Source organism: Meleagris gallopavo, chromosome 4, assembly GCF_905368555.1.
Source record: "Meleagris gallopavo chromosome 4, MGAL_WU_HG_1.1, whole genome shotgun sequence".
In the NCBI taxonomy this organism is placed as follows: Eukaryota; Metazoa; Chordata; class Aves; order Galliformes; family Phasianidae; genus Meleagris; species Meleagris gallopavo.
In genome coordinates, this window is record NC_139407.1 from 52,078,750 (window position 1) to 52,367,107 (window position 288,358).

At 35.2% G+C, this 288,358-nt stretch overlaps 2 long non-coding RNA genes across 6 annotated transcripts; one reads left to right on the forward strand and one right to left on the reverse strand.

Moving 5' to 3' along the window:
• Positions 1 to 32,278: 32,278 nt before the first annotated feature.
• Positions 32,279 to 48,885, reverse strand: LOC146544513 (uncharacterized). The gene is made up of 2 exons (XR_014883193.1): positions 48,374 to 48,885; positions 32,279 to 37,161 (listed from the first exon to the last, which is right to left on the reverse strand). It is a non-coding gene; the product is annotated as an uncharacterized LOC146544513 (long non-coding RNA).
• On the forward strand, positions 48,050 to 194,166 carry LOC109367390 (uncharacterized). 5 transcript variants are annotated; one of them, XR_014883188.1, is made up of 7 exons: positions 48,050 to 48,390; positions 51,931 to 52,017; positions 64,776 to 64,940; positions 68,925 to 68,998; positions 98,848 to 98,894; positions 183,332 to 183,456; positions 192,022 to 194,166. It is a non-coding gene; the product is annotated as an uncharacterized LOC109367390 (long non-coding RNA). The 5 variants fall into 5 exon arrangements; XR_014883189.1 differs by having other exon boundaries at positions 48,050 to 48,246; XR_014883191.1 differs by lacking the exon at positions 48,050 to 48,390 and adding an exon at positions 48,752 to 49,144.
• Positions 194,167 to 288,358: the final 94,192 nt, after the last annotated feature.

Sequence of the window (288,358 nt, forward strand, 5' to 3'; positions counted from 1 at the left end):
TAAGTGTATATTCCATGAGAAAACAGCAGAAAGTCTCTGATTTGACTGGCTAGATTAGCAGTCTCCTGAGGTGCAGCCATTGGAGATGGCTGGAATGGACTGTATCCAGAACAGGTCAGCTCAGCCTCTTTTCACAAAGGCCCTGAAGCCAACAGCAGAGTGCATACGACAGTGACAGCAGTGGCTTGTTTTCCAGGTCACCAGTGCACATATTTGACCACATTGCCCATATTATTGACCCATGAGGAACTCCATTCACAGCTTCAGACCACTCCTCACACCTTCCAAGCCTCACGGTGAGACAAATTTTCACCAATTTCATATCCTTTCACATTTTCCTGAAAAATATTTTTTGACTATAATGTGTTAGCTAAAAGTATATATATATATATATATATATATATTTTTAAATGCAAGCTTATTAGTAAAGATGAGAGCAAAATTTTTAAAACTACAATACAGCGGTAAAAGTTATGAATTATCAATAAAGGTAGAAAAAAAGAAATAAACTGATTACATCAAAAAAGATTTTTATTACAGTATGTTAGGTATGTAACATTTCTCTCCTCACATCCTTAAAAAATGTGGCGTATATTCAGCCCACCTGCACGTGCTGTTCTCCAGTCTAAAATAATACACCAAAAACCTTTTGGAATGGAAACCTAGGTTCTGGGTTCTAGCAGAAAACAAGAACAATGCTAATTTATCAAGGCTAATACCTTATGCAGGGTATGTTCTTTGGAACTGTGAATTTGCTGCTTATATATATGACCTAAGTATCTGGCTTATAGATTCCTATTCACAAGAAATGTTGACAGTGGATTTTCTTTCTTTCTCTGTTTTTAATTGTGCAAAGATATCAAAGAATCATAGAAAGTCCCCAGGGATGGGGCATCAAACACATTTATACTATGCTACCTACTGACAAATATTCACTAATTCTGAACTTCCCTTACCCTCAACTCATGCTAATTTGACCTCCCTCACTTTCTCCACAATCTTGTTCAAAATCTCTTTTCTGCTGATTTTGGCATCTGAAACAGCAAATCTCTAACTCAATTTAATTTCATTTTGGAGCTTAGCTGAAATCCTACATTTTTCACAGGTTTACGCCTCCAACTTTCTCTCCCCTGCTGCTAATGTTTGTAGTTTTACAGCACGCAAAGCATAATTGCATACTTTATACTGAAAATACTAGGAAAAAAAATAGTTTTTTATTTTTAGAGTTTTTATATTTTGTTTTTAAAGGGGTTTTCCTTATTTTGCTAGTACTTTATTTTAAAAGGCATCCAAATTGCCTTATACTTTTAGTTTCTTATATGTCATTAAAATCTTAACTATATTTCTTGCACAAAATTAGTAATAGTGCCTGAATTGAGGTAATGGAAGATTAAATATTCACATTAAAAAAAAATAAGTTTTGTTTTTAATCACAGTTTTCCTAATTTATGTTGATCCAAGTCTCAGCTACGGCTGTAAAAAGTATTGCAGCTAACATAGGGACATATTCTTCATCTGAATTCTTTGCCTTAAACTGGAGATTAAAAAGGATAATATAATCTTATCCTCATATTTTTCTCATGTCCTTGACATCTGTGGCCGCACTGCAGAGAATGGGAGATAACTGCTGCTATACAGTATATACAATACCAATCTGACATAAGGTAATTTTGCTGTTATATCTTTTGGAGTTCTCTGTGTCTACCTTCTTTAAGAATTATTTTTTTTCCTCAGGAAGTCCTTTTCAGACATGTTTTATTAGTGACAGCATGCATTTCTTTGCATTCTTTGATGAAAATATATGCCACATTTCTTAATAACTAAATATTTCCTGAAATGCACAGACATTTATGTGTAGATTCCCAACTTCCATATATGTGATTGAGGGCAAAATATAGTAATTTTTCATGGCAGCTTTTAATTGAATAATGGTGCATTAAGCTCGTGTGGCATAGTGGGAAGCATTAAAAAAAAAAAAAAAAGAATCCACAAGACTGTAGTGACTGCAGAACATCCATGCATTTAAAATTGGGAAGATGTAAGAAAAAATCTAAGTGTTGTCAATCACATAGCATGAGGTAATGAGATTATGCAAAAATGTGGTTATTAACACTTCAGTGGAAATGTGCCAAAACACTGTGTGAAATAAGCCCTAACTATGATATACTATTTAGAGAAGTTATTTTATTCTTAAAAAAGTGATTAAATAGTAAAATAGTAATCCACTTACAGAACAAAATCCAAATATGCATTTCCAGGATGCAATCTGCATTGCATATCTTAGTTAATATGTTTCACTGAAGATAGTTATTTTATTTTCTTATAATTAATAAACTGAAAATGTAGCTAAAATGTAGGGAGAAACTGGATGCTTGTTTTTGTTTTTGTTTTTGTTTTTGTTTTTGTTTTCCTTTTTTTTTTTCCCCAGAGACTGTTTCGCTGTAAGCTCTATCAAGCAAAGTATTTTCTGTTCTTTGCTACTTCTTTTGTTTTTTGTTCTACATTTTAACTTTGATTCAGCTTCAGAATCTCAGACTGCAAATTGTTCACAACTCTTAATTTATTCATAGGCTTAGTTCTGGGAAACCTGGAAGTAGAAATGGATATAGATATGGCAAGCACACGTAACCTACAACTCCTATGCCTTAGTCTATTTCCCCTTTTATTTTTCTTTTAATTTTCTACCTGAAACCTATGAATAATAGTCCATAAATCTAATGTTGGTTATTCAGATGCTACAGTTCTGAATACTGTACAAATAGCAACACATGAAGCAATGACTTCCTGTGCAGACTATGCAGTCAAGTTATTATTCTATTGTTTTGGCATCTGTAGCTTCACCAAAGAACTATCACTACAGTGTTGTGCCTTGCAGGGCTCTTTCTAAATAGAGATTATTCATGCATAAATTATTCCAGCAGTTTGTAGTACATGTATCCACAGTGAACTTACGTCTTATTAGTTTCTGGTTTCTTAGTATATTTGTTTTGCTTAAAGTTATTTAAACTGAAATTAGTTTAAAGGCTAGTCACCATCAACAAAATGGCCCATCAATAATAAGAGGAATAATAAGGCCATGAACCTTGAGTAATCTAATCACTGAGGAAGGCCATTGAATTGATTACTCCTAGGACTTCATTTTCCAAAATTTCGGAAAAGTGAAAAGGGATACTAAAAGACAGACTTCATTGTGGAAGTCTCTGATTTGTTAGTCAGTGACAAGATATAAAGAAAAAGATGAATTAGCAAACTAGTATATATTACAGAAAATTTTTAACTGGAACATATTGTCTTTGATGATCTGAGAAAGAACTTTTAGTTCTCAGCAAGCCCCTGTCTCTTTCAGATGATATAGGCGTTGCAACAGAAATGATTAAACAAGAATAGTTTGGAGACATTCTCAATGGAAGTACTGTGTAATTTTTAAACTGTTAAGCTGTCAGGAAAAAGCACGGAAAGGAAAAGGATCTGTCTCCAAATGTTCCCTTTTTTTTTTTTTTTAATAAATTTCAAATTGTTCATAATTATAGAAAGACAGCAATGTAAGACGGTCTGAAAATGATATGTAATTTAATCCATCATAAATTGTTCAACCTGAGGAAAAAAGAAGGGAAGAAAAAGGAGCCATCTAAGGTAGCATTTTACCAATATGAGCAAATAAATGGTGAGTTAAAGTAAGGAAGTAATGATCCAGGCTCTTCTCAGTGGTCCTCAGTGACAGGGCAAAAGGTAATGAGAAAACACTGAAACACAGGCAATTTGATTTATTGAGAAAGTGACTGAGAAGTGAGATTTTGTGGAGTTGAAAATATTCAAAACCTTAGTGGACACAATGATAGGCAATCTGCTCTAGGTGACTGGGCTTTGAGCAAGGTACCAGATGAAGATACTTATCAATGATTCTGGGATTCTGTGAGACTATGGGAACTGTGACACAGATTTGCAACTGTTTTTAAAATGAAGGCTGATTCTAATTCTCATCATGTATCCAAATGTATCCAATAATTATCAAACTCATGAGATTAATTCTTTATATCTGGTTGTTTCAAGAAAGTAATAAATGAAAAATTCTATGGGAAGTCCATATTCTATCAAAGTTTCACAAGTGAATATTGGGAGAACTGTGACTTTAGCTGGAGTATTCGTCTTACACAAGGACTATTCGATTTCATACTTGAAAAAGATAATGAGGATGAAAAATATATTTTCAAGTTTCCAGTTCCCCTCAGAGTATAACCTTAAGAGCTGATTATAATTCTACAATGAGTTATCAGTAACCGTTACATATGACTCAGAATATGTAGCAGTTTTCCTGAATTCTGTTTATTTTTTATATATTTATTTCTGATGTACTATTTATTATTTTAAATATTTTCTCAAGAATTAACGTCTAGATGGTAATTGATTTTAGAGAAATAGAAATGAGTGAATTCTGGACACTCTACAGAAATATACATAATTGTAGCACTGAACAAATAGTATGTAGCAGATCTCTATAAAATAAACTTTAAAAATGTGAAAGATTGAAGATATACAGTAAAAACATTTTTATCAATAGATGCAGAATTGAAGGTACATAACTAATTACAAAAATAGAAATAAATATTTGAAATCTTTATACATGCAATTTAATGAAGAAAAAAAATTAGCTTCTTTTCCCTCACAAGTCACTTCCAACATTTCTTGTTCGTGTAATATTTAATTCATTTGTGCTGGAAATTTCAGCAACTTCACCTTCAGTTCTCGGTCTTTGTTCTGCCCTTCAGCTGAATGCAGCATTTGCAATTATAAGCTTTCTCCTGAGGTTTATCATAAATATTTGCCCAAGATGAAAAAGTTATTTGGTAATTTTATCTGAAAAGTTGTGTAATTGTGAAAATAAAACTTTCAAAAATATTTCAGGTCCAGGCAAATAAGTTTTGCAATGAATTGACACCCACTGTACCTGGATTCTATTCTTATTTAAAAAGAGTTAGTTATATTCAAGTTCTCTGGAACCAGATTCGGGTCATAGCGTAGCTATTGCTTTTATATTTTTTGTTATAAAAATGAAAAATGCAACTGAAATGTAAGCTTCATTGTGATATTACTGTAAATGTAAATTACAATGCAAAAAAAATGCTGAATAGACAAAAGAGAGAAACATTGAAATGCTCATTTCATCAGTAGGAAATTGAGGTATAATTAATCTAACTGTATTATGTGATTATATATGAAATAGAGTCCTGAATATTAAAATAAGCCAGATAACCAACACAGGTCATTACAACCCACAAAAACAAACAAAATACTGTAAAATGAAAAAAAGTTTATTTTGTAATCATGAAAAATATAGGCAGTATAGGCAGCATCAGAAATAGAGATAAAAAATGTTTCTGTATGAAATACAGCCACCTCAGAAATAATAAGGATCTTACAAGTTATTTAGGATTTACAGGAAACTAGATCTGCCTCTAGATAGGTTACTTGTCTGACTACCTCTAAAATGGTCAATGATTGCTGAAAAAAACAGATAATTTAATCTGTACACCCACACAGATGACCAAGGTTTTCTACAGTTCTTTTTGTTTTCTGTTTGTTTATTTTGTGGTGCACTAAGATTACCTCTCTCAACAAAGCATCCTTTTTTACATGTATCATTGTCTAATATTTTCCAAGCATGGATTTTTCATTTCAAGATATCATGACAAATGAAGCATTTCAGTTTTCCTTATTTTATAAACACAACAGCAAAGTGCTCTGTGATAGTCATGAAAAAAACATGAACTTGAAACATTGCGATTTTCTAAATCTTTTGTCTCATTAAAGGACTCTCTGTCTGAGTTACCATTTTTCTGTCAATTTAGAATGTATTAAGGAAATAAAAGATGGACTCCCTACCTCACACTCCCCTTTTTGCATTAGCTTCCCATCTCCTAAATGAGGAAACCTTTCTGAGCCAACAGTATTCTCCTATCTTACTACTACCCTGCATAGGCTTAGGAGCATGGTTAATTTTTGAAGTTTTTTTGGGTCTTGACTTACATGGATGAGATGACAGAGAGAAAGATAAAGAGAGACTAGCACGTATAATCAGAATGAAGATTCTGAGATGCCAAAGGGCAGACTGAGAAGAGTGACAAGGTTGGTTATGGTTAAAATTGCTAAGTGGCAACAACAACTTGTAAAAGTAGACAAGTAGACATGTCAAACACAACCCCTAAGAAATACTCTCTATTTCTTCCCACAAGTTTTCTCTTTCATCATCATAATTATTTCATGTAATCTATATTATGTAATGTAGATGTCTGAGTGGATTAGGTTGCTCTAGAGAATTCTGAACACTGAAAAAATTATTCTGCTATGTAGGGGTCTGTCCCATTCTTTGCGATGTTTGTGATTTAATAGCTAGTAAAATGTAGTTTTGGGGTTTTCTCCCTAGTGTGTTTGTCTTGTTTTTATTATAGAATATCCATGCACTGACTTACAGAATCACAAAGGTTGGAAAAGACCTTCACAATCATCCAGTCCAACCTATCACCAATAGTTCTCACTATACCATGTCCCTCAGTACAATGTCTAAATGTTCTTTCAACATCTCCAGGATTGGTGACTCCACCACCTCCCTGGGCAGTCCGCTCCAGTATCTGACCATTCCTTCATGGCCATGGCCTGGAACAACTCTGTTTGCCCCTCAGCATTACACAGGGCTCTCCTCTTCATTCTGGTGGAGGATAATTTCAATTTGAGAAACATTAAAGTGCAAGAACTCAGTTGAGATAAGGATAGTTTAATAAGAAAGATAAAATACAGTTGCTCACCACCAGCTATCCAGTGCCCATCCATTCAGAATAATGTTGTACAGTATGAAATATTTCTCTGGTCAGTTTGAGTCAGCTGTCCTGGTTGTATCACTTCCCAGCTTTTTGTGCACTCCAGCTTACTCACACACTAGAGAGATTCTCCTGTCTCCATCATGTGTGATTCTCAGTCTCCATATATGTGGCTACTGTGATTGCCTGTCCTCAAAAGGGAAGTATTCTAATCCTTGGGTCATTTTTCTGGTTCTCCTCTGGGCACACTCCAACAGGTTCATGTCTCTCCTCTTCTGAGAACTCCACTTAACGACACAGTACTCCAAGTGAGGTCCCACCATTACAGAATAGAGGGGCAGGATCATCTCCCTCAACCTGCTGACCACACTCCTTCTGATGCAGCCCAAGGTATGATTGGATTTCTGGGCTTTGAGGGCACAATGCTTGCTCATGCCATCCACTAGTACTCCCAGGCCTTTTTCAGCAGGGCTTTACAAAATCCTTTCATCTCCCAGCTTTTATTGGTAGTGGGGTTGCCTCAGTCCAGGTGCAAGACCTTGCACTTGGCTCTATTGAACCTCATGAGGTTTCGGCCCACTGCTTAAGCGTGTCTTGATCTCTCTGGATGGTATTCTGTCCCTTGGGCATGTTGACCGCACCCCCACATTTTGGGTTTGAAGACTAAAAAAAAAAAATAAATAATAATATTATGTTTGCAAGATCATATATAAATACATTACTGCCAAATATTCAAATAGAATATATAGAGACAGAATCAGTTATTCAATTCAAAAATCTGATCATATATTTTTATTGGGCTTTCATAACCCCTGTCTTAGCAGAGAAAAAATATCTTCTGCTTCACAGTCACACCTTATTCATGTAATCACTTTTTGGTAGTACACACATTTTGAACAACTTTGTTGTCAAAGTTGAAATACTGGAAGAGTAAAATTTCATTAAAATCTCTAATGAACACCTTGAGGCCTCACTAAGCAACCACTGCTGTCAATCCAAACTGATGTGTTAGTTTCACAAAAACAATGTCAAATATCCCACTAGCTTGATGTTTTTATTCCTCTATTTTTTTTAATGTTTTAAACAAAATAATTAAAATGTTTTGTCACTTATATATTAACAATACTGTATATTTTTCGAAAGCTGCTCTGAAGGTAATGCCTCCAGTTCTATTTTGTTGGTGGCATGGCAGTAGAAGCTGAACATTCCCACCAATATTCTGTTATATTTTATTGCCATGTGACAGATGTTAGCAGAGGCCAGTCTGACAAAATGGCATCTGACATGGAAGTATGGAGCAAAGGTATGTCAATGAATTCCTCCATGTGGAAAAAATGCCATCCATTGACATTCACCAATGCTTGCTGAATACTTCTGAAGACCAAAAAATGAATGTCAGCACAGTGAGGCAGTGGGTGGTGTGTTTCAGTGGTAGTGATACTGAGTCACGTTCACTAGTGTAGATTTTGATGAGTGGCATGAACACTCTTGTTCATTGCTGGTGAAAATGCATTGCTAATAGTGGTGACTATGTTGAAAAACAATGTTTTGTAGCAGAGATTTGCTCTATGAAATAGTGTTATTTTGCTCTTTGTATCTGTTGTATTTTCCAAGGAAATAAATAGGAAGCATTACTTCTGGAATGACTTATGTATATGTGGCCCAAGACAATTTCTATTCACTAAATGAGTCCCTGGCAAGCCAAAAGGTTGGATACCCATGATCTTGATTGACATAGCCAGCCAGAGACATGTATCAACACAGGCAGAGAATAATGCCTCTATCATCATCTGTATAAAGAAAGACAATTCACATGAACCACAGAATTGACCCATCATTTTCCTCCTGTCAGGCTACTAAGGACTTGAGTTTGCTGGTACTCTAGACCTCTGTATGTACACAAATACATATTCCTCTAGTAACTGGCTCTGTACAGCATTCAGTCTTTGGTATGTTCATATCCTTCAGATCCCAGTTTATACAGTGCTAGTCTAGAGTTTAAGGTCCCTGGAATCATAGCCCTGCTTCAGTTGTAGGTTCATAAACTTCTCATCTATTTTCTGGCTTGTCCAGATGAAGTTCACTCTCTCTGTCTCTCTCTTTCTCTCTCTCGCACACGCACATGCACATATACACACATGCACACGCACAGAAAACCACTTAGGAACAGAGACTAACAAGAAGGGCAGTGATCCAGTGTTGGGCTCAGTCAGGCAATAGTACCAACCAACAGCCTGCTTTAACTCAAGCAGTCCATTTTATTTCCCCCTTCTCACAATTTTGCAATGCATACTTTTTCCTCATTCACTCATATACTTCCTTTAGTTGTCCCTAACTCCTCTTTGATGAACAACTTACCACTCCTAATTACATTCTACCTATGGATACTAGTTTTGCTCCCTCTGTACACAAATTTGGTATTTCTGATAGAGTTACCTAGGTTCTGTGGGACTCCAAAATGCTGTCCTTCAATGGCATATGATATTTGGCCGACTCTCTCTTAACTGTATCTGAAACCAGCCTTTTCTTGCTCTTATGGTACTAACCTTCCTAAAGTTCACTTACACAGTCTCTTTTCTCTCATATAACTCCAGACACAAACTGCCTTGTAATTTACACAGAATATAGAAGAATAATTGCTTTCTCTTTTAACTCAAATCTCTGAGGTGCTCTATTTCTAACATTCTAAAAGAAAGAAAAAAAAAAAACAAAACATAAAGCCTATTTCTTATAGTTACTGCCATTTAAAAAAAGATACTTTTCTGCTTTAAGAAAAGTTAAGAGGAAAAGATGTCAATCATCCATATCTACCACTAAATCACTATCATCATAAATAATTAACTAAATCTCTATCAGGCTTAAAGACTGATATCTGTCACAGCCAGGCTTCAAGTGGCAGCTAAATTTACACTTAATCCTCTAATTCTTTTCTAATTCTGTGCCTCACGATAGTGCCTACCTCTACATTACCTAGAACCACAGTACTGTAGAATTTTTCCCCTATGAAAAACAGTTTATGAAAATGTAGCCAAATATCTCAGTTGTTTTTTGAATATGTATGTCATACATTCACATTTCCATTTTGTGAGTTGTGTTGTAATTCCCTTACAGTGCTGAAAGAAATATTTTGCAATCAAAAGTGGAAGATTTAGCAGTCCAGACTCAGAGAGTATAGTGCATGTTGTCCAATTGTCACATTGCAAAGCTGAGAAGTAAGAAGCTATTAAAGTATTATGCTAATGAGGTTAAACTATGAAACACCTGTTATCAATGAAGACTGATGTTTTGACCATATTTTATTTATTTCTAAGGAAGATGTGTGAAATGAAGCTGTAGGCAAAAGAGGCTGAAGACAAATGGGACCTGTATTGAGCAGCTGTACTTGTGTTTCTGTTACTAAATGGAATTTGTTATGATTTGCAACTGCCAGTTTTAGGTTTATTAATAGTAAACCAGACAACATCTGATGTGGTGAAATAAAATTATTTCACATAGAACTTAGTTCCCACCCCCAACACACACACACACACACACACATACAAATCAGAATCTTTTTTTGAAGTACGTATTGAGCCATCATTTTTAATGAATAACATAAGAACGTGGGATGAAGATTTCTTCTGAAGTTTTTATTACATAGTTAATTCAATTTTCTTTGTTTAATTTGAAAGCTTATGATGAGAACAGTTATTATTCCTCACCAGATATTAGCATCCTTTAAGGATTTTTTTTTTAATGTTAAGATTATGGTTATTTCTGCTTTAGTTCCTTTTCTGATGCTTTCTTGAATAGACAATGTTAAGGCCATGTTCAACAATGACAAACCACAAAAAAATATTTTTTTCATGAAGTCATAAATTTCCCTTCATGAACTGCAAATGACTCTAACTGTATGTGAAAGTGAAGTGCTCAAATGCACTGATACTCACTGATAATGAGAATATATCTCACTGGGATTTTTATCATATAACTTAAAATGAATGCTTGCTTGAAAACATGCTTAAAACTTCAGCTCTTCTGTTCTAAGCATAGTCTATAAATAAAATTCCTTTCTTGATATAAAATTTATAATTGTAATGTGTCAGAATTCTATATGTGGCTATGGAATTCCAACAAATCTAAAAAAAAACAGAAGTGGAATAGATGTGCATATAAGTATAATATTCTTAGTCTGGTTACATGAAATACTTACAATGTAAGTCTTCAGGAAGCCTGTTTTTCTCTGTAAGTATAAATATATTTGGTAAAATACCATTTTAAAAGTTATTTTTTATGTTTTTTAAAGTAGGACATGGGGAAATCTCATGAAATAATTGAGTTTCTAAAATTTGTGTTACAATTTACAAACCAAAGTTTAGTATAGATGAGTAAAAAATAGGTTTAAAAAAAACAGGTTCATTTATTTAAATGAAACTTGAAATTTTAGAAAATTTATCTATTCAACTATATATAAGTTTCTCCATTTAATCTTAGTGAGGTGACATTTTTGTTTGGATGTGTGATTGGCTGAATGACTTTGTATTTTTGTGTGTCTGTGTGCACAAATACACATGGGTGCGTGCAGTTAGTTTAACTGGGAGTGTAAAGGCTCTAGAGGTGAGTCCGAAATAGCATAGAAGTCTATTGCTATTTTGATTAAGTGAAATAATATTCTCATAATATCTGTGAAAGATTTTAAAGGTTGCTTGAAGTTGTTGCGCATATTACTTATTACAAGTAACAAGCATAGCTAATTGGCATAACTGAGTACATGAATAACAATATGTGGCTTAAAACTACAAAAGAAAAGGAAATTATATTTATTTCCTATAAATAAAATATTATCCACTATGTATTATTTATATTACATAAATTTAAACAATGTATAATACATGAGGATAAATTTACTATATTTGGAGCAAAATTAACTGAGCTGTCTCTGAGGACCTTTATTAATATTGCAGAACCACTATAATACTACTGTATAATTGATTTTTGAAGACTATTTTGCATATGTTTTCCTAAGTCACATCACTTAAGCTGGAAAATTTTACATATCATAAGCCAGGCAGATAACACCATGACAAAGGTGTGTTGTGAAGCATGAAACAAAGTACCTTAAAATTCTGGGAAACAATGTTAACTTTTCACAAAACATGATTTTATTTTTCTATGAAAAAAATATCTCAAATTAAACAAATCTTCTTAAGACAAAGCATTTCCCCAGCCTTACATCTTAAAATAAAACTACTTTTGGAATCATAGAATCACAGAATAGCAGGAGTTGGAAGGGACTTCCAAACCAGGTACTCTACAATAGGTCACACAGATAATTGTCCAGATGGGTCTTGAATATCTCCATAGAAGCAGAACCCACAACTTCTCTGGGCAACCTATTCCAGCACTCCGTCACACTTAACATAAAGAAGTTATTCTGCGTGTTTGTATGGAACTTCCCAAGTTCAAGTTTTAGGCCATTGTTCCTTGTCCTGTCACTACATACCACTAAGAAGACTTCAGCCACATCCATTTGCTTTCTATCTCCCTTTAGATAGTTATAAACATTAATCAGATTAATCAGATCCCCTCTCAGTCTTCTTTTCCCCAGGCTGAACAGATCCGTATTACTCAGCCTTTTCTTGTATGGGAGGTGCTCCAGGCTTTAATCATCTTTGTGGCCCTCTCCTGAACTCCTTCTCAGAGATCCCTGCCTTTTTGAACTGGAGAGCCCAGAACTGAACACAATACTCTAAATGTGACTTCACATGGGCAGAGTAGAGGGGGGAGGATCACCTCCCTTGCCATGCTGGCCATGCTGTTTTTACTGCATCCCAAGATACCATTGGCCTTCTTGGCCACAAGGGCAAACTGTTGGCTCATGGCCAACTTGTTGTCCACCATTGGATCACCCACATCCTTCTCCACAGAGTTCCTCTCCAGCAAGTCATCTCCTAACCTGTACTGATGCATGTGGTTATTCCCCGCCACATGTAAGACTCTACATTTGCTCTTGTTAAATCTCATGAGGTTCTTCCCTGCCCAACTCTTCATTCTATCCAGGCCTTGTTGAATGGTAGCACAGCTATAGCTGAATGTCATTGCATTTGATGGACTTTACACCTTCAAAGTTATACTTTAATTAAAAAAAAAAAAAAAGGAAACCTTTTTTTTTGTTTTGAAATTTTATTTATTTTTTGTTTCTCTCTTCAGATATCCCTGATTTTTCTTTACTTTGCTGCTTTGTTCAGAATAGTTTGAAATTGAATTTGATAAACTGAAACATATCTACGGAGCACGAAGATGGCAAAAAAAAAAAAGGTTATTTATTCTAAACAGATAGTGACATTGGCAAAAAGTTTTGTAATCATATATAGCAAACAAGGATTCACTTTGGGGCATTTAGCCACACAGTGCTCTTTTAGATCATGATAAATCAGTAATTATGAACGGAAGGAAAATAAAAATTATAAGGAATGAGAACTTATCATGTTACCCATCTGTCAATTAAGAATGCACTCTTAACTGAAATTCTGAGTTTAGTATCTTGATCGGGAAGCAAGTCCTCTTATGTACTTTACACACCTGTGTATGATATTTAGGATACAAAAACTACATTTATACTTGTTCAACACTGTAGCAATATAGGTATTAAGAAAAAAAAAGCTTCAAAAATTAATCTAAAATATGGGAAAAACTACAAAAATAAAATTCAATATTTCTCTCTCTCACACACAGAAAGTATTTAGTAATAGTCTCTAACTTGAATCAGGGGAATAAGAACATTAGTAGTTTCTTCCCTCTTTTCTCCCAAAGACTTTGTGGCAGAAGCTGTCATAAGGTATGAATATTTTCTTAAGAAATAATGATAGATATTTGTATTATATTTGAGAGAGATTATGAGATTTAAGTGGTTGCATGGGTGCTTCTGTGAAACTAAGAAGTACGTGAATAATTTCCTCAGATATACTATTTCTAATTAATGGCAGGTGAATACACCTTTTTTGTGGTCATTTGGAGGTCTGAGAATAATGGACAATGAAGAAAAAGATTTCTAGATTATCATACTAACTTTTGCATTTTACCTCCCTCTATTCTTTTCAACAAATTTCAGCGCCACAATTTTAGTCCGTTATCTGCTGCAATATTTAGGCATCATAATATGTGCAAGTTAAGGAATGGAATTATGGCTGTTGCTGCCAAAGAGTACAGTGCATTATCTCATAATTTAAAATATTAGAGATTTTTGGTATGCAGTATTTTAAGCAGAAGCAGATCTTTAACGAGTGAACTTATGAAAACCTCTGTTGTCTACTGAGAAATGATTAAAGCCCTATTACTTCTACACTTCTTCTAGTTATCTCAAATGTCATAGTGATTGATGACAAAACATCTTTTCTTCTGTACTGCTTCGGACTTTGGTTTTTGCCTTGAAGCAGATAATGTAGTCATGGCAAAATGTGAACTGGCAGATAAATAATTTGTGTTGTTTCCTCAGCTGCAAGTAGAGTAGCCAGGATACACTTGTTCACCTACCTGAGATTTTTATTTGATAACATTCTAGTGGCTGACACCAGATTTGTGTTATATACAATAGGAAAATTGCAGGAAAAGGATGCCTTCCTCCTGAATGCTCAAGGTATTTTCTTGTTGCTAGGATAGTATAGCAGTGAGTTTCTAGCTCTATTCTGTACAGTTCATGAAATAAGTAAAACAAACACAATAACAAAACATTAATGTCATGGTTTTGTGATTTTTGGTTTTTGGTATTCCACATCATAACATCATGTGGGGCACTGTGAGTTTAACTGTTAATGCTCAAGTTCGGGGTACCTGCCCGGAAGAGAAGAAGAACTACATTCCCCAGGGGATTTGTGGTCACAGAGAGGAGATGTAACTCCTGGCAAGGTCACCTGATGCGCTCTTTTTCGTCTGCTCTTCTTCATTGGCTCTCCTCCTGTCTCCCTGCTGCTCAATCGGACTGCACATCTCACCTCAGCATTCACCTTTCAGACATTCTCTCTCTCATGATATTTGATTTATTAACTTCAATTCTGATTATATTGTATCATGTTGTGTTATCTTGCATTCCGATACTATATTTAGTAAATTACTTTGTTTCTCCTGAGATCATTGCCACTGTTTTTAATTATTTTGGGGTCCCTTGCTCCCTTTTTCCTGAGGCATGGATTTTGTGAAATCCCTCCACCCCGCTAGTCACGGAACTGGGCTGAACCAGCCCGTAAACCGTTTACAATTAAACATAACAACAACCATTTGGAGGGGCAGGAAAATGTTTGTTTGTTTGTTTTGTTTCATTTTGTTTTTAATTCCAAATCTACTCATTCAAGAATGTTGATGTATCTGAAACATTCTGGCCTAAGAAATATTTTTTAAATATTTTATAATTTGTTTTCTTTTTTCCTTATGTAAGGTAGCGTTGTGTTATTACCTTACTTTACAACCGAGTGCCCAGGTTCGAGCTGTTAAGCATCTGTTTGAAGCAGACAAAGGCTGCCAAATACAATTAGCATCTTTTTTTTTTTTTTTCCTCAGTGTCTCTTTCAGCTCATTCTGACCCCTTCATTTCAGAAATAGCAAAAACTAGAAATGATCATGAGGAGAGTAGCAGAGATCAGTGCTTTGGATGACTACTCTACTGGGAATAATTAAATAGACAAGAATCTTTAAGGCTGAAAAGGACATATTGTGAAGTGATACATTTAAGTCTATAAGATCATGTGTTACATGAATAAAGAAGAGGAACAGAAAAAGTACTCACTGTTTCTTCAAGTTAAAGAATGAAGTGACCAAAATATGCTAGCTGATGTAAAGTTCAAGCTATATAAAGAAAGACATGCACAGTTTAGCTGTTGATCTCTGTCACAGCAGAGCACAAACTCAAAAGTTCAAAGAAAGTTAGATAGAATGTTGCTAAAAGACCACTAGCTCTATCAAACATAACAGCACAAGCTGAACCTATTCTTGAATTCCTTTAAAATCAGAAAGAAGGAACAGATACAATCATAGCATAAATAATGTCATTCTGAAATAGTATCTGGACTCTCAGTGCAGCCACTAAGTGATACTTAATGGCTGCAGCATCCCCACATGCACCCTTCTCTAGTTGAGCTCTTCTATAGATCAGCTCTGTGCTCAGCCCTGCCTTCTACTTAGTCCTTTTCATTTGGATATTCCTAAATTAACCTCAGACCCAACTTTTTATCTTGGATTTGTGTACTAATTGCTGAACTGTCAGCATCCCAGGTATGCTCGTCCTGCTTAGAGGTTTATGGCACTGTGCCCAGATGGGGAGAGCACTGTCCTGCCTTGAATTCCAGCTTGGCTTTGTTTCTCAACAGCCAAGCTTGTTCTCCAAGAAGTGGTTGAAATATGTGGAAGAATAATTCTCTAGAATGCTCTCATTTTTTTGTTTTCTTTTTTTTTTTTTCTTCTTTTTTTTTTTTTTCCTAGATTTACATGATGATACTGTATATTGGGAAAATACAACATTTTGTTTAGCCAGGTCAACCAAATTTTTCTAGAAATCCAGTGATATACCTTACTGAACAGGGACAGGCTATCAATCTTGTCTCGCTTCAACTTATAGGAGGGAGATGAGGTTCTTTTAATATAACATACCCAGCATGAGATTAAGAAACAACAGTTCAAATGTTGGTACAACCAGTTTATTATAAATCCTAATCAGGGAAATGGGGAAGGGAAGGAGGGTGATAGACAAGATAGGAAAGAAGTAAGAATCACGTAAAGCGGGGATAGTCACCACCAGGATCCAGCAGTGGTCCTGTTATACGAGGTTTTGAAGGTCTGAGGCAAAAGCAGCAGGGGAGGAGAGCAGCAGCAGCGTGGCTGGCCTTGGGCAGCAAGCAGGTAGCAGGAAGAAGTCGCAGAGCCAATCCAGAAGAAAGCAGCAGGACTCAGGTAGCAGGTCCAGGAGAGTCTGTCAGCATGCAGAAATTCCGTAGTGAGGAATCTGATGGCAGACACCTTTGTTCTTCTTCAGCATGCTGGTAGAGCACAGAGCAAGTCCACAAGGGAGAGAGGCAAGCCATGAGGCTTCTCATGTCAGAAACCTCTTCTTCTTCATGAGGAATCTGTTGCCAGAAAACCTCAACCTCATGGTTGTAGGTCCCCTTTTTATCCTTCTTCTTCTGCTAGCATGGCATTCCTGGGTGCTTGGGTAAGAGTCATGTGCAGCACCTCCTGAGATGGCCATCTTCCTTGAGATCAGCCCACAGAAAGGACCACTTCACGGCCATTAATCTGCGGCTTATCTCTCTCTCGTTGCTCCTGGCCTTGTCTATCTGTGTTCCTCAGACAAAGGATTTCACAATCCTTGCCCAGGACTTTCTTGGACCTGTCCATCTGTGTCCCCAGCAAGCTTTGAGACAATGATGTAAAAGAACAATCTCTTACAAATCTAAAAAGGCTCTTGGGCTGTACCGGTACATTATTCTGTTCTTAACTCTCTGATAGAATTCTTTGGGTTGCCTTCTTCAATGTCTACTTAGAGCACCATTTTGGTTTCCATTACTTTTGCTGTTCTGTACTATGAGGAAACAGTAGGGCTTCTGTTTGTTTAAATACAACTGTAAGCTACCAAATTGTCTGGTCATTGAAATTTATCTTCTTTTTTCCTGAGCTATCCACTAATCAAACTGTCCTTGTAAAACAGACATAATTCAGGCAAAATATTAAGTGATAAGACACAGGCAACTTCCATCTGAGTGGAAGAATAAGTGTAGATAGAGTGTCAGTCTTTGTAGAGAAAAGAGTAAAATCTAATGTCTTAGATTGATGGTATAAAAGACATTGTATAACAGTGAATCAAAATTCTATGTGTAAAAATGAAAGATGCTAACTGATTTTGTGTCAATCAGAATGCTTTTCAGAGCTGACAGTTCCTAAAAAAATTAGATAAAAAATAAGATAAAATCAAAGAAATAAAATAAAATAAAATAAAATAAAATAAAATAAAATAAAATAAAATAGAGTGTCACAGACAGAGGTTCTAAGAGCAGAATATTTCCTTCATTTTCTTCTACCTCAGTAGATATCTGGTGGGCTTGACTGATCATTCTGAATATGTAAGTTTGAATTTGTCTCTTGGTAACATTGAAAAATCCTTAGATTCGTACCTCATATCTTTTCTAGCAAAATTAATGCTAATGAACAAACACAGATTCACTGCAATAGCCTCAAGCCTAATAATATGAGCAGAAAAAGTACATATTGGTTTGGAAAAAAAATAAAAAAATCATCATTGTATAGTTTAGACACAGAAATACTTTTATGAAAAGATTATTTTCTTAGATGAAATCAGAGTGGAAATCCATATTTCTATGGATAAAATTACGGTTAATATTGCCAAATTTAATGATTATTTTTGTATGATTTCATTTATATTTGTTTACAATTTGTTCAGCTTAGAAGTAATAATGTATCAGGTTATAAATGGGGTGATTAGACTGCTCGGCATTTTAGGAAATATTATTATTGCTGGGGTATTGTTACAACTGTGTTCCCTGGATTATCCAGAAAGGTGGAAGTTCTAATTTAATACTAACTAGTTATCACATCATTTCTAGCTAAGTAAGTTTTAAAAAGATATTCAGGTACTTTTCCTTTCCAATAATCACCAGACATGTTGATTTTAGTGTACATTTTCACTTGATTGCAATCATTTCTTTAATAATAAATAGAATAAGAAAGTGTATAGCTGATGTATTTCTCAATTCTGTGGATTTTCACTAGTATAAAATTCTGACTCTTGCTGATTCTGACTGCAAGTTATTGAATCTGGAATAAGTGACTTGCTGAAGTCAAGAGCAGATCCATCTTCTTCAATTCCAAGAATATTCCTTTTCTACAAAAAGTATTTTACATTTTATTTCTGTATGTAAAATTATCTCAGAGATAATCAGTTTTCTTTCCCATCTGTCCTGAGTTGCTATACTTTGAGAGCTTTCATAGTTTTTAGCAGAACCCATTGAAGTGCAATATGCAAGCCCACTGTCCTGAATTTGATAATGTAGTTCATAGACTTTCATATTTCTTTCTATTCTACAATGAATATTAATAGTAGACAGATATCAGGCTCATCACCACAAAATGAACAACTATTCAACTCAAAATAGTACGCCCTTTACACTTTCACACAGTTGTTTTTGTAGATTCTGGAAATTGTCCAGCAAGTTTTCAGCATATTTTTTTCTTTATATAACAGATAAGAATTTGGCCATTTATTTCAACATTTTATCCACATTTCCTTGCTAATGTCATGTTAAAGTAGACTTACCAATATGGTAAAAATAGATGCAGAACTTCTGAATTTTAAGGTGACAAGAACTACAGAACAAAAATCTTTAGTCTCCAAGACATAACTCCTAATATTTCCTACAGTATTGTTTTAAAAGAGATATGAATAATGATTGCTAAGGAAATTTCCATGCACAAGAAAGAAAGAATATTTAAAGTAGCAGGTAAGAACAGCAGTTTTAAGTCATATCTAAAACAGGATTCCATCTGAGAAAGGAATAGGGGTAAGCAGAAAAGATAATTTCTTTATGCTGTACTAGGCAAATAATTGGTATCAACTTAAACCACATTAAAATATTTGAATGTTGAATGCTTACAGTTTCATTTAGAAATAGTTATACTCTCATAATTCTCCCGTATTTCCTAATTTGGTTTTCAGTGCCAGTAAAAAAAAAAGAAAAAAAAAGAGAAAGTTATTTTTATGGGGAAAAAATCTTTTATTTCTAAAATTTAATTTTGAATGTTAGTAAAGAATCAGTAGGAAAAGAACCAAGGAATTAACATAACAGAAAGTCTTTAAAATAATAGATGCTGTAAAACAATATCAGAAAAATCAACCCCATCCCCCAATAAATAAATAAATAAAAATTAAGATATGCAAGCTAAGAACATTGCTTGTTTGTTTTTAATGTAATAGATTCTAACAAATGTATAGTTCAAATCAGCTCAAGAGACAGTAAGAACAGTAATTATTCTATAAAAATTATAAATAATGTTGATTCCAAATTGATACTTGTATGTGAATTACTTAGAGGTTCATGTTTGAAAAGATGAAAGGTAGTGCTGCTTTAAAAATAAGGACCTTGCCCCAGCTACCAATAAATTTCTAACTTCTTACTTTGAACCTTTATCTTTGTCTTAAGTGACTAAAAGTGAAGACGACAGCATCCTGTAATTGAGCTAAGGGGAAATGGAATTAATCCTGTCAAATTATTATGCAAAAGTGGGAATTTGAAAATTCATATTTAATATTTGCTAGGGACAAAACTATCAAATAATGCTTATTTTACATCAGATTCTAAATATTACTATTTTGATTTCAGAAGTTCTGTACAAAATCAAATTTATGGTAGGTTCTGGAAATAATATTGATAAAGTCAGACTAGACAGACAATATTATTTGTGAAGGAAAATTATGGTAGAAGAAAAGAGTGCTATAATATTGAAAATCTACATTATTATTCATCAACATTTACTTCATTCTGTTTGGTTTAATTGCATCTTATAAAAGTTAGCATCGTTTTAAATTTAATAAAAACTTCAGATGAAATAACCTGGAATTTCTGATTACTGACAAACAGTTTTCAAAAAATAGTTAATATATTTGAGATTAATAGTGACTCAGTGTATGTTTTAGATATAAATCCTGTAAAAGCAAGCTAAATCTTATACACTGATCTTGCCTCAAATCAGTGCACATATACACAGTACTTCCTCAATTCATGAACATAAAATTATATCAACTAGTGATCTAATATTGGTAAGAACTTTTTGTAAAGCAAAGCAGTGAAATTTTTCCTTTTCAAGTGAAATACAATAAATTATAAAAGATACCACATTTTATTAATAAAGCTCAATTGTCCCCAGCAGTGTTTCATAAACATTTTTCATACATGTAATAGAATACTGGCAGCTATCATAACAGATGTGTGGGATAGAAATAAATATGTCTCAAATGAGAACTCAATACCAAGACAAATCTGAAGAGAGAAACTCTCTAGATTAAAGAATAATACAACACCCTGGTTAAATTGACTACATAATGAATATTTCCTTCATCACTGAAGCTTAAGAGACTTCTTGTATTTGCACAGCATAAGTCTAATGAGCAGTGAAAATGATAACATATTGTGAATCTGCAGTACTGAAGCAATGATTTCTAAAGGCAGTAAAACACACTTACAAAAACTGTATTGTTAGTTAATTTCCTTTTTTATGGTTACCAGCAAATTTGGAACTCAGTGCTAGTGAACATGTTTTTTCTTCCATTAAAGAGTAAAGTTCAACTGACATCTCACAGGACTTCCTGACCTGAGGGAAGATGTTGTTATCTCAGTTAATTGATTTCTTTGGTGGGAATCCAACTAATTATTCTTCTATTTCCTCAGCAAAAGGAAAATAGCTTTCCTATCAGTGGATGAGAAATAGGGGGCAATGAATTTGAAAGGATGTGACAAATCAAAGCAATAGGATAATCTGGAATGCTTCATTTTTTCAAGGGAATTGAGAAGGGGAAGGGGAAGGAGAAAAGGAAGGGAAAAAGAAAGGGAAAGGGAAAAGGAAAGGAGAAAGCCATATGAATAATCTGTATATTCTGTATGATAATATATGCAAAATTGTAACTTCTGTTCAAATGTTCAATTGTACTGATACCCTAGCATGGATGTTGCACATGCTTATAAAATCAGATTTCTATCTGGATAACTAGGAGGCACTTTGTGTTATCATTTACTTAGACACGAAGAGTCTGCAGTACAACTGTTTCAAGTGAAGATTGATTGTCTTGGAATAGACTACACTGAAAGAGAAAAGATCCTGTGCAGAATGACCTATCAGTCCACTTAACAGAAGATTAACATGCTGGAGAACATCTTGTATTGTTTGGATTCAATCCATCATTAAACATAAATGAGAGGGAGACTGAGATACACAAATGTGCAAATGCCACATGGATAGATATATTAAAGAATCTGTAACCATCTGGACTCAATATGGAACGTAAAATATTCCGGTTTATCAAATTTTAATTCCCATACAACACATCACATTCATATTTCAGTGTTGATTAAAAGTAAATTGTGTGAAATTTATCAAACTGATTTCAGATGTAATCACATATATTCTTATTTATATACTCAGAGATTAAGTTTATCAGAGATTAAGTTGTCATTCTCCACTAGAAACATGCAATGACAATAGCCCTGATCCTGCTATGTGTGTTCATTGGCTCAAGGAAATAGTCTTACCATTTTAAAAGGACCATCCAGTCATGCATTCATATGCATGAATTTTAGCTACAAGAAATACTGAAAAAGTGGTATTTTAATACCGAACTCTGTAGTAAGGATATCTCTCAAGGATCATGGAGATACCAAAAGGCCTATGAATGAATGTTAATTGATGCCATTATTTCCACATGGAGGAATCCAATGACACACTTTTGTTTCCCATCAGATATGAATTTGTCTGAGCAGCAGCAGCATGGCTGGCCTTAGATAGCAAGCAGGTGCAGTGACAGGGTAAGTCCAGGAGGAAGTGGCAGGACTCAGGTAGCAGGCCCAGGAAAGTCCATCAGCATGAAGGCATCACCTTGTGAGGTTTCTGGTATCAGAGACCTCTTCTTCAGTATGCAGGAATCACGTCATGAGGAATATATTGTCAGAAACCCTATCAGGGGAGAGCAGCAGCAGAGAGGCCGGCCTTAGGTATCAAGCAGGTAGAGCATGGAGCAAGTCCAGGAGGGAGAAGCAGGTCGTGAGGCTTTTTCTCATGTCAGAGACCTATACTCATGGTTGTTGGTCCCCTATTCATCCTTTTTCTTCTCCCAGCGTGGCATTCCTGGGTGCTTGGGTAAGAGTCATGTGCACCATCTCCTGAGATGGCCACCTTCCTCAAGATAAGCCCACACAAAAGACTGCTTCCCAGCCACTAATCTGCAGCATTAATCTCTCTCTCATTGCCCCTGGCCTCACAAATCTTCATACAAAAGATTTTGCCTACTTTGATCAGGACTTTTCTGGACCTGTCCATCTGTGTCACTCAGATGAAAGATTTCTCAACCCTTCCCCAGCATTTGTCTATCAGTGTTCCTCAGCAAGCTTTGAGACAGTGGAGCAAAAGAATAATCTCTTTCATTTAGTTAAAGACTTTCCTTCATTACTATAGAAGAGAAAATCTTACTATCTTTTCAGTTTGTTTACTATCTTTCTTGGGAATCTGTCATATATTTACTACAATTCACACTTAGAGCAGAATTCACCATGTATTACTGAAGCATGCATTGTAATGGATACTATTAAAAAACAAAACAACAACAAAACATGAGCATCTGAGAAAATGATGGCTCTGGTAATTAAAAGTAGTTTATGTATCCTTGACATTTTATTAATTTTTTCATATCTTCTTACAGAAAAAAAAAAATGTTTTCACAGAATCAGTCATAAATATTTTGCTATAAATATTTATGCTATAAGAGGAAATTTATTTTCATGAGTACACTGACTTTTTATGTTAATTACTAAAATTGGAATTCTATGGTGCAAATAAACTGAAGATCATAAAAGCTGATGTAAAATATTCTTAGATGAACTGTAAGTTTGGATTTATCAGGCTATGTATAGTATTATTTTCATTTTATCGAGTCTATCACTAATAATTCATGCTTCCAGTAAAAGTCAAGTTTTTCATTCAAGTTCCCTGTTGAGACACAGAGAAGAATATCGAACTAGGAGTGGAACCCACATTATTGAGAAAAGAATTGAGAAAACATTGAAAAAGACAAGTAGGGTCAGGAAGTAATGTATTTCTGAATTTCTTTATCTCCTCAAGACTCACAGCTTCATGACAGATTTCAAGTAATATCCTTTCAGAATTCAAAGAAGTCTCCTGTACTTTCTGTCCAAAACAGATGTAACCAAATTTCCACAATTCTGTTTAATCTCTATGATTATGTTACTTGTCTAAAAAAAAAATATGTCCAATCACTTTCTTCATCCTCACTTTAGAGTAACTTCTGCCTCCTCCATTGTAGTGCCCTCTCCATTAAGTTAGAGGCATTTTTTAAACATTTTAATATCCTTCTATGAAAATAATTTTGCATGGAAAAGAAAATCTGACTGACCGCTGAAGAAAAAGAGGTAATAATACATCCTATAGCTCAGAGAGGTAGACCTGCTAGTGAATAAAAAGATTCCTTCATTCCCATTCATATAGCATTTCATATTTAGTATTCAATAAACATTATTGTCTTCAATAATTTGCAAAAAATGAGCTTAGGGATTTGTGAACTCAACCACAAGAAATTCAAAATGTGCAAATAATGTGCCACCCTATAGCAGCACCACTGAGAAAAGCTGCATCATTCATATCCAGGGCTTACATTCCAGCAAGTTCAAAAAGATGCAGTCCTGTGCACACATTTGCGATTAAAATGTGTTTTGTCTCATTTTTCTCCACACAGTAAATATTTAGTGATACAAGTCTAATGACCAAATTAGCATATCAAAGAAAATACTGCAGCGCACTGATAGGTATCTTTTTTCAATTGTAGAGGAAGAAGCCAGACATTAAAGAACAACCTCATGCTAGTTTTTTGTTTTTTGTTTTTTTTCCTTAGGGCTTAAAAAACTCACAGTAAATAACTATGTAGAAAACTTGTCACAACATTTTAAGAAAAAATATTTTAAATCTGATTACCACACTGATTTTAAATAACACTTTTTTTTTTTTTTTTTTAAGAAAAGTACAGCTGACACTAATTTGGCAAGACTATATATTGACTCAACGAAGATACTCACAGAATCATGGAATCACTTGAGTTGGAAAGAGCCTTTAAAGATCATCTAGTTAAAATTCCCTGCAATGAAAAGGAACATCTACAGCTAGATCAATTTGCTCAGAGTCCCATCTAGTCTGTCCTTGAATGTCTCTAGGAACAAGGCATCATCCTCATCTCTGGGTAATGTGTTCCATATCTTCACTACTCTAATATTTTTTTCCTTATATCCGTTTAAATCTTCCCATTCTAGTTTGAAACAATCTTTCCTTGTCCTATCACAACACGTGCTGCTAAAGAGTCTGTCCCCCTCTTTCTTACAGCCCCCTATAAATACTGAAAGGCTGCAATCCAGTCTCCTCTTGATATACAAGGGGTAATTATGAAAACTTTTGGATGTATTCAGTCTGCTTAATTGCAATTTAAAATTTATTTGATTTATTTTGCTTTTATAAATGATGATTTTTTTTTTTCCTTATCTCATTATGGCAATGAGTATGATACATTCATCAAATGTTATTTACCACCAGGTATCAAAGTCCCCAAAAGAAATTTGATAGCATTTTGTCTTGATCGATTTCTTTCTATGTTCCAGTATGGTGTCTTCAAATTTAATGCATTTTTATGTTCTTTTTGTTACTCTGTAGAACTGCTACGTAGTTGCTAGTAAGCTGGCCTCAGAATTAACACTTGTCAGACTTGTTTTCTTCCTAACTTTTTTGATCTATGTTGATCAGTTGCTTTAAATATAGCATCTAATTTTCTAATCCGATGGATGGATGTAGCTATTTTGTTTGTATTGTACAACCACAATTTTACAAGTCTACAGGGTAAAACAGTAGAGGCCTTGAGAAGTGAAGATGCATGACGCAGTCTAGAGGAGCACAGGCACAGGAAAACAGGGAGTGGGTCCACAGTAACCGGACTATAAAGTGAAGTGAAGTGAATTTATCCCATAGAATATATTTAAATTAATTCTGATGGAATTTGTTTAATGAACTATTCATAAAATGTTATGAGTAGATTTCACCATTGCCCAGAATTTCTGCTGAAAGAAAATCTACATCAGTAGATTCAAAGCTCTATCTGGACTTATTCAGTCTGTCAATATCTGTCAGAGTTATCACCTGGGGGATACCCAAAAGGAAGAGGAGTGAAATGGAGAATGTAAAAAACTGTTTGCCAGATGAAGAGGAATTTTTTTTATTGTTCTTTTTATTCTTTTTCTTTCTATGTATGTTTATCTCTCTATGTTTTTTCATGAATTATAATTAAAGTAACAAGATATTAATGTCAAAATAAATGCTACTCAATTTTATAGATTTAAAAGTCAAGGCATATTCTAAGATTTCAGCAGTTCAAAATATGGCCTGTTAGCACAATATATTAAGATAAAAATAATCAGAACAATTATCAAGATCTTCTTGGTATTCCCTGAGGCACTGGTATAAATTAAGATTCATGTTCCTACTCTTCCAACCATCTTACTTACCTACGAACTCTATGTCAATGACAGACAAATGAGAGCTAGATCAAGACTGCTCTGAATTAATTATTTTAAAGAAAACTTTAAATCTGTTCAGGGTAAAGTACAGTCTGTTCCTAATTGGGCCCTGCTTATATCTTTAAGACATAAATAATAAATATTTATCTCTCTCTCAAAATCCATAGAGAGTTAAATAGAATTTGATTACCAATGCCCAGATAGAGAAATTGACCACTGCTTTCTGCTCTGCAAACTGATTTACTGATCACTGTATTTTTTTAGTGCCTTCTAGATACTGACATACAACTGAAGGAAGGTTTATGCTGCTTACCAATCTAGTTGGTGGTCACTCAGAACATTGCAACTGGAAAAAAAAAAATCCAATCTTTCTTCTCTCTTTTAGATCAAAACCTTGCATCAGGATATTAAAATTCAGATGGATGTGTGTGAACATATATGTGTTTTTAGCAGGAAGCTAACAGATCCCTGAACACTATCCTGTTACAATGTCCACTGACAACTGAACAAACAACGCATTAAAATAAATATTCTGGCTGAATCAGTTTAGGCCAATTTTGTCATCAGATTAAGAAAACCAAATCAAAAAGTGTTTTAACAAATAGACACAGAAACTGTCTTTTTTCTTCCGTCTCATCGCAGTTCTCAAATCTAATATCAGTCCATAATCTATTGTTTATACAGCCATGAAAGGCACCATAGGATTGTATTTGTAGAGCTTTCTAGCTGTAAGTTAAAAACCTCTATTATATCAGTCTTTTAGTTGCTTAAATTTTTTAGATTTTTTCATCTATTTCTTAAGCAATCTTGAGCATCATGATAATGATATATATATATCATTATGCTTAATGTTGTTTTTTTTTTTTTAAAAATAATAATACTTTTGCCTGTGCATTTCAGAATGTGATTCCAAAAGTATATTCCCACATGATACATAAAAAGCAAGTATAGGAGATTCCAAAAAAGTTATTGGATGTTGGCTATGTCTTTTACTCTAAGAATGAAAATAAATCCAAAGTTTGCAAGTTTTTAGATGCTGTGATTTCAAGGGAAATCTTCAAAATTCAGGTGACAAAGAGTTACCTAAAGAGACGTTTGCCTAAGGAAGTAAAGGACCAGATGCCATGATTCTGTGTTATGAACAGTTCTTCTTATTTCACATGATGCAGAAACCAGGAGATTCTACAGTTCAGCATTAACTATTTAACTCATTCTCCAAGCATTTAATAAAAAGTATCATACTGAGAAGTTTAATTCCCAGTGTTTGGAGGGAAAAGTTGTGAGAGGGATAGGCATGAATAAGTAGAGGAAGGATGTGTAAAAATGGATAAATGAAGATGTATGAGCTTGCAACACTGCGTGATGGGATTGCAAGGGGGGCATTATTGGCTCTCGTTACTGTGAAGTAGAGATAATGATACTTTAAAAAATGCAGATAGATTTCAAAAGGATGAAGTATGAGAAACAAACAAACAAAAAACTGAATAGATTTTCTTTTACTCCAAGAACAATGGGCAGAACTTCTAAAATAATTTTTGAAACTGTATAAATTCAAACAAAAGCAATATAAGAAACAGAAAAAAAACTTTTCTTTCAATTAGAAATGTGAACAGTTATCTATGATAAAGTTAAATTAATCAACTATATTTCAATTGATTTTACTTACGAGATTTACATTGACTAGAAGAACAATTACTGAGGCTCATGATATTTGTCTAAAGTCAGATAAAATTAAACTCAACCACTATAAATAAAACTGACTCTATCTCAACCAAAATCGAGATAATATCCAGTTTATCCATTCCGTTTACATCATGCTTAGGTCCTATATTTTCTAATGTATTCCAATTAGTTACCATCACCTTTCCTATCTTTTGATAAATACACACAAATATAATTCCCTTAGTATATAGGTTGTACTTCAGAAGTGTTCATTGTATTCATTTGGTCGATGAATTGGGGTTTCATCTGTCGTTAATAGTTTTTCAGGGCAAGAGAAATGGTGTGGAGCACTGGATTGTTGGATGCTGACGCTAACTCTGGATCCAGCACTGTTGTGCTTGTATGTTCTGTCACTGCTGTGCTTTGGTCAATTCCAAAAAAATTCATTCATTCTTAGTTTTCTTGTCTCTTAAGCAGACACTCTTGTCTGCTTAACATACACACTGAACTTCCCCATCCTTTTGTATTGCCTGTTAAGTGCACCTAGGCTCATGAGTAAAAGCAATCCCACATACAAGTTTTCCTTTGCCTAGGCAAGAATAACCTAAGAGTTCAATTTTATAATGCCTCTTATATCTATAATAGCTGAAACAAGGACACTTGTTTAAATGCTTTTTGTTTGCATATTGTTTGTTTTCAATTATTATTATTACTTTTAGAAAATAATAGATGTTTTTTGTTTGCTTTCTAGGTATTCAGTATTAGTGGCCACATGATTCTCTGCTTAATCATAGGGTTAGAAGCTTATTTTTAAAAATAAATGCTGACCTTTCACACTGCAAAATTATTTCAGAACTGTATGCTCCAGGGGATGTTCTACCTTTTTTGAGATGAATTAAAAATTTGAGGTTGATAAAGCAGCAATGTATTTCAGATCTCTAGAATTTCAGTGGTTAACCCTGACTACTTTAAAATTCTGATGTAAGAACTGACACTGGCTCTTAGAGTCTTGGAGAAAACTGTGTTGCACCACACAAACACTAGTCATTGACTAGAGTTTGATGATCTCTTTCTGGGACTGAAGTTAACAGTGTCAAACTCCATAAACATCATATGAAGAAAATTTGGAAGAAAATTTCAAGCAGAGTAATTGCTCAGAGAATTGTCTAGTTGTTTTAGAACAAGAGGATGGAAGGTTTAATGTAGTGACTTTAAATTTTAGTAGCAAATTTAGTTTTCTGAATTCTACATTATATAAGATGTCCTTAAATCACAATACAAGCAAAAAGTGCACTCAGCAGAGACAATCAGTAGCCATATATAGGTGAATAACAGTACAAATGTGATTGTCATTGCTCATCTCACTGTAAAGATGCTGTGTTTCCTCCATCTCTGGAAGGAATACATGGCTTAAAATAGCTCAAAAACAGTTCTCTTCAAATTCATTTTCACAGAGTCAAGGAATGGCTTGAGTTGGAAGAACCCTCAAAGATAATTTAGTTCCAACTCCCCTGCTACAGTCAGGGCTGCCAACCAACCGCTTGATTAAGCACTAGATCAGGTTGCCTAAGGCCCCGTCCAAACTGGCCTTTCTCTGAACTCTTTGTTTTTGGCACAAAGCTTGCTTTCTGAGGCATTTCTTACTGTAAGATTCTGACTTATCCAGGAGATGAGAGGTGGGTGTCACTGTGTGGCAGTCAGCATGACTTGATGGACAGTTTTACATTTGAAAGCACTTCTTTGGAGCTGTTTGCCTTCGGAAGGGAATGTTTACTGATGGAAGATCTGGCCTGTGCAAATAACTCCAGCTTGGCACAGGAGATGGTATGATACCATTCATTGCATCCTGTGAAGGCAAGATACAAATGGGTGCCTCCCTGCTTCCTCTTATCTGCTGGCAAGGCCTGAAGGAGGGAACAAAGGAGTTCCTGCTGAAAAACAAAAATCAAGATATTACTCCAAAAAAGAGCTGACTCGACCATTGTGGGCAGTACAAATAAGTTTGTACTGTCGTTGTAAAACATAGTCATCATCACTGTCAACTGAACAACCACTCTTGATGACCCATCACTATTGAAGATCAACATCTGAACTACAAGCAACTGCTGGAATCCATGGTGGTGACTCTCTCTCTTGCTTCCTACAAATACTTCTTGCTTTTATTTCCAATCTTTTCTATCACTGCATTCTGTTCCCCATCTCCCTAAATGACCAGGATTTGTAATCATAGAATGGCTTGGGTTGGAAGGGACCTCAAGCTCCAGTCCCCCTGCTGCAGGCAGGACTACCAACCTCCATATCTAATACTAGACTAGGCTGTCCAGGGCCCCATTCAACCTGGCCTTGAACACCTCCAGGGACAAGGCATCCACAACCTCTCTGGGCAACCTGTTCCAGCACCTCAACCACTCTCTTGGTAAAGAACTTTCCCCTGATCTCCAACCTCAATCTTCCCTCCTTCAACTTAAAACCATTTCTCCTTGTCCTGCCATTATCTAGCCCTGTAAAGAGTTGACTCCCCTCCTGTTTGTAGGCTCCATTTTGATACTGGAAGGCTGCAATGAGATCACCCCACAGCCTTCTCATCTGCAGATTGAACGTGCCCAGCTCCCTCAGCCTGTCTTTGAAGAGGAGGTGCTCCAGCCCTCTAATCATCCCTGTGGCCCTCCTCTGTACCCTTTCCAACAGCTCCCTGTCTTTCTTGTATTGGGGGCCCCAGAACTGGACACACTACTCCAGATGGGGCCTCACGAGGGCAGAGTAAAGAGGGACAATCACCTTCCTGTCCCTGCTGGCCACCCCTCTTCTAATGGAGAAATTGGTCGGAGTGACATTTGACCCTTTATTTCTTAATCATGCCATCAGGTATACATATATTCAAAGAACCTCTCCTATAAATTAGAGCAAGACAGCCTTTAACACCTCAAGGAATGGGACATCCACAACTTCTCCAGGAAGCCCATGCAGCACCTCACAACCCTCACAATTAAAAATTTTTGTCCTGACATCTAATCTAAATCTCCTTTTCTTTAGTTTGAAAACATCCCCTCTTGTCCTATAAAAATCTACTCATGTAAAAAGTTAATTTGCCTCCTGTTTATATTCTCCCTTTAAATATTAGAATGTCATAGTGAGGCTTCTCCCTGGAGTCTTCTCTTCTTTTGTTGGTTATTTAATTTTTATACTTTATATTCAGTTAAGCCACTTATGCCCTCCACTTCTGTCTCCATGCTGGCTGACTTAGGAAAACATTTAAACTCTCTTGATTAATTCAGGGACATCCTCCTTTTCCCTCTGTATTAAGTTTGACTTTCTTTGCAGTAGGAATGGACAGTTACTCCAATCATTCTTCCCTGAGCTTTCTGAGCATGCTGACCTTGCCCATCCACATTGCAGGAGGCATCCTATATTTCTACAGCATAAATTCCTTATAAAGCATAAAAAGTAGAGAGAGCCCAAAGAAACAACAGCAGTTGAAGTGGGAAGGGAATTATTGTGTTCATGCAAATTATATGCAAAAAGGGAGAGTAAAATAATTATACATTCTTATCAAATAACATGGTTAAAAGGCACATATTTTGTTCTGGAGAAATTAGATAAAATATCATTATTACCTAATAAAGTTAATTTAACTAATCAACTGTCATTGCTATCTTAACATTATTTTTAGAACTTTACGATGATTATGTCGTCAATACACAAGGGGAAATGGAATCCAGTCATATCAGATTTACACCTTCTTACTCTACAGTTCTGACAGAAGTAGAAGATATTAAGATATTATGTTACAATTAGTGAACTCAGCAGATTTTCTTCATGATACTCTTTAGAGAGAATTCCATTGAGTAAGGTGTCATTAAGGCACATTTACTCCAAAAGAAATGAACCAATTTATGTTTCGCTTTATCCAGTTTACTTAGCAAATTCTATGAAGACCCTTGAACCACCAGCTTGTGCTATTTCTTATAATCTGTACAAAAATTGTAATGCCAGAAGATGAAAAATAAAATTCATATAAACATATTTTGCTGTCAAAATCTAGAATGTCAAAAGCCTTATGCCAAAGTGTTTCCTAACAAGACAAAAAGCCTACACACCTGTGATCTTCATACCTGAAATTTCTTGATCTATCCAATAATATACTGTAGAAATGTACCTCATCAAACTCAACATTTAGGTTCCTAATGTACAAATGTCCTTAGTATTCTGACTGACCTTTTCTCTTTAGGAAATAATATGTTTTATGAAACATTTGTCTTCAGGCAAGTCGGATGAATGGAGGTGAAATACTGACCAGCTTTCCTGCCAGATCATACCAATTGGCATTCACAGGAGAATATATTGAGCTGGATCCTTCAATCAAAATGTAAATCATGTGTCATTACTTATTATCCAGGCTCTGAAAAGCTCTCTGCAAGCCAGAACTCATGGCTGACAGATTTTTGAACACTAAATGAGTTGTAGTAGTGGCAGAAATACAAAGTCAACACATGAAATACAATGTGCAATTTATTAGCATAACAAAGAGAAACAAGGCCATATTCCAAGAAAGCAAAGCCCCAAGAAATAATATGGATTTTGAAATGCTTACAGAAGCTCAAACAGATATCTTACATCAATGATATTCCTCTTATATAGCTACATCTACCAAAAAAAAAAAAAAAAAGGCATTTTGTTCTGTCTCCAGTCTCCAGTTAAAATCTGAGAGAAATACAGAATGGAGACTATGACCAATTTGAGGGGAAAAAACAAAAACAAAAAAACCTTACTAAAGGAGAATTACAATAAATACAGATTAAAGGAAGCTAAACACATTATGCAAATCTCTCTGAAACGCAAATATATTAAAGCAGAAATTAAGAAATAAGAGTAAGAAAAAATACCCAATAAATACCAATAAATTTTGGAATATGATTATACAAGAAAAGAATGTACTTGGTCTGGCTGGGATGGTGTTAACTTTCCCCACAGCAGTCCATATAGCAGTCCACTTGTAGCAGAACTAGCATTAGTATCACGCCAATGTTTTGTCTATTGCTGAGCAGCACTTTCACAGTATCAAGACTCATTCAAAAACCCTCAGAACATAAAGGGCTGAGGGATTGCAGGGGATCACCACGACAGCAGACCTAAACTAACCAAAGGAATATTCCATACCATATGATTAAATACTCAGCTATAAAATCAGGGAAAGAAAGATCACAGAATTGCAGGCATTGGGATTTCAAGACGTCATCAAGTCTAATTGTTCTGCTAAAGCAGGTACTCTACGATAGGTCACATAGATAGGGGTCCAGACGGGTCTTGAATATCTTCATAGAAGCAGAACCCAGGATCTCTCTGGGCAACCTGTTCCAGCACTCCATTATCCATATCATAAAGAAGTTATTCTGCATGTTTTTATGGAATTTCCTAAGTTCAAGTTTTAGGCCATTGTTCCTTGTCCTGTCACTACATACCACTGAGAAGACCCAGGCCTCATCCATTTGCTTCCCATCTCCCTCTAGATAGTTATAAACATTAATCAGATCCCCTCTCAGTCTTCTTTTCCCCAGGCTGAATAGATCCATATTACTCAGCCTTTTCTTGTATGGGAGATGCTCCAGGCTTTAATCATCTTTGTGGCCCTCCACTGGACTCCTTCTCAGAGATCTCTGTTATTTTTGAACTGGGGAGCCTAGAACCAGACACAGTATTCTAAATGTGTCTTCACCAGGGAGGAGGAGGATCACCTCCCTTGCCATGCTGGCCATGCTGTTTTTATTGCATCCCAAGATACCATTGGCAAGATACCATGGCACACTGCTGGCTCATGGCCAATTCGTTGTTGACTATAACACCCATGTCCTTCTCTGCAGAGCTCCACCCCAGCCGATCATCCTCTAACCCGTACTGTTGCATGCAGTTATTCCGCCCCAGGTTAAAATCTTGTCAACAGTTTATGGGCTGGTTTGGCCCAGTTCTGTGACTAGCAGTGTGAAGGTAACCGCAGATCCACGCCTCTGGAATAGGGAAACAGGGGACCCGGAATAATTAAAAACAGCAGCAACAATCTGAGAAGAAACAAACTAATTTACTAAATATGGTATTGGAATGCAAGATAACAACTATAACAATATAATTAGAATTGCAGCTAATAAATCAAACATAATGAGAGAAAGAGTATCTGAGAAATGAAGGGTTCTCCATTTGCAGAGGTGAATGTGCAGTCGGGGTGAGCAGCAGGGAGGAGAGCCAAAGGAAGAAAGGGACATCAGGTGACCTTACCAGGGATTATCTCTCTTCTCTGAACGCAAAGTGTTCTGGAGTATGTAGTACTTCTCTTCTGGATAGGTGCCTGGAACTGGAGCATTAACTCTTTAACTCCCAGTGCACTACATGATGTTATGATGTAGAATACTGATAACCAAAAATCATAAAACCATGACACATCTCTACGCTTGCTCTTGTTAAACCTTCAGGTTCCTCCTTGCCCAACTCTCCACTTTGTCTAGGTCTTGTTGAATGGTAGCACAGCCTTCCAGTGCCAGCAACTACTCCTAGCTCTCTATCATTAGCAAACTTGCTGTGTCCATTTGTTCAGATCGTTGATAAAGATGTCGAACCTAGGACAAGTCACTTGGGAACACTGCTATTTTCAGGCCTCCAACCAGACTCTGCACCACTGATGGTAGAACTCTGAATGTTCTCAATCCACCTCACTTTCCACTCATCTATCCCACATTTTCTAAGTTTCATAACAAGGAAATTACAGGAGACTGTCAATCGCCCTGCTGAAGTCAAGGTACACGTCCACTGCTCCCCCCACATGTACTCAGTGATGGCATCATAGAAGGTTACCACAGAAGGAAAAGGGGAGGCTCCCATTATGAAGATGTTAGTTCTCTTCCAAAAGAAAACCACTATGTATGATGGCCCTGCTTCTCAAGACTTGACTGAACATCACTTGCTGGGAAATAGAGAATAATTGTTTTATCTCCTTGGTTGGTTTTTTTTTGTTTGTCTGGTTGGTTGGTTTTTTGTGGGTTTTTTTTTTTTTTTTTTTTTTGCTGTCCTTTTTGTTTTTCTTTCTTATAATATTTACTTCATTTTCTTTTCCTTTTCATTAAATTATCCTTAACTTTTTTTTTTTCCAACCATGTTTTCTCCCAGTTCCCTTTGAGAATGAGAGAATGAGAGAGCAGCATGGTGGAGTTTAGTTGTCCACCAATGTGAAACCACCAGAAGAATGCACAAAAAATAGCTGCAAATAAATAAATAAATAATAAATACAGAAGCTGGAGTAAGTTACAACAAAGCAGAATTAAGATTTCAGGGTATTTGAGGCTGAAACTATAATGCTTGTGGGAAAATAAACAGGACCAAATAGGAAGATTTATAGAGGGCAAAGGACATGAAAGTTTGGAAGATCAGAGTATACTAGAGGATACAAAAGGATCAAAAATGGATCAGAAAATGAACCAGAAAACATACTGCAGGTAGAAATCTGAATATGTACTGATAGTAAAGACAAGCAGATAAATAGAGCCTAATCTACTACTTTGAATGTTTACAGAATTTCAGAAAAGAAAACAAGGAGATTTGTAAGAAAGTGAAGAAATAGAATATTAAAATGACAGAATTCAAGAATAGTCAAAAAATGAAAATTAGTTTAACTTTGATCAGTTTAACAGAATGATTAAAATCAAACTGCAATCTTATTTCAAAGAACAATGGAAGCCAGCTAGCAGAGATAGCATACAGTTTCTTCACTTCTCTCAAAAGAATACCATCATTTTCTCATATAAATTATTTGCTATTCCTATTCTGCCCTGAATATAGATTATCTTCCGAATTGAAACCAGGTTTATAAATATCTGAGGAGTGGCGGCCATACTGGTGAGGCCAGTCTCTTTTCAGTGGTACGTGGAGACAGGACGAGGGGAAACGGACATAAACTGCAGCATAGGAAGTTTTGCACGAATGTGCGTAAGAACTTCTTCACGGTGAGGGTGATGGAGCACTGGAACAGGCTGCCCAGGGAGGTTGTGGAGTCTCCTTCTCTGCAGATATTCAAGTCTCGCCTGGATGCCTACCTGTGCGACCTGGTGTAAGGAACCTGCTTTGGCAGGGGGGTTGGTCTTGATGATCTCTAGAGGTCCCTTCCAACCCCTACAATTCTGTGATTCTGTGAAACATGACTTCATTTTTAACCACATTTTTCTACAATAAGATAATACAAAGATTCCCATTTCACAACTTAAATGTGAGCAGAAACAAAATTTTGGTGAAAACCACACACTAGTTTCATATGCACAACTTTAAATACCCTTGAGCTCCTTTCCTAGATTACTACCATTAACTAAATGCTTGAAGCAAAAGTTTCTCACTGATTCCAATTAGAGGCTGGAAAGCAAGAAAGATTTGAATGTCGGATCTTAGTGTCTTAAAATCAACAGTCAAAAATTTCACTATTATTGTGTAATAAAACCAGGAAAACATTTTAAGAGCTTAATATCATATAAGAACATTGAAGATAAGAAACCATTGTTTATGAAATCAGAAGATCAAATCCAAGCCTTCAGACAGATTTCAGCTGGAGTAACTATGACTACATCTTTATGTATTTAGCTATGTTATTCAGCATATAACTTCTCACTTCTCCAAAAAATGAGATCCTTTTCCAAACAATAATCTTTGCCTGTAGGCAGTACCATCTTAAGTTTCTGTGGCTTATAATTTTCTGCATGGCAAATTCCTGTCAAACAGATTGATATGGTTTCATTTAAAAAAAAAAAAAAAAAAAAAAAAAAAAAAAAAAGCCTTTTTTTGCACCTGAAAGATCCCTTCTAGAGCTACTCCCTCCTCCTAAATGTAAAGTCTACAGATTTGCCATTAGAATAATAAAAAATTACAAGATTACCACAGACTGCTATTGCTGGCAAAATAGACATACTAGACAATTAGGGTGTTATACTTAAAATCTATGCTTAATATCTGCTATGGATAGATATTGCACTTATACATATGCACCCTGTAATGTATTCTGTCTAGGTAAAATCCTATCAATCCAATCAAAATGCAACAGTATTACAATGATACAATAATTATGGTCCTAATCAATATATAAATGTTTAATCTATAAAATTTATGCAAAGTAATTTCCTTTTTTTTTTTTTTTCTTGCGCCTTTGGCATTGGGCTCACACTTCCAATTGTTCTTCTGTGTCTTGTCATCAGCAGCATGCTTCTTTGGGAATGTTGTCTAGCCAGTCGGCAGGACACCATGTTCTTCACAAGATCTCAAAACTGTAGGTAGGCACTCCTTTCTTCTCAGTCTTTGGTCTTCTTTGTAAATGTCCTTATGACAATGTGTTTCCTTCTCACTAATTTCAGCTGAAATTTCACAGAATCAAAGAATCACAGAATGTCAGGGATTGGAAGGTATCTCAGAAGATCATCTAGTCCAATCCCCCTGCCAGAGCACGAACACTCAGATGAGGTCGTGTTTCAAAGCTGTCTAATAGCCTCTTCCTATCTCAGTTGATTTAAAGGCTGTTGTCTAACATATTATGACTACCTAGTTTATGAGGTCTTTACCATTAATAGTATTCACACAGATTTAGCAATAGTCAGACTAGCTAATTGTTAAAAACAGACAAAACAGCCAAAATCACTTCAGGCTAAGTAACATCTATAAATGTCAAATGAATAAGATGGCTTTTTCTAGTAATAAAAAAATTATGTTTACTAGACTACATTAGCAGCCACAAAAATAAAAAAAAAAAATTTAAAAAAAGGCTGAAACTTCTAAAAAAATAAATTTTTGTTATAATTGATAAACAAAGGAAAATTTACAACATATCTGTATAAACTACTGTGAGGACATTACTAGCTTTCCTCATTTTCTGAAATGTTCTGCATTGTGTCTACAGACATCCAAATTAGCTGACTAAAGGTGACACTCTGAAACATAGTAACTTCATTAGTCATGGGTCTTGATGTAATGGCTATTCTTGTTTAATGATTTAATGATTTAGTTGGTTTTTAATGACTGACTAAGTTGGTATACATTCAAAAGACTTGTGCTATTCATGTAAACAAATGCTTTAAGAGGTAATTTGGCTAAACTCAAATCAATATCAATTCAATTAGATCAGTGAAATTCAACCTAATCAATGAAGTAGTTTGAAAAACCTCACTTGTGTCTTGCCTGTATCTTTACAGATCATCTACAAAAATACATCTTTTAAAATGCTATGCTGTACAAAATTATGTTTCAGTATAGAGACCTTGAAGTCTAAATTTGCTGAGTTTTATGAAATTAGTGTGATTCAGAATGTTCAGAACTGTAGGAGGAATGATTGCCTGGGGATATGCTGACCAGTAAGAATAATTGCCTATTCTAAACCTGATGCTGTTTTCACAGGTGACACTGGGGCATGAAGGTGTAGTGCTTGGCCACCTGAGGTCTCTTCCAAACTGAATTATCCTATGGCATGCAAAAAGAAGATGGGATAGAGATTTCTGGTGTCTGTGGAATGCTGGAGAGGCAAAAGATGAAGCAAGATGTACCACAGCCATCAAAATATTTCATTTCAACTCTAGATCTGTGAACTCATTTAGCAAGGTAAGGGGTGAACTTAATGAATATGTGAAAGCTCTTATGCTCTGGTTTATACTTGTAAGTAGTTTCAGGATGCAGTAAACCTTGACTCAAACCTGACAAGTGCCTGCCTGTCTGGCTGCTTACTACATTCTTTAAAGTGAGCTGCATAGGATTTTCTTTCTTTCCTATTTAAGGAGACAGATTCGGAACACTGAAAGTTAGTCTCCAGGCAACCATCCAATTCTTTGGTGGCTGACTAGACATCACTTGAATCATCTCTCTGTGTGTAGCAGTTAACACATGAACATCTGATGTAAGGTGCAGACTGAAATTACAGCAATGAAAGAGGCACAGACTTCCTGACTGAAAATTTTCATTTTAACCCATCTTAACACTATCTGGTGGAGGGAGTACATGCAAATGAAACTTGGTGGAAGCAGACTTAAAGGGTTTTTCTGTTTACAAATCCATACACAAAAAGTTGTCAAGTTCTGAAAATGGAAACTACTTAGATTCACATACAAATGTATGTCATCTGCATAGGATATAAATATACATGTATGTGTGCATTTCGTATCCATAACTTCAGACAGATATAGTTCTGTAGTTAAATATATCAATAGAGAAGAATATAACTTATGGCAGGAAATTGCAATGTATAATCTTGACATTTATTTTTCATATGCTGCATCATAAAAACTTAAGATTGTGGAACTAGGCCAGCAGACAACTAAATCACATTATCTGTTTACAAAACTACCTATTATAAAGTTTTCAAACCATGCCATATTTAAAGCCCACAACCATTACTTGTTTCTTTAGTGTTAACTGTTCTCATGTATAGTACAATTGTGCTTCTTTAACAATGTAGTGACTATAATTCAGCCGTTCCAGTTCTAAGTCAAAATATGTCTATCCAAGATTGTGTAGATTAAAATTTCATCGTATTTTTGTGCACGCTGTAGTTGAACCATATTTCATTTGAAATTAGGACAATATATATGGCTAAAAAAACATCATATTCCCAGTATGTTTCTTATTTGCTGATGAAATCATGAAGTTAAAAGTAATTGTTTCGTTTCTAAAAAAAAGCTGTTTGATTTTCTCTTTTAGTTTACCATTTGGTTCATATGAAATAATTTTGAGAAAACAAAATTCCTTTTATTCTCAATATTCAACATCTAAAAGATCTACGAATCCTTTTAGATTGCTTTGGATAATTAATAGCACACTTTATTATAGAAATAAATCTCAGTATAATTATTTGTAAGAACAATCATCTGCTGTTCTTACTGGAGTAAAACAGAAAATTTAGGATAACTGATTGAGTTGTTCTTTTTCTGTTTATCCTAAAAGTCAGTGTAGAATCTTTAACTCTGCTTTCATATCAGAGGGCAGATTAAATGCATGTTAAAAACACTGAACGATAATTTAGGCTCCTTCTTTACAGCAGATGGCCTTGATTGATGCTCAGCAATAAAAAAGATAATATTGTTACCTAACATATTCTTTCTAGCTTGCTACATATATTAACATGCAACGTCAGTTCTGTCTCCAAGCAATAATTATTCTTTTTCTTATCTGTACTTAAAATGTACAGAAAAGGTTGTTAAGACCTTGAAAATGGCAGAGGATTCAAGATAATTTCCAAAAGAAACAATGAGCTTAAAAGGAAATAAGAATGATCTCAATGAATTACTAACCACTGCAACTGCCTATGTCATGGAGAAAAGGATATCTTGTGAGATTTTCGGATGCTGGTTAATTTCTCCTGGTACTTATTATAAAGGAAAAATTCTCCATGTAGTCCATTGACAAAATATATCAAGACTTTTGCTGCACAAAAAAAACCCAAAATGAACAAAAACAATAACATCAAAACAAACAGTAAAAACAAAAATAAAAACATTCCAAGCCCTATGCCTACTACTCTGTCTGATCTCTCATGATTTGATGTTATGGGAAAGTAGTCTCCCTCCAAGCCTGTGACTACGTGTTCCCCTACAGTGGAGTAACTTACTGTTAGACTGCAGTTTGTGCTGTCAAAAGTTGCGTGTGTGAGCAGATGCCAAATTTCCACAGAGTTGATGCACAAAGGGAAAGTGCTAGAGCTCAAACTGTCAACACCTCTATTTGTGAGCAGATGCCAGGTCTCGGCAGAGTTACAACACAATGGAAAAATGCTTTAACTGTCAACACCCTATATGGGAGCAGATGCTGGCTTTTGGCAGAGTTGGAAGTAAAAGAATATAGTATTAGCACCCAACTTGCTCATAAAGTCTGGGCTTTGCCAGAATTTATATCAGGGAATGATCTTGTGTAAGATGCGGACATATTACTGACCATAGCTTCAGCTTGTAAGTAGAGAGGTAATGACAGTTAATAACTATTTGGCATCCTGCTCTAAAAATGTAGAACAACATAAATTGGGAGAACAAATACAAATAATAATAATAATAAAGAGCCAAACAGTTGTCTCTTCTCCCACTGGTGAATCTAATTTGTGATAACAAGAAGTTGTTAAACAATCAACATGTGTGACAATTGTGGCTTGCAATGTTGAGAAAGAATATGCTAGAGCAAATGAACTAAAAGACAGTATGTCTGTACAGTGATGTGTTGGGAGCAATATTTTGTCCTTTAATTCTTCCCAAATTACTTGTGCACCCTTGTGCCTGAAACAATATATTTTGGGAGAATCAATGCTGATAGTCTTTAAAAGAATGTTTTGGTACCTTGATTCAGGAAGGAATGCTTTAGAAGAGATTTTTTTTTCTAACATTTCCAATCGGTAAACTAACAAGAATTTTGATACATTATTTGAGGCCTGTGTGTAACTACGTCTATACAAATTCTCTCAACAAATAAAACTTCTCAGTACTACAGTATTTTTATATATGTCATTAGTACTTACATATTTAAATGAACATATTTAAAAGAAAGTTATCATTTTTTTCCATCTTAGAATATGCAAAGTACTGCTCATTTACTCAGACATGGTGGCTTTTATCATTTCATATGTGTGCTGAGGGCTGACCTCTCTTTTCGTTGTGAATATGGGTAAGTAATTGAATCAGATTAAAGAAAGCAATGGAAAACATACTTCTAAAGATAAATGCCCAGGATTTACTTAGCAGAGTCAGATTACTGCATCTTTCTTACACAGTAGGTATTGATAGAATATCAATTTCTAATTGATAAAAATAAGGGTTCTGTTTGAGATGGAATCTGGTGAATGTCTATCAGTAATACAGTTAAGAGTAGCTGGTGTTTTAGGGAACAAATGAATGACTAAACTTCTTTCAGTGTATTTAGAAAACAGATAAACTTGGCCTTACTTAAATGAAAAGTGAGTAAACCTGTATTTATTCAAAAGTACGCCAGTTATGTCAATACATCTTATACCAGAGCCAGGTCAAAGTAAAAGCAGAGGACTAACTTAATTCATGCTGAATAATTTCTGCTTATTATTTGATGACCTTAGGCAACAGAAGCCAGCATAGTCTAACTCTTCAGTCACTTATAACTTTCTGAACATGTCACCTGTCATTCTGGAATTGTCAAAAATTTGTCTCCATTCATGAATAAACAGAGATATGTTTTCATTTTACTAAAGAATAATGAAATGCTGCACAACATTCTGATGATCTTTTTAAAGTAGTAGTCAATAAATGTAAGCAACTATTGAATAGATATGAAAAAAGAAAATATTGTATGAAATGATAGAAAACTATGTTGATGTTGTAATTATAGACTTCCTTGATTTTAAAAAATATGGAAAAATATATACAGGTTTTTTTTTCCTGTATTCAATTTAGTATTCTCAAGGACTATATGTAAAAAATTTCTTCTGATGTGTAATTCAAGCTGTAATAAGAATTCTAGAGACTCCTTAAAATTAGAACAGACATTTTTAAAGCTTGTTAATTTGCTGGGAAAGAGTGTACTATACATAATGACTTACTAATGAAACAACTTCGAATGAAATACAGAACCATAACACACAACTATGGATCCAATTCAAGAAAAGAGATTAAAATGTATACATTTAATTATGAGTTTTCCTTATTTTTTATATTTTATTAAAGATTTCAGAATAGTTTCCCTAAGCATAATCTTTTTTTGTTATTAGAGTCCTTCTTAATTTCTGATATTCCATGGTAGATAGACTCTTCAGTGCTGAGTAGCTAGAATAGATATTGTTTTCTTTTCAGAGCTACAAAAACAATTATAATGAAGACTAGTTTCCTTTAAAAATTATATTGTACATTACTGCAAGTAAAGCACAATTATAGCTTGCTGTAATAGCCAACTGCTCTAAAAACAAAGGCAACTTACAAAATTAAAAAAAAAAACAAAAAAAAAAAACCCCAAGCTTAAGTCATTATCTAATATAAGGTCCAAGACTTCACTCAAACCACAATGAATTAAAAAAGGTTCTTTTATTCATTTATCCATTTGAGCAAATTCCTTGTTTAAAAAAAAAAAAAAAATTAATTGATTAAATCTCAGTATTTTATTTTGTACAGAGTTTTTGGTAGTGTAACTTGCAGTATAATCCTTCCATAAATGTGATGAGGTATTCCAAAATTAGAGTTATGTGTGCTTGTTGTTTGGAGAGGAGTGGAAGGAATGGAAACAGACCTTACAATTAGGTCAGAATGCCTTTTTTTAATTATCTGACCCAGGTCACTTGAATACTTTTTCTGAAAGAATACATTTTTATCACTATTCATTCCTATCTGTAGGACTTAAATACGTATAAATATTTAAGAAAAAAAAAAACAAAGTGGTCTCCCTCCTAGTCCTGGAGTCCACTTTATCTAGCTAGGGATTTCCTATCTCTTCTGAATTTTTGAAAATGTAATGCATTTGTTACATGTATCTGCTATTATTACTATAATATCAGACTGAGTGCTATGAAATGTCACAAAAAAATATGGTATCTGTGTTTGCACTGGGATGATTGTAAAATGATTTAAAAGCTTATAATTTTTTTTCCAGAAAGCTATAGAACATTCAGAAACACTTTCTATTTAACGAGACCTGAGATATGACTGAATGATATCTAAGAAACTCACAACTGCAAATATGAATAAATTACGAAGTACTATACCTCAATAAAGATTATGCTTTCCAGAGTAGAAACTTCTACTCAGACTGTACTGAAAGACGAATTGGATTATGAAAAATATTTTTTGGGAATATCATTCTTGTCTAAAGAGCAGTTACCACTGAAAAGTTTGCTTTTGTTATCATATCATATTAAGATGTTTCAGAATAGACTCTATGTACAATTTTTCAGGTTCTTAGAATTATCCGTGCTCATGTCATACTAAAGCTAATATTCCTAATGAGTTCTGTTTTTAAAAAGTATGCATTTGAAATTTTATACAAATAAAAATAGCGTGCTTGGTTACTCATCGTAGTTTTAATGTTTTTTCCCAATGTTAAGCATACATATATTCACAAGCATGACTTTGAATAAGACCTTTTAGTTCACTAGAATGGTCTTCTTCAAGATTCAAGTATATCTAGTGATTGGATAAGATCCTGCCAGAATACCAAAGAAAAAATCCCACTTCAGTAATACAAAAATGCAAGCTAGTTTTGTTGGAGAACTAATTGACTCTTCTTGGCAAAACAGATCAAAAAAACTTTGGAATCTATATATCTCACATGTATCAGTTTGCTATCTTTAGATATACTTGAAGAGACACGCTAGATGACAACATACACATATAACATTTAGTTTGGGTGGACCAGATGCTTAGCTGTGAATAGAAGTGAGTGGGACTATTTTATCCCTTGAACAATTTTATCTCCTCAGCTGATATAAATAGATGTCACTACCACCAAAACCCGTGAGTTCCCACATCTGAAAACAAAAGCAAGAAAAGTACTAAATGGACACTGTAGTTAGAGGTAGTCAACAAAAAGATAATTGTATTTTAAAAATTCTGTTAAAATAGCAAGTGAACATGGGAGTTTCCACATTCTTAGGACACTGGATGTATTCTATACATGACTATTTTATATGAGTTTTAACTGTGCTACGGAGACTGTCTCCTGCTTCAAGTTATATATTTGCTAGATGAGAATCTACTGTAAAAAATAAATACCCAAAGAACTTCAGATATTAAGCCAGCCAGATAACAATATATTGAGACACATAATGGTTCTTCTCAGTATATTGATTTTGCCTTGCATGCAGCAAATAAATTGCTCAAAAACTCTCTATAATTTGATAATTAACCATACTATAAAAGTTAGAACATTTATTACTGCTCTCACACAATTCTGTAAATTTATATGTGTTGATTCACCTACATAAAATTTATAAATGTTTAACAGATTACATGCAAAGATTATTAAGGTACAATATAGCCACTAGGTCAATATTCAATCTAATTAAAAGTTAACTTAAAGTTATGCAGAAATGCAAGGCTAGCATTAGAAATTGCTTTGCTTTACAGTATGTAAGGAGAAAGAAGAACAAAAAAAGGGATTTAAAAAAGAAAACACCAAAAAAAACCATAACCTTATCTACAAAGTTTAAAATCAAATGTTTGCCAAGCACAGTTTTGCAGATAATTAACAGCCTGTGTTAGAGAAAAAACATATTTCTGTGCTGTAGTGTGGAGACACTTGCTTTTCGAGGAATCTAATTAATCTTCACAATGCTCCTGTGAAGTAAATCAGCATTATTACCACCATGTGATAGATAATCAAGGGCATAGATGGCAGGACAGGTGACTTACCAACATCACAGAGGAATTTTGCAGCAGAACACAAGCTTAAACTGAGTAGCTAACTTCTGGGTTTTGGAATTTCAAACAGCTTTCTGTGGCAAATCCATTTTTCTTCTAGAAATGTAGCAGAGACCCTTGCTGTTGCGTTCCTTACAATCTTATTTCTAACTTTTTTTTTTTTTTTTGAGTTCTATCTTAAAGTAATTCTATCCTCTGTAGTCCCATGACTACCACTGTATAATTATGTAGGTAAGGAATATATACATGTTTTCTTCCACTCTGTAAGGACTGTAGTGTTGCAGATGAGAGATAGATAAATGCAGTTTAAAGACAACTATTTTCACTATCTTGACTATATGCAGATAAATTTTCATCTTCGTGCTTATTTACTATAATGAATTTTTCTAGAATATATTTCCTAAGATAATGCTCTTAAACCATGTAGGCTTGAATCAGATTGATGTTAACTGAATTTGTAAAGCTAAATTGTTATAGACAGTGATATGTGAAGTCCCACTAAAAGTTTCTTTATAACCAAATCAGATGGGATATGAAGCTTTTAAAGCTATTGCTGTTCACCTGTTAAGGAATGGAACAAAATACTGTGAATGCTGTCACTTCAATCTGATCATTTCTATAGTTTGTAAGAAAATCTCAATATGATGAGAAGCTTCACTTCAGTTTCATCTACAGGACTTCAGTCAGCTACTAAGGATGGATGTTTTCAGTTTTCTCTTTCTTGGTCACACAGGTTTGCAAAAAACTTCATAAACCAATCCTAATAGTCATTGGGATTCCTATATGCACTGCTCTGTGGGAGTTGTTCACGTTAAAATTTCTGAATTTATGTAGTGGTTTTGATAATTTTCTTCCATGGTGCTTCAGATAGTCCTACGCCCACACTTTTCATGATTTTACTAACTAATTTGTGGTTTTCTATCAGCATTTTAATCAGCTAGATAATAACATCTAACTGTAAAGTACCGGTTATTTGAAACACACCTAGGATATTTTACTAGATTGTTCCGTATTAACTTATTATTGTCTTTGTAAACATCATGATCCATTTTATTGCAGTAAATTGCAAAAAAAAGTGAACAAAATCCTCTGGTTCTAATGCAGTAAATAAAAAATTGGGATCACTGTAAAACATACATACAAAGAATCTCATGATACCTCAATTATACCAAAAGCTGTATTTGTATCTCACACCAATGTTCTGTGAAGTCAAGCCTTTTACCACTGCTTGTGTTGGATATCAGAACTATTTTTAAATGAGTATTTGCTTGTTCTTCTTACAAATATTTTCCAAGGATACAAAATTGATTTTTTTTCCTTTTACATATGTAGCTGTTCAAAGACTGATGAATATAAGGAATCTGGTGATAATTTTAACTAATCTTCTATATTTTAACTAGAACTTAATTAAGGTATTTTATTATATTTTAGTACAATCACATTTTGTACCTATATTTCTTTAACATTAATCAGATAAATATTAAGAATACCTTGCAGAATTGTAATTCAAGAATTGAAAAATAAAACATCATCTGGTGTATTAGTCATGCTATATTAGTTTGCCTCCTTAGAGCTATAAAATGATAGAAATCATTTCACATCTACCAGTTAAGAACAAGTTGCATTTTGAATTATTGTACTAATCTTTTATGTAGGAATTCACATCGAGAAACAGCCTCAAAAGTAGCAATGAATAGTGCAGAATGGTATTACAGAGTCAACAAAGAGAAGTTCATTTCCACTGTGGGAAAGTTATTAACACGAGCCCTCTGCCGATTTTATTCTTCCTTTATTATATCTGCTCTTTGGTGGATGTCATATTAGGTTCTGCTGCCAAAACACCCTCCATTCTTCGCCTACTGGTACACAAATGAATCTGTGACAGATGTCGCACCATCATGCAGTATTCAAAGATCAATGTATTAATATAATAAATGTTTTTTTGTAGCTTTATGGCCTTGCCAATAACCACTTTCTTGTTTAAATGGACAGATACAGATTGCCTCCTACAGGTACTAAAGAGAGTGTTTAATGTAGTATTAACATATTTTTTTATGGTGGATATCCAATGAAAAAATAATAGTAATAAAAAGAAACATGGCAAGTGTCCAAGGTTTTGTGTGAGTACAGATTTTTAAAAATTGTAACAATTCTACGTAATGCTGTGGGTTAAGATGTTCACAGTCTCTTTGAATGACCTTTTTTAACCAACAGAGTGGAAACTGTCACATTTAAATCAATGTTGAACTGAAACTTAAGTTACAGACTTTATCAAATATTGGAACAATTTTTTTACCTGAAATATGGATTATCATTTCATATGGTGAACATAGATGTATATTGTTAGTTAGTTTTATTTTCCAGTTTACCTTCGTTACAAATAAATCTGTTGACAAGATTTGACATAGAATTCAATCATATAATTATCTGTCTAAAATTCAATGGCAAGATTGAATTTAGACTTGTAATGATAGTTTTGACTCAATGGATAATTCCAGTTAGGAAACAAGATAACTGGAAGAGGAGTAGATGTCAATCCCATGTAAAATGGCAGATAAACACTTGAGATTCCAAAGCAGGATCATTTGAAAATTGTAGCAGTGTTCAAAAAGCATTGGGGATTATTCTCCCTTCAACTTAGTAGCAAGAACTTCATGTTATTGCACAAACACAGGCAAGACAAGACATTTACACAAACTACTTTAAGTGACACTGAGGCTGGACATATGGAATCCTTTAGAGATACTATTTTTTAAATGCAGATTTCTTCATACACAGTATTTCATCAGCTGAAGCTACTTATTAAAATAGGAGTTACAAGAAAGAGTCTCTGACCATGTTACAAAGAACACAGAGGTAGGGGGGTTGGACTCGATGAACTCTGGAAATCCCTTCCAACCAATACAATTCTGAGTGTGACTTATGAATTTAAAAGGCTGCAGAGCTCACTATCATTTTAAAGTTCCAAGATCCTTTCTTCAAATCTGATTAGTCCATGCCAAGTTGCAATGAGCAGTCAGTAAGAAGAAAAAATTGCTATTCAATTTTTAGTGGAAATGCTAAGTCATGGCCTGAAACAGTGATTGAGCACCTGATGGGAAGGTAAGACCAATCCAGGTAGATCAGGTTGTATTGCATGCACCTGAGTGACTTTAAAGTGTGGAGCTGGGAGCCAGAATCCACCCCTTCCCAGACCTTATTTAAGTGTTGGCAGTGGAAGCATACATACCTGAGGCATTGTGGAAGGTAAGCGGCTTCTTTCCTTTATTTTTGTGCCTATGGCCAGTATGAGCAAGTCCTTGCTTGTTGTAGCCTAAGTCCTTGCTGCTCTGCTATTGCTGCTGCACTTTCTATCTCATCTTTCTATCTCATTACACTATTAAACAGTATCTCTGGCCTTCCAGAATTGGTTTTATGATGGACAATTTTTTTCAGAATCTGAATAATTTCCTTCTTGAGTTTTAAACATTGTTCATGATTTTTTTTCCCCACGGTAAGTCTCAACGCAGTCCTACAGCACACTTTTTATACACTGGTTTGAACAACGAAAGGCTGTCTTAAGTAGGGATGATTCAGTACTGAGTCATTGCATAAGTCTGTAAGCCTGATACTCATATCCTTACATCTGTTATGTTTTGTTGTCTAATACAGTAGCTGAGGTCTTAATAATAATATCAGAAGAAAAGCCTTTGTATTACTGTGAGCCACAGAGATATTTTAATTATGTTCCTTTCCCCTTTGACTGTATATGCTTGCCTTAAATACTTATTGTTAAGGCTTTTCTACTATTACTAAGTAGTTAACACCAAAGTGTTATTCTTAGCTCAACAGCTCTTAACTGGGAAAATATAAATGGGATCTGACTAATGCAATACATGCTTGTGTCATTGTATCATGGTTTACAATGTCACAGATAGTTAAAAACCTGCATCTTCTGTGTTTAGAGTTAATCACTGTGATAGCTTACTATGAGATATCTTAACAGACTCCTTAAATGCAGGTAAAGTAGCAGCACATACACAAAAAAGTGGGGAAAAAAAAGGTATTTAAAAACAAAAATTCAGGTAATAATTATATATTTCTTCAGAGAAATGTGTGTTGATATAATTGTAATACAAGTATGCAGTATCCCATCTTATGTAAAATAGAGGATTTCTGAACTAAATTTCCAGATTGATATTGGGATTTTAACAGTTTACTTCTATGTTTAGTGTAATAATCCTAGTTTTAAATATTTTGCTTATTTTTTTCTGCATAATATCTGTTTTTCATTGTTCTCAAAATGTTAACCTATCCCTACCCTCAGTGTAAAATAACAATTTCTTTTGTGATAACTGTTCAAACTGGTTTATCTACTGTGTCGCTCCAATTTATAGGAGGCAGAGGAGGTTCTTTTTAATATATGTATACCTGGTGTGAGGTTAAGAAACAATGGTTCAAATGTTGGTGCAACCAGTTTATTATAAATCCTAATCAGGGAAATGGGGAAGGGAAGGAGGGTGATAGACAAGATAGGAAAGAAGCAAGAATCGTGTAAAGTGGGGATAGTCACCACCAGGATCCAGCAGTGGTCCCGTTGCACGAGGTTTTGAAGGTCTGAGGCAAAAGAAGCTGGGGGGGGGGGGGGGAAGGGGGGAAGGGCAGCAGCAGCGTGGCCAGCCTTGGGCAGCAAGCAGGTAGCAGGAAGAAGTCACAGAGCCAATCCAGAAGAAAGCAGCAGGACTTAGGTAGCAGGTCCAGGAGAGTCTGTCAGCATGCAGAAATTCCGTAGTGAGGAATCTGATGGCAGACACCTTTGTTCTTCTTCAGCATGCTGGTAGAGCACAGAGCAAGTCCACGAGGGAGAGAGGCAAGCCATGAGGCTTCTCATGTTAGAAACCTCTTCTTCTTCATGAGGAATCTGTTGCCAGAAAACCTCAACCTCATGGTTGTAGGTCCCCTTTTTATCCTTCTTCTTCTGCTAGCATGGCATTCCTGGGTGCTTGGGTAAGAGTCATGTGCAGCACCTCCTGAGATGGCCATCTTCCTTGAGATCAGCCCACAGAGAAGATCGCTTCATGGCCATTAATCTGCGACTTACCTCTCTCTTGTTGCTCCTGGCCTTGTCCATCTGTGTCCCTCAGACAAAGGATTTCATAACCCTTGCCCAGGACTTTCTTGGACCTGTCCATCTGTGTCCCCAGCAAGCTTTGAGACAATGATGTAAAAGAATAATCTCTTACATCTACTTGCAATAATTGTTGCTTTTTATCAAAGGGTTATGCTAATGGAAAGCATAAATATTTGACTATTTGATAGACACAAAATCATACTCTTTGGAAAGATTTGAGTGCTAGTTTCTCACTGGTCAGAACACCTTTTTTCTTTAAGGTATTCTTAGTATTTCCAAGCATCTCCTTTCTTACATTTTTTTATTCTTCATAGGAGGAACTACCATTGGAATTCTCTATATCAATGGGGGGACAAATGAATTAAAACAAACAAACAAAAAAAAACAAAAAACCCTAATAATTAAAAGGCCTGTTCTGGTAAGCATAGACCATAGAATCATAGAATGGTTTGGGTAGGAAGAGATCTCAAAGATCATATAGCTCCAACCTCCCTGCCCTGGGCAGCATTGCCAACCACTAAATCTGGCACTAGATAAGCTTGTCCAGGGTCCCATCCAGCCTGGCCTTGAACGCCTCCAGTGATGGGCATCCACAACTTCTCTAGGCATCTTTCTCCCTTAGATCTAATCTGAATCCCCTCTCTTAGCTTAAAATCATTCTTCCATGTCTTATCGCTATCTCTCTGTCTAACAAGTTGATTTCCTTACTGTTTGTAAGCTCCCTTTGAGTACTAGAAAGCCACAATGGTTTCTTTCTGCCTGAAGAAGCTTTCTCTGCTTTAGGCTGAACAAGTTCAGCTCCCACTCTCTTTCTTCATAGGAGAGACATTCCAGCTGCCCTCTTGTCCGGTTCCAGAAGCTCCAAATCTTTCTTGTTCTGGGGACTTAAGGCCTGGATGCAGTACTCCAGACAGGACTTCATGAGGGCAGAGCAGAGGGGGACAATTCCCTCCATACCTTCATTTTGATGCAGTGCAGGATATGGCTGCATTTCCAGGCTGAAAGCACACATCGCTGGCGCATCTTAAGTTCTCATCTGAGTTTATACATCTGTCTAAAACCAACAGATGCAATGCAAAGAATGGCACCTACTTATGAGTCATTTGGCTTGCCTTTCCCTCGGCTGCTGAAAGCTGACCATGTTTCTTCACCTTAACTGTGTAGATAAAATTTATTACATTTTACCCATAAGATCCTTGACTGTACTTCACCTTTTCCTCTCTTCTCACTTACAAATCCATAATTTCAGAATAATATAGTCTCCTTCTGTTCTTTGGATTTTTTTTTTTTGTATGCGTGGAATATTTCTGTTAAAATATAGAAAAGGAGAAGAGAGACAAAAAAAATTCCAATGCATGAGGAAAGTGAAAGTCAGCATAGAACTATTCAATTCAGAACATTGACTAGCTGCAAAGGCATGACCACAGAAATTTATTTGTGAGATGGTAAACCTAACAAAGCAGCTTGCAGCTTTGCGCAGAAAAGCAAAGACAAAAGTGGGAAAATTATATTTTATTCTTTCAAAATTTTGGTGGAGAATTATTTTCTCTCTCTCTCCCTTCAGCCAGCCATAAAGAAATGAGATTTTTTCTGTCTAGTAGACCAAGTGATTGCCAGAGTGTAGGAAATATCAACAGCTGTCTTTTACAGTTTAACGTGATGTGCTTCCTCACTAGAATCACTGAAAAATTTGCTATGGAAGGAAGAAGCAGAGTCTTCAGTCTTCACTAGATTTACTTCGCTTTGCTTTCATGGACGTGAAGGTAGGAAGAATGAAAATAGAGGGATTGCATAATTGACGCGTATCAGCTGTTGGAAGGTTATAGCCCCCTTAGGACTTAATTTACACTTGGCAAAACCAGCAGAATTTCAAGTTCAAGATGTGATAAAGAGCAAAAATACCCTGGACACCAAGATTAATTACGTTTCAAGTGTGGCAACAATTTGTTTAAATTAAAGAGTTTTATGTGTCTCGTCTTACAAATTACATCCAATAGGTTCAAATAGAGTTGGATCTCAAATACTTCGAGTGTTATTTCCCAACTGCCAAGTATTTGCAGTGCATTTAGCCCCAGATTGAAAACTTTTAGAAATGATTTCAGGTTAGCATTCTAGACTTTTTCATATTTATTTCCACTTTTCTCCCCTTCTCTCTATGGTTGTTGGAAATGGGGTTTCAATGGAATGTCTTTGCAATTGTTAAAATGCATAGAAATATATATTTTTGTTGTTGCAGAAGCATCTGAATAAATTGAGAGTTCCACAAAAACTGATGAAGATAGAATTCTTAAATTATTTGTCAGATATTACAACCATTTAATGTCAAAGAAATAAATTTCAAGACTGTATTTGCTCAGCTTTTAATTTTAAAGAGAGAGAAAAGTACTTTCATTTAAAATATAACAGATTATTCTTTATTAAGCACTATTGAAAAAAATCTTTTCAATCCAGTTTTCCAGGATGAAAAAAAAATAAGATAAAAACTAGTAAAAGTACGTGTTATGTCTCTCCCACCTCTTATTATTATCGCATTTGTCTTTCAAAATATGAACAGATTACCAATAGATGTCACAAAAAAATATTTTTGCATGTTTTAATTACTGTTTGAATGCAAAAATACAGAGGGAGTTAAACTAATGCAAACTCAAACCAAACTGAGCTCTTTTTCAGTTGCTTATTTTTCATTAAGTTCTTTACTTTTGTATTCTTTACTCACTGCATATGTGACTTCCTTGATCCCAGTAAGAATCCAATACCCCAGTTTCTAGAGGGGGAAAAAAAAGACAAGGGAACTGTCTAAGTATAACAAAAGAAAAGAGGAAAAAATTCAACCCAGAGTTATTTCTGTACTGTTAGATAATGGAGAGGTCTTCTCTTTATATCAGTGTACACTTGATGAGCTGTAATCTACTTTCTGAATTTGTTAATGCAAACAAGAAATATGATTAAATGGGCAGATTTGATTTTTCAATATAAAAGACATTCATGCAGATAGTAAAGAATTGAGGCAAATTAATTTTTTTAAAAAAAGAAGAGCAGTTTATGATGGTTCCATTTGATTTTTTTTCTTTGTTTTTGTTATCCATAAAGCTGAGAATTGAGTACTGAGAAATCCGTTTATTCTTAAAATTCTCACACTGTAACAAATTTTAAGTATTAGTGTAAAAAAAAAAATAGTAATTGGAAATAAAATGAATTCTTTTGTTTTCTGGAAATCTGAAGTTCCATCTTCCTGGGAACCACTTCACAACTGAGTTTATGCCCAAAAAAGTCTTTAACAGTTGCTGCCAGAATATCAGAAATGCAGGGCTCTATGCCAGCTCAGCTGAAGTATTTAGATGCCCTGGATATCCTAAAGAAACCCTTTCTCTGTGGAGTATCTTGGCTAATGAAAGATCTCCTAGGTGGCTAGGTATCCAGTTTTATCACAGATAGCCAACATTTTCAGATTGCTGAGGAGATAGGCTTGCTGGCAAGTAATGTTATCCTGGGAAATCTGCCTGGTTTCTGTCAGAAGATTCAGGAAAATCACTGCAATCAACAACATTCTACAAAATTAAACTATTTTATCAAGCTTTCTTTGTAGGACTTTCTAATAGAAATACAGGGGAAACAAATGTTCATTTTAGTAATATGTATTCAAAGCAAAAAGAAGAAAAAAATCTGAAAAAAAAAAAAACATGAAGGTGTTTTGTTTTAGAAAGATGCCTAAGTAGGACTCAGTGTCCAAGCATCTTCTATGAGCCTTAATGTTGACTAAATTATTTTTATTGCTTCCATATTTACCTCTAATGAGGTGGAATATTTTGCTTCATATTATATGATCATAGAATCACAGAATGGCTTGGTTAGGAAGGGCCCACAAAGATCATCTAGTTCCAGTCTCACTGCTATGGGCAGCATTGCTGACCACTAAATCACACACTAGATCAGGCTGCCCAGGGCCCCATCCTGGCCTTGAACGTTTCCAGTGGTGAATATCTCCCAATTTCTCTGGGCAGCCTGTGCCAGTGCCTCACCACCCTCTCTGTGGAAAAGCTCCCCTTGGACATCTAGTATAGGTATCTCTGCTTTTAGTTTAAAATTTTCCCGTCCTACAACATGTAAAATGCTGTTCTCCTTTCTTCACATAAACTCTCTTTAAATGGCCCACCTCTCAATCCACCTCAAAAGCTGTGTATAACTTCAATTTTGCATGATGAATTATATAATTTTACCATGGATAAAGTCTGATATAGTAAATGATAGTTTTTCAATTTTGGTGGAGGTTTAGCAGTTAAGTTTAGAGTGGTATTTGTTGTATTATTTCTTTGAAATATTTCTTTGAAATTTCTTTGAAAAATTAGATGGGAGACTATCTAGCCCTTACAAGTATATAATAAAATCATCAACATAATAAAATATCCTTTTTTGATTAAGCTGTTTATATGCTAGTTAAGCTTTCGTGGTGCTTCACCCATTGTACTTCCTATTTACCATTAACAGTTTTCCTATGGTAAGTCTCAGTCTTTCGTGGAGGAATGTATTATTTCAAGCAGATCAATCTGTGTAACATGGTTGGAAAAAGCAGGATGATGTAGAATAAAGATAAGTTTCATGGTCTATTTATAATAATAAAGTAACACTGATTAAACTAGCACATTTCTCATGTGAAAAAACAGTCAAAATAATTCTACAAGTCTTTCCATGTTTTTCCAGAGAAGTTATAAGTAAAGGACTAAGTGACCCATTAAATTATTTTACCTGCCCCTTTCTACTGGTTTAAAAATAAATAAATAAATAGTGCTCTCCAATGTTATGGACAATGTATTCATATCATTAAGTCATAAGACTTAAACATCTTTTCAGTCCAGGATGTCCTTAGTGTGTTTATCGTGTAAAATTCTGAATATTTTTTTTTGGTGAAATTTTATATATTGAGACAAGCTGTAGGGATAATAGGTCCTTGGGAACTCAGGGAAAGATTTTCAGCCTCAATAAGGAGTTCCCATTTACTGCAGCATATTTTTGCAATCGCAAAATGTGCCAGTGAAACATAAATGATTGTATTACTGAGGGTACTATTCATTTATAACATTTTATTCCCTTAGCAAATAAATTTATAGACATTCAACAGGCCTCAAGTCCAAAGAAGGACAAGGAGATTTTGCTTGAAATGTTCAGAAATAGTGTGAGGTAATAAAATGATGAGAAATACACTATGTTTTAAGTTCAGAGACTGTAAAATAAATAAATAAAAATCAAACACTATATGAGTCATACAACTAGCTCAAAAGTGAATATAAAATGTGGGTCTGTGTCTGATCGCAGGGATCAGGATTCTAGATGATTTACATGTTCCTCGTAGTGTTTGAAAGATTGATATTGGTCTTCCTGCTTCCTCTATGGTATAGGAAAGCAGAGTTTGAGTGTTCATAGAGTGGAATATCCATGAATTTTGTTAGAATCTTTAAAAGTATTTGTTTATGTTTAACAAATCTAACACTCCATTTTTATGAGCTTGTATTGAGCAAGGACTGTAATAAAGTTACTCAGTGAATATTAATTTGATAGTCTTTCTTCAAAGCTCTCTATCTAATTCAATTTCCAATAGAAGTTGCCAAAATGTTCTATATGGTGATCTATAATATTGCTACTTGTTTTCTAGTTCTTGCCTTTGACTTCACCATGCAATCTTTCATATCCTCTTTGAGCTCCCACTAAACACAACTCTGATATTCTCCATACTACATTAATTTGACTCATTGTTCATTATTTTTCCGCAAAGGCCTTGGTTTCTACTTTTCCACTAGAGGGTGATTGCGTAAGATACCATTATCTAGTAAAACAATATTTAATCCTTTGTTGTTTCTCTACACAGAGGGCGTGTTCAGATATGGTAACTGATAAGACTTAGATTTTGTTGTTGGACATATAACTGGACAAGAGTCTTTTGGTATGAGATTGTACTCATTAGAGATTGAATCAATTTTCTTCATGAGTTTCATACTAGGAAAAAAAAGTAACGAAGATTCAGACCCCCTACTAATGATAAAAGCAAGGAGAGGAAGCTGCCATTTCAAAGTGCTTTCCTTTCTTCAAAACCTCCTATACAGGTTTAATAAGGCTTAGAAAGATTTAAGTGTTTTTTAACTTATGAAATGTTTCCTTCAGTCTTTTGTAAATTTAGTTGTTTCTTCCTAAAAGATAGTTGATTACATAGGAGTTCTTATAACAGTTTTCTTCCTGAACCCTTTATTACTATGTTTTTCTTTTAGTTAAAATTTTAGCTTCACTTAACATGAATAGTGCAATAAAATAATAACAAAACTTTCTGGGAAAGAAGCTTATAATCTTATGCTTTCATACAGCTAAAAATTTCAGGGAAGGTAAACACTGAATGCTTCTACAGTATAAAAAAGCACACCTTTTGGGAAGCTCAACGTCAGGCACATTTTAGTCGCTGTTGATACATATGTACAAATGTGTAATGGTGACACAGAAAATTACTTATTAAAAAAAAAAAAGCCCACATCAAGTCTTTTCTGCCACGTGAATTCAGTATTAAAGATAATTGAGTAAAGTACGAAGAACTTATTAAGGAGAGGGTTACTCTTATCTATAAATAAATTTATATCATGAGTGATTCTCGTTTTGAACTAAGGTGTAATGAAAAGAATAGAAGACTAAAAAATAATTGCAAGTTTTGATAACATTAAGAAGTGTCGATATGAAATTTGATTTTTAGATCACTGAATGAGCTATATCTGTAAAATTATAGCAATCTACCTGGCAGGTCCTTCTTCAAAGTTATTGGTCTAAAAAAAACCTTTCAGTTTTCAGACTACACTGTATATTCTACTGCTTTTAAAAAAAAAAAAAAAAACTGAAAACTTTTTAATTCTTTACCATGTTATTTTTCTTTGAATTTTTCTTTGTTTTGTTCTTTCCTCTTTTTTAAAACCAGGAAAACTCTTTATTTTTCATGTATTTCAGTACTTTCCTATCCTTATTATATTTCTTTTATGTTAGTATACTCAGTATACTTTAAGAAGCTATCTTTAGAGATGTTAAATAGCTGCAGTTCTCAATGATTTCTGTTCAGAAAGAATACTGCAGAAGTGTATGTAATCTGTTCTTCCTGTCATTGTTTTGGGAGGGAAAAGTGATGTGAAGACAGTTAAATTACTCTTCATATGTAAGAGCCTGATTATAAAAGATGTGCCAAATGCTTTTAAGGCTCTACAGTATACCAGTGAATATGATTGAATTTCAGGTACGTTTATAAGAATTTTAAAATTCCATGTCATATCCACTTTGGAGAGATGCACTTACATACCAAAAGTTGAAAAGCTGGAAGATTTGAGTCTTTATGATTTTTTTTTTTTTTTTTTTCTTGGTAAGTCTACACTGGAGGAAGACAAACGAAAAAACCAGCATGTAAGTAGATGAGCCTTCTCATGGTTCAGCATCCAGATGGAGATGAGTGGTGTCGCACAGATGTCTGTACTGGGACTGGTGCTCTTTATTATCTTTGTCAATGACATTGACAGTGGGATCAAGTGCACTGTCAGCAAGTTTGTGTTGACACTCTTATGAGAAGGATGTCATCCAAAGAGACCTGAAAAGGCTTAGGCCCAGGTGAACCTCAATGAGGCTCAACAAAGAGAAGTGAAAGGTCTTGCGCCTGGGTTACAGAAATCCTTGCTATCAATACAAGCTTGGGGATGAAAGGATTGAGCACAACTCTGCTGAAAAGAACTTGTGTAGACCTGATGGCAGCCTTTCAGTATCTGTAAGAAAGAAAGAGACAGACTACTTAGAAGAGTTTGTTTTGATATAACAAGGGGAAATGGTTTCAAGCAATAAGAGTGGAGAGTTAGATTGAACATAGGAAAAAAAGATTTTACAATAATGGTAGTGAAGTACTGACACAATTTGCTCAGAGAAGTGGTGGATGCCCTGTACCTGGAGACATTCAAGGTCAGGATGGTTCAGGCTCTAAGCAACCTGATATAGCTGTAGATGTTCCTGTTCATCGCAGGGAAGTTAGACTAAATGACTTTTAAAGGTTGATACCAACTCAAATGATTCTCTGCTTCTGAGTATCTCCTCTTCCTTACATTTCTCACATATTTTATATATTTTATCCAAGCAGATTTAGAGACTTCCATGGCAAACTGTAGCTGTTTTTTGTATGTTTTTTTTTTGTTTGTTTGTTTGTTTTTGTTCATCTGCTTCCTAAGTATTTCTAAACACAAGAGACAGGAAAAAAAAAAAAAAAGTTTTGTGAAGGAAATGTCTTGGGGCAATTACTAGCCATTGATGCAGCAATACATATTTTCTCACCATTATAGCTTACTGATTTTTTTCCAGTTTTGCTTTATTAAACATCATATTTCATTGCAGTGCACATTTTACAATTGCATAAGACTGACAGGTGAAGAAACTATACAAAACATGGAAGTTCTTGTGGAAGGAGGTACCAAGGTCTCCTAAAATACATTTAAATTGTCACAGTCAGAAGGTGTTAATAGTTCAGGAAGGGCAGTTAAACCATAGAAAAAGAATGCCTGAAGCAGACTAAGTTCAGAGAATATTTTGAAATAAAATTTTTAATCCCTTCTTAGTGCATATAGTTAGAAGTGTAAAATAGTCTTCAAATTAAGTAATTAATCCTGTATAAATAACCATCTGTAAAGGTCTCTTTAACATTTTCCAAATAGTCTTGCACAGATCAAAATGATTTCCCCCATCATCTCCATCCTCTTTCAAGGAGAGGTTGTGGTAGAAATACTTAGTGAACCCCTTAAGGTTCCATTCACCTGAAAAGGAGCGTGACCTTCTGCACAGAGCAAGTCTATAACAAAGCAGCAGGTGGTGTCTCTGGCTCTTTGACCCGCAAATTGCTTTAAGCTGCAAGGTTACTTGGCATGCAAAGTACACTTGTGGTATATCGATGCAGGCCAGCCTGGTCCTGGTGAGGGAAATGGGAAAACAGTCTCCTTTGTAGAAAATTGAATACGTGGACTTTTTACTGACATAGGTTAAAGAAACTCTTAAGGAAACCAGAAACAAACCGTAGCAACTGTTATGCTATTTTTGCTGTAGTGTGTTCTCATCTAAAAAAAAAAAAAAAAAAAAAAAAAAAAAAAGTCCTGTAGGAGTGAAGATGTCCATTGCTGTTTGCGTACTTTGCATTTAATGGCCTGAACAGTGAACATTACCAAAAGGGAAACAAAATATCTCATGCAGCTTTTTCAGGTAGGATGATTGTTGCATGACCTGATTATGTGCAGAGGTTAAACTTTTTAAACTTCATTTAATGGAACTTTACCAAAACAGGTAGAATATTATATAAGTAACTGTTACGGAGTATCTTATTAAAGTATAGCTTTGAAAATAAAGGAAAATAAATCCGTTGGATTTGTTTCCCAGTACTATTATTTTTGTCCTTGTACTAATTCTCAGATGGATTTTGTAGCTCTTACACACACACACACACACACACACACAAGTTTAACTTTATTGTTATATCTCAACTGTTTGAATTTATCTCACTGGAAATAAGGATAAATATATTAATTTTGACCCTTTTAATATTCATACTTGAGCCACTACTCACAGTATTTATTCATTTTTTTTTTGCTGCACATCATTATTATTATCATGTGGAGCTCCCTGGTCCTTATTTGAGGGGGGAAAAGGAAAATACAAAAAACAATATTAAAAAAAAATGAAAATAAGAAACTGATCATAGCGATGCAGGAGCTGTATACAGAGGAAGAAGATAGGAGAAAAGAAGTATCATTGCTGGTTGTGCACAACAACAACAATCATTTTACTGTCTTACTGTTTTAATAGGTTGTTTTCTTGCTGTTTACATGTCAAATTTAGTACCATTGAAAATATGAGAGAAGGGAATTAATGTTGCAGGGAACTAAAAAAAAAAAATAATTCAATGGTATAAGAAGTATAAAAAACATTTAACATAATAACTGCTAATAAATACCAAAGGTAAAGTACCAAGAATTTTTTTCTCTTAAGGAGAAAGCAAATTAATGTTAATTAAATATCTCAATTTTTCTAACTATGGTGCTCCACTTGGTAACTTAATATAAAGAAAGAGTCTAATAGAATAACTCAGAGCAATTTCCTAGGTTGTATGTTTTTTATTTGGTATTATTCAATAGATTTTTGAAATACTGTTTCAGAAAATATTTCCTTTACATGCAAGCATTTTCATTCAAGAAAGCTGTATTACTCAACACTTTGATATTTCTGATCACAGACTAGAACCAGTACATTAAGTATATATTAAAAAAAGAAATGTTCAGTTTCCTATGGCTGGAAGCTGTGGACCTTCTCATAAGGAAAAAAAAAAAATTGCAGTGTTGAGATCGCTGCCAAAGCTAATTGGTTCTACATTCCTCTTTGCTGAGATGTGAAGAATCAATATACTTCTAGGTCAGATCTCTTTTTGCAATAGGGGAAGTGGAAAAGAAGTGAGAATAGGAGATGACAGAAGGCAGAAATTTACCATTGAATATATGAAAACTAAGGTTTCTTTTTTTTTTTTCTGGAGAATATATGTACTTATCTTAGTTGAAACCATAAATTTCTAAATATGGCATTTAGTGAATCTTCTTAGTTAAACATCCAAGATAGCAGTATATAATAACACTTTCTAATAAGGTAGGCTCTTTATGTTATTTTTATTAAATGTTAAGATATTTTTAATTAAGGAATACTCCTTAAGATCCTTGAAGAAAGCAATAGTCAGGTTTCTTCCTACAGTTAGTACTTTGGTGCCAGATGATGCTGATCTAGATATTATACTGTCAAAATCTTGTTATGGGTCTAATTAAACTAAACCAGACTTTTGCCTTTAGTGGATCAACACATAGTCTTCCCTTTCAGTCACCCTTCTGCAGTGCAACATTTTAAACTCATGCTTTTCTACTGTTAGATGGAATTTTTAGAAGGTTGTTATTAGCTCACTGGTATGCCAAGTTGTAATACAAGGGAATTTAAAACTGAGGCAAGTTCTATCATGTTTTGATGGTAACCAATTTTGATAGTCTTTAATTGGCAATGAATGGTCTGATAAGGATTCTAGCTCCAACAGCAGTATCAACTTGTCTTCACTAAGGGCAAGTTGTACCTGACAAATCTGGTGGCATTTTATGATGGAGTTACAGCATCAGTAGATAAAGGAAGAGCAACCGACATCATTTACCTGGACTTGTGCAAAGCGTTTGACACTGGTCACCAAATCGGAGAAAGATAGATTTGATGTATGCACCACTTGCGGAGTAAGGAGTTGGATAGATGGTTGCACTCAGGAAGTTGCAATCAATTGCTCAAAGTGGGTACTGGTGATCAGTAGCATTCCTCAGAGGTCAGTGTTGGGACTGGTGTTATTTAACATCTTTGTAGTGGGATAGGGTGCACCCATGCAGATGACACACTAAAGGGATGCTGCCCAAAGGGACCTGGGCAAGCTTGAGAGGTGGGCCCATACTGACCTCATGGAGTCTAACAAGGCCAAGTGCAAGATCCTGCACCTGGGTTGGAGTAATCCTTAGCACAGATAATGTTTGGGTGATGAATGGCTTGGGAGCAGCCCTGAAGAGAAGAATTTAGGAATGTCAGCTGAAAGTTTCAACATGAGCTGGCAATGTGCATTTCCAGTCCAGATGGCCAACCGTATCCTGGGTTGCATCAAGAGAAGTGTGACCAGCAAGTTGAGGGAGGTGATTCTGCCCCTCTACACTGCTCTTGTGAGACCTCACCCGGAGTACTGCTTCCAGTTCTGGAGTCCCCAACACAAGAAGAACATAGAGTTGTTGGAGCAAGTCCAGAGGAGTGCTACGAAGATGACTGGAAGGCTGGAGCACCTCCCTTATGAGAACAGGCTGAAAGAGCTGAGGATTTTCAGCCTGGAGAAAAGAAGGCTCTGAGAAGGCCATTTAACAGCCTTTCAGTACCTGAAGGGGCCAATGGGGAAGCTGAGGAGGGACTTTTTATTAGGGCATCTAGCTACAGAATGAGGGGAAATGGCTTTAAACTGGTAAAGGAAAGGTTTAGTGTAGATGTTTGGAAGAAATTCTTTACTGTGAGGGTGATGAGACACTGAAACAGGTTGCCCAGTGCGGTTGTGAATGCCCCCTCCCTGGAAGCATTTAAAGCCAGGCTGGATGGTACTTTGAGCAACCTAATCTAGAAGGAGGTATCATTGCCTATGACAGGAGGGTTAGAACTGGATGATCTTAAGCGTCCCTTCCAACCCAAACCATTCTGTGATCAGTAGCCTTTTAGTTACTTTGCTTCTGAGCAAGTAGACAAGTAGTGCTTTCTGAAGCCTGTCAGGCAGTTTCATTCCATGAAAACTGTCCATTTTTTGCCCTGAATGTTTTGGTTGAGCCATAATCTACAGAAAAGTAGAGCAAAGCAAGACTGCTTCCAGCTTAGGTATTAGAGAGAGGTCTCCCTCACAGTGAAGGGAAAATCTGTATATGGAAGAAAGAGATTACACTGGAAAGAGGTGATAAAGGAGTTTAAGACTACATTACAATACCTGTGAAATCTTGGTGAAGGTTAAATGGTATATATCTCATATCTCTCTCTCTCTCTCTCTTTTTTAAAGATAATTATTAATTAATAAAGAAGAAAAGATCTTTTAAGAAGTCTATGATTTTTTTTTTCTGTGTGCATAATAACTGCTTTATTCTAAACCTTTCTAATAATGAGATCCACTGCTGTATGAAGCAAGAGAGGGTTAATTGATCAATATTCAAGTTTAAGTAACCCCTGAAACACATTTTCCCAGTATATTCAGTTCAGTGCAAAGCATGTTCTTCTGCATTTTAGTCTGAAACCTTTTATTTTTAAGAGGAACTGTGTATTCTGTAAACTCAGAAGGCTTTATTTACTTCAAAGAAATATGTTTCATATTGTTCAGGAGTTACTCTACCCTTTTATTCTTCTTGGATTCTTGTTTATTTGTTTTAGACTTATTCCTGTAAAGAATAAAGATTTTTTTCAAGTAAAAAAAAACAAAAAAACTGTATTTTTAGGATGTGAAGAGTACTAACATTTCAAAATGGAGTTGTTTTGTTGAGAAAGTAAGATACTTTTGCATATTAAAAATACTACCTCTGTTTTAAAGGAGAGAAGCTAAAGCTATTCATTGAGTTCAGTTAATTTCATTGACAAGTCTAATGCACTTCTGTTTTAGTAGATTTATTTTTTTTAAATAATTTTGAATGTAAAAATAAAGAGTGAGGGGGTATTTTTAATTATTAATGTACAGTAACGTTTTCATGCTCATGTATTTACCACTTCAATATTGCTTGTCAACCTAATTCAAAAATAAATGTTCCCATTCTATTTTAAGAATATATATCATACATTACTGTCAGTACATAAATGATTTACACATTCTTCTCAATCATAAATTATTAATTAATTATTCAAATAATTTTAGATTGGTCTATGTTTCATTGATTTTTGTTCGTTTGTTTGTTTTTCAATTCAGTATTAAAACAATTGCAAAGATTTAAGATAGAAAAGATTAGCTTGGAAAAGGAATAGATGGAAGTGTAATATAATAGCCCTAACAGCAAAACAAATTACTGTTCTCCTCTTTGTCTGTTCTATATTTGTTATTGTTTGTGAAAATGCATTGGATTTACAGTAAGCACTGATTTTGTATCTTTAATGGTTTATTTAATTTTTTAAATTGTATTTAGAGCATTAGCCAGATTTAAATCTTTCTCTCTTAATAGGTTTTCTCCTCTCTAGGCTTGAAGTTATTTGTCTTTTCAGATATTTAAATATGAATCATTCTGTGTGCCAGTGAACTAGAAGTCCGCATAAAGATAAATTCCTGCAAAGCAGTTTCCTCCTTATCATTTGCTTCTCAGGGGTTTTGCTTTCCAAAGGCAATAACAGTTGCTGCCAAAATATTTGTCCCCAGTCCAAGTATTTATCAACTGCAGCAAATGTTTTATCCAAAGCTGTAAAATTAGGGAGAGCATTTGATATGGTTGGTAAGTTATAGAAGGTCCTTTCTGGATCCAAACTCCAAAAAGCTCAGCAGAACTAGAAGTGGCAGAAATCCCACATAAATGACCTCAATTATGTGAAAAATCAATTAATGTATTCCCAGGCCTAGTATCACTGTGGAATAAGAAAGTTCATAACCATTTAATGGAAATTCTACTGTTTACACCTTTCAGTGATCTTACTACTGCTGCATTTAATCAGGCCAAAAAGAGCAAAAAATGGTAAAATTTAGAATGTATATTAACACTGCATAAAATGCTGTCCATATGTTCTTAGAAATTGCTAATATAATGTATATAATGGTTATTCATGATTATGTATGTTTCCAAAATTAAATCAAGATGAATATGTTATTGTAGCTCTTATTACATGTATTAGCAGTGTGGATGGTCTAGACTGAATAAGTGACAAAGCACAGCAAGTTAGGAATTGAACATCTCACAAAATTATGGTCTTGATCTTTATCTCTCAGAGCTCGTGGTCATAGACATTGCAGTACTCTCCTGTTTAGATGGATGGAAGCTCTGCTACAAAGTCTTTTTGAGTTGTTGGAAGTGTGATTTTAAGTAAGACTGAGAGAAAAGAGTATTTTTCATAATGGAGGATTCCCGAGGGAGCCCATATCACCATGATGAAAGTAAGTTTGATATACTGCTAATAGGTAACAAACTACTTCATTTCTAATTTCATCATGTGACTGTTATGTCTCCCCAGGTTATATTTAGAAGCAAATTTTACCTTTTAAAAATCTCTCAGGAAGAGCAAATTGTTTAATCTCAGAAGATCATTAATGTTATCTACCTCAAATGGCAGGGAAAAATTCATGGGAATTTTAGTTAATAGGATGGTAAATACATTCTCATCAGCATATTAAATATATCTAAAAATAATGCTTAGTTTTTTCAACAGGAATTTAACAAGACTTATTTAATATAGTCTGATTCTTTAGTTAGCCTGCTTCACTGTAAAAGAGTGGATTGCTAAGCACAGCACATGTTGAGCTTGAAATATGAAATGTAGTCTCCATTCGTAATTTGATGATTATTGCTATTTTTAGTAAATAGGATTAAAGCATCTGTCTGGCTCCCTCTAAATTTCAGCATCTGTGGAAGATTTCTTGTGCTTTGTCATTCGGTAAAAGGCCTTGGCAATGGTCTCTGACTGCTTCATTTGTTACAGTAACACTTTGTACTGCATTTTGAATTGTTATGAAGATGCAGACTACTTTGAGTTCGGTGGGTAGTGTTATACATTGTCTGCAATGTCTTTGTGGTAATAATCTTCTTTCTAAGATATGTGAAAGGTCTAAGTAAAAAAACAAAAAACAAAAAACAACTCGGGGCAGGCCTCAGTCTCTAAATAAAGATGCATGCTTTTTTCAACAAAGATTGAAAAGGCTATATGATGTTCCTTTGCTGGTTAGCTTACAACAGAAGTCAGAATTTCGAAATTACAAAAGATAAACTTGTGCAGTACAGCACTGACTGGTAATGAAATTCCTAATATGTTCCCTCTTCATAAAAATAAAGAATTTCTTACAACTTAATTGACTTTGTCATCTTTTTAAGCTTCTCTAGAGACTGCTTTTTAAACCTTGAAAGTTTGCCTGCAGGCTTCTACAGAGAAGAATGTTCTTTGTATATTGCATACCACAGAAAAATACATATATTTTAGAAATTTATAATGCAGCATTTTGTAATGAGGTGAACATTTAGAAATATCATACCAGTAATGGTTGAAAGTGGCAGAAGGTTACAGATATGGGGATTTAAATTCATTAACCTTGAAGAAATCTATGTTAAGTCTGTCATTAGTTTCAAAGGACAGTCATTATAATTTTCAATAATATGAAGAGCCTTTTCATTTGGGAATTGCAAGGGGTTTGTATGTGTGGTAAAAAGATGTCTATTCATCCGTTGCCTGTCCTTGAGTACTGGTCTTGTGAAAACTTACATGCTCATGAAGTATTAGGTGTTCGCATGATCTGAAAGTTTGCCAGGGCAAGCAAGAAATACTAATCAACATATATGAAAGAGAGAGGTAGTAGGATGAAACTGATGCTTAAATTTTAAGCATCTCTGCAACTTTTAATGACATATAGTACTTAAAATTTTGATTAATATTTTTGTCTTTGAGAATAGCTAATGGTTTGCTTATTTGGATTTACATTAGTGGTAGTATTTTCTATGGAACTTTCAAATTTGTTAATTTTTTTTCTTAAAACTAAACAAAACAAAGCAACTACAGCAATCAAAAGCAAACACAAAATCTTCATTCTTCAGTAGTTTGTATCAACCTATTGCACAGACAGTCTTTCTGTGTGACAAAGAAATCAAAGGCATGATAAATGTTCCAGGAGCAAGGAACACTGAATTTACTTCTTACGTCAGGAACAGGAAGAACAAAAAGTGTGCAGAGATCTTTTAGTGAATTGCAGAATCATAGGATGATTTAGGTTGGAAAAGACTCATGAGATTGAGTCCAACCATCAATAATAAATCTTTTCATATGCTGTCATTTTCTTGATGCTGGGTAGATGATAGAATATAAAGAACTAGGTAAAGTTGATTTTGAGGTTCACCAGCGTACAAAATTCAGAACCAGTTTAAGAACTATTGAATAAGACTCAGTTCAAATGAAAGTGGAATTGCGAAGTTTAACAGGTAGGATGGTATTTTACTCCAGAATAAAGACCAAATTGTAGAAGAACCTTAGATTTTTTTTACTAACCTTTAGTACAAGACACGAGAAAGTGTTCTGAGTAAAAAGAAATAGTAGAGTAGTTTCTATATTAGCTTATGTAGGTATTAAAGATAAAATATTTAAGTGCTTTTTGAGAAGTCTCTAGTGTTCTGTAGATGCTGGGAAAGCATGAATAAAGTTATTAAATAGTTTTTAATGTTTTTGACCAGAACATCATTATAAGAAATGACATCATGTAGCATACCCCTTCCCACAAAATAATGAACAGTAATTATAAAGGAGTGAAAGATTTCTTCCCAACACTGCTATTGCAAGAATTTGATTAGTCTCAGTGAACAAAAGTATATCCTGCCTTTCACCACTATACCTGAGATTTCTGTAAAGAAATCTATCCTGTATCTGTTAATTCAAAACATTCAACAGGAGACTATCAGTCTATTTTTTTTCAGTTTAAAGGTAAACTATCCCAAATTAGCCACACATAAAACCATTGTTTTTCCATCTTTTTGAATTTCAACTTATTTTTTCTTTTCCTTTACATTTGTAACAGTGCACCATAGCTCTTCTCACTATAATTTACCTTAGTTGATATAAAAACACAGGACTGGTCTTGGAATGAGTCCAGAGGAGAACCACTAAGATGATCAGAGGGCTGGAGCACCTCTCCTATGAAGAAAGGTTGAGTGAACTGAACTTGTTTAGCTTAGAGAAGAGAAGGCTACAGGGTGACCTCATTGTGGCCTTCCAAAACTTGAAGGGAGCATATAAACAGGAGGAGCAATGGTTGTTTACAAGGGTGGATAGTGATTGGACAAGGGAGAATGGTTTTAAATTGAGACAGGGGAGGTTCAGGTTAGATATTAGGAGGAATTTTTTCACACAGAGGGTGGTGATGCACTGGAACAAGTTGCCCAAGGAGGTTGTGGATGCCCCATTCCTGGAGGCATTCAAGTCTAGGCTGGATATGCTGGGTAGCCTGGTCTGGTAACTAGCTATCATGCCCCTGGCAGGGGGGTTGAAACTAGATGATCATTATGGTCCTTTTCAATCCAGGCTATTCTATGATTCTGTGACTGGGATAATCCTGCTGGACGGTGTGATGTTATGATATAGTGCCAATTATTGTGAGAAATTATCATATAATCTCTTTTGGGAAACTAAACAAACAAACAAAAAACCCCTCTACTGCCACCACCAATCACAAAAGGAACAATCAAACAAAGTAATCTTCAAATTAGCTAGCTTTTGGTCTACTCAGAATTTTCAGAACATGACTATACTGTTTGCTAAATGTTATCTAGTTTCTAAGCTATATTTAATTATGAGCAATACATGTCTATTTATTTTTGTTCTAGTGCAGCTCTTCCTAAATTGTTCCTCTCTCAATCTTGCTTTTGTCTCCTCAATACAGAGAGCAATTAACCCTCTAAGACTTTTGCGAAAGCTACACTAGGAATTTTCCAAATACTCCAGAATGTGATTTGCTTAGTTTTATCTTGCTTATGTGACCTAAGTAAAGAAGTAAACTGCAGAAAAATTCACCATGGTCCTGTGAGCTGATTGATCATTATCTAGAGCTGAGATCTGTTTCAATTTGTTTAATCTTTTCTGGATATATGTTCTGTAACAATTTTGTTAGGAAAGGACACAGAGTGAATGGATGTGCTTCTGTTCTTGAGGCGACTACAAGGATGAATTCAGAATAGGTTCATTGCCCTGGAAGAAGATGAGGAAAAATATATCTACATAGGTTGCCATAGATAGCCATTTGAGTCTGAAATACAAATCCAAGTAAGCAGCAGGTAGATAGAGATTCCTCCCTGTGAGGAATGGAAGAACCCTTGCCAAATGTTTGGATTTTATCTATGGAGACATTGCTGAGGATAATCCAACATTACTGTTATATACTGCTGTCCAGCCATCTAAAGCAGGAAGAGGAAACATTAACCACATCACGAATGACTACACAGCTTTGTGGCCATGAGAGCTCAGGTAAGTGTCTCTTTTTTTATTTTCCTCTTCCTTCTTTATCATATATCTGGAGTAGAAACCTAGCCTTACAACAAACAACTCAACAGAAAGTGTGTATTAAATGGTTTCTTAATATTCAAGGATAGTATCATAATTTACTATTGATGAATGGTGAAAAAGTAATATGCATGGGTAATTATTGAATACTCTGCTTGTTGAGTACGTGGTAATCATAAGTGCCTAAGACTGGATGGTGTGTTGATAATGTCAGGAAAGTGCTTTATACAAGAAGAAAAGAAAAGTAAAGAGGTGAGAAAAAATACAGATTTAGAGAACTATAATAACACAAAAGAAGGTGCATGTTGTCATAATTTGTGAGGAGGATGGATTCCTTTTTAACCTCATCTGACTTATGTTCTCTGCTAATATGCTGAGTGTGGGTGCCTACTGGAAGTTATGTGTACTCCACTCAAGGTTACATGGTTTGATTTGTAAGTTTTACTAAGGATATGATATTGCCATTTCACATTTTTAACATATAAAAACGACTTAAAATCTCTATCTAGCTCTCTATGTGACAGCTGATCCCTCAGAAAAAAATCTCTCAGTCAGAACTTAAGGCTATGAAATTACCTGTGTGCCTTCAACTGCAGATACCATTAACAAGAAGGACACGTCCAGAGTCAGTGTCGGGACAAATAGTGCTCCGTATTTTAATCAATAATCCAGACAATAACATAGATTTCACCCTGTAGATATTACTTTATAAGGAATGTGGTTAATATGCCAGATATCAGAACTGCAGTTCAGAGGAAATTGAAAAAAATGTGACATCTGGGACAACAGCAATCTATTTAATTTCAGCAAGTAGTGTGTCAAACTTCTGCATGTTGGACAAAATAAGTACAGCTTAGAACACCAACTGGCTAAATAGCTATGTGCCATGCACATAGTTATAATTCCCTCTTATCGTCTGCCTGTCTTCCCTTCCTTGAAGTTTAGAGATTATGTCAGCTAGCAGTTTAATCTTTGTGTAATCCTCCTGGAAAAAAGTGGTGGTGAACTTACTTCAGCAGAACTAGCTCTAGGCAAAATGCATCAAGAGCATCCTGAAGCTTTTGTTGCCTTTTTTGCTTCTACTGATTTTGGAATATATATGATCTCACAAGAGATGGCTCTTCTTCATTGCAAGGCTTCAATTGTTAGTGGAGATACTGGCCTAATCTCAGCTTGGGGGAATTTCAAAGAATTCTTAATAAAATATAAATTCCTGCAGTAAATCTGTAAAACCAGTAGCCTGATTCAAAGACCACAGAAAGAAATGCACAGGAATTAGAGTGAATTATGTTCCATGTTAGTGTCAATTCATTATTTACATACATAGATTAGTTAATCAATCTGTAGCAGGATCAAGATTTATTTATATATGTTCATATGCAAAGGGAGGAACATACTCTGACTGAGAAACTATGACACAAAACCAAAATAATCAAATTATATCTATGTGGTATCTTCAAAGCAAAATAACAAATGTGTGACTTTCAACAGAAATATTTTTTCTGGTTTTCTGATCTGAATGAGTTTTGTCCTTTTAGCTGAGTGATAGAGGATATTCTTCTGAAGAGCTGAAGAGGGCTGGTGATTGATGTACACTGATCTGTATCAGTGGACAGGATGGAAAAAACAAGCAAATTGTTTTCTAGTATGGCTAAACCTCAGTCATATATCTACTAATGTGTAAAACACGATGGGAAGTTCTGTACCTTGTTTCTCAAGAGACCTTGGAAGTCACAGGGAAAAGTTAACAGAAGGGTGAGTTCCCAGTATGGCACAGATGAAAAGGTCTAACACACTGTATAAACAAATTAGCGCTTGTTGATAGAGCAATCATTATATAATCTTCATGTTTGCTGTCAGTGCTATGGGATATCTGTTGCTAACATAGAATCATAGAATGTCTTAGGTTGGAAGAAAAGTTAAAGAACATCTAGTTCCTATCCCCCTACTATGGCAGGGTTGCCAACCACTAGATAAGGCTGCTCAGGGCTCCATCCAACCTTGCCTTGAACACCTCCAGGGATGGGGCACCCACAGCTTCGCTGGGCAGCCTGGGCCAGTGTTTCAGCACCCACATAGTGAAGAATTTCCACCTGACATCTAACTTGAATCTCCCCTCTTTTAGTTTAAAGCCTTTTCTTCTTGTCATCTCACTATCATACAGTGGAAAGAGTTGGTCTCTGCCTTCTGATTACAAGCTCCCTTCAAGCACTGAAAGGCCACAATGATTTTTCCCTGAGTTTGACCATATAAAGATCAATGTACGGAAACTTGAACTCTGATCTTTCACAGTTTTCCGGTAGTACCATGTGCTGTGACCTGCTCTATCTTTCCACAGAGTTTGACTCTGGGACACTTCATGATATTTTTCTGATGTAAACTGTCTCCTTAATACAGTAATATGGCAACAAATCAGGGGATTCTACAGGAGAGGTCAGAAAAACAAACCTGTCAGTCCTTAAGTAAAAACACATTAGCTTTCTGCTTAATATCACCCTTCCCACAGACAAGAACAGGGTTCCCCAGCTCAAGAAAGATAGGGAAGCACTGGAGAAAGTCCAACAGAAGGCTACAAAGATGAATAAAGGCCTGGAGCATCTCCTTTTGAGGAAAGTCTGAGAGACTTGGGACTGCTCAGCCTGGAAGAGAGAAGATTAAGAGGGGATCTTATGAACACTTATGAGTATCTACAGAGCATATTTCAAGAGGATAGGGTCAGGCTCTTTTTGTTTTGCTCAGCAAACAAACAAAGGGCAACAGGCACAAACTCAAACATAGGAAGTTGTATACAAACATGAGGAAAACCTTTCCATTGAGGGTGACAGAGTATTGAAATAGGCTGCCCAGAGAGGCTGTGGTGTCACTTTCTCTGGACAGATTCAAAACCCACCTGGATGTTTTCTTGTGCAACCTACTGTAGGTAAGATATTTTCTCAGCAGGGCTGAACTAGATAATCTCCAGAGGTCCGTTTCAATCCCTACAATTCTGCAATTCTGTGATTGTAGTGTCCTGAAGCTGATTTAGACTAACTCAACATGTGGTATGTGGAGACCTTCTTCAAAAGCTAATTACTACAGCCATCCAGATTGTATGTGCAGATGCAGAAAACTGACTGAATTCTGGAGCTTATAGTGCTTTTCTTCTAATTCCTAAATCTCTAGTGTTTTCATGTCTGTCTTTCCCTAGCCTGCCCACCACTATAAAAGTTGTTAATGATGCTTGAGTTTGGTTGCTTACTTTTTTATTTTAAAGGTTGTTTAGACTTTGTGCAGCCTGATTCTAAGATCAAGGCTTTTGGAAATAGATGTGAACTGTGTTGTTAAGCTACCTCTGTAGTGAATAAATAAGTATTGTGCATCTTTTCGAGAAATATTTTTTTGATTTTCTACTGATTGATGATTTCACTGATTTACAATAAATATAATCAAGCAATCTGTAGGTATTTGATTAAAAATTAAAATAATTTCTGAACAAAAGAAAGATGAAGAGAAATAATAATAATAAAAAAGTAACCTCCTTTATTTACTTTCATTTTTCAGGGAGTTGTTTCTTTTTCTTTTAATTTCTTTTAATGCTGAGGGTAAAAAAGCCTCCTCTGCAGAGCATATAGTGCCAGCACATGTATGTAACTGCACTAAATGAAGATGAAGTAGAAGGAATTAATTAGAAATAGTCAGGATGCAAATGTGCCTCTGGGCTACTAATACATGTTTGGCTATGCAAATTAACCACTAGAATATTACAATGGATTTTGTTAAATTTTGGGAAATAGAAGATTGTGAACCATTTTGGAGAGATCAGTTGTGAATGAGATATTTGAGGGGAAAAAAAGTTGTACATCCATTTCTTAATGACCATATATTTCCTCTTTCTTTCCAAAGAGCACTTTTCAGTTTCAGACCATTGGACATTGACATACAGATATGCAAAAATATGTGGAAAGATTACACATGTATTGAAAGTGTAAACACATTTGAAAGGATGCAGTTTTAATGGTGTATTGGCTCTTCATTTCTTTTGCACTTTTGAATAACAAGTTCCTTTAAAAAAGTGTAATTTTCTCCTTCCTTATGACTGAGACATACTTTGTGCATGCAATCGAATTCCTCACACTTTGAGGGGAAGGAGTAAATTTGAAAATAAAACAAAAAAGTGATGTATATTAAACAAATTTGAAGAATCTCCTCCATTGAAAAAAAATTTAAAAGCTTTAGAGCTTTACAGTGACAGACCTCATAGGCCCCACAGCCTGTGTGAAATTGGATTCAGTGTGATTATTTCTGGGCAATAATTCAGAGCAAATAGCATCAAGAAAGACTTGCATAAATCCTGACAGAAAAAGTGGATTTAAATCAAACTAATAGGTTGCAAAACATATGAAATATGCTTTGTACTGTGCCTTGGAGACACATGGCCAAATCCATATTCAAAAAGTAAAAACAAACCAGTATGATTTGAAGAATAAATTACTTGTCAGCGTGATCTTTAAAAATGCCAGAATTTAATGCAAAAATATAATCCTAACATTTATTGCAGCAAAAATAAATGTCAACATATTAGACTTAACTGGCTAAGCCTTGTGGTAGCATTTCTACAAAGTGAAAGGAACATGACAAGTTGCATTTCACATTCATTAGAATGAGATTTGGTCTTCTTTATCATAAGCAGTAGATTTAAACACTTTATTTTCATTTACTTCACTGTATTGAGAAAAACATTGACTCAGATAAGAAATGTAATACCATATATTCTTTTCTCTGGAGCTATCAATCAATTTTAGAAGCTAAATATGTAATATGACAACACTAGAGCTTTCTAGCAGAATACAAAATATAACATTAAATGTTTGTGACATATCACAGACACTACTTAGAATAGTACCTACTATGTGTAGAACATAGTAAAAGTTACTATGTTTGCTATTAGCTACCACAGATATATCTCAGAAACATTTAAGTATGTATTACTATAGAAAAGGACACTGAGAGCAACTTTTGACTTCTCTAATACTCTAAATACTCCTTCTTAAACTTTGGTATTTTGCAACACCTCTGTGAGTTCCTCTCCTTTCATTATTTATAACATTATTTATATTTTGCAACTTATATTCTTATAAATTATCCTTCCATTACTAAAATAATTATGAAATGTTAGCATCACTGAGTCTGTTTTCTAAGCCTTGTTTTCACAGGACATCATCCAAATTCTCTGGAAATGTATACAATTCTTCCTGTTGTAGCAGTGGTAGCATAACTTCTAATTCGCTGCCTCACAGGGTTAAAATCTTTAGGTCATTTTTTAATAACAAAAAATATTTATTCAAATCTTTTATGTAATCATAGAATGTTTTGGGTTGAAAGGTGCCTTTAAGACCACCTAATTCCAGTCCCCCTGCTATAGGCAGGGACATGTCGCTCTTCACAAGAAGTCCTCGTTGTTCAAAGCCCTTCCAGGGACTTTATTATACTTTATGTATCCATCTGGATATTAAATATTAAGACGTCATAATCATAACTGCATTAATAATTACACAAAATAGGATTGTGAAAAATATTTTATAATTGAAATTGTTCTAGTTGTGTTTTTTGAAGGTCTTGCTTAATTGTTATTTTTAATGTTAAAACTTCTAATTATTTTTGAAAGGACAATAGCAGAAACAAAAATGTTTACAGACTAAGGAGGGTCCAAAGAAGATCCACTAAGATGATCAGATGGCTGGAGAGCCTGCCATGTGAGGAAAGGTTGAACTGTATTTGTACAGTCTAGAGAAAAGAAAGCTCAGGGGAGACCTCATCTCTGTGCTCTGTTATTAAAGGTTGACTACAGAGAAGATGAAAACTCCTTTTTAACAGGGAGTCACATGGAAAAGATAAGGGACAATGGATAAAAGTTGCACCAGGAGATATTCTGCTGGAAAAAAAAGGGAAATTTTTATTGTAAGAACAATCAATCATTGGAATAACCTCCCCAAGATTCTACTTGAGATTTTTAAGATTCAGCTAGACAAGTTGTTAAACAATCTTCATTTATCATGAAAGGTTGGAACAGATGCTCTCTGAGGTTCCTTCCGTTCTGGGATTTTCTATTATTTTTATGGAATGAAAGAACCTGCTGAAGCTTCTCATCTTTCTCACTCCAGGAGTGGCAGCGAAGCAATGCTCCATCTGCCAGAACTTCCAAGGCTCACTGCTGTGTCCAACTGGTGCTGCTGCTGCCTGTCATGGCAGAGCTCTCTGTGAAGCCTAGCCAAGGAGCTGTGGGACCTAACTGGTTTACCAGAGTGAATAAAGAGAAGCTGCACAGGGAAATTGATTTTTTTTTATCATACCAATGATATGTTTAAAAAAATATGTATAGACTTTCTCCTTTCTGGTACTTGTAGGCAGAAAAGGTTATAAAATAGGTGCTAGGTGTAGTGAAAAGCATTTAAAATTTAGGAAACTTTATCTAGTACAAAACATTGCTGATCACTGCTTTGGCATTTGACAGTGGTCAGCTTTTGTTCTCAAGCATTTTAATAGATTTCACAGCCAACAAATCTTTCCCTTGGAATACATCTGCTAAAATGGGCACAATGATTGACATAATTACTTTTTTCTTCATGGGGAGGCTTTAACACTCTTATATGTAAATGCCTCCCTTTCTCCTACTATAAATATATTTTACCATTTGTGCTTCTGACAAACAGTGTGTGTGCACCATCAGTAAAGCATCTTTTTTAAAAGTCTGACATTACAAACCTAAAACTTTCTAGCATAAATTACATACATAAGCAGCTATATGACACAAAAATATATGCTAAACACTCAGAGTCTTAGTAAATTAAAGACATGAGTAATATTTTATGTGAATGACAAAATGTACAATTACACATTTTAACTTTTAAATATGTACTGTGAAAATGAGTTGCCACATATATGGATAATTGCATTTGAATTCAAAACTAGTTAGCACTTCTGATAAGTAAGGCTCCCAAATGTTTAAGTACTGCACTGTTTTATATAAATAAGAAGAATGAGAAAAAATGTAATTACATACATTAAACATTTTGCAGCAGTAAAAAAGTGATGTTATTATAATGTGCTTTTTTTTAGAGGAAACCAAACTTTAATTTTCTTATTTCCATAGAATTTTTGTATCATTCAGTTTACAGACACTTGAAGATATTTGGTGACCTAAAACTTGTAGCCAGTCAAAAACTATGAAAGATTTCTTTATTTCAGTTTCTCATACATCACAGACTGTATATACTTCTGGCCAAATACTTTTGTAGGTTACATGAAGAATTCTGCTTTCTCTTCCTCTCCAAAATATACCCATCATATTCTTAACTGTTCATAAAACATTCAGTAAAGCAAACAGAATGTTCAGGTAGTAATATTCTATGTTATGTTTCATCTGGTTCGTCAAGAAGCTTTTTTTATTTTGATTTATGTTTGATTGCCCCCTGCTGTTTGATAAAGCTCTATTTGTTTATTTATTTATTTATAGTCAACATCTCCGTCTATTTTCTTCATTAGTAGAAAAGATGTTGGATTTGAAACCATCTTCTGCTATGGTTATCAATACATTTAAACTATTAAGGTAAAGCTGACAATTGAAGAAAATGCATTCAACTGTATTTCCTGCCTTGTAAACAGTGTTGAAAAATGTTAATTTCATTTTCATATCCAGTATCTTTTTCATTTTTATTTACTATCTTGGGACAGAATACCTCAGATGTCCCTGAGAAATGAAAGCTTTCCTTGAATCCTTATTGCTCAAGGAGGATTCTCTTTTGGGTTAACCTATTCATTTAGATCATCTCATCACTTATCTTAACAGAATTCTTCTGTGTTTTTCAAAACAGTTATCTAGTTGAAGTTAAGAGCATGAATTTTTTCTTCTGGATGTTATGGAGGCATCTTGTACAAGTTATACTTGTTTGTTCATAAGGAGAAATTGAAGGGGGGGCAGGTACAGAATACCTACAAGAGTTCTCCTGTGGTACCTGATACGACAAGTATGGAATGCGTCCATGAGCAGGAAATCCATGCACCTTGTGAAGTATTCCATTCTTTAAAGATCTTTTCTGCTAAATCAGTATTTTTATGAATGAATGAGATACCTAGGTTATAATAGCCAATCTTGGCCCAAAAGCTTCCAGAAATCACAAAATCACATCAGTGTTTTTGGGGGAATTGTGGGACTGCTATTATATGGTTGCTTTATGAACTGACAACTTTTAGGTCTCTATATATACGAAGTATAGCCTGACGGCTGACACTAGTATTATCTGGTTTATTTCAGCTGATGTGCTTGGCTGAATTAAAAAATCTGGTATCTGGTTGTACCAAACTGAGAAATCATGTCTTAAATTTTCATTGAGATATCAATTCACATCGCATTTGTCAGAGATGAGCAAAGAACATGGCCAATTAATTAGTTCAGGTGATTTTGATGACATAGTCATTTGTCTGAGCCCTGAAGCTGCTTAGTAAATATTCTTATAATGGAGTAGAGAACTGGTATTCCCAAGCCAGATCAGATATTCTGTAGATGTGTTGCATCAGTATAGACGTATATTTCTATACAAGTTAATGTTGATCATTCAAAGCTTTAAGAAAGAAGTAGCTACAGAGCCAAAAATGTATTTCCCTGCTTCCAATGAACAAGAATCAGAAATGTTTTTTTCTTTTGGAACAGATTAACTTCTATCAGTTTACACCCTAGAAGAGTGATGAACTAGGTTAATTGCTCAAAGAATTAGTAATCCCTCACATGGCCAGCAAGTATGAATGTCCAGTCTTCAAAAATGAGGAAAGAAGCTCAAGATAGCCAAAAAAAAAATACCAACACAAACAAATACAGTAAGCTTTTGAGGAGAAGAGAGAAGGAGAAGAATAAGTATTTTGTCTAATGGAAGACTATAGAAACATATTGGTAGTGGATGAATTATGAATATAGACTTTGGAGAAATAGGAAGGAGACTCAGAATTTGGGAGAGAAAGGAAAAAGCTAACCATGTGTATAGAAGAGTCATTTACATCCTTAGGAATAGAGAAATAAATCATAGCCCAAGGACTAAAGCTAGAGCCATTGATAACAGTGCTATTATAAATATAATGAATCTGTTTCTTTTTCCTGTAATCCATCTCTTCAGACATCCATGTCCTCATATTCCAGCTTTGTTTGCAACTGGATCTAAAACTCATATCCTTAAAAAAAGAACTTCCACAATTTTTGGTCTCATTTGCTTTTGCTTTGATTTTCCTGCAACAGAGCACAATGTGTTATTTTTTCGTTTTTGTTTAAAATATTTTTAAATGAATTATTACCAAGGAAAAGTTTGTTTGCAACCTTGTCAGAATCTGGAGATTGTTGCTTGCAAAGCTTGAAAGAACAAATTATCTGTGTTATTTCGATAGAAAAATTTTGCTTGTTTTTACAAATCAATGATGTTACTGTTTTTCCCTTAACATTCTTTTTGCAGCATTTATTGTTTTGGCATTTCTTGACTCTTAGTTTAGAGTTCTGCAATTTATTTATGCAAGTATTTAGAGGTATAGCTATTGGCACTAGAAACTTAAACTTGCATAAAGCTTTCCTTTTGGTTTATTTGCAATTTACAAATGAACATCATGCTACACACCCTGAGATAGACGTGCTTTTCCATCTTTGAGATAATTTTTCAATTAATATATCTTCTCAGTAAGTCTATGATACATTGCTCTAATTTTCTATCCTGGACATTCTGAATTGCACTTATACTTTTTCTTACTTTACTGGCAGAGAGACGAACAAAACTCCCTCATTTTCTCCACTGATTCACAGGATACATATTTTTTTCAAAGACCGTTGCAATAGCTTACAGTTAATAGAAGTTCCTTCTGTGTTTTCAAGAGCACAATGAAAGCAGAATGAATTTTTAGGATAAAGAGAAATTATTTCTAAGTCACAAAGTAGAAAAATTATACTTTCGAACATCACCATAAAATTAAAATAAAAAATAAATAAGAGTAAATAATGAGAAGAAGAAATCCTCAAGCCTTGTTTTTCAATGAAACATAGGCATTAAGACTTACAAAGACCAGAACTTAGAACTATAGACCAGCTACTGGTGAAGAAATATACCTTCCATGATTTTTAAATATTCAAAACTTTTTTTTTTTTTTAAGTGCTATCTGATAAAAAAATAAGAAATGTGTTAGAAATGTTTAAATCTTTCAAAACGTGTTAGAAATGTGTAAATCTTTCAAAACATATTAGATTTCCTTCTGATTTTCTTCCCTAGCTATTTCACAGCTTTCCTATTTTCTTAGGAAAGATCTATTTGCATCATTTTAACATCCTAATATTTCTCTTTTGCCTTTAGTACAGCTTTGAGTCTGTCTGAAGAGTTGTATATCTTATCTTTACATGCTAACTTGCTGTTACTGTTTTAACTAATTCTATTTGATAGTGTAAGAATCAGAGAACTTTCCCTTCAACCACTATATAGAAACTAGAAAGATCCAATATTTGTTAAATCTGAGGCAAAACTCTGTAGGCTTACTATCCATTCACAGTTCACAACACTATGAAGATTACAGATTAGTTTTGTAGATATAAAGGAATATAAGCAACACTTTTTTTTTTATAGTAGCTAAAAATATTCTTACTTTCTAACACAGCCTCTTGAATGAAGTAGAAAGGCTTCCTAGTTTCTATAGAAATGGAAGAGTTAATTGGTAAAATAGATTCTGTATTTGTTTCATTTCTTTCAGTTACGTTTTGCATTAAGCATGAGGTTCAATAATCTCTAACAAAGCCAATTGTTACAGGATATTGGGTTGCTTGTGGAAACAATAACAAAGGCTGTTTTTGGAATGCAAGTTGGTAAAATATTTAATTAGCAAAATAATTGCACAAGAATGCTTGTTATGTACTTATGAGACATAAGGCCATATCTAGAATATTTATAAGCATACATAACCTATTATTCTCAAAGCAGAAAGTACATACAAATATTTGTATTATATAACTGTGTCAAAAAAGCTTGATGCTGTACAATGATAACACAGTAGTCTAGGCATGTTATATTTAGTATTGCCAATTAGAAATTTTTGTAGTTTATTCCTATTATTTGTAGTAGAAAATTTAGACATTTCATTAAAACAAACAGAAGTCAAAACTTCTCACCATAATGATGTTTGACATACTAGGTTGAGAATACACTCGAGCCAAGTCTGAAAGAGGTCTGTGTTAATTTACACCTTTATTTGGAAAGTAGAACTTTAATATAGTTAGGGATGTATTAGTGCAAAAGAGTTTTCAGATTAAAATTTCACAAGACCAGCAAAATATGCCAGTTGGAATATACCAATGAGTATATCTTGAGAAGATCTGTATTTTATTTAGGTGAAAAATGCAGCACACCTTGATATCTTGATGAAATGAGACAAAAAGCAAACAGACAATATTATATTGGCTTTCTAAAAATTCTGATCTAGACCTCGGATCTAATCTCCTAAGAAAACTGGGCAATTATTGAGAAATAGTTTAGGTTTTAACAGATCATAATATATTCAACAATATGGAAAAAAAGAACCAAAGAAAATACATTGTTAGTAGTAAAATTAAAGAGAATTAGTCACATAAAATCCCACAGAAAATTGAATAGAGTAACATTTTATTTCTAAAATGGGTTCAAGCCTGTGGTTAACCATAAGTTATATTTATGCAGGAGAAAAATAATCAGCCTTCTCTGCATACTAGGAGAAAAAAATATTGCATGATCTATTTGTCTATTTTGTTCTTGCCTCCAGATATTCTCCAAAAGAGAGACTATTTCCATTTGTAGAAATTAAAAATATATATATTATTCCAAGCTCAATATTGCCTTCTCCATATGCTTTTTTCTTTTTTTCTATTTTATTTGTTTCTTTTTCTTTTTTTTTTTTTTTTTCCCCTTTATTTTTTTTTCCTCATCTATATGAGAAAGGTAGGGATATGAACAGTAGGGATATGACCCAGTACAAGAAAGACAGAGCTGTTGGAGAGGGTCCAGAGGAGAGCCACGAAGATGATCAGAGGACTGGAGCACCTCCCCTACGAAGACAGGCTGAGGGAGCTGGGCTTGTTCAGCCTGAAGAAAGGAAGGCTGCAAGGTGACATTATTGCAGCCTTTCTGTACCTAAAGAGAGCCTACAAATAGGACGGAAATCAACTCTTTGAAAAGGTAGATAACTGCAGGACAAGGTTTGAAGTTGAGAGAGGGAAGATTTAGGTTGGATGTCAGGAGGAAGTTCTTTACAGAGAGAGTGGTGAGGTGCTGGAACAGGCTGCTCAGAGAGGTTGTGGATGCCCCATCCCTGGAAGTGTTCAAGGCCAGACTGGAGGGGGCTCTGGGCAGCCTGGTCTGGTATTAAATGGGGAGGTTGGTGTCCCTGCATGTGGCAGGAGGTTGGAGATTTATGATCCTTGAGGTCCCTTCCAACCCTGGCCATTCTGTAATTCTGTGAGCACCAGAAACTGAAATAAACCAGTCCCATCTTAAAAGACAAAAAATTTGAGTGAGAATGATTCCCTACTTAGGGATAGTCTTCACTGGATGACAGGTAGATATTCCAGATGTTCAAATTTAACTCAGTGAGTTTGGTCTTAAACTAAATTCAAGGTTAAGGTTTAAAAGTCCATATTAACTAGATTAGTGTTTAAACCTCTGGTAGACTCTCTTGTAATATTTTCAGCAGTGGAAAAGTTGAGTGCTGGCAATATTTGAATCAGAATGCTCTATCAAGTCTAGGCATAAAGTTAGAAGATGGAAGTCTTTTCAGAAATCTCTATTTCCTTAAGGTTTACATGATTTTTTTTTTCTAAGTTTCTCTTTTGTATTGTTTGTTTATGCGTTTGACAGAGGTTATGTCTCAATCTGGGGTGGGATTTTGTTATCGATGTTTATTTTGGATTTGGAGTGGAACTCTGATTGATCTCTTTCTCTGGAAAGTGTACTAAACAGACAGCCATATTGTGTGTGCCAAAAAAAGGAAGGATATTTGCATACTTTAGATATATATATATAAGTATATGTATGTACATATGTGTGAAAGATCTGTATGTATGTAGATCTGAAGATATATTATAGGTAGGTATTTTCCTGTGTGTATAGACTCATGTAAAGTAATGGAAACATGGTTTCTATATAAATATAAAAAAGCATGTATTAAATAATGAGAAAGCCAGGCAGTTGAATAGTGTTTCTCATTATGTTCACCATTCAATGCATAATTCTAACATGCATTTCTGTATGGTGTCAAAGGTCTACCCTTAGTGGAGAAATATTATTTTATTCATGAGATTCTCTTTTAGCATTATATTATATGAAGTTTTTCTATATCTTCTCTGCATTATAAAATAATATTGATACAGAAACTGATGTAAGCTTTTTGCAAACTCATTGCAAGAGTGAGAATTAGGCTTCATGATGGTCTCATTCCTGTGTCTTTATTCTTTAAACTGCTAGTTGCACAAATCATGGTTATACCCATTGGTTACATTTGCTATTATTCAAGAAAATTTCTCTTAGGTGGGACACAGAATCCATCTAGACAAAGAAAACATAGATAGGATTTGCTGAAGTTTTTGTTTTAGATTACTTGACTGGCAAAGATACTGGGACAGACTGTTTTCTTTCTATGTGATTTTAGCAACTGAAGGTGTTTGTTAGTTAGCTTTTGTATACTGCTACATTCCATATGCATCTTTCTGACTTCCAAAGCAAAACTTCCAGTACTTACAAAGTCATGTTGACCTGTATCTTATTTTATTCTTCTCTAGAATTTTCTGATCATTAATTCCTGATACAATTCCAAAAAATAAATTCTGTGATATTCACTTCCTTTTTTTTATGAATCTGCTTGTACCCAGCTGGAAACAAAACATCCACCATGTCTTTAACTCACTCCTTTTTTGCAGAGAGTCAAAACAACCAAAGCAAGGTACAAATACTCTGGGATCAAGATAATGATATTTTAATAGCAAAAGTAAAATCACTTTCCTGGAAGGTGGGACCTCAGCATGCATAATAATTAGGAAGAAAAATGCTGTAATCTTCCACATTTCCTCCTTCTTTCCCAAAGCTGTTTTTGCTGAGAATTAGATCATATGGTACAGAATATCCTTCTACTCAGTTTGAGTGAGACAACTTGTCTTTGTCCCCTCCCAGCTCCTTGATGATCCTCAACCTATTTTCTCTAAGTGTGAAAGAGAAAAAGCAAGCACCATAGCAGTTCTACAATAGCCGATACACTACTGTGCTATTACCACAATTTTAGCCAGAAATGCACAGCACTATACAGACTGAAGAAGAAAGTACAATAAACAATAAAATCCATGACTAAATGTGACGTGATATTCTGCATTCCCAGAGACAGTGTTCACAGGAATTATCTTTAGGGTGTCATTTAAAATGGAAATGTGATGAGTCAGTGAAGATACCTATAATTAGAATCATAAAATCAGCCACTAGGAGATATTTTTCAGAATGGTAAAAGCAAGCAAAGATATTCTTTAAGTTTTGTTAGTTTAATATAAAAAATTGAAATATTTTCAAAGTTGCTGACAATTCTCGTAACAATAAATGCTTAAGCTGTTGCAGAATTGGTTCATACTTTAATTGTGGATATGCACAAAATTAGGGAAGTTACATTATTTTTTTGTTAAGTGTGCTTAATAATTCAAATTTTAATTGTTTCATTGTTGCTTGCTGTTTTATTGTGAGATACGGAGATTTACTTAACCTTCCAAATAAGGAGAACACTTAATTACTATGTTGGATTACACATTTCTCATCATATCACAATAATTTGCAGTCTCACAGAATTAAACTGATATTAGCAGCTGGTCCAGTTCTTAAGTGTATTTTTTGCTTAAGAATATTTTCAAGGTGCTGTCAACAAATATGAAGTATGAAAAATGACTTAAGGTAATGGCTGATAACAGTTGAACCTTTGATCTTCTTCTTATGCTGAAGCACTGAAGGCCAATACAATTTCGGAGTTACTAAATTTCTAATCCCCTTACATGAAGATGAAAAGTAGGAATTCTGAAAGTCTATTCCCTCTGTACATTAAATTAATGAGACTGGTATGAGATCTGAAATCTTCAGAAACTGATGAGGAAACTTAGATAAAAGAATTATAGTAATTTGAAGTGAAGCAAATCATGTGTTATAGCAAGAAACTGAAGTATTTATTTTACATATAGATGATTTGATCAATGGCTACAAGGACCTATAATAACCAAAGACTACTGACAGCATGCTGGCTTTTAATCTACAAGAAAATAATTTGACAATCCAACTTGTAGATGTAAACATATTTAAATAATATCTGCTAAATATGAAAATATTGTAATTAGTCACTGAAAGAGCTTATCTGGGTATCAGTAGAATATACCATATTTGAAGACCTTACATCAGAATGTACCGTAGCTGAGACAGATGTTAAAAGAAGGGCATGATACCAAAATTACTTGACATGGGTCAACAGTCTGCATAATTCAAGTCACAATTCCATAATTCTGACCACAGCAGATCTTTTTATCCTTGGAATCTCTAAATATGTGAAAACATTAATATTCCACCTGCTGTAAAGGACTTTAGCTTACACAGTTTCAATGCACTAAACAAGGATTTGTTTTACTTCCAGTTTTCAAGTTTTGCAGTACTACAACATTATTTTTCCAGTGTTTTTGAAAGGAAAAAATTGTAGATGACAATAAAATCCCACAACATTATATTCATTGACATTCTGAAGCTAGCCATGCCATTCCACTTCGTATCATATGTAATACATATACAGAATGTCTTCTCATAATACTTATACAGACCTCATTTGAATATATCATCATTGTAATGTGTATTTTTCCCATTAATTCAGTGCAGCTCTCAGTGCTTTTTGAGTTCTTCATATACTAACTCACCCAGAAAACATAATCATAATATATTAGTCCTAAATGAGAGTTTGGCTGCATATCAAAAGTATATTTTCACTTTTTGCCATAGTGATATATTTTTATATTTGATTTCACATACCAATTTATTTCCTCTAGTAACAACTGAAGTCACCTTAAGTTTCCATATGAAAGACAAACAAGCAGTTTTCACTGGAGAACATAACAGAAAGGAATACAGAAAAAGTAGATAGGCTGCATATTCAGGCCTATACAAGCTCAGTCTATTGTTGATCTTACCTTGGAAATAAAAAGTTAGAAAATGCAACTCCAAAATGGTGTCAGAGTAGGGAGTGTTTGAGGAGCAGGATTTCTAGAACTTGTGACATGCATTTGAATTTCCTGCTCCCCTATGCATAAGGCATGCCTACATGCATACCTTCAAACAATTGTTTTTCTTCCTGATACGTGTTCAGTTGATTACATGTGAGCCAGCTCTTTGCTGGAAGATACTTAAAATATCTTAAGGAAATACACAAGTGAGCTGGTACATCCTACACCTACTTTTCAGCTTGATATTTTTTTAGTTGGGCCAAACTAGTTTTGGACTGGTTCTGGCTCATAGCACATCTAACTTGGAAGCATAACAGCCAGTTTCTTTGTTGTACTGCTTAGTCAGGAAGCTCATAATACAAAAACGGTACACACTGTCTCAGTATGATTCTATGATGGCTCCTAGTATAATAATTAGGAGAAATTTCACTATGCAAATGTGTGATTTCAAATTCTAATGAAATTTGTTATTGATGGATCACTCTGAAATTCAAAACCAGGAGGTGCTCTAGAAATGTCAAATGGTATTTTTATTCTCACATAGAAATGCTGAGGCTAATAAACAATACTTAAGCTACTTAATATGAATATCTATTGTGGTTAAAGAAAATTACTGTAATTGCTCAACCATTTTCAGACCTGTGTCCTGAGATATGTTGACCCAGTAATGATCTTCTGGATGAAACTAACTTTAAAAACACCCTGTATTCTAAACATGGACAAAACGCAGAAAGATAACCAATCCTAAATATGCTTGTATATAATAACAAAAAAAAAAAAAAAAGAAAAAAAAAAAGAAAAAAACAAAAATTTGTAACAGTATGTAAAAAAGAATAAAAAAGTGGAGACCACAATTCTTTTTAGAGAGACTTTAAAGTTTTGTTTTGTTTTCAATTGATGTATTTGACCGCCTAGTCTCTTTAGGGAAAAATTTCAAATGAATAAGAAGAATAAGGAGAAATCAACATATATTTCCTTAACACACATAGCCATAGCTGTTAGAGAATTGATGTTGTTGTTGCTAAACTTACAATGGTATGTTCTGCTTCATTACAATTATCTCTGTAGGGGTATGTAGAAAGTGAGTGTCCTCTCCTTTAAGAGTATCTGGTCAGGGATAATAAGAAAGGGATGCAGCAACAGGAACCAAACCTGAGCAGCTGTACTAATCGATAAAGAAAGAGATGAAATCTGTGAATATTGATTTAAGCAAGATTGTCTGATTGAATATTTCTGGAGCAGGATGATAAGAAGAAAAGAAGGGGAAACAGTAAGCAAAATACTAAGACACTGACCTGACATAGCAGAAATTGACGCAGAGACAAGAAACAAACCTCCCTGTCACTGAGTCAGTGAGCTATCAAAGTAGAGGTGCTGCTTCCAGAAAGATCAATCTGGACTTTGCAGCTGACAAGATTATGAACCAGGGATGCCCTGGACTGAGAAGAAACTGCAGAGCTCTGCAAACCCATGGGGGTATGAAGGAGAAAGTGTCATAGAGTTGTTTGAGTTGGAAGGAACTTTTAAAGGTCATTTACTCCAACTCTTCTGCAATGAACAGGGACATCTACAGCTAGATCAGGTTACTCAGAGCTTGATCCAGACTGGCTTTGAATGTCTCTAGGGTTAAGGCATCTCTGTTCCAGTGTTTCACTACGCTTACTGTAAAAAACCTTTTTCTTTATATACAGTCTTAATGCCCTGTTGTATCTGCCAGTCTGAGGGGAAGAAAGGGACTCAACTCTGTCTGTTTTGTGTGACTGCTATGTATATGTGAAGCACATGGTTGGGGCAATCTACATCAGTGACCTCTGTTAGTTGGTGTTAAATAGGTAAGTCTTCTGAACTTCTTTCTGGAAGTATCTGAACTTTATGTGGTATGGAAAAAAAGGAGAAATTTTAATTAACATGGATATATAAGCCAAGAGTGAGTGGGCTATAGCACATTTTCTCATTAAGAAAATGAGCTATGGCATGCTTATTTACTTAGACTTACAGAGCCTTATGCAATATTATCCATTCGCCAGCTTAATATCAAGTTATTTGTCATCTATATGCAGAAGACACTCATGAAGCTGTTTTTTGGGGTGTGCATAGAAAACTTAGTGAGTTCCCTTGAATACTGAAAAGGGAACTTTCAGTGCAGAGCTGAAAGTCTAAAAAGAAAAGCTTAAAAGGATGAAATATTTAACAATTCCCTTTGACTTTCAAACAAAATGTGAAACCATAAAATTTGTAGTCATTACTGTCTTTCAGGAGAATAGTAATAGAACAGCTGAATTATGTCAGCTCTGAATGACTGATTTATAATCCCTCTTGAGTTTAAACTAAAAGTGACCAAGATATAAAATTGTTTGGACTTGAGAGAGGAATATGATTTGGAATATGGTACTATTCGTATAGTTCCATCAAGGTATTAACTGTATGCCACTTTGATAGTTTAATATAAGATCTATCACTTACATCCTTTTGGAAGAAGGGTTGTTGTTCAAGCAAATTCAGACTTAATTTAGCAATTCAATTATATGATTTATGTTATTAAGTAGAAGAAACTGGATTAATATAATGTTCCAGATATCCTTTACTTTTCCTAAATTTCAAATTTGGTTCCTTGTCTGAGATTCAAGGCTATTTGTCATACTATATAGAATAAAAAATACTCCACTGTAGATTAGATGGTTTTCTGAAGTGCAAGCAGAGCATTTTTTTGATATGATTATTAAAATCCATGTTTCCTCAAACACCCTTGAAAATTAGTACGTCTCGTGGGGCTTCAACTTGAGGCAGGTCTAAATCCTAGTGATCTAGCATTGCTTCAGTTCTTTAGATTCCATTTTGATCATTTCACTTATTGAGAGTCAGCTATTTTATAGTGTTACACAAGTAGGGCTCAGACTGTCTATAACTCTTTGAAAAGTATCTCAACTTCTTGAGGATTTATTTAATCATTAATGTTTCATATTATTCTTTAAGGGAATCCTCATTTCCCGTGTTAACAAAGAACTTTGAACTGATGCTAATTACTATAGCAAAGACAACACATTATGACCTGAATTTGGTTAAAGTCTGCAGGCTTTGTAAGCAGCGAGTTAAAAGAAATGAGTTGCTGGGGAGGACATGCTGTGATGATGCACACTGTGCAGAATATATCACTAGTGGCTTCAAGACTTTGTGTTAAAAGTTATTGGAAGCCTGGTCAAGGTGAAAACAAGTACTAAAGAAATATTTACTGAAATAAGAATATCTTCATAGTGTTTTATGTATGTTACATGTACGTATTTTATTAACATATACTTTTATCTTTGTAAGTACATTATATATATATCTACATAAATACACAAAATTGCATTTTAATTAATCTTCTGAAGCAATACTTTTCCACAGAGCAATATACTAAGGTCTGTAAGTAGACTGCTCTGTTGCTGCCTGTTATACAGCTAATAGGTGGTTTGGCTGCACAGTCTTCTGTGTACCACAGTTGTTTTCTGTGTGCTTGGGCTATCTTGTAATTGCCAGAACTCAGTTGACTGAGAAGCTTGATCCAAGATTTTCCTAAAAAACACTGAATTATCTCAGCTCTTAAGGTATAATGCCAAATGTTCTATCACAATTTGCAGTCACTGAGTTTAACAGACAGGCAGATACCTGTACATTTTACTAAATATTAGATATATCCAAAAAGAAAAACTTAACATGAACCAGCAGTGTTGCAGTCCAGAAAGCCAACAGTATCCTTGGCTGCATTAAAGGAGAGGTGGACTTCAGGGCGAGGAAAGGGATTGTCCCCCTTTGATCTGCCCTTGTAAGACCCATCTGGAGTATTGTCTCCAGGCCTGGGGCCCCAGCACAAGAAGATGTGGAGCTCTTGGAATGGAAGTGGATCCAGATGAATGACACAGTGATGATCAAAGGGCTGGAGTAGTTCTCCTATGAAAAAGGTTGAGGGTGTGATTCTATGAAAACTGGAATTTACACTAGTTCTAAGAATCTCTGAAGCATATGTCTAGAACTGATCGTAATTGAACAAATTTGGTGATGTTTTCCCTTGATAAGTCTTTTGAAACAGCTCTAGTGCTAACATTTTGAAAAGCTTATGCTGAATTTAATATTAGAGGCTAATAGTTAATGTTATTAGATTATTAGCAAAATGAACTACACATTTCAGTTTAGGAAATGTGGACAAATATTGTTTCATTTGTTAAAGCCCATTCATGTGACCCTTTATTGTGTGAAGTACTTGTTATGCCTTAAAGGAGGAAGAACAGATAAAAATGTTCACTGCGTCTATTTCATCTATGATGAAAAGCAGAGGCAAAAGCTAAATAGTGCTGAATTCATTTGCAATGCTTTCTGTGTCTCTATGGAGTATTCTTAATGCAATGATAGCTCAGTTTCAGCAAGGTGATAGGTCAGATGAGAATATTATTCTTTATAAAAATAAAGACATAAGTGCATGATCTTAAGGAAAGGCTGTTAGCATATTATAATTAGTTAAAAAACAAACAAACAAATATCTATTTTTAATACCATAAACAGGAACTTTTTTCCACCAGGAAGTGTGAAAGAATAGCTTAAAGAAAGAAAAAGACTTCAATTCTGTCATTTTTATCCCCACTGCTTCCCTTCATGAAGAAAAAACTGTATTGATCATTGATGTTCTTCTCTCAAGAGATGCTTGAAATGACTGTGTCCTTGCTACCACTTCTCCTAATTTGATGTCTAATTAAGAGCCACATATCTATTTTTTACTTGCTTCCATTTTCAATAGTTTTAGTGGTCAGGGTCCAGCACATTAAAGTTCATATTTCAAAAAACTAATGAAAAAAAAGGACAATTAAGCTTAAAAAAAAAAAAAAAAAAAAAACTAAACAACAAAAACTAAAATCAACACTTGCCTTCTGAGAAACAGTGACAAAAATAAGTGGAAATATCTGCAAACAGTGGAATAGTAGAACTTCCAATTAAATGCCCATGATGCTTCATTAAGAGAAAACATAAACAAGCACTTCTGCTGTTTTTCCAGAGTCTTTTCAGGTCAAATATTGCCACTCACCACCACATACCTTGTGTTGATTAAAATGACAAGATATGGTTGAGGTTCAGTAAAGCCAAATGCAGGGTTCTGCACTTGGATCATGGCAATCCCAGGTATTTATACAGAGTGGAAGAAGATCTCCTTGAGAGCAGCCCTGCAGAGAAGGACTTGGTGGTCCTAGTGGACATGAAGCTGGACACAAGCCAGCAGTGCGTGCTTGCAGCCTGGAAGGCCAACTGTGTTCTGGGCTGCATTAAAAAAGGGGTGGCCAGCAGGGAGAAGGAGGTGATTGTCCCCCTCTACTCAGCTCTTGTGAGGCCCCGTCTGGAGTACTGTATCCAGGCCTGGGGCCCCCAGTACAGGAAGGATGTGGAGCTCTTGGAGTGGGTCCAGACGAGAACCACTGAGATGATCAGAGGGCTGGAGCACCTCTCCTATGAGGAAAGGTTGAGGGAACTGGGATTGTTTAGCTTAGAGAAGAGAAGGCTCCAGGGTGACTTCATTGTGGTCTTCCAAAACCTGAAGGGAGCATATAAACAGGAGGGACAATGGTTGTTTACAAGGGTGGATAGTGATAGGACAAGAGGGAATGGTCTTAAACTGAGACACGGGAGGAAGTTTTTCACGCAGAGGGTGGTGACGCACTGGAACAGGTTGCCCAAGGAGGTTGTGGATGCCTCATCCCTGGAGGCATTCAAGGCTAGGCTGGATATGGCTCTGGGCAGCCTGGTCTGGTGGTTGGCAACCTTGCACAGTTGGCAACCTGGGCATTCAATTCCAGGTGTACTGGACAGCCCTCCCAAATGAAAGCCTGTGGTCTGCACTCTGCTGCTAGAGGGATTGAGAAAAATGCTTTGGCAATATTATTTGTGGCATACCACTAGGAGCCTCTGGTAGGAAGCACCAAGGAAGACTTGGTGTTAGGGTTTTAGAGTTGGGGATACAACAGATTCAAAGTCCATATATATAATAATGTCACCATATGAAGGGATTCCAGCTGGTTCAGAAGTGGTTGGTACCAAAGCACAGCTTCACTTGGCACAATGAATGCCTGCATGGGCCTGGATGTTCTAAGGGAGGGTCACTTTCACACATCATACAACTGATTCTAACATGAAATGGGTTGCACTTGATGATTACACAATGAGCTTGAATAGGAAACACCAGTTGCCAAGGAATCTTGCAAGTGATTATGGATTGGCCTGAAGGCAAAGATTTTGGAATATTGCCAGAGGAGGAAGTGACAAGTTCTAAAAAGGTTGCACTGACCACTGACCAAACGACCAATGAGTAAAGAGAAATATGCCCTGTTTACTGATGGGTCCTGTCTTATTGTGGGAAAGCTTAAGAGGTGGAAGGCTACTGTCTGGAGTCTGATACAAGAAGTTATAGAAGCTACTGAATGAGAAGGTGAATCAAGCCAATTTGCAGGAATGAAGGATATCCAGCCGGCTTTAGATATTGTTGAATGAGAGAAGTGGCTAGTGCTCCACCTCTAAATTGACTGGCAAATGCCCTGTGTGGATAGTTATAGCAATAGAAGCAGAACAACTAGCAGTGCAGAGGCAAACCCATCAGAGCTACTGCACTGTAGAAAGCTATTGTTGGTAAGGTAGAGAATATGGCTGGAAAAGTACAAGATGCCCACATTCCCAAGAGTCAGGCCATTCAAGAACATCAAAATATTCAAGCCTTATCTTCATGCTTTCCTGTGTAACCTACTGTAGGGAACCTGTTTCAGCTGAGAGATTGTACTAGATGATCTCCAGTGGTCCCTTCCAACCCCTACAGTTCTGTAATTCTGTAATCCAAACAACCAGCAGGTGGATCGGGCTGCTACAATTGAAGAGGTTTAGGTAGATCTGGACTGACAATACTAGGGTGAATTATTTCTAAATTTATGGCCTCACAACACCTCAGGCCATCAAGAATGTGATGCAATTTATAGACGGGCTTTGGATTGAGAGGCGGATTTGACCATGGATGCTATTGCATGGGTTATCAATGAATGTAAAATATGCGCTATGACAAAGTGAGCCAAATGGATAAAGCCTCTTTGGTATTGAGGATGATGGCTGAAATATAAATATGGGGAAGCCTGGCAGGTTGATTCTATCACACTTCCACAAACACCACAGCAAGCACCATGTGTTTACAGTATGTAAACATCAAATGACTGGAAACATATCCTGTACCCCATGCCACCACCTAAAACACTATGCTAGGCCTTGAGAAAGCAAGTCTTGTGGTGACATGACATTCCAGAAAGAACTGAATCAGATAACGGGACTCATGTCCAAAATAACCTCATAAACACCTGGCCACTGAGTAGGTACATCGCATCTGCTATCATGCACCAGACTCTAGAAAAATCGAACAGCTTAAATGCTAAATAACTACTCTGAGACCAAATAGGTTCTGGAACATTTAAACATTCAGACACACATTTAGCAAAAGCTACCAGGGATCTGCCAAACAAGCTGTCCCTGTTCAGTGGTAACTCTTACATACCACAGAAGATAAAAGTCCGTGTAGTACAAATGAAAAACATGGTAGATAGGACACTCTGAGTTATTCTTGCCTCAGACAAAGGCAAGCCCATCTGTGGATTTGCTTACTCAACGTGAGAAACACGCTCAAGATAAGAATTTCTAATCAGGCAAAGATCTTTGTGGAGAGCGGTTTATTCATTATTGCAATAATGGGCGCACGCCCCCTACTGACAGAGGAGAAATTGCGCACCTGTTCAGTGAAATCCATTTCTTTGTACGCCCTGGGTCCGACGCAGAAAATGCCTCTCCTGGTGCTCATTGGTTGAGCGTCTCGGGCTCACAATCTTACGACACTGTTGCTACCTTACATTTCCATACAATGTCTGTTACCAACCCATTATCTTTAGGTATGTTCTGTACTTTTTAGGCGATAGGAGGACAATATTTTCAAAAATTAGCACACTAGTTTTGTCCTGTACCAGATTCTCCCCTACCCTATATAATTACGTAGCACCTATGCCAATTCTACCCAGGTCAGAACGCCCCAGTCTCAACCTTACTCTGTTCAGGAGCTTTCTTTGTGAAATGCAACTTACCCTATGCTACTTACAGAAATACTGGAAATTTCCACTGCAAAAGCACAATCTACCTCTCACTCTCAAAAACCTTGGTGCGCTTGATAGGTAATGCAGAAGGATGGAGATACACGGTGTGCAACTCAAGGGGCCTTGATGTTGGGTGAGAACAGCCAATAACCAATACTTAAACAATTAAGTATAATCCACATGATTAAACAAAAATGAATTCTGACATTTTTCTTTAAACTAGAACTGGCTCCAGCATGAAACAATATGCATCATCTCTATGCATCTTCTCTTCTGCCCTGAAGAATCATTATGACAGACAAAGCCCAGGTCATGGACTAAATTAATTCCATAGACAATTTGGAGGGATGGCCCATAGACCACAAAAATGTTATCTGTGTAATTAAACTGTAAGGCAAAGTGAAACACCTGAGCATGATGCAAATGGTACAGAATAATAGGTGGATATCATCCTGGTTTCAGCCAAGACAGTGCTAACAGGAAACTGTTCCTGTTGTTGCTAAGCAGTAAGAACACACTTAGTACTGAGGCAAGCCAAGCACCCCAGCAGAGAAGAGTTGCTGCCTTTGTGGCGTGGCAGCAGGGGGCAGGGCATGGCCAGGACGACTGTTCTGAATTAGGCGAGGGGTTATTCTGTGACATCATGGGGAAGGTCACAAAGCTGGGTAGAGTTGGCTGGTAGAGAGCCTGCTGCTTGGGGATCAGCTGTCTGTTAATTAGCAGTTTGGTGAATAATTGCTTTGAGGATATCTGTATATAGTTAAAATCATGTTTTTGTTTTCCTTTTCTGTCTTAGTAAATAATCTTTATCTCAACCTACAGGTTCTATTACATTTCTAATTCTCTCCCTCATCCTACTTGCTGGGTAGGTGTTGAGCAAGCAGCTGTGGTGCTTAAATATCTTCTAGATTAAACCACAACAGTAAGTCTTACAGTTCTTGATTATTCCTATCAACTCCAGTGACCAGCTGAGTTCACCTCAATTAGTGTAAGCAACTGAAGAGATTCTATTGTTCCTGAAAGCCAACATCCGTAATGTGTTTATTTTAAAGAATTTCACTTCAGACTAGTTTAAATAGTTGAATATCTGTGATTGTTAGATGTCCTTCTAGAGCATATCTGCCTGTTTGTTTATTCTGAAATTAAAGGGAAAACTCAATATACAGGAACCTTGGCATGATTTTTGGTAATGTCCTCCATAGAGAAGTTGTTGAAGCATGGTATGGATGAGCAGGCACTGAAGTGGTTAAAAAAAATCAGATGAATGTTCACGCTCTGAGGATAGTGGTCAGTGGCGCAAAGTCTTATTAGAGGCCAGTAATGAACAAAGTACCCAGGAGTCACTAGTGAGTCCAGTCCTGTTTAACGTCTTTGTTAACAATTTGGATGATGGGATAGAGTGCACCCTCTGTAAAAACTTGCAGATGATACAGAACTGGTGGGAGTGGCTGATTCACAAGAGATCTGCCTGCACAGCCATTCAGAGGATCCTGACAGACTGGAGGGATAGGCTGACGAAAATCTTGTGAAGTTCACAGGGAGAAGTGCAGAGCCCTATGCCTGGGGGGACCCAGCTGGAAGGCAGCTTTGCAGAAAAAAGCAGGGGTTCTTGGTGGACACCAAGTTGAATATGAGTTGGTAGTGTGCACTTTCTTCTAGGGAAACTAATACTTCTCTTAGTTGCATTAGGCAAGGTATCACTAGCAGATCAAGAGATGTAATCCTTCTCCTTTGTTCAGCATTGGTAAGGCCATACCTGGAGTGCTACAACCAGTTTCTGGGCCTCCCAGTACAAGAGAGACATGCATAGATTAGAGAACGTCCAGCAGAGAGCCACCAAGATGAAGAAGGAACTGGAACATTTCTCCTGTGAGGAGAGACTGAGAGAGTTGGGACTGTTAAGCTTAGAGAAGAGGAGCCTCAGGGGAAGTCTTATCAATGTCTATGAACACATGATGGAAGTGTGCAAGGAGGACAGAGTCATGTTACTTTCAGTCATCTTCAGTGCCAAAAAGAGGAAGTAGACACAACCTGAAATACAGGATGTTCCATCTAGGAACTTCTTTAGGAAGCACTTCACCATGCTTGGGAGTTGGACCAGATGACCTCCACAGACCCCTTCCAATCTTAACTATTCAGTGATTCTGTGGTAGGAAACTTGCTTAAAAACTTGCTGATCTAAATTCAGAATAGGTACAGATCAACTTTGAGAGTGAATCAAAGTTTATAGTCCACTTTCTGGTGTGTTTTGTATCTCTATTTTTTTGTGATATGAAGGTAATAATTGCTGTTCTTATATACCATGGGTTAGTTTGCAAAATAATACCAAAATAGCATTGTTCGTAGAATATCACAGAGGTGATATGATATTCTCTCATTGTTACCTAGGCAGTCTTAAAAGGGTTGAGCTTACTGCTACAGAGACCCATGCTCAAGTAATGACATTCTCCATGCTTTCTCATGTTTCACTTAGCATTTGTTCTGTGGGCAATCTGATGTTTTTGATTACAATTAAATTATCATCTGTTTGAAGAGATGAATCTTTGCAGCTGTAAATGGGCACTTACAAAAGTAGAAAATACCTCACTTTGATAGAAGACAGTAAAGTCTTTTACAGGTGAGGATGGTGAAGCACTAAAACTGATTGCCCAGAGATGTGGCTCCATCCCTGGTGACTTTCAAGGCAAGGCTAGATCAAGCCCTAGGCAACCTGATATAGATGTGCATGTCCCTGTTTATTGCAGGGGAGTTGGACTAGACCTTTAAAGGTCCCTTCCAACTCTAAAGATTCTTTGATTCTATGAAAGCTTTCTTTAATTGGTAGCTGTATACATATTAGATTATGAATGCAATTTTAGCTATATGAGTTTTCTTTTATTCATTCTATTGTGTTTTAAAGTGTTGTACTTTCTTCTTTTTCTCCTTTCAAGTGGAGTTCTCAAACACCCAGACTAAGGCTTTTTTTTTTCCCTGTCAAATCTTTTAAGTCTTCATTTGCAGTTAAAAATATAGAAACAAAAAAGTTATGCTATCCATCATCCCTCACAGTCAAATCTCACTATTTCAACTCTTAATTAACCAAATTCTTGTATTCTGTAAGCTTTATTGAATTGCTTTAGAACTAAGTAAAATTTTTATAACACTTTTGCAAAGCATCAAGCAGTCTGCATCCAATGACCTTGTTCTGTTAATGAGAGACAATGAATAAATATTAACATTGCATGCTGATCATGCATGGAAGACACTATTTGATACCTAAATATACAGGAATGCTTTCTTAGTGGGCAGATTTCTCAATATAATTGCTTCAGTGTTCTTACATTATAGTTCTCTGAAGAAAGTTTCTATCCTACTTCTCCTAGAGTCCCTTGAGTACCTTTGTCTTCTTTCAATTCCACCTGAATAGAAGGATTTACATACTGTTAATTTGTTGCTTGATTATTATTATTATTATTATTTTTTAAGCCTTTTGATTCTCCCTGAACAATACTTCTCAAAGTAAAGAATGGAAAGAGTACAAATTGGCAGAGATTTGGGAATCTTCTTCCAAAAATTAGACTTCACAATAAAAGAACATAATAGAATATTGCCCTCAGGGCATAATGTTCAAAATGTAATTTACTAGCATTATAAATGAATTAATTCTCTAATTAGCATCTTGAAGTGTAAGAAAGAAAAGATTGTATGATTGGTAACATATGATGGAAATAATCTTTTTTTTTTTTTTTCTGAATCAATATTGCTGATATATGAAAATCTGGTACTATAAGCTGTTATTTTTCTTGGATTCTGCAGCTGCAGGCTGATTAAAACCCAGCAGGAGGAACTATAATAAACAAATACCACCTGCTGCAAGAACAGGTGTTTGTGTCTTCATTTAGAAACCAAAGTAAAACAGAAGATGCCAAAGGGCTGAAGTAGATCAGTATTTGGATTGACATAATTTGTTAGTACTTGCCCTTGAACTTAAAAGCATATTATTCTGTTTTCAAGACCTTGTGATAGGGGTGGAACATGTGCTTTAAGTAATTAAGCAGCTTTCTGCATTCTGTATCCACCTGTCCATTGTCCATACTACCTGCATTCACTGAAAGTAATTGTTTCTCCATTTACTGGAGTGCAATATAATGTCTTTGTCTAAGAACATTATAAATGCAAAAACAGGGAAAAAACGCATTTAGTATTTTGTTTAATTTTACAAATCTTACCAGTGATTTGTTTGATATTTGTAGTCCAAGCAAATCAATACAATCACAGAAAACTATCATGTCTTACCTGTTCCTTGGTGGATTGTACATGTTAGCTAAAGAATTTGCATATGTTTAAAAGACGTACCACAGTAGAAATGCAAGTCATGGCATGAAGCAGTGATTGAGCATCTGTTGGGAAGCCAAAGCCAAGCCAGGGGAGCTCAGATGCATGCAATACACCTAACTGACCAGAGGGGTGGAGCCAGGACCCAGCCTTTTGCAGACCTCATTTAAGTGTTGGCAGTGAAGGTAAGGGCATCTTACTGGAGATCCCTGTATACCTCCTGCTGTTTGAAGGTGAGCAGAGTCTTTCCTTTTTTTCTGTTTTCACAGTTGCTGTATTAGAGCATCTCTTCACCTGCTCCAGTTTGTGACTTTGCTACCATGCAAATTTCTATGCTTTCTGTCATGCTACAGTATTACAAAGCATTCTGCTTCTGGTACTTATCTCAGTGACAATTCCAATGCACTGAAGCAAATGGGTATCTTTCCCAAAAGTAGTGAAAATTTATTAACTGATTTTCTTTCATATTTACCATATCTTGATTATGATTTCTAACATGCAGAATACTTTATTGATAATAGCTTAAGCAATAACTTAAGTAATAGTTAATGGAGTAACCATTTTCTCATAAAATGCTGAGCTATTTATTTGCTCTTGCGAGTACATTGACAAATGTAGAAGAGCACATCCAGATGCTTGTGATATAGCTTTAAGGAAACCTAGAATAAATTAGTCTGACTGGATTCAGTCTGTCCTGGAAAAACTACCAGGCAGTGACTTTCATACTACAAGAAGTCTCAAGCTATGTAGTAAAATGATTTTTCTCTTCTGATGCTGTAATTTATCGTGGATGGTTTTAACATATTTCATGGTAGCAGATAATCCTTACAGTTAGCGGAGAGAGAACTCCAAAGTAATAAGTTTCTAAGGGTTATCTTTTTTTTTATTTTTTTTTTTTCTCTTTTGCAAGAGACATCACACACAAGTAAGTTCTAGAATTCCCATAATACCTAAAGCGGATGTAAAGAGTTATTACTGAGAATAAAAGCAATAACACAAAGTCACTTAAATCTGCGAACTGCCAGAAGAATGGATTATAAAAAGGAGAAGCTGAGAATGGAAAGCTGTTGGGAAGATTTCTTATATTTAAGATGTTAAAATTACTTTTCTGTCTTATTTAGCAAGCCTGCATAGACTGAATAGGAGCCAAAGCAGCAGCCTGCCAAAGGTAGGATTACCTGGCTTTTGCTTTTCTTTTGAATTTTTGACTGTCTAGATGCTTAATAATCTTGGAGGTAAGTAATGTTTAAGTCATTTCTAGAACAGTATCCTAAGAAAGGCAGTAGATAGCTTAACTTATTTGCTACAAAGGCCATAGAGTATGTTTGACAATAGGGTAACTGCATCTCTCTTGTGTTATGGGGTACTGAAGAAAAACATCCCTCAAAGAGAAGAAACGGCAAATCTCATTACATGGGTAAAATCTACTTGCGCTAACGTTTAAATGATTATTTTAAATCACATACTGTATATTAAATGTAATATTTTGTTAAAAATGAAGTGAGTGCATTTATAACACAACTAAATACCACTTCTAATTCTGTTCACAAAAAATTCTGGTGTTATCAATTCTTATAATTTAACAAATGTTATACTTAATAATGTAAGCAGTTTTCTTGGAGTGCTTTTTTGTAATGTTGCTAAATATAGTACAATCTAGGTATCTGCAGTAACCACGTAATTGGTACATATTTCAAATCTAGAGTAATTTAGGTATAATTAATATTTCATGTTTTCAGAAATTGTGTTCATATGGATTTTGTTTTGTGGTCCACTTTGTTAGAAAGTGTTGAAAATGATCTTAAACACATTAAGCTAACATTCATATTTTTGCAAATAGTGTGGAAACCTCAAGTTACATGACCACTTTAAGGGCGTTTTGTTAAATATGATAGCATATCTGGAATTCTAGAACGGTTTCCAAAACCAAAGAATGTAGTGACTTGTAAGGTTTGTTGTTAAGGGAATTTCAGTTTTATATATGTATACTTAGCCTTCTAGCACGGACTATTATATTTATTATAAACAGTTATTATTTGCTAATATTAGCTTATTGAACATTGGTCCTTCTTTTCTCTATTTGCGACAGCGATCATTATTTCCTAAATATTGCAGGTGTATTTCTATTTAAATTTTAAGTGCCTCAAGTTCTTAGCACTACATAATTGTTTCATTTTCAAAATACAAGAGAAATAGAGAATCTTCAATAGATTTTTGTTAATATATGTAAAGCAGTAGAAATACATAAACTTTAAATATTTCTTGTTGATCACATGATATATAATTGTGACTACATGTACATCAGATCCTACAAATGTCATTAACAAATATACCACGAAAATGTTACAGGGTTAAGTGAAAATATGCTTTTAACATTAGTGAGGTTATTGCTCTAGATTTGTGCTTTCCATGTTACATATTGAAGATAGAATTTAATCTCTCAATAGCGTGTAATACAATCAAATTGCAAGCATAATGTTTTAATTTTGCCATGGTAATGCAAATATAATTGTTGCCATGACTGTTATTGCTTTTGTAGGAGAACACATTGTGGAGCTAATGATACAACATATTTTATCTTGTGCTGTGATGAGGGCTCTTGTGGAAGTTATTCCCCTGCTTGACTTATGAAAGGTTCTAATTTCTTAACACTTGGTATCCTGTAGTTCTTTGTCTTCAAACTCTTGAACCTTATGCACTAGTCAAATCATCAGTCCATACAGAGTGAAGGAATACTAGATGAAGAAGTCTCATCATTCAATTTCCAAACTTTAATTGAGCACACACTTCTGTAGTTTACACTTTGAGAGCTCTTGAAGCATTCAGTTTATGGAAACGATCATTTGTTTATTGAAATGTATCTGCCATCTTTTGCTCATAGTATAACAAGATGAATTGATGAATAAACGTACACCGTCAGCTGTTTGCTAGGAGGAGGCTTTTTTGGTGTAATAATAGATTACTGCAGCTGAGTATGTCCTTATTATAAGTTTGGCTGCGATTAATTTATTTTTCTTTTACCAATCCATAAAGTGTTATGTTATGTATTTGTGACTGAAGCCACATTGGTAGCACACCAGTATTTTGGCTATTACTGAATGTTGCTTGTAAGGCTTTCTTTCCTTCCTAATCTGCCCCTATAATAATCAACCAATTCAGTTAAGCTAAAGATGGGTGAGCAGTTGAGGGGAACACAGCTGAGACAGCTGATGCATAATGATAAAAAGGATATTCCATACCATGTGATGTTGCAGTCAACAATAGCAGTTCTAGGAAAGAAGGACGTAAGGGGGTATGGTTATCTTCCTAAACAACCATTAACCAGTGCTGGGATTCTGCTTTCCAGGAAATCTGCCTGGTTGTGAAAGTAATGAGTGAGTTCCTATTTTTGCCTTTTTTTGTGTAGTCTTTTTTTCTACAAAAAAACCCACCCTATTGTTATCTTAATCCACAATCTTCTATTTTCTCACAGCACGATGGGAGAGGGGAGTGAGTGTCTGTTTTGCTTGAGAATTTTAAAATCAAATGATTATTTAAATTTTGAAATATGAAACCTTTTTAAAAAACAAATCTAAGCAAATTATGCTTGAACTGTTCAGTGATTTATTTTTTTTTTAAATGTAAGTAATTGAATCATTCTACTGTTTGCTTGCAATCCTACAGGGACAAAAAGGCATCAAGCAGAGGTACTCTGAGCAGTTGCTATTATCTCTGTACCTGAAGTGGTATACTCACAGGAAGGAGTAACAGGAATAGAGTTCCTCTAATCACTTAATTGATAGTTTACCTGGTAGGATGTAAGACATCCAGGGAGAGCAGAAATAAGAAGATGGCAGTCATTTCATGCATTTCAGAATGCCTGCTATATGGATCACTATCCCTATAAAAGCCAGCAGCATTAATCCAAACAGAAGAGAAAAAGAAGCTGTAATAATTCTTTAATATTCTGTGTTAGCAGTAGAACAGGTCAGAGTAGCTCTAAATTACGTTAATTCTCAGTAGAATCCAAGGGACTGTATTTTCCCTATGGAAAGTTTAACTATGTTCACAGATGCTCCTTTTGTCAAGTCTCTGAATTTTTCTTGTGTTGGAATCTGTCCTGAAGCATTGATTGTCTTCCATTGGGTTTTTTAGCAGCAGTATATGTTTCCCCAAGGCAGAAAAAAGCATAAAGCGACTGCAGTGGAATACAATTTTAAGAGCTTGATGAATATTGCTTCCTGTTTATATGTGAAATTTGTATCAAGATCATGCTTATGCTAATAGGTAGTAGAGAATCAATCTGAAAATTGCATTGACTTCCTTCATAGAGAAATTAAATATGATGTCAATACTTCTACCCAGTGGAAAATTGTATTTAACCTTTTATAATATGTTTCCTCTTCTCTACAATCAAAATTAGATTACAATAACTAAAATTGAAGAGGCATTTTTACAAAATAGAGAAACTACTGATGTCTGCAAACAATGCAAACAGAAATATAATATATACAGAGTAAGGTAGTTGTAGAAATATATCTTTATCATGTGTACCTAAAAGAATAGATAGCACTGAAATCAGTTATACAGGCAACCAATGTTCTAATGAAATAACACAATGTTTTGACCAAATTAAGATGGTTTTAGGTTTGTAGAAATTCAGATAGAAGAGATGAGAGTTTAAATGATCTAGTTAACTATGATTTCTGATGGTATAAAGTAGCTGATTGGTATAGGTAATTAAATTGGGGCCATGGTTAGCATACACTGACCTTGTTTCTTGACTGAAATGATGTGACAAGTATGTTAAGAAACTGACTTGCAAAGATAATTTTTGACTGGGCCACATTTGAGCATAACTTTCTTTTTTGTTGATAATTTGCTGATCATCAAAATCAATTTTGTAAGATAAAAAGATATAGTATGATTGTCAACAAATGTTTCTAGGAAGCAGAAAATTATTTTTGAGGGGCGTTTTCTTTATCAGCAAAACATTTATTAGTTTCTTGCTAGCCTCTTTTAATTTACCTTGAAAGAAAGGATTAATGATGTCTGTAGCATGGATGTGTAAAACAGAAGCACTAACATTTAGTGTGTTCTTGGTAAAACAAATACTGGTTTTAGTTGCTAACATAACATTTAACATTTGTATCAAACATTAACAAATATACTTGTAAATTCTTTAATAGTTTGAATGAAAGCTCAAAGGCAAAATATTGTCAAAGTTAAATTACTGAATAACACAGTGAAATTAAGACAAATGGTAACTCTTAGATTAAAGAAGCAGGATTAGATTTGAATGTGTTTTTTCAAATTAGAATCATAGTTGGAAGGGACTTCTGAAGGCCATCTAATCCAACTTCCATAACATGAAAAGGGATATACACGGCTAGATCAGGTTGCCCAGGGCCTATCCAGCCTTTTCCCAAAAGTCTCCAGAGATGAGGCATCCTCTCAAAGAATCATAACTTGGGTTTGAAGGGACCTCAAGGTTCATCCCCCAGTTTGTATTGGTAATGGGAGTTACCTTTACTCAGGTGCAAAATCTTGCATTTGGATTTGTTGAGCCTCATGAGATTCATCTGTACCCACTGCTCTAGCCTGTCTAGGTCTGTAAAGCAATGCCGTATGACTTACCTGTAAAGCTGCTATCTACCGTTTTTTTTTTTTTTTTGCTGCTTTTTTTCATTGTCAGCTATAAATTAACCTCATTTTATGAAATCTAACAGGTTAGCCATGTAATATTTTGTTTCTGATGAACAGAACTCAAGGAAGCACAATAAATTGAGTGGTGAGTTTCAGCAGGGCAGTTAGTGACATGAAAGACAAGCCATATTTCAGATGGCCATTTAGTTTATTACAAAAATGGCATGAAGGCTCTTGTTTATCATTTGTGAGAATGCATAGCTAATAGTAGCGACTTAGAAGATTATATTTTGTAGCTGAGAATTTGCTATACTAAATAGTGTTATTGTGCTCTTTGTATCTGTCGTATTTTTCATGGAAATAAATAGGAGGCATTACTTCTGAAGTGACATGCATGCGTGTTTAGAGCTGAGCAAAATTTCTTTCAGGGAAAACAGTTTTGTTTTGGATATTACTGGATATACTATCCAAGGTAATAAAGCTGTGATGTATTGTGTTCGCTATGTTATTGAAATAAATGAGGGAGTAGTTTCCAAGGGAATTTTTATGATCAGGAGAAAAGTTGTTTTTTATAAATGATCACTTGCAAAACAGTGGAAAACTATAAGCCATGTCTGTACTCTAGTCAAAAATTAAATATATCTATAATATGTCCTTCCTCAAATTAATGAATTTAGTTAAATCTCTAGTATCAAACTTCTTATGTCCTACACAGTCTGAGAGCTAAGAAAGTGCAGGACATTTTCTGTGCAGAAACGGATGCCTGAGCTCAAGCATGCCACTGTGGGGAGATGATGATTAAGTTTCTTATAGAACAAATCTAAAGTCTTCAGAGAAAACAGAAGACTGGATAGTTTTGACGTAAACATAGACCGTTGAAAAATGACTCTAAGCTGCTGCTGCCACTGAAAATATGTTGGAAACAGTATCACAAAGTCTTTAACTTAAATAGTTTTTTAAAACAGACTGAAAACTCCTGGAGTTTGCTATCAGCATATCTGTCTGTATAAATACAAGCTGTTTTATTCATCTGTCAGGTGGTTTGATCAATATCTGAGTTGCTGAAATTCAGAGATCTGAATTTTTCATTGTCCACTTTCTTTGGCAGTGATGAACTTAATGTAAATGGAAATAGAAAAATAGATGGGGGGAAAGAGTAGCTCAGGTAGAGTCATTACTCTCCATCAAGTTTTTCCAAAAGAATTTCAGAACGCAGTAAGAGAACTGCTTCAGTTTAATGTTGTCCTACAGTGAAAATATTAAGATGAGGCATTTCATTGAAAACTTAGGAGCTTGTGCTCCTAACTTTTTAACTGTTAAATTCTTACTGATATGCCTGTTCTTGTACTAGATAGAAAGGGATGAATTAAAGCCCCATTAAAATATTGAAAAATCTCCTAAACATTTCAGTGAAACTTTGCCCAGACTAATAATTCATATGTCGAACTGCACCAAGAATAATCTTCAGTATAGTTGTAGAGTACCAAACCTTCAAAAAATAGGAAATCTTGGCACTTATGCTAGTGAAAAGCCATTTAGCTACATTTCATACTTTAAAAGCCAGAATATAATATCTTCAACTTAATTGCTGTTCTTATCCTACTGCATTAAAATGTAAATTTTCTGAATGGCATAAAATGTTTCCAGATATAGGAAAGTTGAAAACTGATGTGCAAATCTTGTATGCTGATTCTTATCTTTTCCAATAGCATGTAATTTTTTCCTTCTGTCTGGGTCGAATGATATTTTCACAAAGTAAACATAAATATAGGAATGCTTGTGGCAAAGTCTAATACAAATATCTTGTTTTCAACATGTAGAAAACATTTGTCTTAACTGGCAATTTAAATTCTTATGTAATAAATGACAACCAACTAGACTAAGATGTTTCACATCATCTTAGTTGTATTCAACCTAGTCATCTGATTTAAACATACTAATTTAAGGTGTCTCAGTAATTAAGTGGCAGAGAGGCTGCCACACTTTCACGAGTAGTTTAATCCACTTTCCACAGAAACATAAGAAAGAAGCACAGAATTGTAGGGGTTGGAAGGGACTTCTAGGAAATCATCAAGTCTAACCCTCCTGTTGAGGTAGGTATGCTACAATAGGTCACACAGGTATGCATCCAGGTAGGTCTTGAATATCTTCATACAAAGAGACTCCATAGCGTCTTTGGGCAACCTGTTCCATCACCCTTAGTGGAAAGAAGTTCTTCCACATGTTAGTACAGAATTTCTTATGTTCAGGTTTTAGCCCATTTCTCCTACTACTGCTACACATGACCAAAAAGATCCTCATGCATTTGCTTCCCAACACCTTTACTTACAAACATTAATCAGATCCCCTTTCACTCTTGTTTTTCCCCAGGCTGAACAGACCCAGGTTACTCAGCCTTTCCTTACCTGGGAGATGTTTCAAGCATCAAGAATCTAGAAGTACTGCTGGAATAAAATAGTCAATGAAATTAAGTAATAGTGAGGTGGAACTTAATGCACAAAATTCAAGACTGCAGACTTAGCAATTGATTACAAAATAGCTTGTTTTATGCAGGATTTTATCATCTGGAAACAGAAGAGTTCAAATCTCTAGTAAATTGCTAGCCAATCTCCTTGCTGCAATATGATAATAGGGGAAAAAAAAAAAAGTAGTTGTCCTGAAGTTTATCAGTTAAAATCTTTCCAGTATCCAAAGGAAGTCCCTATTAATAAATACTAAATTTATAAGGGCCTTCGGAGAAAGCAGTTTTCAAGAACAGTTTGTCGATAATTTTTGCTGCAAACATGTCTATAGTTTATTTACTTCAAGGGTTGAGTCAAATGAACCCCAGAGATCTCTTCCAATCTCAACCATTTTGTGGACTCTCTGGTCTTAAACTTGTCAGATTCTCTGGTCAGAATGCTTCTTTGAGTAGGAGGCATTCTTTCTATTACTTGAACAAATTTCAGTGCTGTTTGGTTTAGACTAAAAGGTCTCCTCACGTCCTCAGATTCTCAATGGTTGATCACATAATTTGAACCTTAGACTACCACGAGTATTTAAAACTGCTAATATCAATGTTCATTGATGTCTTTGTTATGCAAAAATCATTTAAAAAATCTGATTATACATAATTCAGCTGAACTGTTCTTCTTAATTTTATATTTCTCCAAGAAAGTCACCTGATTAAGTAAAATTTGTATTCTCATTAATGAGATTCTCAAAATGAGAGTTAGAATTATACTTTTAACTCTCTTTAAGTAAACATATGTTCAGAGGAAAATACCAACCAGTATGCATTTGCCTTTCTGCTCTTTTTTTGTCTTGCTCTTTAGAGCTGATATCATATTCACAAGAACTCCAAATGTACTTTAAAAAGATTTAACATTTTTATTTGAACTCTCTTTGCTTAAGCTAGTATCTCTGAACCTTTATAGCACAGCTTTTGCAATGTTTCCTGAGTGCTACTAAAATTATGTAAAATAGCTCTTCTCTCTGAAATTGACTATTAGCTTATTATGTTCCTTGTGAAACAATGATAGAATCATACTCAATATATTCTACAGTTTCTAGCTTGTCAAAATGATATGCAACTTTGCAAATAAAAATGATCTGTTTTTTTTTTTTTTTTTAAATCTTTATAATATAAAGCTTGAATACTCAATTCTGGAGGGGCAAATAAAGTCTGTCTAATAGCTCTCTCAAAATACTGGAAAAAGATGCAGTCTTATGGATAGCTGCTGTAAAATTAAGTACATAGAAAACATGCTTCATTGGACAGCATTTGGTAAAAGGATAGTTTTGTTATGTTGTTGTTTGTTAGGATTCACAATAGGAGGTGTTTCAAAGTAGCAGGAAGCACTTCTAATTTCTAGTACAGTGTCACTGTCAGGATCTTTTTTTCATAAGCTTTGGATTAGAAAGAGACTTTTTCCCCAGTGCTCTGGAGAGAAAACCACAGTGATAATATGGGAAAGAATCAAAGTGCTGTGATGTGTAAGTAATAAATACTTGAGCAGTATGTCTGCTTAGTGTTCTTTTCATATGGGCAAGTGAATGTTTCTAGAATTTCATGTAATTCATATTGCAGTTGTACAAGAATAATAATTTTCATAAAAATCTTAGCTTAGACTTTCCTTTAGGAAAATGGTTTTAATTGTGCTTAAAAATTATCAAATTCCCCCCATTTATTGCTACTATTTTCACTCTTATTATAAGAAACGCCTTTTACTTTTTTTCTTGGAAAAATATCAAATGTATCTCGTCTCACTTTCTGAAAATCTTGGAAGGGCGTAACGGGGTGTTTTGCTTGTTTTATTTCACGTGCTACAAAAATAAAAACTCCTTTTAATAATTTTTCAGATATTGAGTAATCATGGAAACTAGAATTCTCATTCTTTGAATAGCCATTCTCAGAAAAATCATTCTGGTTCTACTGTGGGTAGAAAACTAAAGAACTATAGAGAAAATTCTTGTTCTTTAAAGTGTTTACATACAAAATAAAATACTCTACAATTCTGGAAGATTTGATTGCTGTAAGAAAATAAAGACTAGCTGTAAATCTCAAGATGAATAGCTAAAGTGGAACAATTACTGAGATGATAGAATGCCTCTTCTTGGTTGCTATCTATGCCTGCTGTTGTATTTAAATCTAGAAAACATCTGGCTTTATACCCTGCAGTTTTATAGTACCCAAAGAAGTTTAGTTTAGAGGGTGCATATATTCCTCTTCTCTGTAAGAGTAGCTAATAACACACAGGTTTTTTTTGGTTCTTTGAAGACAGCTAATCATTTTAAAATAACAGTCAACATGTTGCTTACAAGTTGTGGAGCATGGAGTACTTACAGAATAGAATTCAAGGAGAAATTCATATTACAGATCAACTTAAATGATCTGGTACCTGAAGGAAGAAAAAATGGATTTGGAAGAAAAAGAAATCGCCTACATGTGCCAGTGAATTTAGTATAGTGCCACATAACCTACCATAGAAGGATTATTTTGTGGTGGTGAAAACTTACTTTCTCTTTATGGAAATGATAGCATTCTATTCATTTCCATTTTATCCTAATGTTGTTGGTATATTATACCAGACCTTTTAAATAAGTATGTATGGTTACACACATTTGTTCTTTTTATTCTGAATCTGCATGCCTTTCCTTATGTAATGTGGGAAAGCTTTACAGGAAGAAAATCGAAGAACTATAGCATGGCTTAAATTGGAAGGGACATTAGGTTTGGACTAGATGATTGTTAATCTCTTTCATTAGATCAGATTGCCCAAATCCACATCCAACTTCACTATGAACATTTTTGTAGGGGGAGAGGAACATCTGAAAATTCTGTGGGTAACCTGTTTTAGTGCCTCATTGCCTGTGTAGTACCAGTGCCAGCTCTCCTTACTTGGTAAGAAAGGTACTCCAGCTCTCTGATCATCTGTGGCCTCCTCCGGACTTGCTTGAAAAGCTTTGCATCCTTCTTATACTAATGGTCCTGCACTTGGATACAGTATTCCATATGAGGCCTCTTGAGGGCAGAGTAGAGGAGGGACAATCGCCTCCCTCACCCTGCTGTCCACTCCTCTTCTGGTGCAGCCCAATGTACTTTTGGCCCTGAAGGTGCACACTGTTGATGCATGTTAAGCTTTTCTTCCACCAGGACCTTCAAGGCTTTCTTGAGAGCAGGGCTGCTCTTGAGGAGCTCTCCTGGTCTGTACAAATATCTGGGATTACCTGACCAAAATGAGACACCTTGAACTTGGCCTATTTAGATTGTTTACAAGCTTGTCCAAGTCCCCTTAAATGGCATCCCTTCATTCTCTTGTGTCAACTGCACTGCTCAGTTTAGTGTCTTTAGTGAACCTGCTAAGGATACACTCAATTCCACTGTCTAGATCACTGATAAAGATGTTGAAGAACAGTGGTCTCAAGACGGAGCCCTGGGGGACACAATTTATTAGCGGTCTCCACCTGGGTGTACAGCCATTGACAACGACCCTCTGACTGCAACCATCTAACATACTCATAATCCACTGAATAGTCTAGCCTTAAAATGTGTATTTCCCCAATTTGCGGAGCAGGATTAGTAAGGGACTATGTTAGAGGCCTTGCAGAAGTCCAGGTAGATTATATCTGTTACCCTTCCTTTGTCCACCAGTGCCATGACTTCATAATGGGAGGCCCCCAGATTGGTCAGGCACGATCTACCCTTGCAAAAGTTGTACTGTCTTGGATCACCTCCTCATCTTACATGTACCTTAATGTATCTTCCAGGAGGATCTATTCCATGATTTTCCCAGACATTGGTGTAGTTCTGCAGGTCTTCCTTTGTGTCTTTCTTGAAAATGGGTGAGATGTTTCCCTTTTTCCAATCACTATGGATTTTGCCTGACAGCCATAACTTATCAAATATGATAGAGTGTGATTTGACAATTACATCAGGCAGTTCCTTCTGGACTCTGGAATGCATGTCATCTAGCCCCATTTACTTGTACACATTCATACTCTTTAAGTGGTCTCTGATCTGCTGTTCTCTTACACTACGATTTGCTCCCTGACTCCCACCTAAAGGTTCAGGGATGTTAAATGATGTGGGAAACCTGACTGCCAGTGAAGACTGATAAAAGGAATTTGTTGAGTACTTCAGCCTACTCCATCTCCGTTAAAATTGTCCCTTCTTGTTTATGTGAGGGGGAACACTCTCCTTTGCCTGTCTCTTCTGACTAGTGTACCTGTAGAACCCCTTCTTATTTTTCACATCTCTCACTAAATTCAGTCCCATCTTTACCTTGGTTTTCCTGATCCCATCTCTGCATGTCTGGATGGTATGCTTGTGTCTTTCCCAGGCAGCTTATCCCTGCTTTTACTACTTATACATTTCTTTCTTTTTCCTCAGTTTGACCAGCAGGTCCTTGCTCAGCCATGCTGATTTCCTGCCTCTTCTGCTTGAAAGTTAATTTACCATTCTAATTTGTGGGGAAATATGTGTTTGCTTCTATGAAGCACAACTGATGATATAAGTGATTGTTACTTCTCTTCTATTAAGTTTAAAGCAAAAGTTGAAATTGTGTGATACAAGAAAAAAGCCAGCAGTTCTGCTACTGATTTATAGGTTTGTGCTAGAAATGCACAGAGGATTTGAGAGGATTCTTAAGATTTGCTTCCTTTCAATTTTATAGAACAGGCATAACCCAGGGAACTATCCTCCAGTAATTGAACTTAAAATCACTCCACAAAATCACTCCTCTTCTGTTCAAAAAATTGTAGGTCAGGACCTAATATTTTCTGCAAGACTGACAGTACTTGATATACTATTCATACTGTGGGAATCTAGCATGAAGTGGGAGTGAAATATAAACTTCTGCAATGTTTGTAAGTATTAGGTAAAATCCTTTTTGTGAACATCAGACAATGATTACCTGTAACTACTGAACTGTTCACTACTTCAGAGTGTGAGTCTGTGAGGCACAGACAACAAGTTCTGATATATAAGGGCTAAAGCATCTTTTGAACAACTGCTAAGCTGGTAGCCTATGTGGTGAATTAAACTTAAGAAAATGTATTACCATCTTGTAATTTAGCAGGGATTCTGTATCCTATCTATGTTTGAATATTTACAATAAAATAATGGGCTGGATGCTTGTAGCCTTGTACATGTGAAGATGCCACTGTTAGTATATGATTACAGACCTTGTATGGCTTTTCAAGGCCTTGATACCTTTTTTACAAGTATTTTTCTTGGTCTCTCCGGAGCTTTTATTAACTTGTTTTACTGTATTACCTGTTATCTAATAACCAGATAATTCTTATCTAATGTACTAGTTTTAATTTAGTTCTGTATAGTTAGGCGATGCAATTTTTATGTAGACCTTACTAATAATAAGTACTTGCTCTATATAGAGGGAAGTATTTATCATATTAACAGGAGTAGAAGTGTAGAGTAGAACAGGTTTCGTATGACAGCATAAACCTTGAAAGTAATAACATGCTAGTGTAGAAGAGTACAGGCATGGTACAGTTTGAAAGCAGAAGGCAAAGGTTGATATAAGAGATCTCAGTTTAAAAACTTAGCACTGGTTGGTAAAAGTAATGCAAATTTAATTGATGGGTGAAAGCAATTTTTAAGATTAATGAAGAAAGCTGGGAATAGATAACATATTTGACTGCAAAGTAGAATTTCAATAAAGAAATACCGAAGTGTTAATTTTTTACTTTTTCCTTTCTTAATTAGATCTGACTCAATGTTGGTTAATAAGGTTTTTTAACTATACATGTGCAACTGTGTTTCCTATTGTATGTTACAAGGTAATGTCTTCAGCTGCACTTAACTGATTTCAGAGGAGATGTGCTGGTTTATAGCAGTTAAGAGTCTGATTTAGGTTAGAACTGTTGGAGAGCTTTCAGTAAAGAGCTGAGTTTTGTTGTCAGCAATTCCAATTCAGCCTATCTAGGTACCAATTGAATATCTTGGGATCTTCTCTCTTTGGAAACAGAACAATTCTATCTTCAACCCTTGCTTAAAGGAGAAGTACAGTACGTTCATAAACCCTATCCCCCTGTCATCTTCTTTGTTCTTTTGTATACCACAAAAACCACCATCTAGTTTAATCGCTAAGTTAAATCAGTTGTGACTGTGGGAATTATCAGTAGTTGGATACTTTGATATATAGTTGATACTATCACTGTAACTGGACTAAAAATAATTATTTGGTTAGATAGTCAATACCTAGACTTATATATCAATAAATATTTGAATTTTTAAATATTTCTGTAGCACACAAAATTCATGATGTAATTACGCTGGTAGCAGAGCTCTGCGTCTGGTTATAGTTTGGATGCAGCTATGTGTGTTCCACTACCTGACTACTAGTTACAACATATAATTATATGAAAGTTAATTATATGAATAGGAAAATATGGGAAACTACTATTTTGGTAGGTTATTTACTTATTTCAGATTTCTTTCCTGTAACCAATTACAGATTTGGTTCTGCTGACATTTGCAACCTTTCCATTATTATCTCATTATTTCTTGTAAGATCTGTACGATATATAGCTATGGTAGAGCAGTAAGTGTTTTCTCCGACAGTAATAGTGACAGCCACCTTTTAATTAACGTGGGAATTGGAAAGAAAAATGGTAGACTCCATACAGTTGCAGTTATAATAGCTGTTTAAAAATCATACAAGCTTAAATGATATCTTTTTTTCTGAATAGTAGAAACAGAAAGTTACTTTTAGATGTGAAACAAAGCTTTCAGCATCTAACATATTCAGAAAACAGTTCTCATGGTTTTTTTTGGTTGGGCTTTTATTTATTTATTCATGGAGATGTTATTTCCTTAAAATTATATCCTCCAACTTAAAATACAAGAAGGAAGAAAAATCCACTGTTAGCATACAAATATGTTTTGACAAATTGCCATCTATCTGCAAGTCTTTTATTTTGGAAGAAAAAGTAAAAGCTGAAAAAGAAAAGTGGTCTCAACTTAGCAAAATGAGATATTTCTGAAAAATTTTCATTCCATAGTAGAATTACATTAAATGCTACACCTCTACATTGCACATCAACATCTTGGCTTTTTTTCAGATTTTTAGATACTTTGAAAAGTTTAGAGACTTTGTCTAAGCTTTGCCATAACTGACAGCTAAGATGAATTAGAAGAAATGAACAGCATTCATATGCAGCTGGTGGAACTGTTGAATGCTGTTTCCTTTTTGAGCACAATGGGTTGGCAGGAGGAAGAAAAAAGGACTAGAGAAGTCTATGTAATATAGGAAGGGAATGGACTGGTAGCTAAAAGACATAATGAACATATAAAATATAATTAGTAGGCCATAAAATACGTTAAATATTAAAGCTTTTTTTGAAGCCACAATACCTACTTTCTAATCTCCCTGTGGAATATTGCTTAATAAATGAATTTGCTTACTTAAATCATATAACATTTAATCTTTGGTAAAATATAGCAACACAACACCAACTCCCAGAAGCAGCAAAGCCATATAACAGGTTCAGTCAAACTAATGGGTGATCAAATGAATCCAATTAAATAGCTACTATTTAATTTTGCTGTTTCAATGCAGTCTGTTTTCTCAACATGGTACTCCACTGCACAGATGGGGCAGTTCATGTGTTTGGAAGCAGCAGGATTTGTTACTGTTGCTGAAATGGTATTTTTGTGTTTCATTTGAAACTTGTGTCGTAATTCAGCAATACTGAACCTGAGATAAATATAAGCTTTTTTTTAGTGGAACAACTTGTGGGTTAGAAGTGCTTTGATATTATCATTAGCTTTGTCCCTTAAACTCTGTAAAGGAAGTTTCACTAATACTTTGCACTTCTGATTTTTGACATATATTTCCTGAAAATATTGTCTTAAAGAACTGGATTACGTCCTCCCAAAAAGATCAGGCTTTGTCAGATAAATATGGTATTTTATAAAGTGATGATGAAGACAAAAGATGAGAAAAGCTAGCTTCATCAGTTTCTATTTTACTGTGTTTAGCGATCATTTGCTGTGAGAGAAGTTGCTTAAAATATATAAGGAAACTAACTAAGGTGGGAGGATATCTTGAATAATCTAGCGTTATAACTAGTATTATGGATTAACTACCCACTTCATGAACCCACTTCTGTACATGGAGATACTGATTCAGTGTCCTTTGGCAGGGGGGAGAGAGTTATTTTCTTTCAGATAAAGCTTAAGTGTTTAATGTCTTTATCAAATTTAGTAGCTTTTATTCTGAAAAGAGAGTATTCATAACAACAATGCTCATAAAATACTTCTAAAATTGTCAGAATGTGCTGCAATGAGGTCCCTCACCTGAATGGCTAATAAGCACATCCTAAAAATGTCAAAATTTAACACTGAAGATTGGAATAGCTTCAGGCAATCTGCAGCACTTTGGGAAAAGCTGAAGAGAAGCAGATGGAAATAGTTGCATATAATTACCAGTGACAAAGTCTAAATAGTCAAATCATAAACTCACCGTATTTAAATAAGAAATATACCATTCTCTTTCCATTATATTACTATTAAAACATTAAATAACTTAAATACTTTGGAAATATAATTTTTAATCATTTTTTATTGGTGATAAAAAAAAAGCTGTATACTATAGAAACAGACCTTATAAAGTGCCGTTCTTCCTTTTCTTTTTCATATGCACATGCGATGAGCTTTTTTTTTTTTTTTTTTTTGCTTTCTTCTATCTGCCATGCCTTTTTCAACTTCTAAAAATACTGAAGTAAAGATTATATATAGGAGTCATTGAATTAAAAATAATTAGGACTTTGTAATCTTGGAATGATGGCCAAAAAAGGGATAAAAATCAAAAGATGTGAAAATCACTATCTTGGAACATGTAGTATTAACATCAACAAGCAAGTTAATTAGATGATAAAAAATTAGTTTACATTTCCTGCTTGGTGGAGAAAATGAAAATCCCGTAATAGGCAAAATTTCATCTTACCTGGGAATAATAAAACAGTATTAAATAAACACAGTCATGGTGGTGGTAATTTTAGAGTTTACACAAGTTTGTAGAGCTGGTAAATTTTACGGGATTTTTTTTTTTAGTACACTTAAGATGAATAGATGTTATCTGGAGAAGAAAGGAAAAAATCAGACTGGAGTGCAAATACTTAACATTATTCACTGCTGCAGATTATCTGAAATCTCTTCTGAGTCAGAGAGGGATTCATACACAAATATACAAAAAACAAGTTTCTCAATGTAAAAATCTTTAAATTACAGTTAGTCAAAATAAGTTAAAAATCAAGACAGTTTTATTTTTTCCGAACTAAATATATTTCTGTACTTCTTGTATTTCCAGTCTACCTGCAGTTGTATTCCTTCATAATGTTTTGTCTGTCCATTAGAAATTTGTGCAAAAGTATGTCTTGCTCATTGATAGCATTTTCACAACACCTTTGTTAGTGCGAACATTTGTAACCAAGCCGCTTATTAAGGGCAGTTGAAAGTAATATTCTTTAAAATAAATTAAAAAAAAAAATTATTTTAGCTCTGAATCACTGCATTTTAGCCTTCCATTTTTACAGTGAGTAAAGAATGAGTTCAATTTTAAGGTTGCTTTTTAACTTTTATCATTGTTTTACACTTGGCTTACGTGTGTTGTCTCTCCTTTGTCCTTTTAGTTATGAAAAACATGTTTTGAGGTAAAAACAAATAAGATGTCTACGTGTGTTGTTTTTAATTCAGTCTTGTTGCAGTGTCACTGGGGTACTTCAGAACAGGAAGAGTAGCAACTTGCAAGAAATGTCTTATTCATTTCCAGGCCCTTTCTGGCTTGCTTATTAATTAGCATAATCTTTAGCAAAAAAAAAAGCCACAAAAAAAACCCAAATGATACTGTTTGTTTATTGACAATTGAAGTACTCCGTAGCTGTACTTTTAGATTAGCCTTAGGACCTTGAATTCAGTCTTTGAATGAATGGAATACATTCAAATCTGGCATGGAATCAGTCTTCTTTATGGAGAATCTCTTTTATACAAAAACAGCCACAACTTTTCTTAAGTATTTTCATGCAGCTAAGCCAGACTGAACAGTAAAAAATCTAATGAAGAAGTGATGGAAATTATGATCTTCATTATAAAATCATCACCTGAGAGAAGGAGTAGACTAATGTTTTTGCAGTTTCACATTCACTGCAATATCTGTAACTGAAAGTAATAGAACTTCAGAATGAATTTGAAGCTAAGTGGTATCTTTGAACCTGCTTGATGGTTTACAGGACACAATGCCAAAGGGATTGTAATATGTACTTCAAAGTATGGTGCTTTTGGACATCATCAAGTGTTTTTCTGTTAAAATAGAAAACTTTTTTGAGCTGCACAAATACTTAATGCAAATATGCTAATGAATTCTCAAAAAAATGAAGTTGCAGTTTAAAAAGTAGTGACTTACGTGAAATAACTGCCATCTTTTGCCTGTTCTTGACAGTCTGCAATGATGCATTATTCAAAATTAGCTTTTTTTCTATGACCTTATGACATTACAAAATATTCTGTCAAACAATATATTTTTGTTCCAGCTTCAGTATGTTGGGCATATATATTCAGCAGTACAAAACTTTAGAATAGCTGAACACCATATATTCCATATAGTTCCTCCTACATAAAAACAGTGGAAATTCCAACATGTACAGTAGACAAGTGAAAAAAAACTTATATTGCCGTGAGAGGCTCTTAATCATTACATTGAGTTGCGATTAGCAAGGCCCCTTTTGATGTTTTAGTATTTTCTGTACTCACTGATGGTCAATTATGTTAAAATCACTGCAGACCTTTGTAGCTTGTTTTCAGAAGAAACTCAGAAGCAAAGTTAACATTTTTAGTGTCATAATCCAAATGCATGCTTACCTAAGCAACTTGTTTCCCATTCTTCATTTGCTAAATGAAATTACTTTCAAAAGTTAAAGATGTTCTAAAAAAATTCTGAAAGATCCATTAAAGCCTATGTGACTGACGTTCATTGCATATGTGATGTCACAATGTATGAACTACACTAATCTCTACTCGCTAAGTGTGAACTTATTTGTGTTTTCAGTACTTTGTGCAAAGAACATGATTAATGCCACGTCATATAATCAACATTTCTTTTAAAATATTCTATGAATGTGTTATAAGGCACAGAATTAGCATAGTGCCAGTTTTTGTCTTAAGCAGTTAGCAAAATGGAGTACTGTATTATATGCCAAATTCTTTTTTATCCATTTAACTGCTGGCTCTCCGGCATCTGAGTTTTGTATAACCACAGCCCTCTTCTACAGAACTGTATTTATTGAAAAACTTCATAAAATCTTAGAGTTCTTGTGTCATGTTCGACTTCATTGCATAAATTAAATTCAGTCTGTCACATTTGAAACCCAGAGAAATAATTGCAATAAAAGAACAGTTCTGCAGTTTGCTCTGTGCTGGAAAAATAGCGCTATGGTATCACTGTTGACTGTTAGAGCCTTGAATATGTCCTACAAAGGGGATTTTGCTGCCAGGACAGCTTAGAGCCAGTTCCATCCGTGCCCAGGTGACCATACGTGGCTCCTTTCCACTGGCAGCTGTGTAGAAAGGCTCCCAGGCATTCTCCAGGGAGGCTATTGCCAGAGATGACATTGCAGAAGGTACTGGTGTTTGGGCCCTGCAAGAACTAAGCTTTCAATGTTGTTGCCCAGACATGGTCACTGATCTGGGAATGCCCCAGCATGTGAGTTCATGTCTTGGCTTGGAATGGCCTTGGATCCATTCTTGGGGTGATGCCCACTGACCAGAGTCTGAACCTAGCTTGCTCTGCTCTGTTCTTGGTTGGGCACAGCAGACTGTGCTTGTGAGATCCTATTCTGCTGCCATGGGGGAAGTCTCTTTTGATGTTGGCCCTCAATATGCTCTGACATTGAATATGTTAAATTTTTCTGTGATAGAAGCAAAAATTTTTGTCAGTATTAGTAAATCCTACTGGTTTAGAAGGCCCAGCAAATGATGCTATCTAACCGTGACTTTATATGTGTTTCAGTAGATTTATCCAAGGAAGCTTGCATGTGATCCCATAGACTGAATTCTCGTTAGAAGTTTCTGTGCTGGCTAAACTCAATATAGTTTAATCTAAAAATAAATTAAATTTGCAGAATCCAGGGTTAATCAGCAGTACTCATTAAAATGAAGTAAAGGGGCGATAAAGAAATTCTGTTCAAAAACACATTCCTATTCTGGATTGAAGTACTAATGCAGGCATGTGCAATGTGAAAAAGGTTATTGAATTTCTTGAGTCATGTCTGTTGTGTATGTGCCAGTGAGTTAGGGTAAGTTATAGTTGGAGCCTTTAAATCTAATTAAAATTGAGTTTTTGTTAAGTGACCGTAAAGATGAAAAATACATTTGTTTTACTGAAGAAGGTGCCATATAGTCCTCAGACTATTTTTGACACTGAACATAATGACAGGACATGAGCAAGCTGAGGATAATTGCAAAGTGATTATAACTAGTTTAGTGAAGAATTGGTGCAAGCATAAATAGATAAAGATTTAAGTGAGATAACAGAGTATCTGCATATGATATGCAAAGCAGATAAATTTAAGGTACCTTTTAGGAGTATTTCTTGAAGCAGATTTTTCAAAGACAACTTTTTCTCATTATGCAGAGGAATCTTTCAATGTTTTAAAAAAATATCTTCTGTGCTTGTTCATTATTTTTGCTTTGATTTTAATACTAGTACTAGCTCACATCTGGTATGATTATATGTAAGTAAGTACAGAATTCCAGCAATAATGTTGATATAATTGTTCAGAGGGGAGACCTAATAAAAGATTCATTTTACTTTCAACATGTATCAAATCAGTATAATTAGCTAGAAAGGACATAATTGTGCTTTCATTAGAGAAAATCCTATATAGTCAAGCTGAAAATGTCTCGCAAGTGTTAACAGTGTGGGATGAAAACTCCATTTCATCTCTCCATAATCTTCTTCTTTGTGTATTACTATGTGAGCTATAATTGCCAATGAAAATCTTTTATGAAAAAAATTTTTAGTTTAACACTGTGACCTTTACCTTCTAGCAAAACAAAAGTTCATTGACAAGAACACAACTGGGACAGATGATCATAGTGAAGCTATTGTTGGTGCTTATTAAAATTGACCAATGTACATTCAGTTCTTGTGTCTTTATAACGTTGTCTTAAGAAAGTTACTAAACTGGTGTCATTAAAATATGTTTTAATATATTCTTATAGAGTGGAAGGAAATGAAAACAGTAATTTATATGTAGTTTAAAATGCAAAAGATAAAACTTTTAGAAAGCATCTTCAAAGGCTCTGACTTCATATACTTTCACGTTGAGAAAAATGGATTTGATTTTCCTTTACACAGGATAATGTATTTTTTTTTGGCATGGCATTTTGTATATGCATAATTCTTCTGTCTTCCCAAATAAAACATATTTGTGACTATATCTAGAAATACTGTGTATTACAGCAGCCTTTTCTAGCTTGTAAAGCCATATTAAAACAAATGAACAGAAAACATGTAGTTTGCTTTCTCCTTGCACTGTGGAAGTCTAGTCAGGAAAGCATTTTTAAAGCAATCTTAAAGAAACAATTACTATCAAAGAATGCATACATGTCTCTTCTCTATCTGCTTTAAAATGAAGAAAAGTTGATTTTAACAAATACAGTGAAGTGAGCGAAGGGCACACTTCAGGTCGATTCCTAAGCTACTAGTTCATCTTGTTTGCTTTCAGCTTCTATTTTAGGATGGTGTAACTTACATACTGGGATTTTGCACTCGTGATCAAAAGGAAGTAGATTACCACTTTAAACTAAACTCTTAAGTTTTGTTTGCGTAAGTCAAATCAAACACTTCATCCTTCATCTCATCCTCAATCTTCATCTAATTTTAGGTGGCTTTAGTAAGTGCAATATACCAACCTCACATTCAAAATGAACAAATTGCTTGGGGGTTGTGTTAGGCAAAAAATAGCTTATATTGTGAGTGCTGACAGACGCTGCATAATTGTGTATGTATATGTTCAAGCCTGAACTTTTGAAATCTCAAGAATAATTTTGCTACTTTCTAGCTGCAACTGGTATGTATTAGCTGTGATTTTTTTTTCCTAATATCTGTCCTAACCTAAATGACAAGTCCTAAAACCTCCAAATAATGTAAAATGAGACAGAATTATCAGTTGGATATCTGATAATGTGTTGTACACGTGTACTACTTCAACTGAGAAATACATTGTCATAGAGAACTGAAAAGAAGGTGAAAATCTTAGCTGAATAATGGATGTGAAGATATGAGTAGAAGTGGTAGAATATCCTGGAAATCAGAAGATGTATAAAGACAAACACCAGAATATGTCCAGGGCCTTGATTAGTAATATCTAAACTAGTAAATGCAAGCAACTGCACAGCATAATTCTTTTTTTTTTTTTTTCTTTCTACCTGAGTAGTAGCAATCTCCTTGCTTGGGAAGGCTGAGCTAGGTCTAGTGAATATGATACTGAAAAGGAGATAGTAGAGTAACAGGTCTTGTTTTATTCTTGTAAACTTTAGGTTGCAACATTCCTTTCTGCAGAGCATTTGATGGGGCCTTTTCCATTCTAAATACTATTGTTCAGAGAAGTATCTAAGTTTTTATGTTTAGAAATATATTGTACCCATTAACCTATTATAGTTAAGGACCTGGACCTTATTCTCACCAACAGGGATGGACTTGTTAAGGAAGTAAAGGTTGGGGGCAGTTTGGGTTGTAGTGATCATGAGATGGTGGAGTTCAAGATCCTGAGTGGAAGAAGCAAAGCAATAAGTAGGATTGCTACCTTGGAATTTAGGAGAGCCAACTTTGATCTCTTCCGGGACCTACTTGGAGCTATCCCGTGGGCTCGGGTGTTAGAAGGTAAGGGGGCCTCTGAGAGCTGGTCAGCATTTAAACAGCTCTTCTTCCAAGCTCAGGATCGGTGCGTCCCTGTGAGCAAGAAATCGGGAAATGGTGGCGGGAGACCTGTGTGGATGAGCAAGGAGCTCATGCGCAAGCTCAAAGGAAAGAAGAAGGTCCATGAAATGTGGAAAAAGGGTCTGACCACTTGGGAAGAATATAGGAATGTAGTCAGGGCCTGCAGGGATGCAACGAGGAAGGCTAAAGCCCATCTGGAGTTGAATCTAGCTAAAGTGATCAAGGATAATAAAAAAGGCTTCTTCAAGTATGTTAATAGCAAAAGGAAAACTAGACAACTGGGAGAAAAGGAGGTTATCAGGAGTAGTCAGCATGGGTTCACCAAGGGGAGGTTGTGGTCGACCAACTTGGTGGCCTTCTATGATGCTGTCACATGCTGGGAGGATGGGGGAAGAGCGGTAGATGTAGTTTACCTTGATTTTAGAAAGGCATTTGATACTGTCTCCCACGACATCCTTATAACAAAGCTGAGGAAGTGTGGGATAGATGAGTGGACAGTGAGGTGGGTTGAGAACTGGCTGACTGACAGAGCGCAGAGGGTCGTCGTTGGTGGTGCAGAGTCTGGCTGGAGACCTGTAACCAGTGGTGTCCCCCAGGGGTCTGTGCTGGGTCCGGTCTTGTTCAACATCTTCATCAATGACCTTGATGAGGGGATAGTGGCCACCCTCAGCAAGTTTGCTGATGATACGAAGTTGGGAGGATTGGCTGACACGCCTGAAGGCTGTGCTGCCAGTCAGCGAGACCTGGACAGGCTGGAGAGCTGGGCAGTAAGAAACCGGATGAGGTTCAACACAAGCAAGTGTAGAGTCTTACACCTAGGGAGGAATAATTGCATGCACCAATACAGGCTGGGGGATGAGCTGCTGGAGAGGAGCTCTGCAGAGAGGGACCTGGGCGTCCTGGTGGACGACAGGTTGGCCATGAGCCAGCAGTGTGCCCTTGTGGCCAAAAAGGCCAATGGCATTCTGGGGTGCATTAAAAAGAGCGTGTCCAGCAGGTCGAGGGAGGTGATCCTCCCCCTCTACTCTGCCCTGGTAAGGCCTCATCTGGAGTACTGTGTCCAGTTCTGGGCTCCCCAGTACAAAAAAGACAGGGATCTCTTGGAAAGAGTCCAGCGGAGGGCCACAAAGATGGTGAAGGGCCTGGAGCATCTCCCCTATGAAGAAAGGCTAAGTGAACTGGGTCTGTTCAGCCTTGAGAAAAGAAGACTGAGAGGGGACCTGATCCAGGTTTATAAATATCTGAGGTGTGGTGGCCATAGTGGTGAGGCCGGTCTCTTTTCAGTGATACGTGGAGACAGGACGAGGGGAAACGGACATAAGCTGCAGCATAGGAAGTTTTGCACGAATGTGCGTAAGAACTTCTTCACGGTGAGGGTGATGGAGCACTGGAACAGGCTGCCCAGGGAGGTTGTGGAGTCTCCTTCTCTGGAGATATTCAAGTCTCGCCTGGACGCCTACCTGTGCGACCTGGTGTAGGGAACCTGCTTTGGCAGGGGGGTTGGTCTCGATGATCTCTGGAGGTCCCTTCCAACCCCTACAATTCTGTGATTCTGTGATTAAACTGTAAACTGAACACATTTGGGAGATGGAATTGCGAGACTAGTAGTTACCAACAAGAATATGACTTACTGAATGTAGTAATGGAGTAAATCATAGCAGATATTTACCTTTGTAAATACCAAATTATTTTCTTAATTTTATTTCTTCTTTAAAAAAAAAAAAATCCTGTGGAGGTATCTTTAAAATTTTCTTGACTTGGTGCTTTTGGGAATTTGTGAATGTGATTTATCGAGATAGCTAACACAGGAGTATATGGTACTCAACAGGGAGTAGATTGCCTCGATGATAGAGTTATTACAAGCATAAAATGTCTATTAAGATCAAGTATGCTTATCTTGCCAAAGACACTTTGTACGAATTATTAATAGGGAAAGTATAAAGAAGACAAGGAGGGCTGGAAGGAAGAGGCACTCTAAAATGGCCTACTAAAAGCACTTATTGAGTGAAAAGGCCAGAAATATGTTACAAAATAAGCTAAGAAAATAAAGCAAAATTATTCAAAGAAAATTGCTCTGAAAGAATTTGCTGCCTTGTGGCTACCGATGACATTGAAAGTAGCATGGATGCAAGTTGATTAAGCTGCTGTCAACATATTTGGCCCCAGGAATCAGTTACTATTGATTTACAGTTTACGGTAAAGGAAAAAAGGAAGAATCTTATGAAAAGAGCTGTATTCAGTATATTTCATTAGCATATTCACAGCAAAGGATGAAAAAAATGAAAACCAAGGTGGAATTAATCTAAGGAAAATTCATATCAAAAACTTTGTTAGAACCAGAAGTGTTCTTTCTCTTGCAAGCCCATGAGAAAAAATGAAAGCATAAATGAGAAAATAATTTTTTTATTTTCTACTTTCTGTATCCTTAAGATACTAGAATATTTTTTATGTAGACTTTTAAAGAAGAGTACTTAGTATATAAAATCACTGAGTTTCTAAAAACAAAACATAGGTATTTTATTCTCAAGACTTTCATGTTACATTTACTTAAATGTTATAAAACACAGACACTCTCTCTGGATAAGTAACTGGCTTCTCAATTTTTCAGACCAAAATACAAATATAAGTCAATTAGACATTTTGAACGTGTTGTGCCTGTTGCACGAAGAGCTTTATCTTCCAGTAATATTGTTGGAGGGTATTCACAAAGCATCTTGCAAAAATATATAGATTGTGTGACAGTGGAAGTAGAAATATAGGAACTGTAAGGAAATATGGGTCGAATAAATGGACTATTATCTAAAAAAAAATAAAGTAAAATTGGGATAAAATAGTCAGAAATGTGAAGAGTTGAAAACTGGTCCCTCAGTAAAATTTCATTGAGTGCATCTTATACACAATCCTAAAACAGTGTTACAAAGCCACTTCCTCCTTTTCTAAATTTATTATACGAATAAGTACATTTTTGTAGTTTAAGTATGTGCATAAAGGAATTGTCTACCAACTTAAGCAAGCTGTTGTACAGCTGCAGCTCTGCTTCTCATTGATATTTGTCCATTTCATCCTTTTAACAGTGGCAGAGGTATGGATAGCACTGCATTTTCTTTTCTCTTGTAATTATTTTTTTTTCTTTTTGGACAATTAGCCTGCATATTCTACATGGTGAAAAACTGCCTATGACCAGGATTATTTTTCTTACTACTTTGTTTAAGAAAAAATAATATGTATATTTTAGGAAAGTGTTGTAATGTTGAATACGTGTTGTTTCTTCATTGTTTAGTGAGACAAAATTCTTGTATCCCAGCACATGTAGGAAAGAAAGAAAACTTGCAGTTGTCTGCTCCTGTTTTGAACATAAAGAACTATTTGAAACAACTGAAGTTCTCTGAAAAAGAATTTAGCAGAATAATTTACAGATCATGGGGAAGGATAAAAAAATGGCATCATTGAAGGTTTTTAATGAAAAAGGGAGATTGCAGAGAAGGAAAACATTTTGATTCTTATTTATGCCAAATCTCTCACTTCTGAGAAGTTGTTTTTAAGGAGTACTTTAGGGATCTAAGACCAAAATACAGTAAATTTGAAATCTTAAATCCCTAAATACTCTCAAACAAACAAACAAATAAAACCACTTCTGATTCTGAATTTTGTCCAAGGCAAAGTACAGAGTCTGCCTTCCAGAAGTCCAAGGTAGTGGTTTTGCTGACCATAATCCTGGCTTCACCAAAAATCAAGAATTCTACCGTTTCATGGTCACTCTGCCCGAAGTCAGCTCTATAGCCTGTGCTACAATTAAAATAAATACATAAATAAATTTCTCTAATGGCACCAACCTATTAGCCACATGGATTTTCCTGTTCCTTGCAGTACTTTTTCCTGATACCGAAGGAAATGAGAAAGATGCCTGTGCTCCTGCTCTTTTAATTAATCACCTCAGTGCCAAAAAGTCTCTTTTAATAACTTCATCACTGCCAATCTGAACTACCAAAAGGGGATTATAGGCATCACCTATGACAATTGCCCTTCTTTTGTTCTTGGCAGAGATGGTTTGTGTGGAATTGACTGACTAACCCTGTACAACTCCCTGGATCATCATACGCAATGCTATTTCACATAACTGGCTGTCTGGAGTTGCATGTTGCATTAACAGATTTATTAAATAACATTTACAACTTCAGGAGGCTACTAGATTATTCCTGCAGGCTTGGTTCTGTATATTCTGGGAAGTTTCTACTTTACAGTTAGCATCCAGAGGAAGGATTTTTTTTTTTCTATTTCTTCTAACTCAGTAGGTATTTTCTTTGAGCTTTGTAATTCATCAGAAATTTAACAGATCTTTCACTGTGCAAATTTTCTCTCTTTTTTGTACAGTTATTTTGGTGAGTATTTTTGGAGTAAATAGACTTCACCCATTAATTCTTTTCAATTAACTGAATGAAACACAAGGATATGAGACCTTGGGCTTACAAAGTAGCTTTTTATTTTGAAATATTCACACCTCTCTAAAAAGGAACCATCAAAAACTACTTCAAAGTTAAAGCAACATTCTCAGTGATGTCCTTTTGGATTGTAACATTTCACATTGCATCACCTTATAAACAAAAAATGTTTTTAATACAGGTATGTTGCCTCTGAAGTAGCATATTGAACATGACCACAAGTAAAAATATAAAAGGTATTTAGATAGCTGGAGGTAAAAACAAAATAACTTATCAACTGCTAAAAACCTCGTATTTTGTTCTCATGGAGTGTTAGGACAACAAATTATTTTGTGTAAGCAAGTAATTTTATATTTCAAATGACAAAGGAGAACAGAAAATTACTGAAAATAAGGAGTGACTTTCTGAGCAGAGTAAATTTATTTGCTTAGATTCCACTTCTAATGTATGCCAGAGATGACCTTTGCTGGGCTCTGAGGGACATATTCCTAAATAAGTGGTTTTTTTTTTTTAGGATTATGAGGAAGAAGTGAGTTTACTGAAAAATCTGCTTCAGAAAAATGTAACTAATTGCAATATAAGACGGATCTTTATCATAAGGTGTACAAAGTCCAAGATTTGTGAAAATGTTGAGATTTTCATATATCACTGTGCTGTCTGTATCTCTTTATTGTTTTAATAGAAAGAAGAAGAAATGAGGTTGAAGTTGGAAGATTATTTCTGATCTAATATAAATGCATATTAATATAAATTCATGTTAGAGGACAGAAGTTTGTTCTTGTGAAAATGTTTTAGTAAATAAAGCAAAGATTGTCTTTTTTTAATGAGTGATGATTACAAATAAATGTAATGCTACATCTTAGGATAGAAACTTCAAACTTCAGCTTGGCATTATTTAAATGACATAAAGAATCTAAGCTGTGTTTTCTTAACTGCATTGCACATTGTTCAGGGAAGCAGCATGCCAAAAAAAGTATTGCTGGGAAAAGATTTATAAGTGAAGAGAATACTACAGAAGTTAAATACAATTGGATCTTGACTGAGAGCTAAAAGAATATGGAAAGCATCAAAATGCCACATGGCTACATATTATGTCATTTTACTTTCACCTAGTTATTCCTGCATAGATGCACATCCCATCTGTGATTCATGTACATTTTCAAGACAACTACATTTCCACTGTTTCCTTCTGATTAAATAATTCAATCTGTACCTGCAAGCAAAAGACTGCTTTAAATTTGAAACTAAACAAAATGGAATTAAATTGAGCTTTTAAGTTCCATTGGCAATCCATGCCAATTTAAATCTGGACTCTATATTCTTGAGTCATATAATTTTATTCCTCACTTGCCTATCTCCTTCCTCCAGGGAGCCAGGCTAGGGAGCTGAGCTGAAAAATAACCCAGCACCAAAAAATAATGTGATTACTCTTAATATGAGTAGTTCCTGAGCCAAGTTGCTGCACACTCACATGAATGTTGTTGCTAGCAGAATGTGAAGGGCTATAATAACGGGAAAGAGAAGGAACGTTGGAAAGGCAGAACTCTAGCGCTTCCGTTGAATTAGTATTAAGTGCTGTAGAGCCATACTGTACATCTTTACTGCCTGACTTTGTTGTTTGTGTTTTGTTTTGTTTTTCTTTAGTTATTTCTGACGTTATTTCTTGCTAGTTTGAATTTCTTTCACCTCTTGAAAAAGTACATGCTAGAACTCTGGGCCGTAATCTGCTCAGTTTCAAGGGGTTGTAAACATTTATCTTGTCTCCTTGATTTCTGTCCATTAGAAGCAAAATATTACATGGCTAACTTATTAGATTTCATAAAATTAGATTAATGTATTGCTGACAATGAAGCAACAAAATCCACGCTAGATATAACAGCTTTACTCACAACAGGTGAGCCATATAGAGATTACCTTCCAACCTCTCCATAATTTAGAAAAAAGTATTCAAGTCTAATTCTTAAAATCCTGCTCCTTTATTATGAATTTCAGGAAATCACTTCAAGAAGCTTTCTTTATTTGTAAGTTCTTAATCTGTAAGTTACCATTTATCCTAGCAAATCAGTTTCTTAATGTAATATTTGCAACATAAAACATTTCAGTCAAGAAAAAAAGGTCACTGTATTCTAACCATGACCCAATTTAGTTATCTAGACCCATCAGCTTCATATGCACTTCTATAGCAGACTGTCCTCTGCTGCCATCTATTGTATGGTAATAAAATGGAATGGAATATTGGTGGGATGGTTCAGACTCTACTGCCATACCACCATCATCTGCCTCTGACATCATCTGGGCATTGGAGCTTGATGATCCTTGAGGTCCCTTCCAACCCAAGCCATTCCATGATCATGAGCCAACATAATAAAATAGGAAGCATAACTTTTGGAGCAGATCTCATAGTTTTTAATCTGATGTAAAAGTCAGGCAATTTTAAACTTATGGATCCTCCAAAAATTATCTTTTGATGTCGCAAATACAGCTTATTCTTTTTACAGCTTCTTTTATTTTTCTCCATAGCGTGTATTAAATATTAGCCTGATACATCCATATCACCACTGTAAATGATTCAGCTTGCTCTAGGAATTCAAACAGCTTATTTTTTCCAGCTGAATAAAGTTTTAATTCTAAAGACTACTGTAAAGGAGCACAGTATTTTTGCATTTCAAAACAACTGTGGTGACAGCAATGAAAAATATTTCACCATTCACTTTTTTTTTTTTTTGTAAATTCAATAATGGCTTTAATCTTGATGGTAGTGTCACTTGCTATTGTCAATAAGCTTTAGCATCTTGCAGTATTTTCCTACAGCCTCAAAAAATAGTTATTCTATTCTATATATCTGTATCTATATACCTGTAAAAATCATTCCCAGCTTCTCAGGTATATGATATTCTTTGCAAAACGGAAGGCATTTTTTTAGCCTTTTCATTAGAGGAAAGAATTTTATTCAAACTTTCTTACTGTTTAATAGCTTTCTGAACTTCAGATTAATTTCAACAAATACTAAATGGAATTACAGAAAAAAACAGAAGAAAACTACCACTTGTGTGGAGATGCACAACTTAGGCATCCCTTGTGAGGGTATGAATTTGCATACTTCTTTTAGTATCAGCTCTCTGTTCAAAAGTAGACATTCTCATCATCTGATTAGTTTTTACGTGGCTATTGAGTGAAATGCTGGCTAGGTGACTAAATATGTGAAGTCATAGTTCTTGTCTCCATCATTCAAAAACAGCGTGGTTTTCTTTTCTGCATTAATGCTGAATACATAAAGTTGCTGAAATATTCAGTTTAGTCCTATGAAAACAACATTACTTTTGAGAGAACGCTTTAATTTGGTATAATATAGAAGCTTGAACTTTTAGAAGCCTAACTGCCTAACAGGTAGAGATTGTGTGAATGTTAGTTCTCTTGAAGTTCTGCATAAATTCTAGCTAAATTTTACTTTAAGTATCACAGCACAGTGTTTACAGTCTTTTTGTTTTTGATTTCCCTCATATCATATATATATGAATCAGCACACTTACCTTTGAAACTGCTCGGAGTTCATGGTCACATTTTTTAAGCTTTTTTTTTTTTTTTACAGAAAGTACTTTTATTTTAAAACTAATAAACGCTATCTAGATATATCATAATATTAAAACATTAGATATTTCGTTGAGATAAATGTATATGTTTGCTGCTTTCAATTCTTGCCTAAAGCAACTAACCATATGAGGAACCAACTGAAATTTTTTCTGCAGTGAGAAGGTACTGGTTAGGACTATTAATTGATCTTCTCATAGCTCAAAGGCTTAAAAGTTATTACTCTTCTTGTAAGAAACAGTTTTCAAAAAAAGCAGAGTATGTACCTTCTCTTCGACCTCTAGAGAATAGTGCAAGGTGAATTGTTGTAATTATGTTGAAATTCTATTTACTACTTAAAAAAAAAAAAAGTAAAGTATGTAATTATGTTCAATTAAGGAAGAAAGACAAAAAAATGACATCTACTTAGGAAAAATCTCTCCTATTACTTGGTTGGATAAACTGTAAAAATAGCTCTAAAATTAATAAAAAAGGAAATAAGAGGTAATTTGCTGGATGATAATAAAAGGAAGAGGCTGAAGGTTAGTATAGAAATAATCAATATACTAATTTCAAAATATTTGTATGGCCTCTTGTTTAAGAATTATGTGTATATAGAATTATAACTTAATATAAACATAAGCAAGTTTTTGATAAAACCCGATTAGAAATTTTGGGAAAATGTTACATTTCATACTTTTATATTGGCTGTCATACTAATGAAAGCAAAGCTTTGTGTTATTGGTGATATTTGTGATGAAAGCATGAGACTGAAATAGTCTTTTCACAAATACAGGTCTATTTACCACTAAAATCAATTTCCTAGTGGGTATGCAGCAGGTATTACTTTTATTTTCAGATGCTTCATCACCTTTAGTATGCAACCGGAAATTCTGTTTGTTTCCCAAATCTGCTGAATAATGGAGATTTATTGTGTCTGATAGCATACTTGGAATTATTTGGCTGTAACTAATTTCTTCTTTTTGTCTTAAAATCATAGAATCATTTAGGTTGGAAATTCCTTGAAGTACCAAGTGTTCCCAAATATGAATTTATCTGGAATTCAAGGAAACAGAAAGTTCAGAACACGCTTGGAGAAACAAATTCTGAATTAAGATATTGTGGATTCAGAGATGCAGATTCTGCACAAGCGTTTTCTGTGCTCATCAGTTTTATTGATCTGTTACTACTCAAATGCAAAATAGTGTTCTATTTGCTGTTTTTATGAGTTGTAGTATGTAGTGAAGTTCAGCTCTGTATCACTTAAGGACTTTGGTATTTGCTGAGCTGATTTTTTTAATTTAATTTAATTTAATTTTTTTTAATATGTACATCATAGTAAGAGTCAACGAGTTCTGGAACAGATATACAGCTTAAAGGAACTAATTAATTAAAGAAGGTCAGCATGGAACAAAAAATTTTTAAAGTACTTTTTTTCCTCCCTGTTTCTCTATGGTAGTGACTAATGTTTATTAAATCCCCACAGTGAGATCTTGAGAGATTTTTCTCAGGATTTCATGCTGTTTTAAAAGGAAACACTGGCTTGTGTTAAAGTCAACTCATGCTGAGATGCATTAACTGCACCATGTTATCAGCTGATAATGGTACTATTAACACATAACCCACTGTGTTTATTTGTGAATTAGGATGTTTCCTTGTTAATGGAATTGAACCATTTTCATTGAAATGGTAAGACTTGGGCATTTGAAAGAGGCATGGGGAACACAACTTTGTTTGTTTGTTTGTTTGTTTTCCCTGTGGATATTCCCTCTTTAACTCCAGGAAGTACATTCACTTTTATTCTGTTGTTTCGCTTTGAGAATTCATTGAGACTGCTTAAAAGGTATAATTCTTACTATGAAAGAAACATACAGAAATATTCCATGTTGGAGAATAATTACCACACTACAAATTCTGAACGTTCCAAAAAGGCAATTAACTAATACTAAAGTAAAAGGTGGCACCTAGACTGCATTTTTTTTTTTTTTTTCTTTTCCTAGAGAGGTGGTGCTGGCCATACTTGAGCATAGCAGAAAGTCTTGTTACCAAAAGTTGTAGCTTACATATTAAGATCTTACATGTTATCAGTCCTGGATTATGTTTCTAGTTCTATTATGAATAGTCTTCAAGATCTCAGGCTTCTTCCTTAATCTCTGTTTTACTCAGCAACTCATTTGTATTATGGGTGTGATCAATCTGTCATAATTGCCAGGCTCACCTGTAATTTTTTTTTAACAGTTTTTTAATTCAGGTTCCCCCTTTCTTGTATGTTTGGATAATAAAAATTACATCTCTGTACAAGATTCTAAAAGCATCTACAAAGAAAATAAACTAAAAAGGAGTCTCATTTTCATTACAGTCAGTGATGCTTGAATATCCAAAATTTTCCTGGGAGTCTTAAACTAATCTTGACTCTTCTCATAGCTGAAATAGAGATATGGAAACTATCTTTATACATTTCAGGGAACTTTAGCTGAAATTTTATTATTTCTTTTTTTTTCCAAGGCCTAAACAATTTATTTTTCCTGGAATACACAGTAAGAATATAAAAGAAGACCATCTTTCTTCCAAGTGCCTTTTTTATATTCTTAATAAGTTCTGCTGCAGTCCCTGCAGTTCCAGCTAGTGCTAAATACAAACTTTTGTTACAGGAAATTGATTACTGAGAATGAAGCTCTGTTAAAGTTTATAGACATACAAACTTTGAGCTATGGAGCTCTACATTGTTTTACAGACTCAATGTATTGCTTACTTAATTTCCCTGTTAAGGACAAGGACATGCTTTTTCAACATCTTGTAATTAATCTTTATATAAATAGTCTATTGTATATGTAGTTACAGATACATTACATACACATTTACAGTATACATAAAATACATATTAAAAATAGACCAACACTGCACCACTTCTTACAGTAGATATATTCTTCCTGGTGCTTTTACTGATATTGCTGTTGTATGCGTGCCACTGGGGAAACACCTTGAGTTTCTCAGAGAGCCCTTGTGCAATATTGATATCTGGTGGAGGGAGAAAAGTTGCACATAGAGATTCTTTTTTTGTTTCTTTCTTTTTTTTTTTTTCTTTCAAACCAATTTGTGTAAGGTAAATTAGATTAGCATAAGTGCAGCAAAGCAAAACACCTATGTGCACATTTGTAAGGTTTTGTAACAGCAAAGTAATACTGCATCAACTATTTCAAAATGGGCTACTAATATCTATTCTACGCTACTGATATCTATTCTAAGTACTTGGAATAGAAGTTACTTTTTGTTGAGGCTTTATAACACCTCCCCAAATGGATTTTAAATAGCATCTGTAGATAACTACATTTGGGAAAAAATCTGAAGTTTGAACTGCTGTTACAACTATTCTTAGAACTCAAGGTCCCTGAAAGCTGTGCAACATTATCTTTTAGGTAAAGTTAAAAGTAGATAACTCAGAGCTCAAAGTGTAATTAGGAAAATGGCCCAAAATGAGAGATATCATGACAGTAATAAAAAAAAATCTGGTGGATGATCAAACATGCTTAACTCAAGCAGTAGTTATTTCACTAAGATTATACTACCTCACCATGTATCTTTTATTTTTTGTACATTGTGATACTCTGGAAAAAAACAAACAAACATATATCTTCATGGTAACTAATAATTGAAATCTAGAGCATCGTAACTCCAGTTCTGGGGTATAATTTCTTCTTAGAATGCTTGAAATGAAAATTCATTATCAATTTGGGAAAAGTGAAACAGGAGTTATTGATTTTTTTTTTATTTATTCCTATCTCTGTCTCATTATTATTATTTTTATTGTATGCGGTTTATTAAATTTAACTGTATCTATGTATGAAATGTTTTTGTTGTTGTTTGATTTGTTTGCAATGAATATATTAGTTATGTATGTTCTCCAATAAATCTATTTAGGATAATTACATTTTAAGAACAGTGTCTTCTGAGCAGAAAAGAAAAAAGTGTTTTTATCTCTGCCTTGCCAGTAACGAAGATATGATGAGTGAAATGATGAAAAGCAATGGCATGCTTTAAATTGTAAATATAACTTAGTTAGATACGTGTTTTGCAATTTTCAAGCTCTTCTAAAAAGAAAAATAAGCATTGTTTTTTATGACCATGATGCATAACAGAGGATTTATAGGAAAAATGGGAGCCACCTAAGTTGGGTAGCTGCTTAAGTAGGATGAAAAAGAATTCCTTAACATAGCTAAGGAAAAACAAATCAGTATGAGTATTTTCCGATAATCATTCTTTAAAAAAGAAAAGCATCTGAAAATTTCAAATTAAGGATTAACATTATCTGCGTATATTTCTGTATGGCTGCTAACAAAAGTGTGGGAGGGTGAAATGTGACACGCAATCACATATAATTAGACTATTTTAATTATATTATGGATGCTTTTTTTTTTTTTTTTGCTAAAACTTTGATAAGTATGTAATCAATGTAAGAGAAGTTCAGTCAAGCTGTGTATGTGGTAAACGGTAAGATATGGCAAAATCAGCATTTTTCATTTTTTTAAGATTTAAATTCATGGAAATGAATTACCATATAAGAATTTTTCTACAACTCATGTAAAAACAACAATTAAAATATGTATAATATATGATATATATATTTATATAGACTACTTGAATTTTAACAGTGGGAATAAAATACAATGACTATTATTATCAGTTAAGTTCCAGTGATAAATGAACTCAGTTCAAATTTTCTAATTGGTACAAAAGAATACTCATTAATAGTTCTGCACTTAGAAGTTGTTGTCAGAACCAAAGACAGTAACCAGGTCATACACCTGTGGTCTCAGGACAAAACTTTGGATCAAAGGAAAGACTAAAATCAAGCTAGTAGGTTAGATTGTGTTTTGGGGCTCAGATCTAGACAAATGGGATAAGGACCCCAGCCAGGCAGGTCTGTGATGTAGCTGCAATATAACTGAGATGGGGTGAGCCTCAGCTGAAAGCATGCCCTGCAGACAGGATGCCTGGAAGTTTTCCCAGTACTCATTATCTAGGACATTTCTTAGTATGATGACATTTCCTAAATCCAGAACCTGTACATGTGAACACAAATTAAACTGTAAATAATGCACGTTGACTGTGTCCCTATCTTTGAAGTACCTATTTTTGTAAATCTCTTGGAAACATGACTAATGTGGAAGAAGATAAAAGACATTAAATTTATTAAATAGATATTAATTTTACAATAATATGTCTATCAAATATTAGTAATAAGTTCCTCTTTTTGAAGTATTTTGTGCTATATTTAAAACTGTTATGAATCATTAATATTGTTTATCACTGACATTGTCTATGAAGGTTATTTGTCTGATCTTTTCTGTTTTTCTTATTTTCTTTTAATAAACATCAAACTTGACCCATAGGGGATCCACGAACCCTTAAAAGTATTTGACTGCACCTGTGATTCTCTATGGGACCTATTCCTTCGCTCAGCTGAAACAGGGATGGCAAATCTTTTAAAGCTAATGATTGGCCAAAAATGTGTGAGGATACTCATTTCTCTAGACAGCACTGTAAAATTCATTCCGCGTGATATCTAAGATTGGTGTATTTATTTTTGTCATTCACATGCTTATGAAAACAAGTAAAAGATAGTAGCTCTTTAAATAACACATTGAAGAACTTGTTATAGTTTATGGATGCAAAATTTTTTTATCTTCAGAGAGGAAAGGGCAAATTGATATAAGAAAATTTACTGACAGTTATTAAATACATATAGAGCATTTATGGCTCAGAAGCCCACAAGCAACAAATTCAGTGAGACTAAGAAAGTATACAGATAAAACATTACTGTGCATTTTATATTCTTGAAGTTTCTTCTCTTTATCTACTTAAACACATTATAAAAACCTTCAAGTTCCTTATGAAATAAAAATGTATATAGTAAGTTAATAAGTGTATATATTTTGTACAATATGTAAGGTACAATGTCATTTATACATTATACATATGATATGAAGTACTACTTAGCTACTATTCAAGCATATTTTCAGGTACAGTGCAAGTTTCTAGTAAGCATTAAAAAACTAACATTGGTCAGTGTAGCTTCATATCTCCAAGTTCACATAAATGTAATTCATTGGAACTTCACTTCTGTGTTTGAAGAGCTGATCCTATGATAATTTTCTAGCTCTTCTAAATTAGTTTTGTTTTTCAAATTTCTAGTAACAGTTATACCATAAAACTCTCCTCTGAACTGTCCTCATTCTTAACGTGGCCCAAAGTATATATTTATTTATGTGTGTATTCTGCTCACAATCATTCCCAACTATACGTGGCCTGGCAGGGTTTTGTTTTCTAGAAAAAGATTATTTCTGAGCTGTGATGTTGCAGATTACTTCTGATTTATGGCCTTGACCATCTGTATGTAATTTTAATCAGCCTCTATTTGCTGAGTTACTTGGAGCTTAAAAAAATACAACAAAGTACAAGTAATAAAGACATGAGGCATGTTTAGGCATATTTGAAACTTTCCTTTTGATATCATCAGTGATTTAGTATATAGTTTTTAATTTTTCATAGATAAAAAGACAATGCTACAAGCATAGGGATGACAGGGAGAACCTGAAGCAAAATACAAAAACTGCTATTCCTTTCTTCCAAGGAAAACATGATCCTGCTATTGGAGCTCCATTCTAAATAAAACCTTTCTAAATAGAACCTTTAAAGCACAAACTTAACTGAGAGTCCAACAGTTTTTTTTCTTACATAATCCTGTCTTTGTAGACCATCTGAAACTGTATGTAGATTTTCTGAGGAGCTGTTCTGTTCATCTTTGGGGAATTTACAGACTGCTATGTGTTCTCAAGGAATAAATAAGATCCCAAGAATTTCACAGGAAGCTGTGAAAAAATATTTATCTGGGGGAAAACAAAACAAACAACAAAAACATTATTAAAGCAGTTAACATGAGAGCATAGGTTCTAGTATAGGAGAGAACTTAGGGAAAGACAAGTGGACAGGGAGATGGACTGAGATGGACTCAGATGGCTGACTGAAAAAGCTCACAGGATTGTGATCAGTGGCAGAGTCCTCTTGGAGGCCTGTAGCTAGCAGTCTACCTCAAGGGCCAGTTCTGGGTCCAATCTAGTATAATATCTTCATAATTGACCTGGATGAAAGGATAGAGTGCACCCTCAGCATATCTGCTTAACATACAAAGCTGGGAGAAGTGACTGACCCTCCAGTAGGCTGTGCTGCCATTCTGTGAGACTCAGACAGAATTGAGAGTTAGGCAGGGAAGAGCTTTATGAGGTTCAACAAGCCTAAATATAGGCTCCTACACCCTGGGAGGAGTAATCATACACATTAGTACAAGTTAGGTGATGATCTACTGAAAAAGAGCTCTGCAGAGAAGGACCTGGATGTCCTGCTGGACAGCAGGTTGATCATGAGCCAGCAGTGTGCCCTTATGGCCAGGAAAACCAGTGGTTTCCTGAAGTGCATTAAAAAGAGTGTGGCCAGCTGGTTGAGGGAAGTACTCTTTCCCTTCTACTCTGCCCTGGTGAGGCCACATCAGAAATATAGTATCCAGTTCTGGGCTTTCCAGTTCAAGAAAGACAGGGAAGTACTGGAGAGAGTCCAGCAGGGGGCTACAAAGATGATTAGGAGCCTGGAGCGTCTCTCTTATGAAGAAAGGCTGGGAGACCTGGATTGTCCCTGTGAGCAAGAAATCGGGAAAAGGTGGCAGGAGACCTTTGTGGATGAGCAAGGAGCTCATGCGCAAGCTCAAAGGAAAGAAGAAGGTCCATGAAATGTGGAAAAAGGGTCTGATCGCTTGGGAAGAATATAGGAATGTAGTCAGGGCCTGCAGGGAGACAACGAGGAAGGCTAAAGCCCGTCTGGAATTGAATCTAGCTAAAGTGATAAAGGATAATAAAAAAGGCTTCTTCAAGTATGTTAATAGCAAAAGGAAAACTAGGGAGAATGTGGGCCCCTTACTAAGTGAGGGGGGGGTCCTCGTAACGGGGGATGCTGAGAAGGCAGAGATACTGAATGCCTTCTTTACTTCTGTCTTCAGTGAAAAGGCTCCCCTGCAGGAATCCCACACCCTGGAGGTTAGTGAGAGGGTCTGGGGAATGGGAGACTTCCCGTTAGTCAGGAAAGAGGACGTGCGTGAGCGCCTAGGCAGTACTAAGGTCCACAAGTCCATGGGACCTGATGGGGTGCATCCACGTGTGCTGAGGGAGCTGGCGGAGGTCATTGCCGAACCGCTCTCCATCATTTTTGAGAGGTCCTGGACAACAGGGGAGGTCCCTGAAGACTGGAGGATAGCCAATGTCACTCCGGTCTTCAAAAAGGGCAAGAAGGAAGATCCGGGTAATTATAGGCCTGTCAGCCTCACCTCCGTCCCTGGAAAGGTGATGGAACAGCTTGTGCTGGATACCATCTCCAGACAACTGGGAGAAAAGGAGGTTATCAGGAGTAGTCAGCATGGGTTCACCAAGGGGAGGTCGTGCTCGACCAACTTGGTGGCCTTCTATGATGCTGTCACATGCTGGGTGGATGGGGGAAGAGCGGTAGATGTAATCTACCTTGATTTTAGAAAGGCGTTTGATACTGTCTCCCACGACATCCTTATAACAAAGCTGAGGAAGTGTGGGATAGACGAGTGGACAGTGAGGTGGGTTGAGAACTGGCTGACTGGCAGAGCGCAGAGGGTCGTCGTTGGTGGTGCAGAGTCTGGCTGGAGACCTGTGACCAGTGGTGTCCCCCAGGGGTCTGTGCTGGGTCCGGTCTTGTTCAACATCTTCATCAATGACCTTGATGAGGGATAGTGGCCACCCTCAGCAAGTTTGCTGATGATACGAAGTTGGGAGGATTGGCTGACACGCCTGAAGGCTGTGCTGCCATTCAGCGAGACCTGGACAGGCTGGAGAGCTGGGCAGTAAGAAACCGGATGAGGTTCAACACAAGCAAGTGTAGGGTCTTACACCTAGGGAGGAATAATTGCATGCACCAATACAGGCTGGGGGATGAGCTGCTGGAGAGGAGCTCTGCAGAGAGGGACCTGGGCGTCCTAGTGGACGACAGGTTGGCCATGAGCCAGCAGTGTGCCCTCGTGGCCAAAAAGGCCAATGGCATTCTGGGGTGCATTAAGAAGAGCGTGTCCAGCAGGTCGAGGGAGGTGATCCTCCCCCTCTACTCTGCCCTGGTAAGGCCTCATCTGGAGTACTGTGTGCAGTTCTGGGCTCCCCAGTACAAAAAAGACAGGGATCTCTTGGAAAGAGTCCAGCGGAGGGCCACAAAGATGGTGAAGGGCCTGGAGCATCTCCCCTATGAAGAAAGGCTAAGTGAGCTGGGTCTGTTTAGCCTTGAGAAAAGGAGACTGAGAGGGGACCTGATCCAGGTTTATAAATATCTGAGGTGTGGCGGCCATAGTGGTGAGGCCAGTCTCTTTTCAGTGGTACGTGGAGACAGGACGAGGGGAAACGGACATAAGCTGCAGCATAGGAAGTTTTGCACGAATGTGCGTAAGAACTTCTTCACGGTGAGGGTGACGGAGCACTGGAACAGGCTGCCCAGGGAGGTTGTGGAGTCTCCTTCTCTGGAGATATTCAAGTCTCGCCTGGACGCCTACCTGTGCGACCTGGTGTAGGGAACCTGCTTTGGCAGGGGGGTTGGTCTCGATGATCTCTAGAGGTCCCTTCCAACCCCTACAATTCTGTGATTCTGTGATTCTGTGATTCTGTGACTGTTCAACCTGGAGAAGAAACAACTGTGAGGTGATCATACTGATGCTTATAAATATCTAAAGGGCAGGAATCAAGTGGATAGGGCCAGGTTCTTTTCAACTGTGCCCAGCAACAGAAAAAGGGGTAATGGGTACAAACTGGAAACATAAAGTTCATGAGAAAGAACAACTTTACTTTGGGGTGATAGAGCACTCGAACAAGCTGCCCATAAAGGAAGTGAAGTCTTATTTGGAGATATTCAAAACCTGCCTGGATGCTTTCCTGTTCTAGGGAACCTGCTTTAGCAGAGATGTTGGATTAGTTTATCTCCAGAAATCCTTCCAACCACTTCAATTCTGTGATTCAGACCGTGGGGAATGCAAAACAAGAAGAAGGGGAATTAGCAGAATGGAAAGAATGAGACAGGGTACTGCAAGGATTACTGGCTGGAAGGATGGGAATATGATGGTAGTGGTCCAATAGAACTGTGCTACTGAATGTTGTCATTTAACCCAAGAATGATTACTAAAATTCTGTGAAGGAGATGACTGTGGTTTCACATTAGATATCACAAGATACAGTACATAGCAATTTTAAGAACTTCAAATGCTTTTTTAGTGTACTTGTTGAATGTTATAAAAACTGGATTTTTTTTGTGAGGAAACAGTGTGATGAAATTGAGGAAAATATGAATATTGTAATAGTTGTATAGATTTTTTGACAGAGTGGTTGCTCTTGAAATGCATAGTTTCTCTGATGTGGCTCATTGTGTTTCACATTAAGGAAGTGACGGCCAGAATATATTTTGTAAATAGATAGGTAGCAACAGTCAATCAATTTATTGTACTTCTTGGTTGTGTATGTGCATATGTACATCATTCATATTGTTCTACCAGTAAACTACAGAAGTGGGGCTTTTGTTTTATTTTCTTTGGATTTGTTATTTTTCTTTTGATTTGTTTTGTTCTTTTTGTGTTGTTTTTTTCTTTGCAAAATAGAAGAAATAAAACAAAGTAACTACCAGAATTATCAGCTAATTTTCAGAACCAGATCAGTAATTTTTTATCATTTTTTTGGCAGTGTTCACCTACCTCACAGCATGATATTTTTGCATTAGACATGTGTCTTGTATGTAACTTCCTTAATCACACTGCTCTATTTTACTGCACATACACTGTGACACTTCTGTAGAACACTCTGAAAATTTCCTGATGATTTGAATTATGTTCATTCTCTACTTACTGAAAATTATTTAAACAAATAACACCAAATGAGTTTGTTTTGAAGACATCATGAGTAGGGATGTACTACTTGACTTTGTTCTTACTAACAGGGAAAGACAGGGATGTGAAGGCTTAGAGCAGCTTGGAATGCAGCGATCATGAGATGGTGGAATTCAAGATCTTGTATGGAAGAAGAAAAGCAATAAGTAGGACTGACTACCTTGGACTTCAGGAAGACAACTTTGACCTCTTCAAAGACCTACTTGGAGATATCCCATGGGCTAGAACATTAGAAAGTAAGGGAGACCATGAGATCTGGCTGACACTTAAAAACCACTTGTTCTACACTCAAGATTGGTGCATCCCTGAAAGTAAGAAATCAGGTAAAGGTGGCAGGAGGCTTGTGTGGATGAGCACGGAACTGATGGATAAACTAAAAGGAAAGAAGAAGGTCTATGAAATGTAGAAAAAGGGTCTGTCCACTTGGGAAGAATATAAGAATGTTGTCAGGGCCTGTAAGGATGTAACAAGGAAGGCTTAGGTCCTCTTAGACTTGAACCTTGCAAAGGAGATAAAGGATAACAAGAAATGTTTTTTTAAAGTACGTCAGCAGTAAAAGGAAGATGAGGGAAGATGTGGGTCTCCTACTAAATGAGGTGGGTGCCCTGGTAACAGGACACTGAGAAGGTGGAAATTCTGAATTCCCTCTTTTCTTCAATGCTAAGATAGCCTTCAGAAATCTCAGACCCTGGAGGTAAGAGAGGGAGTCTAGGGAAAAGAAGACCTCTTTTCCTCCTGCCCTTACTCATTATCAAACTAAGATCAGGATGTATACTAATGTGCGTAGCATGGGGAATAAACAGGAAGAGCTGGAGTTCTGCGTGCGGTCGCGAGGTCATGATCTCATTGCGATCACGGAGACGTGGTGGGACAGCTCGCATAACTGGAATGTTGTCATGGAGGGCTATGTGCTTTTTAGGAAAGATCGGCTGGCTAGGCAGGGTGGTGGAGTTGCTCTTTATGTGAGAGAGCAGCTAGAATGTATTGAACTTCACTTGGGGGAGAGTGATGTAGCAGTGGAGAGCTTATGGGTGAGAATCAAGGGGCAGGCTGGTAAGGGTGACACTGTTGTGGGGGTGTACTACAGGCCCCCTGATCAGGATGAGGAGGCTGATGAGGCCTTCCATAAGCAACTGGATGTAGCGTCACGTTCCCAGGCACTGGTGCTTATGGGGGACTTCAATTATCCAGATATTTGCTGGATGACCAACATAGCCAGGCACGCACGGTCCAGACGGTTCTTGCAGTGCGTTGAAGACAACTTTCTGATGCAGGTGGTGGAGGAACCGACGCGGGGCGGGGTGTTACTGGACCTTATTTTCACCAACAGGGATGGACTTGTTAAGGAAGTAAAGGTAGGGGGCAGTTTGGGTTGTAGTGATCATGAGATGGTGGAGTTCAAGATCCTGAGTGGAAGAAGCAAAGCAATAAGTAGGATTGCTACCCTGGACTTTAGGAGAGCCAACTTCGATCTCTTCCGGGACCTACTTGGAGCTATCCCGTGGGCTCGGGTTTTAGAAGGTAAGGGGGCCTCTGAGAGCTGGTCAGCATTTAAACAGCTCTTCTTCCAAGCTCAGGATCGGTGCGTCCCTGTGAGCAAGAAATCGGGAAAAGGTGGCAGGAGACCTTTGTGGATGAGCAAGGAGCTCATGCGCAAGCTCAAAGGAAAGAAGAAGGTCCATGAAATGTGGAAAAAGGGTCTGACCACTTGGGAAGAATATAGGAATGTAGTCAGGGCCTGCAGGGAGACAACGAGGAAGGCTAAAGCCCGCCTGGAATTGAATCTAGCTAAAGTGATAAAGGATAATAAAAAAGGCTTCTTCAGGTATGTTAACAGCAAAAGGAAAACTGGAGAGAATGTGGGCCTCTTACTAAGTGAGGGGGGGTTCTGGTAACGGGGGATGCTGAGAAGGCAGAAATACTGAATGCCTTCTTTACTTCCATCTTCAGTGAAAAGGCTCTCCCACAGGAATCCCACACCCTGGAGGTTAGTGAGAGGGTCTGGGGAATGGGAGACTTCCCTTTAGTCAGGAAAGAGGACGTGCGTGAGCGCCTAGGCAGTACTAAGGTCCACAAGTCCATGGGACCAGATGGGATGCATCCACGTGTGCTGAGGGAGCTGGCAGAGGTCATTGCCAAACCGCTCTCCATCATTTTTGAGAGCTCTTGGATAACAGGGGAGGTCCCTGAAGACTGGAGGATAGCCAGTGTCGCTCCGGTCTTCAAAAAGGGCAAGAGGGAAGATCCGGGTAATTATAGGCCTGTCAGCCTCACCTCTGTCCCTGGAAAGTTTGATGGAACAGCTTGTGCTGGATACCATCTCCAGACAACTGGGAGAAAAGGAGGTTATCAGGAGTAGTCAGCATGGGTTCACCAAGGGGAGGTCGTGCTCGACCAACCTGGTGGCCTTCTATGATGCTGTCACATGCTGGGAGGATGGGGGAAGAGCGGTAGATGTAATCTACCTTGATTTTAGAAAGGCGTTTGATACTGTCTCCCATGACATCCTTATAACAAAGCTGAGGAAGTGTGGGATAGATGAGTGGACAGTGAGGTGGGTTGAGAACTGGCTGACTGACAGAGCACAGAGGGTCGTTGTTGGTGGTGCAGAGTCTGGCTGGAGACCTGTGACCAGTGGTGTCCCCCAGGGGTCTGTGCTGGGTCCGGTCTTGTTCAACATCTTCATCAATGACCTTGATGAGGGATAGTGGCCACCCTCAGCAAGTTTGCTGATGATACGAAGTTGGGAGGATTGGCTGACACGCCTGAAGGCTGTGCTGCCATTCAGCGAGACCTGGACAGGCTGGAGAGCTGGGCAGTAAGAAACCGGATGAGGTTCAACACAAGCAAGTGTAGGGTCTTACACCTAGGGAGGAATAATTGCATGCACCAATACAGGCTGGGGGATGAGCTGCTGGAGAGGAGCTCTGCAGAGAGGGACCTGGGCGTCCTAGTGGACGACAGGTTGGCCATGAGCCAGCAGTGTGCCCTCGTGGCCAAAAAGGCCAATGGCATTCTGGGGTTGCATTAAAAAGAGTGTGTCCAGCAGGTCGAGGGAGGTGATCCTCCCCCTCTACTCTGCCCTGGTAAGGCCTCATCTGGAGTACTGTGTGCAGTTCTGGGCTCCCCAGTACAAAAAAGACAGGGATCTCTTGGAAAGAGTCCAGCGGAGGGCCACAAAGATGGTGAAGGGCCTGGAGCATCTCCCCTATGAAGAAAGGCTAAGTGAGCTGGGTCTGTTTAGCCTTGAGAAAAGAAGACTGAGAGGAGACCTGATCCAGGTTTATAAATATCTGAGATGTGGCGGCCATAGTGGTGAGGCCAGTCTCTTTTCAGTGGTACGTGGAGACAGGACGAGGGGAAACGCAGCATAGGAAGTTTCACACAAATGGCGTAAGAACTTCTTCACGGTGAGGGTGACGGAGCACTGGAACAGGCTGCCTAGGGAGGTTGTGGAGTCTCCTTCTCTGGAGATATTCAAGTCTCGCCTGGACACCTACCTGTGCGACCTGGTGTAGGGAACCTGCTTTGGCAGGGGGGTTGGTCTCGATGATCTCTAGAGGTCCCTTCCAACCCCTACAATTCTGTGATTCTGTGATCAGTCAAGTTACCTTTGCCATCTTCTCCTCAAGTTCTTGAAAAGCCTTATCCTTGATAGCAGGATCAAAAAATATATATATTCTTTGGCCTTCTTTTTTTTTTTTCTTTCTTTTTTTCTTCTATTTATGTCCTTATCCTACACATTACAAGTCTTCTAAGGGTCATACATTTGTATAAGTCAGGAAACAGTAGTTTGTTGCCTGGACAGGGGTGCTTAACCTTATCAAATTTACTTTCTCCACTTTCGCCTTCAGTGCAGTCAGAGTTCTGTTCACTCTTTTGCAGTTTACTATATTATTCAGCTGTAACTCAGCAGTCACAAGTGAAGTGACTTTTAGTATAACCAAGTTAAGTAGAAGAGAATTTTAAGGAGCTGCATGTGCTTCTTTGTGCTTTTTGCTTTGTCCCTCCCACATAGCAAGATAGTTGACAACCAAAACAGAATAATCTTGGATAAAACAAGAGTAACTGTGAAATCATTGCTTCATAGTTAACATACTGTGCCCTATATTTTTATTAGGTAATCTGATGTCTGATCTCAGTGTGCTCTTTTGCTCTCATTAAATCTGATTAAATCAGATTTAATCTGAAACAATACATTTCTGTTTCTTGCTTCAGTATTATGAATGATGACTTATAAATAGTGCCCTATGTATATGCCAGTATTACAAAAAACACATTAGAAGATGTAGAACTTGATTTAAGGAACGGAAATGAATAGAGAAAAGGATAAGAAGAAACTGTGAGATTACTAGGTACTCTATCATAGATCAGTCAAAAACAGGGGCAGTAGGGACACAGCAGATCTTGCTTATCAGTGATTCTAGTAACAAGCTATATTTGCTGAGAACGTAATTCTGAGGTGCTATACATGTAATATTAATAATAATAATAGTAATGGGATTAAGTCTGACAAATTTTCATAATTGATCAGCAAAGAAAGAGTGTGGGAGGCTAATTATACACACCAACAGATTTCTTAGGAACCTTAAAGAAAGGAATAATTCCATTGATGAGAGTATTATAAAACTTGTCTTTGGACTGTTCAAACAAGAAGGAAATATCTCAACAGTTTTAAATCATCATAGTTCTGTTGAATTAATTGAGAGAATATTAGTTTATATCAGCACAGAATATAAGCACTTTATTCTGTTGCAGTTCAACACGGTTATTAACATAACTGACACCACAGATGAAACAGTGGTAGCAAAAAACACTAATCAGATCAGATTTTTTGATCAGATATCTTGATTCTATCAGATTGAGTTGAAGGAATAAGAAGAGATCAAGGAAAAAAATGCTTTTTTAAAATCTTTGTATGTGTACAGTCTTGGGTATTGACAAACTGATGAATGATCCTATGACAATTTATCAGATTGTTACAGAGCTAAGCAATCATGGCAAAAAACTAGTGTGAAGAAAAGAAAGACAGGAGGTAACCTCATAGCTCTCTACTTTCTAAGAATGGGAAATTAAGATGGAAGTCTCTATTTCCTTTGTCCTAACCAATAACAGGATATGTGGCAATAGCTCAAAAATGCAGCAGCAGAGTTTCAGAGTGGACATTAGGAAAAGTTTCTTTACCCATGAAAGTGGTTATTGTCACAGAAAGAAACTACATCTCACTCATACGAGAGAATCAGGAATATATTTATTGATGTAAAATGATATAATATGGTGATTTAAAATTGTAAATAAGACAGTAACTTAGAAAGGTTTGTGATAGCAAGGTACATTTGATTACTTGATGTACTGCATAGAGTGTAGGGTTAAACACATTCATCCAGGAGACCCTACCATTGAGACACAAGGTTCAGAATGGACCCCTTTGTTTTCTAAACAGTTTGTTGTCTCTTATCTTGTGAAAAAGGATAATTAAATTTTAGATAAATAAGATCATGGGGTTTTTGTATTATAAACATATTCTTTAAGCAATTCTGTATTTTAACATTCTTAATGTGTGCTAAAAATTAAACAATGAATTGTGCTTTTATCATCATCTTCACTAGGATAAAATCTGGGTGAATATTTCTTCTAATAGGATGAATTTGTTATTGGTTTTCCTCTGGATGAAGATCGATATTGGGAAGTTAAAGACAAAAGTAAGTCAGCCTAAGACAAGCTGTTCTGTTAGACTCATAGTGATCAGTTTTCCTACTGTCTGAAATCCAGTGCATCATGATGATTACAGAAAGAAACAGATTTGTTTTATTACAGAGGCAGAAATTAGAAGGTGTGTTTGCCAGACCTGTGTAGCTCAGTTACTATCTGAAAAGTCTCCAGTTCTTCACATCTTGAACAACTTCTAGTGATAATTTCTTATGTAGAGATAATTACAGGTTACATTAACTTCTTTTTCTAATCTCTTTCAGAAATTTCTTCTTCATTGTATTTTCTGCAAAATATAAATCTTTAAAACAAAAACAGACAGACCAAAAATAACAAGAAACATAATGTCAGTGTACTAAACAAAGCAAGGCTTCTTCAGGAGCAGAATTTCTCCCACATGTTGCTTTTATAGAAGTTAATTCATTGTTATTCAGTGTGTTATCTAGCATACATTTAAAGATATTGCATTGGTGCCCAATATCTTCCAAGAACTCTGTACAAAAATGTTATAAGGAAAAAATAGATGTAAGAAATTAAAAAACTGTACGGCAGAATAACTACTAGAGAAATATTTGAGTGAATAGCTTTTAAATTTTTATGTTTGCAATTTTATTATGTTTTGCAGAATCATCCTAAAGTTCACAAGGGTTGTTGTCTCCTAGATGATCATTTCCAGTGTTACAGTCACTTCTATAATTATTATAGAAGAACAAAAAATTATTTTTAATAATGATCTCACAAAATTGCTCAACTTTTTCTTCTGTTAAAAGCTTGATTAAAAGCTGCTCTGTTGAGCAGTAAAAAAAAAAATGTAGTGTGTAGCTATACCTTGCATATCATCTTGTTATTAAATTGCTAATCTATACATGATGTATTGAAAGGAAAGGAGGCTGTTGGAGGAGGTAATGAAGATTTTTTTCTGACAGACATTAAGAATCCCAGCACATAGGGTAATTCACAGGATAGCATCCAAAACATTGTTTTCTCCTGATTTTGCTAGTTGTAGTTATGTAGATGTTCCATGAACAACTGTTGTGAGAGACCTGTCAGAACTAGCTTTGTTTTAACATTGAACCCAATTCTGTGTTACTCTACCTCCAATTTACATGTTTCTGTTAATTCAGTATTCTCAAATTGTATTACCGTGTAGCAATTATAAATGATAGAATGGGCTTGTGTGCTACTATCTAGAAAGAAGAAAGAAAATCGTTGTCATTTACTCGTAATTCAAAATCTACTGAATATACTTACCTTGTCAATTCTGTCTTTCATACACAAATCAGTGTTTCACTCATACAGCATAATGTAATGCTGAAAGATTGTTCATGACAGAAAACTTGATAATTATTTTATCACTTTCGTTTTTAAACTTAGAAAGTTAACTCCCAAGTAATCCATATTTGACAAGAAAATTAAACGGAGACAGAATAAAAGTACAAGTAATATTTTCCCAAGCAATAATTTATCATCAAAATATGTATTATTTACTTTAAAAAGAATATTTTTAAAACTGTAAATTAAATGTTTATTGTCTTGAACTGCTAAGAGTATTATGAATGAAATGTAAGTGAATATGGCTTATAAGAAAATCGAAGTGATTTGCCCACACCAATAGCAGCAATTATCACGAAAATCATTTTTCATCTGTCTGCACAATGTGGTATATATACGAAGTGTTACACAGTATCAGTACATTTAACCTGACAGAGTACTTTTTCACATAAAAAATAATCCATTACAAATACCAAACCCAGTCACAAAATAAAACACTTTAAGACAAAGCAGTAAATGAAATAATTCTCTGCTGAGACATTTTTATTCTAGACTGTAAATTCCTTATATATGATTTTTTGTGATATTCCAACTACCACCATTGATATTCAGCTTTGTACACAGTTCCCTGGTTGTAATCCACCAATTCATGTGGATGAGCTGATTGAGATGTCCTTCATTTATCGCGTAACTGCTCTATATTGCTGTGGCTGTCATTCACATTGCTATCACCGCTGCTGAAATACATCATTCACCACCTCACTGAGCTCACACCTATTGTTTGGTCTCTATAAATGTTCGGCAAACATCAGTGAATGTCAAAGAGTACAACTTTTTCTTCATGGAGGAATTCAGTTTTCTTCATTCCTTTTCTTCATCCACACTTCCAAGTCAGACACCGTTTTGTCAGACTGCCCCTCTGCTGCCATGTAATGGAATACAGGAAATTTCAACTTCTACTGTCATATCACCAACATCTGCCTATGAGGAGGCTTTATTTTTGAAGCATTATATTTCCATCAAGTTCCAGTTACGTGCTGGTATGGTCAGAATGAAAGGCAGAAGTTCTATGATTATTTTATTGCAGTCATTTATCATCATTTACAAAATGCTAAGGATAAAAAAAAAATACATGTAGCCTTTCTTTAATGTTCAATCTGAATAAATTTTTTAATTCCTGAATGTTTGTATTAACCTATTTAACAGATCACTAAAGGGAACCATGCAAAATATGCTGTTTTTCTGCTGTATTGCACAATATTTTACTGCTGTTGTTTCATTTTTCTGATACAGTAGTGGTATTTGTATTTTTTTTTTTCTACTTGCATAGATAGATACATTACTCTGATTTCATGTATTATCCTGGATCCCAAGAGATATGACAGTTTAGAACAGCTAATGATCTGTTTCATAATTATCTGGAACTGAATACTGTGTGTGTTGGCATATTGCAAAAAATTTACATACCCAGAAGCTAGGAGGGCCATATGTTTGGGTTTTCTTCTTGGAGCTGTATCCTGGTGGAATTTCTTACATTTTCTCTTTTATCTCAGTGTTCTTATTTTACAAGTAGATTAGACACAGTGAATTCTACCTTAGCTCACTATATGGTCATTTTGGTATCCATTCTAGTCTCTGCACCTTCATCACTTTCCTTCTCTTGAATTTTCAACAGAGATGACTTCTAAAGTGTGGAAAGAGATGTGGTACAGCTTTAACACATGTAGGGGTATAATAAATGAGCTTTGGTGAAGCCTGAACAGAGCATGCCTTGTGAGTTCACAGGAATTAACTGTATATAAATTAAGCCAGAAACAGAGATTATTCTTGCATTGCAAAACCTGTGTTTAAAAACTCAATGTAGGTAACATTCTTGGAGACAGCATTTCATGATTGATTAACAAGAGTCTGGATTTTCTGAAACAGCAGCTAGGAAAGATGGAGTATGTATTATTTGAGACACTCTTTTGGTTGTTACCACATTTCCTCTGCCTGAGTACTTCTAGTTTGACTGGGTAGTTCCCTGAACTTGGGATACCCGCTGCTATTTCTCACTTTTTCTTCTCCATCCATCTCTTCCTGTCCAGAATATTCTCCTCTTTCTTAAGAATGTTTTCACAGAATTGCCACCAGTTTGGCTGAGGGTATCAGCTCTGTCCTGCAGTAAGGCCACTGGAACCAGCTATATCTAGCACAGAACAATGCATAGCCTTTCCTTACAGTGACTATACCTACAGTTGCTGAACTGACAAAATCTTACTGCATGTACCTAACAAACCTTCTAATTTAAGATTAATAAAATATAAATATAATTACTGAAATTGAAACGGATGCCTTTTGATTAGGAATAGCAGGATGTATAACATTTTTTAAGGAAAGCTGTAACAGTTAATCCAAAAATATCCTGAGTGTGTCTTACCTTATGTAGCATTGCTTGAAGTATGGAATCATTTAAACTACAAAACAATTAAAAATACTTCTAGAATTAAACGTTAATTCTTGAGTAATCATATTTCAAGATATATACTAAAAGTAGTTTTCTAAACTAGTATTTGACTTTAGTCATAGAGACCAAAGTAAATTTTATGTACTTAGACTTCCAAGTTTTCATTTGAAGGGAGGTATATCTACAGTCTTATTTCTCTGAAGAGAGCTTGTTTGTTGCTATTTTTCTCCTTGTAGCTTGGACCAAAACAAAAAATGTGAGATACCCAATGCATTTCAGAAAAAAGCAATTTACATTAAGATGTACCTCCTGTCCAAAATAACTGTAATTTTGTATGATGGATTCAAATATTTTCATGCCTTGAAGATACATTTTTCAAAGTTCTTTGTGACTGATTAAGCAGTCAATATACTAGCTAATTAAAAAAAAAGAAGGAGCAAAGGAAACATTTCTTTCCCTAACGTAAGCACCTATCTACAGCTCAGGAAAGGGCCCATGATGTCATTTCTCCAACTACAAATCACTCTTCGAGATTTAATTTTCTAACAGAAAATGTAATGTTGCTTTAGTTCGTTTCCTTCAAAAAATGACAGCACAAAAGGGTTTGAACAAAGAATTACAGTGCTTGTGGTAGGATTTAGGAAATCTGGCTGATCAACATAAAACTCCCCCAGACTGGGACAGTGTCATGAAAGCTTACACACATGGAGTTGCTCTGTGGGTGTCTCTTTAAACTTTATTTGCCACTGTGCTTTAAAGAGAGGAGAGACTGTGACGATGCAGGCAGGCTTAATTTCCCTCTGGAATTGTAAAGAAATTGGATTTACTATACTGGTTCTATTGTAGGAAAATAACCTAGTAACCTAAGGCCATGGGAGTGTAAGGTATTTTTAGTATTTCACTTGGGGAAATTTTAAAAGACATTTTGTCGCAGTATTCATAATATGCAAAATTTTATTTAATTTTCTTTTTTTTTTTCAATGAACCCATGAAACACAAGTGAGGGGTTTTTTTGTTTGTTTGTTTTCATAGATGACTCCATATATTCCTTCGTGATGTTAAAAGGACATTCCTGTAAAGGATCATAAAAAAAAAATAAATGCTATGTGTAGTGGTCAAAATAGAGCTAAAAACAAACAAACAAAAAAAAAACACCTTCAAAGACATTACTTTATGAATACACTTTTATAAAATGAATACTTTTCTTTGGTTATTGAAAGCAAGTTTATAGAGTCTCTTATTCAGTGCAAAATATCTTTGATACTTTTTATTCCCAAAAATTGATAAAGTTGAGCATACCTTTGAAGGAAGTCATTGTGATAAAAAGGAGTATTTGTACATCTGGATGAAGAATGTGTTTTCTGAAGCAGCAAGGCCTCTGAAATAGGTCTTTTTAATTTCATTTTTAAAGAATTAATTAGTATTTTAAACTATGAGGAAGAAGAGTATTTCTTCCATACTTTATTTACATGCTTGCAACCACTCAAAATATGCTGTTTTGAAAATAAACATTCGTATCTCTAACACTAAAGCTGTAAACAACTTAAGACTAGGACCTTCTTTCTTTGTACCTATAAAGTGTGGCTACTACTTGTGATACTTCATAAATAAATGATGTTCTTGATGTTAAATATTGATATTTTTAGTTAGTTACTCAAAGTCTTGAATAGTACATATGACAGAAGGTTTTCACCATCCTTAAGGAACTGCACTCCTGGGATGCTTTATCATTGACATTCACCTATCTCATTATTTGCTGGAGATGTAGACAGCCTGACAAAATATACATTTTTTTCATCAGTAGACTTTTAAAACATTTCATCTTAACATTTACTATTTTTAATTTCTTAGCTGACGTGGTTAATACAGTATGTCACCTCAGACTGCAATAGTCACAGTGTGATATAGCACACAAAGCAATAAGGTAGGTGATAACTATTTCTTCTTATTTGAAAAAATGATATGGTCTTAGGTTATATCTTAGGCAAATTGCTGCTTTCAAAGAAGAGACAGCCAGAATGACTTCACCAAGGGCGTATCTTTCCTGACCAAGCTAGTGGCTTTCTACGATGGAGTGACTGCATCAGTCAACAAGTGAAGACAACAGAAGTCATTTACCTGGATTTCTATAAGGCCTTTAGCGTGGTCTCACACAAGATCCTTATCTGTAATTAGAGAGAGATGGATTTGAAGGACAATATGGTAGAATCATAGAATGGCTTAGATTGAAAGGGACTTTAAGATCTCATAATTCCAATGTCTCTGCCATGGACAGGGTTGCTAGCGACTAAGTCAGACTGTCCAAGGCCCCATTCAACCTGGCCTTGAATGTCTCCAAAGATGGGATGTCCTCAGCTTCTCTGGTCAACCTGTTCCAGTGCTTCACCTCCCTCTAAAGTAAAAGAATTCTTGCCAGCATGTGAGATAAATTTCCCCTCTTTTCATTTAAAGCAATTCTCCCTTGTTCTATCGCTATCATACCATGTAAAAAGTCAGTCTCTCTCCTGCTTATAAGTTCCCTTCAAGTACTGGAAAGCCACAATGAGATCTCCCTGAATCCTTCTCTTCTTCAAGTTAAATAAGTCCATCTTTCTCTGCTTTTCTTCACAGGAGAGTTGCACCAGTCCTCTGATCTTGTTTGTGACTCTCATCTGAACCCGCTCCAGCAGCTCCACATCTTTCTTGTTCTGGACAGCCCAAGACTGGAGATCATACTCCAGATGGGGTGTCAGGAGGGCAGAACAGAGCCCTCCCCCCCCCCCCCCTATTTTGATGCAGCCCAAGATACATTTGCTCTTCCAGGCTGCATTCAGGTCACATATCAATGGAAGTTAAAAAAGCCTCTAGATTATCTACCTGTCATCACCATTGTAAACTATACATGTTCACAGTTAGGCAAATCATTGTCTAGAAATTAAAATTCTTGGAAGAAAAAAAAATGGTAAATGATAGATTTTAGTGTTTAATCCTATTTTAGTGCAAATTTTCCCTTCACCATCAGAGTTTTTAGTTCTCCATATGTAGATTTTAATACAAAAAAATAAATTTTATAGGTTTGCAAATGGATCTCCTTCCATTTTACAGTTTTCTTTAGAAATAGCATAATTGCAATGTTCAGGTGACACAAAAATAATTTGTAGTTGAAAAATTAGGTAGGTAAATGGAGATAACAAATTGATCTCTAGAATAGGAGGAAAATCAGAATGGATAAACTTCTTAAACTGGCCATTGTTCAAAGATGGATCCACTACCAATTTAGTAATACAATAATTTACTCTTAGAGTGATAATATGTGTATTGCTGTCTCTTTCTGATAGTATAAGCTGTCAATATTTCTTAGCTTCTTCTTTCATTTCTGTAGTAATTCGATATTTTATTATTAGCTGCATATTTTTAAAGGATTTAGATGCTTCATGATATTTTGCACAGGGTTTATGTTTCTTAATTCCATTGTTTTGCATAAAATCATAACTGATTCTTTTGAACTTCAGTTTCTTATTTCAGCTTTTACATATTACAGAGATCTTTAATATCTACTTACATGCAATTCTGAAGTAATCTAGAGTCTGTCTTTCTGCCAGGACTATTCATGCATTTTATATTAACAGTCATTGAATAAAAAAAGAAATGACCTCAGGAGTCTAATGAATATTTAACTATTTTAAATAAAAAGTGAAGCGGTTTCAATAGGATAGTTTTGCTTTTACTTACAGAAAAGAAAATGAATAAGGAAAAAACAGATAAAATGCAAATGTTAATGGCAGTTAGAGTGAGATAGTGACAACTTTAAAACTATGTCCAATCAGCCTAAGAAACCAGCGAATGAGAGTAGAGCAACTTATAAAAGATTGTATTCACTTGAAGGTATATGGTAAAATGAAATGGAAGAAGTCAAACTAAACACTCATCGTAAAAAAAAGACAGAAATGTGAATCTCACAATTAGGAAAACGTCTCTGTTGAAAACAAGCATTAAAGTGTCTTTTGTGTCCACTAGTAGTAAAATAGTAGTAAAACACAGAAATAAAAGTAACAGTATATTATAATCTGTAAGGACACAAGAACTGCTAACAGAGATAAATGCAGAAAATTCACTGTTTTGAAGACAAAGTTTCCTTTACATCTATTTTAACCAGTCTTTAATAAATATATAAATTTACCAAATTTTCATAATATAGCTTTGATTTTTATTTCCTAAACACTATTAGAGATAGATTAAATGAGCAAATAAATCTTTAATCTGCCTGTGAGATTTGACTCAGTGTACTTCTTATCTGCTATTTTGTGCTTATTTGCCATTCTGTGCTGAAGGATGTCTATTTAAAAGTAAAGCATTCCATGTATCTTCTTTTTCCAGCTATGTCTAAGTTCTTTCCTTGTACTGTTTAGCACTGTGCCATGTAATGACTCTGAAAGAAAAGCATGCCTCTGAATGCAAAAAAAAACACAAAAACAAACAAACAAAAACAAACAAACAAAAAAAAACAAAAAAAAACAAATTCTTCAAGCATTGTTTGCTGAGAATACACTCTATATGAAGGAATAGATCTTGGTTTGTTGTCACTATGTCCACATGTTGAAGCTCGAATCATACTGCATTTAGCCCTTATGAGCTAGAAAAAACAAATTTAAAATAATAATAAAAAAACACAAAACAAACAAAAAAGACACCCATAAAAAAAGAAGCAAAACCAACAATCTCAGAGTCAAATAAGATTTATTGTCATACCTTGGCACACTCCTTGAATTCAAATTAATGAATCATTGTTTGCTGTGATATCTTATTTCTCTAAAATAATTATCATTCTTCTCTATTTTTCTCATTCTTGCAAGAATGTAGAGGTAGACCTGTTTTCCTTAGGCAACAAGTTGCCTTGTAGAATCCCTGAGAAAACTCTACATCACTTCTTATTTTACATAACTCTACAACAAAATTTGGTTTAAGATAAGGAAACTTGATTTTTGAGGATTATATATTATATCCCTTTGGGAAGTCGTTTCATGCTAACACTTAACTTTTCTCTATCTACAAAATGACAACTGTCTTTTTAAAAGACTCTGACATCTCAAGCAGAAACATCATGTGAAAGCACATTCATTACAAAGTTTTACTCCAGATGTCATATACATTTCTTTAAAATTGCATTACTGTTACTTGGTTCCTGGTTTACTTTTATGTTCTTCTTGTAAGTATTTTTTTCTGAAAGTCATTTATGAAAATGTATTACCAAGTATTAAAACTTACATGTTTTACATGTTGTATGCTTGGACAGTTTCATCCACAGAAATATTAATTACCTTTGATACATATAAAACTCTTTAGTTGTTTCTTAACAACATTAGTCCTAATTTATGTGTCCATCTCCTTCTCTCTTAGCATTTCTGTTTGAGTTTGTTAGCAGATAATTTTTGTAGCATTTTAATACATTTTTTATTTTTTTTTTTCTAAAAAGATATACAAAGAGATTATCAACATTTAAAAATTATATTTTAAAACACATATTAATCTTGATTTCTCTACACATATATATATTGATATTTTATGTACATTTATTTGGAAATAGAATATCTGTTCAAAATGTCTTCCCTCAGTGTTGTTTATTCTAAAAATTGTCCTGAGAAATATGCTTGAAAAATAATTGAAAAACAATAAAAAGCATTCATAGTTTGCGACAGAAGGCAAAGATCCATAGGACCTTGAATTGGTGATTCTAAAAAAGTGTGATTTTACCAGCAGACAAGAATTGTATAGCTTATTTCTCATAGGATAGTTTTCTTGTGTGTTCTATATACCTTATGTCTGCCACATGTATAAAATTTGTATTAGTTTATCAGCTGCACAATTCTTTAAGTGTGTAATGTAACACTTAATTCAATGGCCTTAAAACAAAAAGTAAGAAAGAAAGAAACAAAAACAATAACAACACCTTCACTCAGTATCAACTGTTATATTCTATAACATTAGGAAAATTGTACTCTAACGTCTGGCAATGAGCATTAGCAAATGCTCATTGTTTTCAAAACCAAAATATTGCTAGTAAATCATATGCTATAAATGAGAAAATTAGAAGCTATAATTCTGGATAAGAAATGATAATAAGCCATCAAGCAAAAGAATGCCTAGGTCTTCAACACTTCTTTTTCCTGATATATTTTTAATTGGATTTGCATCTTTTTGGAGAACACCAAAATTAAGTGAACAAAAGACCTAAGATTTCACATTTAGCCAACACTTCAATTAGAACTTTGCTTCATTCAGTACCAGTGAAGTGTTTTTGTCATTAACTATTCTTCCAATATTTCCTGCGAACTTCAAAATGTAGTCTTTCCAAGTCACTAAAAAGTATGTGCTTCAGACTTGCTTCTGCTGTTCACTCTGCAGTTTCTGTTATTGTTGATTTATTTCCCTTCAAAGAATATTACTCATTTTTACAAGTCTAATATATTTAGCCAAAACTTGAAAAATATAGTAATGAATTTTTCAAGACATACTCTGAGTACAGTCTGGCATACATCCAAGTGACTAGACTCTCAATAAAAAAGAAGATAAAATGAAGAAAAAAATCCAGAGATAGAAGTTGAGGCTGAGAGTTACAGAATCTCTGAGTCACAGAATTGTAGAGGCTGGAAGGGACTTCTGGAGATCACCTAGTCCAACACTTCTGCTAAATCAGATTCCCAAGGGTAGTTTCCACGGGAAAGAATTCAGGTGGTTTTTGAATCTCCAAAGGAGACTCCACTTCCTCTCTGGGCAGCTTGTCCAGTGCTCTGTCATTCTCAAAGTCAAGAACATTCTCATATTTGTATGGAACTTTCTGTATTCCATTTTGACCCCACTATCTTTCTTGGACTGAGCACAAGTGAAAAAAGCCTGTCCCCATCCACTTGACACTGGTCTTTTAGATATTTATAAATGCTGATAATATCAACACCTTTACTCTTCTCCAGGCTGAACAGTCCCAGGTCTCTCAGACTTTCCTCATAAGGCAGATGTTCCAGGCTCTTTTGCATAGTTCCCTGTCTTTCTTCAACTGGATTGCCCAGAACTGGGTACTATATTTCAGATGTGGCCTCACCACGGCAGAATAGAGAGGGAGGATTACTTCTCTAAGCCTGCTGGCCAACGCACTCGAGGGTACCACTGGCCTTCCTGGTCATAAAGACATACTGCTGGTTCATGGCCAAGCTGTTGTTCACTGGGACAACTATGTTCTTCTCTGAAGAGCTTCTTTCCAGCAAGTTGTACCCTCTCCAATACTGATGAGCATGGTTATTCCTCTTCAGGTGTAGGACCCTACACTTGGCCCCATTGTAACCATAAGGTTCCTCCCTGCCCAACTCTCCATTGGTAGCACAACCTTCTGGTGTGTCAGCCACTCCTCCCAGCATTATATAATACGCAGATTTGCTGAGGGTGCATTCCATCCCTTCATCCGGGTCATTGATGAAGATGTTGATCAAGACTGGACATAGTCCAAGCCCTGGGTAACACCAATAGCTACAGGCCTCCAGCAGGACACTGTGCCATTGCTCACAACTTTCTAAGTTCTTCCAGTCAGTTCTCAGTTCACCTCGCTGTCTACTCATCTATCCCACATTTCCTAAGTTTGATCATCAGGATGTTACGAGAGACAGTGTCAAAAGACCTCCTGAAGTCAAGGTACACAGCATCCACTGCTCTCTTCTCGTCTACCCAGCTGGTCAGGATCTTACAGAAGACTACCAGATTCGTCAAGCATGACTTCTCCTTAGTGAATCCATGTTGACTAGACCTGATAATGTTCTTTTCTTTCATTTGCTTGGAGATGGCATCCAGAATAAGCTGTTCCATCCTATTCCCAGTGTCAGAGGTGAGGCTGACTGTCCTGTAATTTCCTGGGCCCTCCTTCTTGTCATTTTTTGAAGACTGGAGTGGTATTGACTTTCCTCCTGTCTTCAGGAACCTCTCTTGTTTTCTGTGAACTTTCAAGAGTGACTCAGAAATTGCTTCTGCCAGCTCCCTTACCACACATAAGTATGTCTGTCTGTGATCATGAGTTTGTGTATATCAAGTTTGCCTATGTGATCTTTGACCAGATCCTTTTCAACTAGGAGGAAGTCTTCCACCAACTCTCTTTCATATCTCCAGGGTCCGGGATAGCTAAGGGGCAGTCTTAATAGTAGAGACTGAAACAAAGATGGTGCTCCACCTTCTCAGTGTCCTCCATGACCAGGGTGCTCACCACATTCAGTAGCAGACTCACATTTTCCATAGTCTTGCTTTTGCTTTCTGTGTAATTGAAGAAGCCCTTCTTAGTGTCTTCGACCTCCCTCACCAGAAATAATTCCAAGTGGGCCTTAGCCTTCTTTATTGCATCTTAGCATGCCTTTACAACATTCCTATGTTCCTTCCAAGTGGCCAGATCCTTTTCCCACATTCCATAAACTTTCTTCCTTTCTCTGCTGCACAAGACAGTGATGTTTTTATGTCATCTTTTTGGGTACTTCTGCATACAGGCAGCTAGAAGAGTTCAGGATTCTGATAGGCAGTTACTTCAGTCCCTTGAATGTCTTTGTACAAAGTACAGAAGTTCAAAGTAAAAAAGAAATGAAATATAGAAATTTGCATTTCAAATTCAGTATTTGTTTAGCATGTAATTACAGATTAATTTCTATGCAAGCACTTCTACTTGACAGTTTGCACACTGTAGAACATTATTTGGTAAAGCAACTTGGTGATATGTTGCAATCTAGACTTGTGTGTCACACAACTGTAAGTCTGCAAATACAATCACGCTGAACTGTCACAGAATGAACAGGAATAAAAAGCAATATTTGATCAAACATCAAAGATCATGGTAACAGTGCTAATGAAAAACATCAATATTTTCTATATTGGAAAGCATTACTAGTGTATTTCTTTGAAAATAGCACACTGAGGAAATATATATTTACAATAGATTTTAGGAGGAAATATTTTATTAAGAGAGTGGTGAGACACTGGCACAGGCCGCCCAGGAAAGCTGTGGATGCTCCATTCCTGGATGTGTTCAAGGCTAGGTTGGATGTGGCCTTGGGCAGCCTGATCTAGTGGTTAGAAATTCTGACCATAGCAGGAGGGTGAAACTAGTTAGTTTGAAGGTCACTTCCAACAAAAGCTGTTTTACAATTCCACAATTCTGTCAGTCAAAAATTAATATAAGTATGAATTATATAGTTTCATTAGTTATTGTCTGAAATGAAGATGTGGGAAATTCATGTAGCATATTTAATCTATATTAAATATCATGCATAAAAAAGCTATAGTACTCCAAAAGTTAATAAAATTAATAAAATAAAATTCTGTTTAAATCCTGGTTTTCAGTGAATCGCAGCTTCTCAAAATTCTCCATCCTGAGGGGTCATGAGAATGATAGATTGTTCACTGTTGTGTCAGCATGCTGCGTTATGCAAGGAAACACAATGTTCTTTTGTAATGGGGTGTAACAACAGGTCATCCCAAGAAAGATGCATCAAGTCAAGGAATTTAGAAAATTTAGGTTTATTGATAGTAATGGTTGAAATATCCTCCTTTCCTTTTACAAAGTGAAAAGAGCTGGAAGAGTCAAACTTAAAACCATTTTGGTTTGTGTTTTTTGATTTTTTTTTTCTCATAGAGATTTTGTGTACAGGATTAGGAAGAGCAGTAGTTGTTTTGTGTTCTATATTCATATTTCAAAGATTTTTTGTATTAATTTTTCTGCTTCTTGTATTAGGATTTCATGATTAAAGAAAGCTTTCTGCAAATAATTTTAAACTATTATATCTGATCTTTTTCTGTTTTTGTAATCATTCAATCAATAATATATTGATGCCTGGTGTATGGATGGTTTATTGTGTCAATTAATACACTGCTATTGAGGATTCATCATACAAAGTTAATCTCAAGCAATTGAGAAGGCACAAATGGATATCAGACTATTTTTGTGTGTGTGTAAATTCTGTTCTGAATTTCACATTCAGTAAAATTCTAAAATACATCCTGTGTGATCTGTTAGATGCTAAGTCTAGATGAAAAGTAAATTAAGGTGTAGTTGTTCTATCATAAAAATCTCATTTATCTAAGTCTTCTTATTTATCTAAAGTTTATTTATTTATTAAAGACTTATTTAATGGTATGGTATTGCTAGTCCTACTTCATTAAATAAAATGAATTTCAGCCTTATGAAGAAACATGTTCATTAAAAAATAGGGCTTAACATAAATAACATCATAATCATATATTTTCATTTGAAACAGTTCAAACTGAAATAGGGGACATGCACAGGCATAGATTGAACTGTGACAGTCCTGTGACATGTAAACATTAAGCTTCACCTTTTGCCTTTTATTCTGGTTAATTCCAGTGCATTTTTCCTATCATTCAAATTTCATCCAAGTCTACATAAATAAATAATAAATATTCCTAACTAAAATAGAGGAATACCTTGATGTAAAGAAGTAAATATATATAATACACAATCAAGGTACATAAATGTGAAACCTATGTAATGTATATGTAATGTACATGTAAATGTACATTAATATGAATGTAAAACCTGTATCTGGTTTTGGTTTACTTAGTAAAGTGTTTAGATATGAAATAATAAAATGCAAGAGTCACAAATGTAAGGTCTTATGCCCTAGAAAACACATGTAATGTATCACCTAAGTCATCTAGTCAATGAGGAGTTGCATTTCTGTAGATTGTGAAGTTGCACTGAATTTAGAAAACCTATTGTACTTTTCTAAACATATATGTGTAAGTATGTAATGAAAGCAGTTTAACAATGTTTTCTTTGAACTATTAATGACATACAGTCTGCAAAAAGTAATATTCCAGTCTGAGAAGTGAGATATAAAATCATAGATATTTTGATTGAATACTGTGACTGGATGATGGTATCTGGTTTATGGTTTCCAAAGTCATTTGGAAGTTCAAAGTGTCTTCTGGTTCTTTCTCAAGACTTATTCTCTTGCCAGAAAATAATTTAACAAATGTATTCATTAGGACAACTGAATTAGAACAAGTATAGGTTGAAGACTCACTTGAGATAAATTATTTAAAACTTCAGTGAATAATTGCATACTACATTACAATAGTGGAAACACAATTCTATTTTATAACTTTTTTTTTTTTTCAATCTAGATGCAGCATTTGCCAGACTCTTTGTGGTTTCATAAAACAGAACAACTTCATTATAAAAAGTACACTATAAGTGCAGTGTTAATGTTTTTTTTGAGACTAACCTCATATTTAATCAAGCCTTTCTTTTCCAATTTGAATTGTTTACAAAATAAATAGCAATTTAATAACCCTTCTATTCTCAAAGCAACAAGAGAATACCATCAAAAATTTTAATTGGCCATGTATTGTTACTGCCTGAGCATTTGTAGATATAACAGCTTTATGCTTTATGATTAGAAAAACAGTGTAAGTTAATTTGCAGGGAAGATTAAAGCCATATTTATAAATAAATAAATATTACAATCAAGCAATGAAACAAAAAATATACCCTCCCCCCAAAAAAATGCTAGCCTAGATTTCTTTATTTATATTTTTATTATTAAATTGAAGAACATTATACATTGGGATAAAAGGACTTAATCTTCCCTGTATTTTTTCCAAGTAATACTAAGAAAAACTCTGATATAAAAGTTCAGGATCTGTATGTGCTTTTCTTATTTTTCATTACTTTTCACAATGAATTCTCACTTTCTGCTGAAATTGAAACCTCTGCAAAGCCATAGTAACCTTGGACATTCAGAATTGCTTAAATCCTGTATGTTTGTTCAGTACTGGGGAAGGAAAATACATTTTGTAATGCACACCATCATGTGCTCATAACAGTGGTAGACAATATTAATGGTTGTAAAGAGCAATATGAGGAAAAGCAGTGGTGAGACCAGCTGATAATTGAAGCAGTTTTCTTCAGGAACACAGGTGTTTATGTTCTAGCGAAACTGATTAAGGGAAAAGATATGATGTATATTTTCCACTGTATGACTAATGCTATTTTTGTGTAAAATCAAAACATTGTTTCTGTCTGTCTGGTATTAGAAATCAGCATTCATACTTATGACTAACTTTGAAAGGAATAATAATTGTTATGTTTGTGGGTTTTTTTTTAATTGAAAAATACACAGTTATACCCTTCTACATATTTAAAATTATTTGTATGCGTGTATGTATATATTTCCTATATATATATATATAGGAAATATATACATACACGCATACAAATAATGATATGTTTGGCTGTCTAAAGCTTTAGAACATCCCAGATGGGAGGACTGTTCAAGTGCTAAGATGCACTAACTCTTGTTTGAGAAGAGCGATGTGTAGACTGAGTTTCACGTGGGAGACAAAATGACATATGGGTATTTTATTATACATTGTAGTGCACAAAGAATATTTCTCCCATATTTCTCCCTCAATAAAATAGATTTAAATGGGAACAAGCAAATTATATATAAATAATATATATAATATAATATAATATAATATAATATAATATAATATAAGACTTCAGTTTTGCTAAACTCTGAGATGAAATGGTCTGGCAGTTACTTATTTGCAGGAAAAATCACTATTCACCCAAATGAAAAGATTAATTTCCAGGCCAATTTTTTTTTCATTACTAAGACTGAATATACTTTTACCACATTTCAAGAATTTTTATATGCAAAACATACATTAAATTGATAAATGCTGTATTACATGAAACCCAAGCCAACATACGGTGTTGAATATGGGTTATGCTGTCTATCTGTTCTTGATCAATCAAAGCGTGTACTCTGCAGAAGATACTACTGCCAACATTTCAGTAGCATATGAATTCTTTGTTTACAAACTTAATAAGAATCCTTCTGAAGACTATACATATGCGTAAAGTGATTAGTAGCTGAAAAATATTTGTGAAAAGTCACAAGGAAAAAAGAGTTCTTAACTATTTTAAGTGTCTATGTCTGTACACACGTGCAAGCTCCATTTGTTTTGCAATCCAAGAGCAATGAGGAGAGTTAACAAAGCACTGAGCAAATACACCCAGTTTTATCACTATGTCTTCACACATGAAACATGGACACGAGCAGAACAAGATGATACCTGCCTATGGAATTTAATATAGTCACAATGTTATTATTAAGGTTTGGAAGCTTTCTATCCATCACAGTAACATCTGTACCTTAAAAGAATAAAGTAGTAGTGTAAGTTCATTAGTTGCATAGAGGAGCAGTAAAAGAGACTGATATTTGCTACTTAATTTTACAAATATTTGCACACAGCAGAGGAGTAATAAGATTTCAGAATCCTGCTTGCAATTATAGATAATGATATTTTCTTGGCTGTTGTTTTCTCTGCCAATTACTGTGATTTTTTTTCCCATTCTCCTTTCAGATATTCTTTGTTCTCACAGATACATCTTCCATCACTGTACTCAAATAGTAAGTCTAGTTAAATAGTTGGCTTTCATTACGTTTACAGCATGTGACTCTTTATACCTCATTGTTCCTTAGTGGATAGCCTTCATTGTGTAACATACCTCCACAAAAAGGAATAAAATTTAAAAGACCTAAGGACAAAACAAATTTTATTGCAATGGAAGAAAAAGATAAAAGGAAATTCTTATATATGCGTTATACAACAAACTGATATATATGGATTAATTGCTCTTGGGAAAGAGAAAAAATATGATTTAAATAAAGGAAGTAGGATTTGCTTCAGTCTTCACAGAATTAATTGTGTTCAAACACATAACAATGCTAGTCATGTCACAGAAATAGTATTATAGTATCCAGAATACGGAAACACATTGAAATATACTTTCCTTCAGGTCAGCAGTGTTTGATTAACTGAGAAACTAAAGAAACTAGCACTACATTAGAAATGTAGTTGAATTGAAATAATCTGAACCTGTGACCATGCTTGAAAACTTCTGCATGAAAGAAATGGATACTAAAAAACTAAAGAGAAAGGGAAAGATTAAGAAATCACCATGGAATAATAATCCAACTTTTCACAAGGGCTGTGTAATTAAATATCTAGAAGACATTGAAATGGTAAAATGCATGAACTGTTGGTTTGTCAAGAACATAGTGTGTCATGTCAGTCCAGTTTCCTTATCTGTGACGATAACAGGTTAGTGAATGAGGGAAAAGTATAGACTATGCTATTTCCTGAGTTCAAAGTGAGGATTTGGGGACTCAATAACATTCTCACAAACAACCTCAGGAAATATTCTTCAAATTTTATCTGTATAAATACGGTATACAGTTGGTTGAAAACCTATACTCAGTATTTTTCATTGATTCTCTGCGGATTGGAAAGATTTCAAGAATTTCGAATGAAGTCATTCCAGAGTTTGTTCTATGACTGATTCTGTTTAATATTTTCATTAGTGAATTATATGTTGGTATACAGTAATATGTACAGATGGCATCTAAATAAAAGGGGTTATAAATGCTTTGTAAGATCACAATTCATTGTGATCTTGAGAAAATAGTAAACTGATCTGCAATCACTAATAAAAACAAAGTATTAAATGTCACAATTGGGAAGCATAAATAAAATGTGTACAAATATGAGAAGAAATTATCTGTCTAGGCATTCAAGATGCATAAGAAGAAAGGAAGCCACAAATAAAGGCAGTTGTATTCCAAGATTTGCTTACATTTGAGAAGTACGTTTCTATAACATGTAGAAGAAAACGTTTCTGTTTCTTTTTGGTCAGATACTATTTAAATAGGACATTTTATTTATGTTGACCATACTGTATGTTTTTTTTTACTTCAGATAGTGCAATTGGATATACAGTGATTAAGATCCTATTTCACTTGGAAATCCCAGCAAAACAGAGTGCAGTACTAATGAGAAAAGCAAAGGTATATTAGTTCTACCAGTAATTTTATTTTTTATTTTTATTTTTTTTTACAAATGTGATCAACAAAAAAAGTTTGAAGGAATCAGATGTTGACCCTGAAAAAAAGAAGGGTCGTGTACAGAAAAAGAGAAAGAGATATATAGTAATATCCTTCGAAAATGTAAGTTTTCCCTCCAAATGAGAAGCCTTAATGGAAAAATAAAAATGTTTATCAGTGACAATATTCCATTGCAATAGTAAGAAAAAATGGTCTATTTGGTTTGTTGGTTCAGAGTGGAATAGGCTATGTGGAAATACATGAGTACCTTTAAATAGAAGAGATTTAAGTGAAAGTTAATTAAATGCTTTCAATTGTGAATATAAGTACTCTTATTATACTCTTAGACTGTGGAGAATTGACAACATGGTCACTAGATGTCTTCCCCAGGGCTGCCTCATTCTAGTTCTATAGTGAACTTATATTTATTATTTGTTATTATATAACACCTAGAATACTAACAGAAGAGGATCCCTGTTGTGAGAGTTAGTTTTGGTTAATTAGACTTACAACTACATCTGCTCTAGAAATATTTTCCAATGTGAAAACTATGAATTATTTCTAATTTCCTCAAAAAGTTGCTTCATGCTTTGTAATGGGGTTTGTCTAAGTAGCTCAAGCAGTCTTATACATTCCACAAAACTGTGTTAATTTCAAAAGATATTCATTGACATAGGGACAATAAGAAAATACATAGATTGTTCTGAAAGTAATGTCTCCTATTTATTTTCATGGAAACTACAAAGAGCACAATAACAGCATTGATAAGTTCTTAACTTGAAAATACTGCTTTGCAACGTAGCCACCACCATTAGCTCTTCAATAATACAACAATTTTGCTATGTCCTACTGGAAATTAAAAAGATATATTTACAGTTTATTTCTTTTTAAAGTATTAGTTACACACTGATAAATAGGTAAAATATTTCATAAAGAATACTGTCATCTGTAAAGACTACTTCTGTTTACTATAAAACCACATTGGAAGCTGTTAATAGAATAGAATGCATTTTTCTAAAATGCAGTCATTTTCTTTAAAAAGCAAATTGATTCAGTGATAGTACTATGAATAGAACACTGGTCTGACTTTAAATCATATGAGGTTTCACATTGTAAACAAAATGAAAAAATATAACATTAAGTAAGCTCTATTTAGAGTTTTATTAAACTGTAGAGGACAGACGACTGGCAGAGGCAGGAGGTATGTTGTTATATGTCAGAGAACAAATTCCCTGATAGCACAGCTTTGTCACTTTTACCCATCACTCTCTATCCACAGCTTATGTTAAACGAGTGACTAAAATGTTCCCTTGGGAACAATCTGAACATTGCAAGCTTCCTTGGCAACCGAAAGTGCCTACAGCCAGCCCTGCCTATCATATTTTATAGTCTTTTTCTTTTCGTATAATCTTGCCACTCTGAAGCCCCAGTGCAGTGCTTTTCCTGCAGGGGCATTTTGCAGTTCACAGATAACACAGGCTATTTTGCAATTCACTGCTGTCATCTACCTCTTCTGGACTGTTTCCATTCGCAGATTTTATATATTAAATCTAATAATGTGAAATGGAAAGGGAGATTTTTGTTGTTTCTTTTTGTTGTCTCTTTTCCATCAATGGAAAAGAGTAAGGACTCGCTCTTTACAAGACCCTCACTGCCTCTTTTTCTAATTCCTTCAAAACAGTTTAGGTCTTTTGGTGTCTGACCTGCTGAATTACCTTATAATACAGATTCACAAAGATATTGATTTTATTGAAAGTGAAGTACATAAATATCTTTTAGAAGCTGTCTATCACTGCAAACATTTTGAATAACAAGATTATCTTTATCTTCAGGCTTTAAGATGTCTGAGGATGTATTACAGCACATGAGAATTCCTGGTGCTGAGTCCTAGCTCATGTCTGAGCCCTAGCTCATAACTAAGCTCTTCTGAGTTTCTCAGACCTTATTTTTCATTTCTCTCCAGTCTGGGAGGCATCTCAATAAATCATCCTATGTTGAGTCTTTTTTTAGTTTCTCCTGTGAAGCTGTTCCAATTTATTTAAAAGGGAAAAAAATGCTCATCATGATCTTTTTCTTTGAAGAAATGAAAGTTTGGGAGAGTCAGTGTTGGACTTTTTCATGGGAGGTGAGTCAAGGACCTCTGAATAATTTGGAATCATATAAAGTCCTGAGTTGGAGAAGACCCACTAGAATCACTGAGTGCAACTCTTGGCTCCGCACAAGAGTAACTAAAAGTTAATTGTCTGAGAGTGTAGTCCAGGTACTTCCTGAACTGCTGCAGCTTGGGGCTGTAACCACTGTGCTGGGAAGCCTGTTGCAGTGCCCCACCACTCTCTGATGAAGAATCTTTTCCTAACAACCTGTCTCTCCCATGAAACAGCTCCATGCCCTTCCCTTGGGTCCTGTCTCTCACCACAGAGAAAAGATGAGTGCTTGCCCCCCTGCTCCCTTCTGAAGGAAGCTGTAGGCCACCATGAGGCTTCCTCTCAGGCTATCCTTCTCGAGGCTGACTTCAGCTACTTCTCATACATCTTGCCCTCTAAGTCATTCAGCATCTTTGTAGACCTCCTTTAGACATTAAGAACTTTATATCCTTACATTATAGTGTCCCAGAGTTCACAAATACCCAAGGTGAGGTTGCACCAGCACAGAGTAGAATGGTACAATTACTTTCTGCAGCTGGCTATCTATACTATCTATTCCAGGAAGACCTGGAAATTCCTCAGATGATTGGACTGTGGAAATACCATTCTTTAGATACCTACCTTTTACAGTTTGGAGAAAAGGAGGCTAAAAGGCAACTTTACTTGTTCTACAACTTCCTGAGAAGAGGAAATAGAGAGGAAAGTTCTGGTATCTTCTCCCTAGCAACCATTGATATGATGTATGGAAATGGCACAAAGCTGCACCAAGGGAGATTCAAACTAGATATTAGGAAAAAATAATTTTCTGTAAGGGTGGTCATACACAGGGACGTGCTTCCTTGTGAGATTGTTGATGCCCAGCATCTGTCAGTGTTCAAGAGGCATTTGGATAATGCCCTTAATAGCCTGTTTTAAAGTTTGTCTTGCCATTAAGTGGTCAGGCATCTGGACTCCATGACTTTTGTAGGTTATTTTGAACTGAACTATTAACTTTCCTCTCCTCTCCTCACCCCTGTTCACTTCACCTCCCCTCACCTCTCCACTCCTCAGATTAGAGATTTGAAACTTCTTAACTATTTATTTATGTATTTTATTCAGCAGAGACCAGAAATGCTCCTGAGGAGCTTTATGCTGCATGAAGTTTATGCAAAATTTTCTGAATTACCTTTCTTTTTTCTTTTAACAGAAAGTAATATTTAATCTTTTTGTCTGAAACTTCATTTTCTAAATTTCAGCCTGCAGTAAATCTTTTGAACTGATTTATAAACATCTAAAGATAAAATTAATATGGTTCATGAAAATACAGACAGATCATCAACTACAGGAACACCAAGGAATACTGCAAAAATTAGAACACAATGTTTTCCTACAGAAATGTATTCCTTATGCTCTCTGTAAAAGAAAAGGACATTCTTGTTTCTATGCAGTGCTGAAATTGCAGCATTCACACTTTCAAATACATAAATGGCCTCTTGAAGGAACTTTTTTGTGAATGATCTAGTAACAAATGGTAAAAATACCTAGCTTGTCTCTAAATATAATATGTAGGTTCTGTTTCCACTGACATGAGTGATAAAACATTAGTTTTACGCTCATGGGACTATTCTTCTAGTAGGAAATTAAAAGTCCAAGATGTCTATTTAAAAAAAGTTCCTTATTAACAGGGTTATGAATAGGATTTGGAGAAATGTATGGACACTACTTTTTTTTTCCCACAGAAACAAACTTATAATGAAAAAATTGCTTTGGAAGGCAATGTTCCACCAGACTATTCCACCAGACTATTTGCAACAGTGAAATGCTAAAAGCATCTATAGTCAAAACCATGTTTATTCTACATGTAGTTATATAAGGGTTGTGTACTTCCTTTTTCATGTATAATTATGCATATATAATATTTATAGAAAAATTATAAATTCATCATTCGATACATGTTGTGGCATATGTTTTATACTTAATTTTTTGCACATACAAAAAGCATGTAGGTCTGGAACAGTGAACTTGGATTTTCTGTATAAACAAATCCTTTAAGTGATATTTTTTTTAAAAGTATTATGTTAATGCTCATATTTAAAACTCTGAAACTAATCTCATGAGGAAGCTGGTATAATTAGAGACAGAAAATATGCAGAAGCTATTGGAATTTTTCATGTTACAAGTTTGAGGGTGAATGTCTATACAAACAGAAGTTCTATGATATGAAGAAGATTTTTCATTTTAAAATGTCTTTGCCATTTGCAGACTAAAAATGTGTTGTGTTATCAATTTTAATACATCTTTGTGTTAAAACACTATTTTTAATATTCATACAACCACCTACTATTTGACAGCAGACCTTTTTTTCTCAACATAAGTTTCATAGAATAAGTTAAATAAGTTATGAATTAAGTAAATATTCTTTTTATTTCAGGTTCTTTACATCTCTCATGCCATCTGTACATAATTATTATGTCCAAAATTAGAAAGTGTAAACACTGTATAAATTGTTGAAGAAGATTACATTCTATTTGCAGAAATGAGCTGACAAGGATAACAACGACAGACAAGGTTACGTAATTAATAGATTTGGAGAAGGTTAAAGAAAATGTTAGAAAAAAGTAGTAAGGGCTTGAAATGTATTTTCATCATAGAAATATGAATGAGATTTTTAACAAATCTTTTTTTGTTACAGAATAAAGATGTTTCTTGAAATGGATAGAATAAAATAAAAATGTTTGATGAAAAGATCTTAGATATGGTTCAGTGCTGAAATGAAATGTTTTCTTCTTGCAAGCGATGAGTAACTGCTTGGTGGTGGTGGCAGCAAGAAACTGCAATTTCTGTTTCCAACGTTATTTTTACTCTCTGGGGAAAAAGATCAGTAATTCCCAGAAGAAACAGGTCTAGAATAGAAGTTTTACTGAAATCTCATTAAGAAGTAGTAAATAAGATGCAACATAAAAAAAAAAAAAAAACACGTAAATATTTTACCTACTCTCTTACTTTTCTTTGTACATTTGATGCATAATTTAATTGTCTAATTCAATTTTGCACCCTCAGACAGCATTGTCTTTAATGTGTCTCCCTCTGTAACTGAGGGAAAAAATCATTTTAAATATAAGATTAAATCTACTTTGTCTAGTATGGAAAGGTATTATGACTTCGTTTCCCCATTATGATTTTCTTTTTATAATTTCAGAAGCAAGGATACTCAACTTACTTATGCAAAACTAGATGAGGATTTCACTGTTGTGGGCTTTTTTTTTTTTTTTTTTTTTTTTTTCTGATAGGAGAAAAATCATAAACTGAAAATCCAGAATCTATAATTTCTAAGCTTTCAAGCCTTTTAGCTTTTAGACAAATAATCTTTCAATTTGGAGATAATGAAGGAAAAACTCATGAAACTCAAGTGGACAAATCACTACTGTTAAGTAAAGTGACTTCTTTTCAAAAAGTCTTTCTCAGGCATTTTCTTTGCATGACAAGTTAATGAGTATTTTTCATTTCACATACGGTGTTAAATTAAGCTTTTTGTCTGCCTGATTTGACTTTTCTAGATTCTTCCTTTCTCATCAGATGAAATGCTTTTGCCCCAAAGTAGTTAGATATTTCCATAATATATACAGTGATAACTATACTAGTTTCTTAATATTTTAGTTTAAAATTCACTTTCCCCTTTGTCCTGATGAGTTGTAATTAACTTCTGAGATTCATTAAGAAAAATAAATTGTAAAATATGGAGATTTTAATTTGTTCCTTTCAGATTTGGAATACCAACTGGGTCTTGAATTAATCAGAAAAGATCTTATTAATTTCAATTATCAAAGAGTCTGACAGTTGTTTGGATAAATTAGCATTATTTGTATTTGTTAATTGCTCAGGAAATAATTCTTACAAAACCAGGAAAATAATGTATGATGACGTAAGACACTTTACTATATACACTTTCAGTAATATTTACTACAGTGTGGCAATGAGTAGGATCACCACAGTCCTAAGGCCAACTACTTATCATGGCAACAGTATGTTGGGAGGAGAATATCTACTAAAGGAATATGCAAGATATAAACTGATCCAAAATATAGCGAAGGTCATGTTTTGTGGATGGTTTGTTTTTCTGAGAGGATTAAGCAGATAAACCTAACAAATCAGGAAGTTGTCTGATTGTCGATTGGATGATGAACAGTTTGAGGTATTCCTTTATTAGGTATTGTCTCTGACAGAACTGCAAGGGTCAATCTACTTAGGTATAATTCAGTGCTTTTAATAGCAGAATCCTTTCTTAGCATTTAGGAGGTCTTTTCTAACTAAAGTTATAATTAGCTATGTCTGTCTAAGACTTCAGCATGAATGCAGGTCACTGTTGGATTAAGTAAGGCCTTATTCATTAAATCTTTTTACATATGGCATATATTTGAGGTGAGATGTTAATATGTGGGAGGACAAGGCTGCTATCTATGAGGGCCGTTCTGAAAATAATGCCTCCTATTTTGCTGTTGGCCCATGTTGTCAAAGGTAGATATATAGCAGTAGATGTTGAACCTGTTGGGGTCTTGAAAATGTATTCTCCAGACTCTCTGGACAACCTTCTTCAGTATAAGGAGAGGGCTGCTGGGTGCTACCTGGGGAAGCGCTCAGCACTTCCTGCAGCAGAAAGAGAGCCTGCGGCTGAGCAGGGTCTGCTGCAAAAGGGGATCGGGTTTGGCAGCAGCGGCAGCAGCGGGGGACAGGAGGGAGCCGTAACTGCCCTCCGCTCCTGCCCCTCTGCCAGACATCCGAATTCCAGACACAAAAGGGCAAGATTGAAGAAGGTTGTCCAGAGAATATATTTTCAAGACTCAGTTGGATATGGCCTTAAGGAACTAGATCTAAGTTTAATATTAGTGCAGCTTTTAACAGAATGTTGGACAAGATAATCTCCAGGGAGCAGAAACTGAATACAATTCTGTGATAACATCAACACTGGCTTATCCATCATCTTCCTTACAGGCAGCTCAGAAATTTTCAGTGACATAGAACCTTTCTGTTATCATGGAAGTATATGTGAATAATGTACATGCACGTACTTTCTCCTTGAGGTTGTTCATGTTTAATTTGGCATTAAACATTGCAGCGGGGTACTGAAGAACTAAAAGTACACTTGTATGTTTGTTTTATTTCTTGAGCTAAAGGATATGTCCTTGTAACATTCTTTGAGAAATAAATGGGTAAAAATGGATTGTAATTGCTAAAACAAAAACTTGTAGAGTTCTGTTAATGAGAATAAAGTTTGCATTCATGTAGGTGTATCTGAGATAAGTATTTGGTACTTTTGTTTCCCTGTATAATTCTGAATAACCAAAATTGACATAAGAGCTGAACTGCACTGAGTAATTAGATCTGAAGTGAGTCACACAGATCACAAAAGTAATTCTGTTTTCTTTTTCTTTAATTTGATTTTACCAGTTATTAAACAAATGGATTTTTCACTTAACAAGCAGCAGGCGGATCTTGAATGTGCTGGACTGTAGGAAGAAAATCATTAATAACAGATGAAATAATAGAAACCCAGTGTATTATGTAGGGGAAAAAAAAAAAAATCAAACCTCACTTCTTAAGGACAGAGTCTGTATGATAGAAGGGGAGGGAGGAAAGAACCCTTCAGAAAATTGTATCTGAGTAAAATCAGACAACTTTGACTAAGAGTGACTAAAGAAATATGTATTAGAGGCACTGTGTCTCATTTGTCTCGAGGAAAGTAAACCATTTCAGAAATACAATTTCTGACTGAATAGGCACTGGTAGGAAATAAACTGTATGTAATGAATGACTACAGGTTTAAAGGAATTAGGCAGATTTCCAGATGTCACATACTGCAAATGAATTTTCAAACAAATGAAACCAGACAAATTCCAACTATTAATTTAATTCTTGGTGCACCTGTATGGCAGATAAGCATTAGCTCCATGTAGGTTATTGGTATTCAAAACATTTTTTTTCTTTTAGTTTCAGTACATTAATTTGATTCTACAATGTAAATAGCGATACACAGTCAAATTATGTTTTTTTCAAATAAGAGAGTTCAGATTTGGTTATGACTAAATTTTTCTGAGTATGATTTGTATATGGTTATACTGAGGTAATATTGTGGGTCTTGCATTCGGTTTTAGTTAAGTGTATGTACAAATTGTGGTTTATTTATAATTAAATTCAGTGAACACAATAGCATAAAAATTCAACAGAAAGGCAGCGGTATTTTGGTATTTATATACATAAAATTATGAAAAATATTTCAGAAAAATAATTATATGCTCATTCAATTTTTAACTATTATAATTCATGCGAACTGATCTTTATATAACTTGAAGAGTTTGGCTCTGAAAATTGTCAGATTCCTGTCAGTATAACAGGCAAAACACTGACCAGCCTTTATGTCTGTAGATCGTTCAATACTTACACTATAAACACAGATCTTGAAATGCCTGTCTGGTATAATTCTCAAAAGTCTTAAGTGAATTCCAATGGAAAGGTTTCTGAAAATTTTGGAAATTCTAAGACTCCCTTACCTTTCAGTGTTAGACCAGTTAACTGGGCTATTAGTATGGAAAACAAACAAAGCCTCACAAAACTGTAGGGTTAGCTGTATAAGTGGAGAAAATAAGATACCATGTTACTGAAAGACTATGTTGCTAACAACTTGAGACATTTTTTTTGTCTGCCTGAGCTACTTAGCAGAGTATAGCTTCAGCACCAAAGTAGTACCGCAGCTGAACATTATAGTTCAACTCCAATGAAAGTAGACTTGTTCCTGAAGTAATCAATTTCATAATATAGTTAAGCCATAAAAGAGAGGGATACTTTGAAGAAATATTGAAAGAGATTCAGAACAATATAAGAGGTTAAAGAACCTAAAATGTATTCAATGTTTCACAATCAGGTCAAGTTGCAAATGTGTCTGTATTTTAATAAGTTCTTAAGTATCTTGAAGTTGAGGCTATTTTGGATTCCTTTTTTCAATGGTTCAAAGTATTAAGTAAATTAAAATAGAGGAAAAAAATCGCACAGTTTTTAAGTGTTAAAGTTCATTGACAGAATAGAAATGATAAATGATAGAAATAGGACTTTTCCTGTTAAAATACAGGCACTTGTTTTAGTTATTTATTTATCTTCCAATTTATGTTCTAAGCATTTTTCTATTGCTTTTGTGACTTTATATATGTTATTTACTGGTAAAGTGTTATTACTTAATCTACTTGTCTATTTTTTCTGCAAAGGCATTTGGGTAGATACAAGACACTATTCATATAACACTGATAGAAAATTCAACATTAATACTAAACACATCTTCCAGATTAAGTTATAAATTTGTTTCTTGGCTTCAAACATTTGATAAATGCATAAAATATCTTCCTATATTCTACTCAGGTTTGTCTATGAACAGGTTTTTTAATCTGCTAATGGAATATTTCTTAGTACCTGAGAAATATTGCCATGTTAAGATCCCTGATGAATTTGAACTATTTGGAAATAATGCCAATCAGGTTTGTTATTTGAGAGGGTAGATTATCACACATTTCACATGGTGGAATTTCTGAACTAATGCTCATCTAAAAGGTAACATCTTGAACCTTTGTTGTAGCCATTTGTTTTACATACCATCGTAGTAGTAACATACAAAAGTTATTTTTCTAGTAATTTATTTTTTATGTAAGGCTGATTAGTAATTATTACCATTCCATCACAAGTATATATTTTCATATTTCAATGATAGCCCAATTGGGATGGTGATAAGATTTTCTGGCTATCCTCTCACGGAAGCTATCAAATTCCTTTACAGAAGGTGTCATAATTTTTCACTTTTTCGTGATTGGAAATTCTATCAAAGAGATCTAAACTCACTGCAGTTTATAACTGATAACAAGTATTTCAGAATATTTTAGTGGCATTTGTTACAAGAACTTCTGTGTCTTTTTGGGAAGACTGAAACACAAATATTTTTAGGGATATTACTGTTTAGATGTTGTGACATCCCTCTTTTGGGATCAAAAAAGAAGGCAAAAGAATGTAAAAGAAGTAGTAGGAATTCATTAATACCTTTGAGATGCTAGACAGAATGGAAATATTATATGAATTCATCAGACGGGTTATTTACTTTCTTAAGCATGTTTGAAACCACATGAACAGAATTTGAATTCCTACCAAGATTAGATGAAGTTGTGGAGCAAATCCATCATAGTTTTTAACAGGCAGTTTAACTAACAACCAAAGTAATATTTAAAAAATCATGAACTTTTAATAGTCTTCACTGAATTGTAGCTATACTATATATGCTCTATGGTATATTAAATTTGCCTTATTTATTATTCAAATTCTCTGCTATCCCTTTCCAAGCAATGCAATAAAATGCTAATTAAAAAACACATTTGCCACTGAGGAAACTTGAGATTTGTCTACAGTTTCAACAATTAATTAACTTCTGTATGTCCTTAGGTAAGTTGTGCCTCTAGTCATACTGATGATCACTACAGACAGGCATTCTCAGGGATGAGTCCCAAAAGTGAGAGTGTGTAGATGCCACTGAAAAAGAAAAAAAAAAAAAAAAAAAAAAAAAAAAAACACTGATTTTTAATGTTGTTGTTGTTGTTGTTGTTTGGTTGTTGTTGTAGTAGGCGTTAGCGAGTCATCGGGATGTGATGTGCTAGGACCTTCCCTGTTCTGTAGGCAATAACAAGGTATCAAGATGTGACGCGATAGGACCTCTGTTTCGCAAATCATGACGCACGCTTGAAGGACATAGTAGGGGCCTAGATAAGGCACTAGGATATATAAGCTGTTTAGTTGCAATAAATGCCATCTGCTACATCCTCATATTGGTGTCTGTGTTGCAATGGCCAAGCGAGGGGAGATCGCTAGCCCCCGGCAGACCGGATCTCGAGAATGGGGACAACAGGTTGTTTGGTTGTTTGGTTGTTTTTCTGTCATTGAAGCAAGATTGGGTGAAAAGAATGCATTGATGGCATAAACCATTTAGAAACATTTGAGATTGAGTCACCCTTTAATTCTGACTGATAAACGGTACTCAAATGTGTCTTCATATGTAGTTTGAATCTCAGCAGAGATGTGGAGTGGGAAAGGGTTTTGATTGTTATGTGAATTTTTTATTGTTGCCCTGCTTCTTTTATTTCTCTTAAACACATCCAAGTTTCTCATCCATTGCTATTCATTAGTTTCTATATTAGGAAAATTTTATATACTAACTAAATAGAAATATAATATGGCTACAGTGAGAGCAAGCTAAATCCTGTGTAAAGAATAGCTCTCAAAGGGATTATTAAGGGCACAGTCAAGATTGGTTTATATTTTTTTAGAATCTGTTATGCTCTGTACTTCTCCATTTTGAGGTTTATATTTTCTCTGGGGAAGTCTCAACACTTGCAGTTAAATGTATACGTGCTATATGAAATAATCTCCAATCTAGATAGCAGTCAGTCAATCTGTGTTGAAATAAGTTACTTCAGGAAAAAAAGAAATGAATGAAAAGCACTATTTTACAAAATAGCCAGTATTTTGCAAAATTAATGAGTTAGAGGTTTATCATTTTAGATTGAAGATTCAAGATTGAAGGTTTAAAATTCTTTCATATAAAACAAATAAAACAACAATAAAAACAGTCTCTGATTTTTCACAAGTTAGAAACTAAACATTAATTTTACTATAAAATTATTTTAGCATTGTGTTTTTAATTATCTGTAGAGATCAAGAGATCATGTTTTTTGTTCATTTACTTCTCTGTGTGGGGGAAAAGAGAGAGAAGGTGCTCAGCAAGAAGTAGGGTTGAAGAAAAAACAAAGCAAAACAAGACACAGCACAACAAAAATGTAAAACCCAAAAACATGCAATGAACTTTCTGTGTTTGCTTTTACTCTTCCCCACTTTTCCCGCATTATAAGGTATTAATTCCTGTTAACGTTGCTGAAAAGAAAATTTAAGATCTTTGCATTTAAAAAAAAAATATTTCCCCTGGTTTTGTCAAATTATCATCTTCTAAGAAAAATATATAATATTTCTGCAGTCAGAGCTGGTAACTAGCTAGAATACCATAACATGAGCCTGTTCAAGGGAATCTTGACAAGGAATGTATGAATTACTGATAGTAGATCTATTAAAAAGCAATACATTGGTGGATTAGTTAGATTATATTTCAAATATCCTCTCTCTTTTTTTTTCCTTTTTTCTTTTTTTTTTTTTTTTCTGATATGTCCAGTGTGATGTTTTTGTTGTGAGTTTATGCCATTTGCTAATCTTTACCTATTCTCTTTCTTCTCAGGATGTGTTGAATTCCATCATTTCAGCTATATAGACTAATGCTGAAATTTACTTTCATATAAGGAAGTTCATTCTTGTTAAAGATTTCTGAGAAACTGAGAGAATAACCATTTTAAGGAATAATTTATTTTTCTGCTGTCTACAAGAGAAATCACACAAAATTTATCAATATGTTTAGATTTCACAGTTCAGTAAGATCAAATGCAACAGAATTACTCAACAGTGATATGAAATGAAACAAAATTAAAATCCAATTACAAGTAACAAATACTATAGCTTTCTTATTTGCTTGGATTTAAGGGAAAGAAAAGAGTCTGTTTTCAGGCCACTGAATATCCTTTACGAAGAACTCAGCACAAGAGAAACAATTGAAGACTTTTGTTTAGAAAACCTCATAAATGAACAAAGGTTCAGCAGTGCATCAGGAAGGGCCAAGATCATAATTTTTCTAAATTTCCAAAAAAGGAACTGTGTGATCTTAACTGCAAGGGTGGTATAGGTTATAAAAAGAAAATCTAGTTCAAAGATGGCATTAAGATGAGCAACATAAAATTCTACTGCTTAAATGGCAACATAAATGAGATGGGAGAATTTAGTGGTGATGATAACAATAAATTTAACTGTATCTAAAACTTTTCTGTTAATTGAAAGTCTTCTCTTCTCTTGCCAGTGTCATCATCACGCTTATCATGTACTTCCTTTGAGTGGGATAGATCTTTTTTCACAGTAGCTCATATGGTGCTGTGTTTTGGATTTATGACAAGAACAGTGTTGATAATCCTGCGATGTTTTAGCTGTTGCTGATCAGTTAAGAACTTGACACAGACTGAAGGTCTTTTCGGTTTCCCATTCTGCCCTGCCAGCGAGGAGGCTGAGTGTGCACATGAGGGTAAGAGAGAATACAGACAGAACAACTGACCTAAATGGACTGAGCAGATATCCCATGCTACAGGATATCATGTTCAGCAATGAAAGTTAGTGGTAAAGGGAGAGAAAGAGAGGGATATTGGAGTTAAGGTGTGATGAAGTCCTTGTTTCCTGGAAATGATTGCTTATGGGAGGTGGTTTTTATTTTGCTTGTGTACTCAACTTCTATTTATATCAGCCTATGGCAAATGGTAAAAGAAAGTTACAGAATATTGGTGGAAAGATTTACCCTCTACTACCACACAACCAATATCCCCCTTGATGCTGTGGATCAATATAAAAAAATAGCAGGCATTACTTTTTGAGCAGCCCTCATACGTGTAAGTCAAACTAAATACTCAACAAAATTATATTTGAGAAAATTCTCACTACCCATTCCTTTTAAAGGAGATTGTATTCTTAGAATTTAGCTGTAGTTGATATTTCTGTGCATGAATGCAAGTTGTACAGACATTTTTATATGGTGATAATAGTGCATAGATGATAAATACACTTAACTGAAATCAGGCATACAAGTGCTAGTAAGTATTTACTTATATTATTTGGACCTCTTCTCCAGCAGCTGCCGCTTTTCCCAGACTACACCACCAATGAGTTCAATGAATGACAAGCACAATGACAGGTCTCATTGCCCATCTTCTTCACAAAGGGAGTATTCAATTCATTGACTTGCTGATAGCTTTTACAGAAAGATGCAGATCTTTTTCCTTAGCAAAATGTTTTCCTCTCTTCATGAGTCCTGTCAAAGTTTCTTTTTCTATATGTGAGCTTCAGACACTTTTTGACACAGACTACAAAACTGAAGAATACAGCCATTTTCCCTGCACCATTATCACGGGAAACAGAAGGAATTTTCCTAGGAAAAAAAAAAATCTCATTTAGTTTTTATTCTTCATTATTTTTGATGCTAAATAATTGCTGAGTAGTTGAACAAGAACTATGATCAGATCTGGGCAAAAGACCATCGTAAGGAGATGTTTCTTTTTTTGTAGTAAGATGAAAGAGTGGCTATATCAGAGCAAGAGCAAATAAATTAAAAGATAGTATTTTTTAGAATTTAGTTATATTGCAAAAATTGATTCCATCATGTATCAGAGCTGGGTTCAATAGTATATAAACAAAGTTAAAGGACACCTTTTACTGAAAAATGACACTCACTTCTCTTTTAGGGAACAGTTAGGTTTGGTGCAGCAAGTGATGCACAGACTCAGATGTGAATAATCCAAATCGTTTATTACAAGTTCTCATATCACTTATATACCTTCACAAGTTTTCTTTTTCTAGCTTTCCCATCCACCCCTACAACTTTCCCATCCACCTTTACATGTCAACAGAGCATTCTACAAAACACTCTTACACTGTTCATGCAGGCACTTACCCAATCAGACTGTGAGACATTCTTTCTTCTTCTAGAGGTGTCCCTGGTTCTCCTGCTGTTTATCTTGCTCCACAGCTTCTACTCTGAACATATTCCCAAAGCTTGAGACAAAGGAGAAATGAGGAGACTGATGTGATGGACAGAGAATTTGAATTGCAGTAATAGGATCATGCTTTCCATTAAACAAGGACATACCTACTTTGGCAATTATTTAGTTACAGTCAGTTTACAGTCAGCATCAAGGTAGTTCTTCATCTGACTGCTTTTTAAGAACCACCTCTTAAAAGCACAGAAGCAGGCAATCTCACTATGTCATAAGTCAAGTAACAGGGGGGCAGAAGACCAGCTTGACTGTACTGGGAACTCTTCTTGGAGCTCAAACAGAAAAAGTGAGTATCTCTCTAAGCAAGGTCAAGCTGCACAGGAAGATTACAGACTGCAGTTTGCATTTGCAGGAAGAAAATAAAAAAGGCCAAAATTCAGCCAGCGTTGAAACAAGCAAGTGATATTTCACATTAACAAAAACAGAAAAAAAAGAAACTTTTTAAAATATGTTAATAGCAAGAGAAGGTCAAAGAAAACGCACAACTATTACTGGATGAAGCTGGTCACTTGAAAAATAACGATGAAGAAAAGGCAAAGATACTTAATGACTTTGCTGCCTCAGTCCTTAATATTAATTATAGCCTTGGGTTGCCTAATCCTGCAAGTTGGAGAAGTAGTGACATTCCTTTTGTGGACACCTAAAATGTAAGCAAGTACTTATTAAGTAGACCAAAGAAAGCACAGGCGCGGAAACAAAGGGGAAATAACAGTTGTTTTGGAGCCAAAGCAACATGGCTACTGATTACTGAATGTTTATACATCCATCAGGCCTGGTGGAACTCATCTGAGCACTGAGAGAGTTAGGGGATGACATAACGACCCCTCTCAATTGTCTGCAAAAGTCTTGGGAACCTAGGGAAATCCTCACTGAATGGTAGCTAACCAACTGGTGACAGGTAGCCAATCATTAGCAGTGTTCCCCAAGGCTCAACCTGGTGTCCAATTCTGTTCAGAATGTTTATCAAGGTTCAGAATGCAGGAATTAAATGCACCCTTAGTGAGTTTCCTGATGATATTAAACTAGGAGGTGTTGTCAGCACTTTTGAGGGATGAGAAGCTTTGCATAGGGCTCTGGGTAGATTATGATATTGGGCCATCAGCAACAGAATGAAATTCAATAAGAACAAATGCCAGCTCCTGTACTTGGGATAGAGTACCGCCAGGCATAAATACAGATAGAGAGATGAGTAGCCCTGCAGAGAGAGTTCAATATGAGCCATCACTGCACCCTGATAGCTGAAAGGGCATATTCTGGGGCACCCTAAACACGGCTTAGTCAGGTGGTTTAAAGAGGTGATTATCTCACTGTATTTAGTATTGGTGTGACTTCACATGGAATATTATGTACAGTTGTGGGCTCCACAATTTAAAAAAGTTGTTTGTAAAATGCTTGAATGCATCCAGAGGAGAGCAATAAAGCTAGTAAAGGGGCCAAGAGACATATCCTGCAAGGAATGGCTGAGGATTTGGTAAGCTTGGAGAAAAGGAGATGAAAGGATGGCCTCATTGCTGTCAACAACTTCCTGAGAAGTCAGACAGAGATGCTCCTGGGATCTAATTCCTGGTATCTAATGACAGCATATGTGGTAATATGGCTCAAAACTAGATCCGAGACATTTACTGAGAGTTAGGCACTTAAGAACAGAATTTGTAGAGAGGTGGTTGATGTCAAATGCCTGTCCATGTTTAAGAGGCGTTTGAATATGTGCTAATGATGTGTTCTAACTTCAGTTAAAACTACAGAGTCAGTGATCTGAAAGCTGGACTTGATGATTTTTCTGTGTTCATTTCAACTGGAACTATTCTGTTCTACTCCTGTTCTGTTCTGTTCTGTTCAAGAAAGATGGTCAGTTGCTGGTTCACTTGTCCTGTTAGGAGAGACTGAGGTAGCTGAGCTTGTTCAAACTGGAGAGGGAGTTTGAGAGCTCCTAATAGTGAAACCTCAGTCCTTGCAGTAGTTGGCCACTGAGCAGATAGAACAAGAGTATTCACAGAAAAGCATGGTGAGCAGATAGGGAAAAAAAAAAAAAAAAAAACATGATGAAACAAGTAGTTAAGGCTGAGTAAGACAGCAGGAGTAAAAGAGAAACAGCTCCTTAAGAAGATGCTGCTTTGATTCATGAAAAAAAAAAAAAAAAAAAGTTTTTTAAAGAGACATTACACAATAGCTGTCCAGGGCCATGTGCCGCCCTTGGGCCGTGGGTTGGACATGCCTGGCCTACACTAATTCAAAGTATGGTTCTCAAAGCAGATTAGCTGTTCTAAAGTGGCTTAACTAAAGCTCAAAATGCTTGCTTTTCTCCTCAAATGCAGATTACTCAGATTTTAACAGATGGAGAACACAATACAGAAAAGTGTAAAGAGTTATCTAACAACAAAGCAATCAGCAAAGCAATTGACACTGAACATCAGGAGTTCTTGTCAATCTGAGTCAACATTGGCATTCAGTAATTTCTCTGTGAAGCCCTAATGCCTCTTAAGAATGGTTGCACTGCCTGAAGGTCTCCTTGACTTGCATTAAAAAAAAAATTGGACATTGAAAAGAAATTGTACAAGTTGTCCGAGTAAAATCAGCAGTATTATGATTTTTTGTAGGGTAAAAATATGCTGTATTTGAAGTTTTCAAAAATATTAGATATAGAAAAGCATAATAATTGCCAATGAGTACAATAGAGTAAGTATAATGATCCAACTATGAATATTGTGTAGATGACATAAAACTTAAAGAATCTAACAAATATATAGACCATTCTATAATTTAATGTATATCTATATATAGATATATCTAATCTATAATCTATAAATTAAAAACAAAAAAGAATTTCCCATTAACACTATTAAAAATTTGTGGATTCTTCCTATCTTTTCCTATGACATAGTTTTTGGATTCATTTGCTTTGCTAGTTCACCATAGTCTTTCATTTAATTAGATAGGCTCCTTACTGTAATAACTAAATTTTTATTTATCAACTTTATTAATTATAATGCATATAGGTAGCTTGAACAGGTCTCAGAATGTTCTGTCATAGATATCGCTTTTCAGAATCAGGTCAGATCTACTCCTGGAGCCATATATAGGAGCTGCCACAGATTCAACCTTTGAAAACTTGAAAGTCCTCAGCTGTTCCTATGGTAATCAATTGACTCATTGGGAAGTACAGTACGTTCTATTCATGACAAGTTTTAATAAGAGGGACTCCATACACCTTTAAATATTGTAGTACTCTACTGTCATTAATAGCAGATAAGTATTCTGCCTTGTGTTTGTGATTTTGCTCTGCTATTCCTTTCTCTTTGTGTGTATGTGTGTTATTTAGTGAAGCAACTGTGTGTAAAACTTTAAGGTCTTTATGTGACATGGAAGTGTGTAAAGTTGTGATGAGATGACTTTAAAGAATAATAAATAAAGAAGATATTAGCTGCTTTTTAATTGTTTTTCTTTCAAGATTTATTTGAATATTTAAACTTCAATTCTGTTTATTATGTAAAGAAACTGTACTTGGGATCTCCTGCATAGGGATAGTTGATTCTTTTGTGCTATCTTAAAAAGAACAGATTCCATCTTCATAATCCTTTTTAATGCTGTTGATTTGGAAAAAGACAACTTTGACCAGTGCTTTCTAGAAATTTAAAAGAACTAATGACATCTAGATCTTTTGTGGCCCTCATTAGTATTCTGATTTGCTCTTTCTATTCTTGGTCATTCTCTGTGGCTTTCTCTGAAATCTTTAGTTTCATAGAAATTAGAATGGTAACAATTTTGTTACCAATATGGACAAGAATGTTAAAAAAAGAATACCTTTTCACCTTCAAGATGGCAGCTGGCAGTGATCTGGTATTCTGTTGTTCTCACTAATACTACAGCTGGGCAGATGGGCTTTTTGTTATCTTTCTTTGTGCAGTTTACTGATTTTGGGTGGGATGGAGTTAATTTTCCTCAAAGTAGTTCATATGGTGCTCTGGTTCAGATTTAAAACTATTGATAACATTCCACTGTTTTAATTATTGCAGAACAGACCTTACACAGAGTGAAGGTCCTTACTGCTTCTCACTGCCCTGACCCAAACTGACCAAAGGCTTATCCCACAACACTTGAAACTGTACTATGCAATAAAAGTAAAGATGGATACAAAAGGAGGAAGGAGGGCAGAGCACACATTCAGAGTGATGTTGTTTGTCTTCCCAAGTAATGGTTAGATGTGGTGAACCCTGCTACCCTGGAAATAACTGAACGTCTCCAGGGAGAATCAGTGGATGAATTTCTTGTTTTGCTTTGCTTACACATGCAGCTTGTGCTTTACCTAGTAAATGATCTTTATCTCAACCTACAGATTCTCATACACTTTTACCTTTCTTATTCTCTCCTCAGCCCTGTTGCAGTGAGCAAGCAGCTGTGTAGGGTTTAGCTGCCACCTGGGGTTAAACCACAACACGGAGGAAATGTCTGCTTTCAGGTTTGCACAGGATATCATGGTTTATGGAAAACACTATTAGGTAGGTGTTTATGTATTTCTCTCAACTTTTAGAAACAAGTTAACAATAATAACTGTGGTAATAACTCTGTAACACCTTTTGTCTAACTTTATACCCTTCTAAGCAGCAAATGCATGCTTATTTTAGCACAAGAATTTTAAACAGTAGCTATTATGTCATGAAAAGAAGGGGGGGGGGGGATGAAAAAAAAGTGTAAAACAACTTATTACCATAAAATTGTATTATTTTTGTTGTTGTTATTTTAATATTACTGCCACAATTACAGAAATCTTCAAATGACCCACTATGTATCTATCCTAGGATATGTAGATTTGAAACAAAGCAGAACAGGACAGAAGGATGATACTTATTAGGTTAAACTCTGCAGAATATGTAGGTGCAGATATGCCTCGTATTTGAAACACTGTGTGTTTAAAAATGGACCTAATGTAGACATGGTCTATATTTTAAAAGTTCATGCATTTCTAAGGAAATTTTAGTACCTAGAAAAGTTAACATTGAACTCATAGAAGAGTTTCTGAGCAGTTATAGGATGCAAGGGCTTAATGTGGCTCTGCCAAGTTATAGATTTTGGATATATGGTAACAGATTGCAGACCAGCAGCTTTAGGGATGAACAATCTATCCCCAAAAGCACTACAGCAATGATTACATATCAGTATTGCAATTACTCAGGTCTACCTGTTCAGCAAAGCAATTATCTGGCTTGAAACAACAAAAAAATCCTGTAATTCACTAATAATAGGATATTCAGTATGTGAAAACTTACCTATATAACCATAACTATCAGGCAGACTGGCTGAAGGTATTAGTCAACAGCCAGCTGAATGAGAGTCAGTAATGTGCCCACGTGTCCAAGAAGGTCATTGGCATCCTGACTTGTAACAAAAATAGTGTAGTCAGCAGGAACAGGGAGGTGATCATCCCTCTGTACTTGGCACTGATGAGGCAGCACCTGAGGTACTCTTAATAAGATGACAAAGCATGAGTTAGATAAGTGAGCAGTAAGGTAAACTGAAAAATGGGTGAATGGACCCAAAGGGGTGTGAACAGAGGCACAATGTCTCTCTGTAGACCAGTCACTAGTGGTGTAACCCCAGGGGTCAACACTGTGGCCAATATTCTTCAACCTGGGCAGTGGGACAGAATGTACACTTAGATAATACACCACACAGTTGTGATGTCATTCAGAGAGATCTCACAAGGGTGGAGAATTGAGCACAGAGGAATCTCATGAAATTTGGCAAAGGGAAATATCCTTAGCCTAGGGAGGAATAATCCCAGGTACCAGTACATCGAGTGCAGCTTTGCCAAGAAGGGTGCAGGTATCATGGTGAATGGGAAGGTAATCGTGAGTCAGTAGTGTGCCCTTGCAGCAAAGGAGGGCAAAAGCATTCTGTGCCCCTTTGGATAAAGGATTGCCAGAATTCTGAAGGAGGTAACCTTTATCCTTTACTCAGCATAGTAAGCCTTCATCTGGAGTACTCTGTTCACTTGAGGGTTCTCCAGTACAAGCAAAACATGGGCTTATTACTGTGAGTGCAGCATACGGTCAAGAAGACAGTTAAGGTTCTGTTGTCACATGACTGACTAAGAGATCTGTGGTTGTTCAGCCTTGATAACAGATGTTTTAAGGGGGGAACTTACCAATGTGCACGGAAAAGATTGAACAAGAGGAAGTCAAACTGCTCAGTAGTAATATAAAAGAAGACTCTGGACATGAGTTATATTGGAGATATTCAAAAAACAAACTAATACAGACCTGGCAGAACCTGGTCTAGCTGATCCCAATTGAACAGAGAACTTGGATTATGTGATCCCAAGAGCTACCTTCCTATTCCAACTATTTGTTCTTTGATAAAATGATTTGAATTACCATGATAGAGGGTTTCTATGTTTCTGTGTTTCCTTTTTGAGCTTAAAACATCTCTACTGTTTGTAAGTCCCTATTTCTGCTACAAATCTAATTCTAAATTGCTACTTCAGACTAGAATTTTCAGCTTCTGATTTGCATGTACAGGACTCCATAGACCAATTTGTCCCATATGAGTCTTTCAACAATTCCAAAGTGAGCAAACAGTTTTAACAGGATATATCTTTGCAAATAGAAATGGCTGTATTTTAATCGATTTATCCTTATGTCATTCAGATATACTGTTGCAGCTCTCATCTTCAGCACTGATTAATGAACTAGTATGAAATATTTTTCAAGTGCAAACTTATGCAATTAAAGGTAACAGGGCTATTTTTGTCAAATCAATCAGATTTGTATCTATTTAAAACTGTAAATGCATAATCTATAATATGTAATTTATGATTTACAAAGACTATGAATAATTAAATGATAAGATGATATGCTAACATTAGAAGAGTAATTTGTATTTGAAATACAAAAGTTTCTTTCTGTGTGTCTCTAATTAGGCTGTAAAATGAAATTAACTTTTACTTGTTCATTATTTTCGTCTGTAAGTGAAAGGACGTTCTAATCTGTACGGAACAATCTTAAATGAGCTATATTTATTCACTAAATAGAGCTGTTAAATTGCACAGTACAATAACAAAACAGAGGAACAAGTAAATTATACTGGACAGCTTTTTCAAAGTCTGTTATTTCCAATGTATTGTCTTATATACAAGGTCCCTGCTTTTTTCTAGTAATACACTGGAAGTTCAGAGTTTCCTTTAAGAAGGACCATGTAATTACTCAACCTCTTTTTATATTGAGTGACCTCATGAACTTTGCCTATACCTAAAATTTTTAGGGGAAATGGAAAGGTGGGTTTTCAAAAGGGCACAGTTTCCTTCATCCAAAATAGCAATTAAATTCATGTGGCCATTCGGCAAGTACGGTTAGCCTTATTGAGGAAAATAATTGGCAGAGACATAATACATTTATGCTGAGGAGATAGTAGTTGGCTCTAGAGCTTTTTGAGCTTAAAACATCTCTACTGTTAGTAAGTCCCTATTTCTGCTACAAATCTAATTCTAAATTGCTGCTTCAAACTAGAATTTTCAGCAAGGGAGGGAGATTTTTCTACTGTTCTCCTTCTCTCCCCATTTTCATCATTCCTGATTCAGTTAAGAATGAAGAGGAAATATATAAATATGGTATACAAAATTAGATTTTAAGAATATTTTTTGTGTACTCACTTGCAATGGTCTTATTTATCGCTGTGCAGAGTGGTTTTAAACAATGATAACTTGTAGTGAAATGAGTAGAGTTGCATAGCTATGAAATGGCTGGGATAATAGAATCACATCCTATGATTTTCCAGTTTCTTAAAAGATAGCACAGAAAAAGTCATGCAGTTTCTATACTGTGACCTTGTTTCTGTATTTCTGTAAAAAATTCTGTTTAATAATTCTATATATTTTTAATTTAGTAATTAGATCCTTTCATAGCCCCCAAGTCCTTAATATGCTCATGGAATTTAGAAAAAGAAAACAAAAATAACAAATTACAAAAAGAATCTTTTCTATCTAAAAGGAATTTGACTACCAGTGATAAAAAACAGATGAAAGACCATACATTAAAAAAAAAGAAAGACTCATGAAAATGCAGATTTCTTGTTGGTACATTTTTCTACTTCTTAGATGGCAGAAAAGCAGATGAGAATATAATCCCCTTCATAGGGTGCAAGTTATTTAGATAAAAAGATAATCTACTGGATACTGGAGTGTTCATAGTATAAGCAACTTTTCGTGACTTTCTTTTGCTGTAGGTCTCTAATGATCCAAGACACTTTAATAATTAGTCTCCAGGGAGCCTTAATAGAGTAGGACAACTCTTAATTAACTTAATCCCCAGTACATGAGTTGACCATGAGATATCAAACCACATTTTAGCTTGAAAGGGATGTGAACTCAGAGGAAATCTCATTTTTTAACTACAGTGGTGCTGCATTCTATGTTTCTATCTAGCATAATTTGTTCTGTATTTAAACACATTATGCCATACTGGTATCCTAAAGCCTTTATTTTTGGTATGATTACTAATAACTGAAGATGGCGGTTTCAGCATAATTGTATTAAGATGCAATTCATGGAGCAAATTCATATTCATTAAAATAGATAATTAAGAAGTGATTCTACTTAGTTTTTCTTAAATCTCTGTTGTATTCTATTGATACTCAAATAAGAATTAGATCTTTTTAAAATAGATGGAAGATGCTGATAATATTTTTGATGACAGCTTTCACAGCATATTTTTAATTAGAAATATTATTCATAATTTGGTGCCAAGGGTATTTTGAACACATATGAATGTGCTGCAAACATGTTTATAAAATTTTGTTTTATTCTTTATCTTATGTTGCTTCTTATCAGGAATTGTGATAAGTATTAACAGCAACAACAACAACAACAACAAAACAACTTTCAGAAGAGAAGCGGCCAGTAGCCTTCCCATTTTTCATTTTTTTATCAGTATTCACACCTCACAGTAATATTTTTTGACTAAGTGAGTGTTGCATAATTGAAAGCATATATCTATCTATACTTTGAAAATAAGGGAACTAAATATTTTGTTATAATTGGCATTGATAATATTATTAATACATTGCAACAACAAGAAGAAAAGTCACAACTAAATCTCAGCAGTCTATAAATTCACCTGCAGAATTTCTTTTTGTACTAGACATACCTTTTAGGAAGTGGCAGTTTGCATTACTACTCCAAGGGTCATTCAGGCATCAAAATATATGAGGCTTGGCAGGGCTGAATCATCAACTAAGAAATCTGTTTCCTGCTTTAAAATAGTGATACGAATGAAGAACTGCAATATACAGGGAGATAAGTACAAATGAAAAAATATGAAGAATATTCAATTTCTCTGACATAACAAGCAAGACTGTATTTCTGTGCTATTCTCTATTGATAGTACTGTGTATTATGAGGTGAAAAAGTGCTGAGTAAATTGATTTAAAAGTATCTATAGGACAGATAATAAAAGAAGAAACAAAACATGAAAATGAAATAATTGCTGATTAAAGAGTCTTTTTGCTATACCTAAGGTAGGAAAATCATTGTGGTTTTATGTATATGCAGATAAAATCAATAATGCATGGCCACATGAAGGACAAGATCATACCAAATTTTTACCATATGAAATAAAAATAGTACACCCTTATTCATTTATCAGCTTATGAAAAGTGATTATTTTTTTACTAATTTCTGTGCTTAGCAGCACACATACTAAACTGAATGCCATCAGCAATCACCTGCCATATGCTATTCGTTTACTTAATGTAGTCTTTTTTTGTTCTATAATTAAAGATTAATGTACATGTATAGTTGATAGTGGAGTTATGTAATGTCTCTATTTTATTCCCTCTTGTACCATGTTTGTCTTTATTCTGGAAGAACAATTATAAAGAAATATTTCTGTAACTAAAAATGTCACTTCATGTATTTTGTGACATTTCTGCAAAAATCACCGATAGTTTTCTACAGTTTCTGCAGTTCAGCAGTGTTCATCCTTATCTAGCTGAGGTGTATGTCTGTGTTTTATTACTAGCAATAAGACATAGATTGCTTTTATTTTTGTTAGAACTGTAGGAGTAATAAAATTATAAGAAAATGAAGATGGATTGTCTTCTCTCTTTTGCTCAGTCAATAAAGTGATTTAATTTAAAAGTCTTAACAAAATTCTCTTCTTAGCCTTGTCAGATGTGAACACCTATACTGTACCTATTCTCCATAGTTGGGTGAAATAGAGTGGTGGTGATAATACAACTGGATACAAAGGAATCTGCAACTCAAACTGATTCAAGGAGATAAGAAACATTTTCACCCATGAAGTTCATTAACTTAGATCATAAATAAATCTATTTTGTTCACTTTTGATAATGAATAAATTCTGTGCAGTTTGGATTGATACCAAGATGTATAGATTGTGGAATAATGGTCTTATTTTGAAAAAAAAAAATCAGTACACTGACAAGTTAAATTATTTGCACACTGTTACATCAACTTTTTAGAATATAACCTGATTCTAAAATAGAAGTAAGATACCTTCCAGGAATTCGAACATCCTGTCTGTAATACACAATTACCATATTCCTACAGCCATTATGGTAATTTATGAATTCAGAGGTCTCAGGTCAGTTTTCTAGCCCACTCTGTTCCATTATTGTAAAGATGTCAGATTAATTTTACTCTTTTTGAAGTGAAATCTTTAGTGGGGAATGACATCTCTTCATCTCCAAAATATTTCTACGCCTGACAACCTTTCTTCTGTTCATGGCATTAATAATTTCAATAAAATCACACTATTTATTATTATCTGGATTATCCCAATAACTAAAGAAAAATGGCTTGGTCTCAATATATTTTCTGAAGGAAACCTTTTTTTTATTTTTTTCCTAAATAGTTACTTTTTCCACACAAAAAAACTCCCACCTATTTCTAAATTTAAGCTTATGTTCTTTAAACTGAGTGCACTGTAAAGAAATATATATAGTTTCTTATTGATGAAAGAAGTACTGAGAAGTTTCTTTTATTTCCTTTCCCTCTTCCTTTCCCTCTTCCTTTCCCTCTTTTCTCTCTCTCCTTCTCCTTCTCCTTCTCCTTCTCCTTCTCCTTCTCCTTCTCCTTCTCCTTCTCCTTCTCCTTCTCCTTCTCCTTCTCCTTCTCCTTCTCCTTCTCTTTCTCTTTGTCTCTCTCTCTCTCTCTCTCTCTCTCTCTCTCTTTCTCTTTTCCCTGCCCTCCCATGTCCTCTTTTTACCAAAGCATTGTCATGCAAGTTTAAGAAAGTATTACATTTATATGCTTATTGCTTATTGCAGGAATATATATTTCTGTATACTATTACTGGAGTTTCTGTGAGTTCAGGTGTTCAGCCTGTCCAGACATTATCTATTTAGGTACTTAAAAATGCAGTAGTATTTCACCTTTTCTTGCTGCTACTTTATCATTTTTACATGACAGTGCTATTAGGGATTATTCTAATACAATTTGTTGCTTTCTGTTTCTAGTCTAGCATTTTTTAAACAAGTTTCTAAAAATCTAAATTATTTTATTACTGGGCAGCCAAACAGTAACATCTGTTATGGACCTTGTCATGCAAGACATCTGGATTCAGAACAGGGTGCCAAATTAGGCATCTAAAAACTGCATATGCTAATAGTCAATGATTCTTTAAGAAATCATGAAGGATGATGTTTTGTAGTAATTATGTGTTTCTCCTTAAATTTTCACCATTGGTGAAATGTAATTTCTTTTCTAGAAAACTGGTGTCAGTACTGTGCAAGACCATTTGATTCTGTACCTTAAGTCAAGGATGTCAAGACATGTAAAAGGTAGTGGGATGGCAGAGGAAGATACAGGGCCAAATACCTTATTTTCCTCTCCAGCCTTGCATCTTCTGGTGGCATCATAAATCATTGTAACTGTCAGAATATTACCATGAAGAGTGGCAGTATTTCCCAAGCTACTGTAAAACAGCACACAGTATTTTGCATAAACTACATGGTGAATCCTGGTAATACAGCCATGTTATTTTACAATAACACCACAAATAACAGGTGTCTTGACCATAAATTGAAATCACCAGTAACAGCCTTATCAACATATCTGAGGCTAAAAAAATCTTCAACTGTAAAAATGTTCTTGGTATACTGTTTTTTGTTGTTGTTGTTGTTGTTGTTGTTGTTGTTCATCTTCTCTATAAAAATGAGCTCTGAATAAATACTCAAAAAAGTTTAAATCCTTGTCAGTTTTTGTAGTCAAGTCTCGCTGTATTTTGCGATTCAAAGATGAATGTATGTAGTGGCATTTTCCTTACCAGTCTTATATTATTTTTTGAATCTAGCAATAGAAAAGTAGTATCCAATTATGAAGTTAGATCACAAGAGAAAAATATATGTATTTCTCAGCTTTGGGCTACAATTTATTCCTGGAGCAACAAAGAGAATTTGAGGAAGAAAATGAAGAGACAGAAAACAGATGGTCCTGGACAGACGATTTCTTTTCTGCATGTTTCATTATGTACTTCCTAGAGCATTAGTAATTGTTTGCAGTATCTTTATGTTCTTGTCTAGATTTCCAATAGTGGAAAAACTAGATGAAGTAGCCAGGGTATGAAATTTTCATTCTTTAATTTTCCACTATGTTTGTATAATGTAACCATCCATTTTTCAACAGAAGGTATTTTAACTATCTTCTATAAAATTTATTTCTGAATGGGCTTCTCAGAAACCTGCGAAGAGAATTATTAGAACAATACCTGCCACTTTTTTTACTGTCATTCTAGTCAGTATCCCTTAAATATTTTTAAAAACTACTAAATATTCAAGACTAAACTAAAATTAGCGTATTACTCTCTGGTTTATCTGTTCTGCCATAACGTATTTTATTTTTGGTTAGCCGTTGCTTTGTCATTAGCCTTTCCAGAAAGAGTTAAAAAAGTAAAAGTACAAGGCTTTCACTTACTTAGTTCTTCAATTTGCGTATCGGGAGACTTCTTTTCTCATATTGACTTTAAAGACATTCATGTGTTCTTTCTGAGTGGCTAGAATATTCTTTTTCTTTTTTTTCCTTTTTTTTTTTTTTTTTTTTTTTCCTGCAGATTTAGCAAAGCTCTGCCAGGAGACATTTAATGCTGTCATCGATATTCGCTCTACTGTCAGGAATATTACACTGAGAAGAAAGACCTGGCACACAGACTTTTCCTTGAAGCTTTGATAGTACGTTGGCTGCAGCTTAGCAGTGTAAAAATAGTGTTGCACTGCAAGCAAAAACAGGGAATTTTCCTCTTGTCAATTTAGAAAAGTAGTAAGGAAAAAAAATCGTCTTTAGACCACAAAGGCTTTAAAAAAAGATTAGTATTTGTTTGAAAAATATATATATATATAAAGAAGTTCTTTGTGGTTGACTGATTGCTAGAACAGGGTGCTCAGAGAGGTAGCAGTGTTTCTGTCCTTGGAGATATTCAAAAGTTGACGTTTCCTTGATTAGCCTTCTCTAACAGACCTTGCTTTGTGCAAAGGGGTTGTCAGATGACCTAGGTTCCTTTCCACCTCTGCCATTTTGTGATTCTTCTGTGACAGAAGATGATGCTTGAGATATACTGTATGACAATTTTAACAGATCACTTACGTTGATTTTCTGTACTTATGGATCAGTGACTTTAAATACTGCAGGTAAGCAGAAAGAAGTGTATCTTGATTTAAAGGCAAGAGGGTAGAAACATTTCTTTAACAATTTGACACATTTTCTTGACAATTTCAAAGACAAGACTGAGATACCATGTAAGTTGAGATGAAAAATAGGCTGGCTGTATCACCTACCTAACAACTCAGAAAGAGTTGAATGTCTTATGTACTACAGGCTGAAAGTCATACAGATCACATCAATCAAAGAAGATTAGTAACCCCCTTGAGTCATTTTTCTTTGACCTACTAGCTAGTTTCAACTATGTCTTGGGATCATTCCCCACTGCCTCCATTAAATTCACATTTCTATTAGATACTGGTGCTTTTCTCTCCAACAATTACTTTTGGGGAATCAGTCAGATTTGTCAACACAGTGGTGATGTTTCCTCAGAAAATGTGAGGACAGACTAGATATGATGTCTGCTGACCAGGAAGATTCTCCTTTCTGTGCTGTACTGGGGAGATGTAATGGTCTCAAGTCTTATATGCTTTATTCTTATTTGCAGACTCATTTATACCGCTTAATACACTGATATCAATTCACTTTATGTACTGAAACTAAGCAATCTGTAGTGTTTTGGTTTTATTTTTTAGTGATTTATTTATTTAAAAATAAATTCTATAGTCACTTCCTTAATTGTTTTTACTCTTAGACTTGATGTAAACTGTCTTTACTCCACTGTATGTTACTACCCAGAATTAGAACTTTTTATGGCTTTGAAGCAGATGTTTTTTTGTAGGCTTAATACCTTATTTAAAAGAGAAATTCTGTGAGCTGCAGTTGGAAAATAGAAAAACGAAATCCGCACTGGCCTTCTAGTACTGGGTTTTAATTGAAGTCTCAAAAAAACCATATTGCTTCTACAGCTTTATGGTATCATGTTTTATAGTGGTACTTGTTTTATGGTGAAAGACTTCATAACCTGAGAATAGATGTGAGTATTTAGTTCTTTTTGGCAATGAATTATGTAGTTACAACACTATTTAAAGTTAAATTAATTAGATAATTGATTTTTATTTTAAATGGAAGTTATTAAAGTGTTTAGAAAGAGCAACATGGTTGTAATATCACCATCATATTCAACTATAAAGAATTTTCACTTTTTTTAGTTTTACCAAAAACAGATTAATGGTGTGACATTTCAGATCTCATTTTTATTATCCAGAAAAAGACAGCAATATCTACTGCCTGACAAGGTTCCCTCTGTAATATAGATTATTTTTATTACCATTATGCATTTTTTGACTGACCGTTCCATTTGTATGTTTTGCAAATAATTGAGACCTTGAAGAGAAAGAACAAAAATCATGCAGATGAGATAGTAACATTCATGTGCTATCTTTCAACAATTTATTTCATAAAATATATTAATTATAAGGTTTTAATACAGGAGGTTGGCAACCAAGATAAAGGAGAACCAATTTAATGCAACAGATCTAGTATTTTGACAAATATTAAGATGTGATTCTGAATGTCAAGACCTTGTATTTCTGTTTTAAGTTTGTTCATTATAAACTGCATTTTGATAACAAATAAAGTATATAAAGCACTTTCAGCATTTTTGCATTCATTTTGCATTATTATTATTATTATTATTATTGCTATTTTAGAAACAAGTTTCATACAGTGCGTTTGTTTTATGATATTCTGGAACTTTTTATCCTTGTAGACATGTCCTGACCTAATGTAATGGATAAATTAAAATGCATATCTATAATGCCTTAGAAGTTTTCAATTCTGTTTTCTACAGTAGGAATGATACTAAAAATCTTTATAAAATCAGAGCTAGAAAAGTCTGCTAGAAATCTATTCCCTCTTATGGCATATAAAGCAGGTCAAAAAGCCCTGGGCAAGTAGAGAAGAAGGGAATATCAAATTTCTTGTATTGCCTCTTCTATGATTTTTGTGGGTCATCGTAGTAAACAAGGATTTAGGGCCATTTTTGTGCAGATGAGTGATGCTTATAGATTTTTCCCCTCCTGGGAGTGAAATGAACTGATTTTCTGATGCGGTTCTCACCTCTTACCCCAGGACCTGGCTTTTATCTGCAGCAGGAGGGACAACTGATTGACAAAGATGGCCGCAGGGTCTTAGTCCCCTTATCTAAGTAATGCATAGTAATGCAACTTCCCAGTAAAATAGTTGGCTCTCAGGCTAACATCCTGGCCCAGTCTTGGCCTGTCTCTGTCCCCATGTCAACGGTTTACGGGCTGGTTCAGTCCAGTTCCGTGACTAGAAGGGCGGAGGGATCCGCGGATCCGCGCCCCCAGAAAAGGAAAATAAGGGACACCAAAATAATTGAAAACAGCGGCAACAATCTGAAGTGAAACAAACTGATTTACTAAATATAGTATCAGCAGAATATAATGAGAGAGAGAGAGAGAGAGAATGTGTCTGAAAGGTGGATCGACCTCACCACAACGCTGAGGTGAGAAGTACAGTCCAGTTGAGCCGATGAAGAAGCACAGACGGAGAAGCGCAGGCAAAGAAAAGAACATCAGGTGACCTTGCCAGGAGTTATATCTCCTCGCTGACCGCAAAGCCCCCTGGGGAAATGTAGTTCTTCTTCTCCTCCAGACAGGCACCTAGAACTTGAGCATCAGCAGTCAAACCCCCAGTGCATTACATGATGTTATGATGTGGAATACTGATAACCAAAAATCATAAAACCATGGCACCCCACAACTCTGCCCAAACATCCAAGGCTGTGTCACTAGGCCTGAGACTGACACCACAGCTTCAGCCCATTCCCAGAAACAGGCTCTTGCTGCCTGGTTGGGTGGAGCAAGCAGGTTGCTGCTGCCTCAACTCTAAAGTGACCTGTGCATCATGAGGAACAAAGAGAAAGAACATCCATGGACATCAGCAGAGAGACAACTTGGCAAGACAGAGCACCTAGCAATGGATTTCTCAAGTGTGTTGATAGCATTTGATGCAGTGTCTGATGAGCATCCTGGCCTATATGTTCTTCTGGACCTGCTGCTTACAAACAAGGAAATTTTTTCGATGGTGCAATATCTAATTTCCTTGTCTGCAGTGATGACAATATATTAAAGGTTACGATCATAAGGAAGCGGTATCTAAATAAAACCTTTGAACCTTAGGATAGGTTGTCCTGAAGGACAAAAGAACACTAAGAGATTCAGCTTTAGACAAGGGAAAAGAGAAAAGAGGTTGTAGGAATTTTCTTCCAAGAAGAATGACTGAAGCATTGCTCAAGCAAACAAGAGCAGAATAACGGAAGCCAGCCCCTGTCTGAATAATCCAATATAATGCACAGACTGGCAGACAACTGGGTAGATAACAACAAGGAACTGGGCTCCTGCTGAACAAAGTAAGCATGAATCAGCTTATGATGAAATGAATCAGTGAATAAATGAAAAAAAAAAAAAAAAGATTTGATAGTGCAAAAAATGCAAAAATGAATCGGTAATGAAAGCTGACTATATACTGGGCTGCAGTACCATGTGTGTAGCTTGAGATGATTATTTATGATGCTTAGCATTTATTGAGGCACATCTGGAATATTCTATCAGGACTTCAGCCCACCAGTGCTAGAGATATGTAAAGAAATTGAAGCAAGTCCAATGGAGGAGTTCTATGATTGATGGCAGTCGGAGCACATGCTACGCAAGAAGAGGCAGAGATCTTGGCTGTTTAACTGCCTCCTTAAATTATATAAAAGAGGGTTACAAAGAATCTGAAGGCAGACTCTTCATGGAGTTGACTGCCTCCCCTCCTCTCCCTCCCCTCTCCTCCCCTCCCCTCCCCTCATCTCTTCTCTCCTTTTTCTTCTTTGATTTGCTTTTCACTTTACTTTTTTTTTTTTTCTTTTCAATTTTATTTTCCTTTCTTTGCTTTTTATTTTTTATTTTTTAATAAATAAGCTGTAGGTGTCACAAGTAATTTCCTGAGCACACAAAATTCATGCCCATGACAGAGTGTTTGGCACTTTTGTATTGACAAATATTACTCATGGTCTTCTAATAGACTTTTTCACTCAAATAATAAGATGCATACGATACTGAATACACTGAATGACAGTGTTAACCATATTATGTTCCCAGTAAGTCGTGAAAATAACTTCACTTCAACTCTGCAATGGAACGAAAAAAACAGGAAGTTTTCAGCTATGGAAAGACCATACGTTCCATGATATAATGGATTATCATAATGATGTTTTGAGTGGCATAGATTTTGATCACACAATGCTAATTGAGACCTGAATTAGAACAGCTTCCCTCAGAGGTTGCAGATTGCAGTCTAGATAAGGAGCCAGATCAATACAGATGTACTTGAATTGAAGCTGAGTGTACTTTTCTTTTACCCACCGTCTCAAGTTCTACAGTGTTTCATTGAGGCATACTAAGTATTATCATCCAGAACTAGGCCTAGACAGTAAATCTGTTCTTATGACATGCTATGCTAAACATCTAATGATCCATAGCTGCCAATGACAGAAGACCACCAAAATCAAAATGCCTGTTGTGTGTGCATAAAATTCTCCACTGATGGTTACTGTAGGTTACCACTGGGATTTCAGTACCAAGACGTGCATAAGCTGCATTCTGACATAATCATATTTAAGTATTGAGGGAACAGTTGCTTGGTATGGCATTCTTTCTTCAGTCATATTGGTTTTTAATTCTTTTGAGAATTATTTCTCCAAGATTATCTGAGAAGTAATTTTCTTAGATGGTGGTAGTAATACCACTTATTTTTAAGATAGTATGATCATTTCCATTATAAGATTCTGCTTTCAATTGTTCAGAATATCAATAAACTTCATCTATTTGGGTATACATTTTTCATGGGAAGTGATTGCTTCAGATTGATTTTCTTTGTGTTTTTCTTTTTCTTTTTCTTTTTTTCTTTCTAATGTTATATAAAAATTTATTTCTGAGAATGAAAGCAGAAAATAATATAGTTTGTCAATGCTACATAATTGCAAGTCTTTTTTAAAAATGTAAAACAGCATCACACTTTGGAGCAGTTATTTAGAAATTGATTAGGGGTAGCCTTTGTTTTAAAGATATTCCTTTAGTTTTCCATATGAAAATCTAATCTACTCAGAAATTAATCTCAATATACAAGTTAAATATGACAGCTATGTTGCCTATGTTCACATTTTAGTGTATTATTTGTTGTAGCGTTTAGAAACAAAATAGGACTATCTCAGTGTCAAATAATGACGGAGGAGAAAAAGAACCACTGTTAACATAACTCTTTAAAATCTGGCAAAAATAGTTATTAAGAAGACTGATAGAACATTTGAACAGATTCCAATTCATTTGTGTGTTGAATAGCTTACTACCCTGAGAGAAAACCATCCTGCATCAGTGGGGGAAAATCTTTTGGTGTCAGTGAGACTTAGAGATATTATGACAATATTTGGATCATCAGCTTCAGTGGAATAAGACTCACTTCTTTATGAAAAAGAATGTCTGCATTTATCCCTGAACATTTTTTTTTTAAATGAAGGATAGTATGTTTAGCAGATTTTGATTATAACAATATTGGCTGACACTGTACAATTTTATCTTCTATGAGAAAATCTCAAAGGAGACAAAAGTATGCTATGCTCTCTCCAACATGTACTGGTCAACTACAATAAATCTCAAGTTTTATCAATATTAAAACAAATTGGAAAGGTCCTTTTGGTTTTCTGCACATTGCTATAAGTGGAATAGTTTTACCCTTTATTCAGAAAAGTTAGAAAGAAATTCGTAAAATGGAAATTGTTGATGGATTATGTATTACCATCATAGTGCTAATGTTTTAAATAAATTACTGGTATAGAGATTCCCTTACCTGCTTAAAAATAGTAAGAGTATCTCCAATTATTCATGTTTAATATTGCTCAGTGAATGAGGGTGAATCTTTGACCCTGCTAAGGTCTCAAATGCATTGTTAGAAATAAGATGGATGTCTAGAATTTTGGGGAGCACTTAGTTCTATATAGCAGCTGTATAAGAGTACTAAGTCAGGAAGAAATAAAGAATAATTAGGCCTATTGAATCTAAAGCTTTTTTGCTAGTGGAATTCTAAACAGAAAATTTTGGATAGTGTGTATATAAGAATGCACATGCATGCCAGTGCATATAATACATCAGAGGCTTAAAACGAACACTACTATACACAACAAAAGCAGTGTAGGTAATAATAGGTTATTTATTATCTAGATAACACTAAAAGAGACTATTATTGATGTGTTTGGAAAAAAAAAAAAACAAAATCCTTGTTAAAAAATTTTATAAGTTGCTTCCTTGGGACACTTTCTGTCATCTGTCTGAGGTAGCAGATACACAATTCTGTGAGCATGGGGATAACCAAGAAAATCTAGAGTGGGACGATGACAAAGGCAATGTATTTCATATTTTCTTTGTATTGTGGTACCCATATTGTTGCAAAGCACTTGCACAGTTGGATGCTTTCTTGGCTCTTGTACGTTTCTTGATTTCTGTTCTCCTAATCATCCTGAATGTGAAGACTCTGGGTTACAGGAGTGGTATGCAAAACGGATTAATTGTCCAAATAAATGGGAAATTTCTGAGAGAAAAAGAAAGGAATCTTCTCTGGACTGTCTCTGAGTTACATCTTTTGCTTAAAATGTACTCACAAACTCACAAAGTGGTTGGTAGACGGACATAGCAAACTCTGGAAGACTTCAGATCAGTTCTGTAGCTGCTACTATAGACTCCAAACTATAACTGTATCCTTCGTACTGTTTTGTATTTTGGATTTAGGGTTACAGTTGCTTGTAACCTTGGTGTTTTATGTCCTTCCTTTCCTGACAGAGCGTTCTTCCATCATTTACTCTTGGATCTGAAATACAAATATATGAGCCGTTGTGAAATTTTATGATGATAAAAGATACATTTATACTATTAAAAAGAATTTCTAAATTCATTGACAGAAGACAAAAGCAATTAACTTACATTCTTATTTATTTATTTTAAACCTTTTACAGTCCTTGAATTTTCTGATTGAATTTTGAGATGAGAATGTTCTGTCCCTGTTTTGTATAACTGACAGCTTAGCTGTAAGAAAATCAAAGAAAAAAAGCTTCCACAGTATTGCTGGAACCATCACGCAAATAAACATATGTGACTTATAGAGCTGTGAAAGTTTTCTAACACTTTCTCCTCCTAGTCCCTGTCCTGTGGTTTTACAAGACTCCCAGTATGCACATACATCATATGGCATAGAAATCCCTCAGCAAGCAGAAACTTTCTCTCCTGTAAACCTAAGTGGAAGGAAGAGACCTACCCTGACTCTCAATTCAGAGGGCAATTATTTTCCTAATTATGGGGTGTGATACAAAAACACACCTTGATGAGGATGCGTAAAGGCATGTCCTCAGATTTTGAGAAATCAAGAACAATGGTATTTTTTCACTTTGTCCTGCTCCATGCTTAGGCTTCCTAGTCGTCTGAATCTGATCATAAAGAATGGAAAGTATGAATATATTATTTCCCTGTTATAGCATAATTTCTGTGAAATTAATTGTATAACTATGATAAAACAGCCTCAAACAAAATGCTAACAATTTTTGTCACTATCAACATTTTTGAACTGTGACTAGGGCCTTAGAAGACCCTGCCAAAGTCTCCTGAGATTGGTATCTGTGTAGGCTTCTGTGTGTTTGCCTATCAAAACAAAATTCCTGGTGGGTATGAGAAGTGCTCTTTTACATGGGGCTTATTTCATTTTCTTTTTCTTTTCTTTTTCTTTTTCTTTTTCTTTTTCTTTTTCTTTTTCTTTTTCTTTTTCTTTTTCTTTTTCTTTTTCTTTTTCTTTTTCTTTTTCTTTTTTCTTAACTTACTTGGAATTATGTAGCATTCATTTATCTTTTAGACTGGTTTAAAAAGTAAATGGAATGTTGTGCACAAAGCCTTAGAAAGATTCTGTGCTTCTGTGTATTTCTCCAACACTATTATTCAACAAGTAATTAATGCTCTTAGTTAAATAATTGGCTGAAGGGTGAAATTGAAAGGGTTTTGTTATAGAGAAAATACCCGTTGTAACTTTTAATCTATAAATGGAGTAACATAGTTAGCTACCCAAAATTGCAATGCCCAATACTTTTCATATTTGTCATTATATTTTATGTATTTTCAAACATTATACTGTGATAAGAATTTTTTTTTTCTTAGGATATTAATATTTATGTACTTTTATTATTGCCAGAAAGCCAAAATCTTCTTAACGGTCAGATGAGGTTGTCTGCAAATTGTAGAGCTACAACATTAGTTCATTTATTATTAATAAACCTCATAAATACTCACACCATCCAAAATAGCCTTAAACAATTGCAGTTGAGCATGATCTGAATTTTTTTCTTCCCCAGGGAGTTCTATTTTCTGGTATATAATTAGGTATCATCAGCTGTGACGGGAAGAACTCTACTCCACCCCATTTCTCACAATAAATGACAGATTTTATAGCCTACAGCTACTAAAATATTTGACTAACTAGAAAACAAAAACAAGCAATATGGAGAGGTTATTATTTTTTTACAAAAATATAATTAGATTAGTTTCTTCTAAACTTTTAAAAAGTCTGCTTCTACAAAATTTGAAAGACCATTCTTGAAAGAGATGAAGTCCAGCAAAACCCCATAGCAATAATAGTTAAGGCTATTGTAAGTGACCTTGAAAAATATTTGATCTGTGAATTATACTAGCTTTTGTATATATGAAGGATCAGATTCATACACAGCTAGAGACAATATTGTCTACAGCTATACACCTTGCCCATATTTTGGAATTTTGCACTCTTCACAGAGAGCAAGCTCATAGAAAGACGATTTGTATTGCAGCAATTTTTCTTCAAAACACCAGGTTCTAAAGCTAGTGCCTTTCTATATTTTGTGTTGGATTACCTACCTATTCGTAGAGGAAACAGTGAGAAACAGGCAGCACAGCAGGGCCAAGACTTACTGCATCATCTCAGGGAATCCATTCTACTTGTTAATCAGTCTCCCTAAACTGTGATCCACTATAGAAACTTCACAGTCCAAAGCCAGACACAATATTCTTGCCATCTCTAAGTACTCCTGCTTGCTGTGACCCCACTTATTAGTTATGAATAAACAATACATTAAATCATTAGTGTGGAATATTAGATAATTATTTGTTAAACTGTTATTTTTAAAAGCATATTCATGCTCTAGATAAGACAAATATTTATCATACAAGGAAAAATTAGGTCAAACAGGGCAGCAATAAAAAGGGCAAAAATTGGAGATGAGAGGGCAAATATATCTTGAGAAAATACTGAAATAAAAAGACCACATAGTATTTTGTCAGCACAAAATAATATTTAAAGCCAAACAGACTCCTGGAAGAAAAAAAAAAAAAAAAAAAAAAAAGATGTAACAAGCTAAGCAGTAGAATAATATAACTTCTAACTCTGGCATTGAAATAATATGAGTGGTCTTATTCCAGATTCATCCAGAAGATTTTATGTGGTACTTGAGACAGCTGTACATAGTCCATTGAAATAATAATTAAAATAATTGAGAAGATAATTAATCTTCTTTTACAGGGAAATTGAACTTAATTTTGTTCATGCAACAGTGAAAATTTACATTTATGAAGGATAAAATTAGTTATCAGATATCTTCTGCAAATTAGAAGACACAAATAAGAAGGTGAATGGTGAATGCCATTAATAGCACAATCTCTGAGCTGCATGATATTTCAGAATTAGTCTCTGACCCCACTGATGTACATTTTTATTTTAATTGGATCCTGTGAATATAATTCTTAAGAGTTTTGGTGACAGGATCAAAATAAAAAAGGTATGTGGAACAAATCTTATATAGAGAAAAATAAAAACCCTTGTGCACAAATGACAAGTAATGAATAAGACTTTGTTCTGAGATAGCACTATACAGAAGAGTACACTTAGAGTTGGTCTAATCACGTCAATATAACATGAAGATGAAGGAAAGGGAGCATAATGAGAAAAGAAAAAAATAAATGAAAAAGCTGTTATTGATTTAAAATGCTGAAGAAACACTGAAAAAATAGATATATAAGTAAATGTATAGTTTCAGTTAGTGAGATTAAAAATAGGAAATGTTTAAGATATTCTCTTCACAAATAGTGGACTTCTTTGGGTATAACTATAATTGTTATTGCATTTTTCTTATCAAGAAATATGGAGTGACAGATTCTTTAAGAGAATCAGTGACGTTATTTTTCCTTGAAAAGGATAAAATCTTAAAACCAAGAGCTTAGAAGTACTCAAATTAGACTGTAATTCAAACAAATACTCTATGCTTCAATTTTGACCATACACATTATTCTAACATGACTTGGAAGTAGCACAATGAAGTATAACCCAGACTATATTAGAGAATCAACTTCAGAAAATTCATAGGCAAACCATTAGCAAAGAAAACATCTTCAAGTCACTTTTTTTTCAGTGAGAGCAGAGATTCCTCATATATCTATGAGCTATCATTTTCCTAGGTATATTCTGTTAATCAGTGAAATTCTTGCATACTTAAGAAAATATATTCTTAATAACACCTTAAGAAACATATTGTCATATTGTAATGTAGGAATTCAGGAAGGGAAAAGAACATGCAAAGGACACCAAAAGAAGAAGTGGTTGAATGAAACCAGAAATACCTGTTAAACATAGAAAATGCAATTCAATAAAGTCTGGTTTTCCTGGATAGGTAGGATAGGATCTCATTTCTTAGTTGCCTGGTGTTCTGCATTTTTTATAGCAAAATTAGTTTCATTCGTTGAGAGAAAAAAAAAACACAAATGCTACATATATCAAGAACATAAAATATTGGAAGTGCACAATTGATAAATCAATGAATTGTTGGTTCCAAACAACCCTTCTCTTATTTACCTCTACACACAACTGAAGAACTAATTTTATTAAAAATGTGTCCTTGGTGTATATTCTGAGGAATATTTCAGCATTAGTTATGGTTTAAGGACTATTCATCAATCGTTGTAGTCTCTATGCCATTTTCTCAGTTAAGCTGGCATAACTGCAGCTCTATGAAATGGGGCTGAGGAATTGATACAGAGTGAAAATAAACCATTTTCCCTAGTTATTTTTAAACAAGGGAAATGAAAATAAGGAGTGCCAGACATGTACAGACTGCCTGAGTCAGCACAGGCACTGAAAGAAATGTTTACGAAACCGTAGTCTTTCGTGAATTGTTCCATCACACATGTAAAAGCTTGAACTAAGAAGTAATTGAATGGTGCATGCTCACTGACTGCAACAAGGTTGAATCAAGAGCACAAGAAAAAAAAAGATGCCTTCATAATTTTCCTTTTTTTTTTCTTCCACTTTGACTGTTATCAGAACCTTGAGAGGACATTAGACTTAATTTAATTTTAAAATATGTTCAATAGAAATTTGTCTCAGGCTGCAAAGATGTGGAAGAAAGACATGGAAGAAAAGCAGAGACAATAGTAAACCTGAGAAACTATAGACATCATGATTAAATTAACCAATGAAGTGGAGAGCAAACAGAGTCATATTCTATGTATTCTCTAATGTATCCCTCTGTCTGCTGTTCCAAAGCTACAAATAGGTCTTGAAATATTATCTTGTACGTCCTGAAGATTTTCACAAAGCATCCTCCTACTCTCAAGAAGTGTAATTATCACACTTTGCTGTGAAATACTCATAGTAAATTTGACTTTGATGATTGATCAGCACGATTGCTTTTGAAAATTTTGTAACATTATGATTTTGAACATAATACCTCCGCACATTTTTTCTGAGTAAAATGTATGTTGAAGTCAAAAACTGAAGATAGTTCTATGACTGTAGGCAGGAAATATATTGTTTCTTATCTAGATAATACACCTAAAATAATTTTTAACCATTTTTTTTTCCCAGTGTTTTGGCAGGCCAGGCACTTATGCCTTGATATCTCTGTTTGCTTGCTATTTCCAGTATTATTTGTCACTATAAATGGAATTTTAGCATTGGAGAAAGATATGAAAACACTATATACTTCTGTGTACTGAAGTTTCCAAAAGCCTACACTGAGAATATTTCACCAAAAAAATTGGTGAGAAATTGTAACTGAAGTTATTTAATATCAATTGGGTATGTGCTGTCCAATGATTGAATACAAGTAACAACATAAGAAGCAAATCCAAAAATAGGCTTCATTGCTGCTACTCAGACAATCTTAAATGTCTGAATAATGATTGAACCTATTAAAAAGACAGATATTTTCATGGGACTATCCAGAGAGTTAAGTAGTTTAATGCATTAGCTTTTCATTTCATTTTAATTCAGAAACTAGATGGGAGTACATCAAAAAGTATATTGTGTTCTCTAGTCACTGTATGCAACTCAAGATGAAGATTGTAATTAGGACAGCACAGATGTGGTCCTAATGGAGGTGTCACATTGAAGGTCAGTACAAGATGCATGTATAGTTTACAAATGAATACTTGTGACAAGTCACAGTAAGTGAAATTATATCTAACTCCAAACATCCCACAAAAAAATATGAGGGATGAAATAAAATGCATAGATAGCTACAACCTAATATAAAAATATTCCACTATCATTAACATGAATGATTTCATCTGAGCCATTATGATACTTTCTATACAAAGCAATGTATTTTTTCAAATACTAATAGATCCATGATTAAGGTGGAATAGCAAATATTTTCTTTCATCTCAAATACTCCAAGCACCAGAGTACTCTCTCCTTCTGGTCAAGATAAAGTCACCAACACAAAAGCCAGTTGATTTTATCTTTAGATGTTTAAATTAAATTTTTCCTAGTGAAACAGATATACTTTTAAAGGCATAGATGAATCTATTCGATCAATACAGGATTACACTGACTTTCAGGGGAATTTTGCCAAGATTTTATCCATTATGATATTCTTTATTTATTTAATAACTAAATGTCTTGATTAAAGATTTGTTTCCACTTTGTACACGTTAGTAGAAGTCAGCTCCTGTCTCAGTGACTTCTATTTAGCAAATGTAAGAAGTTATAAATGCAGGTAATATGGAATTTTTTCAAGAAACTTGAAGATCGAACTTGCTCAAAAATATTTTTATGATGATGTGTGAATACATACATTACAAAAGATACTCTGAGATAGTGGTTGATAACATTGGGATAAATCACAACCTCTATAATTACCAAGCTGTAGGATTGCTCCTTTTCATTTGGCAGAGTAATCTAGAGAAAGAGTTTACTAAAAACTGTATTGATTTTTTTTATTTCCTTATAGTAAATAGAAAATATTATTCAGTCACCTATACACTATGTGATACTAAATAAAAAAAAGTAGAACTCCTAACCCTTTCAATTTCAAGGCTATATTATATACTTCCATGCTTTTCTGGAGAGAAAAATTCTTGTTATTTTGTTAAATGTATAAATTTTGAGAGTAACTGCAATTTAAAATCTTAACTTACAAGGCTTTTCAAAGTAATTAGGAATTCTGAACTATGAAAGACCTCAGGATATCACGTCTTGTTCTGAGGCTGGAACCAGTATATTTAGACCAATCTCAACAGGAATCTATCGAGCCTACTCTCAAAAGACAGGGGCTTCACAGGCAATATAGGAAACGTTTAATAAAAGGGCTTCCCTGATATGTAACATACATATTTCTTATTGCAATTGATTATTTTTTGTTTTGCTTTTTGTGGCAACATTGATGTTGACAACAAAAGATTGTTCCTCTCCCTTCAACAATTAATGTTGGAGTACTCCTATCATGTCACTCCGATGTTCTCTTTTCAAGACTGAATAAGAAAGATTTTTCATTTTTTTTCTTTCAGCCTTTGTTCAGTAGCTATATTTTCTACATTTATTAACCTTTTGTTGCTTCTATGTCTCTCCTTTTATTCCTTAGTACTTATATTCAGTAATCCCATCAGGGCCTCACAAATGCAGACTGTAGGGAAATATTTACACTGTATGTCCCAGGATTTACTTATTTTAAATCATCCCTTTGCTGATTATCCAACATTATCCATTATATCCATTATCCAACATATCCAACATCCTAACACTCAATTTGCACTCAACTGTAATCCTTTGCCCCTTTTCTGCAGTATGTCTGCCTAGTAAGCCATTCAGCCTGTTTCATTTTTTTTTGCCTTCCTAAAGAGTTTGCATCTGTCTTTGTTATATTCCATTTTTTCTCCAGTTGATCATGCTGAATCGAATCCTATCTTCTAAAATGTCCATAACCCTCCTGTTTAATGTTATCCATATTATTGTTCATCAAGTAAATGAAAATATTGCATGATGCCGCACTCAAGTATTCCTTTCACCCTGACAGTGAACAGATGCTAAGTTGTCTCTGCTAAGTGGTTTGATTGATTTTACAGTAATTTCACTGAGAACATATTTCCATACTTTACTTCTGACAGTATCATATGGAATTGTCACATGTCAAGACAGAAAAAGTATGTGTTTCCTCATTACACACTTAGCTATTCATGCCATCATGGAAAGATACCAGACTGGCCTGTTGTGATTGGTAACTGTGTTGTGATTTCATTAATTCTGTTATAGTTACTTTCATTCAACTTTAGACTGCTCTGTGCACAGCCCTCAAGTGGATCATTTGGAAGGTGGCAACCAAGGAAGCAAAGTCCCTCCTACTGTGAACGAAGATTAGGTTCACAACCTCCTGAGGAACCTGAACATCCATTAAGTCTAGGGATCCAGATGACATGCATCCCAGAGTCCTGAGGGAATTGGCTGTTGTACTCGCCAAGCAACTTTGAAAAGACATGGCAGGTGAAGTCGCTGGTGACTGGAAAAAAAGTCACACCCAGTTTTAAGAAGGGATGACCCAAGGAACTACCAACCTTTGGAGAATATTCTTATGGAAAGTATGTTAAGGAATGTGAAAGAGAGGGAGGTGATGTGGGATAACCAGCATGGCTTTGCCAAGAGTAGGTCCTGCTTGACCACACTTGAGGATTTTATGATGATGTAACTGTGTTAGTGGACAAATGGAGAGCCACTGATGTCATCTATCTAGACTTCTGCAATGCTTTTAACATGTTTGCCATAATATCCCTCTCTATGAATTGGAAAAGTGTGGATTTGATGGTTGAGTTGATCAATGGAGAAGGAACTGGTTGTGAGATTGTACCCAGAGAATGGAAGTCAATGGCTCAATGACTGGATGGACATCAGTGGCAAGTGGGGTCTCTCAGGGTCCTGTGCTCTTTAACATCTTCGTCAATGACATCACAGTGGAATCAAGTACATCCTCAGAAAGTTTATGGATGACAGCAAGCTGTGTAGTGCAGTCAACACACCCAAGGGATAGGATGCCATTCAGAGAGAGGTAGACAGGCACAAATAGTGGGCCCAGGTGAACCTCATGAGGGTGAATAAATCCAAGTGCAAGGTCTTGCTCCTAGGTTATTGCAACCCATTCTATCAGTACAAGTTGAGGGATGTAAAGATGGAGCACAGTCCTACTGAAAAGGACCTGAATGTACTGAGAAACAGAAAGCTAAATGTGAGCCAGCAGTTTGCCCTCACAGCTCAGAAAGCTAGCTGTATCCTGAGCTGCAACAAAAGAAGCACGGCCAGCAGGCCAAGAGGTGATCCTGCTCCTCTACTCTGTACTGGTAAGACCTCACCTGGAATGCTGTGTCCAAGTGTGGCATCCTTAGTACAGGAGAAATGTGGATCTGTTAGCTCAGCCAGAGGAGGGCCACAAAGATGATCCAAGGGGTGGAACACGTTCTCTACAAGGGCAGGATGGGAGGGTTGGAGCTGTTCAACCAGGAGAAGAGAAGGCTTCAGGGAGACCTAATAGCAACATTTAAATATCTACCAGGGGGCTGTAAGAAGGAAGGGGACAGACTCTTTAGCAGTGTCTGTTGTGATAGGACATGGGGAAATGGTTTCAAAGCAAAAGAGAGAAGATTTAGATCAGACATAAGGAAGAAGTTCTTACAGTAAGGGCAGTTAAAGACTGGAACAAGTTACCCAGACAGGTGGTATATGCCTTGTCCCTGAAGACATTTAAGGTCAGGCTGGATGGAACTCTATGCAACCTGATCTAGCTTAGGTGTTCCTGTTCATTGCAGGGAAGTTGGACTAGATGACCCGTAAAGGTCTCTTCCAATTCAAAAGATTCTATGGTTCTACCATTTTCTAGGCACTGACAAATAAAATCACCGATTAATTATTTATTCCAGCATCATTCTGTGTTTGAGTTAATCAGATGATATTTAATACTCCCCCATTTTAGTTTACTAGTTTCATTTTCCATTAAGTGTTCCTTCAGCCTTTATCTATTCTGTAAAGTTCTCAAAGGTGACTGCTAATGGTTCAGAGAAGATTTTAGTTCATAAATACTTTAGAGAAAATTGCCTTTAAGTTGTGGTTGTTTGAACTGATATGGTTCATCTAAGAACTTTTCTGTCTGTTAATCAATTCTGCCTTATAGTTCTAGCACTTAGTTAGTAATATTAATTATATTAAACTTCTAGTCATAATTAACCTTTACTGTGAAGAATGAATTAAAAATACAGTGAAGATCTTGTGTTTCATTATGTCAATTGTTATTTATTCTTTTCTGTGAAGTAACAAGCCTCTGCTTTCTTTCAACTTTTTCCTTTTTTTTTTCAATGAATTTGTTTAAATGAACCTTTTCATATTTTTTTTTTAATAGAAGTTGCTCCTGCTATATTTTAGCCGTAGTTTGTTCTTGCACACTATCAGAGTTAGAGTGACAGAGTGCTTTCCCTGGACTGGAATCCAAAAGAGTTAAGAATGAGTCCTGCTAAAAATAATAGGAATTTCAACATTTATGGGAATGAAGAAAGGATTTCATCCTAAATTGATGAGGTTTTAACAGAGCCCTCGTGGCACTGCAGTGCCATGCACAGAGTCCCAGATCAGCACCAGAACAAAGGGCAACATAGCCATCTCTGTGCAGCAGTCCACCTGGTTAATTAGGCCTCCTTCTCAGTGGGAAACTCTGATTCACAGTTTATCAGTGTCATGTTGACATGGCTGTTCCATTTCCAGGACGAGACTACTGTCTGCATGGAGCTACTCTATCATTTATTTTTTTTTTTCCAGAGAAGTGTTCTAAATTTATACAGAGCTAATCTGTAAAAGCAGTTTCATTGAATATGATATCATCATCAAATTCCAAAAGAACACTTATAACCTTAAAAGAAATCTTATTAAAAGCATTACTGTAATTAGTAATAGAGGGTATATAATGTTTCATGACACACTATTTTTTTTTTCTTTGTGGACAATACAAAGTTTAAAATCAGTACTCAAGAACAGCAAAGACACAAAGTTCTACTAAAATTTATATTTAATATTTTCTGCCAGTGGGATATTCCACTTCAATCACTATATTTTACTTTCTCTTTATGCAGTTGATCGTGTGAGAGTAAGTACTTCAATAGCCTATTTTCATAAGATTAGAGTTTCCGTGAAAATGGTCTTAAACTTCCTGTCTACTGAAAAATAAAATTTAAGCCTTAACATTTGAGTCATTCCACAATAAACAACAAATGTATATATTAGAGGCCTGTAAAGCTTTCTCATTCTTGTACACTTTTTGTGTACAAGATACAAATCTTTCTATTCACTTTACCTTGACATTACTTGGAATTAATTATACATATGAAGTCCAACTCAATAGTTGTTATGAATACCCCTGTGGCTTCAAGCTAAATACAGTCATGACAACTGCAGTTGCCCTAATAAGAACAGAAAATAACCGGAATTGGTATGATTTATCACTATAGCAATGTGGTGTAAAACATGGTACCCAAGAGTTAATAAAAATATGAAAGAATGCAGTTTCTCCTCCAAAATTCTAATAACTACAGGGCTTTGGTGCAGCTAATATCTATTTATCTTTTCATTTTGTCTTTATCCCTATCAACCTGCAAACAGCATCAGAATGCTATACATATACATGATGGATTATTGCTATTATGCTCATGAGAACGGCAGGCATGAAGTATGAGAACAGAGTTCAGCTAGCAAGTATGATATAAATTATGTATAAGTAGCTTTTAGTGTCAAGCACTTTGAAAAGTTCAGTAAGTGAAGTAAATCAGCTAACCCTATGTCACCACAGGACTATTTCCTTTAAAAGTGTAAGCTAAGCATTTTTCAGTATGCTTAAAAAGTGTATGAAAGTAACTCATTTTAATTATGTAAGCAGGACATTGCTCTAGACATAGAAGAAGAAAGTTTGCAGGATCATTGTAAGGCCTGAGGATCTAATTACCACTGAAGTCTGATTTAAGATCTAACTGAGATTTTATGGCTTGAACTATTGGGATAGTTCAATCTCATCTTTTTCTGCACTGTTACTATTATATTGCACAAACATGGTTTGGATGATTCTCTTCAGCTTGAATTTTGAGGGTATAAAACATGAGATAGGACGTGGATCTATGAATATCTTTTCTATCTTCAATCAACCCATATTCATGCACATTCATGTTGCATTTTGCATGTTTCAGATTCCATGGACTACATGGAAGGTAGGGTGTCACAGATTTGCAACTCTAGGGGAAATCAGAGATGTTTGCTCCCTTTTGTAGTTGTACCAACTTTTCTATCTAACACATGGTTCTGTTACAGTGCTATCACTAGTAAGTAATACTAAAAGACCTGGTAGGTCAGGTAAATGATTACACTTGGAGATCTTGAAGGTTGTTTCCAATCTACACAATTCTATGATTCTACTACTTCTACTAAAATCACATTATTTCCCCTAGGGTATTTAGAAGCATCCAGGGGAGATTTTGAAAAATTATGTGAGTCTAGATATACCCATTATCAAAAAATGAACAGAATTGCATTGTTTGTTTTGGGGTTATTCTTGACTTGGTATATGTGTAAGAAATTATAATATTTTCCTTACCTTAATTCTTGATTCTATAAGCAGGCAGACTAGCATATAGCTAACATTCAATCTTACAATTCTCATTGTGTTTGCAAGTCAAAGATTTTCTTTTTCTCTAACATATTAATAGACATGGGCACACCAGCATACATACAAACACATAAAGCCTAGTGGGATTAAAGCAATATATGTGGTCAATATCTTGTGCAAGATCATGAAACTACATAGGAAAGTATTTTCTCTTTTGAAGATTTGAGAGAACCATTCTTACTGAAAAGGGAGGTTTCTAGTATAAGTGATCTTGCCCCTTTCATGTTTTAAAAAGACAAAAGGAAAGTTCCTCTTTCATCAGCCTGCGGTAGAAAAGAAGTTGGCTTTCCCCACTCTAAATATTTAAAGAAGCCCTCATAAAAGTTGAAAAAGATTTGAGCTGTTTCTTTGTGGAACTAAATTCTTAAGGGTATAGGAAGACATACATTGATATTTACCTGTTACAATAGTTTACTTCTTCTATGATAAATGCATCAGCAGGATATTGATACAGTTTTGTAGATTTTGCAATATCCTGCATTTATATACTTTCAAAGAGTCTATAAAGTATAAGTTCTGAATAGAAAGATTTTTAATACTCCTTCCTGTGTGACTGTACATATGTAGAAATCAGAAGTAAAAGGCCACTGAGATGGTCCTTTATCCTTTTTTACTGATAGATTTCAGGGTCAACCTGAGACATTCAAGATAAGTCTTATTGCTCAAGAGATTCTATTATGGTTTTCAGTGTTTACTGAAGTGGAGTGAAGATAGCTGAATTTACAGTCTAGTTCATGTTTGATCTGAAATCCTTTAAAGTGAATGTCCCACAGTTTAGTGGAGACTTTTTAGTTGAAATTAAATCATGGAAAAAAAAAAAAACAATTTGTTTACAGTTCATAGGCAAGATATTGGTTTTCAATATAGAATTTTTTCATCTAACCAACTTCATTTTTTTTAGACAACAATGCATTTTCAGAACACTTTTAAGTATAATCATTTTCTAGATATAAACATAATAATTGTTTTTCTGTCTTAAGTTGCATATCTACTCTTTTCATGTCAATGTTTTTTTAATTCTCAGAATATTTGCTACTTGTAATAAAAGATTGTTTACTGGTGGAAGACAGAGGAACCTTCACTTATTTATGTGTAGCATAGCATTATTTATTTACTGTACCTGAAGGCCCCAGAAATTATTAGCTGTGCTTTGTATGAAGTACTGCACAAGTACATGGAAGGACACAAGTGAACGTGCTGGTTCATAAGCTAGTTGGTAGCCCTCCATTCTTTGGGCAGACATGACTATTAGCCCTGTTTGTGGCACCCTTGCATGCCTTCAGCAAGTGATGGACTTTTAAGGCTGGATTCTCAGCTGGCACAGCTGAGAAAATGGAAACAAAGCCATAGTTTTATTCCCTGACTTGAGAATGAGCCAGGGGCAATCTAATCTGTAGTGCAATTTACAGCATTACATCTGTGTAAGGAGCTACTCCAGCAGCTGAGGAACATAAGAGCCTAAGGTCATTCTCCACTTCTCCCAAAAGAGCTTGTATGCTATGGCTAGGAAGTGAACAGCATTAAGCTTTTCTTCTGCTTTTTCAGCTGGAATGTCTGAAGGCAGCTGGAACAGAACTGATGATGTTGTGACACCATTTAGTTTCATTATCATGAGAAGGTAACCTTAGAGAAACAAAAGAATGCCTTATTTTTGTCATTGAATATTTTCATAAGTGTGTACACTTCATTTTCTCTCTGTTCTACACACATTTTTTAACTAAGAAAATATGAAAGTATGATTTCATTGATTGTTTAAAAAATACTTCAAATGTTCTGCCTTATATTTACAAAACATTGTCCTTGCTTCCTCCTATGTGACAATTTGGGAAATCTGTATCCTGACAGCTTATGATTTCTTGTTGATAACAGGGTACTTTCTGAGGGCTTGCATGAGGAGGCTGTTTCCATTCTCCATGTAGGAATTTCATTTTCTGCTCTTTTAAATCACAATGGTATAAATGCCACAGAAATGTAAAGCAGAAACTTTTTCAGTTCAGAAAATATCCATACTTCACTACAAAAATGCTCATAGGAAAAACAGTCCGCCTTCTGAAAAACCAAACTGTGCACAGTCTCTTAAAGGGGGAGTTGTTGTTTAGAGTATGTTTTGAACTACAATTATGCCAATGGTAGTAAGTCACGTATTTTAGGGGACTGGAGAAAAAGTCTCCCATAAGTGACATTAGAATCAAGGAGGCTAAGATTAAGCTCAGAGCAGAAGGCAGAGAGTACAAACAGTAAAGGAGATTATATCACTTGTTCAGATGATGAATATGCTCTCCAGAGGAGCACTATGCCGCATGAGAGAATCTAAGCTTAGGAGTCGAGGAGCTTATGAGACAAAAATTTAATGACCTTATCTAAATCTTCAGATTTCATTTGCCAGCAGAAGTTGAGAGTTGCCAGTTCGGGAACTCTTATGGCATCGGCTATCACTGATTCTAAGGTGTCACACATTAACATATTCACAGAAGCTAAATTCTGGAAAAGTCTAGGAATGAGCCACTGAAATATAGCTAAAGTCAATGCCTCAAGAGCTACCAAGAAACTGATCAGAGTTCTTAAGGACAAAACACTCCTAATTCTAGAGGCAATCTTTCAAAGACAGGATTTTTAAAGCATCTGAGGTTCAACTCCATTGAAATCCTGCTTAACAGCCTCAGCTGTGAAACTGATAATATCACATGCTGAAGTCAGTTGGAATATTCAAAAGTCTAAAGATACACCTGCAGGCATTCTCTTGCAGCTGTGGAGAATAAAGTATAAAAGGCTTTTGACCACACTTTTTCTTTCTTTACCACACCTGTGCTTAACTTTTTACATTTGAATATTGTGGTCATTCTAATTTGGAGATAGAAGAATTGTTTTCTGCAGAGCTTTTTCTGTTAAGATAAAAACAACAACAATTAACTTTTCCCAGTATTTCATTACTATTTGTTCTGAAAGTGGAGTTGATATAGATTCTTTACTTGGAGCAATTCTATAGAAGTGAATCTCTGAAGACTACAGTAATGAGGAAGATCGTGGAGAGAAGATATGTGAGGAGCAAATTTAAGTTGGTCTTGCTGCTTTGCTGAGCAAAAAGCATGTGCACATGAGAGTTGGAGATGATACTCTGTTATAAGGAAAAGCTAAATGCTGTCAGTGCCAGTCTGGGGGAAAAAAAATAAGCACATAATGCTACAGTGAGGAGCGAATGTCACAGCTACTACTGTAAATCTAACTTTGTGCCCTGAGAAATAACAAAAATATGTCAGTGCCACTTTGCTGCTGTTTTTACAATGCAGGAATGTGTGTATTGCTCGTACTAGCACTATGCAAAACAGTTCAAAGATAATGCAAGTCTGGAGAGTGAATCTTTTATGCAAACAATTGAACTAATTCCCATTGCTAAACAGTATGCTGCTTTCATGTGTCAAACTCTTCTTTCCTCTGGTTTATAATAGTCACATGTGCCAAAGTCTCTTGTTATTTCAGTACTCAAAGGTACATTCTAACGGTGCTATTTTACCGAGGCTGTATGTTTCTTATAACCATGTCAATTTATATCATTGCAGCATCATTTTTAAAGAAGACACTTTGTTTTGTGTTGTTTTAAATTAAATGTATTTACACAAGTGTACAAATATATTAATGTAATATCTTCTCATAATAGGCTGTTTTATTTTCTGCCACTTATCAAAATTCCTAAAATTTACTAACACTAAAAACAGATCAGATGATCCAAAACTTAAAAAGTAAAAAGAAAACATGGGACTCTATGTGGTGAAAAATAGTAGCCCAGAATTCCTGAGTCCCACAAATATTTGAATGCATTTTATTGAATACTGGTGTATTTGACAGATTCTGTCAGCCTCTAGTAATGTTGGGCAATGTGCAATGCTGTTGATTTAAAAAGCTTTCTTTTCTGTAAGGTAAGTGCTACTTAATAATTTTAAACTTTAAAAATGAAATCACTCTAACTTCTGATCTTACAGCATAGAAAGAATCCTAATATTCCCAGACTGTTTATGTTGTTACAAAAAAAATTTACATGCTCACTAGGGATGAATGTATTAAGTGATTCTAAATCTGTGAAGTTTATGTTCCTTCCTATCTGGGTATGGAAATGATAGTGATATGGAAGTATTATTATTGCTGTAATAAACCAAAAGGAGCGTTGTGTTTTGTTTATACTTTTTTTTTTTCTTTTGTTACCTTCCTCTCTGACAAAAACAATGGTGGAAATGTTTGACTTACAACAGAATATCACTGCATTCAGACTTCAGTTGTTGCCCATCCAAGGCAAACAGAAAGTCTCTATATTCATAGTTTAAAACAAAGATTTTATTTCCAATCATTTCTTGGCAGTTCTGAGTAGGTTCTTGTATAATTTCAAGGATTAATAAAGATCTGTGCTTACTATGCTAGCTGCTGTCTATTGTGCTATAGCAAAACCTCCATGCTACACCAAATGGTACTCATAAAAGTGAAAACTGAAGCAAATAGCCTGCATCAGCCCATCAAATGCTACTGTGTGCTCTTAGTGAGTTTCATTCAAATCAATGACAACAGTGATTTACCTATTGTGAAATTTGTCTTCCATAAAACATATCTAATATTGTTCACATGCGCCCTTTTTGTCATAGCAAAACAAATATAGTGTTAATATTTCTGATTGGGTGGCTTGCTTACAGCATCTTTTATTCAGGCAATATTTGTAAAGCCACCAGTGAGAACTTTACTGCAGGAAACAGAACCTGTGAAATATGTCAGAATCTCACAGAATTTACAGGAGCCGGAACTGTTTGGTGCTCATCTTCTAGGCCTTTACTGCTTATGCTTCTGGGATTTTATGTTAGGTTCATATGTTAGGTCTGCAATAAATAGCACATTGCGTGTTTTCACTAATAACCACAACAATCATCATTGCAAAACTAAACAGAGTAGTTACAAGACCTGCAACAATGTAGATAGAAGTGGCTTGACCCTATATTGCCGTATGTTTTTTCCAAGGTGTAGTGATCCATCAGGCAGTTTGAAGAAAGCCTGTAAAGTCTGCAGTCCCTGATAATTATTCCAGAATTTTCAGAGTGTGTCTAGTGATAAGGCTGCATTAGTAATAGTCAGCACATTTTCCTTTTATTTTATATTCTTGCTCTCTGCTTTCTATTTTGAGAATTAGTTTTTGTACTACCAGAAAAATATTCAAAAGAATCTCTTTGAACTCTAGATCGACTTCAATAGCTGTCCAATAGCTGGACTGCATTTAAAAGGAACTAACATTACTTCAGCAAAGAGTAAACTGAGAAAGTTGTTGACTGACAAGCCACTTCCAGTGATGCAGTAAGTGCTCTTCTAGAGCATGACAGAGGTGTTAGTTGTCCTAAGCGTACAGCAGACTAATGCATAGGAAAACAGAACATTTGTTCTATTAAGAAGCCCATGTACTGAAGTGTAGCAGAAATAAGAAGTCACAGATTGAATCAGTGATTGAGCACCTGGTGGGAAGGCAGGGCCAAACCAGAGGAGCTCAGGTGCATGCAGTGCACCTGAGTGACTGGAAGGGGTGGAGCCAGGATCCAGCCCTCCCGAGACATCATTTAAGGTTTGGCAGGTGGAGGCAAGGAAATCCCTGTGTACTTGAGGCCTTCTGAGGGTAAGCAAATTTTTTTCTTTTGTTTTTTTTTTTTCTCTGTCTATTGCTACCATGTTTGAGCAAATTCTTGCTTGCTGCAGCCTAGGACTTTGCTACTATACTGTCATTGTTGTGCTTTCCATTGCCTTACAGTGTTACAAGTATTCTATTCCATATTTCTGTATCCATCAAAAATGGATAATGATCTCGCATGAATCAGCATGACTTGTTTTGGAAAATCCTACCTGAGAAGAAGGATAATATAGGCACTTGCAGGTCTTGTACCACGCGTGATACCAAGTAACAAGTCCAAAAGTAACTTATGGGTTCAAGTAGAGATGTGAATATGTTCCTCTTACAGAAAAACAGAATTTAACTTTTCTTGTATTATGTTCCCTAGGTCTGAAACAATTGAAACTTATTCTTTGCTGATGTACACAGATGATCACTGAGTAAATATGCCTTGTTGGTTTTTTTTGTTGTTGTTGTTTTTGTTTTCATCATTCATAGAATCATAGAACGTTTTGGGTTGGAAGGTACCTTTAAGATCATCCAGTTCCAACCCCTTTGCTATAAGCAGGGACAACCTCTCTCTAGACCAGGTCTGGCCTTAAATGTTTCCACGGAGGGAGCATTCACTAACCTCACTGGACAGCCTGTTCCAGCATCTCATCACCCTCACACTAAAAAATTTCTTCCTATGTAAAAAATGTTCCTGTATTAAAGAAAAAAAGTTTTCATTCTTAAGCCCTATGTTCTCCTGTTCTCCATTCTCCCATTAATATGAAAAATATAGTTTTATGGCAATTTGCTCAGGCTTTTATATTACATTGTTTATCAATGCTAATTAAAGTTAAAGGAGACAAAAGGAAAATTATCATATTATTGTTGTTGCTGGAGATTGTTCTGCCTGATAATCAGTAGTGACCATCTTGATAAAATTAGGCTTTTCTTAGAAGTTGATTTTTATTCTATTTTTATTTCTTATCATGCATCTGTTCTTGTCTTTAACCTTTATCATTCTGAGATTTTTCTGTTAGTATGTCTTAGGTTAAGATTTAATTGTTGTACAAATTTTACATCTTGAGGAGAATTATATCCATGTATTTTTGTCCTATATTCACTTACAAATTATCTGCATGTCTTAAGCAGAAAAAGAAAAATATTCTTTTAACTTCTGTAGAAGTAATCAATTTCCTACCTTTCTAAATTTGATTTGGAGAGTTAATGTTCCAATTAGATAACATATTTAGATTTAAGCTAATTATGCATCTTGTTAAAACTTGCAAAGGTTTCAAAGTCCTTTAAGAACTTTAAATAAGAACATCTCTTTATTTTATGATCAAAAGCAGCATTCAAAATATTAATGATGGTTAATCATTATAATTGCCTCTTCATTAGAAAGAGAAATAAAACCTCACTAAAGATCAAAGGTAAGGACACTTTGGACCTGAGACTTTACTACTCGTAATATCACATAACCTACAAGTAAAGGAAAAGCTAAACATTTTCAGATATGTCAGAAATCAGTTTTCTCTTAAGATCAAAAAGGAACAAATCCATTACACACTTAAGCTAACATCCATTTGTTGATAGAATAGGCAGAAATATTGCATGACTATGCAAAAAATGAAGACTTGGAATCAAACTCTAGAATATTGTAAATATTGTCACAGTATGGCAGAACCATGATCACAGTGAGCCTCAATGGTTTTTGTCCTATAGTTACACCACAGTGAATAGATATATTTCAAGTATAGAAATCCCATTTTGACATATAAGATAGTAATCACTTTCTGTTTGAAAAGAAATGGGGAAAAAAATATAAGCTGATTTTGGCTGGGCCTAAAGGAAACAAGAATTACAGATAAAGATTCAAGGCTTGTAGAAGGGCAAGAATGTGCCCTATGAGGAGCAACTGAAGGAACTGGGGATGTTTAGTCTGGGGAAAAGGAGGCTGAGTGCAGACCTCATTGCTCTCTTCCAATATCTGAAAGGTGTTTACAGCGAGAGTGGGGTTGGTCTCTTCTCACTGATGACAGGACAAGGGGAAATGGCCTTAAGTTGTGCCATGGTAAGTTTAGGTTGGATATTGGGGAACTTCTTAAAGGGTTGTGAAGCATTGGAATAGGCTCTCTAGGCAGGTAGTTGAGTCACCATTCCTGGATGTGTTTAAGAATCGTTTGGATGTGGTGCTCAGGGACATGATTTAGAGGAGGGTTGTTAGAGTTAAGGTAGTATGGTTAGGTCATGGTTGGACTTGATGATCTTTAAGGTCTTTTCCAACCTGAGCAATTCTATGATTCCTACTCTTAGAATGTGTGCATTTGTATGTATTTGCATGTGTATTTGGACTTTAGAAGTAAACTATTTAAATACCATTGGTTTTAATTGAGTTATCCAACTCTTGTGATTGCTCAGAGAGTGGGGAAAAAAAAAAAAAAGAAAGCAGTTATATTTTTCAGACTCTGAAAGGAGCGACTGAAGAAATATAAAAGATTTTGCATTTGTCTTACAAAATAATGTCTCTTTTTCATGTTCTTTCACTTAAGAATATTAACCAAAAAATATCATGAATACTGCTCAACTCTCATGAAAAGCATTTTTTTGTTTAATGAAACTGGCAACTGTTGCTATAGCATCTTTGTATTTCTCTAAGGCTTTTGCAATAGTGTCACATGGCTTTTTTAATTCTGTATAATGCAGGATTTTTAATCAACAGGCACACATTAGATGAATTAAAAAATGGCTTATCAAGCAACATCCCCTGGGAGAGATTTTTGGTCCAACAGTACTCGGTGTATTCTTACAAACAATCTACATGATGAAATAAAATCTTAGCTGATTAAATTTGCATATGACACAAAGATTGATGCAATAGTGAATAAAAAGAGGGTAGCTTACTGTTTGAATTTAATCTAAATCATGTGGTTAAACTGTTACAATCCAACAAAATACTGCAAAGTTGTAACAAAAAATGATTTCTGACCCTTTCCCTAACGGGTGGGATGTGACAAATCGAAATATAGATTAACACACTTTGCAAGAATGAGCCACAGGTTATACTGCCAGATAAGAGCTACAATCTTAGAAAACTGTAAATCATAAAAGATTTGGAGGTGACCTTTTGTGGCTGTTTCACAGTGAGCTCTGAGTTATGTTGTAGCAAGCATTACCGGAACAAAGTCCCTTGGGTGTGAGTTAGCAAGCTTAACTTTAAACAACACAAAATATAGTAATGATAATTAATATGGGAATGGTTTGCAGAGGATTGTAAGTGGACAAATGTAAATTCATAGGAAGATGAGGTCATTTTCTAAATAAAGCATTTATGTACTTTTAGAATAATTTTACAGTTTCTACAAAGAGCTTGTTCATTCAGCCACCATTGCGATCTCTGGCAGCTTTTGTCTGTGAATCAGTCTGGAGAATCCATTGGAATCAATTGTTTCATTCAATTTTGTTCTTTTATGCTAATATATTATGTACAATATATAGTCAAATACATAATGAACAAATCTATCTACTTATCTATCCATCAATTTGTGGGTGTGCATATATGAATCTATACATGTGTATATATGTATTTTTTCTAACTATATATATGCTATACATATATAAATATTATACATTCACATACAAATATGTAATTTGTATGCGTACCTGCATTGCCAGGCATGCCAGACAGTTATTTACTACAGCATATTCAGTAATACCTCCAAACATCTTTGAGTCAAGAAATACGCATCCTTGATACACCTTCATGTTTTTATTTTAGTAGATAAATAAAATAGAAATAAAGGATTTTTATTTGTTTGTTTTATTATACTTTAGCAAGAATATAGTCAGCAATGAATTTCAGAGACAACTCCTATGTAAACCACATCTAGTGAATTAAAACTCCACTGAACCTTCAAGTCCTGTTCTTCATGCAATATGTAGAAGATTGAAAAGAACTTGGTTTTGTATTAAACCTACTCTACCAATTTCACAACATTTCCATTTTTCCAAGGTCGATAATGTAAACAATTTAATTCCTTCAAAGTGAAATGTCAGCAAAAAACACACTGTTATAATAAATATCATTTTAAAATCTTTAGAAGGTGGGAAAAGCACATTGTGGAGTTTTGCTATCCTTCCCAGTAGCTATTGCTGTAATGTGCCTGTAAGGTCTTGGAGAAGATGTATTGGAAAGAATGAAAGAAATGTCAATCCACTCAACTCTACTGTGGTTATATCAGAGTGTCAATCACACTGTGGAAGTCTGAGGTCAGAAGCTATCGCATGATGCTTTGAGCTATGTTATAATAAGGCAGCAGAAATAAGCAGTGAACCAAAAACAAGTAAGGCAGAATTCCTATATATCTCTGGATGTTAGCATGTATTTATAATCTGCTATGCAATAACTCGGTACAAATGACAATTATTTACAAGAATGTTTTACATTTGATGTTTTTAAGTCTTATTACCATTGGTGTTGTGCCTTAAAAGGAGGGAGATGGTGTTTGAACTTTTAGTTCTCTAACAATATAATCCTTGAATAACTGATTGAATCAAAACAATTATTTCATGTTAATTACTCAATGATTTAATATATGTATGTATATACATAACTTTTACATTACTGATCTTGAACTAAAATCAGCGTTTCCACTATGTGACAAATCTTTAACATAAAAATTATGTATCGCCCATAGAAGTGAAAGTTTTTGCTTTTCATTTGGTTGGTGCTCCTTTTATTTATTTATTTATTTATTTTTAGGGAGATAAAACCTTTCTTTAAAAGTTAAACACTTGTTTTTGTGGAATCTATAAGTCTGTGTAAGCAAGCAACTGATGTCTCAGTTTAACCTTTGCTTTATCTACATGGATAATCAATAATAAATAGCATATGCTGTTTAGTTTATATGCCATCTATTTTTAAGGTTGTGTGGTGTGTTGGCATTTTCCTCTTTTAGAATAGATAGATATGGCTTCAGTATTATTTGCCTGACACTCTCTCAGCAAACCCACCCTTCTAGTTACATGTTTCATTTTATGACTACTTCTTTGAAGAATTTTCAGTATCTAGTAAAACTTTATGTAGTGCTAAAAGTGCATTGATAAATTCATTGAACAGTACAGAAATAGAAATGTCATAGAGATCACAGTATTTATTTTATAGTTATATTTTCTCACTGAGTTTAAATCCTCTGTGGACTTTGAAGCATGACAACAACAGAAAATTAGTTAGATTACCTATGATGCAGAAATATAAAATATTAATTTTTCAGCTCAATAAATAACTGTATGTACTATGAATATTTTGAATATTTAATAAAACACAAAATTTATTTTTATTACAGTCTTAGTTCTACCCCCTTCAGCTAGATTCTCTCCACAGATACCTTCCTGGAAGTAGTTTTTCTTTTCATTTTTATAGCTAAATCATTAATTGTGAATAGTCTCCTTGCCCTTGTCTAGCCCAAGTTTCTTTAGTGCGTTTCCCTTGTTCCGTAGCATATGCAGTAAAGGCAAAACTGGAACATAGTGCTTCTAGCCTAAGGTACAAAAAATAAGTGTTATGTTCTGCTGTAACAACTTCCATAAAATCATTCAATTATTGATGTCTTTGAAGAAACAGTGGATTCTGTGACACAAGCAGCTAAATTTTCATTCTTTATTTTTAACAGCAAAACCTCCTATTGCATTCAATACAAATAAATAATCATTTTAACCTTTCTCTCTATGGTTGAGTCTTATTCCTTCCTTCACAAGACTTCCTTAACTATCATCTGGAAGTTTTCTGTATGTGTACTATGGACTACACATAGCAAGAACCCATTTTCCAAAAATCCTGGATTCACACAGTTACATCCTTCTGCCACCAGTTTTTGCAATACAGTTGCTACAACTGTGATGAGGCTTGGACACATTTGAGTTAACAACTAAGACCTGACAAATGTAATGCTTGAGTCAGTAGTCCTTCACCAAACTTTGATGTTTTGAGAACTCAGGTTATCTAGCGATAAAGTTCTGCACATAGATTTGCGTGACAGAGATCACTGTGATAATTTTATTATAGCCACATTATTTGTTACTGTTCAGTGCTTTTTACACAGTCTAAGTCTCAGCAATTCTCATTACAGAGCCCAAATACTAAGTGCAAGCAAGGATTAATGAATTGTCAGCTGAAAAAATCTCAGCCTCTAAATGATAAGTGTTTGACAGCTCATAGATATACAGCATTAAAGTATGTTATCCTCCAGCTCTTCTTGCTTCTTTGGACCAAAGAGATGGAATATTAGAAAATGAAGTAGAAGTATTGATCAGTCTTTCCTACTGGCACAGTGGAATTCTGTTCTTGACTGAGCCTTGTTAAGGCAATAATTACAACATAATAGTTCATAAAATATTTAAGTATAGCTTTGAAATGCATTACACATACAGCAAAAGCAAGTCTTTGCTTTTAGTCTTGAGAAAATTCAGAAATGCCTTACCAAGCTATTTATTTTGCTAGAGTTCAAATGCAGCTATGATGGGCCAGATGTGGTGTTAGATAGGTACAGAGTTCCATTATCACTGAATGTTATCAGTTTTTGCTCCCTAGAATGAGGTGTATTTATCTACAATCATAAAAATAAACCTGATAATAAAACTATTCCTATTTAATTTCTAATTGTTTTAACAGTGGGACTCATAGCCTCTTTAAAGAGTTGAATGGAAAATGATGACATTTTTATGCAAGACTTCTTGATGTAAACAAAGCCAGAATTATCATGTATGGGAATGTCTGCTACTATATATTGAAGTGCTAACAGAAGATGAATGAAAACTACTAAGTAGTGTAAATTTTACAAGGGATTGCAAAGCGATGTCAGGAGTTGTCTTTGCCTGCTTCTGCTAGAATGGCCGTATGAACTACTTAGATTCATACTGAAAGCACCAGTCAAAACAGATGAGATCCTTATCAAAATAGGAGAACTGCCTGGTTGTCAACTATCTGGCTTCCTGTCTTAGACTGAAGAATGAAACTGTGAATAAATTTTAATAACTTTCCATAAGCTCATGACCTACTTAAGATAGTTATTCTAAAGTAACTATGTCTTATTCTAAGGATCACTAGTCATTCTTCACAGCAGTTTTAACTGTATTAATATCTTCTTGTCAACAGAAAAATATTGTACAGTCATTTTTGAATTGCTTAGTCTATTCTCATTATGTGACTCTTTATTCCTGAAATTTTGTTTGAGAGGCTCACTTTTATTAGGTTTTGCTGTAATCCTCTCCTTTCTACACAATGTGTATTTTAAGTCTCAGGCTCATTTGGAGTTTAATATTAGAATTATAACTCCAAATAACCCATAATTTTTAATGCTCTGTCCTACGTTGACTATTTTAAGGTAAGCATTTAGACTTTACAATAATATTTTTCTATGGATATAATATTGCATGATGCTGATCAGATACAGAGATGTAATCTTGCATTTTTTAAAAAAAAACTATTCCCCTTGAATGTAGTGAGAACAAATAGTAGAGTTACCTTGCTCAAAAATTCACAGTATGATTTCATCTGACTTGAATCTCAAACATTTTTCTTTCTGATACTTTAAATCATTATGCTCACAAATCCCTCTCCAGGATATATAGTGGGATATAGACCCAATTGTTAAATCTTAGGTTTACAGCCAGGCAGATTTCTATCCACAGTTTATTGGCTCTGGTCAATAGTCTCAACTGTTCTAATATTTGTGTGTTTTTTTTTTCTCTACTCAGATATGATGATGTGATTAAAAAGCAGATAAAGCTTCATTACTTATTTTACATCTACCTTCCTGTCACTACAAAATTTGAAAATTGATTTCCATGTAGGAAATCTTCATCTTCCACAGTGTGACTAAGGCTTATTTTAGGTGGTGGTGGTGATGACTGAAGTATCGGAGTATTTGATTGCTCATGTTTTTTAACTTTGCATGTTTGAAAATGTTCTGTAATTACTATGTTTTTTGAATTCATCGTCTGCATGCAGCTTCTATAGCACTTCAGCATTCAAAAGTATAGAACCTGCACAGTGTTTATATGTCAAGGTTGTGTCAGCAGGAGGTCTGCAGGGGAGCCTCTCTCAGAAGACTCCAAAAGTTGTCCTGTGTCAGACAAAGTCATGTCTAGCTGGCCCTGGCAGGAATCTGCTGTCGGACAAAGATAAGTGCTGGTTCTGCCTCTGTGAAAGTAAATTTAAGAAACAATCAAAAAAAGAACTGCCGTGCAACAGTATCTTGGAGGGGAGGAAGTCAGAAAGTGTGAGAGAAAATGCCCCAAAGCCACCAAGGTCAGAACGAGGAGTAGGGGGTGAATTGGAAATAACCTACAAGGATCATACAAGTATCCACAGCCCTTAGTAAGCCTGTTCCAGTGCCCCATCACCCTCTGGTGAAGAAACGTTTCTTAACACCCAACCTGATCCTCCCATGACACAGCTTCTTGCCTTTCCCTCAGGTCCTGTCACTGTCACCAGAGAAAGGAGATCAGCACTGTCTCTCCGCTTCTCTCATGAGGAACTGTAGGCTGCCATGAGACCTCCCCCAGCCTCCTCTGCTCTGGGCTGAACAAACCAAAGGACTTAACTGCTTTTCATGTGTCTTCCCTACTAACCCTTTCACCATCTTTTTTTCCCTCTTTTGGAAGCTCTCTGATAGTTTTATGCCCTTTTATTGTAGTGACTGAACCTGCATGCAGTGCTAGAAATGAGGTCACACCATCTCAGTGCAAGACAGGGCAATCCCTTCCCTCAACGAGCTACCAGAACTAGGCCTGATACACCCCAGAATCAGTTTGGGAAGGACAACATCCCATGGAAGGAACTCCATGCTGGAGTAGGCACAGAGTGACCATGAAGGAGTGGCAGAGATGAAGTATTATGTACTGTCCACAGCTCCCATTCCCCATTCCCTGCTCGGGGGAGGGAGGTAGGAAAAGGTGGGTATGAGGAGAGTGGTTTTAATTTAATTAACTTTTAGTTCTCACTGCAATAGGAGAAAAATTGCATTCATGTCCTTATGCTAATTCTGTGATTCTGAATCTGGTTTGTCCATTATGATAATTGGTGAGTGTAATCTCTGACACTATCTTCTTCTGAGGAATTGGAATGAGGAAGAGACATGGTGGTACTAAGCTGTTCATCAGTGTTAAATGACAACACCATGTTGTTAACAGATGTTGTTATTCTTCTTATGTTAGATTTTTATTTGCATATGATAAGAAAAGTATCTCTAAGGCAAAATTCCTTCCTTACTTCTGCGTATTATTAGAACAAAAACCAATGTTATTAATTATTATTATTATTATATCAATTATAATAGCAGGATTGTAGCTCAGTATTTCATTTCCTATAACAATTCTGTATCAGGTGAAAAACAAAGTTTGTGGAGATGGAATTAGAATAATCTAAAAGAAAAGTTACAGGCGATGGGAAGCCCTCTTCCTCGTCCTGTCAGTGTCTGTAAATCATCTCTCATCTGATCTGTACTTCTCCACTTCTCATCCCATGTCTGAGTTTTCCCATGCAGATCTGTGGGTTTTTTAAGACGCTTTGAATTTCTGCTGTGAACAGCTATGTGCAGTTCTATTTCTCCCCTGCATACATATGCTCCTTAATCTTCAAATTTCTATCCTTATTTAAGATATTAAAGCAGCTGTCTTTCCCTCTCTATCTGCAGGGAATGTCAAATAATTTTAGGAATTGTTGCAATTTCTATAGCTATTTATTGTTTTGAATGCTTTGCTCTGGTGGTTACTATAATTCTTGTCACAGATTTATAATGAAAAAAGGATTTTTGAGGTCATCTTATCACCCATACCAAACTCAAGATATGCACAATAACATGGGAGATTTTTTTTTTTTTCATCTTCCTTCTATATAGCATATAGAGCATGTTGTTTACTTTATAGTTATTGCTGAATGTCATGGTTTTCATATACGATAGCCTTCAAACTGAAAATAGGACAGATTCTTTTTTTCTTATGCAGGATCTCTGACAGTGTTCTCTTTGAATACTTGCACACAAAGAATCCTTTCCCCAGGAATATCAGGACCAGTGCCTAATAAAAATTTCTAGCCTTTGGTACAATCTTTCTGAGTCTTCACTCCAGCCTTAGCATCAACAGTCCACACATTAGCCCCAGAACCAACATGATACACCAGAATAAGAATTAGAGACTGGACCTTGATGTGCATTCCATATAAAATGAATACTGCAGCAATACAGTGCTCTCCATTAGCAGGGGAGATCTCCACCAATGGAAAACATGATTGCACAGACTGCTTTTAGGAGTGAGCATAAATATCACCCCTCATTCTTTGCATTCTGAATAGAAATTTAGTAACTTTCTGACAGTTTCATTAATAATAACAATAATAAATGATATACAGATTAAATATTTTTTTCTGATGAATAAATAAGTAGTGAAATTTCATATGTGATATGACATTTGTATGTATACGTGAAAGGAATATGTATGTTTGAAAACTGAGCAACATAATATAAAGAGTTCAGTTTCCAGGCGAATGTTATGTTCTAGTCTTAATTGAATCCTCACTACAGCAAATTACCAAAAATAGTCTAGGCATTTTAATGAAAGCAGACAGCTAACAGCCAAATACAGCATCCTCTGTAATTCCAGGCCCCCAAGTGGTTGCTTACCAGTAGGAAAACAGCCAGAGAAGAAGAAAAGTCTGTAATTCTTCCCCCTAAATAATGAAATATTTTTTTTTTTTTATTTTAAATGTAGGATGCTCAGTTGAGAATTCTTGAGGTACTGAAGCTGCTTTTATGCCATTTTTAGGCTAGTTTCTGCATTTTAACAACAGATAGGTAGCACAGGAAACCTTTTTTGAACATGAAAAGCACTAATGTTCTTTTTGTTCCATTTGGTACTCTAGATATAGCCTTCTGAATTCAATTTATCCTTTCCAATCATGCCAGATGATTCCTGTTCTGTACTGAATAGCCTCTGTGAAGTTCTCTCTAGTTCATCTCCTGAGTATCCTGATAACTAAGTAGGCGAATTTATTCACTGCATTCCAATACAAAATATAATACCTTCAATTTTGTGCATTTTTGAATGTGTAAGAAATCTACATTTTACTCGTATGAACTATCCCGAAAGGTAGAGCTTTCAAGTTATTCTTAAATTGAGTAAATGGAATATTACAAAGCCTTTTAAAACTTGTGTAAGTTCTCTAGCAGCTAAGTTGCTGGAACTGACCAAGAAAGACTGGATCTTCCACTTGTTGTATGTCACATGGTCAAGTTAAATATGAGTATTCTGAGAAGAAATGTATATTTATGTTCTGAAGGTTTTTTTTTCATCTTGCTGAAAATCGCTGGCTTTCAATGTTTATGTGATGACAATTATGATGAATTACAGTAACTTACTAACATAACTTAGGTGTTCAAGAAACTTTGAGTCTCTAAGATTAGGGACTTTAGAGGATTCATGTTAATGTTTTATTTTAGATTGGGAGTATACAGTTTCAGAGAGGCTATATCTACAAGTGCTGAAGCAGTTGGTGGTTAAGCACCACATAATCACTCTCCTCCTTGGGAAAGGGAGAGGATAAGAGGAAAAAAAAAGGAGTGATTATCTGTGAAGAGTCTCAGCAACTGGGAGAGGTTCTTGAGGTCTGGAAATATCAACCTTGTTTACAGGAAGGGAAGAAGAAAGACTTGAGGAACCACAAGCCCATTTAGTCTCACCTGCACTGAGAAAAGCTTCCTGGAAAGCATTTCCAAAGATGTGAAGGATGAGAAGGGAACACGGGGTAGTCAGCATAGATTTACAACAGGAAAATAAACCTCTTGAACAATAGGTTTCAATACTGTTTCCCATTACATCACTACAGACAAGCTGCTGGCTGTGTACACCGTGCCAAGCTCCGTGCTTACTGTAAGAACAAAATAAGATTCTACAGATGTTGTTGAGAATTTTAAAGTTCTGCTGGAGTGGAACTCATGATCACCAGCTAAGCACTGTATGTATAAATATCAACATTTGAAAATTAACTTTGGAAATTTTTTCTCTTCAGCTCCACCAACTTTCATTTCAGTGTGTGAACAGATCAGTGCTTTGTTCTGAGATGAAAAAGAGCAATGAAAATGTTAGTCATATTAAAGTGTTCTTGCGGGTTTTAAGAGATTGTCTTTGAGTTTTTGAACTCCTGAAGTTCAAATGAAGCAAAATCTAAGGTCAACCATAAAGAAACTAGAATACAAATCTAACTCCCCAGCCTTTAGTACATATTTACTGAAAGCTGGGGGAAGTAATTCATTTTAATGAATCAGATTGACCAGGAGATTATCTAGAAAAAATGGAATTGCAGGTAAAAATATTTTATCAATTTTTACTTCCACAGAAATGTATAATATCCTCAGTTTGAAGACTTGAAGATATCAGCTGCTGCAAATTAACCAAGCTGTCAATGCTACACTGACATTAAAAAAAAATCAGTATTGATATCAATATTGTAATTATAAAGATAAGGAAGGGGAAAGGGAGAGGAAAGATATGAATTCTGTGAGTTCCACTTATTAAAGCTCAAATAATAATGACATATGAGCACAAATTATTCTGAGAAGGATACCCCTGCTAATAGTTACTTTATCTCTAAGAAAAACAAGTACTACAGGTCTAACTTAAAGTGCAGAACAGTTGCATTCATTTGGATGGAAGAGGATTTTTTTCTACACTCACAGAAGGCAGCAGAGTTATTTTTTATTTTTAAAGCTAAGTAAAAATATGATTTTTTGTTGGTTTGAGTTTTAAATAATAGTTATTTAGGAAAGCTGAAGCATTTCATAATTTAGTGGATTCAAGACAACTACGATAAACATACTGTATATCGATCAGATTTTAAAATGTGAATTTACATGAAACAGCTCTCCTTCAGGTTTTTTGTTGCTGTTGTCTATTTTGTTACATATTGACTTAGAGCTACCTGATAATAACACTTTATATTCTTGAGTTATATGGAATGGAATGTCAAATCTAAAGCATATCACAGTAGCTCCTTTTGCATTTCTACATATTTTCTAGTCAGCAGAGCAAATGCAAAAAATGGGACTCATCAGTATTGCTGTTTATTTAAGGTCAATAGAGATTGCAACAATTATACTGTAAAGCATAATATTGAACTTAACTACATTTATACGTGATAACTTTGAATATAATTTTGTTTTCTCCTTTCCTTTTATTATTTGGTCCATAGATATGAACTTACACATCTTTGTCTATTTGTCACATAATTTAAGTGTATTTATAAATAATATGGAAGCAAATACATGAATAGGTAAATATTAAGAAATTATCGTGGCTTTTTACAGCAATTTCATTCATGCAAACATATAAGAGTGTGCCCTGTGTTTCTCTGGAATTCAGACTACTAGCTTCCTGTGACTGCTTTAGCAGTTGTCATGATAATGAGTAAACGTTTCATTATAAAACATCCCTTGAATACAAGGTACTGAAGATCAGGGTGGAGATGATACAGCGAGAATGCCTTCATTTTCTATGGGCTTGCAAAACAAGAACCTCAAATGGACTAATTTCATTTGTTTATAACTAAGAGTATATAACTTCAAACTATATATATAAAACTTGTTAAAAAAAACTGTATATATGTAACTTGTTTATAACTTCAAACTCTTTTTCTTACTCCAGAATTCATAATAGATTGAAGTACCTCTGAAGTCTTCAAAAATTTATTTTTAAATTGCCCAGTATGAGAAATAACAGAGGTGTAAGTCCTGTCACTTTTAGATGAGCAAGCACACAGAGGAAAGGTGTTTCTTTTTCCATATGAAATTTATCTTCCCCACCAGCCCAGTTTATCAGGAAATTCACTGGTATAGTGGGACTCATGGTCTCAAATCTCTTAAACTCACAATTCATAATTCATCTCTAGTGAAGGGATCTGGGAAGAAAGAGAAAAACCCAACACTATGTATACAGGTTAATTAAAAGAATTATTTATTTATTTTTAATTGTCTTTTGAAACTTTTAGCAGATTCTTCCATCAGGGAAAGCAATTTTGTGCCCTGACCTGGCAGCTTCTGTGAACCAAATAAAAGATTAAAAGAGGACATACTGTGAAATAGATTACTCTAACTGCACTGTGCAGCTATCACTGTTTTATATTAGACGGCAAGAGCACTTATTTGATTACAGTTTTCTAAAGGCAAGATTCATGTTTACAAGAAAAATATCTGAAAAGTAAAGCAGCTTATGAAATGGCTTATCAGTAATAACAGCATCTGGAGCCAAAGGGTGAAAGAGACTTGGCCTCCTGTTTAGTCATTTCCAACGCCTCTCTAACCAGAAAATCAATTAAGTGACTTTAAACTTACACAGGAATATTTGCATAGCAGAGCGGGGTTTAGCTCAGAGGTGTTTATTTTCAGTCTTTAAGATGATGATCATCTGAGAGTTCAGCTGAAGGAGAGATGCCAGGAACACTGTGAGACAATCTGATTGATAGTAATGCAGAAAAAGGGAAAAGAAAATGTCTGTTCTAAGATAGAAATTTTATTCTAACATTTTTTCATGGAACAGTGACTTTGGAACAGAGACTATGAGAACAATAATTTGAACTATGTTTGAGTTCATCTGTGTCTCAGTCCATTAAACTGGAGTGTCTGCACTGTGAACTGAGGCGTGAACTGAGATAATTATTTTAATTGTTCTGACTGGGAAAGCTGAGTGTATTGGTAAAATATGAGCAATTTCTAGAGAGTATAGAAGAAGACAGGTAATACAACTCTTTCTCAGCTTAAAGGATGCTGTATTTTGTTAGAGTAATTGAAATATGAGCAGAGGAGCTGCAGAGAGAGAGGAATTTTGCATCTCCCCTGCCTTAAACTGCAGCTGTACTGCTTGTCCTGTGCTATAAGCATCAAAAGGTATTTGAAAGCCTCTTAAATATCTCCTCCTCTCTGTATTTATCTCCAATACAGCCAGTTACAGTAGCTGCTCAGTTACACTAGTCTGCCCTAAGAACTTTATCTTCTCTGCTTGAGGTGGATTCTGCTCAGCTACAAAGACTTGCATGAGCTGACTCTGCAAGACAGCAATGCACAACTGCCCACAGTATCTTGAACATAGTACTTCAGGAATGAGCAGGAAAAGGAGAAAGAAAATGAGACAGTAGGGGTTTCATAGTAAGGCTGCTATTACTATTGCAGACTGCTATTCCATTTTTTGTTTGTTTTAAGTGCTGAAAGAAGTGGTCCTGCACAGACATGTTTCTGACCATTTGCTCATACTTTCGTGTCAGTACAAGCATGTATGTGAATATTGAGGGAACTGTGTGAAGCAATTTGAAATAACAACTTAAGGTTTTTCGGTATTATTTCTAACTTATCTTAATTCCTTATTGCTTTTTACCAAATTACCTTTTCTCACTGCTTTCGAAGGGAAATTCTGTACTGCATAAGGAATTGTATATAAACGTGTCATTTCCATGAGATATTAATAAACCTGAACTCCAGAAGACCTCAATCACGTTTGTTATCAGTAGAAGAGATATGAAGGGCCAGATGTCTCTTTGGATACTAGGAAAAAGAATAGATGGTACCTAGCCACTCAGCAGGTATCACATAGCTATCATCACATATACTTTCATTTTTCCTTGGCAGAAGGAAACTAATATTTACAGACAGTAGAGAAGTTGAGTACTTCACTTCCAGACCCACCTCAGAAATGGCAGCATTTTCCAATCTTATTAATCATATAGAAATTGCAGCATGCCTGAGAAGAGTGGAGACTCCAAAATAATATTCTAAACCCCTTCTCATGCTTTGTTCTTACGAAACTTAGAGTCTATGTTTTACTATTTTAAATTCCCTTATCAAAATGTTTGATTTTCCAACTAGACTAAACCAAAATTTCTCCACTCTATCTATTTTCAGAATAATTTGGTAGCCCTTTGAAGACTTCGTTAGCATGAAACTGTACTTGCACTGAATAAACTCTATAGGCAGGACTAGGACATATCTCACGTTCAACATCAGTGTTCTGTGTCCCTACATCCATGCTGCTAGTTTATACTGAACCAGCGGAACAAGAAATGTGGCTGCTATGAATATGATATAGAAATCAGTATTCACTTATCATTCTCCTTAATAGACAGTGTGTTTCTCTATTTATGGCCTCCCCACCCAATCCTCCCACGATCTTAGCATATTCTGACAATTTTTCAAAGATACAGCCAGAAGGTGGGGACTAGAACTAGTCTTAAAACACAGCAATCTATGCACAAACTTGTCTTTAAGATCTGTAATGCCTTTGATATTTTTCTGGGTCTCCTTGAAACTCTTGCCCCAATGAAATGAAAGAATAACACGACTTTACAGCAGTAATTGACTGATTGATCAGTGAAATTTTTGTTCTTTGCAGGAATCCGTGTGATCAAAATAAGGCAAGAAATACTATTCTTCTAAACTTTACTGACAGAACTAAATGATCTGGGCTTCCCCTCTGTTGGCTCCAAGGCACTTTTGCTAAATAAGAGTAACATGTATTTGCTTGTCAAAGCTGACAACAAGAATTTTAAGTCTTTGGAATTGTCAAATTTATTAGTTTGTGTTAATCATGCTTATTTTAAACTTGTCTTTATAGATCCACCTATCTAACATGACATTCACTTTGTCAGTTATGTTAAGTATCTGTAGAATCACGTTATGCTCACTTATGTGAGACAACATGTTCTCAAGTGGGATTCCGGCTGTGATAACTTGCTACTGTCTTCTGTGCTGTGGAAAATATATGACTGATGATTCATAATCACATGTAACCCAGTCATCTGTCAACAACAGATATGCATTACATGCACTGTTACTTGCTCAGATGTCAGTGTTACATCCTCCTGTTATTTCAGTAGCTGCCAGCAGTTGGAATTCAGATCTTCTCCACCTCACTTCATAAAAAATAAACGTCAAACTATTTAAGAATACATATAATATTTTAATTGGAGACAGAAAAAAATTGACCATGAAATTTTTAAAGAGTTGAGTGCCAGTAAGTCTGCAATTTAATTGCTAAAAGATGTAAATATTAAACATACTTCTTAGCCTTAAATAGAATTTCTAGGTTTCTGTATCACTGTAATTAGAAGTTAGGATAATTGATAGCATCTTGAGTTTTTGGGGTTCTGCTCTGTGTACATCCAAAAAATTTTTTTTCAAGTTCAGTCTACAGACCAAAAGTTCTGCCATTGCTACTGCAAGAACGGCTTCTTCTTGAATATGATTTTTATTATTGAAGAAAAATATAAAGAGTTTTTATTAAATAAGTGTATGTGACTTAGATAACGATTAGCAATGGCACTGGAGGAAACTGCCTAAGTTATGCCAGAGGAGGTTCAGGTTGGATTTTAGGAAATATTTGTTCTCTGAAAGAGTGGTCAGGTGCTGAAATGGGCTGCCCATGGAGGTGGTTGAGTCACTGTCCTTGGAGGTGTTCAAGAAACATTCAGATGTGGTACTAAGGAACGTAGTTTAGTAGGGAAATATTGGTGGTAGGTGAATAGTTGAACTGGATGATCTTGGAGGTCTCTTCCAACCTTAGTGATTCTATGATTCTATTGAAAAAAATGGGGGATTTCTATTGAAAAAAATGGGGGATTTCAATGTTTCTAGGTGTTAAATTTCACATGAATATAGAATAAACGATGACATGATAAGGGGCAGATTCTGTAATTTATGGCATATGTTAACACTGTAAAGTATTTTATACCTCATGAAATCCTATTTTTCCCATTTGGATATCTTCTTATCTTTGGAATAAATGTGCAAACTATTATAACCAACTTTGTAACAGAAAATCTAGCATTTTCTCCAATTCAAGTTAGCAGATTTGCCCTCTATCTTTTATTTTACATCTTCCTTTACTATTTTTAAGAAATTTTTGTTCTGCATTGGTAAACCTTGACTAGAATATCAAAGGATGTGTAAAAATAAAATTTTGAAGGGACCAGCTTTTGAGGTTAGGTATGCTATAGAAGCTTGAAAATCATGGGTCAGATTTTGTTATTTAAAATAACAACAATAAAAATCTCTCGAAACATGAAACAAAGATTTGTCAACTCTATAGATTAAAAATCTTCATTAATGAGTTTTCTGAATAGAAACATGATATTTTTCTGCTCTGCTGGTTCCTCTATCTACAGAGATTCACAATAATAATTTTTTTTTAATTACTTTAAAAAAAAGTTTATTTCCCTGACTTTTCTGGACTTCCAGAAACAATATGATGCCGGATTGTCAAAAGTAGCAAAGTTATCTTATACAGTTTATTATTTAGATTATTAATTAGATAAACATAATGTATAGCATTTATAAGATCATAATTATAATACATTAGAGAATTAATGCTTATATAATGGTAGATGTACCAGTATATTATATTATATATATAGTATAATATATATATATTATACCAGTTTGGGAAAGGAACACCAAGAAAAGGAACAAAAATTTCTACATATGTGGTTTCGAGAATTAAGGGCAGGATTCATCTAATTTTTCATTGTTAAGTATGTTAACTGCATGTCATCTAAGGCACTTAACTTAATTCGTTCATCTGCTGAGAAGAAAGGAGATAGGCTTGTCTTGAGGATGATTCCTACCTTCCTTAAATGTTGATCTTGAGATAGGATCAATCATCCCCAGGAGTCTCTTTCTGTCTCTTCCCTTTGAGTAAAATTTGGCCTGAATTACGCATTGGGATTAGACTTCTAATATTGAGGACTAAATTAGGTGAATTGCTTCTCACCTTTGTGTGTTCAGAAAACTATTTCTTCAAGGGGCACAGACATTAACTTATCCTACTAAAAGCCTAATTTTCAAAGGTTTTTGTACAGGTACAGATAGGCCTCCAGCGAGATTTTAGAAGTGCATAAATGAGTAACAACCTCACTCTTGCAGTTACTTAGACACAAAAGCACAAGGGCTTTTAAACACTTAACTCGTATGTATAAGCTTAGCTCCTCATAGATACTACTGAGAATTAAGCACTTGAATGCGTTTTGCCTGTATATTTAGACTATCATGTACCTTTGAAAATTTGGTCACACTCCACCATGACAACATTGAATTACAGCATGTCAATTTTTATGGGAATGTTTAAATATTTTATTTTGTATCTAAAGCTAGTTTGCTTATGTGAAGTAAGTTCACATCAACTAAACTATTCTGTTTCTTAGTAAAAATTAAAGATTAAAAGAAGTCATATCAAATAAAGAAAAATATTACCTTTTTGAAGGGTTAATTAACCCATAGGGATATTTGTGTTCCTTGGGTTTAGAATGTAATTAGGTTCGTTTAGATCCAGAAGTTTGATGGGAGTCTATACATCAGTACTGCTGTCTAGAAGACAGACATGCCCTGTAAGTATCCTTAAGCCAAAATATATTACTTTGAATACTTTTCCTGAATTGCAGATTCACATTATTTTAAATTATAATACATAATATATAAACTGTCTAGCTTGAAGCACATAGTACAATATCCTTTATGTAGTATGTTGCCCTCTACAAGGAACAAAGTTTTTCCCAGAGGAAAAGCAGTTGAGAAACATACTGTACTTCCAAAGAATGTCATGTTGTTCTCTCATTCTTTTATTGATATTGAAGAGAATTTTAATCCATGGGTAAGGTACTGAAATCAAAGAAATATTTTATGCAGCTATTTGAATTTAGTCAGAATAGACAAAGTGAACTCAAAATTGAAAGTGCACTAGACAGCAATAAATGAAAAAAGTGTTATTGCATTGTATATGTGTAAGAGTAATAAAACAACTCAGCATCTATAGTGTTTCATTTATGAAGTATGAAGCAGGTAGATAGGTAAGAAAGAACAGTATCTAATTATTTTAGAAATTGAGATTATAATGGCGCAACCAAAAATTGAAAGTAATTAAGTTTATGATATTCCTTTAGAAATGCATAGGCTGAGATCTACTGTGCTTTACCAATGCTTATAATTTGTCTACAGAGTTTCTCTGTTCCCATGTAGTCACTAGATAAAAATACGTCTACATAATTCCAAAAGGAAAAATTGTCTAGCTAAGATTTAGCAACAAAATTAAAAGGAGAAATTTCCCCTTGAGACCTTCAAAGTAACTTTTTTCTCTTCTTTAATTACAAAAGTAAAAAGATACTCTAGACTTGATTCAGCTGCTCTAGTGGTTCATTAGTGCCTTTTAATATGCCACAGGGTATTGCAGATGGAAACTATTCACTCCTAAGAGAGAAGCAGCAATATATTTATTGATATAATACAGTGATTTAACATAGAAGAAACCAACTTAACAAGATTCTGAATAGCAGGGAACACTTAATTTACAGCATACAGGGTAGGGCTAAAACACACTCATGCAGGAGACCCTCCAATTGAATGATGAAGTTCAAAGTGGATCCCTTTGCTTTCTAAACTCCTTTAGCCACAGATGTAAGGAGACCAGGTGAATCCATTCCTAGTTCCAGACCCAACCAATTATTTATGTCTAAGGGCATAATCAGTCTATGATATCATCTTAGCAAAGACCACAAATCTTAGTAAACCTAGTAACTTAGAGGACCTGTACAGACAAGGCATCTTGATACAAAAAATGTAAGGGATCTCTACATAGATATAATTTCAAGGGATATCCCTCCTCAAAGGAAGCTCCTGTCATGCAGCCAGCTGTCAAGCAGGCGAACTCGAGGGGCTCTTGGGCTTCTCAGTGTTTATGACACAAGATGACTGACTCATAGTCTTAGTTTTGTTTCATCGTCAATTGGCTCTCAGCTGTTGAACCAGATGTCTGCAGTCAGTTCTTTGTGCACTCAGTATTGTGGTCATCAACTATTTTGGTGAGACCTTAATTATTACCAATCTTGAGCAGGGCCTTGGTCATCTTATTATGTGCCTGAGAGAGGCCTTAGATACAACAGTTAGGATGAAGAAGGAGGTTGAAGGAGATCACACCATTACACACAGCCTATTTCCAGTCTTCCATCTGCTGAGCCAAAGGGACACGGGTACCAGCAAGTGTGTGATAGTATCTTATGCTAGCCTTATTAAATTGATCACATATTATAGAGCATTGCAAGTGACACTTTACGTTTACTTTCTTATTTCAAAGAGAGTGAATCAGTATCATATTTTGCGAACATTAAGTTATTAGGATTGCAAATGTCAGTGTGAATTGCGTATACCTTGATTAATCAGTTGGAACTGATTCTTGGTAAATAGCCATCAAATAAATAAAATTCCTACTGTAAATGAGCTTTACATGAAACAAATACAGGTGACAAAACTATCTTTTAATTTAAAGTAGCAATTTGGTGGGCTATAGAGAAACTTATATGTCATTTCCTCTTAAGTCCAGTGCTGAAGTAAAAATCACCATTATGCACTTTACAATGCAGTTATATAGTCCTAACCCACATTTTAACAGGCTTATTTATATTTTATTACTCAGTGAATGATAAAATTCATTACCCTCCCTAACAACTTGCAGTATTGAGTTATTCTTTGGCATGCTATGGATTTCTTTCTTTCTCTTACTTACTAATTACAGATTCTACTATGTATACTTGTGCGAGTAAGAGAGTGGAAGTCCTGTTTTTATATTTACATTTCTGCATGTGTGTCTGTGTACAGTAGGTAAATGCAAATCTGATAGTTATCCAAATATTTATCTTTGGATTATCTCACAGATCTGAGTATACATTTTCAAACTGCAGTATTCACTGAAATGTAACATTAGTTTTTACTAATACCTGATATAACTTATAGGAAAGCAATCCATTTTAACACATAAATGCTGGCTGAAGCTTTTATTTTTATTCTCTAGAATCCTAACTTAAGCTGACAACGTAATTTAGCCCTCAACAAATGCAATTCTAAAATAAAACTATAACATATTCTACATAAGTAAACATTTTAATGTTAGGTCATAATGCTATTATAACAGAGAGCAATAAATGTGTCCTTATAAAGCATTTTCAGATAACTACTAAGTGAGCTAGAATAATTATTCCATATATAATATGATGGATATTTCATCCCAAAGGTGATTCTGATCAAGACTTTTGTCTTAGCAGTGAAAAAATTCTCTCTATAACAATGTCATGTGATCTGAAAATAGTCTAATTAATCCTTAGTTCTTTGTGTCAGATTTGTTTTGGGCATTCAAAAATGAAGTTAATTAACTCTATAACCATAAAAGGAGATAGAGGAATAGTGAGCATGTGGCTTTGAAATAAAATGAGTGGAAGACTAACGTTCTATAAATGAAGCTGTTGAGTTTCCAGAGGTACTTAGAAAGTTCAGATATTCTGAAAAGTTGATGGCTTTGCATGCATTGCTCTCTTTTTAGCATTACTTGTTATTCTGCTTTAACTGTATACTGTTCTATGTGCTTCAGACATTTAGGTAATTCTTTAGATTCTATCTTTTAATGTTCAAGTGAATGGCAAAAAGGTTTATTCACTTCTCTCCATTTTAGATGTGGTCAATACTTGCATCGGAGACATTGTAGCATCCATTGATACTAGCCTGATGTTGATGGAGAAAAGATTCATCATGTACAGAAGCAGAATAAAATATTTCTTCTTAATTCGGAGTTGGATCTAAATTTGAAAATACCCATTTGAAGATCTCTGCTGCTATATCATTGAGGACTTTGCTTTATATTTCTAACTGAAGATCAAGCCATGAGATCATCCAATTTTGTAAATATATCTGTAAAGATTTCAAGTATCAGAAACTTGGAGAGAAAATGCTTGGAGAAAAATTGTATTCATCAGACTAAAAAACACCTGTAGGATGAAGAGTCTGTATGAAATGTTTGTACTTCCATCCTACATGAAAGAATTTCCTAACAGAATAAAATGTTAATTTACAACAGGAGATTGAACTGAACATCTGATTTACAGTCTATATAGTTCAAGTTAACGGCTCAGACCATCTCCCCATCCCTTTCTGCAAATGGTTCCACTTCAGCAGTTGTTTATTCTGAATATTCAAATTAAACATTAACTGTTATCTAAAAAATAAATAAAATAGCATATACTATGCTGCTGCACTCTCAGCAGAGCAAACTAAAAGTGGAATGCTGTCATTTCCCAATGATACTCTCTCCTAAAAATATTGGATTACAAGCAAACAAACAAAACTTTGCTTTCTTTCGTGTAGTTTTCCACACAGAAATGATTCTTTCTGTCAGTGCCACTAGGCTCTCCCCAGTACACTGGAAGGCATCCAGTAAAAAGCTTCAGAGTTTACTTACGCCTTACCAGGGGGGAATCAAGATATGGTGCATATGCAATGTGTCATCCAGTGTTTTTAGAACATGTAAAAGATCCAGCTGTGCTGTTAATTTGGTCCAGCCTCAGGGCTTCCACAGCACATCAGTTTTACTTGATCTACATTCTGGAGCCTACATTATACTCCAATGTCAGGAAATTGTAAGGAATAGGTCCTTATTGATCTCCTCACTTCACTAGAAAAGAGCTAGTGTTTAAAAAAAAAAAAATATATATATATATATATATTTATAATGGATATAGTAGATAAAACATGACAGAATATAGAACTTTCCTAGCAATGCCTATAGGAGAGATTAAGGATCAGAAAAAAAATGTTGCATTTTAAAACTTCTGCAATTTATATTTGTTTTCCAATAATTAAAATAAACATATGAGCAAACAAAAAGTACCCATTCGGCTACTTGGAAAGTATCCTCTTAGCAATGCTAAATTAATGGTTTATATAATTCTGCTATTTTATGTTCCAAACTAAGACAATAAATATTTTCAAATAGTATCACTGACTTTTTGCATTTGTTTTGATTTTTTTCTTGTCTGTTTTTCATTACCAAGTTTCATTTATTTAAGGAATCTTAATTCATAAACTGTTGGAAATGTTGTGTGACTGTCATTATTTTGAGTTAATTTAACGAGATGGAAAGAAGCTTCTGATAAAAATAAGGAAAGCTTTCAGTTTGCTGCTTATTATGCTTTAATAACTCTGGCAGTGAATAGTATTAATTTTTTCCTTCTTCGACATGGAAGACTTCCTTTCAAATGAAACAAAATAATACAAGTAGCAACTTGAAGGAAGAATGGCAGCAAATTCAGATGGTCACTGCAGTAAGCTTTTTGTTTTTATTTGTTTAAAAAAAAAAGAAAAAAGAAAGAAAAAGATTACTAAGAGAGACAGTTTTGTAGCAAAATGAAATAACAAATTATATGCATCTACGTAGTGAAGGAGGATATTTTACAGATAAGAACAAGATATACGAATTGAAACTCTTCAAAAGAGGAAAACACTTTGAAAATTACATGAGGAACAGCTTACTTATTACTACGGTAGTTTCAGAGGACGATTAGTTTCTAGGGAAGGATAATATATTCAGCCATGGTCTCTTTCAAATATTTAATTGATTAATATAATTAATAGTTAAATCAAAGAGCTGGAAAGGAGAAGAATGGGGTTTATGTTTAGGTACTTATCAGTATGGTACTTAAAGAATAGCAGAAAAAGTGGATGCTGAGTGTTTTTGTTAAATTATATAAGCAAAATGTATTGTGATACATATTTGATATCAATATTCAATGATATTTAAAATATAAAAGTAGTATAAAGATAATTGGATACCAGAAACCTCTTGGGTACTTTTAAATGTACTGTTTAGTCATGTGTACATGTACATTATTTACAATATTTATATAGTGTAGATATGCAAAATTAAATACATTTATTTATTTTCATGTGAGAAGCAACTGGAAGAAAGAACAACTTATATGTTTATTAAAAACATCAACAAAGTACTTGATCTAGAAATTTAATTCCATTAAATCATTCCATTTAATTCAGATTTTGTAAATAGTCCTGAGAGTTGAAAAAAAACACGCATTCTTTATTTACTACCTTTTCATACAAATAATAATAGAAACTTTAACTTGTTTCACAGAAATGAGGATGAGCCTACCTACTTTTGTTTATTGATATAGTTTTGTGGAGCATCCTAATAGAAATAACAGGCCTACAACTAGTTCTTCCTTTATCCAACTGGCTTGAAACCCATTTTCCCAAAGAAAAGCACTAGTCCTATTTCTATTTCTGCAGATGTTGCTTTTTCACTTGCTTCAGTTAATCAGGGTACAAATATGCCCAGTTCTTACTTCATACCATATGTGTTTCCATTATAACTGTACTTCATAACTTGGCATTCTGATATTTAAAGAACTTTGAGCTCATTTGATAAATTTTCAAGTGAGAGTAATATGATGAAATTGGAATTTTATTTAATGAGTTTATAACCTGTAGAGGGAATCTAAAAAACAAAAGTGGTCACAAGCACTCACAATCAGCAGTAGTAACAAGCCAGTGTTTTCTGAAATGCAGAAAAGATTTTTTACATGGCATTCCCACTTTTGATCAGTTTAACCTATTCTGCAGATAGCCCCCCTTGCCTGACACACCAAATCATTCCTCTGACACAAGTTACTGTTGTTGAGCAGTTTCAATTTGAATTTTTCTTTCAATATGCAAATAAGTAGAAGTCAGAATTCCCTGCACAAGAATCCTGCTCTTCCCTTCCCCTCAATTCAGAATTCATCTGTGATGCAGGAAGTACAGGCTACTGTCTCAGTGTAAGTTAGGAAAATGTATTTTTTTTCTCTCTTCAGCTGTACCAACAGAAGTCTTTGGACAGAAAGTACATTCTTTTGGAGGCTGTACTTTATTTAAGTATCAGCACTGATTATTTAAATAGTAAGACGTCAGCAAGTAAGAGGAAGACAACAAAGAAGTACTTACACCTCTTTTCAGTTGATGGCATGGATAGAAGTCGTGAAAATAACCTAATGTTCTTCTCTTATTAATACTCACTGAATCAGTCTTAGAAAGCAAAGGAGATACTGCGTTTTGTTTAGAATCATAGGATCACCAAGTCAAAGGTCAAAGGTGAGTATGTTGGGAATTCTCGGGGCCAAGAGCTGTAGCAGCACACTGGCCAAGTTACACCTCTGTATCTCAGGTACTGTCATTTTGTCAAACTTCTCAAACTCATCCTCAGTGTAGAGCCGGTAGCAGATCCCACTGTCCTCCAAGATCATCCAGTCAAACTGCTCACCTACCATTAATATGTCCCCCTAAATCATGTCCCTCAATACAACATCTAAATGTTTCTTGAACACCTCCAGGAATGGTGACTCCATCATCTCCCTTGGCAGTCCATTCCAGCATCTGGCCACTCTCTCAGAGAAGTCCAACCTGAATCACCCTGGCACAACTTGAGCGGAAGGGGCAGAATCCCACCTCACAGCTTCCCTTCTGTTAGTTGTAGAGGGTGATAAGGTCTCCCCTGAGCCTCCTCTTCTCCGAACTGAACAATCCCAGCTCCCTCAGCCATTCCTTATCAGACTTGTACTCCAGATTCTTCACCAGCTTCATTGCCTTTCTTTGAATCGTAGAATAATAGAATGGTGTGGGTTGAAAAGGACTATAACAATCATCTAGTTTCAAATCTCCTGCTACATGCAGGGTTGCCAACCACTAGGTGCTTCAGCCTTCTGATCATGTTAGTGGCCCTCCTCTGGACCCATTCCAAGAATTTCATGTCTTTCTTGTGCTAGGGGCCCTGAGCCTGGACACAATACTCCAGATGGGGCCTCACAAAAGCTGAGTAGGGAGTGACAATCACCTTTCTCTCTCTGTTGGCTACCCCTTTTTTAATGCAGACCAGAACACACCGCACACTGCTGGCTCATGATCAGCTTCTTGTCCACCAGGAACCCAAGTCCTTCTCTGCAGGGTTGCTCACAAGGAGGCCTTCTTCCAGTTTGTACTAATACCTGAACACTCTGAACACACTGTATGAATACTCTGAACATGTTCCAGGTTTTTCTGATGTCTTTCTTGTAGTGAGGGGCCCAAAACTGAACAAGTACTCAAGGTGTGGCCTCGCCAGGACTGAGTACAGAAGGATGACCATTTCCCTGCTTCTTCTGGCACCACTATTTCCGATGCAAGCCAGGATGCAATAACTCTGTTGTTTTATGTAGTTCCAAGAAAAGATTTGTACAATCTTCATATCATCAAAATGAAGTCACCAAAAAAAAAAAAAAAAAAAAAAAAAAAAAGAAGCTAAGGTAAACAACCGTCTACTAAAATCTTTCCTATTAAGTTATCCATTTATTTTCCCACCATACTTTTGTACTGCTAGCCTGTGCCTTTTAAAGTTGAAACAATATTTTTATTCACTGGAAACTTTATTACTGCAATTGATTTTATGCAGAAGGTTCTGAGATACTGCACCAAAGTATAAAAGCATAAAAGCATAAAACCTTAGGTAGTAACAACCTGGCCCAAAAGGTAATGCAGTGTGGGACATATGAGACAGTGAAATTTCCTCTAGCAAAAGTAATCACATCTTCCCAGAATTTAGTGCTCTGTTCTCTCATTGATGCTCAATATATTAGAGTTAATACGAGTTACATTGATTATGTATCAAGACAACATGATATCCCAGAGGTTCTTTCTCCATATTTTGCACAGTTTTCAAAATCTGAGCTTCTGTTAAACAAAATCAAGTCTCCAGCCTTTTTGTTTTCAAAAAGGGCATTAATTCTAGAAAACACTGTACTTATATTTTGTTTATTCTCTTCCCAGATAGGCAAGAATAAAAGCTCCAACAAGGGTTAAGGTTTCCCTTATTCATCTGAATGCCCTACTGGCATCAAAGCCAGGTATCAAGCAGTTGAAAGCTAGTATTATAATCTTGTATTTACAGATAGAGAAAGAAAAATAAAACAAAGGATGCTATTACCCTGTACTATCGTTCATATTTTGAGAACAAGTTTAGCTTAGACGGTATCCTTCAGAAAAATGAATTAATATTGTCCTTATGAAAGGTGGAAGCTAATACTATTCTGTCACTTTTCCACTGTACCATTAAGTTTAATCTGTTTGTCTATGTGTAGAAATACCTTAGTACTATAACTATATTAAATGCAGATTTTTTAAAAAGAAATGAGCATGAGGAAAACTATCAGTGGAATTAATTTCTTGTCAGAAACTTGATTCACTGAAAGATTTCATTGGATTTCAATAAGCTGAATGTCAAGCCTTAAGTCTACTAGGGGTTACTTTTTAATTACTATTGATATCCTGTGAAGTTTTTCTGATTTTATATGTGATTATTTACTTATTTATTTATTTATTTTCCATATGGACATGAAGATTCGGTATTTCTTTGTCCATGTGCTAACTGACTGTCTTATAAAGTAGAATTTAGTTTTACTCCACATAACTGATAGAGTCACTACACCAGCACATGAAGTAAAACTGCATCCTATTACTGTCATCCAGTAATCCCTCATATCTATTTTATTATTTACTTATGACAATGATTAATTGTAACCATTTACTTTTAGTGCTGTAAGTACATGTGGTACGGCATATTGAATTATTGAAAATATAATTCAATATAATTCAATAGGATAATAAGTAATAATAATAGTGTTAAAATATTAGGTACAATCTAGAAGAAAATATTCCTGTGCAAATAGAGAAGTTCCTTTTTATTCTGTGCAACAACATGTAAATTTTTATCAGATAAGAGCTAAAAAAAAATGTACAGATATTTTCTCTCAATTATTTTATAAGGATGTGATTAAAAGGAAAGCTACACATCTCATTTATCTGAAGATCATGGGCGAAGAACTTCTCTGCTTCCACCTACTTTTGAACTGAAAGTTACAGCATAGGCAATGAGCCCTCCTTAATTTTTACTATTTATATTCTCCCACTCTTGATCATTTTGTTCTCTTTAATTAAAATTCTTTTAAAATCAAGTTGGAAAAAGCTTGGAAAAAAAAAAGTGTTTTTATGATTAAACACCTTCAGTATGGTTTTAATGGGGAAATGAACATACAAAAGCTCAATATTACCTAACCTTTGCACTGAGTAACTGAGAAGTTAAACCTGACTATACTGAAAGAAATGGGGAAAAGGTAAGGACAAATGTGCTTGAATTTCTGTTTTCACCTCCTCTTAATGTGTGCAAAGGTCACTCCAATAACCAACAGAACTTGTCAAAGAAGACTTAGGAACTTGGTCCAGATTGAGCAGAGAGGCTTGCCTTTGACTGGTCATGAGTGGTGTTCACCCAAGGAATCAGTACTGGGGCCTGTCCTGTTTAACATCATTATTAATTATCTGGACTGTGGGATTGAGTGCACCCTCAGTAAGTTTTCAGATGACATCAAGCTGGGAAGAAGTGTGAATCTGCCTAGGGATAGGAAGGCCCTTCAGATGGATTTAGATAGATCAGTCTTTAGTTTGAGGCCTGTAGGATGAAGTTCAACAAGACTAAAAGCTGGGTCCTGCACTTTGGCCATGTATGGGAACTGCTGAATCATGGCCTGAACTTCCGATTGATACCTGAGGCAAGCAGTGAGTCAGCCACAGGAGCACAGGTGAAGGCAATTCACCTGTGCTGCTGGAAGGAGTGGAGCCTGGCTCCACCTCTCCTAAATCCATTTAAGAGCTGACTATCAGTGGGGAAGGATCTCTTCTGGAGATTCCTCCTTGGAAGTTTTTCAGTGAGCCCAGGACACAGGTAAGCATTTTATCTATTCTCTTTTTGTTATTATAACCTGCTTAGCCAAAATCTCTGGTTATTTAATAATTATAACATCTTTATATTCACTGATTTTTACAAGCCACAACAACCCCAAGCAACCCTACAGGCTTGGGGAGGAGTGGCTGGAAAGCTGTGTGGTCACCAAATTGGAGGAAAAAAAATGGATTTGATGGATGGACCACTTGCTGGATAAGGAATTGGCTGGATGGTTGTACTCTGAGAGTTGTTGTAAACAGCTCAGTGCCCAAGAGGAGGCTGGTGATGAGTGGCATTCCTCAGGGATCAGTGTTGAAGCTGGTGTTATTTAACATTTTTGTAGGCAGTCGGATCAAATGCACCCTCAGCAAGTTGGCAGATGACACCAAGGGGAGTGGTTCAGTTGACATGCTAGAGGGAAGAGATGCTACCCAGAGGACCTGGGCAGACTTGAGAGGCCAGTCCATGCCAACTTCATGAAGTTCAACAAAGCCAAGTACTAGATCCTATATTTGCATCGAGGCAAAACCATGTTCAGATACAGATTGTGCAAACAATGTCTTGAAAACAGCCTGGGGAAGAAGGATTTCGGAAAGATTCAACATGAGCCAGGAGTCAGCAGTGTGAACCTTTAGCCCAATAAGCCAACCATATCCTTGGCTGCATCAAAACAAGTGTAACCAGCAGGTCAACAGAAGTGATTCTGATTCTCTATTCTGCTCTCACAAGACCTTACTGGAGTACTGCATCTGTTCTAGAACCCCCAACACGAGTTATTGGATCAGGTCCAGAGGAAGGCCACAAAGATGATCAGAGCACCTCCTCCATGAGGTCAGACTGGCAGAGCTGGGTTTTTTCAGCTTGGAGAAGGCTCTGGGGACACCTTATAGTGGCCTTCCAGTACCTGAAGGAACCTACAAGAAAGAAGAAGAGGAACTTTTACAAAGGAAGGTAGCAACAGGATGAGGAGAAATGGCTTTAAACTGAAAGAGGGTAGATTTAGCTAGATATTAGGAATAAATTCTTTACAGCGAGGGTGGTAAGACACTGGAACACATTGCCTAGTGAGGTTGTGAATGCACTCTCCCTGGAAGCATTCAAAGCCAGGCTGGATGGCACTTTAAGCAACCTGATCTAGTGGGAGGTGTCCCTGCCTATAGTATGGGGGTTGGAACTAGATGATCTTACAGGTAGGTCCCTTCCAACCCAAAGCATTCTATCGTTCCATCATTCTAAATGGACTTGGGCATGTTGGTTGATGCAGGTGCTGGAATGGGCTGTCCAGGGAAGTAGTTGAGTCACTGCCCCTGGAGGTATTTAAGAAATGTTTAGATGTTGTACTAAAGGATATGGTTTAGTGAATACTTGTGGTAGGTGGATGGTTGGACTGGATAATCTTGAAGGTCTTTTCCAGCATTGGGGATTCTATGATTCTGTGGTTCAAGGCCTCCAGTGAGACTCTGTAGAAATAAATCATAATTATCATGCTTCCTGTCATACATATGTTACATACGTGTTGTATGCATACTATCATACAATATGCATATGCATAAGTGCATGTTAATGTTCATAGTTAATGTTCACAGGAATAAAGTACAGGTTGAATTATAGCTAATAGTGGAATGCAGAAAATTCATTTAATTACTACTCAGAAAAGAATTTGCAGGATCAGTTTTCAAAGCTTATCAAAGAATGTTTCTGACTAGACATCAAACTAAGTACAGTATACAAGGGAGGGATACAAAAATGTCAACAAAAGATTTGTTGAGAAAATGGATACACCCAGAAAATGTTGCGGAGGGTGCTTTATATATTTTTCATGTAACAATGCTATTTTTTTTACCATTGTTGTTTCACAGTTCAACAATGCATACGTTTTAACCTTTAATAGCTTTCTTTTCTTCTTTTCTATGATTTTACATCCACATACTTTTCTTGTGGAAGCAGTCAAGATTGACTGCTGATTGCCCAAGGAGTTTTCTCTGCTGGGCAGAGATTAGAAAGGAGGAAGGTAAAGGAACAAAGAAGAAAATAGGACATGAGCTTGTGATATTTTCTTCAATAATAATAAAAAAAAAGATCACCTGCGTACTTAGACTTGTTCCTCATTGCTGCCAGCAGTATGCAGCAGAAAGATAAGATTAATTATAATTTTACTGCAGCATTCATTTATTATTTAATTGATATAGTTCTGCTCAAAGCTTTGTGTGGTGAGGTGTTCTTTTTTGTTTCATTTCCACAGAGAACAGGAGAGAAGGCCTACTGTAAGTTAATGCCAACTGAAGGACAAGTAGGGATAATTATTCTGGAATAATTATTTCATCTGAGTCTTCAAAGAAGTACAACATTTCCCTGTATGTGTTTTTTAAGGCTGATATTTAATGGTGATCTTTCACTGATATATTAGATAATTCACCTTACATGTATTTTTAGGTCTTGCAGAGTACTTTTAGCTGTTTATGATGGTCTTACATTAACTCTGTACTTTAAACTCAAGGTCTATTGACCAAAATGGCCTCTATTTTGAAAATTCAGCTTCTAAAAATGCACACTATGTGATTTTTCTGACTCATGGAGAGATACTGGGGAATCTCCTGCTGTTCTTGGGCTTGTTAAAGTCACTAGTGCTCACACACTCTGAATTTTCAGGAGTATATGCATTTCATTTACAAGAAAACATTCTGATTTCAGCTGGAGTTCATTTGCTCATCAAAGTAGCATGACTATGAGCTTTATTCATTTGAAATTGTTGCCAGAAAATTTTCTCCTACTCCATAAGCATTGACTGAAGTTAATAGTAGTTTATAAAATCCAAGCCTTTAGAAACTAATGTCAAAATTAACTGGGAAATGTAACTGCATGTAGACTAGTGAAAAAAAAACAGATAATTTCTGTGTTTTTTTTAAAAAGGCAGAACAAAACCACACACAAAAATACTCAAAACAAAGCACATGCCTATCAGTACCTTAGCAATAATTTGCCTCTCCCTAGGGAGCTGCAAGATGCACAGAAAATGTGCAGTTAAGAGTGAGAGAAGCATAACAACAAGATATATGAAAAACACATAACTGAATATTAGTGGTCTGATTTGTTTCAAGTGCATCTTGTCTGCAGTGTGACAAGGTAGTTGCTGTAGCATTACTAATGTTTCTTTGTGCGAAGAAAATTTCAAAATATTTGAATGCACAGAGATTTGAAGCATATACAATTAAAGTCAGAGTTGAATCATTTAGTAGTTATACTAGTGAGAAAACTAAATCCATAGCCAAATATGAGTCTCTTTAGTTTCTTAAAACTAAGCTTTGAATTCTGATGTGAATTAGTAATTTCTTATGCTGTTGTTGTTCATGGCCTTTTCCAAGACGCAAAACAGGTTTTCTAGGCCTCACGATGTTTGGGCTTGAAGAGCTATGGAAATGTAGAATAATATATAGAGAGAGGTGTAGGTACAATTGTACCAATATTGTTCTCCCAAGCATACCTATTAAGCATAGTGAACCTAGCAGCGAATATTTTATTATGTTCTTAAGGGCAAGCAACACCAAATTTGATTTAAAACTGGAAGAGAGAAAGTATTGAATTCATTTATAAAATGCAAAATTGTTTTTTTTCTTTTGCTTAAGTGTTTCATGTTCAACAATCACTCTGAGCAATTTTGAATAGTCAAAATGTATACAGGTGAAAGAATTGGGATAAGCTGAGTAGACCATGCAATCTTGATAAGAAACACCAGATAAGGATGCATTAGTTTGGGGTTGGACACAACTGCCTTTTATCTGTACAAAGTTTGTATCTTTAAAATTGCTGTAGTTTTTGTGTCATTTTGTCCTTGCCTAAGAATGTAATACAGATGAACTATGTGTTAGTATGCTTCACATAAAGGATGTTTTACTGGAAATGAATATTCTTTAAAGTAGTATGAATATGGTCATCAGGTAATAAAGTGTTATGGAGTACCTCTTACAGAAAAAAAAACTTTTCCTCCCTGCCAGAAGGACTGTTCCACATCTATTTAAAAGAACAGTAAGTGCTATCTTATGAAGCCAAGAAATATTTCATTATTTTGCATGTATCTTTTCTGAGTATAGTCACTTTTACAACCACTGAAACAATGAAGTAATTGAAGGTTTTGGAGATGAACGTGAGTATTTGAAATTAAATAAGAATAAGATCTGCTTAAAGGTAAAGGTAGTGCAACTGAAAGATGGAAATAATTTGAGTCACCGAGTTGTTATGAACAACAAAACTTGAATAAAACTGAATGTTTAGAAATAAGTGGTAGAAGTTAAGGTGGAAGGAAAATCTGCAAGACCTATAGAGATCCATTCAATTTCACTGATTATGAGTTCAGAGAATACTTCTGACTTTTGATTGTATCCTTTGGTGAAAATTGCTCGCATAAATTCATGATTTAAAAAGAACAGTACTTTGCAGTGTTTGAAGTGAAACATAATAAGTAGTATTACATGTGGGAAATGAGGTTGCAGGAACACACATTGCTCAGCAAATATTGCCTACTTCATCTACAATTTCTAGATAGCAGTGTTTAATGGCAAACGTAATTTACCATTAAAAGTTTTACTTTCAAAATTTTGGAAACCACACTTGCAATTTGAGTTTTACACCTATGTAGTGAGAAGAGATTTTTGCTTGATCATGTACGAGTATCTAAAAACATCTGCTTGTTCATGTATGAGTATTTGCCCAGGGAGGTGGTGGAGTCAATGACCCCCCCGAGGTGTTCAAGGGAGGTTTAGACATTGTGTTGAGGGATGTGGTTTATTGAGAACTATTGGTGATAGGTGGATGGTTGGGCTGGATGATCTTGTAGATCTTTCCCAACCTTCGTGATTCTGTGGTTCTACAAAAGTGTTGTGTTTTAACCAAGCAGCCAGCTCAGTTTGGTGGGATACAAGAGAGAATGAGAAAAAGTTAAAATGCAAGAGCTTTGGGTTGATAAGATCAGTTTAATAAGAAAGAGAAGAAAAATAATAAAGTAACATAAAATAAAACATAAAGAAATATACCAAGAAATGAATAAAAACAAGTGAGTCACAACATTACTGCTCAACATTAGCTAACAGATGACCAGAGAGTTTCTGAGCAATGGCAGTCCCTCCACTCAACTTCCCTCTGTATTTGTTGATCAGTAATGTTGTGGAATATCCTTTGGCTGTTTTCAGTCAGCTGGCTCTGTTCCCTCCTAGCTGGCAGGACAGCTTGAGAAGCCCGAAGTGTAAGCACTACTCATTAGCAACACAAACACAATCATTCAGGTTGGAAAAGACCTTAAAAATCATGAAGTCCAACCATGACCTAACCATACTACCTTAACTCTAACTACCCTCTGCTAAACCATGTCCCTGAGCACCACATCCAAATGGTTCTTAAACACATTCAGGGATGGTGACTCAACTACCTGCCTGGGGAGCGTATTCCAGTGCTTAACAATCCTTTCTGTAAAGAAGATTTTTTTCCCAATATCCAATCCAAACTTACTATGGCACAACTTAAAGCCACTTCCTCTTGTCCTATCACCAGTGAGAAGAGACCAACCTTGCACTCGCTGTAAGCACCTTTCTGATACTGGAAGAGAGCAATGAGGTCTGCACTCAGCCTCCTTTTCCCCAGACTAAACATCCCCAGTTCCTTCAGTTGCTCCTCATAGGGCGTATTCTCCAAGCCCTCTACAAGCTTTGCTGCTCTTCTTTGGACCTGCTTCAGGACCTCAATGTCCTTTCTGTACTGAGGTGCCCAAAACTGAACTCAGTACTCAATTTGAGGTGTCACCAGTGCCTAGTGCAGGGGCGGGATTACTTCCCTAGTCCTGCTCATCACACCATTCCTGATACAAGCCAGGGTGCCATTGGCATCTTGGGCACACTGTTCGCTCATATTCAGCTGACTGTCCATCAGTACATCAAGGTCCCTTTCCATCAGGTAGTTTCCAACCACTTCTCCCCAGGCTTGCAGGGTTGCCTGGGGTTGTTGTGACCAAAATGTAGGACCTGGCACTTGGCCCTGTTGAAACTCATACAGTTAACCTCAGCCTACTGATCCAGTCTATCCTGGTCCTTCTGTAGTGCCCTTCTCCCCTCAAGCAGATCAACACTCCCTCCCAACTCGGTGTCACAATATCAGTAATATCAATGTTATTTTTATTCTAAATCCAAAACACTGTGCCAAACCAGGTACTCTTAAGAAAATTAATTATATACCAGATGAAATCAAGTCAGAAAGTGACTACGTGTTGGTTTTTTTTTTTTTTTCATGTTTCTTAAAGCACAATTACCCAGGACAAAATGCATATGAATTTAATGACATGCCATGTTAGTCCTGCCTTCACTTTGTCATACACCCTGATAAGATAAATATAAAGCATTTCTTCTCCTTTTTTGATTGCTAAGGTACAATAACTAAGCATTTTATGTGAACAGAAGAAGGCTGAGGAGTGTTGAGAATCACTGACCATAGTTCAAAAAGAAAGCTATGCTTTCTGTTGAAAAAATTTACCTTGAAAAAAAAAACACAATAGACTATATATCTGCTAATGTTTCAGGTGGGAAACTGGGAGCTAAACCTTGGCTTGTCAAAACATAAGGAAGACAGTTACTATGACTACTTTAACTGAGCTAAATACATAAATAAATCCACATCGTTTATTGGAAAAAAAAAAGTTTAATTGAAAAGATTCTATCCAGTCTCCCTGGCTTTAATCCACTATTTCTTTTTCATTCTTAAACATATTTAATTCAATTACATTTAAGTCAACTATATTTCTGATATACATCCGTTAAATGCGCACTGTTCAAGCTGTAAATTGTGCATTATTATTCTTGCATATGCAGTTGTATTTCAGAAGGTGAGCTCTGAAGATGGACTTACGTAAAGCACTCTGACATACTTGGTTTTCATTACATATATATACATGTATATAAATAATTTTTTTTCTTTAAAAATGGAGAGTAAAAGTATTCTGAAAAGTTATATTGAATGCAAAAATGCACGCTGCAAAAAATTGACTGTGGTAAAGGTGAAATCACTGATTTTATATATGATCAGCAGATTGCTGTATCAAGACTTGCTACAGTGCAAGAAGCTCCATCAGGAAGGGGACATGAAAGGTTGTTAGAAAATCTGTACAGAATTTAGATTAGCTACTTTAGTGTACTTATATAAGTTTTAATATCTTCCTTAATAATAAAATTCATTTATATCCCAGCCGTCAGGTTATTGGTCTCTTGGCTTCTTCAAGGAAGTAATTGAGCACCTGTAGGGGGACAATGGGAATTGAGGAGTTCTGATTAGTTTTCTCTAGTTATAAATAATTTATTACCTCATTCCATTTTCCTCTTACACCTATTGGGACGTTTTCACAGTCATGTTGCATAATAAGAAAGTGAACATAAGGATTCTATTTGCTATGGTTCACCCTCATGAGCCATTTAGCATTTCATAATTCCATTGAAAAAAAAGCTATCTGATCAGTGGAAATGAAGTGAGAGTTTTATAGATGTTTTCTGTTATAGATTATTTTCGGATAATGACTGACTCGTTTGAAGATGGGTAAATTGGCTAACAAATCCTAACTTGTGTTGTTAGAAGGGACACCTACTGCTGAAATAGCAAATAATTTCCCTACTTCCAAAATACATACATCATAAAATCCATATAAAATCCTTATATCTATTCATGTTGAATGGGAACACCACATTTTGATATGTTTTTATATGTTTAAAGCATATTTCTGCATATTCCATTTTGGAAAATTGCTTTCTTACAGTAGATTGTTATAATGTGGTGGTCAGTAAATTTCTGTGATTTTTCACATCTGTTTCCTTCCTTTGAACTTAATGAAATAGACTGCACTTTCTTTGCAGTTTCTTCACCGTCTGTGGGTGAGACAAGATGGTGATGAGCACCTTAAAAACTGTAACTACATAGTAAGACTTGTCACATACCTAAAAGTTAAAAATTTTTTACTACTTGTCTCAAGTCCATCAGTTTGTACTAGGAGCATTATGCTTTTGCCTCTTTGATCTTCCATTTGTCACATAACATTTAATAGCAAAACATTCAGTGTCATGTATTTGGGGATGCACCTATGAAAGAGATAAGACACCTATAAGAAATAACTCGTTAGTTGAAAAACACCCAGAATGGGAAGGATGCAACTGTAATAATTGAGCACAACATCGATGTCATTTGTCAATGTGACTGTAGGAAAGGCAAATACACTAGTGTTTATGAACAATATTGTGTTCTCATAGCAAAGCACATAACTGAATATTATATATGGTTCTAAGAGTTTGTGTTATAAAAAGTTGAATTTAAATGCAACCACGTTCAAGAAGAACCAGAAAAGAATCATCCAATTCAAGGTCTACTTTTCAGAAAAATTTGACTTGACCATTCCATCTCCAGGTTCTGCAGCAGCCTTGCAATGTGAAAAAGATACCAAACTCCCTTCACCTACAAAGTGTGAAATGGAGTTCTCCTCTAACAGACAACTAGATACAGTGTCCCAGAGAGTCCTTCTTAGTTTATTCCTTTAGCATTACTCTTATCAGTTACCATTACAGCATTCCCAGATGCTCCTACGTTCCTTGTGTAGTGCATGCCTACTGGGTTCAGTCCTTCCTTATATTACTTGGAAAAGGTAATATATGTGTCTGGTTTTCTCCCAAGCACAGACCTAAGACAGCCAGTCTAGCTGTTGTCTCATGTTGTATTAATAGTTAACTGAAATTCTGCAAGATGTGATGTCAGCTATAAAGCCTATAGTGAGCTTAATAACTACACCAGTCTATGGCACGTCTCATATACCAATCATTGCTGAATTTTAAGTGTGGCAGAAACTTCTCATAGATTAAAGTTTCATCTAGAGAGCCTGTGAATGATAGCATGCATTCCACAACTTCTGAAGAAACAGTGCCTCCCTGAGGCCATGCACACACCTTCGTTGTTGTTCATCACAATAATTGCAATAAAGAAGCGGTAGCACTGAACAGTACACCTGGACATCCATTAGGACTAATCTACATGATTTGACACTTTTACTTTTTTCCTCGTATTATAAAATGTGGAACAATGCTGGGCTTCTTCTATAACTTCAGCAATGATATGTGTGTATGACAAATATCTTCCTGTTGTCACAAAATCCAGCTTTATGTATGAGAACTGGGAGGAAAATGCTGTTAATAAGTGATGCATTCAGTAATCTGATCACTAGAAACAAGGAAACAAATTGAATGATTCTACATTTAATTTAATTTGCCAGAACACATTAATCATGGAGGGCCAATACTGTCCTCACACTAGTGAATTCAGCTTCTGCTGGTACAATGGAGATAGAGAGCAAATGTCAGAGGACAAAATTAAGATCCTAATTTGGATATTTCCTGGAGCTGAGAAATTGTTCTACTGTCCAGTTCTTTACAGAGCTCTATAAGAAAAAATAATATTTTTGGTGAAACAGGTAAGAAACCACTTCATTTGTCTTGCAGAAAGAATAGACACACAGTTTAAAATATCAAAAAGTAGCTTTTCAGAACCAAAACTGCAGGTCAGATCTTCAGTTAATGCACAGTTAATACAGCCCCAGTGAATGCCAGATAGATAAAACCTGACATAATATTTTTTTTAAGTACTCTTGCTTTTCACTGCATCAAATTCAAGTTTATGATCTAATAATAATCCAGTAAGGCTACGGTAAATTTTGAGAATAAAGGAAATCTAGATAATTTTGAAAGAACAAGCCAGCAGCTGCTAGTTTTAAGAAATGATTATTTCTGCCATTAATATGTCAAAAAGTATGATTCCTTTTTGTAGTTTGGATTCATTAAATCCACTTGGAAAGAAGGAAGAGGATTGTGCTGAATAATAAAAATTTTAATTAAGGAATATTATATTTGCTATGAAAACACAATCTGAAATCTGAAAAGACAAAATCAATATCTTTATATAAATATTAAAGTTTTACTTACAATAATACTAGTCCTGATTCTGATAATAAGGGTGACCGCACTATAGATATGGAATTGACTGACAGTCAAGAAATGCTATTGTAAGATATATTCCATAAGGCTTTTGTTGTTTTTGTTGTCATTTCTTTTTGGAGGCAATTAAACACTATGGAAGATCTGAGAATAAAAGGCAGTAGACTTATATACTCAATGAGGTTCAAAACAAATCCTGTAAATTCATTGATTCAAAATAAAGATGTCATTAGATTCTATTTTTCTCAGATTTTTTTTTCTCAATGATGGTAACTGAGCGTCATTGGACCAAAAACAACAACAGCAACAGCAAAAACAAACAATCTCATTTTTTTGTTTCTTTTTCTTTTTGTCTTCATTTTTAAAGAAAGCAGCTAACAAACAAAATGCATGTACTTTTTAGTCTTATCTGAACCTGACTGCCTCTATTACTCTATTCTCTTCAAGAAACTGAGAGCATATCAAACTGTATGGAACAACCAGACAAAAAAAAAAACCAAAAACAAAACAAACAAACAAACAAACAAAAACCTATTGTGCTGAAAATAATATATATATCTTCTTTAAAAAAAAATGAAATATAAACATATTACTTTCTATTGTAGACTGAAATTCAATAGTGTGCATTGTATGTACAAACATGAACTGAGCCTCTATTATGGCTCTTACTTATGGTGTTAAGTTAGATTTGATTAGAACCTGGACAACATTCCAGTATTCTGTAAATGATGTCCAACTTACATCTGTACTTAGAACACTATGAATCCTTTTCCTTCTTTACATTCAAAGGCAGGAATTACTAACAATATGTTTAAGAAAACTGCTATATATTTTTTTCTTATTTCCCACCTGCTCCCACACGAAACAAAAGAAAACAAAACAAAACTGTTGCTCTGATGTATATTGTTGTTATGGAGGTGGGTGGAGTGTGGTGGGTTTTTTTTGTTTTTTATTCTAACACATCAGTTCAACCACTGAATTGTAAAATCAATGGTTTCAAGCTGGTCCTTTCAGCCATTTCCATCTCATATTGAAATAAGAATACTGCTGAGTCCCTCATCACTGGGGAAAATGATGAAGAACTGGTTCACCTGTCAATTAGTTTCAAACATCATGTTACTGTATAATATAGGAATGTGCTGCTATTTTTTAAATAGTATATTTACAAATGATAGTGGATTCAAGGTTTACATACAATTTGAACTCTATATGAAGATTAAAATCTGCATCTAAAATTCATTTCTTATATTTCTATAAAATTAATTTCTTATATACAAGGGCTGCTCCAAAAGTAATGCCTCCTATTTTCTGATTTCAGTCCACATTGTCATAGGTGGATGTTGGTAGTATGACAGTAGAGACTGAAACTTTCCACAAATATTCCATTACTTTTTGTTGCTGTGCAACTGAATCTGCCAGTAAACCATCGACACCACCCCCCTCCCACTTTTTTCCAGCTGGTGGGCCTGTGGGCCTGCTGTTTCCCTGTCCTGGGTACAGATAGATCTAGAGATAATTCCATGACATTTGTGTGGAAAAAAATTGCACCCACTGACATTCATCAATGTTTGCTGAACATTTATGGAGATTGAAGGGTGGGTGTCAGCACATTGAGATGGTGGGTGGTGGTGCATTTCATCAGTGGCAACAGCAACTTGAAAGATAAAATACTTTCCAGAAAATCATGCAGATTTTTATGAACACAGCATGCAGGCTCCTGTTCATTGCTGGTAAAAATGCATAGCTCGTGAAAATGTATAGCTAATGATGGAGATTATATAGAATATATGTATACTCTTTTATAGCTGAGAACTAGAACTAACAACTAGTGTTATTATGATCTTTGTATCTGTTGTAGTTTCCATGGAAATAAATAGGAGGCATTACTTTTAGAGAAACCTAATATATATTTTCTGTGCATTCTTCTAGTCTGCTGTATTTCAGATTACAAGTATAGATCAATTTATTTCTCTGAGTTTCACTGTGCAGTCTGTGGTTCTGCAAACCAGTACTGCAAATCCTGATTTTTCAAAAGGTTTGGGCAGAGAGTTGCTTTCAGTATGACACACAGTAGCAAATACTCCATGCTAATACTTTCAGCTACCCCATGAAGAAGAATTTCTAGTCTCAGGCTATGCTATTAGTGAGATTGATATATAAAACAAATAAAGATACAGACAACAACAACAAAACTTTATGATAGTTTCATTCTCCTTCATGAAATAGCAAATTAAGCAGCAATTAAAAATCTGATACCTTTCTGTGCCCTCAGAGAGCAGATGAATAGAATCACTACAGAAATATTAAACATTTTACCAGTATCATATTTTAATTAACATTGAGTAAAACAACACTTTATAAGAGCCAAAAACATTATTTCCCTCACAGGATACTATAAGAGATATTTTTCAAAGAAATTACCTAATTGCAACAGCAACGAAATAAATGGCAATAATTCACCATAAAATCAGGGTAGCTTCTACTATATTGTTAGAATACAATATTATCCTTTATTGGCCCACTGGCAGATTCTCTATTCTCTCTATTTCATGATTCATTGTTTTGGTTTTTTTTCATATGATCTTAATTAAGGTATGAGTAAGGTTTATATTACATTTTGACCTCAACTTTGATTGTGAAGTAATGCATCATTTTGAATTGGTTCAAATTCAATTATCAAAGAATTTTAAAAAGCAGAGGAGGGGAGAGGAAGGAGAAAGGAAGATAAAAAATTTAATCACTAGTGTAAAATAAGTTTTTTCCAGGTTACATTATGTTTAGAAGACTAGCCCTCTTACTGAACAGGAGTTATTAGCCACATAGAAATTAGAGAACACAGTATTGTGTCACTGACTAAAATTTAAGAACCTGTGGTATACAGAGGTGTACTTGGAGTCCTGGAGGAATTAACAATTTCTTCTGATCTTTATTCTAAGAAGCTTTTCGTTTAACAATGACAAAAACTCATGTCCCATCAAGTATAACTTTTAATTGCTCCACTGAGATGAGTGATACTTTATTTTCATAGTTTGGAAAACTTCATTTCCTATCTCACTTCAGTATAAGTGGTTTCTATGCAACACATGAAAACAAATCCGTTACATTATCTTGTATCTTTTGTCAGTTTTCGGTTTGCCTGGACACATCTAGCTTTGCCTTCATTAAATAATAAAAAACAAATAATCATAAAATCATAAATATCCTGAGTTGGAAGGGGATCATCACATCCAACTCTTGGCTCCACACATGACTATCCAAAACTCAAACTATATTTCTGAGATTGTTGTTTTTTGTGAAATACACAACTTTGGAATTAAGAGAAAGGGAGCAGAAGAAGCACAGTTTAAGCCTTAAGATTTCTTGGCTTGTGTGGACAAAATCTCTTGAGCTTTCTATAATGATGAAGTGGGAAGATTAAACATATGTTTGTACTTGCTACCATATTTGTTTGCATATGCCGTCTTCTAGATGATCATATGGTCCTTTTACCTTTTGGCAAAATGACATATTCCAAGGAATACAACGTGATCAAAGTTTGTAAAATGTAATTTTCCTATATTATACTTTATTCATCTGTTTATTGGCTGGAACTGTGAAAACTATAAACGTTTACTTAAATGCATTGCAACGAGTTGTTCAGTGAATTCAAGTCAAACATGTTCATATGTACAAAAGAAGCAGGATCCTTTGTAACAACAGCTTGTCTCTGAAATCTAGAATAATCTGGGACTTTAGACCCTTTGGAGCTGGTTTTGGTCCTTGGCTTCTGTAAGAGTATCTCTTGCCAAATATTACCGACTACAAACCAAAAAATGGAGGGAATGATCAAGTAGGACCAAAGATAACTGGCAGAAGCTGGCAGTGCTAGCAACTAGACTGATGTGATGTCGGATTCAACATGGAATAAGGGAAACTGAATCTTGCTGGAAGAAGTATGTGACATGTTCTCTGGTTGTCCATTGTTTTAAAGGTGAAATAAATAGCTGTTTTAATAAGTTGCACTCATATTGCATTCAGTAATATGCTGAAATCACTCAACACTGACTACTATGTTTGTCAGATACAAAGAGCAGTCTATACATTTGTGTTTCAATTTGATTTACTTTTGTGTAAAGAAGACAATGAAAATAGCCTTCTGAGAAAGCCCTGTGTATTTCTTTTGTTATTATGCCTGCCCTGAAAAATGGCAATTGCACTGGATCATAAAAAAATCCTACACAGAATGTAAGGAAAAAATGCAATAGGTGTATTTTCTTTTTGCCCCCATGGCTGTATTTGTCAGTGGAACAGATCCATGATGTAATGATTGCAGTGACTCAGACCAAAGATTCATCTAGCCCACACTCTGCCTCTTAGGGGGCCACCTGATGCCGTCTAGTTTTGGAAAGGAATCTCACCTATTTACTTCTCACCTTTCAGGATATTACATAAATATGTAGCTTATACTTTCTGTTACAGGATAACAGAACACTACAAGTTGGAAGTAACCCGCAGGGAACATTGGGTTCAACTCCTGGCTCCACACATGACCACCCAAAATCCAAACTCTGTGTCTGAGAGCATTGTCCAAATATTCTTGAACTCCCACTGTCCTGGCAAGCCAGTTCCATACTCTCCACTCTCTGATGAAGAACCTTTTTTTAACATCCAGCTTGGCCCTCTCCTGACAAAGAATTCTTCTGTCCTCTCAGGTCCTGTCATAGTTAACAGAGAGCAAAGATCAGTGCTGCCTCTCCACTCCCCTCGTGAGGAAGATGTAGGCCACAATGAAGCAGTCCCCCAGCCTTTTCTTTTCTAAGCTGAGAAATCTAAGTTATTTCTATCTCAGCATCAAAAGCCCAGGTTTTCTTAGATATTTTTTCCTTTATGCATGCTGTTCCGCACTTTTATCTTTATCATCTTTTTCTCAGTCTTTTTTAGTTACGTTAGGGTTTTTTTGTTTGTTTGTTTGTTTTTTGTTTGTTTTAGCATTGCACAATAATCAGGTTTTACAGATGTAATTTTACTTTCCATTTTATTTTCTATTCTACTATTATTTCATTGTGGCTCAGACTTGGGTGAAGTATTCATATCCAGTAAATACAATCAATTCACTAAATTTCCTGCACATAGTCAATGGAAAAAGTCTATTTCAGAAATGACTGAAATCGGGAGCCTGAATATGTTGCCTGTTTTCCTGGCAACGTGATTGCTTAAGACACAGACCAGCTTAATAATAGGGTTGCCTGAGGCAACCTTATATTTAAGGAATGATAATTTAAAAAGCACAGTCTTGTTGAAATGGAATCCTATTGAACAAAAGAACAATGGTGCCCCAGACAATTAATTAATTGATTTTGAACACATAGATGTTTGTCTAGATCTTGTTATTAATCTATAGATTTGCTGGTGTATGAACATCAGGAAGCAGAACAAGTCAAGGAATTGTAGCTTTCCGATTATCATGTCCCACTGAAAAATGGACTTTTTAGATAATGTAATGCAAGAGTGTTGTTCTGTGGAGAGCTTCCTAGCCCATATTATGGCTGGATCGAGTTCACTGTGAACCGTGATGTCAATTTGTTACATTTGTCATATAAGTGCAAAACAACTTCCTTCAGTGACAAAAACAAGGGATACAAATACACTGAAATCTGCCATTTATCTAAATAAAAATAATCAGTTGTCTTAGAGAAGTGGGAAATAAAACATAAAGCAAAAGTGGAAATACTCATCATAGGATGGTTTAAAAGCTATCTAGCATTTGGTGTCAATAATAATAGGAATCAATATGCTAAAGTAGCTGGCCATGAGACAGCATCTTGCTGTTTTATCAAGGTTGAAAATCCACAATGTTACATTGTTTTTTATGGAGGATGCAGTTAAATGATCTCCTTTGCTCTCCTTTTTTTTTTTTTTTTTTTTAATTCAAATTGCTATGCTTTAAAAAAATGAAATCTGAAATAAAAGTCATCTTCAGAGGAAGATGCTGATTTAAAAGAGCAGTATCAATAAGCAAGCCAGAACCCCATCATTAGGGTGGTATGGCATGAAGCAAAATTGGATGTGCTTTGTTTTAGCTACCAGACTAAATATTTAAATGCATTAGACCAGGACAAACAATGATGAATGGACATCCTCATACCTGCACAAAATAATTTTGAAAATGACAATGCAACAAATAATACATTTAGTGATAATTTATTACGTAAATCTCTCTTAAGGGAAGAAAATCATGGCTCTGCCATGCACAATTGTTACAATTCTATTTAGATGATTGCAATATAATTATGATATGAGCACAGTGATTTCTTATCCCCAGTTAAAATGTAAATGGTAAATGGTACCCTAAAAAAAAACCACAAAACCGATTCTGTGACAAAGTATTCTTTGCTCATGATTAGGAGCATTACTACTCTGCTGACCTTTGTGACTTCCTCATGCTTGGTTTGCATGTGCCTTTTTTGTTTTTAAAGCATTTTTATCACTAGCAAATTTCTTTATAAACCCATGGAAGATAGAAGACAAATGCACAGTCTCTTTAAAAATATTTTTCCTAAGGTCAACTACACTTAGAACTGAATGTGCATTCTGTTTCCCATTATACTGTCTGTGTAATAATTCAGAGTAAATGATAATGTATTATGCTGTAAGTCCATAACCTCAGAAAATAAGAGCCCAGTTGGTACTTGACTTACAAGAGCAAAACAAGCTTACAGAGCACAGGTCTGTGTTGTTTGGCAAGTAGTCAATAAAACTGTACCTTATGACTTTCTTTCCTAAAGGTTCTAATCAAAACAATTTATTTCAGGCATGTAAACTCTGCTTTTCAGACTGCAGCTATTGTCAGTGTACGGTATCAGCATCTGCAGTAGCTGCAACCATGTTAAACCGAGTCCCAGAGCTCCCCCATCTGTCTCAGTAAAAGATAGATTTCCTGCTAGATCAATGTAACTTGTCAGCTACAGTATAGAAGACGTGGCTTTTTTCCAGATTCTAGTAGCCATTATAATAACTATTTCAGTAACTGAAATCTTTTACAAGTACTACAGTTCAGAGAGCTACGGAAAGAAAAATAATTAAAAATATCATTTTTTATGAGTAAACTGTGATGAGAAAGGAATGCAAATTAAAAACCCGATTATATGTTATGAAATTGGACAGAAAAATGTAGGGAAATATTTAACAAATTAAAAATCTTTACAACAAATGCAAGCAGCCACAGGGAATTGTTTTTTTTTTGTTTTTTTTTTGTTTTTATTGCTAAACTGCTCCTGATACATCTCTAAATATATTTATTTAGGGCTGAAATAGCGTATAAGCATGTATAGGCCATTTGTCTTGAAGATTGCGGCCATTTTTTTTGGTATGTAACTGAGTGTTTTTCACACTGGCAATAAGATTTAACTGGCATATATTCCAAATTCACAGATCACTACAGTTACATTTTGCCTTCATAAAAACTGCAACCGAATACCAGCTTAAGAAACCTTTTTTTTTTTAAAAAAAAAAAAAGACTAAAAAAATCCTGTTTTTTTTACATCCTCTAAGGGAAACATATTCAAAGAAAATAAAGAGTCTCTTATTTTAGACTCTTCATGTGTAAACACAGTGGGTGTCCACCTGCCCTGTCACACTGTCAAGTTTCAGAGAATGTTATTACTCTCTAAATGAGTTCAGTTCTGATTTCTCCCAGATGAATAGCAAATATTTTTCAGGTTGGATGACTTTTCTTGGAAATTAAAGGAAAAAACAAAGGAGGAATATTTAAAGTACTTATGGATGAATAGATAATGTATGACTTGTTTTCTAACATCAACTTTCTCAGATTAGCTCCTAACTCATAACAAATGCCCTTCCAGCAGGGCTCACTTCACTTTTAGAGGTGTAGTCAGAAAAAGAAAATAGCCTCAGTTCCTTTTCATATTGACTGACCTTTTCCAGCTAATCTCCTGCCAAGGAATAAACAACAACCTTAATATTGTTGGACAATCCAGTTTCTCCAGCTGGAGAAACAATATTGGGCTGTCAGTAGGAACACAGAAGCTCTGAGAAATTTTTTAAAATAGTTGAACAGTTAGGTGATTGTTCTGAAGGTAAGACTGCTAACCAAATTCTTCAGGATTTTAATGTTTTGTGAATTTTTGGAGATACAGATGGCAATTAGGCTTTCGTATGCATGTATGGAAAGGTTTTCAGGATCTGTGTTGTAGATAGCATTTGACTGATATTTTTGGCCTTCTGACATAGCAGTTACCACTAGTCACAAAACTTGTTTTCTTCAATTAAACATCAACATTATCCTCCTACCAGGATTAACTGATATACCACACCAGCCTGTTCTGTGAGTTTTGGACTGCTCAGCTCTGTCAGAAATGACAAGGACTAACAACACCTATTGCAGAAGAAATCTTCCTGGAAGAAAGAATCAACTTTGCTTTCTACTTCACCCCTTCTATCTGTACTATTATTTTCATTTAAAATTTCACTTTAGAGTACATATTTCATGGAAGCAGGAAAGCAGTTGTAGAACATCTTTCAGTAGGAATTGTATATGTAGTTCTTTAATATTTTTATTGAAAACATATTTTATTAATTCTTCTGGTATGAATGAAATCATAAACTCATTTCAAAAAATACAAGGTTAATTGATGAAGGCATAATAATACTATGTCCTTACTATTAAAGGTTGTTTGAAAATTTCAGTATTAATAGGTTTAACACACACATTGCCTAACGAGCCAACCTTAAAAAGGCTATACCTATTTTATTTCTAATTTATTAAGCAATTTCAAAACCTGCAAGATAGCAAAAGGTATTTACTCCCATAAACATATAAATCTGTGTTAAAGAGGCTGTAGTGAAAATGCAAGTCACAGCTTGAAAAAGTGATTGAATACCTGGTAGGAAAGTAGGCTAACCCACGGGGGCTCAGGTGCATAAAATGAATGACTGGAACAGTTGGAGCCAGGATCCACCCCTTACCAGATCTCACTTAAGAGTTGGCAGTGGAAGATGGAGATCTATGCATACCTGAGGCCTTCTGAAGGTAAACAGCTTCTTTCTTCTATTTCCATTCTTTTTTTTCCTGTGCTTATTGCTGTTGCGTTTGAGTGAATCCTCACTCACTGCAGCCTGAGGACTTTCTCCCCTGCTGTCATGGCTGTGCTTTCCATTGTGTTACAGAGGCAATCTCCAGTACAGAATTATTGTGATTTCACTGGTGACATGTCCAAATGAAGCTACTCCTTTTATTTTATATTGTTACTTCTGTATTAATAAATGTAAAAATGCCTTACTATGGGTAACAATTTTTTTTTTTTTTCCCCAGCAAGTCTAGACTACTGCTTCTTTGCTAGTTTCTTTAGTAGTTTGGCTCTTTCTTTAGTAGTTGCTGTTTATCTCATATAATGTGAATAAGCAGCATGTGCTGCACAGGTCTGATGATGATATATATACATAATGTTCATATCATTATAAAGAAAATGATCAAACATACACTGTTTTCCTGTGCTTTGTTACAGGGAAACTAAGGGGAAATACAGATGTTACTTTCAATCCTGCTTTCAACTGGGGTAGATGTTTTTGTGTCACAAAATCTTAGTATAATTTAAGTTTGAATGGGCCACTGGAGGTTATTTAGCCCAAACCTCAGCTCAAAGTGGATCATGTCTTTGCACTACTAGAGATGTCAGTGACATAGCGAATATAAAATACTTTGTGATATGCAAGTAATAAAAAGTGTAGATATATTCTTATCTAAGGCAGAGAAGCAATATTCCTTCTTATTTAACCTCCAAAGAGATGCCAGTGGATAAAATTTATGCCAAATGTGAGAGTGTATTTAGTGAAAACTATAGGAAATTATTAAAAATCTTTTTATTTTTGTTTGCTTTTCTTTCTCAGTTAGATTAATCTTATGGATACTGAGGAAATCTACAATAAAGGCAAAGAATGTACTATGTTATATCCCTCTAAATCGGGTCCGCTAGCAGTGATAAGAGCTCAGTTTGAGGAGGGAGAAAGAGTAGAAAATAACATTTCTTTCCAAGTCTTCTGTAAATTGTGCGGCGACTTTACCATGACGCATTTAGCAAGATAATTATGGAAGTATAATGGATACCACAAAGAAGCCACACAAAGGTGTTTGAATGGGTTATCTCCACATTAGCAACTAGTGAGCTTTGATAGAAGCAAGTTTCTAGTATAAAACAATTGGAGATGAGGACATTAACACTTACACTGAATTTATATTAAAAGGTTATTTCATACTAACAGGTTAGGTCTGACCTAAGCATCAATTGGAAACTCAGTAGGTGAACTCCTGGGAACTCTTTTTTCCACCTGAGTTTCACCAGAAGGAAATTCTGTTTGCATACTCCATGCCTGCTCTGCAGTTAAGACCAAGGTATAGTAAGAGAAGACAGCTGTCTTTGCTTTAAATATTAATTGCTCTTCTACCTAAAAACCTGATGTAGATATACCGAAAGAATTATAAATGTACCTTCTTAGTGTAGAATGAGAAAACTAAACTTCTTCTAAGTCCTAGAAGGCAACATACATTTATGATTCTGCTTATGCCAAAAGTTATTATCCAGTTTAGACTGATAACCCATGCTGTGCCTTTCTTATTAGGGTCCTCAACCGCTATGCTTATCTGCCTGCTTAGCTCTAAAATTCTGATGTGGTCTGATTCTACCACCACAGTAACTTCCGTATCGCTAGCTGACATCATGGCCACTCTCAGTCAAAATTACTGCAGAGGCTTTTAATAAAGTACTTAAGTTGTTAGAGGATATTTAAAGCTATTTTCTTATATACCCTTTAAGGTGGCAGTTTTTCAAGGTTTTGTTTTTTTTTCCTCTGTTAAGAAAACAAGAGACTTATCATAGCTAAGAGACAGACACTAAAACAGCAGAAACACCTTTTTTTCCCTCAGGGTTTCATTTTCCATTAGTTTATTGATTCTCTGTTACTTTCCTTGGTGCTTTGGATTCCATTCCAAGGTATCTGATTTCCTTTATCCTTATGTAGGAACACTGGATAAGACTGTGTTGAAGAACGCTGGCTGGCATATTGATGTTCATTACTACAGTAGCAAAGTCCTTCTGCTGAATCAAATCTTTCATTCTTAAGTATAAAAACATAGAAATTCAAAGAAACAAAAAATCCCTAACCTCTCATCTATTTAGACTCTTTTCTTTTGCTAAAGGCACTACAGAACATTCTTTTCTACACGTTTTCCCCAGAAAAGCCATGGTAAGAGTATATTATGCAGCTGAGAGTCAGCAGAAAAGATTGGGGACAAATAATCTCCTTTGCCTCATACTGCAGGACTTTCCCATTTTTAAGTTCATAAAACATTGTGTCCTGTAAAATCTGACTGTGGAATTATAATGCTTTAATAAATCAGTCTTTATCATAGCAAACAGCAGCCTTTTAAACCCTGCAGGATTAAACTTCACATTTCTTCCACACACTTTGTCTTAACTACCATGTCTGGAATAGCTTAATAATATGGAGAAACAAGGCTATATAGCATATTAGCTGATAGACATATGAACAAGAAAGTACTTACAGCCAGCTCAGCACTCTTTCCAGAAACAGGGGTGCGGGCCTCATGGTGTCAGCACTTTGGACTTAAACATTCCCTCTCTGATGCATCATATATACTGATATGCTAAATCATTCACTTTTATCCATGTTTTCCAAGTGGGAATATTCCCAAATCATTCATGGCAAGGATATATTTTTTTCCGTTTTTTTTCTTCCTCAAGAAATTACATTATCTACACTTTAATTAGGGAAGTAAATATTTCTCTGAATATGTATTTACATGTGTATATTTTGGATGTATTTTTAGTCATCGTATGAAAAGCTTCTGAAAGTAGGGAAAAATTCCCCCCCATATGCTGTCACCACCTTGTCAATAGAGACTTGATAGGAGCAATCCTGGTGTACATAATGAAGCTGTAGACAGGCAAGAAGGAATTTGATGGGCCTTTTTTCTGCACAGAGGGTCAGCTAAGCTGCTATTCTGACTCTTCATTTCAGCCACACTATCTTCAAGGGTTATAGGTGCTGGACTTGCCTTGTTCATTTTTTCATCTTAAGTCTAGAGACTTGTGTTCCCATAGTGCTGCTGAATCTTTTCTGAATAGGTCTTGGAATAGGGTGTCCTAAATAGACTGGCAAATCCACTCTGATTTTCCTGGATATTATGTGTCATAGAAGGAAACACTATTAGACTGGCAGAATAATACAATTGCATTTAATTTCTACAATAAACATTTTACCTTTAGTAGCTTTTTGATCATGTTATAAGTGCTAATTATCAGTTATCTAATTATCTATAGTGAAAAAAGTGCAACATTTTTTTTTTGTCTTTTCTAGGGAATTCAAGATAGTAATTTGTCATTCAACACTTTTTTTTAATTGCTCGTGTTACTAATGAACAGTGCCTGTACTGATACTTTAGTCTGGTGAAGTGCTTTATTTATTTTAATTTAAAAGCAGAAATTAAAAGGAGTATAGAAAAAAAAGAGTGAAGGAGAAATGTAGACTTGGTCAGGAGTATTAAAGGATACTTGTGCCTACTGTGCAAAAGAGGCATAATTCTTTCAGAATCTTCTACCCTTGGAAATCCCTGGGCAGGAAAATAATAATAATAAAAAAAAATGTAAACCAAAACAAACAAAAACAACAACAAAACAGCAGTATCTGTACCAGTCTTCCTTGATCTTTTATCATAGAATCATAGAAAAATTTATGTTGGAAAAGACTACTAAGATCATCTAGTCCAATCGTTTAATTTTGAAGTTCTCATGGAACTTTTTTCCACCTTTCATATGGTGGATGGTAAAATAGGAAGTCTGGCTTCTTTTCTAGCATGAAGTAAATAATTAACAATGAAAGTACATAAATTGTTTTTTTGATGGTTAAAATTCAGTTTTGAAAATCTGGTGTTTTGCTTCTTTAAGGATAAAAGTACTGGTTACAATCAACAAGTTGTTGGACTGAAAATTCTTATCTTGAAGATGCTAAAAAATTTGGCTCAATGCTTTGTTTCCTTTGCTTTACTTAGTATTGTCTAACAGCTCCAAAGAGCATTGTCCTGAAACAGCAAAATGGTGATTTCACTCTCAAGCAATTATCTTCCCCAAAGCTCAGATGGCTTGGACACACCTCATTAACATGCCATGCATACCAATTTTACTCTTTCATCCATTCCTACCTTTCCTCCATTCCCTGAAGAGCTCTACTGATTAGCACAGCTATGCACAACTCTTGCCAGCTCACTATGGGTCCTTCACATCATGAGTGCTGCAAGAGTATTTTTGCTGTCTGTACACATGCAGCTTAGTACATGTGCTTTTTCTTTCTGTGCTAATTGCTTAGTACATAAGACCTAAAAATATTCTGCAGCAGAGTTTGGTTTAAGTTTGGTTTAGATCACTGAGAAGCAGAGACGGCATATATGGACAAGAAACAAAGGAGGTTCCAATTGAAAATCAGGAAGCACTTCCAAGTAGGGGGGAGAGAACTGATACGAGTAGCCCAGAGATGTGGAGTCTCCTCGTTGGAAATCTTCAAAAGCTACGTGAGAGGCTAGTCCTGGGCAACTAGTTCAACATGTCCCTACTAGAGCAGAGGGATGGACCAGATAACCTCCAGAGGTCCCTTCCAATCTAAACTGTTCTGTGATTCTGTGGCTTTGAGTGTGCTTGTTTCTATATACTCTGTCTACTAGAAGTAGAATAGGAAATTCAGTTTCTGAGTTTAATGTTGTCCAGCCTAGTTCTGATGCTTGATTCACTGTTCTGTTATTTGGTTGTTTTTTAAACCTAGTTTGACATCGACTCTGTTCCCAAAGAAGAGAAAAATCATTGACATTTAGAAATTGTTCCCTGTTAAACAATGATGTTCTTTCTCATCAGAGAAAATCAACAAGGCACAGATTGTCAAACAGATCTTTCAAAATGCCACTCAGAATTTTCATCTCAATTTTTCTTTTTATCTTAAAACTAAACACTACCACAATGGAAGAAATTGTCAAACTCCCTTTCTACAAGGTCGGCCACAAAGCAGTTTGTGGGTGGCTTATTCCTCTCAATGTCTCTTCTAAATAAGTCTCACCAAGTACTGTTATCCTGTCACATATGCTCTCTGCGACTGGCCAGTGTTAATTACGTACTTCTGCTCAATTGATATTTGAAATCTTCTGGTGTGATGTTTTCTTCAGAAATACAATCTGCAGGAAAAATTGTCAGAAGAACAAGCTTTTTTTTTTTTTTTTTTTTTTTAAGAAAAAGAACTTGAATATATCTGCAAACTTTCTGTGATAGTAGTTCTGTAAAAAGTGAAGTCCAATAGCTTCATTTAGGTATCTTTTCAAAGGCATGTTTTGAGTGGTTTTATTGGAATCTGTGAGGATTGACAATGAGTATCTCTGGTGGCTGGATAGTTTGCTTAGCCAAGAAAAGCAATAGCTGAAAACTAGAACCAATCATGTTCAGACAGGAAAAAAGACAACCTATAAATTAGGAGAGCTATGTCATTGCAACAACTCTGCCCTTCTTCAAAAACGTGATAAAGAGGCAGCAAGTTCAGGCTTGTCTGTTACTCTTTTTTTTTTTTTTTTAAACTGTATTTAACTGATATTTAATAAAAGCAATTGCCTCTCCCCACAGGCCTTGCTGCTTTTATGTCGATATTCATTCCTTTCCATTGTACATACTACAGTTCAGCCAGAAGTGACAGCTTTCTTTCATAAACCATTGAGTGAAACACAATTGACTTGGTAAAGATTAAAAAACCATTATCTGAAGAGTCCCCCTGACCTTGATTTCTGCTAATCGTGTGTGTAAAATCAGGCCAAATGCTCTTTGTAAGAAAACTGAAGAATGGGGGAATCTATCTGAGTCACTAACTTCTCAGTCTGCAGTAAAATAGTTATATAGATTTTTTTTTTTCCTGAAGTAGTTTTATTGTTGTTCACTGAAAACACTTGTATGCAAGGTACAGCTAATATTCTGTCTCTACGTCCTTTGTAAAATGGGATCTATAATATCAAGAAAGTGAGTTCAAATTTCCATAGAATACATGCATTGCTCTTTGTATCTTTAAAACTTAGCTTTCGGCGCATATCCAAGTTTCTGTTGTTTGCTAGAAAATAGTAGGAGCCAGTTTCCTGAGTTTAAATTGTACCCCATGAGCCCTGAGATAGTAATAGTTCTATTAATTGAAGTCCTAATTCAAACACCAGCTAATACTAATCTCAACTACAGTTAACAACTCATAGTCTCAGAATCACTGATATCTTAACCTTGACAGGAGAAGCCAAATTACTTGGCTTCTTCCACAGGTTTGACAAGTCTGCATAGAGAATCTTTTAGTGGATATGTTGATATTAATATTAGATCTAGATGAATCATGAAGCAAATACTGAGCATAGAGTGAGGTTCGCATTTTAAGTTATATTTTTGTCAGTAGATTACCTGCTAGTTCTTTAAAGCCTCTGAAATTGTCTCAGAAATAAGGAACCATTTAAGTAACATTTTCCAGATGTCAGTGGTTGGCTATTAGGGATGGAGACATAATAGGGTTTGAGATCAGATACACATTCACAATTTCACACTGATCTTTCTTTCTCATTGCTCTGATTATAAAATCCATGTGAGAGCAGTGAAAGCAAGCAGTGGTTTGGTATTTGTTCCTGGATGAGACACTGAGGTTATAGTTAGTATTGTGTGTATAATTACTTTTATTCCTTGGAGCAAAAGGGTTAGAATAAATTTATTGCAAATCTACCAAAGGCTAAATTAAGAATAGCTGTTTGACATTAAAAAGGCCCTATGTTGTAGGATGCAGCTTCAAGAGTAGGATGCTATTAAGAATATGTTGAGGGTTGGAAATACCTTACAGTTTGGGAACAAAGACTTTCTCTGCTGGTTTTTGTGAAGTTCACAAGACGTGTCTGGGTTCCAAAGAAAAGTTGAATTCTGGGAGTTGAAGATCAGAAAAACTGTTAGACTGGATTATGATTATATACAAGGAACCAGTCATCGGGAGAACGAGGTTTTGATACATTTCCAAGTTATATGAAGCTTATGAAGAGACTGAAATATAATCACTCCAAGTCAAAATATGAAACATTTACACATCACTGCTTTACAGAAGAGAATAGAGTTAAAATTAGATTTAGAAACATTTTTGATGGAAGAGCTCAGATTAATGCCCTCACAAAGCTCAAATTATCAGTGTGAATACATCCCACCACAATATGCCACATTATCTTAGATTTCTTTCTGGTGTATATATGATAATGTTTCTATTAAAATTATAAGCATAATGTGCAAAAGATAAATTTTTCTATTATGAATATGTCTCCATGTCTATAGTAAATCACCTACACCAAGAAAATGGAAATTCTTCCCTCAGAATAAAGAAAAAAAAATTCAGAAAAATGAATTCATCAAATGCAGGTTGCTCCAAAAGTAATGCCTCCTATTTGTTTCCATGGAAACTATAACAGATATAAAGAGCACATTAAACCATTTGATAGAGTCAATTCTATGCATTAAATATATCTTTTTTTCAACACAGCCACCAGCATTATCTTTTCATTTTCACTACCAGTGAACAAGAGCCTGAAAGCTGTTCTTGTAAAAATCTGCACCAGAGGTGACCTGCAGAAACCCCCTGCCTCTCTGTGCATACATCCATTCTTGTCTCTGTAAATATTCAGTGAGTATCAATGAATGTCAATGGGTGCAATTTTTATTTTTTTTTTTTTTGCATGTAGATATTTGATGACACAACTTTGCTTCTTGTGCACATCCATGTCAGCAGCAATTGCTCCAGACTGGCCCTCTGCTGCTATTTGTCATATGGCAACAAAATCTAACAGAAAATAGTGTTCAACCTCTACAGCCATACCACCAACACACACCTCTGATATCATGGGCCAACATAACAAGATAGGTGGCATTAATTTTGGAGCAAACCTTGTATGTTAAGCATTTTACTGATTAAGTAGTGACTTCATTTAACATACATTCTTGAGCAAAGCTTGGCTTTCTTCATAGTTCTGTATTTTTTTTCTTTTAATTATTTATTTATCTTTGACATTTTATGTAAGGTAAGAATTACGTTTGAGACCTATAGCGACGTTAGTGTAAAGTGCAGAAGCACAGAATGAAGCAAAGATACTTTGGACATATACTGGTGCCCGCGCAATCAGATTATGTCCTACTCTCTTGGAACAGAATTATGAGAAAGTCTGAGCTGAGAATAACCTTGTGCACATATGTCTGACCTTTGTTTCTAAATCTTGCATATTCTGACAGATCCATTAACCAACTTTTTCCAGTGCTATCATTGCTAATACAAGGCAATACTGTTCCAAATGTTTACTTTCCTTTTTTTGACAATTTTTTGTCTGTTTATTGTCATGTTTTATATTTTTCATGTAGATGTTTATTGTGTTTTTGAGCTAGAAAATAAGATAGAATATTATGTTGATGGTTTTGAATTTTTAAATAGGAGCTCTGTCCTAGCCTATCATTTTCCAAATGTAAAGTAAACTCTTAGTATGTGCTTGAGTCTTACTGCTGTTTGCATGCATTCAGAATTGCGATTCTGAAATGATATTTTCAGGAATTCTACCACAAATCCTTATTCATCTAAAAAGTCATTGAAGGTTCATTATTGTTATTTTTTGGATTAGAACAACTTGTTCATTTGAATTGATGAGCAAAAACAATAACTTAAATATCTAGCCACACAACATAAACAATGCCTAGTCAAGGCAAATCAGAGGAAATGTAATTGTCAAAGTGGTCTATAAAGTCAAGTCGTTAATATATATCCTGGAATAGATTTTAATGGGCAGAATAAATGAAATACAACATAATTCTAAATTCACAACAGAGATGGTTTGAAAATAGTGCTCAGTGGAATCCATTAGCATGTGTTAACAACAACATAAAAGACTAAGTGTTTGGCTATAGTCAGTTCCCTTCTTCTTCTCTAGCCCTGTAGAAGCACTGATGCCAAAGTACTTTAGCTGTACTAGCAGAATTTCTGCACGTTCTAGTCAACAAAATAGAAAAGTACATCATGGTATTTTTTATTTTTTTTTCCCTGAAACAAGCTGTTTTTTTCTCAGAATGCATTGTAACTTTACCCCCACATACATCATAAACTGTAAATTTTGATTCTTATGTGCTTTTTTTTAACATAAATTGTAGTGAGCAAGTCTGAGTACAAGATTTACTCAATAATTTTATTATGTCCAGAGATATACTGCAGTTCTTATTACAGCACATTATATCACAGAATGGCTTGGGGTGGACCTTAAAGATCATCTAGCTACAAGCCCCCTGCAGTAAGCCTGGTTGCTACCCACTGGACTGGGGGGGCCAGAGCCCCATGCAATCTGGCCATGAACAGCTCATCCGGGAAGCCTGTTCCAGTTCCTCATCATTCTTGGAGTAAAAAATTTTCCTCCTAGTATTTAATCTAAATGTTTCCTATTTTAGTTTAAAACCATTCCCCTTTGTCCTGTCATTATCAGACTGTCTAAAGTTGGTCCCTTTATGTTACTGGAAAGATTTGATTATGTCTCCCTGGAGCCTTGTCTTCTCCAGGCTGAACAAGCCTAGCTCTCTCAGCCTGTCTTAATAGGAGACATGTGCCAGATCTCTGATCATCTTTGTGGCTCTCCTCTGGACCCAGTACAGCAGCTTTGTGTCTTTCTTGTTCTGAGGCCCCAAGCCTGAACTCAGTACTCCATACAGGCCATCATGAGAGCAGAGCAGAGAGGGATAATCCCCTCCCTTGCCCTTTTGGCCACCCTTCTTTTGATGCAAGCCAGGACTTCCAGGCCACTAGCACACATCGCTGGCTTACACTGAACGTAATCCTCAACACCTTTTCCTCCATGCTGCTCTCAGTGAGTTCTTCTAATCATTCTGTACTCTTTTTTGGTTTTGGCTTAATCCAAGTGCAACACCTTACACATGAACTTGTTGAAACTTACTTGGTTCACGTGAACCCAGTATTCAAGACTGTACTATTGTTTGGTACTTGTCCTGGTTGTACCATTGTTTGGTACTTTTTCTTCATTTGTGAGTCTGAAACTTCACAAACTGGTTTTGAATAATTTACTCTTTGTAAAAAAAATTGCAGTGGTTACTCATAATTGAGCATAAAATTCAAATTTAAGTTTCCTATCTGGATGTCTGGAGGTCACTAACAGCAGGAAGTCTTGGAAAACAATGATCCCTTTGCAATGTTGCTGAAGGTTAGGCTTTGAACAGGATTTTTTACATTTAAAAAAAAAATAATTCCCTTCTAGTTGCTAATATCTCTCAGATTACTTTTTTGGACGAAACACCTTGAAATATTTATCATGAAATTAAAACATAATTTATTCACATTACATTAATCCAAAGTTATTTTGCATGCAGTATACTTCTAATTATTTAGAGTAGAGCTAGATTATTTTTAGACTGAAATTACACATTTTAAAGGATTCAAAATGTGATTTAAGGAATGCCGATCTCATGGAGTCTTGAAAGCCACTGAAATATTCCAACTGCTTTATTCTGGCTAAAACAAAATAATTGCAGATAAAGAAGTGAATCTGCCTTTGAAGATGGACCAGATCTTTCTCTGTGAATGCTAGTTATCTAGAAAGTATAGGAGAATGTGCACTTCTTTTCTGTCTGGAATTGTTGCAACATGAATGAGTAGCAAAGATGGGATGCAGCACCCAATGCAAAAATGACGTCTCACTCTAATTAAATTTACTGAAAGTAAAATATTTTTTCTCCATCATTTAAAAGAATGTTTTGTACTTTTCCAGAACTCAGATTGGTGACATAATTCCTACAACGATAACTAGTTATGCTAAAAAAAAAAAAAACACTAAAAATAGTATGTTCATATTCTATAGAAGAGTTATTTTGCCTATAAGCCATATCTTTATATTTAAAAGTAAAGTTTACTTGCTTTAGAAGAGTTGATGGTAAGGACTGTAATAGGCAGCCTATGGAAACCAAACCTAGCAATGATCCAAATTTGATATGTATGCCTAAGAAAAAGTAATTTTCAATTTTCTTTCTCCCTACTCTTCTGAAAAGATCACAGTCGATTCCAAACTTACTACAAGCAGCTTCCAGGTTATCCATTCAGAGGACTAACAAAATTGAATGCTTTTTGCATCTGTCTCTCTCAAATAAATGAAGTAGAAATCTATGGGCAGTGCTTTATATGTGCAACTATTTAAACAATAGTGACAGCATTTTCAAAGACTTCAAAGGAACTGATTTTCATTGAAGTTGAAAACCTCAGGAAGCATCTCAAACTATGCACTGTCCCCTAGAGTGAAATTCGGATATAATTTAATAATTTTATTGAAAGGAACAATTTTTTAAAAAGCAATCCTAACCCACAGAAGTGAAGAACTTGTTAATTTTTTTTTTTTTTTTTTTTTTGTAAATTTGTAGACACTCTTTTGCATTCCTCCAGAAGGTTATCATGGGCTGAACTTCCACATACCTTTCTATCATACAAGACAATTATAGATTATGAAAATCATAAACCAGATTCTCTGAATTTTGAGATTTTGAGATCAGTTCTATGAACAAACTGATAGCAGTGCTATCTACTCAAACCATAGTTCTGTGGAAATATACCAGTAGTCTTGCAATTTGTCAGAGGAATGGAAAAAAAGAAAAAGAAAAAAAAAAAGTGGAAAATAATTTAGGGCCTTCTCTTCTTTGAGTGATTTGAACTCACCACTCTGCTTCCCAGATACTGTGATGTTGAACTCTTCAACCTCGATAGAGAAGTACAGCTACTGTGCATACAAGAACTGCAGAATCAGTGAGTCCAAAGAGATAGAACCAAGACAGTGAGGTTTCATATTAAAGTGTTTCTCTTGCTAAAGAAAATATCTTGTCCATGTGCATTCACATGAAAATATTTTTGTCACAGCTGTTCAAACCCCTTTATCTTATTTGCCAAAGAACCTTCTTAGTGACAAATGTGTGTGTTAAGAAATTATGCCTTTTTTATCTCTGGGATGGCAATGTTCTCATTCATTCAATTAGTATTGGTAATCACTCCTAGTCCTTGATACTATGAAAGGTGTACTAAGGGTACTTGAGTGGATGTTTAATTGCTATTAAGTCCCAAGTTATTCCCCACCTCTCTAAGACAAGAAACATTAAATGACATCTTAATATAATCCAGGCTATGATAAAAAGTAAATAAGAACATTTGTTCATACCAGCCTGAGCAGACAATAGAGTAATAAGTCTTATTAAAATACAGAAGAAAAAAGAAAAGATAATCATATCTAATCTGATTATATCGAGACTACCTCTGAAAAATTTCTTTCAGTCTTTCTCTCACTTCAGGTGACTTGCTGCCATGCAAGATGGTAGTTGTGAATTGAGTATTGCGCCAAACATTGCATTTCTATTTGGAGATCAATAAAAGTACCCATCCATGAAAAAGAATGTCCTTTCCTTCACAGAATACTTTCCAGAGCTTTGTCCTCAGAGGATTCCCACAGATATTCATATTGGAGGAACTTCTTACCTCATTTAACATGTTCTCCTTCGAGTTTTTCAGGCAGATCAGACAGATTTAGTGTCTTAGTCCAAAGTTCATTTTATTTATTTTCGCCGAGGAAATTCTCTGGCTAAATTTTTCAATTAAAGTAAGTCTGGGTCTTCTTTAATTATACAAATATGACTTTCTAGGCTTGATACAGTCTCTTTTGCTTTGTTAAACAACACATCATCTCAAGAGAATTTAAAATTCTTCCTGTCAGTATCCTGAGAGCATCTCCCCTTCTGCAAGCTTAGTGCAGTAAATTAAAGAGTTCTGCAGGATAAGGCCAAGGCCAACTCCTTCACTGACAACGACTGTTGAACTACAAGTGAGGGTCAGACCTTCCTTTTCCCTAGGAGCCTCTTTCAAGTCTGAGGCTTTCTAGCTTAGTTCGCATCTGAGCTACATCACAACTCTGACAGGCACATATATGTTTGGTCTCAATCTTCCTAATCCTGACCTTGACTAATCATAATGGACTTGCTGCATGATGACTGGCCTGTAGCTGTTCTCTGAACCATTTTTCTGGACTTCATTCTGACTCCTTGCAGGTGAGGATATTGCTCTGGCTGCCTTGGTGCTTCCCTCGTTTCCTGCTCTTCATACTTTGCGGAGCAGCCTGCATTTGACAGTCCTTGACACACCCTTCTCTTCAACAATTTAGTGGCAACTTTTACTATGAATTGGATTTGGATCTGGATACTTCAGTCCACATCAGTCTATTACATTTAATAGAAATTACAAAAGCACATAGGTTGATACTACTTCCTAGTTAAGACCAAGCACATTGGTTTCCCTTTCTTTGTGAATTCAGTGTGTCTGAAATGGCTAGTTCTCAACGCATTTCTTTTTTCTTCTGTGTTCCCTAAAATAACTGTTGCTGTATTCTCCATCGCAGCATCTAAGCATCTGTTTGGATGTACAGACCATAGGTGTCTGTGAATCTAGAACCCATTAGTACATAGAGGGAACTTTATGCTCTACAGTTTTAATGTGAAATTCTCACATTAATTAATTAATTGTAGTATAGCAACCAGTAACACATTAAGTTTATCCCAGCTTGTGCTATCTGAACATTTTGAGCAGCCATCAGAGACATGTTACAGGCCATGTTCACTAAAAGGTGTTAGTCCAGATTTGCATCTAATCTCAGATATATACGTAATGCTATTCATGTTAGCCTGAGGACAGCACAGCACAGGAGCAGAGAGAAGTACAATGACACAGTGGGGAATAGAATAGATTAAAATAGAAAATGAGAAGAGAATTTTCAAAAATTACTGAACTAGAAGAACACATTAAAATAAGAACCTGTGAAAGTCAAAGGAGATATAAGATACACTTCATGAGGGAAAATGTTAATCCAGAAAAGCTAGGTAACCATTAACACCAATATCTGGAAGAGATGTAAGGAGACAAATAATTTACTGTTACAAAACATAGTTTAGCTCTATTGCCTCCTCTGTAGTGAGTACTAATGTGTTTCACAATATTCAAGATGGAGGATTTCATATTTGATATAAAGTCTTCTACTAAGATCACTTATTTATGACATTGTCAATAGGATGGAAATAAAGGAAAACAGAATAAATTTGGTTTTTATGTGCACACTTAAGAAATAAATTATAAAAACATATGCCTAACAAGGTTAAATATGAAAAGCAGCATTATATCCTAGCTTAAAATAATAGCCCCATCCTTATAATTATTACAGATTTTCTGTAATGATTAGTTCCTAATAATTATTACAGAAAATCTGTGTTTTCCCAGCATTCAGTGCTCTTACTATTTTGACAATAGCTCCCCTGACTCTTTTGTTCTATTTTTCCCCAAAACAACTTTACAAAAGTAGAAGAACATTGTTTCTAATCCGGGTCTGCAATGCATCCATAAGTATGTACCTGTAAATTCATGAAGATATCTCCTTATTCATGGCTCATATCTATGCTGCTAAATTAGATTTCAAATAAAGTCCCTGATAAACAGATAAACAGTAGTTTGCTATATCATCGTGTCTAGATAAATACTATGCTTTTACGCTACTGATCCCTTTATAGAGCACTTCTGAGATGAATTCTTTTTTGTTTTCAGTAGTTCTGCTTCTTCAAATTAAAATAAGATTTGCAGGGCTCAGATGCACAAGCAGCTAAAATTTCTACTTACCAGGAAAAAAAGAGCACTCATGTTTGGATAATTCCTACTTTAATTACTTTCTTATGAAAATTCAGCTTCAAGGCTCAAGACAAGATGAAATTTAGGGTATTACATATTTTCATTCATTTACCTGGGGTACAAAGGACTCTTTCATGTACATTTTCATGGTTGTTTGTTTGTTTGTTTGTTTGTTGTTTTGTTTTGTTTTGTTTTTTACCTTAACAGTCTTATTTTTGAATCTCCCATTCTCAAAAAAGGAAATAAATGATTTGGGCTGATTTGAGCCAAAGGTCCACCAAGGATTCCCTTGCCAGACCAACTCCTCGCAGACATGATGTTAGAACTTCCTACCTTTTTGCAACATCTGTAACTTCTGGTGACTGAAAATTCCAAAAGTATATTATGTCAGTCCAATATTTTAATGTAGAAACTTGGATACTTAGAGCATTACCAGGTTTGGTAACATACATTTAAGAATCTACCACTGCTTTCCAAACTGCAGGCAGCTGTGCCTTTGCTGCTGAACTGGAGGAACCCTAAGCATGGCGGAGACTCAATCTCAGGCCATTTTGCAGAGAATTAAACAGAAAACAACCTAGATATCTCCTATCTCTAGAATACGGAAGGGAAGATGTAGTTAAACACCTGTTCTCAGAAAAAAAATAGCATGCAATATTATTTAAAATATGATGATTTATATTGACAGACATCTCATATGTTACAGAAGGTGAGGAAAAATGATTACAAATCTGTTAGATGTGCACAATCTGAGTATAATGTCCGGGATGTAAACTATATATGTTTTTCTAGATGATTCTACAAACCAAAGCTTAAATATGAAAAAAAATCCAAATAGTACAAATAGCTCTTTGAAGATTACTTTTGTATATGCCTCAGAAAAACACAGAATGGAAGACAAATAAAAATAACTCAGTGCAACATAGTATAAAATCTGACACTTCAAAACAGCATGTGCTTTTATCCCCAGGGAGATAAACAGAACTGTTGAAAACTACATTAGGGATATTTTATGGTATAGGATTAACAACTAGGAAGGAAGTTAGGCTGTCTGCCACCAACTGCTGAATTAGGTAAGCAACTTCTTATAGTGAGAAAACTCATCTTGCTTGGTAACACTTCAGGGATATTCTTCCATCAATATTTTAGCTTGAAATGCAAGCTTTCTCCAAGAAAACTCTGATTTATGGTTTCTATCAGTTTAGCCTAGTTTCTTATTGTCTATGTTCCTCTTTTTGTCTATATATCAGTTTCTACCTTACAGCTTTAGAACATGTAGGCAGTTTCCAAATACATTTTGATCCGAATTTCTACAAACTTCATGAAAATTGCTGTACTCCAAATAGAGGAGAAATATTCAAAACATCTCCTTTGAGGTAAAGGTTTCAGCATGATTGTCCTATTTTATTATTATTAAAAATGATTAAGTATTTCCAAAACAGAGAGATATTATAAATTCTCTGTAAGTGAAGATAGGAAAACTTCTGAGGTATAGGTGAATGCAAATAGCACAGAACTAGACAAAGTTTCCATTTATATTCCTCATGAAAAGTCTTGCATGTAAATAAACTCACTTGGAATTTTATTTTCAGGGTCGTTTTTTTTTTTTTCCTATGAGTTTATATGAATGCATGAATTACATTATGGGATTTACAAATCAACCAAGAAGAGAGCAAGCTTAGAGATTATGGAGATTATGTCTATGTCTCTGTTATGCAACTGGCTGCACTGCTGAATAAAAAAATTTAAACCAACCTTATACTAGCTGGTATAGGTTGCGTAGACACAATAGGCAAACTCAGTCTAACTCCTTTTCTATGCCATAACCAATTAGGAGTAATTGTAGACACGGAATCAGTAGAAAAATTCTGTTTAAACAGGTCAAGCACACACTGATACATGAAGCATTTACTTAGTGTATTTGCAATTGCTATTCACCAAATAAAATTTGAAAGCACAGAAATCCAAGCATTTTATCATCATTCTTTCACATGAAGTTGTAGCTGGTTATGACAAAGGACACAAGCACTGTTATTAATTTGCAGTTTCATCTGTATTACAAGTGAAATATATGAGATAAGATTAAGTGAGTGTTTCAACTTTGTTAATATTCTTGTATGTGACAGAGGTTGATTATTGTTGATCCTATAATTACTCAGACAGAGGAAATACTCCACTATATAACATGCTTTTCTTGTGTTAATGCACTACACCATGTACTGCAATGGATGTCTGTAAGAAGGTTTGGTTTTCTCTTTTTCTTTTTCTTTTATGTGGATGAATTACAGTCCATTTTACCCATAAGCACGTGTTCTTTTACCAGGTTTATTGCTGTAGCAAGGACAGAGCTGAGTAGTTGAGTGGGCTGCAGCATAATTGCAGATGGGATGCACACTGTGAAAAAAGCTGATGTTTTAAATGTCAAGTCAATTTTAAGGGGAAAATGGCCCAGAAAAAAATATGGATCTACGATTTAAGGACACTATTTTTAAACAGCTGATTGCTGGTAAATGAAATAATGTTCAAACTTCAAGCAATTATGAAGCACTCCTATGATTTTGAAATTCAAATTGGTATCTTTTAACAGGGAGTCAACTTTCTTGTAATATTACCAGATGGCAGGATTGAGAAATTATCAAAATATATTTCAGTAAATATCAATTTTAATTGAATAATCTCCTTTTAAAAAATATGATTTATTTTCTTCACAGTTACATTCTAATTTTAGTTCTTTGGTCATACATCTTAAGAATGTTAAGGTCGAAGTCAAAGTCTAACACCTTGAAAATGGTAGAGTTCATAGCACAATTTTAATTTTCCCTGTGAGTCAACCCAGGAGTACTGAATGTACTTTTATTGTTTCTTCCCATAGGATCATTCCTCATGTTGTGACGTTTCTTTGTATTTATGCATCAGCTGTTGACAAACCTCTTTTTTTTTTTTTTTTTCAACTGGGCCTTATTTTTTATTATTATTATTATTTACTCCTATTCTAACACTGAAACATTTTTTAGACACTAAATGTATTTCCACAATGAAATTAAGTGGCATTATTTTTCCATTTTTTGTGTTCAAAATTAGAATTGAAAACCAAAATTATGAAAAAAGACTTTTTCTTGTCAAGATTAAAAGAGTGTTGATTTGATCTTTTTAATTCCTTTCAGTATTTTAATATAGTTTATGCATGAAAAACACAGGGCCAATTAATTTAACTTCCAGTGAAAGAACACAGAATTTCTGCAAATATGGCCTCTTATTTCTCCTGTAAGGCTAAGAAACAGTACTGCAAATATCATAACTCAAAGGGTGATGATTCACTGGAATATGTTGCCCAGAGAGGTTGTGGATCCCTGGAGGTGTTCAAGGCAAGGCTGGATGTATGGCTCTGGTGAGCCTTGTCTAGCGGTTGGTGACCCTGCCCACTGCAGAGGTGTTGAAACTGGAGGGTGTTTGAGGTCCTTTTCAACCCAGGCCATTCTATGATTCTCAAATTTTATGATCGTATTTTGGATTTGCAAATAGAACTTTTTTTCTCCCATTTCCTATGAAAACATGTTTCAGGTAATAACATTTGAAGTAATACATCATTTCCAGACCTTATCTGTGCTTTTAGCTATACTGGATGCACAAACAGGACTAGCATACAGAAGTTCATGCAGTGTTGTGCATTACAGAAGAACAGGACTGAGAGTGTCTCATCACCATCTTTCTTACCAAGAGCCTAAATAGCAAACAGGGCAGGACAGTGGTGGATCTGGAGACCATCATCCCATCACTTCACTGGAGCACGACAGGACTGGTTCCTCCAGGCTGAGCCAAAATGGAGCTCTCCATAGACTGTAATGGAAGGGCAAACAGCACAACTTGCACCCTCAATTGTAACATTTAGTAGGGACAGTAAAGCAAATGACTAATTTATATCACCACACTTATGCCCCTGAAGGGTGGTCTTGCATGGAATAATGCCCTGTCTTGTTAGAGAGGATTTTCAGTTAACCAAGAGTCTATGTGAGTGTATTTACTCCTATGGATGTTGGTTTTAACATGATGCAGACAAATTCATACTCAGGTAAATATGACAGTCTTACAGAGACTGTTTTCAAAATACAGAATACTGATTTTTCAATCTGTTATCACTGATGGTAAATAGTGGCTGGTCAGAGACAGGAAAACATTTTCTGTAGGTATTTTCAAAGTCGTTTTTGGAAATAATGGTAACTTGTACAGATAAATTAGTGGAAATTTAGCTTATGTTCCTGTATTCCGGAAAATTTAGGGTTATTAAAATTATGAACAATTTAATAACACTTAATAGTTAAATAGTAATTTCCTTTGCTGATATCCTACAGCATATTACATATTTGTGCCTAGTAATGAAGTCCTAGCACTTGTGAGATGAAATGTGACATCTGACCTGCCACAGTCCCATAAACCACTTTGCATAGAAAGAAATGAAGAATTATTTCTTCCTTGCAAGGTCAAAAGTTTGCCACTGTTTTATATGAAAGGAAACTGTAGATTATGATCTGGCTGGAACTACAGTATAACAACTGGTTTTCAACTGGAACATTCCAGAGGACTTCTCTCCAGACAAAGGGTAGTCAGTGTATTGCTCTCAGGGTCCATTTATATAATCATAGGATCATATATATGGAATCATAGAATCACAGAATGGCCATTGTCTATGTCATTGATGAAGATGTTGAAGAGCACTGGTCCTGAGACCGACCGCTGAGGGACATCGCTTGTTACCAGCTTCCACCCTGACCCAGAACCATTAATCACAACACTTTGGCTGCATCCAGCCAGCCAATTCCTAATCCATCGAACAGTCCATCCTTCAAATCCACACCTCTCCAATTTAGAGAGAAGAAAGTGGTGAGGGTCCACGTCAAAGGCTTTGCAGAAGTCCAGGTAGATGACATCCACCACCCTTCCCCCATCCACCAAAGCCGTCAATCCATCATAGAAGGCCATCAGATTGGTCAGGCAAGATCTGCCTTGGTGAAGCCGTGCTGGCTATCTCAAATCACTTCTTTATCTTGTATGTGCCTTAATATAGCTTCTAGGAGGATCGGCTCGATAATCTTCCCAGGCACAGAGGTGAGGCTAACCAGCCTGTAGTTCCCTGGGTCTTTCTCCCTTTCTTAAAAATGAGAGTAATGTTTCCCTTTTTTCAATCACCAGGGACTTCATCACACAGCCATGGCTTTTCAAATACAATGGAGAGCGGCTTGGCAACCACATCAGCCATCTCTTTCAGAACCCTAGGATGGATGGATAATCAAACAGGTAGAAGGAATATATAAACAATGCATTACACTAGGTAAAATATTAAGTTTTTTAAAATTCAAGTACTAAAAGTGTAACAAATGTGCTTCATTTACTTTGCTTTTGTAGCACATTTTCTGCAAAATAATTTTCTATAGGTTCCCTGTGTCTCACTGATTCTACATCTTTCTACATATATCTTTCACAAATGATTTCATTTCAGAACCAATATTTCCTCAGGAAACTGATGTATTTCTAAACACTCTATGGCATGAAAACTTTTGCAACTGTGCAAAGCAGTTCTGAAAAAATATAACTTCACTGCCATTGCAAGAAATTTCATGCACTTCTCAGTTTTAAAAGTCTCTTCTTTAGATTCTATCATAGATTTAATTTTAAGTACAGTCTTAGGAGCTTTTTTCAACAATCCTTTATTCTTTTGAACAAGTAGAACATCTACGAGATTTGTTTGAACTGTAAAAAATCTCTATATTAATTCTGGATATTATAGCACAAAAAGTATCCAAAATATATATATTCTTTCCTCTTGTAAGATCTAGCTATCATTTTTATTCTGGCTTCTTTAAAATTCTTTAAACTGAAGAAAATAACAAATAGTATATTTAGAAAATACATTGCATAACTGGATACACCTCATTGACATAAAATACTATCAAACTGTGGGGTGAAATAATAAATATAAAAATGTTTTGTATTACCAATTCTTGTGCAAAATCTGTAAGCAGTTTTTACTCCTGAGAGGAACTCATCAATAAAGTAGAGAGCCTAATTTGCTCAGTTATTAGGTTTACACACTATAAGAAGATAAATACACCATGTGCAAAATCCTATTTAAACTCCTTTTTTTCTGCCTATCTTGATTTAGATTGTTAAAACATGCTGTCACTATCATGAAAGAAAAAAGCATATTTCTTCAACGGCTGGCTTTTGGCTCTTCTCAATTTGACTTTATGCATTTAAGGAACAATTTCATAGCACTTCTTGCAGACAAATTTCATCAGGGCTACTGTATCATGCTGTCCTGGGGACACAGGTTTATGGTTTCAGTTTTTTCATTCCACCAGAGTGATAGCAGCAACACTTTGGAGTCATTTTAACATCCTATCTGTGTCACTTTTCGCTGAGTACTTAAAAGTGCTTTGGGGATTATTTTCTTTGTCCACTCATGGTTCCTTTTAATCCAAATCTTCCAACCTGTGAAACACGTTAGCTGCACAGCATTAACCTCTATCTTTCTCAATTACTTTCCTTCACACCTCCATATTCTGTCACTCTGCGTATTCCACAGTTCTCCAGAAGTATGTATTTCCAAATTTCACCCCATTTATTCACCTATACATATGAGAAAGTGTTAAGAACCTAACTTTTCCATAAAAGTAATTTCATTGAAGACAATAATGACGCATTGTGTTGATTCACTGGCTCCTTGTAGATTTCTTGCTGACAAGGAGTCTATGTCCATTCAAATTTACTTGGGACATTCTGACTGATGTCCATTTATGAGTGAAGAATGGTGACATATGTCCTTTAGACAGAATCACTAAGTTTGGAAAAGACCTACAAGATCATCCAGTCCAACTATCCACCTAATACTAGACAGTTCTCACTAAATATGTAGTGAGATGTATCTCTATATAACAAAGAACACTAGGTTCTCTGTTATATACATCAGCCCCGTGGAAATGTCTGAGAGCATCTCAGGTGGCCCTTGATGCACTTCTTTCCATAGCAGAATCTAGCACTCCATCAAAACATTTTTCTATGTGACTTATGCTATTCTTAAAAAAAAGATTTTGTGTGTTTTTTTCTAAATATGGAAAGTATCCTTGCAGTGCTGGAGTCTATGCCATAAAGCCTTTTATTAATCCTCATACAACTGCTGGAAGGAACAGCGAAATATCCATTTGACATTTTTCAGAAAAATTCACTTTTCTTTCTCTTTCTGTTTCCTGTGATTTCTTTTTAGCTTTCCAAGCCTTCTTTCTCTTCTCATTTCCTGTGTCTTTAATATTGTATTATCAATGTAAATTATATGTACATTTACTGTCATGGATGAAATTTCAGCTGTGTGTATTAAATGAGATCCTTAAACAATATATGTCACTGTAGTTCTATCGATGATATTAGAAGTAAGTTATTATACATATAACAACTGAGATCTGGCTTCAAACTTCTCATGGTACTTAATGGAACTCTTCTCATATGTAATGAAGTGATAAATTAAATCATTATATTCAGACTGAGGGTCTCTGTATAATAAAATGTCACTGTTATCTTTATCATTCCATATATATTTTAAAAAATCAATATTATTGGTCTTGTCATGTTTAAGTTAACCTATATGACTAATTTATAGTTCATTGCTTTTAAAACCAATAATAATTTTAAAAATGAAAAGTAATTTTTGCTATTTCAACCTAGATTTTTTCCTTCC